Consider the following 264,867-nt stretch of genomic DNA (forward strand, 5'->3'; position numbering starts at 1 on the left):
CTCAACAAAAATATAAACACAACAATTTCAATGATTTTACTGAGTTACAGTTCATATAATGAATCAGTCAATTGAAATAAATAAATTAGGTCTTAATCTTTGGATTTCACATGACTGGGCAGGGGCGCAGCCATTGGATGACATATGCCCACCCCATTGGGAGCCAGGCCCACCTACTGGGGAGCCAGGCCCAACCAATTAGAATTTGTTTTTCTCCACAGAAGGGCTTTATTACAGACAGAAATACTCCTCAGTTTGATCAGCTCTCCAGGTGGCTAGCCTCAGACGATCCTGCAGGTGAAGAAGCCGGATGTTGAGGTCCTGTGCTGGCGTGGTTACACATGCTCTGCGGTTGTGAGGCCGGTTGGACGTAATGCCAAGTTCTCTAAAAAGACGTTGGAGGCAGCTTATGGTAGAGAAATTAATATTACATTCTTTGGCAATAGCTTTGGTAGATATTCCTGCAGTCAGCATGCCAGTGGAATGCTCCCTCAAAACTTGAGAAATCTGTGGCATTGTGTTGTGTGACAAAATTGCACATTTAGAGTGGCCTTTTATTGTCCCCAGCACAAGGGGCACCTGTGTAATGATCATGCTGTTTAATTAGCTTCTTAATATCCCACATCTGTCAGGTGGATGGATTATCTTGGCAAAGGAAAAATGCTCACTAACAGCGATGTAAACAAATTTGTGCACAAAATTTGAGAGAAATAAGCTTTTTGTGCATATGTAATGGGATCTTTTATTTCAGCTGATGGGACCAACACTTTACATGTTACGCGTATATTTTTGTTCAGTATACAGTATATTGCAAGTCAAATCACGATATTTGGTTGAAAAATCGCAATTAGATATTTTGCACATATCGCCCAAACATCCTGTTAAGTTTTAGACTCATACGAACCATCCTGATCTCACAAGCTCACATTCAGAATGTGTGACAATAGCAGGGACTTTATGTACAAAAAAAGTCAACATAATCACGAAAAAAGCTAAGTCGGGTTGGAACTCGGAAGATGTCACCCTTCTCCGTCGTCGCCATTTTGCTAGGAGTAATACATGTTTTTTCTCAAAAAGGTTGGACGCCAAACCCACCATTGTTGTGCGTGGCCAATTAGTTATATTTTCATGTCACACTCAACAAATGTAAACGCTTGGAGTTTGCTAAACCACATTGGCACTTGGATTGGAACCAGAGCTTTGGTCAGATGACATGAACATTAATTAATTGTCAACACACACCAGTGGTGGGTTTGGCGTCTAAATGAGATCGCATGAGCAGAAAATAATCCCATACCTACTATAAAATATGGTAGTGGATCTTTGATGTGAGGAGGCTATTTTGCTTCCACTGGTCCTGGGGCCCTTTTTAAGGTCAACAGCATCATGAACTTTACTCAGTAACAGGATATTTTAGCCAAAAACCTGGTTGCCTCTGCCAGGAGACTGAAACTTGGCCGCAAGTGGATCTTCCGTCAAGACAATAACCACAAACACATATCAAAATCTACAAAGAAATTGGTAATTGGCTTCAAAATCAACATTTTGTAATGGCCATCTCAGTCTCTGGACTTGAAGCCTATTAAAAACTTGTGGTTTGAATTGAAGAGGGCAGTCCATAAGAGCAGACGAAGGCTATCAAAGATCTGGAAGGATTCTGTATGAAGGAATGGTCTAAGATTTCACCCAATGTGTTATCAAACTCATAAAACATTTTAGAAAAGGCTCAGTGCCATTATCCTCGCAAGGTAATGTATTGAAAGGTATTGAAAACAGGGGTATCAATCATTTTGACCCCTACCCTTTTGAGAAAAAAAAATATTACTCGTTAAACAAAATATCTTTCTCAGAGTAATTGTATTACTATAAAATAATATAATTTCCCAATTTTTTTGAGCATACCATCTAGCTCAGTATTTGAATTATTTATTTTATAGAGACCGTTTTGCTCATCTTTATCAAGGGTGTCAATCATTTTGGACCCCACTATTGTTCTTATGTGCAGATTGCAGAACCATATGTAGAGATTAGGATTATTGTGATTATTGATGATGATGCTAATGATGATAATTAGTATTGTTATTATGATTATTATGGTCATAAACTGTAGTAGTAATAATTTGCATAGTCAGGCAGTAGTAGTAGGCCTACAGTAGTACTTGATGACAATCCATACCACTTCTTCTTTAAATATGTTGGAAAACATCATCAAATAGTGTAAAATGAACAAACATTTAAAAAATCCTGTGACCTCACATTTTCTTGGTGTGTAGTATTACCACACTCAAAACCTGTACTATTACCACATTCGAAACATAATCTAAATCTGTTTACCATGAAATATTATTTTGTAACATTACATTTCATATTTTCTTGCAAACCTTGCAAACCAGATGAATAATGTGGTATTTAATCTCTCTCCTTAAATTCCTCATCGGGTAAGGATGCCCAATGAAAGGATTGAATGAAAATTGGGGAATGAATGGGCTTGCGTTAAAGGCCCAGTGCAGTCAAAAACGTGATTTTCTTATGTTTTATATATGTTTCCACACCATGAGGTTGGAATAATTCTGTGAAAATGATGATAATCCACTTTTAGTGTAAGAGCTGTTTGAAAAGACAGCCTATAATTCCAGCCTGTTTTGGTGGGATAGAGTTTTGGCCTGCCTGGTGACATTACCAGGTGGTAAATTAGCTAATAGATCAATAAGAAAGAGAGTTCCAAACCTCTGCCAATAACAGCTAGTTTTCAGTTTTCCCCTCCCCACTCAGAACACTCACAGACTGTCATAGCAAAATACTTATTTGAGAAATTGCTCTTTGCTAAGAAGCAATAAAAAAAAATATATATATATTAAAAACAATCACAGTAAGGCACTTAATAATTGTTACCCAGAAAATATTTTATATTGAGATAAAAACGGCTGCATTGGACCTTTAATGGGAATGTGAGAGGAGATGTGGAACCACAGGGGCGACCAATAGCGCAGGCGCTCCACCCCCTTCAATTAAATAATCTGAAGGTTTTCTGTGCTAAACCGAAGATGGCGACAGACTAAACTAGACTGTCAAGAGGAAGGAGGAGATGAGAGGCAAATGTCGCTTTTTGCACTAAAAACGGAAGAAAAAATAAGACTTGTCATGTTTGAGAATGGCAGATATAGAGTAAAGATTTCGTTTTTGTACGTGCTATGCGTTTCTTGTGTGATGCTGCACCGGTGCTGGGGGTGTCGGTAGGATTTCACAACATGTTACAATTTTGGGTGTATAGGGAATATTATGCCGGACGTTATCTATTTGCAATGGATTAGACGCCGGGGTTTGGAGCTGGATTGATTTCTTGACACAACAACTTGGAAAAAATGCTTCCCATCACCATGTTGCAAACGAGGTAGGTGGCATTGTTTGGGGGATATATTGCAAAGGTGAAAAAGCCATCTGAGATCGCTTTTGTCTACCCCCTAAAATATGATCAGGGGTGCTTGGATGTTTCGAAGGGAAGATGACGCCGTGTTAAAAATATGTTGTGCTCCCAAACAAAACGACAAACCCTGTGCCGATTCCGAGAGAGTACAGAAATGGCGAATGTCTTTGGCATCCCTATTATTTTTCACTGTCCTTCTCTCTAATCACCTTTGGCTGTGTGCTGGAGTTAAACTGAGGTCCAAGGATAGGAGCAACCGCAAAATCTGGATCAACGCGACTGACGGGGTCCACCCGGCTCTAAAGGAGGGGAAATGTGATATTTTTCTAAGCAATTTGACCAAATCCGCTGCTCCAGGTCCTCATTGCACTGATGCTCAAAGCCACCACACACACCTGGAGTCAGCCTGCACCACATTGTATCGGCAAAAAACTGGCTTTAGGTCCTCAACTCCAACGTTCTCGTCACAGATGTTACTTGATTATTTTAGGAATTTTAGCCTCTCTTTTTGTGATTCTTACTCCATTTCCGACTTACTGTTGGGGATGTCAAGCCCAGACAGTTTAAATTGCAGTCTTCAGAACATGGTTTTGGATTTGTTTAGCAGCGGTGGGGATGATGAGGATGTCTGCAGCATCTGTATCCAGGCATACATGAGGCTGGACCAACACGCTCAGGAAAAATATGAGGAGTTTGACTTCTTCTTTCTCAAGTATTTATCAGAGGATTATTCTGTCCGATCCCACACAGAGGACTGTAAGGTAAGATCAATTTTTGCTTCCTGTCATAGGCTACACCTGTTCTCCAGGTGTGCATGTTCCCTCATAATGGCAGTTTATTTTCAGCAGGCTACATTCTTAGAAAAAAAGGTTATTTGGCTGTCCCCATAGGACAACCCTTTTTGGTTCCAGGTAGAACTCTTGGATTCCATGTAGAACCCTTTGTGTAAAGGGTTCTACATGGAACTCAAAAGGGTTCTTCAATTCTTCAAAGGGTTCTACTATGGGGACAGCCGAAGAACCCTTTTAGGTTCTAGATAGCACCTCTTTTTTTTCTCTAAGAGTGTATGGATGGTAAAAGCTCCTAAGTCTCCATTGTCATGTGTAGGCTACACACAATAATATTTTGACAACACATTTACACACACATATTTAAGGTGACTAAATTATTACACAGATAATGTACTGTATGCCAACACAATGCCTCTTATGAATGTTTTCCATTTTGAAACAATGAATGTGCTGCATGAATAATGTGACTATTCACACTGAGTTGATGAATAGGCTAGTATGCGTTCAGAATAAGTGGTTCATGGTTGCATAAGACTCCCACAAAGATCTACCTATAGCAGATGTTTCCTTGTGCTTCTATAACAAAAAACATGTTAATAGTGTTTTGTTTTTCATGCCACTTCTCAGCTCTGGCGTCTTGCCACCTGTGTTGAGCTCTGATGTCACCCCTCTGTGCCCTCTCCGGGTTGCCAGAGTGGTCTGGCAGAGCCTTTGATGTTCCACTACCTTGCAACACAGGGCTGTCTGTGGTGAGGGCTATTTATGAGTCATTACAGACCACAGGGCTGTCTGTGGTGAGGGCTATTTATGAGTCATTACAGACCACAGGGCTGTCTGTGGTGAGGGCTATTTATGAGTCATTACAGACCACAGGGCTGTCTGTGGTGAGGGGTATTTATGAGTCATTACGGACCACAGTCAGACTCTTTGACCTGGTTGGTATTGATAGGGACATGATAGCCTACACTGTTATTTAAAAAAAAAAAATGAACAAAAAAAATCCAAAATCCTATTAATATATGGTAGGTCTGGCAGCACTGGTGCCAGAAATAGACTGTAAAACTACAGACTAAAAATGTACATAAATAATCTGTATAAATACAGTGATTACTTTCCATTAAATAAAGTATATTACTGCAATTTTACGACATTAACTCCTATTTTTACCTGTAATCCTTTTTTTGCTGGCATTGGTTGTGAAAATAAAGAATTGGCCAGCTAAAAAGCATAAAGAACTCCTTAATTGATGACAAAATAGTTAGAACACAGATTATAATCATAAATTGAGAGCAGTTTTTTGTAATTTTAATTTATCAGTTGTGAAAATAGAGAATTAGACAGCTTAAACCCTGAGTTGATGCCAAAATTATAGCTAGAACACAGAATTGTCATATTACTTAAACCTACTCTTGATCTAACTGGCATCAGTTGTGAAAATGGAGTATTGGTCAGCTAAAAAACAGACAACTCCTTAATTGATTACAAAAACCTTACTCTCAATGTAACTATTACTGGTTGTGAAAACAAAGAATTCTCCAGCAAAAAAACAATTAGACATTACACAGGTATTTCCTTATATTTATTACGTATATTAAGTTATTCAATACACGTTCAAACCTTAACCTGTGTGTGTGTGTGCAGTGGCATGGTAAAGGGGTAGAAAGGGAAGGGTGTGTTAAGAGGGGTATCAGGTAATCTCAGTGTACAAACATTTCTAGAACTATACACTTGATAGTTAGTGTCAAACAGGAAATTCAATGAAAGCTTTTTTTTTTTTAATCAAACTTTACATATACTGTGTCAAACATTCACTTAAAAGCAACTTACAACATGCTAATGTAAAAACATTCAGTTCTAACATTTGTCAAGTGTTTTTTTTCTTTCTTCTTCCTGTTTCTTCACTGTGCTGCAGTCGGTGGATTTAAGTGCCTGTATGTACGCGTGCAAGGCTACTCCCTCCATAGTCTGCAATGTTTGAGTTCAGAGAAATAACTTTTGGATTGATTGCATGCCGCTTTGAGTTCTTCTCCACTTTGGACCCCTTATCTGGGTTGATCTTGAATAGGCACCTGCGTTTGGATGAAGTAACAAATGCCATTCTATACTAGTGTGTCCGCCATTTTTAAATCACTAGGAGTGGTCCTCTACCCCTTCAGATACAATAATTAGATTTGTTGACTAACATGGATTTTTGCAGGTACATTTGTGTCTAATTTAAAGGGGCTACATGTAGGATGTTTGCAAAGTAATATTAGAAAATGTCTGATACAGTTAAGGTAACAGTGGAACAATAATGTTTCACTATGTTTTTTTTCACCAGAAAGTATATTGGGTGCATAGAAAGTGTATCCTGAAATGCTACATTTCTGTTGGCCAACAAGAGACTTGTGTGGTTTTGTTTTGAAATTGAAAGTTGTAGTTAACAGTAAGGCATCCTAGATGACAACACCAGACTAGAGTTAGTTATAACGTCTGCAAAGAAAGTAATGTCTATTGCAATAGGTGCACAATATAATGTTACACGCCACTTTCCCAAGTGCTACAAAGAAATCCTGGGAGAACTATACAGTCAGTCACTTTAAATGAAATTGTAGTGGGTAATAAGGGATGAATTCATACCTCTGCAGGAACTCCAATGTTGCTGCCAGATCAGAGGGGTAATATATGTTAAAGCGATAATATGCCACAAACATCATTACCAGGGCATCGTTGAAGGCAAGAATGCCATTCAGGACGATCTGTTCCACAGAAACCATTAAGTTTCCAGCAGTCAGAACTCCCTATGGTAATAACAGACAAGGGGTGAAATGTTTTACCACTATCTTCCATTCACTCTTCCTCACTTTACCCATCTTTCTCATTATCTCCTGCAACCTCACCCACTTCATCTCCCTCTTTTTTTGTTCCTGCTCCATCCCTCTCCCTCAAACTCTCATTCTATCTACCTCACACACATCCACACAGGTCTGACACATTGTTACCCAAGCAAAAAAAGCTGTATACTTGTATTATTTTGGAACCACTTAAGTTGTACATTAGAACACTATATAGTAATAAGTAGTGATGGGAAGAGTTAAAAAAAAAAAAAAAAAAAAGCTCTGATGTTCAGTTTTCAAAGAGCTACCAATTCAATGCAGTAAGCTTGTTGTCAAAGTTATAACACCACGTGCCTAATGATGTTTGACGCTTCGGACCTCACAACACACCCTGACAGGAGTCGGACTCCTCTCCTCCTATTCATAAGTATAGCTTCTGTTAACTCTCCTTTTTGTTCCTTAGTGCATATTGGTTTACTGTTTATTTTATTTCCCTTAATGGTCAGAGAAGTTGACTTGTTTATTTAATTTAAAACACTTTAAATTGCCCTTGTTTCTTTTTGTCTCGTTCCTTTTCCACTTGTCCTGCTTTATTGTTATGCAGGACCGGTCACACAACTTTTAATACAAGATTACAAATACCATTTCGGTATACTTAATAAGCTACTAGTTTAAATTAGGAATATATTTTAAGTGTATTAAAATCCTATTTCCAATCCTGTATTATAAGTATACTAAAATATAAAATGATTACTTTTAATACTATTCAGTGTACTAAAGTAAAACTTGTGGTTCCAAAATAATACACTTTAGGAAAACTGCTGATTTAACTTGGGTATGTGAAGTGAAAACACAAATGTCTTGCCACAAACAACAATGCATGGTGTGCTTGGCAGCTTTGCACAGTCAATTTCCGATGGAAGGCAAGTTTCGTCAACGTTGAGGAACACCTTGTTCTCTTCTTCATTGAATAAGTTAAGTAGCAGCAAAACAGACCCAGGTAGGTTGGCTTCTCTTTGACTGTTTCTATACCTGACAGTGTCTTGGCAATCTTGTTCCTCCACTCACGAGGGAGAGATTTGAAGTAGGACACAATTCTCCCACATTTGCTCGCCATGGCTTTCTCATGCTCTTGAGTTCAACACCAGTAAGTTCTCTAAAATGATTCTTAATGCCAGGGGTCTAGTGTAGATATGGCCATTCTTTGGCAATGTCAGAGGTCTCATACCACAAATGATGTCTTTCCTCTGGGAGTAGAAGGTTGCTGCCATTTTTCTTTTCAATACTTGTCTTTGCTTCTGTTTTTGTACATCTTCTTGTGTGTGTGTGTGTGTTTCATTGGCTGGTAGACGTCCTGGTCGCCAGTTGATACAGCTGTAAGAATCCAGGCATATCCTCTTGGATGGTGGCTCCTCAGACTCCTCGGGGGGGGGGGGGGGGGGTGTGTTCCCTCTCCAAGTTATCAACTTGGCTCTGCAGCTGCTTAGTGAGGGAGTTGTGTCCACTACCAACAATTTCACCTTCATTAACATCTTGGAATGCCTTAGGATAAGTCGGCACCATCTTCCTGGCTACTTCACTCAAAATGCTTCTTTCCTGGCATTGGACAAACTGTAAGGATTCATCTACAATCAGGTGATTGACTTCGTCTCTCCCTTCCAGTTGGACCCTCCTTGTTCTCCAGCTTTCTTGTAACCTCAGACGGCATTCGATTCCAAGGAATTACAAAACTGAAGTGCCAGTTATTGTCCACTGCTGTCCGTCTACTGGGGCTGGATCATGCGGTTGAACTAGCCAGTGGTGAGCTTGTGCTTTCAGTATCTACACAGTGAAGGTGCACAAACACATTTGGGGTTCTCTTAACTCCACATTTTACTCCCTGACACCACATACATTATCATCACCGAGTTTCTAATCCAAACTTAACTCCCATTATAACATATACATCTTATCAATTGTCTGCTTTTTAAATGATGATTATGACAACTTTTTATAAAAGCAATATAACTACATTTGACACACCATGAATAGGAGGGCTACACTAGGCTTAATCAGAGTTTGAGAAACTGAGCCTAAACTGTTGTAATGTCTGTGTAGATTGAAATCATTGGTAGTATAGCTCAAAGCTTTCCAAAAGTTATGATTTGAATTAGACATATTACTTGACTTGACCCCCACCTTAAATACTTTCTTGTCAATCATATCGTCATACATAGAGCCCATTTTAAGTTTTGGGTGTATATGCACTTTTTTAAACAGTAAATGTATAACCTGTTTAGCATTTTCTTATATACAGCAAAGGAACAATCCTTGCTGCGGGGTGTTTGGGGGCTACCAGACACACTTCTGGTGTTGGCTCATTCCTTTCAGTACTATCCTTTTCACCTTGGATAAAAATAAGAGGTTGGGAATCAGGCCGTGTTCCATGTTCTAATTTTCTCACCATGCTTAACACATTTTACATAGTGACAATACCATGCTTTAATGCCCGTTATCATGAGTTTTTTTTTAAAGTAACAAACTGATACTTACATGTAGCGTTCACTTGGGCTATCTGCTTCCTTGCTTCTACTGGCCTCAGGACATGGAGAAGATCTGCCTCCGGGACATACTTCATGTCTTCCAGCTCTTCCACACCCAATGTATTAAGAGAATCCAGCACTGCCTGATGTCACACATCAATAAGATCTACACCGAACAGACTTTCAGCATCATCATGAGAACTCACTGAATGAACCGAAATAATTGGACACATGCGCAGCTGCAGCATACCTATGCTGCCTTGAAATGTGGGAGGTAAAAGAGGATCTTAATGTAAAGGCTTTGCCACAGTCTCTGAATGGGCATTTGACCTTTTCTCTTTTTGAAACATGTGACCTTAGAAGATCCTTCAGCTCAAGGCATTGTTTCTGACAATGACGAGTTTCACATGTAAACGGCCCTTGCATCTTGTCACATTGTGATACAGCAGACTATGATGATGACGACGCATATGACTTTTAAAAGGATTATGTTTTGTAAACTGACATTTGCAGCTAACCATGCAGCATACATATTGGCCACTTGCTTTATGTCGGTGTAATGACAACCACAAGCTCGTAACGTTTTAACTGTAAGGCCACAGGAACGACGTGCCTATTTGGGAAGACCTGACATGTTCCCAATTTCTCTATATTTAACTTAACAAAGAAAAAAAAAGTAGTTTGTAGATTTTAATCTAGGTTCCAATTAACTACTGACGTGTATATTTCTGATTTGCTTGATTACAATGACAATGGACTTCAAAAGGGGACAACAGGGATTATTTCTTTGTACTTCCATGCTAAGCTACTCAGTTTGCTAAACTAGCTATGAATATTACTTCAGTTTGAGGATTGCAGGGAATTTCCTCAATTCCAATTCAAGAAACTGTTACAGGAGAAAGAGAAACATATGTTATCAGGTGGAATTGGCTTACAGCAAACTACCTAGCTGGCAAGATTAGCGCGCGCTAGATAGGTTATGAAATGCAGCTAGCAAAATAGCTGAATGTCAATGCATCAATATTCATAATTAAAACTTTAACGATCAACATGTTACAAAAAAGTTGTATTTTAGCTGGCTTGCTGCCAGCTAGCCAAGGTCTGGTTGGTAGCTAGCGCCTCGGGTAGTATTAGCTAGCTATCTTGCTAACGTGTGAGCAGCCAACTACATACTCCACAATATTAGCTAGCAAATACAACACAAAGTTAATGAGCTGCACATCTAGCAATTTCGTCAACTATTTAAACTTTGTTAAACAATTAAGCAAACGTTTGGTGGTAGTGCTTGCCTTGGGATGATGGATATCCGCTCTCCTAGCAATGCATGTGCCAAGCTGCTGTGTTCAATTGGCACCAGTTGTGTGAGCGGGCGTTTGAATGATGCCTCCAACGTGTTTCTGATTCATTGTCAAATGGAAAAATGCGACGTGAAATATTGACTATTCTTTGATTACACTAACCTTTTTAATAGTTCTGAAGAGTGATGTAGAGGATGGTGACTTTGAAATAGAGGAGGAAGTGTCTGATATGGAAGAGAATGTTGGATCATAGTGAATGATCATAATGAATCATACTCAGATGAGGGCAAAATTGCATGATATTAATGTAAAAAAATTACAATATCGCATGGTCTTCTACCTGGGAGTCAAGGTAGAATGCAGTCTACCTACATTACATAAAAACATGTAAGCACAATCTCACACTGGTAAAAGTAGGCAACTCTGTATGGTCACTTTGATATCAATAAACCTTAAATACTTAACGTAAATAGTTAGCTAGCTGGGTAGATTCGTACTGAAGCATAAATGCAATACAACCGTATGCCTACTGGCTAAGTAGCTAGGAAGCAGTTGACAATCTAGCTAGCTACTGGTTAAAGGGGCCACAGAAGGACAAATGGGAAAGGTGGTGTTGAAACTGGTCAGAACCAGGCTGCCATAGGCTAAATCAAAACTTTGATTATGATTTTCCAGTCTCCTGTGCCCACACAAAACCTAGCTAACTAAAGCAGTTGAGTTTAGCAAAAGTCTTGGCTATATGAATGCAAACCAACTCATGTAAGTATATTGTAATTTCTTTGCTTCTTAGTCTACCTTGCTAACTAGCGGTTTACTAGTTAGCCTACCTAGTCTCAAAACCACTAGGTAGATGCGCCCCTCAAGTGTCCCACAAATCCTAGCTAGCTATTCAAAGCAGTTATGAGGACATAATCTACCTCATTGTGAATGTCAGTAGGAATGCAAACCAGCTAGCTGGATCAAGGTAAAAGCAGGATGGAACTGAGACTACTGTACATATTCACAGCTCTTTTTTTGTGAACAGTCAGTATCTGGTAAATGATATGCATTCACTTTCATTGAGGTATTGTAAATACTCATCATTTTACAGTTAATGTTTAATGTAGTGATCAATATCAGTTCAATCAGATGACAGCATTCTTTTTACATTCTCTTGCATAGTTTTATATACATCAAATCTTTTTTTTACTATAATTCTGCATTTAGAATGTAAAACCTATTGTAAATATCCATAAACAATGGTAAATGTAGTTCTTTATATTACTGTATTTCTACAGATTATTGTTGTGAAAAGGGAATGCATGTCTGTAAAAATATAGGAAGTTTAATGTATTTCGCATTTACTGACATTTCATATTATTCTACACGACGAGAGTTTAATAAGTTTATCCCTGTAATTTCACAGTATTCTACCATTATTCATAAATATAGAAAAAAACGTAGAAATTAACAGTTAAGTATTGTAAAAAAATATATATATATATTATTTATTTGTTTATTATTTTACAGTGTAGGTGCTGCCCAGGACTCTAATGAGCGTTGCAGCAACCAGGTCTTTCTTAGGCTTTGAAACTACTGTTTCAGGGTGGCACAAGTGGAGAGAGGTGGGACACTGCACTGTATTGACAGCTGTAGGTTTAAGAACAGCCCTCTTGATCAGAAAGAGTGCTTCCAGCAAACAGAGGATGTACGCCACATAGAGCAAAGGTAATGTTTTCTGATGGTTGTCATAATGTTCTGACCTAATGGCATGAATGTTCTAAAAACGGGGAAGCCCTGCATTCCATGCAGGAAAAACACAAGCAAGAAGGCCACAGGAGCACATCAACCTTTTCTTGCTGGCTATCAAGCCATCCAACACCTTGCAAAGTAACAACTTCATGTAATGTAATCTTGTTATCAAATTAAGTTATCCTAAGTACACTTAATCTCAATTTAATTACAACCTCAATCTTGATGAATTGAACATGTGAAATTGACCCCACACATACACTTAATGTGTTTAGGCCACAGGGGTTGAAGCTACCTCTTCCTAAGGCTCCTAATTGGTTACCAGGTGCTGCATAACTGCTCAGAGGTCAGCCTTAGTGACTGTCTCAGGCATGACATACTTCTCAGTTTACATATTTTTTTATTTAACTAGGCAAGTCAGTTAAGAACAAATTCTTATTTTTCACATGACTCAGACTCATGGTTTCACATGTGTTTTTGTAACTACCAGGATTAGAAGCCGGGGTTACGACAGCAGAAGCCAGTGTCTTGACCATTCAACCAAGAGGGCCAACGCAAATGTTGATGTCGCTACCTCATTACGTGACCATGCGCAACCATGACCGACTCGCTTTTTCACATTTTAAGGTCAACTAGGGCTGTCAAACTACTAAAAAAAGAGTTAATAGCAGGATTTGCTGTGATTAATCATGATTAATTGCAAATTCATAATTTGTTCAAATTGAGCTGTAATTTAAGATTATTTTTTTTTTATACAAAAGCATTACAAAACTATTGAAGTATAGATTTTGTCCAAAGTAACAGTAAAACAAATCTGTTTTTAAATTGATGAACACACTTTCTTTAACCTCAAAGTAAACTTGTTTTGACACAGCATTGTTGTTTTATAGCAGTATAGATTTTGTATTTAGGATATTTTCAGTGTATTTTGAATGCTTTCAGACAATGCAACAATTTTTTTTTGTAAATGTTAATTTATCTGACAGTGCTATTTTAACATGTTAAATAAGGACACAGAGCTCTAGCTTCTCTGTTCTTTTCACTGGGCTTCTTCCAACGGTCAATGAACAATGTATGAAGAAGAGAGGTGTGCGCCTGCAGCAGTAACACTGAATGGAAGGCTAGGAAATAAGAAATCATCACTTTTATCGCACTTTAATTATTATACTCAGGTAGTCTTACTTTTCTTTTAAAGAATAGCGTTACAGAATTTGCAATTCCATATGGGGAAACATTACTATTGCAACATCTCACATGAAAAAATACTACAGTTTACTATAGAATAGTACAGTACTAATTCTCTAGAATACTATACTACACACTGTGTAGTATTCCTTGATCATGTGTAGCACTTTATATAGAATACTACAGTAGTATCTGCAAAAAAGTACAGTCCACACAAATTCTACACTTTAACTATAGTAAATAATACAGTATTTAATTTGCATGTACCCTGCCCATATCCTAATTTGTGCCACCCGTAAGTGAGAAACCTACAAGCAAGTATAGACCATATATTGGGTTCCCTACAGTTTATATAAAAGAGCAGATCTATCTGTTCAGACCCCAGTCCTACCTACCAACAGGTTATGGAAAATGAGCTCTTTTAGTATTTCTCCATTTAGGTTTCCTCAAGGAGAAAGCCTGCAAATCTATGTTAAAAATATATAATAAAACAAAAACACTATAGTAAATACTACAGTCCACAAAAACATGAATTACTATAGTGTGTGTATATACTACAGTTATATTACTACAATATTTATACCCTAGTTAACTGTAAATTCTACAGTATCCACTTTAGTCCGCAAAACACTTCAGAGAGTGTCCATCGTTGCATCACCGACTGGTATGGCAACTGCGCTGCATTTGACCGTAAGGCGCTACAGAGGGTACTGAGTACGGCCCAGTACATCACTGGTGCCAAGCTTCCTGACATCCAGGACATATATCACACACACTATGCGGTGTCAGAGGAAGGCCCAAAAAATTGTCAGACTCCAGTCACCCAAGTCATACTGTTCTCTCTGCTACCGCACGGCAAGCGGTACCTAAGCGCCAAGTCTAGGTCCAAAAGGTTCCTTAACAGTTTCTACCCCAAAGCCAAAAGACTGAACAATTAGTCAAATGGCCACCCGGACTATTTACATAGATTCTCCCCCCCCCCCCCGGTTGTTTTTACACTGCTGCTACTCACTGCTTATTATCTATGCATAGGCACTTTACCCCTACCCACATGTACAAATTACCTCGACTAACAGGTACCCACGCGCATTGAGTTGGTACCGGTACCCTCTGTATATAGCCTCGTTGTTATGTAATTTTCTTGTTACTTTCTGATTATTATTTTTTTACATAAGTTTATTTAGTAAATATTTTCTATTTCTTTGACTGCATTGTTGGTTAAGGGCTTGTAAGTGAGCATTTCACGGTACACCTGTTGTATTCGGCGCATGTAACAAATAAAGTTATGATTATTACAGTAAAGACAGCAAAAACACTACAGTGAATTCTATATTTATACTATAGTGTTTTAATGTGGGATGTTAACACCACCTTTTCACGTGAGGAGAATAACACTATTTTAACATCACGTGAACTTGCAATTCTACATGTGAACTGTCACACCCTGATCTGTTTCACTTGTCTTTGTGATTGTCTCCACCCCCCCTCCAGTTGTCACCCATCTTCCCCATTATCCCTTGGGTATTTATACCGGTGTTCTTTGTTCGTCTGTTGCCAGTTCGTCTTGTTTGTCAAGTCAACCAGCATTTTTGTTATCAGCTCCTGCTTTTCCCAGTCTCTTTTTCTCGCCCCCTGGTTTTGACCCTTGCCTGTCCTTTGCCTGCTGACCTGTGCCTTTGCCCCACCCCAGGATTATTGACCTCTGCCTACCCTGAGCCTGCCTACCGCCAGGTACTGTTGCCCCACCTCTGGTTTACTGACCCCTGCCTACCTTTACCTGTCTTTTTCCTGCTCCTGTTGGTTTATTAAACCATTGTTAATTCGACATTGTCTGCATCTGGATCTTACCTTTATACCTGATAGTATGAACTGGCCATGACTGACCCAGCAGACCCGGACCAGGTAACGCCATCTCCTCCCAAGAAGCCTCCATTGGTAGGCACAAGGAATTGCTTCGAGGTCTTAGAGGGGGTCCAAATGTTGGCTGAGTGCCATGACCGGGTGTTGGACATTCTGCTGGAGCAATTCTGGGGGGTAGCCTGCCACGGTGGTAAACCCACCGCCCCTCAGTAACTCGTCGGTTAGCAGTGCCACTCCACCTTCCCGGGAGCCACGTTGACCTCCTCCCGGAACACTTTAATGGAGAGCTGAGCACCTGTCGGGTGTTTTTAGCTCAATGTGCCCTCATTTTCGTGCTCCAGCCCTGGTCCTAACCCCCTCGGATCACTCCAAAATAGCCTACCTCATCACGATGTCTGGGAGGGCTCTCACCTGGGCTACCACCGTTTGGGAACAACAGCCGGCCATGTACGTGAGTGAGACCCCGTTCTCTGGGAGAGAAGCTGCCCGCAAGCTAATCCAGCTCTGGCAGGACGCCCGGAGGGTGGCAGACTATGCGGTGGATTTCCGCACGTTGGCAGCAGAGAGTACGTGGAACCAGGAAGCACTGTTCGAACATGTTCCTGCAAGGCATCTCGGAGGAGGTTAAGGATGAGCTTGCTGCTCGGGAGTTACCCACGAATCTTGACTTCCTCCTCGCTTTGACCATCCTCATCGATGGGTGACTGCGGGAATGACGGATGAAGAGGAAATTTGATTTCGCTTGCACGTCCCGACGGTGCAATTGCCGAGACCACCCGAGGTTTCCCGACCTTCCTCGAGAGTCATCGAAGATGGCCAAGGCACTGTTTCCCGAGCCTATGCAACTAGGCAGAGCTGGGCTGTCGCTAGCGGAACGGCAAAACAGGTTCAACACAAGGAGCTGTCTGGATTGTGGGACTTTTTGTGTCCTCTTACCCGGTAAAAGACCAGGCTCACCGGTAGGAGCGAGGACTCCGGTGGTCCATATGGAGAACTTTTCTGCTTCCCTTACTCACACCCCTTTTCATGTCGTTCTGCTGTAGGGAAACAAGTCCTAATATCTCCGGGTCCTCAATGACTCTGGGGCTGATGAGAGCTTTATGGATGCCACACTGGCTTCTGAGCTGAACAGCCCCTATCCATTCCCATGGATGTTAGCGCGCTGGACGGGCGCTCATAACACTACTCCATCAACCTACGTGTGTCAGGGAATCACAGCGAGACCGTTCAATTCCTGCTCATCAAGTTCCCCCAGATTCCCTTGGTTTTGGGATTCTCCTGGCTCCAGCGACACAATCCTCTCAACTGGTCTACGGGTGCTATCATGGGCTGGAGTTAGTTCTGCCACGCCCATTGTCTGAAGTCTGTGCAACCTGCCCGGGGATGTCTTCCTGTGGGCTCAGAAGTTGCTCCAGACCTCGCCGCCATTCACACAGAGTACCAGGACCTCTGGGAGGTGTTCAGCAAGTCCCGGGCCACTTCCCTTCCACCGCACCGCCCATATGACTGCGGGATTGACCTTCTCCCAAGCACCACGCTTCCCTGGGACGTCTGTACTCTGTCGGGACCAGAGACCAAGACTATGGCGATCTACATTGGGGACTCCCTAGCTACAGGATTTATCCATCCCTCTCCTGCTGGCGCAGGGTTCTTCTTCGCGGAGAAAAAGGACAAGACCCTGCGCCCGTGCATTGACTACCGGGGGCTCAATGACATTACTGTGAAGAACCATTATTCACTACCACTAATTTCCTCTGCCTTCGAGCCACTCCAGGGGGCCACTGTTTTCTCCAAGCTGGATCTACAAAATGTGTAACACCTGGTGTGGATACAAGAGGAGGACGAGTGGAAGACTGCCTTCAACGCGGCCACTACAAATATCTGGTCATGCCCTTTGGCCTCACCAACGCCTCTGCGGTGTTCCAGGCTCTGGTGAATGATTTCCGTGACATGTTGAACTGGTTCGTCTTTGTCTACATTGATGACATCCTAGTCTTCTCCCGCTTCCCCCAAGAACACGTGCTCCAAGGAAAAGTGTGAGTTCCATCGCTCCACCATTCCCTTTCTGGGCTACATCTCTGCTGGGAGTGTCCAGATGGATCCTGAGAAGGTGAGAGTGGTGGTGGATTGGCCTCAGCCTACGTCCAGGGTGCAGCTGCAACGCTTCCTGGGGTTCTCCAACTTTTATTGCCGCTTTATCCGTGCTACCCTGGCCTCCCCCCGTCTGCACTCACCTCTACCAAGGTTCTGTTCACGTGGTCCTCTGCTGCTGACAGGGCGTTCCGGGACCTTAAACACCGCTTCACCACTGCTCCTATCCTGGTTCATCCTGACACTTCCCGTCAGTTTGTGGTGGAGGCCGATGCTTCGGATGTCGGAGCGGTCTTGTCCCAATGTTCTGCCCTGGACCTTAAGCTGCATCCCTGCGCTGCCTTCTCCCATCGCCTCAATGCCATGGAGAGGAACTACGATGTGTGGAATCGGGAGCTTCTCGCTGTGAAGATGGCGTTGGAGGAATGGCGTCGCTGGCTAGAAGGGGCGGAACATTCGTTCATTGTGTGGACCGACCACAAAAACCTGGAGTATCTCCACTCCGCCAAGCGCCTCAACTCCAGGCAAGTAAGATGGGTCCTGCTGTTTACCTGATTCAACTTTTTCCTCTCCTACCGGCCGGGGTCCAAGAACGTCAGGCCGGATATAACTCCACGGTTATTACCCCGGAGACCGAGAACATCCTTCCCACCTCGTGCCTGCGACGGCACTCAGCTGGGGGTATAGGGAAACGGGTCCGGGAGAAGCCGCAGTCCCAGCCGAACCTGGGGGGGGGGGCAAAATAACCGGCTGTTTGAGCCTGATGCTGTCTGCTCCGTGGTCCTGGAGTGGGCCCATTCCTCCAGGCTTGCCTGTCACCCGGGTTCTCGTCAGACCCTGGCCTTTGTGCGACAACGCTTTTGGTGGCCTACTATGGTTCTGAATGTTGCCGTGTTTGTCGCCACCTGCACAGTCTGCGCACAGAACAAAACTCCTCGGTAAGCTCCGGCTGGTCTTCTCCAACCACTGCCTGTCCCTCACTGTCCCTGGTCCCATATATCCCTGGATTTCATCACGGGTCTCCCCCCGTCTGAGGGCAACACTGCCATCCTGACTGTGGTCGACCGGTTTTCCAAAGCCGCCCACTTCATTCCTCTCCCCAAACTACCCTGGCCAAGGAGATGCCACAGCTTATGGTGCAGCACGTCTTCCGGATCCACGGACTCCCGGTGGACATGGTCTCCGACTGGGGTCCGCAGTTCTCGTCCCGGTTCTGGAAGGCATTCTGCACACTCATTGGGTCGTCGGCCAGCCTGTCCTCCGGATTCCACCCCCAGTCCAATGGCCAGTCGGAGCGTGTTAACCAGGACTTAGAGACGACTCTTCACTGCCTAGTCTCTGCCAACCGTACCACCTGGAGTCAGCAACTGGTATGGGTTGAGTCCTCCGCAACACCCTTCCTTGTTCTGCCACGGGTCTCTCGCCCTTCGAGTGTTCCTTGGGATATCACCCTCCGCTCTTCCACGAACAAGAGAAGGAAGTCGGTAATCCCTCTGCCCAGAAGTTCATCCGCCGCTGTCGCCGTACCTGGAAGAGAGCCCTGGCCACTCTGAAGACCACTTCTATATAGATTGCCACCGGACCCCTGCTCCACGCTATTGGCTTGGGCCGAGTGTATGGCTCTCCACCCGGGACCTGCCACTCTGGGTGGAGTCCCGGAAACTTTCCCCCCGTTTCATCGGCCCATTCTCCATCTCTAGAGTCATTAGCCCCACTGCTGTTCGTCTTTTGTTACCCCGTATCCTCCGCATTCACCCTACTTTCCATGTGTCTAGGATTTAGCCCGTGTCTCACAGCCCTTTGTCTTCTGTCTCCAGGCCCACCCCACCCAGTGTCTTCGATGGCCATCTGGCATACACTGTGAGACGCTTCCTGAGTGTTCGACCACGGGGCAGGGGCCAGTACCTGGTTGACTGGGAGGGTTATGGCCGGGAGGAGAGGTGCTGGGTCCCCGCTAGAGACATCCTGGACCCAGCCCTCATCGCTGACTTCCACCGCAGGCACCCCGGTCAACCAGGTATGCGCCCAGGTAGGATGCCAGGCGGTGCCCAGGGGGAGGGGGGGGGGGGGGGGGGGGGGGGTTACTGTCACACCCTGATCTGTTTTACTTGTCTTTGATTGTCTCCACCCCCTTCCAGGTGTCGCCCATCTTCCTCATTATCCCCTGTGTATTTATACCGGTGTTTTCTGTTCGTCTGTTGCCAGTTCGTCTTGTTTGTCAAGTCAACCAGTGTTTTTGTCATCAGCTCCTGCTTTTCCCAGTCTTTTTCTCGCCCACCTGGTTTTGACCCTTGCCTGTGCTGACTCTGAGTCCGCCTGCCTGACCACTCTGTCTGAGCCTGCCAGCCGACCTGTACCTTTGCCCCTCCTCTGGATTATTGACCTCTGCCTACCCTGAGCCTGCCTGCCGTCAGGTATCATTGCCCCACCTCTGGTTTACTGACCCCTGCCTGCCTTTACCCGTCTATTGCCTGCCCCTGTTGGATTATTAAACCATTGTTAATTTGACGTCTGCATCTGGGTCTTACCTTCATACCTGATATGAACGTGAGATTTACACATGAGAAAGTGTTTTAAGATTTGAAACCGCAAACTTCACATGCAACTGCAATTCACATGTAAGGTGTGAAAACAAACATGTTATTCTTATGTGTAAAGGTGGTGTTAACATGTGAACCCTTATTCAAAAGGCACTCGCACATCTGAGCTATGTTTGTTGCAGGTGCATGGTAACAATTGAATAAGATGAGAAAAAATAAGAAACCTGCGCACAGAGCTCTTATGAATACCTTGAGGCCGATTGGTAAGCTTAATAAAGAGCAGTGATACTAGCAAGGGCAGTGTGCAGGTTTCTTAATTTTATCAACATGTGAACTCTAAAATTAGCACATGGTTTCACGTGAAATTTAAGCTCAGCATGTGGAAACAGCTATTTCACATATGACAATGTGATTTCACATGTGAAACTGCAAATTTTAATCGTTTCTTTGTAAGAGCTGTGTGGCATAAATATCAAAAACAAGCAAGGCACCCTGTCTTCCTCTTAAACAAGACGGTCTTAAAAGTTTGTATCGAGGTCACTTTTTGTAGAGCACATCGGTTGCCCTCCGAGTGTGGAACACTCACATTTTATTTTTAATGAGCGTCTAGTAGAAACGCCTGTCAGCTAAGGAAGCCTATCCAAACAGATCCCCCCCTCTCTTTCACTCGGCTGTACCGCGGATACATGTGTCCCCTCCCTGTTGTCCCTACAGACACCCTGTGTTATGGCAGATTTGCTATCCCAGACAAGTGGAGGCACCATGGGACTACAGAGTTCATGCTTTCTGACAGGGTGGCTGATTGGTTTGAGGGGTTTTAGCATGGATGTGGCCTCTAGCGCACCTAATGTATTATACCAAATCAACCTGTCCCAACAGTAGTCTCTGCAGTGCAGAGGCTAGAGGGGACAGCAGATTTCACTCAGCAGGCCTTCCATTCCATGTTTTCAAATCAGTCATGTTTTTCTCTCAAGTCCAAAATGCAGAAAAATAATTTGTATTCCTGTATTAAAATAGCCTGATTAGTAACAATTACTTTAATAATACCAAAGGAAATACTTTAGGATTTGAGGGAATGTACACGGAACAAATATATAAACGCAACACGTAAAGTGTTGGTCCAATGTTTCATGAGCTGAAATAAAAGCCCCCCTAAAATGTTCCATACACACAAAAAAATGTATTTCTTAAATGTTTTGCATAAATTTGTGTAAATCCCTGTTAGAGGTGTGACACATCAAGAAGTGGATTAAACAACATGCTCGTTACACGGTGCACCTTGTGCTGGGGACAATAAAAGGCCACTTTTAATTATGCCATAGATATCTCAAGGTTTGAGGGAGTGTGTAGTTAAATAAGTTACTATTTTTTTTTTTTTTTAACTAGGCGAGTCAGTTAAAAACAAATTCTTATTTACAATGACGGCCGACACCGGCCAAATCCCAATCACTGCCAGTTGTGATACAGCCTGGCATGCTGACTGCAGGAATGTCCACCAGCGCCATTGCCAGAGAATGTAATGATCATTTATCTACCACTAGGCTACCTACCGGGGCGGCAGGTAGCCTAGTGGTTAGAGCTTTGGACTAGTAACCGAACGGTTGCCAGATCGAATCCCTGAGCTGACAAGGTAACAATCTGTCGCTCTGCCCCTGAACAAGGCACTGTTCCTAGGCCGTCATTGAAAATAAGAATTTGTTCTTAACGGACTTGCCTAGTTAAAGGTAAAATAATAAAAATAAACCCACCGCTAGCCCAGGACTTCCACATTCAGCTTCTTCACCTGCGGGATCGTCTGAGACCAGACAGCTGACGAAGCTGTGGGTTTGCACAACCAAAGAATTTCTGCACAAACTGTCTCGGGAAGCTCATCTGCGTGCTCGTCTTCCTCCCCAGGGTCTTGATTTGATTGCATGGCCGGCATTGTAACTGACTTCAGTGGGCAAATGCTTACCTTCACTGGACAAGTGTGCTCTTCACAGATGAATCTCGGTTTCAGCTGTGCTGTGTCATGTCGCAAGGATCTGTACACATTTCCTAGACACTTGAAATGTCCATGGCCTGTATACACCATCAGACATGTCACCCATTGAGCATGTTTGGGATGCTCTGGATCGATCGTGTACGACAGTGTGTTCCAGTTCCCGCCAATATCCAGAAACTTCGCACAGCCATTGAAGGGGAGTGGGCCAACATTCCACAGGCCACAATCAACAGCCTGGTAAACTCTATGCGAAGTAGATGTGTCGTGCAGATTGAGGCAAATGTTGGTCACACCAGATACTGACAGATTTTCTGATCCACGCCCCTACCTTTTTTTTAAGGTATTTTTGACCAACGGATGCACGTTTGTATTACCAGTCATGTGAAATCCATAGATTAGGGCCTAAGGACTTTATTTCAATTGACTGATTTCCTTATGAACTGTAAAATCTTAATGTTTGCATGTTGTGTGTTTTTAGTATTTTTGGTCAGTATATGTACAGTGAGCCTATTTATTTAATAGAAAGCCACACGGCTTCTACGTTTCACTAGTAAACAACCAGAAGGGACTATGTGAGTAGGGCCATGAACTGAAATATTTTAGGTCAGAAGATGTTGCTGTCAGAGTCCGTTTAGTTCTCACATGTCTGATCTCCTTTGCTGTGGATATTCTTGTTTGTGTGATCCTACACTGGACTTATGTTGGTTGCAGTAGTAAAATAAAATGGAGATGGATAGGAGGTGACAGCCCACAGTCTAATTCCTTATCTTTCCTCTTTTGTAGGCTAGAGTTGCTGTTATTTCAGACCGTTTCTCCAGGCCCTTGTCCAATACTCCCGAAAGCATTCCCCTGTTTGACAGAATTATTGCTCTTTCCAAGGACAAATATCTTATTTTTCTCTGTGTGACCTTACAGATCCGTCTTCTTTGGTGACGGAACACTGAAATCCTTCAGGCATAACTGTTATGGATGATGTCAACATCTTGGTGGGGGCATCTACAGATAACTTTCAGTTATGTTTTAACATGGGAGTGTCAAGTCTAAGCTGTTATGTATACTGGCTAATACTTTACATAAATGAATGGACACATTTCATAGGTGCAGTGGATTAGAGTGGGATTGTCCCTGTGCCTACCTGTCTCATGCCTTGAGTCATACACATTTACTCTTAAAACATTACAACTGCTTTGTGTTCTGTAAAACTGCTCTGTCCGTACAACCATGTACTTACTGTATTGTGCACATATCTCCAGTTCAGTTTAACCGGTTATCCTAATATTCAGTTACAGTACTTTCCTGTTACCATATCATTATCTGAGTAGGATATTTGTTAGCTTTGATTCTACATATTTGCTAATGTATTGGACCAGCTCTCACTATTTTTAAAATATGATATGGTCAATTATTTATGATCCCCCTTCTGCTGCTCCTGCACAAAGGCAGCTAGTGAACACACCCTAGCACAGTGTCTAATCAGAATCACTGTTTAATCACTGTTAATCTTATGTGACATGAGCTTTCTTGAAGGAATAACAGGAGCAGCAGCTGTGCACTCTGCTTTTAGATATGATAGTACAGCCACCACACCAAGCTGCTTTGAAAATCTATTTCCTATTGCAGGAAGTAAAGAAAATGTTATAATCTTAATGAGTACTGTATATTATTTACCCCTGACACTCACATTCTTAACCCATATCAATCTCTTCAACACATTTTCACACATGTTTTCAGCAATATATTGTTTTCCATTATTCGTGTGAATATGTGCATTTACTAATTGCATCATCAAATATACATCCATAACCTAGGAGTATTTTACTTCTATGTAAACAGGTGTATATGATGTTGGATGTCACATCCAACCCCATATGCACCTGTTAACCTAGGAGTATGTAAAGGCTGGTCGTTTGGAACAGAGAGGGCTTGGTTTTGAAGTAACACAGATGGCTCCGAGAGAGTGGCAGAGTAAAGCAGCTGACTCACAGCATTCTAGAATATCAATGAGGCAAGCTGGAGCTTCCTAAAGGATTTACGAAAGGGTTTTCACATACCCACACCACCCGTATTCGTCCAGACCATTGGCTGCTGATTGGCATCATCTGACCAATAAAAGGGTGTTAGCCTGGGCCATCTCTTTCTTAAGCATGCGGTCATCCATATTCACCCCATGCATTGAGGAACAAGCATACTGCATCACATCTGTGCTGTGAATACTTGCAGTATAAGGAGTGACATCTTGCATTGGGAAATCATTACATTTATCCTAAATGGAAGTCATAATAATAGTCATCTTAACGTTGTGAATTACATGCTGATAAAGTCGTTGCCCTGATCTTTTTTTCCTTCTTCCTGAAAGCAGTGAAGACTCCCTCCAGGGTCTTACTGCTGATGTGCTTGCCTTGACGGAAGGCCATGCTGTCTGCCTGCTTATCACCCTGGTGAATGGGCTCCATCAGCTGTGTAATGTGGCCTCCCTCCGTTGTCCTGGATGGCAATATTATAAATGTGCTCACAGATGAAAGTGGCACCACAGGGAGAACGACTGTTTCTACTGTAAACAAAACCTAAACAAAGGGATATTTGCTTTATGCAGTTAATCAATTCCATGCCTAACATTGGAGGTTTTCAAGTAAAAGCTGATCTTGTGTTTGTATTTTTATGATTTTGGCTTTGCATTTATAGAATTCATTTCAATTGGTTTAATTTATTTTGTTTATTCCATTTAATTTGGTTAAATAATGTATTAATGATGTTAATTTAAGAAGCTTTTTTTTCCTCATTAAGGTTACAATTTTCAACAACATAGTGTCCTCATATGTAATCTATTTAATAGTATAGTCTGAGGTGTCCACCTGAAAAAATATTTGTAAATATAGCTAGTTATGAAAGTTTCATTACTTTCATTACACTTGGGCTTCATATAAAGGCCCTCTTTAAAAGACTGCAGAATTGGGGCAGTTTTATTTTCAGAAACAATCTCTCCATGAACCAGTTTCAATAATTAGATAGGATGATGTCTTAGTGCCTTCAGAAAGTATTCATACACCTTGATTTATTCCACATGTTACAGCCTGAACACAGAATGGATTAAATAGATTTTATCTCACACATCTACACACAATACCCCATAATGACAAAGTGAAAACATGTTTTTAGAAATGTTTGCAAATTTATTGAAAATGTATTGAAAATTAAGTGTTTAATTTACATAAGTATTCACACCCCTGAGTCAATACTATAGTATGTAGAAGCCCCTTCAGGCACCGATTACATCTTTGAGTTGTCTTGAGTATGTTTTCAGCTTTGCACATCTGGATTTAGGGATTTCCTTCCCTGCAGATTTTCTCAAGGTCTTAATTTAGATAGGGAGTGATGGTGAACAGCAATCTTCAAGGCTTTCCACAGATTTCAGGCTCTGATCAGGCCCTACACCCAAACAAGGGCACTGCGTTCATCCACCTCTGGCCTGCTCGCCTCCCTACCTCTGAGGAAGCACAGTTCCCGCTCAGCCCAGTCAAAACTGTTCGCTGCTCTGGCACCCCAATGGTGGAACAAGCTCCCTCACGACGCCAGGACAGCGGAGTCAATCACCACCTTCCGGAGACACCTGAAACCCCACCTCTTTAAGGAATACCTGGGATAGGATAAAGTAATCCTTCTAACCCCCCCCTTAAAAGATTTAGATGCACTATTGTAAAGTGGTTGTTCCACTGGATATTATAAGGTGAATGCACCAATTTGTAAGTCGCTCTGGATAAGAGCGTCTGCTAAATGACTTAAATGTAAATGTAAATTTTCAATGTGATTCAAGTCTAGGCTTTGGCTGGGCCTCTCAAGGACTTTCACATTTCTGTTCTGAAGCCATTCCAGTGTTGCTTGGGATCGTTGTCCTGTTGGAACATAAATCTTCACCCCAGTCTGTCATTTTCACTCTGAAGCAGGTTCTCATCAAGGATTTTCCTGTATTTGGCTCCACTCATTATTCATTCTATCCTTACCAGTTTCCCAGTCCCTGCAGCTGAAAAGCATCCCCATAGCATGACGCTGCCACCGCTGTGCTTCACAGTAGGGTTGATGTTAGATGGGTGATGAGCTGTGCCTGGGTTTCTCCAGACATGGCGCTTTACATTCAGGCCAAAGAGTAAAATTTGTCTGTCGAATGCATTTTTCTCAGGAGTGGCTTCCGTCTGGTCACTCTCCCAAAAAATCCTAGATTGGTGAAGTGCTGTAGAGACTGTTGTCCTTCTAGCAGGTTCTCCCATCTCAGCCAATGAACTTTGTAGTTCTGTCATTGGGTTTTTACTCGCCTCCCTGACCAAGGTCTTTCTTGCCCAGTTACTCAGTTTGGTCGGATGCCAGCTCTAGGCAGAGTCTGTTCCATATTTCTTTCAATTTCCCAAATATTGTTTTCCCTCATCAATCTACACACAATAACCCATAATAACAAACCAAAAACAGGTTTTAGCAAATGTATTAAAATAAAAACTGAAGTATCACATTTACCTAAGTATTCAGACCCTTTACTCAGTACTTTGTTGAAACACCTTTTGGCAGCGATTACAGCCTCGAGTCTTGGGTATTTTATTTTTATTTTATTTCACCTTTATTAAACCAGGTAGACTAGTTGAGAACAAGTTCTCATTTGCAACTGTGACCTAGCCAAGATAAAGCATAGTAGTTAGACACATACAACAAAGAGTTACAAAACATACAGTCAATAATACAGAAGGAAAAAAGAAAACAAAAAGTCTATACAGTCATTGCAAATTAGGTAAAATAAGGGAATTAAGGCAATAAATAGGCCATGGTGGCAAAGTAATTACAGTATGGCAATTAAACACTGGAATGGTAGATGTGCAAAAGATGGAATGTACAAGTAGAGGTACTGGGGTGCAAAAGGAGCAGAATAAATAAATACAGAATGGAGATGAGGTAGACAGATGGGCTATGTACAGGTGCAGTGATCTGTGAGCTGCTCTGACAGCTGGTGCTTAAAGCTAGTGAGGAGATGGGAATCTCCAGCTTCAGAGATTTTTGCAGTTCATTCCAGTCATTGGCAGCAGAGAACTGGAAGGAAAGGCGACCAAAGGAGGAATTGGCTTTGGGGGTGTCCAGTGAGATATACCTGCTGGAGCGCGTGCTGCTATGGTGACCAGCGAGCTGAGATAAGGCGGGGCTTTACCTAGCAGAGACTTGTAGATCACCTGTAGCCAGTGGGTTTGGCGACGAGTATGAAGTGAGGGCCAGCCAACGAGAGCATATAGGTCGCAGTGGTGGGTAGTGTATGGGGCTTTGGTGACAAAACGGATGGCACTGTGATAGACTGCATCCAGTTTGTTGAGTAGAGTGTTGGAGGCTATTTTATAGATGACATCGCCGAAGTCGAGGATCGGTAGGATGGTCAGTTTTACGAGGGTATGTTTGGCAGCATGAGTGAAGGATGCTTTGTTGCGAAATAGGAAGCCGATTCTTCTAGATTTAATTTTGGATTGGAGATGTTTTAATATGAGTATGATGTTAGGGTTTGATGCTACAAGCTTGGCACACCTGTATTTGGGGAGTTTATCCCATTCTTCTCTGCAGATCCTGTCAGGTTGGAAGGGGAGTGCCGCTGCACAGCTATTTTCAGGTCTCTGCAGAGATGTTCGAACGGGTTCAAGTCCGTGCTCTGGCTGGGCCACTCAAGGACATTCAGAGACTTGTCCCAAAGCCACTCTTGTTGTCTTGGCTGTGTGCTTAGGGTCGTTGTCCAGTTGGAAGGGGTTCCTTTGCTCCAATCTGAGGTCCTGAGCACTTTGGAGCAGGTTTTCATCAAGGATCTCTCTGTGCTTTGCTACGTTGATGTTTCCTTTGATCCTGACTAGTATCCCAGTCCTTGCCGCTGAAAATCATCCCCACAGTATGATGCTGCCACCTCCATGCTTCACCTTAGGCATGGTACCAGGTTTCCTCCAGACGTAACACTTGGCATTCAGGCCAAAGAGTTCAATCTTGGTTTCATCAGACAAGAGTCTTGTTTCTCATGGTCTGAGAGTCCTTTAGGTGCCTATGTATTTATATAGCCCTTCTTACATCAGCTGATATCTCAAAGTGCTGTACAGAAACCCAGCCTAAAACCCCAAACGGCAAGCAATGCAGGTGTAGAAGCACGGTGGCTAGGAAAAACTCCATAGAAAGGCCAAAACCTAGGAGGAAACCTAGAGGAACCAGGCTATGAGGGGTGGCCAGTCCTCTTCTGGCTGTGCCGGGTGGAGATTATAACAGAACATGGCCAAGATATTCAAATGTTCATAAGTGACCAGCATGGTCAAATAATAATAATCACAGTTGTCGAGGGTGCAACAAGTCAGCACCTCAAAGAGTAATTGTCAGTTGGCTTTTCATAGCCGATCATTGAGAGTATCTCTACCGCTCCTGCTGTCTCTAGAGAGTTGAAAACAGCAGGTCTGGGACAGGTAGCACGTCCGGTGAACAGGTCAGGGTTCCATAGCCGCAGGCAGAACAGTTGAAACTGGAGCAGCAGCACGGCCAGGTGGACTGGGGACAGCAAGCAGTCATTATGTCAGGTAGTCCTGAGGCATGGTCCTATGGCTCAGGTCCTCCGAGAGAGAGAGCTTACTTAAATTCACACAGGACACCGGATAAGACAGGAGAAATACTCCAGATATAACAGACTGACCCTAGCCCCCCGACACAAACTACTGGAGGCTGAGACAGGAGGGGTCAGGAGACACTGTGGCCCCATCCGACGATACCCCCGGACAGGGCCAAACAGGAAGGATATAACCCCACCCACTTTGCCAAAGCACAGCCCCCACACTACTAGAGGGATATCTTCAACCACCAACTTACCATCCTGAGACAAGGCCGAGGCAGATAATCCCAGTGGTGAGAGGGGAACCGGCCAGGCAGAGACAGCAAGGGCGGTTCGTTGCTCCAGAGCCTTTCCGTTCACCTTCACACTCCTGGGCCAGACTACACTCAATCATAGGACCCACTGAAGAGATGAGTCTTTAGTAAAGACTTAAAGGTTGAGACCGAGTCTGCATCTCTCACATGGGTAGGCAGACCATTCCATAAAAATGGAGCTCTATAGGAGAAAGCCCTGCCTCCTGCTGTTTGCTTAGAAATTCTAGGGACAATTAGGAGGCCTGCGTCTTGTGACCGTAGCGTACATGTAGGTATGTACGGCAGGACCAAATCGGAAAGATGGGTAGGAGCAGCCCATGTAATGCTTTGTAGGTTAGCAGTAAAACCTTGAAATCAGCCCTTGCCTTAACAGGAAGCCAGTGTAGGGAGGCTAGCACTGGAGTAATATGATAATTTTTTTTGGGTTCTAGTCAGGATTCTAGCAGCCGTGAAGTTTATTTAGTGCTTTATCCAGGTAGCCGGAAAGTAGAGCATTGCAGTAGTCCAACCTAGAAGTAACAAAAGCATGGATTAATTTTTAAGCATCATTTGTGGACATAAAGTTTCTGATTTTTGCAATGTTACGTAGATGGAAAAAACCTGCCCTTGAAACAGTCTTGATATGTTCTTCAAAAGAGAGATCAGGGTCCAGAGTAACGCCGTGGTCCTTCAGTTTTATTTGAGACGACTGTACAACCATCAAGATTAATTGTCAGATTTAACAGAAGATCTCTTTGTTTCTTGGGACCTAGAACAATCATCTCTGTTTTGTCCGAGTTTAAAAGTAGAAAGTTTGCAGCCATCCACTTCCTTATGTCTGAAACACAGGCTTCTAGCGAGGGCATTTTTGGGGCTTCACCATGTTTCATTGAAATGTACAGCTGTGTGTCATCCGCATAGCAGTGAAATTTAACATTATGTTTTCGAATTACATCCCCAAGAGGTAAAATATATATATATATAGTGAAAACAATAGTGGTCCTAATACGGAACCTTGAGGAACACCGAAATTTACAGTTGATTTGTCAGAGGACAAACCATTCAGAGACAAACTGATATCTTTCCGACAGATAAGATCTAAACCAGGCCAGAACTTGTCCGTGTAGACCAATTTGGGTTTCCAATCTCTCCAAAAGAATGTGGTGATCGATGGTATCAAAAGCAGCACTAAGGTCTAGGAGCACGAGGACAGATGCAGAGCCTCGGTCTGACATCATTAAAAGGTCATTTATCACCTTCACAAGTGCAGTCTCAGTGCTATGATGGGGTCTAAAACCAGACTGAAGCGTTTCGTATACATTGTTTGTCTTCAGGAAGGCAGTGAGTTTCAGCTTTTTCAAAATTTTAAAGGAATGGAAGTTTCGATATAGGCCTATTATAATTTTATTTTTTTATTATTATTATTATTATTATTTTTTTTTTTTTTTTTTTTCTGGGTCAAGGTTTGGCTTTTTCAAGAGAGGCTTTATTACTGCCACTTTTAGTGAGTTTGGTACACATCCGGTGGATAGAGAGCCGTTTATTATGTTCAACATAGGAGGGCCAAGCACAGGAAGCAGATCTTTCAGTAGTTTAGTTGGAATAGGGTCCAGTATGCAGCTTGAAGGATTAGAGGCCATGATTATTTTCATCATTGTGTCAAGAGATATAGTACTAAAACACTTTAGTGTCTCCCTTGATCCTAGGTCCTGGCAGAGTTGTGCAGACTCAGGACAACGGAGCTTTGGAGGAATACGCAGATTTAAAGAGGAGTCCATAATTTGCTTTCTAATGATCATGATCTTTTCCTCAAAGAAGTTCATGAATTTATTACTGCTAAAGTGAAAGCCATACTCTCTTGGGGAATGCTGCTTTTTAGTTAGCTTTGCGACAGTATCAAAGAAATTTCGGATTGTTATTATTTTCCTCAATTAAGTTGGAAAAATAGGATGATCGAGCAGCAGTGAGGGCTCTTCGATACTGCTCGGTACTGTCTTTCCAAGCTAGTCGGAAGACTTCCAGTTTGGTGTGGCGCCATTTCCGTTCCAATTTTCTGGAAGCTTGCTTCAGAGCTCGTGTATTTTCTGTATACCAGAGAGCTAGTTTCTTATGACAAGTGTTTTTAGTTTTTACGGGTGCAACTTTCAACTAAGTGGTTTCCGTCTGGCCACTCTTCCATAAAGGCCTGGTTGGTTGAGTCCTGCAGAGATGATTGTCTTTCTGGACGGTTCTCCACAGAGCTCCAGGGTTCCTGTCATAGTGACCATCAGGTTCTTGATGAACTCCCTGACCAAGGCCTTTCTCCCGCGTTTGCTCAGAGTGGCCGGGCGGCCAGCTCTAGGAAGAGTCATGGTGGTTCTAAACAACATCCATTGAAGAATGATGGAGGCCACTGTGTTCTTGGGGGGGCCTTCAATGCTGCAGACATTTTGTGGTACCCTTCCCCAGATCTATGCCTCGACACAATCCTGTCTCGGATCTCAACATAAAATTAATTCGACCTCCATGGTTTGGTTTTTGATCTGACATGCACTGTCAACAGTGGAACCTTGAAAAGACAGGTGTGCCTTTCCAAATCATGTCCAATCAATTACATTTTTGAATTTACCACAGGTGGACTCTGATCAAGTTGTAGAAACATCTTAAGGATGATCAATGGAAACAGGATGCAACTGAGCTCAATTTCGAGTGTCATAGCAAAGAGTCTGAATACTTTTATATAAGGTATTTCTGATTTCCAAAAATGTCTAAATACCTGTTTAAACTTTGTCATAATGGGGTATTGTGTAGATTGATGAGAAAAACATTTCAATTGAATCCATTTTAGAAAAAGGCTTTAAAGTAACAATGTGTAAAAAGGGAAGGGGTCTTATTACTTTCCGAATGCACTGTACCTCATCACAATTCTACCTTGTAGATCTACAGACAGTTCCTTGGACTTCATGGTATAGTTTCTGCTCGGCCGTGCACTGGGACCATTATATAGATAGGAGTGTTTCTTTCTAAATCATGTCCAAAAAAATGTAATTGGAGTCAGGTGGACTCCAGTGAAGTTGTAGTGACATCTCAAGAACGATCAAAGGAAATTGGATGCACCTGAGCTCAATTTCGAGTGTTATAGCAAAGGGGTCTGAATACTTACAGTACCTGTCAAAAGTTGTTCTTTATTGTAGAATAATAGTGAAGACTTAAAAACTATGAAATAATCATGGAATGGAATCATGTAGTAACCAAAAAAGTGTTCAACAAATCAGAATATATTATAGATTCTTCAAAGTAGCCACCTTTTGCCTTGACAGCTTTGCACACTTAGCATTCTCTCAAACGGCTTCACCTGGAATGCTTTTCCAACAGTCCTTGAAGGAGATCCCACATATGCTGAGTACTTGTTGGCTGCTTTTCTTTCACTCTGCGGTCAACTCATCCCTAACATTCTCAATAGCGTTGAGGTCGGGTGATTGTGGAGGCCAGGTCATCTGACGCAGTATGCCATCACTCTCCTTCTTGGTCAAATAGCCCTTACACAGCCTGGAGGTGTGTTGGGTCATTGTACTGTTGAAAAACAATTGATAGTCCCACTAAGAGCAAACCAGATGGAATGGCGTATCACTGCAGAATGCTGTGGTAGCCATGCTGGTTAAGTGTACCTTGAGTTCTAGATAAATCATTGACAGTGACACCAGCAAAGCACCCCTACACCATCACACCTCCTCCATGCTTCATGTTGGGAACCACACATGCGGAGATCATCCGTTCACCTGCTCTGCATCTCACAAAGACACGGCAGTTGGAACCAAGAATCTCAAATGTGAACTCGTCAGACCAAAGGACAGATTTCCACCGGTCTAATGTCCATTGCTCGTGTTTCTTGGCCCAAGCAAGTCTCCTCTTATTATTGGTGTCCTTTTAGTAGTGATTTCTTTGAAGCAATTAGACCATGAAGGCCGGATTCACGCAGTCTCCTCTGAACAGTTGATGTGTCTGTGAAGCATTTATTTGGGATGCAATTTCTGAGGCTGTTAACTCCAATTAACTTATCCTCTGCAGCAGAGTTTACTCTGGGTCTTCCTTTCCTGTGGCGGTCCTCATGAGAGCCAGTTTCATCATAGCGCTTGATGGTTTTTCTGACTGCACTTGAAGAAACTTAAATGTTCCGCATTGACTGACCTTCATGTCTTGCTTATTTGAGCTGTTCTTTCCATAAAATGGACTTTACCAAATAGGGCTATCTTTTGTATACCACCCCTACCTTGTCACAAAGAAATTACACAAATTTACTTTTAATAAGGCACACCTGTTAATTGTAATGCATTCCAGGTGACTACCTCATGAAGCTGGTTGAGAGAATGCCTAGTGTGCAAAGCTGTCATCAAGGCAAAGGGTGGCCACTGAAGAATCTCAAATATAAAAAATATGTGTGTGTGTGTGTGTATGTATGTATATATATATATATATATATATATATATATATATTACGTATATGTTTTTTTGCTTACTACATGATTCCATATGTGTTCTTTTGTAGTTTCGATGTCTTCACTATTATTCTACAATGTAGAAAATAGAAAAAAATAAAGAAAACCCCTTGAATGAATATGTGTGTCCAACCTTTTGACTGGTACTCTATGTAAATTAGATATCTGCATTTCATTTTCACTCAATTTTGAAAAACAATAAAAAAAAAATGTTTGCACTTTGTCATGGGGTATTGTTTGTAGATTTTTAATTTGGGCTGTAACACAACAAAATGTGGAATAAGTCAAGGGGTATGAATTCTTTCTGAAGGCACTGTAAAATGGTTTTGGGCATCAGCATTTCAAGTTTCAACAAAACTCCAGAGGACACCTGATGACTAATTTACTTTTTGAATTTGTTGCATAAGGGCATTTTATTGAATAAAATTATATCCATCTGCATTTATTTTAAGATTTGCCACAAATAACTTTGTATCAAAGGGGTGAAGATACTTTATCAAATGAAATTATGACACATTATCCAAGTCTAAGGGCAGTTTCAAAAAGAATGGTGAGAGATTGATGTACTGGTAGTCAAGTAAGACAACAAATGGAAGTGAGATATAACTAATTTACTTAGCCATTATTTAGGCATGTCCACAGACTTTGTTCTGAGAGGAGGTTTAAACTAAGAGGATTGCGTATTTAATCAGCTCTCCATCTCAGGGTGCATATCAGGGGAAGGAGATGTGACTTTCTAGAAGGATTTAAGGAATTAAGATACCTCACTTTCTCTGTTCCTCTTCCCATAACTGTGCCTGCACAAGATGTCCAGAACCATGACTCAATGAATCATCATCCTCCCTCCAGAATTGGCATGTCCATTATGAGCTCTGTTAACACAGGGAAGCTCTTCATTTCCCATTCTCCAGTTATCCAGTGTATACCAGAGATCCCTCTGCTGATTATTTTGTGTGAGCGTTTTTCTATAGGGGTTCATTACACTGATTTCATCATTTCAACTGCCCATTCACACACCATGGCCCTTCCTCCAATGGTCTCTACCACTGCCGACATAGTCTCACAATCAAACAAATGTTCAGAGGCTCTTTAGTAAGAGGTAATGCTCTGCGTTAGGCCACCCGGGATAACAAAGTGTAGTATATAATGGCCTTCTCTGCCCACAGCTGGTGTGACCCTCACAAGGTCTTGGTGCCCTGTCTGATTGGTGCCCACCTAGGAGACCTGTACTCTCCAACTCGTCTCCCATGCAGCCACCCTCTGCTTTAAGGGACAGCACTCCATCTGTCCAGATCGTTTTGTTTCCTCATCATTTTCTTGCCAAAGCCAATCAGTTTGTCTACAACTTAAAATCACTTGTAACACTGAATTCTTATGAAGCCACTATTTGTAACATGAAGCGGTATACTATTACTTCTGTGCTGCAACTATTCTGTGTGGCATCTAGCGGAATGGACTGACAGTAAATGATGGCAATCTATTAACCATAACCTTTGTCAGAATGCCATATTTCTAATGTTTTTTAATGAATCCATTCAGGGATGTTTGATGATCTATGGACACTCCAGCATTACAGGTAGAACTGTCACCCATGAATGTCTTCGTATGGCAGAGGGCAGCAGTTATATTAGACTGCATCTTCAGATATGAAATTCTGTGATATTTTGCTCCAGAACAGCAACTGTCTGATGTTCAAACCACTAGGTCCACCTGTGTGTGTGTGTGTGTGTGTGTGTGTGTGTGTGTGTGTGTGTGTGTGTGTGTGTGTGTGTGTGTGTGTGTGTGTGTGTGTGTGTGTGTGTGTGTGTGTGTCGTTTCTTTGCCACAAGGATATTCCAAAGATCTTGACAATGGTTATATAACATTGTAGCTGTGTTAATTGACATGAAAATGTAGTTCCCATTACTATTGGTCATAATGTGCTGCCACCCCACCTCTCACATCACTGTAGGCCATGTGTGGCATGTGCTAAGCTGCTCTCCTCCATGTGCATGGTCCTGGGTATGTTCTGTCCATGAAATGGCTGCAGTCAGTCAGTGTTATATTCTGTGATGTGTGGGAGGAAACTCCCTGTTTGCATGATCCGTTTCCTCTGTCTTTATTTAGCTGTCCAGGCAGCTGAGTGTGTCCAAATGAAGGGTTGGCAGTTCACAAGCTCCTAGCCTTCCCACGGGACAGTTACCATAGATACCACAGTCCGTGCTTAGCAACCTTCCTCTGTATGGCTTAGAGAATAATCGCAATTAGAAAGGATATGTTTCAATTTAAACTAGCCTCTGAAGGGTTTACCGGTAATGTCCCTTTTCAGGTACTTAGCTACTTTGACCATGTGCAGATGAGATAAGTAGTGAATGGTGATAGGATTGTTCAAGTTATTATCAGAAATTCCAGAATTGGCATAAACTGTCACATTGATTTAGATGGGCGCCACTCAATCTGAAATTATTCCTGGAAAATGTAGGGTGCATTGCGTTTGAAGTTCTACCATGAAGTGTAAGACATTTTATTTTACTCTTCAGAGATAAAGTAGAGTCAATAATATTAAACATCTCACAGTTAAGATAAGAAAACAGAGGGACATCCAAAGGATTGAGCCAACACAACTGTTTGAAGCAATATCATCTGTAGCCAACATATTATACAATATTCAGGAGCAGTCAAATAAAGATTCTTCCTCCAGCAATTAGCTTTTTCTGACAGAAACTTCACAGTTAATCCTAAAATTAGTCTTCATAGATATCTGAGATTAGTATGCCACAAACACCTGCTCCTGTAGACGCCAATCAACCAACAGATCAAAACCTCCATCCAAAGGTGTGTCTGTGCTTTTAATGCTACTTATAGTACAACATAGCAGAGGTACTATACCATCTTAATACACCGGCTATTGCGGTGGACGTTGATGAACAAGAACTTCCTACAACAGATGATTAGTGGACTTGATGCACCATTTTATGAACATCAGGGCTCTTCCTGAAACCTACCGGTCTCCCTATCTAGCTACTGTACATGTTGTAGTGTATGGAAATGTCTGAATGCATATTTTGAAATATTTGGGAAAGAAATATCTAAAGCACATCTATTACCAGTTTATTACAAACAATACACTTGGAAGAATATATTCTTTTCCTAGAGGCACTGTAAAAGGGAATAGCACTATTGCAAGTAGACATCAGAGAAAGCAGAGTGACTCATCTATTGGCAACCGACATGGAAGACACAGGGCCAAACTAGGGCATCTGTTGCTCTTAATCGTATCTGTATCTCCACTCTGGCCGCTGACTGGAAGCCTCCATCAGGAACTGTGGTGTCTATCTTCCAGACCTGTGTGTCACATTCCTGTGTATCATGTTTTAATGTGATACATTGTGCTTAGCACTGCATTATCCTGTAATACAACTCCAGTAGTATAGTCATGCAGGGGGGAAAAGTGATCAACTTATGTTATAATGTTCAACATACTAGACCCATCAGAAGCTCCTGATACATTTCTCTGACCCATGCCAGTATTCTCTTTCCAACAATAAGGTGTTCCTTGATCCAGGTCTTCAGTGAGACTTGATCTTTCTGATTATTCAGAGGATACATGTGTATGCTGGGCCATTTCCACCTAATTTATACATGTATAATTGCTTCACATCACTGTTACTGAAAAGGAACCCAGCTGCCATGGAGCTGCAGTGTAGGCCCACTGTCACCTGACCCCTTTAGCTATGAGAATAGATTTGGGAGAGAGATACAGAAAGAAAGAGAGCTCTTATAGCAGGACTTTCTATCCCCTTTAGCGAGGAGAATTTATTTTGGCGAGAGAGCTCTTAAGATCGTCTTCAATAATATATTACCATAACATACAGTATAGCTTTTGTCCCGAAGGGAGCCCTATGGGGTAGCTAAGTTTATTTGGATTCTAGATTCGCTATAGGTCATAAATACTTAAACCGATCTACTAAAGCTACCACTGGTTAGTACTGCAACATAAGATACTTGACGGTATTGCTTGTCAATGTCTCAAATGTGTTGGACTAAAACTGGTCTGTATTTTGTACTAACTGAGTGTGATCTGAGGTCACATTCGTTAGAACTGCTACAGACTCCAAAGGATTCTCTTGGAACAATTAATTTGGAGTTGTGTGGTTCCTCCCCTTAGCAACAAGCGACCTATTGATTTAACAGCAAGCCAGGTGCTCCACGGGCATGGAGCATTTTAATGTGTTTGACAGGTCGCCATTGTAAATATGAATTTGTTCTTAACTGACTTACCTGTATAAATGAAGGTGAAATATAAAATGTATCCTAGCTAAAAGTATAGGAGGGAAAATTAAAATAGTAGAAGATTGAGTAGGCAATGCTGTATGTAAATTGAATACAACACACTCCATAATGCTAGGAATTTCTAGACTTGTTTTGGCAACTCCAAGCGAACCTTTGAGGCTCATGCTCTTAACTTGCTCTTTTCCTGAGCTGTGCATAATGACAGGTTTGCCTGTGTAGTGGCAGGAGTGGAGAGGAGAGGCACTCACACTGGTTCTTGCACTGTGAAATGAATAAGCATAACTACTGCATATGTTTGATGGAAAAACTCATGAGTTGACTAATTGACAAATGGAAAAAATGAAGAGGTCCTGAATAAATATAATATGCCATTAAACAGACGCTTTTATCCAAAGTGACTTACAGTCATGCATGCATAGATTCTTATGTATGCATGGTCCCAGGAATCAAACCCACTACCCTGGCTTTGAAAGTAACAAACGCATGCTTTACCAACTGAGCTACAGAAGACCACTCTGCCACCTGGATGTGAAAGGGTTTGTTTTGCTTTGGCTTGCTGTGGCCTGTTTATCCCGACATTGAGGTAGTTATGGTCTTATCTTGGAGAAAAAAATATTGCAAATCACATCTGCTCTGAGAGACGCTGGCTGCTAACTGGCTCCACCACTGACTCCAAAAGGTTCATGATTAGATACCTGCTTAACACCATGCTTAACGAGGTGATTAAAATGGTGCAGACGTACTTTGCTTTAATTGAATCTGCTCTGGATGCTTTCCTCATCACTTTCAGTCCTGGCCAAATATAGGACCTGCAGCAGACAGTGAATATGACTCATTACGTTCTACCTCACCTTTGCATACTAGACTGTTGCTGCATACGCAAGACATCTGTCACACATTTTAAAAGAGCTTACATTAAATACATCACTTATCTGCACTTTAGCTACACTCTGTACAGGAATGGAAACACGTTACGGCAGCATGTGAAAAACTGTAGGAGTGGTAGAAGGCTTCTTTTCACTGTCTCTTGCGTTTTTCTATTGAGCACTTGAAACATCATTGGTCTCATGCAGTTGACTGTCTCCAGCCTGTTAGAGCAGCCCTGTGCTGTAGGTCTGTCTGCCGGGCTGGGCATAGAGCCAGCTCATTGGGCTGTATAAGGATAGCCAGCCAGCCAGGTTAACAGGCCCACATTCAGAGCCAGACAAGCGGCTAACACTCCTTAGTCTGAGACCCACACAAAGCCAGGTTGTCAGGTTAGCACAATCTGCTTTCCTAGGGTCTGTGAAAGACCACAATCAAAATCAAGCTAGCTTTTAGCTCTTCTAGCAGGCAGACTATCACCTTTATGTAGAACATAATTTAATGATTTGGGTTTGGGCTCATAATGTACTCAGTCTATTTGACCAGGAATTCAATGCATTAATGTAATGCTGTCACTCTGAAAGCCATCTCAAACAATTACACTGCTCTATAAAATTACTGATTGCTTTCTGACTGTTAAAACTGTTCACATCAAACTCACTAAAGGTTGTTTAATTAAGGTATTTTTATTATGATTGGAAAATAAATTATGGGTTTGTGATTCTTCACATTTTATAGGAAATCATTTTGAATCATTGGGTGTTAACCATGCTGTATGATTTCTGGTGACACAAACAGGATTTCGGTGTAGCAGTGAGGACATCTGCTGGTGAAAAGAATACTGCAGGCAACTTTTGCATTGACTGAAAGACTGTAGTAGACTATACAGCAGTATGTGCAAAGACGTGCCCAAAGAAGTACAATCAAAACAGATATTTTATAGGACTTGACTACCCATGTCAAGCTGTGTGGTCTCTAACTGTGCAAAGGATTGCTGTGTGGAAGACAGGCTTGGTTTCAAAAGGGTGGTGTCGACTGACTGGGGATGCCCAGGGGTGTATACATTAGTTGGATCTGTTGAAAACATTTGGTCTGTTGCAAAACGTTTAGCAACAGAAACTGTTTACCGTTTAATTTATGAACCAAACGGGGAGGGACCTACATTCATTTGTCTAATAGAAACTGTTGTTTTAATTGCAAAACGTTTTCCGTTTGGAGTAAACGGTTGACTAAAAGTTTTACAACGAAAACAACAGTTTCTATTAGACAAATGAATGTAGGTCCCTCCCCGTTTGGTTCATATATTAAACGGTTTCTGTTGCTAAACGTTTTGCAACAGACTAAATGTTTTCAACAGAATCCGACTGATGAATACACCCGAGGGCAGACTTTTTAATAGGCCTAATAAAAAAGGCAGACAAAGCTCTGATGTCATGAGAAAATCCATGGAAAGGTTGTTAAAAAGCAGACATTAAAGAGCCCCCAATTAGCTTGAAGAGTAGACTTCATCCAACTGTGTGCAGCATTTAAAGTTAACTTTAGGCCAAAATGCAACTTAAACCATTGCTTCTGTTATGTTTTTGTACCTTGTGCAATTTGCTTTGGCAAGAGGAGTCCACAAATTTTTTGTCCTACAATTTTGTTGGTCAGTGCTGTAGATCTACAGTTAAAGTTGGAAGTTTACATACACTTAGGTTGGAGTCAATAACACTAGTTTTTCAACCACTCCACAAATTTCTTGTTAACAAACTATAGTTTTGGCAAGTCGGTTAGGACATCTACTTTGTGCAATTTTTCCAACAATTGTTTACAGACAGATTATTTCACTGTATCACAATTTCAGTGGGTCAGAAGTTTACATACACTAAGTTGACTGTGCCTTTAAACAGCTTGGAAAATTCCAGAAAATTATGTCATGGCTTTGGAAGCTTCTGATAGGCTTATTTACCTAATTTGAGTCAATTGGATGTATTTCAAGGCCTACCTTCAAACTCAGTGCCTCTTTGCTTGACATCATGGGAAAATCAAAAGAAATCAGCCAAGACCTCAGAAAACAAATTGTAGACCTCCACAAGTCTGGTTCATCCTTGGGAGCAATTTCCAAACGCCTGAAGGTACCACGTTCATCTGTACAAACAATAGTACGCAAGTATAAACACCATGGGACCACGCAGCCATCATACCGCTCAGGAAGGAGACGTGTTCTGTCTCCTAGAGATGAACGTACATTGGTGCGAAAAGTGCAAATCAATCCCAGAACAACAGCAAAGGACCTTGTGAAGCTGCTGGAGGAAACAGGTACAAAAGTATTTATATCCACAGTAAAACGAGTCCTATATCGACATAACCTGAAAGGCCGCTCAGCAAGGAAGAAGCCACTGCTCCAAAACCGCCATAAAAAAGCCAGACTACGGTTTGCAACTGCACATGGGGACAAAGATTGTACTTTTTGAAGAAATGTCCTCTGGTCTGATAAAACAAAAATAGAACTGTTTGGTCATAATGACCATCGTTATGTTTGGAGGAAAAAGGTGGAGGCTTGCAAGCCAAAGAACACCATCCCAACCATGAAGCATGGGGGTGGCAGCATCATGTTGTGGGGGTGCTTTGCTGCAGGAAGGACTGGTGCACTTCACAAAATAGATGGCATCATGAGGAAGTAAAATTATGTGGATATATTGAAGGAACATCTCAAGACATCAGTCAGGAAGTTAAAGCTTGGTCGCAAATGGGTCTTCCAAATGGACAATGACCCCAAGGATACTTCCAAAGATGGGGCAAAATGGCTTAAGGACAACAAAGTCAAGCTATTGGACTGGCCATCACAAAGCCCTGACCTCAATCCCATAGAAAAATTGTGGGCAGAACTAAAAAAGCGTGTATGAGCAAGGAGGCCTACAAACCTTACTCAGTTACACCATCTCTGTCAGGAGGAATGGGCCAACATTCACCTAATTTATTGTGGGAAGCTTGTGGAAGGCTACCCAAAACGTTTGACCCAAGTTAAACAATTTAAAGGCAATGCTACCAAATACTAATAGTGTATGTAAACTTCTGACCCACTGGGAATGTGATGAAATGAATAAAAGCTGAAATAAATCATTCTCTCTACTATTATTCTGACATTTCACATTCTTAAAATAAAGTGGTGATCCTAAATGACCTAAGACAGGGACTTTTTACTAGGATTAAATGTCAGGAATTGTGGAAAAACTGAGTTTTTAAATGTATTTGGCTAAGGTGTATGTAAACTTCCGACTTCAACTGTATGTCAGCATCAATCAAGCTGGCCTTGACACAGTGTTGGTAGTGAACTCAGGGGTGGCCATAGGTGGCATTTTCTTTGTGTCCGTTCATCATTGTGATATTGTTACAGAGATAAGTCAACTTAATGTTACTAGATATAAGTTTTCCAGAGGCATTATCCAAAATCTCCAAGTGCTATAATGCTCCAGCTGTTTTTACAATTAGAAAAGGTAAACGTGTCTTGCGGTCGGGGAGGCAGGCTAAGGATAAGAAAAGGAAAAACATCTGATTTCATTCACAATTCAATTGTAGCGGTGGTCAGAATAAATAATAATGTCCGCAAAATAAGCGAAAGTACTTACAAAAACACACAAACAATTATATTTTTTTGACAGGTTCTGACATCAAAATCAAATCAAACCTAAAATAATCCAAACTAGATCTGGCCTAGAATCAGGCTATGAGCATAGCAACAAACGTGGCCTACCACATCAACACTCTCAAACAACACTACAGAAGACTGGCGGAGCTACAGTAGGTAGAAATACCTGGTGCCACGTCGTGAGCTAAACCACAATGGGTAGGGGTGCTCTTGACCAATTAACTAGTAGCCTCTTTTACCCAACACAGAGACAAACATTATAGCCTACAATGGCTAAAGCAGACTATCATCATAACAAAATATTCACAGGCCTTTCTCAAATGAATCCCGGTTTCAACTGTACCAGTGTCGTGTGGGTGAGTGGTTTGCTGATGTCAACGTTGTGAACAGAGTGCCCCATGGTGGCGGTGGGGTTATGGTATGGACAGGCATAAGCTACGGACAACAAGCACAATTAGTATTTTATCGGTGACAATTTGAATGCGCAGAGATACCAGAAGGAGTTCCTGAGGCCCATTGTCGTGCCATTCATCCGCCGCCATGATAATGCACGGCCCCATGTCGCAAGGATCTGTACACAATTCCCGGAAGCTGAAAATGTCAGTTATTCATACACGCCAGACATGTCACCCATTGAGCATCTTTGGGATGATTTGGATCGTTTATGACATCGTGTACCAGTTCCCGCCAATGTCCAGCAACTTCGCACAGCCATTGAAGAGAAGTGGGACAACATTCCACAGGCCACAATCAACAGCCTGATCAACTCTATGTGAAGGAGATGTGTTGCGCTGCATGAGGCAAATGGTGGTCACACCAGATACTGACTGGTTTTCTGATCCATGCCACTACCTTTTTTAAAGGTATCTATGACCAACAGATGCATATCTATTCCCAGTCATGTGAAACCCATAGATTAGGACTTAATGAATTTATTTCAATTGATTGATTTCCTTATATGAACTGTAACTCAGTAAAATCTTTGAAATTGTTGCATGATGAGTTTGTATTTTTGCTCAGTATACATATAAAGTGGGTAAAACAGTATGTACAAATGACTAAAGTGACCAGTGTTCCATGACTATATAGGGGAAAGCAGTGTCAATACATGACAAACACAATGCACTCCAAATAAATGCACCAGTTGGAGGAGAGAACTCCACTCGAATTACACAGAACTGATATTTCATAGACACGTGTTTAAAATCAGTAGCAAAATTGGGGAACTTCATAATTTAGTGGAGCGCACACAAGCGTGAACAGGGTTTGAATTTGGCACGAATGTGACAGTCGCCATCTTTGATTGCTGTGTGCGGTGAAGCTAAATTGTCCCCAATTCAACCTTATAAAATTGAGTCTTTGTACAGATTGCAGACATGGCATCGCAAGAAGAGGATGAAGGAGTTTTGAGCTTAATCCCAGATTGAGATTGAATGAATCAGTGCTCGCTGGAGGCTCATTGATTACACCTAAAATCTATTTATCCCTCCCGTCATTGGTTCCTTTCTCTGCCAGCTACTGTCAGTCACCATGCACTAGGGTTTATTATCATGTGCTTTTCAGTAGCTTTTAATGCTAAACATGTCAGAAACGAATGTTGGAATATTATTCATGATTTCTACCCTAAGAGGGAGAAAGTAGACATACAGTAAAACATTTGGTAAGAATGGATGAGATACACCATTTATTATTCTAATCCCCTCATCTCTCAAGTATTATATTTCTTATTACAGGATTAGTATTGTGTTGCAATAGGTTGTACATACAGTACAAAAGTGTTTGATAACATCATCTTATGTTACAGAGTCAACTTCTGTGGCTTGAACTTATTTATTCAGATGAGTTCAGTTCTGAGGCCCCTTGTTCTTGAGGATGTTGCTGAGTCCCTAGATGGTCTTTGTCATTCTGGAAACACAATTCCAGCGTACCATCTGTCAGCAATATACTGCAGGTTAATGTGTATGGAAATGTAGTCAGGGAATTCCTCTCTCATATCTGTGTCTCTCAGGAGTTTGTAATTGAAAGGTGAACCAGGGAAGCACGCAGAGGAAGACATACTGAACATTTGGACTAAGGTGTAATAGTGTGTAATGTAGTGTGTTTTAATTGTGCGAGAAAATAATTGAGTATCTGTTGAGTATCCTCCTCCTTTAGCGATCTACCATGTTTATTCTTGGTGGGGCAGGTGACTTTAGTCCTTTAGATTAACCCCCATCTCTTTGGGTTGATGTGTCACTGGATAAGCATCATCTTATCCTCTTGTGAATAGAGCAAAAGAGGGTTGTAGTGTTGTGTGTACTACACTGATGGGAGGCCGACCACGTGATAAATATAATGGCTGTGAAAGAGGCTCTGGCTCATCCTGCTGCCATGACAGCAGTAGCCCTTGGCTCCACAGCAGAGCGGAGGTGAAGAAACTGCTGTGGTCCTCTGTCTACATCACTGCTGCCCTGCTTCCTGTGCATCTGTCTATGGAGAGCTGCTGCCAACTTGCTCATATTAACAGCTATATTTATCTCTCTTACTTTATCATACACAGGGCCTGGTGAAGAGCTTTCTGAGTAGGTTGAAGATATGCCCTGGATCTCCTTTAGATACATTGTACTGTACTCCAGTTTGCTGGCCCCATACAGTGCTTGTTACAGTGATTTTACAGTGTGCATTACCACATATGCTGACTCAGTAAGTTTCACTATATGGTTATAGCCTTGAGAGTAAACTGTTGATGAAGTGTATACCGGGTTGACTTTGTTTGACAAGGTTTTCTTGCACTGTAGTCAGCCCAATTAGTATCATCTGTCCACTTATGGCCACCTCAGCAGAAGATAGTAGATGTTTGTAATAGCTGCTAATACTGTAGAAATGGTTTTAATGTCCATCCATTATCCTCAATTACACCCATTATCACCTCGGGCACTGCTGTGACAAAAACCTGCTGTGTGTGAAAGCCGCCAGGCGCTGTGCTCTTTTCTTGCAGTCAGTCTACAAAGCCTGGTTATGCTCAGAATACTTCAACGCCACCCAGAGCCAGTGTCAACACAGGATTCCCTGCAAGCAATATTGTCTGGAGGTCCAGACCATGTGCCCCTTTGTGTTACCAGACAATGACGACTTGGTCTACGGAGGACAATCCAGTTTCATCTGTACAGGTACAGTATGATTGGGGCCTTGTGACATTCTGTTGTTTGTGTTGCCATTTTTATCTCACCTCCCATAATTTCACAGGGACTGTGAAAACATCCCTGTGATGTTTGTCATCTGATAAGATCATCTGGATCTTAAATCTGTTTCTTCTCTGTGTGTGATGCAGGGCTACTAGAAAACCATTTAACCAATGCAGACCCAGAGTGTTGTGACGTCAGATGGAGTGGCTGCGACCCCTCTGTGGGGGCGGCGTGCGTCCTGACCCAGCTTCCGGGGTCATCATCGTGGCAGCGGCGCAGCTCCCCACCCGTGTCGGCTGCGTCGCGACTGTGCAGCAGCAGACTCAGACTGTGTGTTCTGGTCCTCATCCTGCTGCATACTGTCGTCTCCTTTTCTACTGTCCAGGGCAGTGGCACTGTGGGCCTGGAGGCCATGGTACCCCTGCCCCTGGAGGAGAGCTCTGCCCGAGAGGAGTAACTGATGATGAACAAGAGTTTCTACTGTTTCCTCCCGGCTTCCAGTCTACAGAGACTCCCTTCCTTCCCAGTACCTGAGGAGTGAGGTGTTTATAACCCTCTCTCTCCATCCAGTCCCCTCCACAGGACATCAGGAATGAGGAGGTTATAACCCTCTCTCTCCATCCAGTCTCCTCCACAGGACATCAGGAATGAGGAGGTTATAACCCTCTCTCTCCATCCAGTCCCCTCCACAGGACATCAGGAATGAGGAGGTTATAACCCTCTCTCTCCATCCAGTCCCCTCCACAGGACATCAGGAATGAGGAGGTTATAACCCTCTCTCTCCATCCAGTCCCCTCCACAGGACATCAGGAATGAGGAGGTTATAACCCTTTCTCTCCATCCAGTCCCCTCCACAGGACATCAGGAGGTTATAACCCTCTCTCTCCATCCAGTCCCCTCCACAGGACATCAGGAATGAGGAGGTTATAACCCTCTCTCTCCATCCAGTCCCCTCCACAGGACATCAGGAATGAGGAGGTTATAACCCTCTCTCTCCATCCAGTCCCCTCCACAGGACATCAGGAGTGAGGAGGTTATACACCGCTCCAGGGAAGGCTACAGGTCGGTATACCCCTTCGCCCTCCACCACACTAGAGGAGTGGCGAAGCACGGGCCCTCCCCTCCCGCAACACAGAGGGATATGGAGGTAGATAAGGCTTCAGAACTGAGAGCCAGCCATATCTCACGTGTAAGGAGGACATGAGAGGGCATGGGGAAAGAGGCAGGTCTCCCATCATGCTGAAAGAGGTACTGAATGCTGTTTCTAAGAAGGGTATGGGTACAAATGGCCTTTTTCACTTATCACCACTCTATTTAATAAGTTGAGTGATGGTTTTGGGGAGTTACGTACGAGGTTGAGTTTGAACTGCACAATTGGGAAAAGCGTGAGTTGCAGGCTTGTATGCTATTTTTATTAGTTGTGTGTGTGTGTGTGTGTGTGTGTGTGTGTGTGTGTGTGTGTGTGTGTGTGTGTGTGTGTGTGTGTGTGTGTGTGTGTGTGTGTGTGTGCGTGCGTGTGTGCGTGTGTGTGTGTGTGTGTGTGTGTGTGTGCGCGTGCGCGCGTGAATGCAGTGAACAAGTCAGCAATATAATTTATATGACCCAACACATGAAATCAGGTGATCATTACATCTTTCAAGCTAATAGTATACACGCGAGAAATACTTTGTTTGGCTTACAGTAAATATAGTTATTATTCTCAGTAACACTACCCTCATTGTCATATACCAAGCAGAATAATTTCATGCAAATATTATATTACAGATCCTAACCGAAGGTAAACCATGTTGTTTTTGATAGATGTCAGAGGTACACTACTAATGCTGTGGAGGAACATGTGTCTATGCAAAGCTGATTGAAACCAGTGGAAACTCCCCCTGGGTGTCTAATCGCTTACAGAAGGTAGATGATTGTGCCATGGAAGACTGTCTGGATTATAACTACACCAATCATTTCTTACTCATAAAACAGACAATTTACCACATATAACATATAACAAAGACCCAGAGTGGCTAATTGGAGCAGGAGGCCCTTAATCATGGCTAAATGTTTAAGAAAATATTTTCAAGATGCGAATGCGTCGCATCATCAAAAACAATTTCTGTCACAGTAGAGATTTAGGGCGTGTCTATGCCCTCAATGTGAAATAGAGTGATTACATTATTTGGAAAGAACCAAGACGTTTTATATATATATTCTAAATATCAGAGATATGAAAAAAGATCCACCTTGATTTTTTCATAAAGGTCATCTGTTGGCACGGTATTGTTATTTGTAAAGAAGAGCTAGAGTATGATTATATAAATGGTTCTCATGTGTTTCTGATTTATAAGATAAAATTATTCTGACCTCTCTTTTCCTGGCATAATCTGTGTATTATCTTTTTTTTAATGTTTTTTAAATTTGGGCTTGTCTTTGGGAAGCTGAAATAAGATGTCTTCCAATGTGACAAATTGATTCACAAATACAAATATATTTGACACGTTATTTGTATCTTACAAAGTCATTCTAAGCCAAAACTATTGTTTTAGGGTAATCCTGGGTTCACCTCCCAAACACATACTGTATGTGACCTTGGTCTACCACAACACAGGCATACTGTTTATGTCCTAACAAAGCTATTGTAACTATTTTACTATTGAAAAACTATATCATAGCAGAGGTTTTTACAGAGTATATGTATATGAATTGAACTTGGATTTGAATATATGATCTAAAAAAGTATGACATTTATGAGATTCTTTATTTATCCTAAATAAAATATATAAATCACTGTAGCCTTTTAATGCCTACAATGAATTAGTAGGCACTCATTTTATGTCAGTGTCTAACGAACTGCTAGTTTCTTTAGTTTATATTGCTAAAAGATAGTTATTTTTCTTACGTGGTGTTTAACTGAATATCTAACAGACATTGTTGACATGCTGATTTATAAACTGGTTGAAGATACCAAACACTGTAAAAGAGACAACCATGTTGATAACTATACCTTGGGATTGAAAATCCTGCCTGCCTTGTATGACTAACATGTGAAACATTGTCTGGTCTCCCTATTTCCAAAAAGGCCACTTGTACCCTTCATATCAGTCATGGCTGTTGCTCATCCTACTAGAATATGAAGGAATCGTACCTCCTATCAGATAAGGGGAAAGGGGATATAAATCTACACTGGTGTCCTAAGCCTGTATTCTGTAAGGGAAATACTTCTTATGCCATTTTATACACTGTGCTTTAATGTTTAGAACTTTTTGCACTAGTTCTAATAACATTTATTTTTCTCTGAGATTGTTTTGAAACTGTGCTAATTAATTCCGTTCTAAAAACAAATATTATCCCTTATCTGTGTTTCTAGCTAACCTGTATATATGAAATCGGTTTTCTGTTTCTATTGTATTTTGGGCGGATCAGTGCCTGCTCACTGTTAAAGCCCAATAAAGTAATACAATTGTTCATCAACAGCCTCTCTTTTTGTGAGCGGTACAATGTTATACAACCTGAAATGTAGATTAAAGGTGAGCATCACCCTCATAATCATGCAGAGAAATATATCAGTTGATAGGTCACATAAATCATGTCATCTGTGGTACTCTATTTTACCAGTAGAGAGAGCTGTTGTTAAGTGTGAAGTGTGAGAAAATCATTGTACTGTATATTTGTGAAAGAACTGTCTGCAGCACCATACTATTTCTGCATCATCAATGTCAGTGAGAAGGTTTTATACTGATTACTGTTAAACAATATGATTTAACTTCCTACTGTTATAGGATCAGTGAAATTCCTGGAACATCAACAAATAGACAATAACTACTGCACATTGGATTATCACAATCACATTTCAAGTGTGATGTGTGACAGTATGTCCTGATAAGCAAATTGCCTTAGAAAACAAAAAAGTCTACTCTGTGTGTAAGTATGTTCTTATTTTAGTTTCGCTTTAAACACTGGAGTGAGAAACCACATTAGCATGGTCAAGTGTTTTGTAAATGGTACACCTTTTGAAATGATTACCTTGTGAGTGGCCTATTCATGTCCTTGTGAATTATGCATATTATCTGCTGAAGTAGTCTCCAACATTATTTGGTGGTACTACAGTGTACAGTATATCCACTCTGACAGCACTTGTGTCTGATTGATTTTTGCAATAATGTTGTTATATTTCTCTTCAAACAGTGCAGTGTGAGGGCCTGGTCTCTCTAATACATCTGCTGTTCTGTTGACGTCTGTCAGATGTTGAGAAAAATAATGGATCACAGCAAATCTTCACATCAGAAAAGGGCCGTTTCCCAGTTCTCTGTTGTATTGATGTTCAAATCTCATTCTGAACATTGGATCTCATAAAGCTCCTCTAAAAGCATGATCCATTCCCAATGCTGGAAAGTGATAAAAGGCATATTTATATGAAGCTTGTTTTATTGCTCTTGGAAGGGTGCTTCTACAGAAAGTCCTTTCTAAAGTTAATTCTTTAAGGAACAGACATGGCCCATGAAAGATATAGGGACAGCCCCACTTGGTTCTGGGATGGAGACAAAGGATCCATGATTTAAGGTATGTCCCCCACAAACTGTTTTATTTTGTCAATGTATTACCTATGACCTTCCCACCCACCACTGTCATGTCTGTAGACATGTATCACTATGTAGAAACATGATCATCTAGTTAACGCTGGATATATTCTTGGGCATACTTGAATAGAATAAATATGGGTCAGTGATTGTTTTGCCTGTATTTACATAGCACCCCTGAATGTTAGTGGGTGATAGACAGGGGTTGTCTGGGATTCTATGTATGTTCATGTCTGTTCTGTTATGCATAAAAACAACAGTGCTGTAATCACTGCTTTACTCTTTTATGACAGTGATGGGCATTCCTTACCCTTGGGGGCCTTGGTGTCTGCAGGCTCCTGGGGTTGCCTACCAATCCACAACAGATCTAGACTTGGAAAACCAGATGGAGTCACTTACTGCCTATTGTGATGAAACATTGACAAAACAGAAACCAGCAGATCCTAAAGCTTTCCTGTAGTTTTCCAGGCTTACCAACAATATATCTATGGTCAGTGCTCATGTGGTGGTCAAATAAACTCAGAAGGTCAACACATAATGTTACCTTATGACCTGAGAGATTACATCAACGAGGAAGGATATAGGTCACAGACAATGTTTTACACCATTACTGTGCATGTGAAAAGATTGTGGTTGACTGTCATTTTGAACACTGTCCTTTCCAGTGAGAGGCCAGAGGCTCTCAGGCACTAAAATAAGAAGTGACTAGTCCGACATCAACATGTTACTGGTAGTGTATGCAGCTATTCATCAAATCCTTCAAACAAACAACTAAAAAGGGATCCAGGTACTAGAGTATTGTATGCTGAGGGCCTTGTCATTGTGCCATTGTATTTGCTTTAATGCTTTTCACTGTGAAATCATCAGATGGATGAGGGGGTGGGGCTTAAGGGAGGCCCCATAATATACTACGTTGATCTTTTTAGTGGGCATGAGGAAATTATTACACTCTCCTGTTTTAATCATATTTTTCCAATTTATAGCCAAACACCGTCCATAATATTTGAAGTCTTGCAGCCAAGTGTTCTGTGACAGATGCCTAGACTGGAGTGAGCTGGGCAGCACCGCTCTCTCTCCCCATGCCAAGAGCTGACAGATCCTGCTGTTTCAAAGGGAGTCTAACACTTTGAGGATTACAGATAGCTCTGACATGGAAGGGGCTCAGCGCTGGAAAGTGGAAAACCAGTCCCGGTTCAATCCCCCCCACCTCCACAGGCCCATTGAGATACTCCTGTGGACCTGAACGTGTGACAGGCAGTGAGAGAGAGATTCATTAGACATGTTTTAAACAGCATATAATTATAACCAAACAGCTGTGAACAAAATGTCTGAGTTGACTTGAATGGGCGGATTTGGTAAATCCAGTCAGGTCATGAAGAAACTCACATTGCACTGCATCTGTTTTATAGTAGGTTTAAATGTGTAACTGGAAAATTTGAATGTGTATTTTACACAAATGACAGTGTTTACAAGAGGAAATTAATAGGGAGCCATCATGGTTTTCCATTGCCATTTTCACATGATGCATCATCGTCACTATATCCAACTGTATCACACATGATCTCATTATGAGACATAAACAGTGCACTGTCACAGAACCAAAATGTATATCCCTATCCAATACATACAGAAGATGGATAAGGTCATAGATCCTCATGGCTGATGACAGGATGTGCTTCATGCGACAATGGGCACTGGCTATCAGTCATAGTGGAAGAATGGCTGAATTCGTTGGCAGAAAACAGAACTTGATCATGCGAGTATGTTTATTCAAAGTTGTTTGACATATGAATTTCACAATTCCTGTCCTTTTAACTGACAGGCTTGAGGGTATGAAAATATACTGCTCTACATATGTTACTATAACGCTATAATGACTTTTATATTAACACTTTAAAGATGTCAGCTCTATGTGCTTTCAGAAGGCCTCGTATGTCTTCAGCTGTTGATATTGTAATAATGTTGGGGGCATGACCAGTGAGTAAGCAATGGGGCTGTGGGCATGCGCCCAGAAAAGATATGTCACCAAAATAATTTACATAGCATGACTCCAAGGTTATTGATACCCCCAAATAGTGTTACAGCATAAGAACCATCATTTTGGTTGATGTTTCTCAGGGGATCCTGAATTGTGGCAGACATGTGAAATGTATAAAAGCATCCCTTACTCATTTTTAGGTGAAAGCTTTTGTCCAGAAGATCCCGGTTACTGTACGTAGTGACACCTGTAATTTATGGTGCATGGCTAAGCATTCAGAATGTGTGTCTCTGAAATACACTTAGGTTGTGTGTGGTCTCAGGTAAGCCAGAATATTGACCTCTAACAGGTTGCATTATATTCAAGACAGGTTACATTATATTCAAGATTTGTATTTATTATGGATCCCCATTAGCTGCTGCCTGGGGTCCAGCAACATAAGACAGTTACATATAGTTTAAAATACTACATGACATTTCATAACACCTTACCCAACACATTCAGTGTGTTCCTTCAGGCCACCACACCACCACCACCACATATTTACAATACAACATCCATGTGCACATGTGTAGATTGCGTGTCTTCTGTCTGTCTGTCTGTCTGTCTGTCTGTCTCCGAAGCACGTAGAAAGATGTATGTTCTTCTTTTGGCTGATCTAGCTACAGGACAAGGTCACCATTCATCACTAAAGTTTGATCTTCCAGTTTTTCAGTGAGTTAGTACAATCCGGGATCCTTGGGACGTCCCTACCCTAAATTTAACCCCTATCTTTACCATAACCCTAACCTAAACCCTTAGCTTAACCATTTTACAATTCAACTTCAATGGGGTAGGGACGTCTCAAGGACCCCGCATAGCAATTACCTTTTTTTGTGTAATAGCCAATGAGAGACGGAGGGGCGGATCTAACAAACGGGATCGCTTTATTTTACGGTATCAGTGTGTGGGTTACCGTACGTCCCCCTGACTAGATGTGGATGGAGATAACTGTCACTGTGCTATCGTTTGAGCATCAGTCAGCTCAGGTTAGGGACATAGCATCATAGACAAAAGCCGAGTATGCTGAAATAGCAACGACTGAAAGAGTATTTAGACATGGCACCCAAATCGCTGTCTGAAAAGTTAGCAAATTTAGAGGACAGTGACTTAAAAGAGTCTACCTGCAGTTGCAGGAAACAGTGTAAGAACTGTAAAATCTTTCTGGGATTCTTCGTCTTATCCCTTTCATTGCATCTAGTTACGCTTTTCTGTTATTTGGACCTGAGATCCGAAGTGAAACGCGAGATTCTCCAGAAGAACAGAGAGGAGACAGTGTCACCGGCCGCAACCGATATGAATGACCGATATTCTCCAGTATTCCAGCTGTTGGATATCAGCTACCCAGCTGATATACAGGTAGGATAGTTATCGCCTCTGTAATAGTTTAACACTAGACACATATCTACATTTTGTAAGAATGCATTGAAATACACATCAGGGACCAAAGTGTAGCCATATACACCAAATTATTTTATACAGATTATGGATAATTTATTACAAATAACTATTTGTATGTTCAATATGGACATTACTTTTGGTCTTTAAACATCTTTGTAAGACCTTGCATTTCAGTTGCTTATTCTCAATATTTAAGCTACCTGACCAGATGAACAAGTGGCCCCAGGGTGCGCATACATGGTTAGCCTACTGATGATTAACGGTATGATGTCTAGAACGTGGGGGACCTCATGCAGAGCTATTTTCCTACCAGGGTGTGCTTTGCATAAAGTGCCTGGAATGATCACATGGTTAACATATTTTTCACTTGTGGGATGTTGAAACAACTGCCAATGTCTATCATGAATGTGTATGATGATTAGGCTATTGACTGTCATCATTTAGAACCTTTCATTTGTCCTTGATCAGACAGAATAATATATTGGTCCATGGTTCTCAAATGAGAACTACTTAGGCTTTCTTTGATGATACAGTCTCGTTGCAGGTTGGCAGTATGCTTATAGTAATACAAATCAGAATTTCACAGTTGTGGTGCCCAATTCTCCATTGTTACTTGAGATTGATAATGCTTAATAATGCTTTTGGTGAAAGTACTTTTTCCAAAGTGGTTTGGCGAGGATTTGAAAAGTGAGTGTATGGTTTGAGTGACCTGGTGGTGCATGTTGAGACGAGCAGACACCTACGAGAATACTGCATGCCATCAGCATGTGGCACAGTAAGATTACACCCATCCCCTCCATGTATTAACAAGCAACTCACACATTTTACTGCATTGTTGGCATATTATAATCGCCTACAATTTCGTCATGAGGGCAGAAAACACCTGGGGCCATTGGAGTTGTTACTGGAATCAAATCATAAAAGGTGCTAAAGTTCTCGTCAGCTATTCTTTTAGCCTGTGAATTGACATAATGGGACAGAGCTCCCACTTGTCTGAGGCTATAGTGTGTAAGATGCCAAATGTGCGTGGTTTGAAATATTATTTTACAGGAGCATGGTAAGCCATGTGAAAAGTACTACTGCACAGAAACATATGGTAGGAAGACGACAGTCAGTGGATGCCTTTCAATTTCAGATCAATTAAATTACACATAATTCGACAATGTTAAGATCCACCTGGCCCTCATCGACATTATAATCAGATGAGATGAAAAGTTGAATGATTTGGTTGTGATCATGTTGCTCTGAGTTCTCCAGAATCCACGTTGTTGTCTTTGACCTTGATGCCAGCTGTGAAAGTACTACACAGCACTAGTGGTTGCAATTCTTTTTCTTTTTCTTTTAAATCCCCTAGTAGACTTATAAAAAAATCCTTAGCTTTTAAGTTCAGTCACTATGTTTGTTGTAGGCCTATGGATGGTTTGTTCATAGAGGTTTATATTGAGAAAAAGACCTCAAAAAGCCCAAATGAGATTGTGAATGAACTATAGCAGGTATACGACCCCCCGCTTCGTCATTTCAACTTCCCCAGGCATTGTGGCTTGCCTCCAGAGCTCAGTGTGAAATCTCTAACTAGCACAGTTAGCTCCACACAAATATCCGGTTCCAACCCTCAACATCACTATTAAATCAGACCTTGTGCTCCGTTGCAGTATGAGATTTCTTACAGGATATTACCTTAAAAGCAACGTTGTGCAACGCAAGTAATTACATCCACTCAATTACTCAACTCCATTAAAATGGAGCATTGTGGGAGAATGTACATATGGCAGTACATGTTAATATAGATGCAGACATATATAAGAAGTGAGAGACCTTTTAGAGTTGATTTAGGCACCATATTTGTAATTACGATTATGGATGTGTTTATTGTTTGCGTTTGTCTGTATTGTCAATTGCATTGAGTCCTTATTACCATAGATTTAAGCAAAAACCTGAATCAAAGAACCATCCAGACGGTATGTGGTCAGGGTTCAATCTGAGGGCTGTAGTTATTTATAGAGGTTAGAGTTAGGGATGGGCCCTATGTCATTTTACATAATCTATTGTAATATCCACCACTCAAGCTAATAAAACATAAGTAAACACACATTCATTTAACACACACACATACCACGACATGACAAACCACCTCCCTCCCCTCAATTAGATCATCCCCTGATGATGAACTGTAGATGTGTGGTCAAGAATGATGTGTTTACTTTAGCTGTAGGTTGTCATTTATTTATTTGGAATGCTTTCAAAGGAACAAGTGGGCCTCGAGCCATGTTTGTTACTGGGGACAGGTGTCAAGACTGTTACTAGTTTTGTTATCTTTGCAAGGGAGTTAGGAAAGAATGTTTGAATGTCCCTAATTGTGGATGATGTTTGCCATGATATGCACCTGCTTTGCTTTAGATTATCTTGAGGGTTTAGCTAGTGGCTACACAAATGTTATTCTCTTTCTTATGGGAAGCTATTCATACAAAAACATTGTGTCTTTCGGTATGTTTAGAAAACAGGAGGGACAGAGTTACTGCTAACTAAAGAGTAAAAAAGCCTAAAAAAGGTTTCCTGTTGAGTATTATTTTGCAGGTGAAAGCTTTTTATATCATAAAGGGATTTACCTCTTGCATGAGACTGGACAAAATAACACATTTTCATTGTTTGGAGCAGCTAATTAGTGTGACCAATTAGTTTCTAACCTGGGTCACGACTCAAGATTGTGTTAGCCCACAGAGCTTATGTCTAGGAAATGGCATCAGCTTTGGGAGCCAATGCAAGCTCTTTCCATGACATAGATTGACCAGATTAATCCAGGTGAAAGCTGATCGATCCCTTATTGATGTCACCTGTTAAATCCACTTCAATCAGTGTAGATGAAGAGGAGACAGGTTAAAGAAAGATTTTTAAGCCTTCAGACAATTGAGACATGGATTGTGTATGTGTGCCATTCAGAGGGTACGGGGTATGGTAGTAGATGCCAGGCGCACCGGATTGAGTGTGTCAAGAACTGCAACGCTGCTGGGTTTTTCACACTCAACAGTTTCAAGAATGTTCCACCGCTCAAAGGACATCCAGCCAACATAACACAACTGCGGGAAACATTGGAGTCAACCAGCATCCCTGTGGAATGCTTTCGACACCTTGTAGAGTCCATGCCCCGACAAATTGAGGCTGTTCGGATATATCTATATCAATGTTCCTCCTATTTTGTACACTCAGTGTACAGTACCAGTCAAAAGTTGACATACCTACTCATTCCAGGGTTTTTATTTATTTTTACTATATTCTACATTGTAGAAAAGTAGTGAAGACATCAAAACTATGAAATAACACACATTGAATGATGTAGTAACCAAAAAAGTGTTAAAGAAATATATTTGAGATTCTAGTAGCCACCCTTTGCATTCTCTCAACCAGCTTCATGAGGTAGTCACCTGGAATGCATTTTAATTAACAGGTGTGCCTTGTTAAAAGTTCATTTGTTGAATTTCTTTCCTTCTTAATGCATTTCAGCCAATCAGTTGTGTTGTGACAAGGTAGGGGTGATATACAGAAGATAGCCCTATTTGGTAAAAGACCAAGTCCATAGTATGGTAAGTACAGCTCAAATAAGCAAAGAGAAGCGACAGCCCATCATCACTTTAAGACATGAAGGTCAGTCAAGCCGGAAAATGTCAAGAACTTTGAAAGTTTCTTAAAGTGCAGTCGCAATTACCATCAAGCGCTATGATGAAACTGTCTCTCATTAGGACCGCCACAGGAAAGGAAGACCCAGAGTTACCTCTGCTGCAGATCATAAGTTCATTAGAGTTAACTGCACCTCAGATTGCAGCCCAAATAAATGCTTCACAGAGTTCAAGTAACAGACACCAACGTCAACTGTCCAGAGGAGACTAGGTGAATCAGGCCTTCATGGTGGAATTGCTGCAAAGAAACCACTACTAAGGGACACCAATAAGAAGAAGAGACTTGCTTGGGCCAAGAAACACGAGCAACGGACATTAGACTGGTGGAAATCTGTCCTTTGGTCTGATGAGTCCAAATTTGAGATTTTTTGTTCCAACTGCCCTGTCTTTGTGAGATGCAGAGTAGGTGAACGGATGATCTCCGCATGTGTGGTTCCCACCGTGAAGCATGGAGGAGGTGTGATGGTGTGGGGGTGCTTTGTTGGTGACACTGTCAGTGATTTATTTAGAATTCAAGGCACACTTAACCAGCATGGCTACCACAGCATTCTGCAGGGATACGCCATCCCATCTGGTTGCGCTTAGTGGGACTATCATTTGTTTTTCAACTGGACAATGACCCAACACACCTCCAGGCTGTGTAAGGGCTATTTGACCAAGGAGAGTGATGGAGTGCTGCATCAGATTAACTGGCCTCCACAATCACCCGACCTCAACCCAATTGAGATGGTTTGGGATGAGTTGGACCGCAGAGTGAAGGAAAAGCAGCCATAAAGTGCTCAGCATATGTGGGAACTCCTTCAAGACTGTTGGAAAAGTATTCCTCATGAAGCTGGTTAAGAGAACGCCAAGAGTGTGCAATGCTGTCATCAAGGCAAAGGGTGGCTACTTTGAAGAATCTCAAATATAAAATATACTTTGATTTGATTAACTCTTTTTACTACATGATTCCATATGTGTCATTTCATAGTGTTGATGTCTTCACCATTATTCTTTATTGTAGAAAATAGTAAAAATAAAGAAAAACCCTTGAATGAGTAGACTTTTGACTGGTACTGTACGTGTTCACCAACTTTGTGTTCCAAATCCCATGCAACTATTTTTGAGGGAGATAAACATTGAGCAATTGTATAGCGGTGAACTAACAGTTTAACAATATGCATTTATGTGCCAAAATGTATGTATTGTTTTTACCACTAATCTGTAAGGTAAACCACTGCTTTGAAGTGACCTTGACATACAGAACTGTATGTCCATATGATGTTACCTATTATATAGTCTTTAGTCAGCTTTTGCAGAAGTATGGTGCTCACTTACTGTAACGCTCGTTGTTAGAAGAAGAAGTGGACCAAGGCGCAGCGTGGTAAGTGTTCATGATACTTTATTTCAAGAAACACTCAAACAAGAATTACCAGAAGCAACAAAGTGAACCGTTCCATCAGGCACAGACACTAAACAGAAAATAACCTCCCACAAACACAGGTGGAAAACAGGCTGCCGAAGTATGATTCCCAATCAGAGACAACGATAGACAGCTGCCTCTGATTGGGAACCACACTGGCCCACAAACAAAGAAACAGAAAACATAGACTTTCCCACCCGAGTCACACCCTGACCTAACCAAACATAGAGAATACTAAGGATCTCTACGGTCAGGGCATGACACTTACTTTAGAGTGGTTTATTTCAAAGAAAACTCTGAGAGATCAGTAATCACACAATTTTTTTCTAACCCCTCCACTCGCAAACTCAAAACAGCATTGGTTTGAGGTTCACAAAAATATGTGTCTTCAAAGTAGCCTCAATTCTCAGTTATATCATCTGTGACTCCACACGTTTGTCATATAAACGTAGAGATCATGTAACTTGAGTTGTGTATACTGAACATACTGAATGTCTATTGAGCCATATTGTAGATTATCAAAGAGGCCTGCATGCACCAGTGATCTTTTCACTCAGTATCCCAGTTGTTACATAAGATCAGGCTTGATAATTCCATCATGATAGTAGCTCAAACACTATTAGGCAGTTCTGCCATTTTACTTTAATATCCTAGTAGTCCTGGAAGGCTATGGAGGGCTATGGACCTCCATGACTCAGAACAGTTGGAGACCAAGGTGTATCCGCATTCTACATGAGCTTTGGCGCCTGCTGGGAGACCAGCCAAGAGGGAGTTACATTTCATTTTAGGAAGCAAGAGTACTAAACAAGACACTAACTCATTCAACTATCAATCATGTATTGTCAATTTGTCATATTATCAACAGTTGAACAGTATAGTCATTTTTGTGGTTTTTGGCTAGCCACAATTAGTCCTTTATTTTTCAACTTGTATTTTCAGACCAACCATGGATGTTTTATTATTGCTCTTCTCTGTGAAGTTCAATTTGTGTGGGTAAGCCCAGACATTTTTGGTGAAGTAGTTTGTGCAATTACTTGAGAGGAATTCTTGTGAAACTGTTGTCTCTCTGTCCTGTGACAGAAGACCACGGCACAGCCACTTTATGAGAGAGTTTTTACAAAAGGCAGGATTACATTTGCGTGAGTTTAGAAGAGCCATAACATGCCATTCTGGATTTTGTATTTTTTGGTGGGTGAACCAATTTGTTTACTAACTAGAACACATCCTTCAAAATAATCTCAGGACAGCGCATTATAAATGAATACCCATAAAATGATGGCCTTATACTGACTTGAGGTCTGTGCCTAATTCAATTTTAACAAAAGTCTGATCAGAAAGAGTTTAGAAAGTGATTGTGCATAATATTTTTGTTGTATAAAAAAAATATTCTCTTAAAGGACTTATTTTTCTGGACGTTCATGTATATGAGCATCCCAAATTCTTAACATTATTGAGCATATCGAGGAGATTGATCAAAACAAATTTGTTCTCATTCTCACAAGTCCATCACAAATAATTAATTTCAGAATCCAACATCTTCCTGCATTTCTTCCCTTCTACCCTCCCTACACCTCACTCAGATAGTGATCATAGCACCTTCCTGTGCCCATTGCTGGACCTACAGTACATCCAGCCTTCAGCACTGTATAACATGTAATATTAACCTTAATTACACTGTAATGTCTGTTGGTGTATTAATTGCATTACCCATTGATGTTAATTTAATGGGAAACATTAAATGGCCCCAATAAATACTGTAATAGTTTAATCTTCAATTAATAATTTGCATACATGTAATAACAATGTACTGAAGTAGAAATTGAAATCATGAACACTGCTATTATATCAATCAAATAAATAATATAGGCCTATTTATCAGCCTAGTCATCATATTCCCATTCTATAGTGGTTTGAGTTTTGAAAGAGACTATGAAAAATAGAGGAGTAGTGAAAGCAAGTTGTCAACCTTGCTGCAGAGCAGATGTGGGCCCACATTTACGAAACATGTTTCATGTGGTTTTCTGGTTGTCCCAAATTGGAATTGTTTTAAAGCCACAACACACAGAAACTGTGCCAGGAGGAAGGGTAGGGTGAGCACTTGGAGGAACAAAGGGAGGAAAACGAGGTAGCAGGTGGAAAAACATATTTGCCAAATTGCTGACAGGTGCTCCACAGCCTTGGTTAGAAGGTTCAAATAGAAAACCCAGCATGGGGAATTGAACAAGCTTTCCGAATTTGGCTAAGAGCCACTCAAAGCAAGATGTGGCAATTGTAGCTACCTAGCACCAGTAGTGTAAAGTACTTAAGTAAAAATACTTTAAAGTACTACTTAAGTTGTTTTTTGGGGTATCTGTACTTTACTTTACTATTTATATTTTTGGCAAGTTTTCCTTTTACTTCACAACATTCCTAAAGAAAATAATGTACTTTTTACTCCATACATTTTCCCTGACACCCAAAAGTACTCGTTACATTTTGACAGGAAAATGGTCCAATTTATACACTTATTAAGAGAACATCCCTGGTCATCCCTACTGCCTCTGACCTGGCGGACTCACTAAACACAAATGCTTCGTTTGTAAATTATGTCTGAGTGTTGGAGTGTGCCCCTGGCTATCCGTCAATAAAAAAAATACTAATTGTGCAGTCTGGTTTGCTTAATATAGGCGTTTATACTTTTACTTTTACTACTTAAGTACATTTTAGCAGTTCCATTTACTTATGATACTTAAGTATTTTTAAAACCAAATACTTTTAGACTTTTACTCAAGTAGTATGTTACTGGGTGACTTTCACTTTTACTTGAGTCATTTTCTATTAAGGTGTCTTTACTTTTACTCAATTATGACAATTTAGTACTTTTTCCACAACTGCCTAGCACTAAGTTGTTGGCATATTTGTTGGGATTTTCTTTGTTGAGATTTATTTAAACCCACTCACGTGCCTTGCAAGAATCTGTGTGCTCAGAGCTACAGTTCTTAGACGCAATGTCAATTGATTGGTTGCTGTGCATAGTTTGGTACAGAAAGATGTAGGCCTACAGTGCAACTAGCTGGACATATTGTGGGGATTCATGATAGGTACTGATCTGAGCATGATTGTGTTAGCTCATCTGACTGATAGAGACTTTAGGGTGGATTTACATTAGTAAAATATGTCTAGTAAGAGCTATCTCTCTTTAACATCAGATTAGCAACTTTTCTGTTTACACTGGCCTTGGATGTGGTGTGGTCAAAGCCTCATTCCTAACTTGTGTGAGTGCAACTATTATTACCGTAAATACCATGGTATATAGACAAACAAAATAAGCATAGCAAATCAAACTATACAGGAGCTTCTCATCTAAACCATATTGTATATAGTGTTGCACGCTTGATTAATCAGCTGGGTCTCATAGACAATAACGAACATAGTAAATGTAAATCCAGGACACTCAAATGAGTATGTTACGTTTGGTATGGTTACATAAGACGGAAGGTTACTTAAGGCAAAAATGAAGGGAGGGTGGTTGGTCGGGGTCGATGGGTTTGCGTATAACGTAAATGTCTAGCAACCCAAAGGTTGCGTGTTTGAATCTCATCATGGACAAATTTAGCATTTTATCTAATTAGCAACTTTGCCTCTACTTACTACTTTTCAGCTACTTTGCAACTAGCACGTTAGCTAACCCTTTACCTAAAAGACAATTTATGCTTGATCTGGCAATGCGGTCTGGAAGCTCCGTACGTTAGCCACAACAAATTGGAATTCGTAACATATCATATATTTTGCAAATTTGTAACATATTGTAAATTTTGCAAATTCGTAACATGTTGTACGAATTGCAATTTGTAACATATCATACAAAATGGGTGATGGACATCCACAACTGAATACATACCATATGAAACGTAACATATCACACTTAATGGAGTGTCTCAGATTTACATACAAAATAATACAAAATGCTCCGAGACCACATTAGATTAATGCAATGATTCACAAATGGGTAGATACACTACATGATCAAAAGTATGTGGACACGGGCTCATCGAACATCTCATTCCAAAATCATGGGCATTAATATGGAGTTGATTCCCCCTTTGCTGCTATAACAGCCTCCATTCTTCGGGGAAGCCTTTCCACTAGATGTTGGAACATTGCTGAAGGGACTTGCTTCCATTCAGCCACAAGAGCATTAGTGAGGTCGGGCGCTGATGTTGCGTGATTAGGCCTGGCTCGCAGTCGGCCTTCCAATTCATCCCAATGGTGTTCAATGGGGTTGATGTCAGGGCTCTGCATGCCAGTCAAGTTCTCCCACATCAATCTCAACAAACCAATTGTCTAGAATGTCATTGTATGCTGTAGCGTTAAGATTTTCCTTCACTGGAACTAAGGGGCCTAGCCCAAAACAGGAAAAACATCCCCAGACCATTATTCCTCTACCAAACATTTACAGTTGGCACTTATCACTCTGGCAGGTAGCATTCTCTTGGCATCCGCCAAACCCAGATTCGTCCGTCGGACTCCCAGAATGTGAAACGGGATTCATCACTCCAGAGAATGCGTTTCCACTGCTCCAGAGCCCAATGGCGGCGAGCTTTACACCACCTTTGGCAGCGATTACAGCCTCAAAGTCTTCTTGGGTATGACTCTACAAGCTTGGCACACCTGTATTTGGGGAGTTTCTCCCATTCTTCTCTGCAGATCCTCTCATGCTCTGCCAGGTTGGATGGGGAGCGTTGCTGCACAGTTATTTGCAGGTCTCTCCAGAGATGTTCGATCGGGTTCAAGTCCGGGCTCTGGTTGGGCCACTCAAGGACATTCAGAAACTTGTCCCAAAGCTACTCCTGCGTTGTCTTAGCTGTGTGCTTAGGGTGGTTGTCCTGTTGGAGGGTGAACCTTCACCCCAGTCTGAGGTCCTGGAGCAGGTTTTCATCAAGGATCACTCTGTACTTTACTCTGTTCATCTTCCCTCGATCCTGACTAGTCTACCACTCCCTGCCACTGAAAAATATCCCTACAGCATGATGTTCCCACCACCATGCTTCACCGTAGAGATGGTGCCAGGTTTCCTCCAGACGTGACACTTGGCATTCAGGCCAAAGTGTACAATCTTGGTTTTATCACACCAGAGAATCTTGTTTCTCATGGTCTGAGAGTCTTTAGGTGCCTTTTGGCAAACTCCAAGTGGGGAGCCATGTGTCTTTTACTGAGGAGTGGCTTCCATCTGGCCACTCTACCATAAAGGCCTGATTGGTGGAGTGCTGCAGAGATGGTTGTCCTTCTGGAAGGTTCTCCCATCTCCACAGAGAAACTCTGTCAGAGTGGCCATAAGGTTGTTGTTCACCTCCCTGACCAAGGCCCTTCTCCACCGATTGCTCAGTTTGGCAGGGTGGCCAGCTCTAGTAAGAGTTTTGGTGGTTCCAAACTTCTTCCAATTAAGAATGATGGAGTCCACTGTGTTCGTGGAGACATTCAATGCTGCATAATTGTTTTGGTATCCTTCCCCAGATCTGTGCCTCGACACAATCCTGTCTCGGCGCTCTACGGACCATTCCTTCTACCTCATGGCTTGGTTTTTGCTCAGACATGCACCATCAACTGTGGGACCTTATGTAGACAGTTGTGTGCCTTTCCAAATCAAGTCCAATCAATTGAATTTACCACAGGTGGACTCCAATAAAGACAGTGATGATGATGGAAACAGGATGCACCTGAGCTCAATTTCAGTCTCATAACAAAAGGTCTGAATAAATAAGGTATTTCTGCTTTTGGTTTTTAATACATTTGCACAAAAAAATATTAAAAGCTGTTTTCGCTTTGTCATTATGGGGTATTGTGTCTAGATTGATGAGTAAAACATGTTTTAAATACATTTTAGAAAAGGCTGTAACTTAACAAAATGTGGGAAAAGTCAAGGGGTCTGAATACTGTATTTTAAAAGCCTTCCATTTTTTATTTGGGTAACAGAGCAAAAATGCTCTCTGCTGGTATTACGGTAATTAAGGTAATTCTTGCAGGGCGTGAGAGAGCTGTTGTCTTTACACTGTACCACTCATGGTGTAGATGTCTCCCCCCAGAGGTAGTGTGGGAGACATCTCTTAAAGAGACATTTGAATCTAGATCCGTCTCTACACTACACAAGTGTCTCTCCTGGACCTAGTTTGTGTTGTCAAGGTAGTGTAGTTTACAGAGGGTATGAGATCATGTCAAGCAATGCCACTTGTTCACCACAGGAGATCATCATGCACGAGCAGAGGTTTGAATTTAGATTTGATCATAGGTTCATGTTCAAATGTAGCAATCTGGAATCTTGTGTGATGATGGCCTATGCTCACTTAATGCTCAGATTTGAGCGTAATTGTTTTATAAATGAAAGCCCATGTCCTTAAGGCTCTCATACATCTATTTTTAATCCTTAAAAGTCTTCAAAAGAATGTGTATTTTGGAGGGGGAGGGTTACTTTTTATGGACCCTGTAAAATCTGGTTAAAAAAAACTCTAAGAACGTTGGGGCAACAAAAAGCATGATCATGTGTTAAAGATGTTAAAACATTCCAGTCTTTTCTTTGAAACAACCAGATGATCATATACTGTTAGACTGTCTCCTAAAATATTACAGAAGAGTGTGTCATATCCAGAATCGTGTTCTGCAAGGCTATCTGCTGAGAGTGATTTGGGAAAGCCAAATGGCACAGATAACTGAGCTGTCTGATCTTTCAATAACTAAAGTTGATGAAGGACTCAAGGACATCACATGCATGGTGTCTGTGTTATGAGTAAATTGTCTCGTGGACCAAGATTCTCTGAAAACCCAATGACGTTCTACATCCCAAAAGTAAACATCCATAAATGAATCTCTTCTTTTGAGAAAAGTTTGTTTTCCACTAATTTTATCTCTCTTTCCCTCTTTTGTCTTTTGATGTCATAGAGACTGCGGATTATGACTGTATCATTTGTGAAGATCCAGTATCTTAGTTTCTCGCAGAGCAACATCCAAAGGCCTTCGTGACTGCCTTACTGAAAGCAGCTGTGAGACATTACTGGGACTAGATGAGATAAGGCGTGTGTGAAACGTCCCAGGCCCTTTGTTGATATGCAAAGTGTTTGATGTCAGTTTCAGTGCAGCTTGGCTTATGGAAAAAAAAAATGTGTCATGTTGGAAAGCCTTGTATGACTTATGCTTTAGCGAACACATCCCAGTTTGTCTTTCTTTGTGATTTAGTCCAATTTCAGAGAGCTATAAAACTCACTTACAGGGATGAGGGGGTTCCCTTTTTGATTTGTAATATCCACTGAAGGATGAAGTACAAGGGCTTTGCTGAAAAAGACAGAGATAAAGAAAGTACGAGAGACGTATACAGTATTCGCATAGTGGAGGGCATATTCAGTGGCCATCTTTTGAACTGCATTTCTGAGTTGTCAATCATTTACTTTTGACATTGTTGGGAGTTTTGATCAAATCTACATCTGCACCTGTGGCTACATTCAAACTAACGGGCACATGTGCAGTATGTGTAAATCATTTGAAGGTTCCTAGATATGTTTGGATTTAATTGCATGTAGTTGTGCATACGTGCAAGTCCTGCAATTGTTGTAGACCACACATTCTGTATTCTCTGAAACAAGGTGGCCTCGTCATTACACAATGTTGGGACTTTACTATGTGTGATGCTGGCTTTACGAGGTGCTGGGATACATTATCTGACTTGATATGAATTATGATCTGTTTCATTTCTTAAATTTCCTAATTGATGTAGAATTAACTACAATAATCATTGTATTATTTACTAGATTACATACAGATGTTCCGTTAAAGTAGCGTTTTTATTTCAAGAAAAGCAAAGGCACAAGATATACAAATATATGCTACTTTCTGTTTTATCTTTCTCAAACTGACTCACCATGCATCGCCCATGAAGGCTACCCTTCAACACGAATGCCATTCTAACAATTTTTCTGTAATTGTATGATAAATCAGTTCCCTGTTTGCAGGTAGCTGATGAAGGTGTGCCTTGCATGTTGGATTGTAATATGCAGCTGAAATTAGTTTTTCTTATACAGTATATTGGGATTTATCAAAACATTACAGCTGGTGACCGTGTTTTACCATTGATTCAGTTTGCCAACCTGCTGCTATGAAGCTGCAGCTTTAGCTGCTGCCAGTCACTGTTATTTTTGGTTGTTTCTCCCTTCATGCTATTTCACCATGACAAGAGTGGAAACTATGAACTTATACCATTGCGGACATCCACGGCCATCACACGGCCAAGACATATTAAGAGTCTGCATGAGGAGGACCAAATGACTTGGGATTAGTGAAGAAAATGCGAAAACTGAGGGCCTCAGACATACATTAGCTTTTCTCCTGAGAGGTCAAGAATGTGGGGGTCTTGAACTGTATGTTTGGAGCCTCAAGGTAAAAGCTGAAAGAGAACATGCTTTTCCCCCTGGTATTTTCATGTATTCTTTAAGTCAGTGACACTATCATAGTTTATTATTTCTGGCCTTATGTACTAATTCATATTTGATTTTGCATGTAATACATGAATTGGCTGGCTACATCCTAGAGTATTGCATGTCTATTTGATTCGATTTATTACTTATCCACTTTATGGAGTGGTTTTTGAACTTCCCCCATGTGTAATGGTCCTGCAGCACAAATTTAAAATCTCTTATCAAACCATCTCGAGAACAGTGCAGCTGATTGCTTAGTCAAAAAGGGATTTCTGGTTCCTGACCTTTTGTGGGAACAATTTGAGCTTGGGAGTAGTTAGAATAATATTTTCTCAATATTCATTTTTATCATTTAAAGAGAGAAACCAATGAGTCATATGACAGGCATCTTGGCTATTGTTTAAAGAGGCTATATACTGTTTGTTGTGTTCAGACAGAGGAAAACCCAGCACTTAAAGATGTTTCTTCTCATAACTCTTGCTGAAAGAGCCCAGTCTTTGTTTGAAGTCTTCTTGGAGTGTGTTGACATGACCAGAGTTGTCTCCATGCTAACACTGATTCCCAAAGCTGCACTGGATGTTCTCGTTCCATCAGATTACATTATAACAATAAAAAAAAAACTGTGAAAATATTTTATATTGACAAGTTCTTTGGTTTCCATCTGATGGCCACAGATTGGATAGTGATAACCAGGCTAGTCACAACTTTCATGAAGTCACAATTTAAGACTTCCCAATGAAAACTATTTGAAACTGGCCATAACGAACTGAACGGAAAAGATTGAAAATCATTGTGAATTTTGTTTGTTACTCTGAATCACAATGTACCAGATCCAAAATATTTACAGTGTGTAGTTCAGTTACTGTGAAGACCTCAAACTAATATGTAACAGCTGGTTCATGTTTTTTAACATTTTCATCAGAGGTTTGATCCAGTGAATTTTGTATGCAATTGTTGAGACTATTTTCTCCCCTTTTGAGCTTTTCTCATGGTTAGTTGCAGCTTTTACATTTCATATAAGGCTAATTATATTGGTTTGAAGAAAGCACAGCTGGGTCTCAACCCAGTGCAGGCTAATGCCTCACATGCTTTTAATCAAAGATTAATTTCCTATGAAAAAAAACAGACCGCTTTCAAAACTTGTCGTGGCACAACATGAAGTGTGTTTACTAAGTGTAACCAAATCCTGTTTCTTGTAAAGAGGGCAAATCCGCAAGAGAGTCACAAACACATACAGATGAGATTTTCAAAGCTGTGGCTTTTGCTACTGCGATGACAAGTGAGTGTGCAGTTCCTCCACATCGGCCGGTGGTGCAGACAGTGTAGTCTTTGAATTATCACACTGCTGAAGATACAATGTAGGGTACTGAACCCCATCCACTAGCCCTGTGTTGCACAGACCTTGGTGATGAATAGCTGTTATTTTGGGTAGGAATGCCAAAATGTTTACTCATTGAGGGTTTTGGCTCACCATGATTCTCTTTGTGTAGGATAGTTTACTACTCAAAGTGTATTGTTTGACTTTTGAATCTCTTTTGAAGTAAATTCATGTTTTTACCAAAGATTTTTGGTTTGTGAAGGACAAAGATGTATTCATTGATTCTTGTTGTTTCTGACCGAGTGACTATTGGGCAATCATTGTTCATTGCCTAAAAGTCTCCTCTCATGCTGTTGACGCATTGGCATTTATTGAGATGACTCATGTACTGGAGGCAGCTCTGCAGAGTGGTCACTAGCTGGCACAGCCACAAAGTCATAAAACCTAACCCTAACCTTAACCATAACCACACTGCTAGCCCTAATGCCTAACCCCAACTTTAAATGAAGACCAAAAATGTTTGTTTTTTTCGTCATAAATGTTTGCAATATAGCCAATTTTTACTTTTCAGCTGGCCCATCTAGCGTAAAACCACTCAGTTCTGTCTCCAAGGCAAAACTCATGACAATAAACGTCAACCTGCTCAATAGACTAGAGATGGATGATATAACCGGCCTTCATTTTGTTAAGAATTGTTGTGTCACAGATGGCCTGATCAGCTATTACTTCATATCAATAAGATATTAATAAATATCTAATTCTGTTGTCATTTTCTCATCTCATTGTGCACCGTTCTTCATGTTTCATGTTCTGTGATCTTTCAGTGAAAACACTGTCAAATATTGATGTGTAGGACCAGATGGCAATACTTTGGGTGAAAACACTTGTGCAGCTGTAAATGTTTTACTACACACACTTATTTGCACAGATGGCAGTATTAAACAATCCTGATTATGGGTTCAGATGGATTGCCCTCTCCGTTGAACTCCAGGGCTGACTATCATTCAACTCTGTCATGATGAGTGATGTTTTAAAATAAATCATCATCATGGGTAATGTCCCATACAATTCTGGATTGTCGAATACTGTTCTCTGACATTGGTATTTTATACCCTATTCCTACTCCTACTGTATTTTATAGAGGCAAAAGCTGGCAATACTTTGTTGGTATTCGGAAAATGGTTGAGGAGAAGGAGCACAGTTCGGAGTGGGTTCGTCTGTATGAGGTCTGTAGATTGCATGTAATGGGTGAGGTTGGTTTGCTGTGTCAGGTTCAGGTCTAGTGTCAGTGCTGTGATGTAGGCTAGCGTTGCTTCAATACAGTACAGCTGTGTCCCATCTGGCCAGGGCTGCAGACTGGTGCAACATCTGGAGCTCTGTGGACAGACAAGTCTCTCTCTCTCTCTTTCCTCCACTGGACTTTATCTGGGCTAACACTGGGCTTACGAGGTGAGAACATGTTCACGTCTGGTACGAGACAAATGCTCTAGCTGTAACATCTCATCCAGCGTGGGTCACCATCATCATGCCACTCAGCACACAGAGGCGTCATGCACCCCAAAAATCTGAGGGGCACAAAGTAGGTGATAATGGCTGGGGGGGGGGGCTATGAAACCGCTTTTTCCTGCAATCTAGAGACATAATCATCACGCTTAATTCTATGTGAAATGGTGGCTATTTTTCTGCGTATCTAAGCATACTCCTTGAGCTGTCGATATCCTCCTCACTGATGGTTCTTTTTTAAAATATACTAAATACGCTTCTTTGCATCTCTGCTAAAATCTGGGTAAAAGATTGAGAGCAATGAGTGTTATTCAGTACATTTAGTAATTGCTTGCTTTTGTAAAGTCTACCAGCCTTGCCAGCAGACATGCGTGCCACTGGCGTAGCTCAGTTTCTCTGGACCCCTGCTAAGTCGGAGATGCCCCCCCCCCCCCCCCCCCCAAAAAGAATGTTTGGGAATGTGTCAGCCACTCACAAAGTATAGACAACCGATCGCTGTCCATGGTTCTGAAATTGTGACGTCTACACGGCTGCCTATCAGATTATATGGTGATAGTGCTTGTAGTAGCCTATAGCTTTGCTTTAATGGATTCATGTTTATTTTTATTTGGTCAATATTTTCTCATGTTAAGCCTAATGTTATGTTTCACGAAGCTGTAACCCAACGGTGTCACAATCCTGCTATTTAGAATGCTGGATGGCGTCAAAAATGTGTTTACTTGTTCAGTAATTGAAGAGGGAAATGCAAACGGCAGGTAGCTTAGTGGTAAGAGCATTGGACTAGTAACCGAAAGGTTGCAAGATCGACTCCCTGAGCTGACAGGGTAAAAATCTGCCGTTCTGCCCCTGAACAAGGCAGTTAACCCACTGTTCCTAGGCCGTCATTGAAAATAAGAATTTGTTCTTAACTGACTTGCCTAGTTAAATAAATTTTAAAAACGTTGCTGATTGTAAAAACAGTGACCAATAGATACAAAAAAATATATACAACTGTCCTTTAGGCCTATAGCCTACCTTTGCTGTCTTCGAGCTCTCTCGCAGCTTGGATAGAAAGTTTGTGCTGTGTAAAACCAGTCTATTAATGCCAAATAATACAATAAGTCCACCGTCAAAACAATACCTTACTAGGGATTATCTTACTAGAGTTTTCTAGCTATATACAGTATTTAGCTGGTAATATATATTACCAGCAAATATATATATAGTACCAGTCAAAAGTTTGGACACACCTACTCATTCAAGGGTTTTGGTTTATTTTTACTATTTTCCACATTGTAGAATAATAGTGAAGACATAAAAACTCTGAAATAAATAAATAAATATTTTGTATTTTAGATTCTAAAAATATCCACTCTTTGCCTTGATGACAGCAATGCACACTCTGGGCATTCTCTCAACAAGCTTCACCTGGAATGATTTTCCTACAGCCTTGAAGGAGTTCCCACATATGCTGAGCACTTGTTGGCTGCTTTTCCTTCACTCTGTGTTCGAACTCATCCCAAACCATCTCAATTGGGTTGAGGTCGGGTGATTGTGGAGGCCAGGTCATCTGATGCAACACTCCATCACTCTCCTTATTGGTCAAATAGCCCTTACACAGCCTGGAGGTGTATTGGGTCACTGATAGTCCCACTAAGCGCAAACCAGATGGGATGGCATATCGCTGCAGAATGCCGTGGTAGCCATACTGGTTAAGTGTGCCTTGAGTTCTAAATAAATCACAGACAGTGTCACCAGCAAAGCACCCCCACACCATCACACCTCCTCCTCCATGCTTCACGGTGGGAACTACACATGTGGAGATCATCCGTTCACCTACTCTGCATCTCACAAAGACATGGAGTTTGGAACCAGAAATATCAAATTGGGACTCATCAGACCAAAGGACAGATTTCCACCAGTCTAATGTCCATTGCTCATGTTTCTTGGCCCAAGCAAGTCTCTTCTTATTATTGGTGTCCTTTAGTAGAGGTTTCTTTGCAGCAATTCGACCATGAAGGCCTGATTCACACAGTCTCTTCTGAACAGTTGATGTTGAGATGTGTCTGTTACTTGAACTCTGTGAAGCATTTATTTGGGGTAACTCTGGTCTTCCTTTCCTGTGGCGGTCCTCATGGTAGCGAGTTTCATCAAAGCGTTTGATGGTAATTGCGACTGCACTTGTTCTTGCCATAATATGGACTTGTCCTATTACCAAATAGGGCTATCTTCTGTATACCACCCATACCTTGTCACAACTGATTGGCTCAAACACATTAAGAAGGAAAGAAATTCCACAAATTAACTTTTAACAAGGCACACCTGTTAATTGAAATGCATTCCATTTGACTACCTCACGAAGCTGGTTGAGAGAATGCCAAGAGTGTGCAAAGCTGTCATCAAGGCAAAAGGTGGCTATTTGAAGAATCTCAAATATAAAATATATTTTAATTTGTTTAACACTTTTTGATTACTATATGATTTCATATGTTATTTTATAGTTTTGATGTCTTCACTATTATTCTACAATGTAGAAAATAGTAAAAATAAAGAAATAGTAGGTGTGTCCAAACTTTTGACTGGTACTATATATATTACACGTTGGAACTCGTACTCCACGCTGTCGGGGCTATCCGTCTCATCACTCATAAACTTACCAGTGTTCACAGAAGGGGGGTCGCTCTCATGAGCACTGCTGGATTTCTGGGAAAGGAGGAGAACGAGGTCCTGCACTCTCACTTGAGGAACTGTCACTATTCTCAAGGGGAGGAAGATGAGAAGGAGCAAGGCCACTGTCATTGCCGGGCCCGAGCAGTGAGGTCTCTGTCAGGACTGGGAGGCTGCTAGTGCTAGCTGCTGCAAAAGTAGGCCTCCTAGCTTCCACCTGTTAGGTGTTTCGTCAGTCGAGATTTGGCACGCACTTTATCAGGTGTTTTTGTGCACCACTTGGTCTTGCCTTTTGTTTATCCATCTTGAGCAACGCACACTTTTTTGAACTTGATAGCCAATTAGGTGCGGAGGCTGAGGCTGCTACCACTGGCACCGCTTAGAAATAGGTAATTAGATGCATGACAATTATATTGTCTGTCTCTCTCACCTACTACCATGCTGACTGGAGAACACAAATACTTCACTTGCTACATGTGTAAATTAAAAAGGAGAGTTCCTGTCAAATGTATTTCTTTAAAAAATGTATCAAATTTAGACATACTGTAGGTGTGAGATGACAGGCGCATTGGCCCCCAGAGTTCGTGGACCCCCCCGCCTTGCGTGGGCTGCGGGAGTTTCCGCTACGTCAGTGATGCCAGCCAAGATAGACAAGCTAGCTACTCAAACTTGATAGCCTGATATGGCTTCTTGGTGATCAAATTCATTTCCAAACATACCTCCTGTGAATCCTGTCCATCACCGGCAGCTACGCTGTGTGTGTCCCTCTACACCAAAGATGGTGGGTACTCTGTGAATATAGTCGATTCAGGCCATTTACCATTGAAAAAAATTGTCCACTCCGGTCTACTTAATAAGGGGGTTGCGCCCCCATAGACACCAATGCGATACCAGCTGGGTCTGGTCTACTTAGCTCATTGAATTCCATTGAAACAGAAAAAATGAGGGATCCTCTTCCGTCCCTGCTCTATAATCTCCTCTACTGACGGGATCTATGCACCTCAGAAGGAACCACTTACTAGGGAGAATAGCAGAGGTACTCTTTGCCTTGTCTAGTCAGTGTGCCCCCTCCTCAAAATACAGCTGACAGATATTTTTATAAATAATTATAAAACATGGGCAAAAAAATGAATTTTAGAAATTATTTTAATTTATTTATTTTAATTGAACCGGTTTTTTTTTTACTTTAATGTTTGTTAACTTGAGGGGGCATGTGGCCCTGTGCACCCTGTGGGCATGACATCTCTGAGCACACACCACCACCAGATTCTCTTCTCTTAGTCCCTGGGAAATGGATATGATTTGCTGGATAAGAACTCTCATACACTCAAGGTTAAAGGGTGGATTATAAATACAATGTTACAAAAGGAAGCCAGGAATAGATCTTCTTAGACCATGTCAAGTGAGGCATCATGATCACATAATTGTTCACATATATCTCCATTGTCCCCTGGAGTCATCATTATTGTTGATGCATTTTTCCCAACTTGGCGAACAGGAATCTGCATACTATTAAAGTTGCGGAGTTCGTGCATGATCTGGAGGAGAGGAGGACAATGTCCAAACCTCTTCTTTCAATATCTCTGTGTAAATCTGACCAGATTCATGTCTAAGGAATCATTACATTTGACATATTTAGCAGACACTCTTATCCAGAGCGACTTACAGGAGAAATTAGGGTTAAGCACCTTGCTCAAAGGCACATCAACATAATTTTCACCCAGCCAGCTCTGTGATTCAAACCAGCAACCTTTCAGTTACTGGCCCGACGCTCTTAACCACTAGGCTACCTTCTGCCTGTATCACAATAACACTGATGTGATGCAAGATTTTAACAGTATGTATGATTAAAGTAGTCTGGGGAATTCCCTTTAAGAAAGAGAAGGCCAGATCTCTTCTGATTGTCAATTCAAACTTTTTCAATTGCTTTGTCACTGATGCCTTATGGATGGTCTGACTTGTTTTGCAGATACAATGTGGATCAATTGACTTTGTGCATTCTTCAATCTAGTCAAAAGTACTATACAATGTGTAGCGCCCAATCCCCAACACGTTGTTGTATTCAGTTTGTGCAAAACTGTAAATGAGGCGAACAGTGCTCTTTACTAATGTAGATGGTAGACCCCACTTGAGCTTCCAGTCAGCACAATTGTTCATTATATTCTGATGTCAGCATTCCTATATTATAGCTAAAGAGGTCATGAATACTGAAGTCTGTTCACTCCTACGTACGAAGGCTGTAATATTCTGCATGTGTGACTTTTTCATTGTGCTTACACTGTTCAATTTCCAAAACGCTTGTAATATGAGTTTAATTCTGATTTATTGGTGCCAGTGACAATCAGTAAGGCTTGTCTGGGCTGTACCATGGCAGTTTCTGACACATCAGTGGATCCGGTTGGTTGCCTGTAGATCTGAAATGACATAATGACACACAAAAGCAGAATATGTTGCACTGGTTTGTGTCCTGGAATGAATATATAAAGAGGCAATCTCCTCAACCACAGTCACTTACTTATTCACTCAGTCATTGATGGGCTTAGTCCCCCGTTCTCCATGGAAGTGTTCTTTACAAACCTCATGAGCACCCTCCACACCAGGGAATCCTTTTTGAGGCAGTGTACTGTAGCTACCACCGTCATGGTTACGATGAGTGAGTCTCTGAATACAAATATATCTCAGTGAAACCCCCTGTTGTGTCTCCCTTCATGAGTCACTCCCCCCTCCTCCACCCTACACATCCCTCATGATGTTCAGACGTCTGCACACACTCCAAAGTTATGGACTAAAACTATGTATGAATCAATTCGGATCTTTCATTTTAGTTTGCCAATAGGGCTGCTGCACATATTGGTTGTAGTTTAACTGTTAGCTATTAACAAGTAGCTACTAAACATGTCAAGTGATTTATGTTCACCCCCATTCATTTGACATGTTTGAAATGACATGAGCAATAGTGTTCCAGCAATGATTTCCTATGATTGAGAGCACTTGGACAAGGTTGAATACTGTTAACATTCACACATTTGGTCTAACATGGACCCAGTACCCAGTTCAAACATGGGCCTCTGAGAATGGTGTCTGCTGACTGGTTCATGTAAGGCAGTGCGCTTCAAGACATGTTTTATTCCCCTTCTTTACAATAGTAATTTATGCCTATATTCTCTATATACAATACATTCTGTGCAGTATAAACAATAGCAGTTGTGTTTATTCTTTAAATCATTATTGTGGAAGGTCATGAAATGTTCCACACATTCATTGCGGGTGTTTTTATGGACTGTTCACAGCATAATGACTAACTACATTTTTCATGAAGTAAAAACACTACTCAGGAAGGCATGCTTGGGTTTGTACGACAAGTACAAATAAATATGAAGGCAGAGAAAGCTACTGTGAAACATGCCCACACATCCAGAGTAATCACTCTCCCTCTCAGTCTCAGTGATCCAAGCACTGCTAAACATATTGGCCAAAGTGCCCACAGAAACATATTTTCATTTAACTCAAACTACCAACCACATGCTAGGCCTTCTACCTATCCAAATACCTCTCATCAGAATCATCTTGAGGTGTCCAAACATTTGATTAAACACCAGCATTGCAGAAAACGAGATCCTTCTTGATCCTTTTCCAGCAATATCAAACCACCTTTCATACATATACTGTAACTTTGGCAAAATATAGTTGTCTTCAATTTCCATGTATTATGGATGAGTAGAGCTGCTATCCAACATGTATCTGATAACTAAAAATCTGTGGACCAGCATGGCACGCACACAGACTGAATATGAATCAATAAAGCAGTAGCCTCAGGCTCTACTGTTCCACCCATGGCTCCTCTTTCCCAAAAGCGTTCCCAAAAGTGATAGCACTACCCGCTGTGCCAAAAATGCTTGACATGTCACTGCAGGACTGAATTTAGGACGATTTTGGAATGAGTTGAGTTTTTTCCTGTATTAGTGTTTCCCCTATATTCATTAGCAGCGGTGGCCCATCGCTGCGAAATTGTTGTCACCGTTGCTAAAAATCTGACGTAATTTGTTTAACACACACACACATATATATATATATATATATATATACCATTCAAAAGTTTGGGGTCACCTAGAAATGTGATTGTTTTTAAAAGCAAATTTTTTGTCCATTAAAATAACATCAAATTGATCTAAAATACAGTGTAGACATTGTTAATATTGTAGCTGGAAACGGCATATTTTTTATGGAATATCTACATAGGCGTACAGAGGCCCATTATCAGCAACAATCACTCCTGTGTTACAATGGCACGTTGTGTTAGCTAATCCAAGTTTATTATTTTAAAAGGCCAATTGATCATCAGAAAACCCTTTTACAATTATGTTAGCACAGCTGAAAACTGTTGTTCTGATTAAAGAAGCAATATAACTGGTCTTCTTTAGACTAGTTGAGTATCTGGAGCATCAGCATTTGTGGGTTCGATTACAGGCTCAAAATGGCCAGAAACAAAGAACTTTCTTCTGAAACTCATCAGTATATTCTTGTTCTGAGAAATGAAGGCTATTCAATGTGAGAAATTGCCAAGAAACTGAAGATCTCGTACAACGCCGTGTACTACTCCCCTCACAGAACAGCGCAAACTGGCTCTAACCAGAATAGAGAGAGGAGTGGGAGGCCCCAGTGCACAACTGAGCAAGAGGACAAGGACATTATAGTGTCTAGTTTGAGAAACAGACGCCTCACAAGTCCTCAACTGGCAGCTTCATTAAATAGTACCCGCTAAACACCAGTCTCAACGTCAACAGTGAAGAAGCGACTCCGGGATGCTGGCCTTCTAGGCAGAGTTCCTCTGTCCAGTGTCTGTGTTCTTTTGCCCATCTTCATCTTTTATTTTTATTGGCCAGTCTGAGATACAGACACTGATGGACAAAAAAATCGCTTTTGTTTCAAAAACAAGGACATTTCTAAGTGACCCAAAACTCTTTTAAATGGATAGTTGTTTCCTCACTGACTGGAAGTCTATGTGAACAGCTAGTATGGCATTGCACTAACACTAGTTGCAATGCACCCCCTCCCCCCACTACCCTTTGCCATCACTGCTCAAAACAATCCAAGGGAAAACACTGCATATGTACAGTACGTACTTTTCCACTCCAATGTCGCATAATCATTCAGACTGACCCCTCAGCAACAGTACATGCTGTTTAGACAGAGAGAGGAAAGACATTTTTCAAACTCAACTCCACACAGAATAGAACAGTGTTGGCCTTTCGTCAAGGGCAAGACTCTGGGTGGTCTGTTTGCAGCAGTGATGAGGAATAAGTCACATCTCTTGTGTTTTTCTACCCACTGTCTCTCCAGCCCCCTCAGGGGTTAGCGTGTGTGTCTGACTGGCTGTGGGCTCCCTCTTGGGCTTGGCCCCTAAGAAGAACACATAGGAGCCTTTACATCAAGCCTCAGACCCAAGTGCATGTTGATGTGACCTCAGGCTCCAGATGTGGACTTGTTGTAACCTTATGATCGAGGCATCATTCAATGTCTTTCAATCCAGTTCGTGCAGGCAAGAATATCACACTAATTAAAGTTGTTATAACCATTGTTCTACTGAAATGATGTATGCAGACTTCTTTGCCCAAGTATGCTTAGCGGGCCTACATTTGTTTGATACATTACATGTTGCCAGACACAAAACTGCGGTTATAGCACATTGGAAACATGCTTCCTGAGCTTGTCTTAGTATCAGGCATGATATGCAAACAAGTGCTAAACAAAATATGTTAAACACACCTTGTTATGCTAATCAACAAATGTGTCCCTGATTTTATTTAGTCTGATTTGTGATAAACAACTTGTGACAAACCTTTTTTGGAAGTGGTTATTTTGTGTACAATAGTGACCTGGTGGGAGGGCCCATGCAGTATAGACCTTCCTGGTCTCTTGACTGTGTGGAGTTCAGTTGAGTACATCATCCCGGTCCCAGTCCCAGCTGCACTACTAGAAACAGGGTGAAAGGTCTGTACACTGATCTCCCCTATTACAGTGTGATGAATGAGATGGCAATGTCCGCCATCAGTATAAAAGGTGCAATTTAAAACGCACCTGGAAACGCCACCTGTATAGAAATGCTCCATGTCTCACAGCAGACTCATGTTGCATAGTCTAGACAGCGCGTCTCTCCAGCCTTTCAGAGCCCCGGCGCATTAGGTTAGCATTTGGCAGGTCAGCATCTGTTCCGGTAGTGGTGATACTCCCCACTCCGCCCCAGCCCCCACTGGGTTCCTCTAATATTGAATGTGTTCCCCTTGCTCCCCAGGGAACCTCTCTCTCATTTTCTCTCTCTCTGCTACCTTCTATCTTGTCGCCTGTCTGATTTACTTAGTATCTGTTCTCCTGTTGCTTTATACACCGCCTGGGGCAGCAGGTAGCCTAGTGGTTAGAGCGTTGGGCCAGTAACCGAAAGGTTTCGAAATCAAATCCCCGAGCTGACAAGGTAAAAATCTGTCGTTCTGCTGCTGAACAAGGCAATTAACCCACTGTTCTTAGAACTGTCATTGTAAATAAGAATTTGTTCTTAACTGACTTCCCTAATTAAATAAAGGGTAAATATAAAATAAACACAGTCTCTCTTCTCCCCCACATCTCATGCTGTTTGACCTGTCTAATGAATCACTGTTATCTCCAAGCTGCAGATGTTACCTCATTTCATCCTTTTCCAACCTGTGTGCACATTTGACACACTACAAGGTAGAATCAAAGTAGAGGCTTATATTGGAACATGTACAGTACTGTACAATAGATTGTATTGTAAAGGGAATTAAAACTAGACAGGAGATTTGTGTTTCACTGTGAGTCAGTGGCGGTCGGTGCCGTTTAAGATGAGGGAGGATTATTTATTTTTTATGAACATGGCCTTATTTCTATTACAGCATATTGGATGACTGTCATTCATATTCCATTCACACAGCTCAATGTAACATCAATAGGTTTAGGCTTCTACATGATGCTCAAATGTTCCCTGTACCCATCATGAGGTTGCTACAACCTAGCCTATGGATGAAAGTTTACAACATAGATGCACAGGTTGAGAGAACTGTGAGTAATCAAGGTGACAGACTGTGACACATTAAATACCACCTTGCACACTCTTGCCTGCATCTAGCTGATCTAGAGTGTAATCATTAGTCCAACAATTGCAAATTTGAGTTTATATTGGACAAAATCAGGTAAGTTTATCCCCATTTGGTTCCATTTGGTTCCATTTAAGAAACGTTTTTCAACAGAATCGGCGGAAATAAATACACCCCTGATCACACGCAAAACAGTTCACTTTCATAGCAGCCACATTCAAACAGCATGATCACTTTGCTCAATGTATATATAATTCATTCTTCCAACTATCTACACGCTCTCCTCCTCTCACCTTTTCCCTTCGCTTGTGGACTTCAGTGCTGTCTGTGACCAGGCGAAAAACCTTTCCAAGCCAAACCTTCATATCTTGACAGCTAACCGCTACACACAGCCTACATCGTTGTCAACTAGAACTACTACAACTAACACGTTAGTAAACCCGCTACAATCATGCAGTACATTTTACAGTCAGAAATCAGTTTAGCAGTTACACCAGTGGGCCCCAGTGGCAATAAATGAATAAAACCAAAAGCTTACATTGACTTGGATGAGTTCCAGTGTTGGATAGCCATAGCCAGCTAGCGAACATAGCATCCCTCTCTGTTTGAGCAGGGTGTTTGAGTAGGCTAAACTATCTAGCTGCATTTGCTAGCTAAGTGAAAGTGAAAGTAAAAAAAAAATACAACCAAATATAGCTAGCTTGCTCTTCTCCTTAATTTTTTAAGAAATTCATTTGTTTAAAACTGTTCATCTATTGTCTTTCACCCTCTTTGATTCAACTACTCACCACATTTTATGCAGTGCTAGCTAGCTGTAGCTTATGCTTTCAGTACTAAATTCATTATCTAATCCTTTGATTGGATGGACAACATGCTGCAAGAGCTCTGATAGGTTGGAGGACGTCCTCCGGAAGTTGTCATAATTACTGTGTATGTCTATCGAAGGGGTGAGAACCATGAGACTCCTATGTTTTGTATTGAAGTCAATGTACCCAGAGGAGGACAGAAGCTAGCTGTCTTCCAGCTACACCACGGGGCTACACTACAGAGTGTTGCTGAGGCTAATGTAGACCTTCATTGCAAAACAGTGTTTTAATCAATTATTTGGTGATGTGAATATATTTAGAATAGTTTTATCTAAAAAGGATAACTTCTTTAATTTTTCACTATTTAGATTTTTATGAAATTCACTGAGGAGATGGTCCTCCCCTTCCTCCTCTGAGGAGCCTCCAGTGCTATGAGTACAGTATTATCATGTTTTGCATATTCTTTCTGGTCTGGATTTCTTCTGGGAGGGTTTCATGATAGAACTCTAAGTACATATTTGTAATTGTCATGCCATGGGCAATCACATATAGATTTCACATGTCTTTGTGCACCATAAATATGGCAACTGCTGTAGAGTACTGTGAGCACAGTTTACCTAGCAGATTGTTAGTTTTACCCATCCCACTGAAAGACAATATCTGCTCGGAGAGCATGTTCTCCTGCCAATTCTTGAGACCTTAATTCTTAATCCTGTAAGTATGAAACCCAATACCTTTAAGAAATGCTTTAAGGAACGCTTCCACTGGACACACTGGTTGAATCAACGTTGTTTCAATATAATTTGTCAATGTATTGTGACGTGGACTCAACAGGGAAAATACATTGGATTTAAAAAAAAGTCATTAACCAGTACTGTTTTCATCTAATTTCAACCAGAGTTGTAAACATTGAAATTGGAGTAAAACTTCAATTTAAGTACATTGACATAACAACCTGTTAGTCAGGTTAAGTCAATCTAATTTCAACATATTCGTCAGAACTCTGTATACGTTGAAATTGCGTTGAAAGTTCCTCATCCTATGTTCAATGTATTGGGTGGTTGAAATTCTGTTGAATCATATACAAGACAATAACCAAAGATAAAAGTGTATTATTAATACCATGCATTTGGCATCCTATTTATAGAGCTTAAGGTAACTACTTCTAAACTTCAAAAGATCCAGTCAACCATAGACGAATGATAGTATATTGTACGTAGCTAGCTTCACGTTGAAATGATGGTGTGCTTTGGGCAAATCAGATGTTAATACAGCCTACATAAAGCCAACCTCACTCTGAATTTACTTTCACACACAGCTTGTTTAAGAAAAGTTTGAGTTACTTTCAACTATTCAATGTTATTTAGGTAGTCTACTCAAATGAGTATTGAAGCTGATCAATGTCTGAATATTTTGACATGATAGCTCAGCTGAAATTAAAAAGAGCTTGTTTCCAAAGCTAAGCAGCAAACATAGAGGTAGGCATCTGGATGGTAGACTTGTTCTCACTGAAGTGCATTACCCCTCATATACCAGTAGGAGTCACTGTTCAGGCAGAAATCGTTGGACTGTGGCTTCACATTTTATCTCAATCTACCTCTTTATTTAGGTTGTTAGCATGACGCTGAAACAATGATGTTGATTCAAACAAACATTTTACTATCAAAATTGAAACAAGGTCAAATAACGTCTAATTAAACCTAAAATTCAACCCAATATATACTCAGTGGCCAGTTTATTAGGTACACCACCCTATTCACAAAAAAATGGTTCTCTCCTACAGACAGTGAGTCACGTGGCTATGGCTTGCTATTTAAAGCAGGCAGACAGGCATCGAGGCATTCAGTTACTGTTCGATTGAACATTAGAATGGGCAAAATGAGTGACCTAAGCGACTTTGAGCGTGGTATGATCGTCGGTGCTAGGAGCGCCGGTTCCAGTATCTCAGAAATGGTTGGCCTCTTGGGCTTTTTACGCACGACAGTGTCTAGGGTTTACAGAGAAATGTGCGACAAACAAAAAACATCTAGTCAGCGGCAGTCCTGTGGCCAAAAACAGCTTGTTGATGAGAGAGGTCGAAGGAGAATGGCAAGAATAGTGACATTTGGGGGGGTTAGCGCGTGCAATTTTTATGGGCCTAATAATAAAGACGTCATTTAAAAGGTAAAAATGTATTACCTTTTAATGTGGCATAAACACAACCAGTCATGATTGTCATACAAATCACTTCAAAAAGTAGGATACCGGGGCATGTTCGTCCAGTCCAAAATAACAAATTACACTCCTTATACTTTCAATGCATTTTTCTGAAAAAGGTGGATAAACGATGTTTACTTGCGTTTACCCTACACTAGGCCACCTTTGCCGGTAGCTTACCCTCTCAGCCGAGGCAATTTTGCAGACATGAATACACAGAGAACAGGTAGCCTACATTCAATATAATACATTAATTGAATCAAAACATGTTTTACACCCTAGTTCATGAGTTGTCCATAATTCAGGAGTTAATGATTGGAGTCTTCACAGATTGTGCAACATAAAACACTACCTTTCTTTCCTTACGTTAATGACATTTATGAGAGTATTATTTGTCATTATTAAGCATTTAGCAATTGAATTAGAACATTGAACTTAAACCCTTTATGGATCTTGGAGATCTCTGAAAATGCACTGTAAGTGTAACTATGCCACGTAACACTTCATTACGTTTTGTCATGAAAACAGTTCTCATGGGCACACAAATCCAATATAATGTAGGCCTATCACATTGCAAAATCGAATGCTTCTAACCGAATGTTAACCTCTTCTAACCAAAAGAGTAATCTTATAGGCTTACTGTCATTAACGTATACTTGTTGGATGGATTGGATGCACATTACTGTCTAGCTGTAGGCTAGTTGTCTAGTGATATTGTCGACCATCATCAGCTGACCCAGGAAAAAAAACGAATATTCGTAGAAAATAATAAATCTACATAAATGGTCTACTACTTCTGGCCACGGATGGCGCGGGGAACACCAGTACCGGCGTGCACCTGAAAAACAAAGCAATGAGCACTCTAAACAGCTGACTGACAAAAGCAAACAATGATAAAGCAATAAATACATCTATTGCATTGAAATATAGGCTATTGTTATCAAGGATGCATGGCAAACAAAAGGCAAAAATGAGGAAGTACAATGGAAAATCTATGCGTAAAGGATCTCAGCTGAGGCCGAAATTCAGCACTACTGAGTGGACCAACCAGCTCTCACAGTCTCACGTCAGAATTAGACGTTCATCCATGTTTCAAAAAAAAATTGCGATGTAGTTCCAAACGTCAAATTTCTAAGTGTTTAAGGTTAAGTTTAGGCATTAACTCAGAATTCTTAAGGTTAGGCATTAAACCTAACCATTACAAAAATATCTTTCTATTGCTGGATTTGAACATGCAACTTTTGCCTCTTTGGAATCAGAGGCAGATGCTTACACCCATCCATCATTGACAGAAAAACTTGAATTTTTGCATCTGGTTTTGTTGTTGTCCTCCGGTGGCTAGCTAGCCAGCTGGCAAAAATTGTCCCTTTACTAAATTAGCCATGGATGGAGATAGGGCATTGGACTTGTGGTTTTACTTAATTCTCTGTATTGGCCAATGATTATAACGCTGATTCTGATCCAACCATTAATTCATACATTGTTGTGCCCCTGGCCTTAAAGGATGGAAGTTCAATATATAGCTAGATGTATAAGGCTAATGTTAACTAGCTAACGTTTCCCATGGATGGAAGTTAGGCTTTTAGCCAAGTAGCCTAGGACAACAAAAAATAAAAGCGTGTAATGTATGACAGAGTGGTGGACAGTTTCGTCAACATGAAAGAGAGAAGGATGATATTGGCATTTCTCTACAAGTAGGGTGAGTCAACATATGTTTTCTGCTTACACAAACATGCACGCACACACACACACAGAAATCAGAACCATGGACAGCCACAACATATTTAGCTTACATTGATTGGACTAAATTGTTTTTTATCTTTTAGTTGTCAGTGTATTAGACTAAGCAGAGATGATTTGATGATGTTGAAATGGTGCTGGAATAGTGGAGGCAGCTCCTGTTTTCTTTGTGACTCGCGGTAACTCTCTGTGGTTCTAAATCAATAGTTGTTTTGTGGTCCGAAAATATTGGAAACATAAACTTGCTAATGTTACTGTACATGCAATATGCTTTGTGGACTTCACTGGACAGAGGTTGCTATCCGGTTTTGTGATAAAACAAATATGTGGTTGAATTTTCCCCATTGATTTTACCCGCCCACTGCTACTGGGGAGCTAATGTCTCATTCAGGGGAGCTGTGCCCCACCTGGCTCCCCTGTAATTCGCACCCTGGGCAGGCCACAAACAGGCAAATAACGGTACAGTACAACAGTTGTGTGCAGAATGGCATCTCAGAATGCACAACTCATCGGTCCTTCTTACGGATGGGCTATTGCAGCACACGACCACACCGGGTTCTACTCCTATCAGCTAAAAACAAGAAGAAGCGGCTCCCGTGGGCATGCGATCACCAACCAACACTGGACAATTGAGGAGTGGAAAAACATTGCTTGGTCCAATGAATCCCAGTTCCTGTTGCGTCATGCTGATGGCAGAGTCAGGATTTGGCGTAAGCAGCATGAGTCCATGGACCCATCCTGCCTGGTGTCAACAGTACAGGCTGGTGGCGGTGGTGTAATGGTGTGGGGAATGTTTTCCTGGCACATGTTAGGTCCCTTGACACCAATTTAGTAATGTTTGAACACCACACCTTGTAGAATCCATGCTCTGAAGAACTCAGGCTGTTCTGGAGGCAAAGGGGGGTCTGACCCGGTACATGGGTGTACCTAATTAACACCAATGAGTATAGGATGATCCAAAAAAATATAATAATATGTGGAATTTTCATCACAATTTCAATGTATACAGTACAGAGTTCTGATGATTATGTTGAAATTAGATTGATGTGACAACCTGTTAGTCAAGTTAAGTCCATTTATTTAGGTTGAAGTTTTACTCTAATTTCAATGTTTACAAGGCTTGTGTGATCGTTTTTAAGACCTCAAATTACTTTTCATTAATAATCTTGTCTAACAACATGTATTACTGGGCAGTGGGAATTACAATCAAATCAAATCAAATGTTATTGGTCACATATACATGGTTAGCAGATGTTAAAGCGAGTGTAGTGAAATGCTTGTGCTTCTAGTTCCAACAGTGCAGTAATATCTAACAAATAATAGAACAATTCCCAACAACTACCTAATACACACAAATTTCACAAGTAATCTAACAATTCCACAACAACTACCAAATACACACAAATCTAAAGGGGTGAATGAGAATATGTACATATACAAATATGGATGAGCGATGGCCGAGCGGCATAGGCAAGGTGCAGTAGATGGTATAAAATACAGTATATACATGTGATATGAGTAATGTAAGATATGTAAACCTTATTAAAGTGGCATTGTTTAAAGTGACTAGTGATCCATTTATTAAAGTGTCCCGTGATCGGGTCTCAATGTAGGCAGCAGCCTCTCTGAGTTAGTGATTGCTGTTTAGCAGTCTGATGGACTTGAAATAGAAGTTGTTTGTCAATCTCTCGGTCCCAGCTTTGATGCACCTGTACTGACCTCGCCTTCTGGATGATAGCGGGGTGAACAGGCAGTGGCTTGGGGTGGTTGTTGTCCTTGATGATCTTTTTGGCCTTCCTGTGACATCGAGTGCTGTAGTTGTCCTTGGGGGCAGGTAGTTTGCCCCCGGTGATGCGTTGTGAAGACCACACCACCCTCTGGAGAGCCTTGCGGTTGAGTGTGGTGCAGTTGCCATACCAGGCTGTGATACAGCCCGACAGGATGCTCTCGATTGTGCATCTGTAAAATTTTCTCTGGGTTTTGGGTGACAAGCCAAATTTCTTCAGCCTCCTGAGGTTGAAGAAGCGCTGTTGGGCCTTCTTCACCACACTGTCTGTGTGGGTGGACCATTTCAGTTCGTCAGTGATGTGTACGCCGAGGAACTTAAACTTTCCACCTTCTCCACTGCTGACCCTTCAATGTGGATAGGGGGGTGCTCCCTCTGCTGTTTCCTGAAGTCCACGATCATCTCCTTTGTTTTGTTGACGTTGAGTGAGAGGTTGTTTTCCTGACACCACACTCCGAGTGCCCTCACCTCCTCCCTGTAGGCTGTCTCGTCGTTATTGGTGATCAAGCCCACTACTCTTGTGTCGTCTGCAAACTTGATGATTGAGTTGGAGGTGTGCATGGCCACGCAGTCGTGGGTGAACAGGGGGTACAGGAGAGGGCTGAGCACATACCCTTATGGAGCCCCAGTGTTGAGGGTCAGTGAAGTGGAGATGTTGTTTCCTACCTTCACCACCTGGGGGCGGCCTGTCAGAAAGTCCAGGACCCAGTTACACAGGGCGGGGTTGAGACCCAGGACCTCCAGCTTGATGATGAGCTTGGAGGGTACTATGGTGTTGAATGCTGAGCTGTAGTCAATGAACAGCATTCTTCCATAGGTATTATTTTTGTCCAGATGGGATAGGTGCAGTGCAATGGTGATTGCGTCATCTGTGGACCTGTTGGGGTAGAATGCAAACTGAAGTGCGTCTAGGGTGGTAAGGTTGAGGTTGAGGTGATATGATCCTTGACTAGCCTCTCAAAGCACTTCATGATGACAGAAGTGAGTGCTACAGGGCGGTAGTCATTTAGTTCAGTTATCTTTGCCTTCTTGGGTACAGAAACAATGTTAGCCATCTTGAAGCATCTGGGGACAACAGACTGGGATAGGGAGCGATTAAATATGTCCGTAAATACACCAGCCAGCTGGTCTGCGCATGCTCTGAGGACGCGGCTAGGGATGCCGTCTGGGCCAGCAGCCTTGCAAGGGTTAACATGTTTAAATGTTTTTATCACATCAGCCACTGAGAAGGAGGGGGGGGGGCGCAGACTTTGTTAGCGAGCCGCGACGGTGGCACTGTATTTTCCTCAAAGCAGGAAAAGAAGGTGTTTAGTTTGTCTGGAAGCGTGACGTCGGTATCCGTGACGTGGCTGTATTTTGTTTTTGTAGTCCGTGATTTCCTGTAGAAATTAGATGTATTTCTTGTTTGAAACTGAACCAGCCCTTTCTTGGAAATGTTTCCTCTTAATGGAAAGGTTGGGAGTAATATTATCTACAAGTGGAACCCCAAGACTATATCAACAAAAAGGGCAATCCCTGTACCATTAATTTATTAAGTTATTTGGTCTGAAACAAGACTTGTCACCCAAAACACCTCTGTGGCAAAACAGACTCCTGCCAATGATCTTGAATAGCAAAACATTTCAACAGTGGCATGAGAAGTGAATAACGCGTTTAGAACATTGTTATATAGATGGGGTGCTTATGTCATTTAGAACATTGTTATATAGATGGGGTGCTTTTGTCATTTAGAACATTGTTATATAGATGGGGTGCTTTTGTCATTTAGAACATTGTTATATAGATGGGGTGCTTATGTCATTTAGAACATTGTTATATAGATGGGGTGCTTATGTCATTTAGAACATTGTTATATAGATGGGGTGCTTATGTCATTTAGAACATTGTTATATAGATGGGGTGCTTATGTCATTTAGAACATTGTTATATAGATGGGGTGCTTATGTCATTTAGAACATTGTTATATAGATGGGGTGCTTATGTCATTTAGAACATTGTTATATAGATGGGGTGCTTATGTCATTTAGAACATTGTTATATAGATGGGGTGCTTATGTCATTTGAGCTGAAAGAGAAATATACCAGTTATCCAATAATAGTTTATTTTGTTATTTACAGTTAAGAAACTTTCTCAGAAGCAGTCTTGGAGATATTACTTTTCTACATCTATCAAGTATTGAACAACAACTCCATAATAACCATGACTCATATAGATTTATATCCAGAGTGTACTCATTGCTAATGCAACAATGACCAAAACCAGATGTACATAAGTCAAGAGAGCAATGGGAATCTGATTTGAATATTACAATTGATGAGGGGCTATGGTCGGACCTATGCCAAGATAGTGTATCAGTGACTATCAACTCTAGATACAGACTTATACATTACACCTTCCTCCACCAACTCTATCTGACACCTCAGAGGCTACATAGATAAAACCCTGAAATATCAGAAATGTGTTTCAGATGTGGAACAACAGAAGGATTTTTTTGCATTCTACTTGGCAGTGTACTATATTACAAGCCTTCTGGCATGATGTTTGTGATACCTTAATTATGGAGGTCCCTTTCCCACTTGACCCTGAAATATGCCTTCTGGGTAACTTTACAAATGTGAGTTTGAGGAATAACTTCAATATCAAATTGACAGAAATCGCCCTTGCCACTGTAAGAAAATGTGTTGCGTAGACATGGAAATCAGATTCCCCTCTCCCAATTCCAAGATGGCTCTCTGAAATGAATAAGTGTATTCCTATTAAGAAGATGACCTATGCTTTAAGAAATAAATTCAACTACTACTTTGTATGGCAACCCTTCCTGGACTATATGGAAATACTTCCATTGGGGTTGGTGATATGTGCTTGTAGATCGATGTCAATATTCTCTCTCCGTAATGTACTGTTTATATTGCTTTGTGTGTGTGTTGGTCTCTCTTGTCTTTTGTCTTATTTAGTCATTATTAGTATTATTATTATTATTCAAACATTATTTAATTTTTTTGTAATTTGTAATTGTTTTAATAAAAAAAATATTTGGGGGAGGAGTGGGGAGGGCTGAATAAGCTTTTTTTGTAGTACTTACTCTTGCTGTGTTGTATTGTTCGGTTGTTCAATAATTGAAAAATAAAATAAAATAAAATAATTGTTATTATTTTGTCCAACAACATTGTGTTCTTTCTCGCTATAGGCTGTGTTTGCAGATATCTTGTTTCATTCAGTATATATTTGATTGACATGCTCAGTAATTGTCAGGATGTAGTGATCTTCTGTTGGGGTGAATCAAATGAGATTACATCATAGTGTTTGTCATCCCATACTTGTCATTTATTTTGGACTGAGGATCTCCTCTGTAATAATTGGATGGAAGCCTCTTGTTAGATTGTAAGGTACACATTTACTCTTCATATTTATAACTTTTTGTAATGTAGATAGCATTTGTATCATAAAGGTAAGCAACAGCATACTGTATAAACTACATCTATTTGGTTGTTATAATACCTCAATGGAAAAGTACTTGGTGAGAGTCAAGTTGACACAAAGCTGCGGTTCAGAGGTCTTGTCTCAGGCTCTACAGACTATAATGAGTGCCTGTCAGGGTAACTAAAGTTTTGGCTGTCCTCTCCCTTTACGGGCTGGCTGGGATATCAAAGGCCCCGCTGATAAACAAATAAACTCCCAGCACTGCTTTCACCCTTTATTGTCCTGCCCGGTTTTAATGTTGGCCAGGTGCAGAGTTAAGCACAAACTCTAGCATTTTTAAGCCGGCATGCAGCGAGCAAAACATCCACAGAAGCCTGCCTGTTGTTGGTTTCACTCAGCTACAGTATGACCGTACATCCTCAGTACTGCTGAATAAATCCATTCTTATTACATTGTATTTGAGGTAAAAGGAATGAAGTCCATTGGTTACAGTTCTCGTGTAACATTCCTGTCCTGAACTCCAATGTTTTAGAGTAAAGTATGTCATGTAGGTAGTAAGTACCCTGATATCAGTGCAATATCCATATAGAACTGAGACTACTCTATAAACGCTGACACGCGTATACCAGCATATGAGACTCACCTCTGAAGAGTCTAATGATAGTTGGTGGAAGTGGACTATCACCCCAAAGGAATGCAGAGGGGCCATAAAATGAAACTTTTAGCTGGGAGTCATGTGACGGATGGGTAATGTTCATTGTTCACGTTTGGCAAGCCCTAGTCTCTCTTGCACATTTTCCCATAATTTTACAGGTACGTTATTGCCTTAATCAGCGTCACTCATTTATGTAGGGCTTTTGAAACAGTAGTTTGAAGACACGTTTATGGAAGACGGAACTAGTGAAAATGAGCTATTAGTGTCCTGTAATGTATTGGGGCAAAATTCCCTATAACTCTTCACCCAGGCTTTATATAAGCAGGCTCACACAATCTTGTGGAATGCAGACAACCCATGTTTAAACCCAGTCAAGAATAACATTTATTTTCCTGCCCTAAGGTTATTGGTGGACTTTTGGAATTGATGGCTGCTGCTTTCTATTGTCATAAAATGTGCTATTTTCAATGAGTAATCAATACCACATCTCAAGTAGGATCCTCGGCAACGAGCAGCCTGCTCTGCCAAGAGCAGCGTTATGAGCTCAACATAGGATTGTCTACTATCCAACAGACAGAGTCTGCCTGGGTTTGGTTTTCTGCATCTTGTACCCAAGCCTAATGCCTTCCGTCAATGGAATCATGTTTTCACATGGTTTCCCCTGGAGTTGGGCATGCATCTGAAATGTTCATCTCTTGCACACTTTCTCCCTCTCCCATTCTTCCTAGTATCTGTGGAGAGGAACTCTGCTTATCGCGTTGCAGTTTGGTCTAATTTATGTTCCATAAGTGCAGGTCTCATAAATACTCAAAGTGAACAAAGCCAAGTAATTCAATCCTGTGTCAACAAAGGCCAAAAAAAACCAGACAAATCTAATCCCAGTCTGGATATGAAATATAATTTGAAAGAACATAAACTTTGTCTTCTTTTGCACACACTGCCCGTGATTTCCATGAATGTTATGAGATAATATGAACACATTTCGTATATCTTATGGAAGTTCTCATGACTTGCTAATTGAAATGATAAAGACTCCAATGCAAACAACAGTTCTATTTCAATTTTATAACACTTTTCCTTGTATCCTTCACTGACCAACAGAATAGGTTGCCTCTGGGGAACAGTGACAAAAACTCTCACCTCAAAGAAGACAGAGACAATGCTGTCCATCGCACCAAAAGGAGCCAGCAGAATAAACGACTTGATTCAGGTATGGATTCTTTCTTGGAACAACGATTTCATTACATTCAGAGAATGCCTTAAACTTTCATGTTCTAATTTGTTAAATGACTGGACGGATGGGTATACATCAAAGTTTTACCTCCAGGTAAAAGACTCAAGACAGCAGGGATAGAGCAGGCTTGAACCCAGTATGCTGCATGGTTCATGGTGGGCAGTGGTGTAGTGGAAACTATACGCAGGTATACACCGTAACCCTGTTTCTTTTCAGTGTACATTGCGTATATTCACTTCTTAATCCCCACTGATGCGTATCAAAGTAGTGTAGTGGAGTTATAAGCCGTATCAATTAATAAGGCTGATGGAATATATCATAATGTTTAGCTTAAAATGTTGATAAACTATTATTTCTTCACATTTTAAGCGCAGCAAGGAATGTCCACACAGTGGTAGGCCTAAAAGAGAATTCACTAGAACAACATGTTTTCTAGCCAACCTAATTAATTTATATGTCCTAAATCATAGTTTAAGTACACGTTTAAATGTCACATGATAAGAACAACCATCTATCAAGATGAGTCAATGGCTAGCTAACAGTCTAGTCTACTGACAAGCTAGCTAACTAGCTGTTTAGCTGGCTAGCATACCCACAAGCTCGTTTTAATCATATTAACCAGCTAGCTAGCACATTATCTTGTCAAACTGTTAAATTAGTAGCCAGCCAGTTACAAGTGATGTTAAATAACAATATAAGTCTTCTACAAACATTGAGGGTGATTTTCTCTAAACAGTTCATCAGGGAGATCTCCGTTGTAACTAGCTATGCTGTGCTCTATTGGAACAGTTAATACTCAAATTATACATTGTTTTGAAGCTTAAAATCTCCTCTTTCCAGCAGTGTATATAACTTCAAATGTGTTTAGGGGTCAATGTGACTGATTATGATAGAACAAGTCACATATGACTAGCATAATGCCTTTGGCTCCTAGACATTGAAAGAAAGTTGATTTGAAAGCCAAGAGAACAGGAGACTGCATATGAGGAACTGTTTATAAAATATTTATTTCTATGTTTGGTTTTTGGCGTGGCTGTTTTGAACAAAGGTAAGACATGCCTCATAATATGAAGTAAAACATCCAGGTTTCAAACAATTAAGGAACAGGAAAAATATAGTGATGCTAATGATCGGCCTATCATCTTCTGGTAGCCTAGATGGAAAGGCTTTCCCAAAATCCTTCTCAATTAAATGTTAACTAGCTATAAAGTAGCCTATACCTACCTGGCAGAATGATATCATGATTATTTGCATCAATCCAGTGGACATTGGTTTTGTAAACTCCATCTCATGTGCAATACAGAAACACCACTAACCAACAACAGTGCTAGTGCCTGTGCACTTGAATTAAAGGGTAACTACACTCAAAAATCTACATTTCTTAAAAGTGATCTCCTGATGTGGACTTAGAATATCCAATTATGTTGCTTTTCTATTTTTTTTAAATGGTGAGAGCGAAAACCTGAAAACATTTTGAAAAAATATGAAAACTATGAATTTCTGACACAGTTGATAGCTTAATTTATGTATTTCAATAGTAGACCTACTATACCAAGATGAGTGAGAGACCATGCGGTAGGATTTTACAGTGAGGAGGCAACAGCAGTTCTTTACTTTTCTTGCCCGGGTGAGGCTTTTACTAGCAAACAGGAAAATAAGCCACCAAAAACTTTACAATTATTTACAAAAGAAAGTAACAAACTGGAAGTTGCTGGGGATAACTACCCCAAAAAACAGTTGCACTCAAACAACTCCAGCCTTAATAATACCTGTCCACAACCAGTCCCTTGCCTGGCCTAGACAGAAATTACAAGGCTTAAATAGCCTACCTGGAACCTTCACTACGGACCGTACCATTATTAACCAATCATCACTTATCAGTTTCACTATGGACCGTACCATTAACCAATCATCAATTATCAGTTTCAATATGGACCATACCATTATTAAACAATCATCAATTAGCATTCTTTTTCTCTCTCCTTTATTTAACCAGGTAAGCTAATTGAGAACAAGTTCTCATTTACAACTGCGACCTGGCCAAGATAAAGCAAATCAGTGCGACACAAACAACACCACAGAGTTACACATGGAATAAACAAGCGTACAGTCAATAACACAATAGAAAAAAAGAAAGTCTATATACAGTGTGTGCAAATGGCATGACGAGTTAAGGCAATACATAGGCCATAGTAGCGAAGTAATTACAGTTTAGCAAATTAACACTGGAGGGATAGATGAGCAGATGATGATGTGCAAGTAGAAATACTGGTGTGCAAAAGAGCAGAAAAGTGGCGGTGTGAGTGAAGGAGGCTTTGTTGCGAAATAGGAAGCCAATTCTAGATTTAATTTTGGATTGGAGATGTTTAATATGAGTCTGGAAGGAGAGTTTACAGTCTAGCCAGTCACCTAGGTATTTGTAGGTGTCCACATATTCTAAGTCAGAACCGTCCAGAGTAGTGATGCTAGTCGAGAGCAGTTGGAGGCCACGGAAGGAGTGTTGTATGGCGTTGAAGCATCTTTAGAGGTTAGTATACAGAATGGTGTCGTCTGCGTAGAGGTGGATCACCCGCAGCAAAAGCGACATCGTTGATATATACAGAGAAAAGAGTCGACCCGAGAATTGAACCCTGTGGTACCACCATAGAGACAGCCAGAGGTCCGGACAACAGGCTCTCTGATTTGACACACTGAACTCTGTCTGAGAAGTAGTTGGTGAACCAGGCGAGGCAGTCATTTGAGAAACCAAGGCTGTTGAGTCTGCCGATAAGAATACGGTGATTGACAGAGTCGAAAGCCTTGGCCTCGAAAGCATGTCGAAAGCATGTTCAAATACAGGCATGAATTCACAATAAACATATTCAGACAATAATCAATATATTACTAAATATATACAGACTTCAGTCAATAGTGTAGGACCCTGCATAAAGCAGGGTAACATTTGTCCTCCCTTGGAATTCAACCACATTACAGATCTCAGTAACACAGGATAAGTAGCGCTCCTGAACACGGCTGTGTTTGACACACCTCCTGATGCAGCAGGAACAAAGGATTCACCTCTTCATTCAACGAGGATTACCGGTATGTTTGCAAACAATTTTTTGCCTTTAACCTAGCGATTACATCACTAAAACATGTGCACTTGAAGCATACTAAGACTGAGTAACACAGCGCTACAAACAAATGGCTGGCGCATCCAAAACCAAATGAATGTTGGCGTGAACTCTAACATGCATTTCTCTCTCATTACAGGTGAACATCGGCAGTACTGAAGGACATGACTAAACACATATTACATTCAATAAATTCATGTGCATTCTCATAAACCCTTAAAGTGTTTCAAATGTCTGGTTACTTATATAAGGCATGTCTTTAGATTGTGAAAGAGATTATTTGGACGATCATCACAATTGGGTTTATCATTTTAGGTCATTCAGAGTACATGTCACTGTTTCTCATGTTTAAAAAATTACACAGGGCGACCTTTCCTTCACTGGGCGGGCCGTTTAGTTGCATTTACAGAGGCTGGATCTATGCACTTTGGGAGGGAGACGTTGTTCCCCACTTCTATGTTGTTGGTATAAAACCAGAATATAAGTAATTACATTTTTGCGGCCGTTCTCCTGATTTCTTGGTTTGAAAGGAGTGAGCACTGGATTTTTGATGTGGTATTCAGTTCAAAGCCTGACATGCATTGCATTGGAACATTTACAATGCAGTAATTTGTTTGGGCGCTCTGTCATTAGAGGGTTTAAGTCTCTCTCTCTCTCTCTTTCCATTGTGGGCTACTGCTGCTGCTTAGATATCAGTTGAAGTGAGTCTACATATTTCAGCTTCACACAATAAGGTTGGTATGATCCTGCCAGAATCAGGATCTGCTGGTGAGGCATTGTTCCTTTCCTCGGATTACCTCCAGTCAGGGGAGGCTGAGGAGATGAATGACATGTGTTTTGGACGCTGCTGCTTTCTGCTCTGAGGATGTATTTACATGTAAATATGGTGCAGGTCCAGTGTTTTCATTGGAGAGGTACTATAGAGAAGAAGTGGTGCTGTGATTCCAGCTGGAGAGCTGCTCTTTTGGCTTAAAGAAAAGATTCACCCATTTTGAATGTTACTGTATTTTTTTTCTTATCTCTGAGACAAAATATGCATATCAGAGATGCACAAAAACTACACTGAACAAAAATATAAATGCGACATGTAAAGTGTTGGTCCCATGTTTCATGAGCTGAAATAAAAAATCCCAGAAATGTTCCATATGCACCAAAAGCTTATTTCTCTCAAATTGTGTGCACAAATTTGTTTACATTCCTGTTAGTGAATATTTCTCCTTTGCCAAGATAATCCATCCACTTGACAGGTGTGGCATATCAAGAAGCTGATTAAACAGCATGATCATTACACAGGTGCACTTTGTGCTGGGGACAATAACAGGCCACTTTAAAATGTGCAGTTTTGTCACACAACACAATGCCACGGATGTCTCAAGTTTTGAGGGAGCATGCAATTGGCATAATGACTGCAGGAATGTCCACCAGAGCTGTTTCCAGATAATTTAATGTTAATTTCTTACCATAAGCTGCCTCCAATGTTGTTTTAGAGAATTTGGCAGTACGTCCAACCGGCCTCACAACTGCAGATCACGTGTAACCACACCAGCCTAGGACCTCCACATCCGGCTTCTTCACCTGTGGAATCATATATCTTTGACATTGTTGCATGTTGCGATTAGATAACATTAAAAATGGGTGACTCTTTCCTTTAATGCTGAGGATCTCCCCTGATGGTCACTGATGAGGTGTCAGTCACCAAGAACATTTAGGGAATAGGATATTAGGAGTTAGAAAGTAGTATGTTAGATTGGTGCCAGGAAAGGTTTCCACTGGTGATAAAGATACACACAAGCACAAAGGTGCTGCATGCCATATGAAGTGTGCGAGAGCACAGAGTATTGCAAGAGAGGTGTTGGCATAGCCCAGAAATGACAGGGTTTTTGGCTGCCTCAGAAATGCCTGCCTGGCCTTGAACTACACGCATTCCCAAGATCAGCATTGAAGAGTGACTCCCCTACAAACATCCAAAGAAAAAGCCTTGGAAAGGGAACAGGTACCGTATGGAAGGAAAGGCCTCTCCAAAAAGCCCCCAAAAGAATGTGACAAGAATAGGCAATATGGAGGGCTACAGCAACTGCAAATGTATATTTTCACTGGACTGAAAATATACCAGACGGTTCGTGTATGATCACACTGCTCAGGCTTAGAACCAGACGAGACGCTTGTGCCGTGAACAAACCTTCTGTGACACCTTATCTGTTTTGATCTCTACCACCTTGGGTTTAGGAGACAAAGCAGGAGGAAGGGAGGGAACCTACTCCTTCTGTACTTCCTCCCTGGGGAGATTTAACAATGTATTGAGGGTGGCATTAATCTTTACAAGCACAAAATGATTGTGAGTTTTCATCTGTCAAAGAGTACGGGGTCAGTGTTGTAACCGGTAGAAGTGGGATCGCTGGGAGACATGCCCTGACACAGACGACTGCTGCTGTTGAAAGGAAGAGCTTTATGTTCACCTGTCATGAAGTTCCTCCTCCTTATCACCTACATCTGTCACTGAATGTATTCACAGAGATGTGTTCACACCGCAAAACCCATCTATCTTCGCTTCACAGTCGAATCTAATCCAGTTTAACAGAATTTTTATTCCAATGTATTTATTCATTCTTTCTGGAGTGTAGAGTTTGTGGTTGCATTGGAAATGGATTGTGAGAGTGAGTCATGAAAGCCTTGTCCTTGTATGCTCTGTGTGCCATAGTGTAAACTGGAACACTCAGCATGGGGACTATCAGAATGACATATGTATACATACATATGTGAGTCTTCAGAGTTTGTTAGCCCTACATATGCTTCGTACACCGGATATGCCTCTTCTCTGTCTCACTGCAAAATGGATTTGTCAGTTTTATAGGGGATATCTTTAAACACAGACAGGTACAGAGTTTCATGGATCTAAGGGGAAAGACTGCAGCCTTACTAAATCAGGGGCTTATTATGTCAAATAATTCTTTGTCTGTTTTGGTGCAGTCATAGTTCTACTGTTATATGGAAGAATGGTGCCAGACGGGATGGCTTCCGTTTTACAGGCTCTTTAACCAATTGTGGTATTTTGTGTGTTTTTTCACATTGTTTCTAATTTATTTTGTGCATAATGTTGACGCTACCGTCCGTCTCTTATGACCGAAAAGAGCTTCTGGATATCAGAACAGAGATTACTCACCTCGAACTGGACAAATATTTTTTCTTTAATGAGTCGGACACAAAGGATACAATGTTGCTCTCAGACAAGGCCCAAATCCTTGTCATTAGTATGAAGAAAATAATGAAATACAGGGGCGGAGATCAGGGTGCCTTGTGAGAATTTGTCAGTGAGTGGGTAACCCGCCTCTAGTATCCATTCTATTAGCCAACGTGCAATCACTGGATGAGCTCAGTTCAAGACTATCCTACCAACTGGACATTAAAAACTGTAGTATCTTATGTTTCACCGAGTCGTGGCTGAACGACGTCATGGATAATATACATTTGCTTGGTTTTCCGTGCATCGGCAGGACAGAACAGCTACGTCTGGTAAGACGAGGGGTGGGGGTGTGTGTCTGTTTGTCAATAACAGTTGGTGCGCTTTATTTAACTAGGCAAGTCAGTTAAGAACAAATTCTTATTTACAATGACGGTTTACCTTGGCCAAACCCTAACCTGGACGAAGCTGGGCCAATTGTGCGCCGCCCTATGGGACTCCCAATCACGGCCGGTTGTGATACAGCCTGGAATCGAACCAGGATCTCTAGTGACGCCTCTAGCATTGAGATGCAGTGGCTTAGACTGCTGCAACACTCAGGGACGCTATTAAGGTAGTCTCGAGGTATTGCTCGCCTGAGGTAGAGTACCTCATGATAAGCTGTAGACCACACTATCTCCCAAAAGAGTTTTCATCTATATTTTTCGTAGCCTTCTATTTACCACCACAAACCGACTCTGGCACTAAGACCGCACTCAACGAGCTGTATAAGGCCATAAGCAAACAAGAAAATGTTCATCCAGAAGTGGCACTCATAGTGGCCGGGCAAACTTAAATCTGTTTTACCTCATTTCTACCAGCATGTCACATGTGCAACCAAAGGAAAAATAAATCTAGACCACCTTTAATCCACACATAAAGACACGTACAAAGCTCTCTCTCGCCCTCTATTTGAAAAAGATTACCATAATTCTATCCTCCTGATTCCTGCTTACAAGTAAAAACTAAAGCAGGAAGCATCAGTGACTCTCTCAAGACGGAAGTTGTCAGATGACGCGGATGAAACGCTACAGGACTGTTTTGCTAGCACAGACGAGAATATGTTGCGGAATTCATCCAATGGCATTAAGGAGCATACCACCTCAGTCACCGGCTTCATCAATAAGTGCGTCGATGACTTCGTCCCCACAGTGACCGTATGTACATATCCCAAACAGAAGCCATGGATTACAGGCAACATCCGCACCGAGCTAAAGGCTAGACACTACTCCGGCTGCTTATAAGAAATCCCGCTATGCCCTCAGACGAACCATCAACCATGCAAAGTGTCTATACAGGACTAAGATTGAATCCTACTACACCGGCTCTGACGCTCATCGGATGTGGCAGGGCTTGCAAACCCAGCTGCGAGCTGCCCAGTGACACAGGCCTACCAGACAGGTTAAATGCCTTTATGCTCGCTTTGAGGCAAGCAACACTGAATCATGCATGATAGCACCAGCTGTTCCGGAAGACTGTGTGATCACGCTCTCCGTAGCTGATGTGAGCAAGACCTTTAAACATGTCAACATTCACAAGGCTGCGGGGCCAGATGGATTACCAGGACGTGTACTCAGAGCATGGTTGGACCAACTGGCAAGTGTCTTCACTGACATTTTCAACCTCTCCCTGACCGAGTCTGTAATACCTACATGCTTCAAGCAGACCACCACAGTCCCTGTGCCCAAGAAAGCGAATGTAACCTGCCTAAATGACTACCGCCCCATAGCCCTTACGTCGGTAGCAATGAAGTGCTTTGAAAGGCTGGTCATGGCTCAAATCAACACCATCTTCCCGGAAACCCTAGACCTACTCCAATTCGCATACCGCCCCAACAGATCCACAGATGATGCAATCTCAATTGCACTCCACACTGGCCTTTCCCACCTGGACAAAAGGAACACCTATGTGAGAATGCTGTTCATTGACCACAGCTCAGCATTCAACACCATAGTGCCCACAAAGCTCCACATTAAGCTAAGGACACTGGGACTAAACACCTCCCTCTGCAACTGGATCCTGGTCTTCCTGACGGGCTGCCCCCAGGTAGTAAGGCTAGGCAACAACACATCTGCCACGCTGATCCTGTGGGGGTGGCAGGTAGCCTAGTGGTTAGAGCGTTGGACTAGTAACCGAAAGGTTGCAAGATTGAATCCCCGAGCTGACAAAGTAAAAATCTGTCATTCTGCCCCTGAACAAGGCAGTTAACCCACGGTTCCTAGGCTGTCATTAAAACTAAGAATTTGTTCCTAATTGACTTGCCTAGTTAAATAAAGGTTCAATAAAATAAATAAAATATAGGTCTTGGATGGCAGGAAGCTTGACCCCAGTGATGTACTGGGCTGCATGCACTACCCTCTGTAGAGCATTACGGTCAGATGCTGAGCAATTGCCATACCAGGCAGTGATGCAACTGGTCAGGATGTTATGAGGATCTGGGGATCCATGCCAAATCTTTTCTCCTGAGTGGGAAAAGGCGTGCCCTCTTCACGACTTTCTTGGTGTGTTTGGACCATGATAGTTTGTTGGTGATGTGGACACCAAAGAACTTGAAACTCTCAACCCGCTCCACTACAGCCCAGTCGATGTGAATGGGGGCGTGTTCGGCCTTCCTTTTCATGTAGTCCACGATCATCTCCTCTGTCTTGCTCACGTTGTTGTCAGTCTCTGACCTCCCTATAGGCTGTCTCATCGTTGTCGGTGATCAGGCCTACCACCGTTGTGTCGTCAACAAACTTAATGATGGTGTTGGAGTCGTGCTTGATCAGGGAGAAAGGAGGAGGACTAAGCATGCACCCCTGAGGGGCCCCCATGTTGAGGATTTTTTTAACTTTGTTTACCTTTATTTAACTAGGCAAGCCAGTTAAGAACAAATTCTTATGTACAATGACGGCCTACCCCGGCCAAACCCGGGCGATGCTGGGCCAATTGTGCGCAGCCCTATGGGACTCCCAATCATGGCCGGATGTGATGCAGCCTGGAGTATACTAGGCGGTGTCAGATAAAGGCCCAAAAGTCATAGACTGTTGTCTCTGTTACCACACGGCAAGCAGTACCGGAGCACTAAGTCTAGGTCCAAAAGGCTCCTTAACAGCTTCTACTCCCAAGCCATAAGACTGCTGCACATACAATATATCATGTGAGGAGAACATATCGTACCTCACAAATCCACCAAGGTCAATTACAAAGACATAACTTTAAAAGTATTCAAGAAACTAAGGCAGTGTCATTTCAATACTGCTTGGTAATGGGCCGCAACTGATCCGGCCTCCTACTGTGAGACCTGTCCAAATTGCAACAATGAAGCTGCTGGCTAACTTCACTCTTTTTAAATCAAATTAGCCAAAGAGACGACAGATTGGCCAATTGGCTCATCTTCTTGTTACACCCCCACCCACCCATCCCCTCTCTGCTTGTGTTAGGTTCCCCTGGGCCACTCCTCTACTCAGACAGCATACCATGACAAGGCCTTTGGCAGGACTGGAAGCACCAGCTCACTGGATTATATAATGATGTTTTTCCCCTTCAAGTAGAGCAGGAGAGAGTAGAGCAAATTTTCAGATGTGACCATTGGCTTACTCATTGTCTAGAATAACAGCTGTTTGTTTTTATAATTCAATTTGATTTAAACATTTCTTGTCCATTACTTTTAAAGACCAAGCAGCCCCGGTCTAAAGGTCTTTCCAAATTAGCTAAAAAGACAGATGATGTTATCGAACAAGCTGAGTATGGTTGAATTAGCAAATGGATATGTGAGTTTAGCTCTACATTACAAGCTTATTCAATTAAGGCTGAGCTTTAATGCAAATAGCGACATTCTCAGGCCTAAGGAATGCATGTTAACAATTTCCCCCACCTGCTTCTTGGCAGGTCTGTCCTTTTATTTTGATTAAAAGAAAAAAGACCATGTATTAGAATCCCCTGCCATGAATCACAGTCTGAGCTCAGGGGTTAGAGCTGCACTGTGCAGGACCGATGCAGTATGAGGTTACACAAAGCAGATCCTATTCCATTTGGACAACTGGTTTGGGCTTCTTGACAGTCATATATTTTAGGTTTACCTTGTGCCTTTTTTATTCGATTTTTGGGGGGAATAGGCATGTTGCCATGTGGTAGTACATGTATGTAATTTCAGTTAGTACAGAAGAAACACAAAGCAGAAATATTTTCTCAAAGTTCTAGCCATTACAAGAGATGAAGAATCCTTGTTTTAAATCAGGTTATTTTGCAGAAGTGGCTTTGAACAGGAATGAACACTCCCAACCCAAAGTGTTTGACACACTGAGTGTTTTCACACATTGACTCCCTCTATGTTCTCCGTTTGATCGCCATAATATCTGGATTCTGTTCCCTCACTGCTAGATTTCAATTCACTAATGACAAAGTGATTGAATGACAGAGAGACTGGTATGTATCTATAATTGAATGTATTGCAATTTGTTTGTTTAACACATGCTAACAAACATCATAGCTAAGTATGCTTTCGGCAGTATGACTTGATGTCTGACATATGCCAGACTGTGCACAGTGCTATGTAGAACAGTGTTTGTCACGTGTATCCAAAATAACAGAGTTTACCCCAGTGCAAATGTTTTGTATTGATTCCAAATGGTAGACCGACCGAGGGACCATCTGTAATCTTTTGACTGTTAACAGTTAACACTAAAGTGTGGGATACAACAGAGTCCTCAGCTGTTGAGCCATGACTGGATGTGTTAATGATGGAAGTCTATCAGCTGGCCCTGGGAGAGGACTTAAAAGAGCCCTCTGCACTATCAAGCCAAAGGAGCTGGTACTGAAGCATTTGCCAAAATAATAATTTCTCTTTCATGTCAGATGCACTTTGCTTTCATAAATATGCAGTTTGCCTTTGCAAGCCATTTCACAGCAGATGTGTTTTTGTAGTACGTGTTGTGAAAATGTGTTTTCAATGTTGGTCCTCTTTGATTCTAATTTGTTCCATTCATTAAAGCATTGTACCACTTTTTTGTCACAATCTGTTTATAGATGGAATATGGGGGATTATTTTCAGAAATCAATTATCATGAGTGAACGGCCATTAGAGCTGTGTCACACTGGGGACAGCCTTGTTCTCTCTTGTTGTTGTTCTGTTCCCCTGCCTCTCCATAACACATTGACCAGTATTTATTAACCATATCCCCAACCATTACATTCCTGGTGCACCTCTGGAGGCTGTGCTGAGCCATATGCCTAAGTGGGGACAACTCTTGTAAAAACAGCTGAGTAATGAGAATTGTGTGTGTGTGTGTGTGTGTGTGTGTGTGTGTGTGTGTGTGTGTGTGTGTGTGTGTGTGTGTGTGTGTGTGTGTGTGTGTGTGTGTGTGTGTGTGTGTGTGTGTAATGGAGCTCATCTGGACCAGGACCTGTCCTTTTTACCAGGATGATGGGAGGAGGACTTGACCTTGCTAGTTGGAATGAGTGGTTATAGCATTGGGCCAGTAACCGAAAGGTCACTGGTTTGAATACAGTAGCCGACAAGGTGAAAACTCTGTTGATGTACCCTTGAGCAAGGCATTTAACCCTAATTTGCTTCAGGGGTGCTGTGCTACTATGGCTGATCCTGTAAAAATCTATCTGGTGTATGTGACAGTAATATATACTGCTCAAAAAAATAAAGGGAACACTTAAACAACACATCCTAGATCTGAATGAAAGAAATAATCTTATTAAATACTTTTTTCTTTACATAGTTGAATGTGCTGACAACAAAATCACACAAAAACAATCAATGGAAATCCAATTTATCAACCCATGGAGGTCTGGATTTGGAGTCACACTCAAAATTAAAGTGGAAAACCACACTACAGGCTGATCCAACTTTGATGTAATGTCCTTAAAACAAGTCAAAATGAGGCTCAGTAGTGTGTGTGGCCTCCGCGTGCCTGTATGACCTTCCTACAACGCCTGGGCATGCTCCTGATGAGGTGGCGGATGGTCTCCTGAGGGATCTCCTCCCAGACCTGGACTAAAGCATTCGCCAACTCCTGGACAGTCTGTGGTGCAACGTGGCGTTGGTGGATGGAGCGAGACATGATGTCCCAGATGTGCTCAATTGGATTCAGGTCTGGGGAACGGGCGGGCCAGTCCATAGCATCAATGCCTTCCTCTTGCAGGAACTGCTGACACACTCCAGCCACATGAGGTCTAGCATTGTCTTGCATTAGGAGGAACCCAGGGCCAACCGCACCAGCATATGGTCTCACAAGGGGTCTGAGGATCTCATCTCGGTACCTAATGGCAGTCAGGCTACCTCTGGCGAGCACATGGAGGGCTGTGCGGCCCCCCAAAGAAATGCCACCCCACACCATGACTGTTCCACCGCCAAACCGGTCATGCTGGAGGATGTTGCAGGCAGCAGAACGTTCTCCACGGTGTCTCCAGACTCTGTCACGTCTGTCATGTGCTCAGTGTGAACCTGCTTTCATCTGTGAAGAGCACAGGGCGCCAGTGGCGAATTTGCCAATCTTGGTGTTCTCTGGCAAATGCCAAACGTCCTGCACGGTGTTGGGCTGTATGCACAACCCCCACCTGTGGACGTCGGGCCCTCATACCACCCTCATGGAGTCTGTTTCTGACCGTTTGAGCAGACACATGCACATTTGTGGCCTGCTGGAGGTCATTTTGCAGGGCTCTGGCAGTGCTCCTCTTGCTCCTCCTTGCACAAAGGCGGAGGTAGCGGTCCTGCTACTGGGTTGTTGCTCTCCTACGGCCTCCTCCACGTCTCCTGATGTACTGGCCTGTCTCCTGGTAGCGCCTCCATGCTCTGGACACTACGCTGACAGACACAGCAAACCTTCTTGCCACAGCTCGCATTGATGTGCCATCCTGGATGAGCTGCACTACCTGAGCCACTTGTGTGGGTTGTAGACTCCGTCTCATGCTACCACTAGAGTGAAAGCACCGCCAGCATTCAAAAGTGACCAAAACATCAGCCAGGAAGCATAGGAACTGAGAAGTGGTCTGTGGTCTCCACCTGCAGAACCACTCCTTTATTGGGGGTGTCTTGCTTATTGCCTATAATTTCCACCTGTTGTCTATTCCATTTGCACAACAGCATGTGAAATTTATTGTCAATCAGTGTTGCTTCCTAAGTGGACAGATTGATTTCACAGAAGTGTGATTGATTTGAAGTTACATTGTGTTGTTTAAGTGTTCCCTTTATTTTTTTGAGCAGTATATATATAGATATATATATATATTTCTTTGTCATCATGTTCTTATTTTCACTTAACAAGAATATGCTTGTTGCTGGGGAAAATGTATGATGGGGAAATGACCACGGTTTCCCCATCAACATGTACCGCTCGTCTATTGTCAAGGCAGGCAGGGTGTGTCCAAGGCTGTGGACATGCTGGCATTTGGTGCCAACATTTTGTGACTGACAACCTGAACATAAAACATACTTATGGCTGCAGAGTAGAAGGGCTTAAGCATTACCGTAACTAGCTATCTACTGGTAACAAAGCTGTCCATGTTGACTGATACAGTATGGCCATGAGAGTAAGCAGAAACACTTGGGATGGAGGGGAGATTGTATTTAAATGTTTGTTATATCTGTACAAATCTCTTGTCAAACTGGATTTGTTCAAGGCACAATGCCATCATAACTATCTTAGACAAGTGTTTATTCGGTTAAGTCAGAAATGGAGACTTCAATGATTCTGTCTCACTCTCCAACCATTGCATGTTTCATCCAAACAGAGCAATGGAGTGTTAACTCATATATTATACACACATTACAATGTGTAAATACACAGAACTCCTCAGTGAAAAGATCAATAATTTTGTTCTTACTCACATATGAATATGGATGCTTTGGTAATTATATAAAAATACAGAGTACAAATAAGTCTTATTCTTTTCTAATCTTTTGAATCTTATATCTGATTGATGATTAATCAACATGGGGTTTGTTTTCCGTACTATCTGTATGCAGAGAGTTTGCTGAAGGCATTTTCATCTATTACAGATGAAAGATCTTAATTTGAGCCAGATTGCTACAGCATAAAAATAATCCTGCAGCAACAGGAAATGTGAAATATTATGTGTATTATAATGAATTGACATTTTTCTTAGGGGTTGATACATTTTGCGTTAAGGCAAATCAAGTATGACATTTTAAAGTGGAAATTACAAACTTAAGAAGCCTTCAGCAACAAAAGAGTGATCAAATTTAAGATTCTATATCTAGCTTTCAATTCCTCTATCCGGTAAAACAGTCTGTTCCTAGACGTCTGCCAATGAAAACAAAGTGAAAAGTGTTGTTATCACTTATCCAACCGATTAGTAAGTTGTTTAATGAGTAATGCTCCCTTTGGCTGTTTTCTGGCTATGACAGATTCCAAGATTCTCTGCTAGGGTTTTAGACAGATTAATTAGTGAGTGGGTGTTGTTGTAGGTGGACAGTTTCCTTTAATATGAGGAGCACTTCTATCTTGTTTATACAATATAGTTTCTGCATGTAAAGTCTTTCACATTTTAGCACAGTTGGGCCTGTGTGCACATTGACAAAAGGAAGGAAGATCCAGTGAATTGGAATGTTTTGGAGTCTGTTTCGTGTGCTCTCAGACTCATCTTTCCATCTTCAATGTAAAGTTATTCACCATTCAGATCCACAGTTAGCCATGCAATACATGTTTACTTTGCACATCAAAGAAACTATTTCACTCATTTGAAATGAAAGTCATCTGGAATAAATACAACATTTAAGCTAGCGTCTTAAGCAAATTGTTCTTCTTACTTTTGGTCTCTTATGTTTTGAGAAAAATATATATATTGCGTGAGAAGACAACCAGAAAACATTAAGAAACAATGGTAATTAAAACAGCAAAATTATGACATTTATTGAGAAAACAACTTCTAAGCCAATTCAAACAGACACACAACAGTGTATTTCACAGGTCTTACAGTGTGATTGACAGTCTTCTTACGTATTTTCACTTTTTTTGCTGTACAGATGTTGTTTATTGAGTTGAACAAGGATGTTAGGATATTATTTTCCAATTGTATAATTGTAGCACTTTGGATGGGTCCATTCATGCAATTCAACTCAAATAAATGACATGTGCTGTGCACTCATTACAGGGAATTTTACTTTCACTGTCCATCCCAGACTCTGATTCGGGTCCAGTAATATCCAAGTCTTGTTGTTTTTGGAGTCCTGACATTAATTACATTGTGCTCAGCAAGTCCCATGCTTGCAGTACCTGGCAGAAAGCTGTGGTTAAGGAAGTTGTTTTCAGGAAACCTTAACACACTTTATACAAAGAAACGGGTCCAAATAGACCACAGAGCACAGCAGTGGGCACAGCGCCACACCATCTCTCACTAATAACAAGTGTTTCAGCTCAGGGCCCTCATGGCTTTCATGGACACAGTGATTGGGATTTTTTAACATCTCTGAAATAAATATTTATGTAACTTTTGGAATGTGAGATTTCCCCAGTTTTGCTTTCTTAAAAGTTGTTCTTATGACTCATGTAACACACAGTGCTCTTAGCTTCTTTTCATTCCATGTCAACATTTGGGAGAGAAGCTTCTCAAGCAATGGTCAACTCAAACTCTCTGTTTGTGTTGTTTGACATAGCCAAAGCTACTGCAACATACAGCAGTATAAACAATGAAAACGACCTTCAGAGACATTTTCCTCAAATCAGTAAAATTCCTGAGTCTTTAAATGATAATTACTCCCAGACCACCTCCTGCTCTAGACATTTCACAAAGGGTTTGGCATTTCAGATGTTTCACTCTTAATGTGTTCCAGATTTTATATCACTTATTAAAGAGAAACATTTTCAAGTGGAAATTACAAACTTTTGTGCATTCACAAAATGTCCAAAATTAGAAAATCTGTTTATGTCTCGAGACATTATCTTGATACATCTACAAGGGTTAGGCATACTGTGTGTCCTCTCAAAACTAAGCCCTCTAATTTCATGAACAGACTATTTTAAAATCATATTTATCGAGTTTATTGAATTCAAGTCAATAGCACGCTGATTCTTTTCATAGCATTTGGGTTCAGCTTGTGTTAGCCACAAACATCCTCAAACTAACTCCAATCATTTACTCCACATGCTTCTACACTATTATATGACTCATGGGTTATCTGTAATTCTGCAATCCAGACTAGGGGAAAGATGAGATGGAAAACCGTAAATACATAGCTTTGAGAACTGATCAGAAGTGGCATACATCTTGTGCCAGGGGTGGAGTGTTTTAAGCTGTAATGTCCTGCATCTGCATCCCCCTATTCTTGTTTGACTCTCTCTATCTGTATGTTCTCTCTCTTTCACATGGATGGAATCACATCAGAATCACATGGAAACAAACGAAAAGAAAGGAAAAAAGGTACAGTAAAAGAAAAACATTCCTACATCTATCCTTAAAGGAAAGGTTCACCCATTTTGAATGTTATATTGCTTTTGTGTATCTCTGAGTGATGTTCTATCGATTCACTGGGTCAATTCATGTTTTCATGTGTATCTGAGTTATTGGCTTTCAAGCAGGCAGAAATCCGGCCAGTATGATGTAGCACTGTGATATAGTCGCTCTCAATACACTGGAAGTTAATAGGAATCTGACTTTTAGATCGCGAAAATGTTTATCATAAATGTCAGATTTCAATGCTGGCCGATGTCATTACTCGGGAGGATGTCTTCTCTCGAATGAGCCATTGATCATATTTTTGCAATATTCTTACCTCAAGAAATGTTGGATCTAGCACATTTTTCCTATTTCTCTGCCACTCCAGTCCAGGGTACATTGCATGGTGCCGTTGCCAGAGATATTAGAGAAAGGAGATAGGAATCCAAAGAATGAAGGAACATATAACGCCCCACCCAGCAGACTGTCGTTCAATAGCTTTCACGTTGTCATGCTGCGTCACGCGATTGCTAAGCTAATCGTCACGCAATCCCTTTTCAAAGTCAGTGTATATGTCTAGAAACGTTACTATTGTCCTCTAAAGTACGTACTATCACAATATCATAATGTTTCCGACACCGTCTCTTATGACCAAAAAGAGCTTCTGGATATCAGGACAGCGATTACTCACCTCGTACTGGACGAAGATTTTTTTCTTTAACGAGTCTGACGCGAAAGATTTACTTCAGACACCCGACAAGGCCCAAATCCCCGTCATTCGCATGAAGAAGAGACGGAGATATCTGGGATGTGGGTTGGGGTGCCTTGTAAGGATCTGAACAGCGAGTGAGTAATCCCCCTCTACCATCAGTCCTATTAGCCAACGTGCAATCATTGGACAACAAAATGGATGAGCTCTGATCAAGACTATCCTACCACCGGGACATTAAAAACTGTAATATCTTATGTTTCACTGAGTCGTGGCTGAACGACGACATGGATAACATACAGCTGGCTGGGTTTTTGGTCCATCAGCAAGATAGAACAGCTGCCTCCGGTAAGACAAGGGGTGGCGGTCTGTGTCTAAGAGGTAAATAACAGCTGGTGCACAAAATCTAATATTAAGGAAGTCTCGAGGTTTTGCTCACCTGAGGTATAGTATCTCATAATAAGCTGTAGACCACACTATTTACCAACAGAGTTTTCATCTATATTTTTCGTAGCTGTCTATTTACCATCACAAACCGATGCTGGCACTAAGACGGCACTCAACGAGCTGTATAAGGCCATAAGCAAACAAGAAATGCTCATCCAGAGGTGGCGCTCCTAGTGGGCGTGGACTTTAATGCAGGCAAACATAAATCCGTTTTACCTAATTTCTACCAGCATGTCAAATGTGCAACCAGAGGGGGAAAAAACTTTACACCACCTTTACACCACACACAGAGACACGTACAAAGCTCTCCCTCGCCCTCCATTTCGCAAATCTGACCATAAATCTATCCTCCTGATTCCTGCTTACAAGCAAAGACTAAAGCAGGAAGTACCAGTGACTCGCTCAATAAGGAAGTGGTCAGATGACGCAGATGCTAAGCTACAGGACTGTTTTGCTAGCACAGACTGGAATATGTTCCGGGATTCTTCCGATGGCATTGAGTCACTGGCTTCATCAATAAGTGCATCGAGGACGTCGTCCCCATAGTGACCGTACGTACATACCCCAACCAGCCATGGATTACAGGCAACATCCGCTATGAGCTAAAGGGTAGAGCTGCCGCTTTCAATGAGCAGGATGCTTATAAGAAATCCCACTATGCCCTCCGATGAACCATCAAACAGGCAAAGCGTCAGTACAGGACTAAGATTGAATCGTACTACACCGGCTCCAACACTCGTCGGATGTGGCAGGGCTTGCAAACTATTACGGACTACAAAGGGAAGCACAGCCGCGAGCTGCCCAGTGACACAAGCCTACCAGACGAGCTAAATTACTTCTATTCTCGCTTCGAGGCAAGCAACACTGAAGCATACATGAGAGCATCAGCTGTTCCGGACGACTGTGTGATCACGCTCTCCGTAGCTGATATGAGTAAGATGTTTAAACAGGCCAACATTCACAAGGCTGCAGGGCCAAAAGGATTACCAGGATCTGTACTCCCAGCATGCACTGACCAACTGGCAATGTCTTCACTGACATTTTCAACCTCTCCCTGACCGAGTCTGTAATACCAACATGTTTCAAGCAGACCACCATGGTCCCTGTGCCCAAGAACACCAAGCTAAACTGCCTAAATGACTACCGACCCGTAGCACTCACATCTGTTGCCATGAAGTGCTTTGAAATGCTGGCCATGGCTCACATCAATACCATTATCCCAGAAACCCTACACCCACTCCAATTTTCATACCACCCCAACAGATCCACAGATGATGCAATCTCTGTTGCACTCTACACTGCCCTTTCCCACCTCCACAAAAGGAACACCTACGGGAGAATGCTATTCATTGATTACAGCTCAGCGTTCAACACCAAAGCTCATCACTAAGCTAAGGACCCTGGGACTAAACACCTCCCTTTACAACTTGATCCTGGACTTCCTGACGGGCAGTCCCCAGGTGGTAAGGGTAGGTAACAACACATCTGCCACGCTGATCCTCAACATGGGGGCCCTTCAGGGGTGTGTGCTCAGACCCCTCCTGTACTTCTTGTTCACCCATCACTGCATGATCAAGCACGACTCCAACACCATAATTAAGTTTGCCGACGACACAACAGTGGTAGGACTGATCACCGACAACAATGAGACAGCATATAGGGAGGAGGTCAAAACCTGGCAGTATGGTGCCAGGATAACAATCTCTCCTTCAGCATGATCAAGACAAATGAGATGATTGTGGACTACAGAAAAAGAGGACCGAGCACGCCCCCATTCTCATCGACGGGGCTGTAGTGGAGCAGGTTGAGAGCTTCAATTTCCTTGGTGTCCATATCACCAACAAACTATCATGGTCCAAACACACCAGATACTGACTGTTACTTTTGATTTTGACCCCCCCCCCCCCCCCTTTGTTCAGGGACACATTATTCCATTTTTGTTAGTCACGTCTGTGGAACTTGTTCAGTTTATGTCTCAGTTATTGAATCTTGTTATGTTCATACAAATATTTACACATGTTAAGTTTGATGAAAATAAACGCAGTTGTAAGTGAGAGGACGTTTCTTTTTTTGCTGAATTTATTAGTGTTATTTAACACTGGTAATTAAAGGAATGAGTGGTTTTGGGTGGATCTTTCCTTTAAGTGAACGCTTCCATTGCTACAGGTGATGGTGCAGTGCTGTTGAGGTTATTTGTCTTTTCTTTCATGTCATAGTACCCACTAATTCAGATTTTACTTTTTAGGTAAGAAGGGCCCTCCGGGTGCACCTGGCCCCCTAGGCCCTCCAGGGCCACAGGGGCCACCTGGTATTCCTGGCATTCCAGGCATCCCTGGGAACAACGCCATGGGCCCCTCAGGACCACCCGGACCTCCAGGCCCTGCTGGACCCCCAGGGCCACAGGGACCCCCTGGTCTTCAAGGACCCTCAGGTACCTCCTCACTTTCATTCCATTTGGCCCAAATCCTGATTTATTTGTGTTGTTCAACCTTTCATTAAAAAAACTGACACAGTAATTGTTCTCTACTCTACAGGGGGCAGAGTTAGAGATAGCCAGGTGTGTTACTCTTTCAATTTGTAATATATTTTTTTATGTATGTCCACTTTTCCACAAATGAATTATTTATTGTTGTGTTACAGCCTGCTGTGGTACATCTCCAAGGCCAAGAAACAACAATACAGGTCAAGGAAGGTAAGAGTTAAATTTTAGATCCTCTCGTCCTCACATCACTGAATTACTCAAATAAAGGCAAATTTACAGTCAGAAATAATTTTCAAGAAGTCTATTATTTGTTATTAGTTCCTCTAAGAATAGATCGGAATAAGTTAAGACATTAATTCACTGGAGGAGACATACACATACACATTGTATTTACTGCAGTTTATTTTTTGCCTGTCTATAATTGTATGGCAATGACGGATGTTGAGTGACTGCCCTTTTCTCACGCTGAGATCTTTCAGAAGGCGTACTGAGAAACTGGAAAATGATATCCATGCATCACAAGGTGTTCAAGATGCACTCGAGATCTGGGGAGCTGGAGGTGTTGGTAGATGGCACCTACTTCATCTATAGTCAGGTAGAAGTGAGTACGGTCTTAGGCCTAACTCTTCCTATCGCCTGCATGTCACTCATCCTTTCTCTCTGCAGTCCCATTGAATTATATCTCAAAGGTTAGTAAGGTCGAAAAATCTAAATTGGCTGTGGTAAGGCCGACTATACTAGGCATAATCGCTAATGAATCCTTAGCATTGAGTCTAAACTTTATTATTGTCAGAAATCCAAATTAGATTTCCCCATGAAATTACTTGTATTAAATAGCAATTATCAGGAATACTATAGGCTACATTTCTCAGAACACACATGGTTGATTTTGACTGTGCTTTTGGCTGCAGAGGGAAATGTCTGGATGAGTGAAGTGAATGTATTGCATGCCCTTCAAACTGAGCCACATTGTACAAAGTGAATCATATGCTGTGGTAATTTTTGCCCAGTTTGCCTGCTATATCTCATGATTGGAAATAAATTCAGTTAAATAAGTAGTCTAGTAGTTTATTATCTGTATTCTCATATTTGTGTTATTTCCTCAGAATTTAAAATAATATTTCTGGCATGTTTGTCCACACATAACTTTTCCTACCAGGTTTACTACCTCAACTTCACTGACATTGCTAGCTATGAGGTGATGGTGGACAAGACGCCGTTCCTGCGCTGTACACGGAGCATCGAGACTGGACAGCGCAAGTTCAACACCTGCTACACGGCTGGGGTGTGTCTGCTGCGTGCCCGGCAGAAGATCTCCATCAAGATGGTGTACGAGGACACCTCCATCAGCATGACCAACCACACCACCTTCTTGGGGAGCATCCGCCTCGGGGATGCCCCCCCGGCCAGCCACTCTTGAAGAGGCAGGCCTACCAACCTGTCTGTCAAGCCACGACCCACCCTTCTACCAGCATATCCACCTATGGCCTGCGGAGGCTCCTCCCACTCTACTCTTCCTCTACAACCATCACCACCACCTATCACATATCGACCAATAAGGAGATGAGGATGCCCACCTACTCCAGAGATGACATCATGTATAGTACTAAAGTATCCGCCCTCAGCCTGGGCCAGGCCCACCCCTTCAGGCTACTACTGAGCTGATAAGCCCCACCCTCCCTTATAATAGTGGGATGACCAGGTGTAATGATATTAACCGCTGCCTGTTATCTCTTAATGGAAGATTCCTTCCACAGAGCGATGATAACTATGACCTTCGGAGGTGATGATGGACAAATATGCACCCAACGTGTCTTAGCATTAAGAAAGGGAGGAGTTGTTTGAAGAAAAAAATACATTAGACTTTACTTTTAGAATTGTGCATTTATAGATAATAACTTGGTTTCCCTGGTCATGACATGCTTGAGAAACCAAGGTTGACAGGAGTCAGTCATGTCTCCACTGAAAGAACTGTCTGTTAGTTAGACAACATAGGTACATACTGTAAAAGTTTTTGAAAACAATATAGAAATACAATGTGTGGCAGTGGTCTGATGAAATTAACATTTATAGCTGAAACAGAAACATTTCTCTGTTAGAATGTGCACTGGTTAAAGCAAATTATTGATCTGTAGGCAAATCCCTCTCCACTCTCGCAAGTCCACTCTCTGTCTCCCTCTGTCTCTCTCTCCCTCTCTCCCCTCTCTCTTTCCCTCCCTCTCCCTCTCTCTCTCTTTCTCTCTCTCTCTCTCTCTCTCTCTCTCTCTCTCTCCTTCTCTCCCTCTCTCTCTCTCTCTCTCTCTCTCTCTCTCTCTCTCTCACCCCCTCTCAGTCTCTCTCTCCCCCCTTCTCTCTCTCTCTCTCTCTCTCTCTCTCTCTCCATCTTTCCCTCTCTCCCTCTCTCTCTCCCTCTCTCTCTCCCTCCATATCTCTCCCTCTCTCCCCCTCTCTCTCCCTCTCCCCCTCTCTCCCCCTCTCTCTCCATCTTTCCCTCTCTCCCTCTCTCTCTCACTCTCTCTCTCCCTCCTTATCTCTCCCTCTCTCTCCCCCTCTCTCCCTCTCCCTCTCTCTCTCCCCCTCTCCCTCTCTCTCTCTCTCTCTTTCTCTCTCTCTCTCTCTCTCTCTCTCTCTCTCTCTCCTTCTCTCCCTCTCTCTCTCTCTCTCTCTCTCTCTCTCTCTCTCTCTCACCCCCTCTCAGTCTCTCTCTCCCCCCTTCTCTCTCTCTCTCTCTCTCTCTCTCTCTCTCCATCTTTCCCTCTCTCCCTCTCTCTCTCCCTCTCTCTCTCCCTCCATATCTCTCCCTCTCTCCCCCTCTCTCTCCCTCTCCCCCTCTCTCCCCCTCTCTCTCCATCTTTCCCTCTCTCCCTCTCTCTCTCACTCTCTCTCTCCCTCCTTATCTCTCCCTCTCTCTCCCCCTCTCTCCCTCTCCCTCTCTCTCTCCCCCTCTCCCTCTCTCTCTCTTGAATAATAAGGTCAGTATGAATGTTTCTTTTTTATTTGAAATTAAATTGTTTGTCAAATATGGAATCACTTGGAATAATACTGTAGATTAAATGTTTTATTTTTCCAAATTACTAATAGCATGACCTGAAATGCTATTCATCATTTACTATGTTGACCGGTCATGATCACAATACTTTTCTGGATGGGGTTATATTTCCTTTCTTTATTTAGTTCTGCTTTGGTTTGTTTGAAATAACTAATTCACTTGTCATTCCCTTTGAGCTGAACCAGTCATGTCCTGTTTCTGGAAGGCCATTTGTGTTTCAGTTTTTCTCAGAAGAATTCTGTCTTTCCATATACATAGGCAGCTTGAAGCTTTTGTAAATATCACACACAGTCAAAATATTTTTCAGCATATAACTCCTTGTCATGTTCATGTTTATATGTGAGTGAACACATTAGTCTTTAAGGAATAATTTAAGGGCACAGAGTATCTGTCAACATGCAGTTTCTGGATGTTTATGAAACTGCTCTGCACTGTGCATGTACTGTTATTATTACACGGTTTGGTCAATCACCATGCAGTCAACCTTCTGGAAAATTGGTGACAAAAGCAGAATCTGGTCCAGTTGTTTTGAAAAAGTTTCAAAACAGTTACGGAAGGAACAATAGATGAAGAGTTTCATTCCAAAACACTATATATACATTTTCAGAAATGTTGGTAAATTAGTTTTTATTGTTTAGATAACTTATGAAAGAGATTGTTGTGTTTTCACCATCTAATCATGGCATGGGGTTGTTCGATGACAGACATGTATTTGTATAAAATCTATCACTTGATGGTTTCATTTCAGAGAGACAAATAATCATGTTTTGTTGCAAAACGCTATATATCCGCCTCACTCTCAGAGAAATACAGTACTTGTCAAAAGTTTGGACACACCTACTCATTCAAGGGTTTTTCTTTATTTTTACTATTTTCTACATTGTAGAATAATAGTGAAGACATCAAAACTATGAAATAACACATATGGAATCACGAAGTAAATCAAAAAGTGTTAAACAAATCAAAATAGATTTTAGATTTTTCAAAGTAGCCACCCTTCCACACATGCGGAGATCATCCGTTCAACTACTCTGTGTCTCACAAAGACGACGTTTGGAACCAAAAATCTCAAATTTGGACTCATCAGACCAAAGGACAGATTTCCACTGGTCTAATGTCCATTGCTCGTGTTTCTCGGCCCAAGCAAGTCTATTCTTCTTCATGTTGGTGTCCCTTAGTAGTGGTTTCTTTGCAGCAATTCGACCATGAAGGCCTGATTCATCATAGCGCTTGATGGTTTTTGCGACTGCACTTGAAGAAACTTTAAACGTTTTTGAAAATGTCCGGATTGACTGACCTTCATGTCTTAAAGTAATGATGGACAGTCATTTCTCTTTGCTTATTTGAGCTGTTCTTGCCATAATATGAACTTGGTATTTTACCAAATCTTCTGTATACCACCCCTACCTTGTCACAACACAACTGATTGGCTCAAACGCATTAAGAAGGAAAGAAATTCCACAAATTAACTTTTAACAAGGCACCTAACTTGTACTGCATTCCAGGTGACTACCTCATGAAGTTGGTTGAGAGAATGCCAAGATTGTTTAAAGCTGTCATCAAGGCAAAGGGTGGCTACTTTGAAGAATCTCAAATATAAAATCTATTTTGATTTGTTTAACACTTTTTGATTTACTTCGTGATTCCATGTGTTATTTCATAGTTTTGATGTCTTCACTATTATTCTACAATGTAGAAAATGGTCAAATAAAGAAAAACCCTTGAATGAGTAGGTGTGTCCAAACTTTTGACTGGTACTGTAAGTAGTATTGCTAGGTTTTACACAGTCAAATGTGACAAATAACTACATTTATAATAAAGAACTGTACACATTATATATTTGTGACATCCATATTTAAATGTAAAAATATTTTTTTTAAATGAACCAATACAGGAATAGAGAGCAATAGTAATGGCGTCTTTTTGTAGGCACTAACTCCACGATGGTTCATTGGACAATGAATTGAGTTTTTGTAGGGTTTTTGGATTAACACTGAAAATAAGGTCTGTAGTAAACACAGGCTTAGGATATCTTATACGTTTTGTTCTATGGGATCATCTTCATCAGCTAATGTCACTTTTTGTGAATTTTGAAGCATTTTTGTCATTTAAAAAAAGCACATAAAGGCCTCATAATTCATAAAGGTCATGTGACTGACATTATCTCATAGAACAAAACGTATAATATCTCCTAAGCCTGTGTTAACCTCAGACCTTATTTTCAGTGTTCATCCCAAAACATTATTCTTTCCCCATTCATTTTCCCCATAGGAATGGCTGACTGAACCAGATGCAACTCATTTCCAGTTTTTAGGACTACACGCTGGCAAGCTTTATATGAGATCTGTATGTAAAATATGAATATTTGACATTTTAGTCATTAGCGGATGCTATTATCCTGAGCAATTCACAGTTAGTGCATTCATCTTAAGATAGCTAGGTGAGACAACCACATATCACAGTCAAATGTACAAGATATGAACATTCTATTTTGGCCAAACAATGTATATATAGCATTTTGCAAAAAACAACATTTTTATCTAAAATCTATTCATAAAAAACCTGAGAACAGGTATATTTTACACACACATGAAGGTACCCATAAGAAATCACTTCTGATGAAAAAGTACAAATGTGAAAAATTGGTGGATATAGCGTTTTGGAACCGAAACTCTTCATATATAAAACCATTTACCAAAGGAAGTTCAAACATATTACTTTTCAGTTATTATGGTAATTCTACATTATCCAGTAGCCTAATTTCCACAATAAGAGTTGGTATCAAACATTACAACTTGCAGTTTACAAACATGCCCAAAAAGGACAGTGAGCCATGGTGTGGTAGTATTACGTATTATTAGTATTTTGGTTCAATTCAGTGCTTAGAATGGTTCATTCTCCAATTCATGCTTTGCGATTAAATTCAATGCCTTTGTCAAGTTGAGTCAAGATAGAATTGGCCCGAACTCTGGTAGCTATATGTCCTTTAATTCAAACATTGTTTAGTTGAAGTGTACATTGTGGTTTGTGTTGGAATATGCATTATTTGGATTGTTTGTAGGTAAATAGGGTATATTTGTTTCCCTGCTTTGTTGAATATAATGTACATTTGTATACTCTGTGGTGATTGTAAATATGTATAGAAAATATAATTCTGTTTTTGTAAATTGAATTGATTTATAATATTAAATTGTATTAAATTCACACTTGTTATATGATATATTTTTTAACAATGCATATGGCAGCCAAAAGTTCCATTAAAACCATAGTCTTCTACAGTATTGACATACTGAGGTATATATTGCCTCTTTTGAAAATAAAGCAAATATACTGTATGCAGCTTGCTGCAAGCTTCTGTTTGCAGGTTTGATGCAGGCTAAAATGCTATTTGCTTTCCACCCATGGGGGCCATGGACATACTAAGAGTGACTGTGTAAGCGTAACCTCAATCAACCAACTTTACCCACCATACAGGTATTCACCTTCATAAATGTAGTTATGAAAATAAGACAATATGATTGGCCTACCATTACATAAAGTACAATATCAATGTCCATCATTACAAGTCCTCTGGGTACACGTATACCTAAAAAGGGGTTCTAACTAGGTAGAATACAGCTTCGACCTGAAGTTAGGATATTTAACATGGCAGGTTAGGAGAATTAGGTCAGGGATAGGAAAGCGGTTAAGGTTAGCTAAAATGCTAAACCCTAAAAAGGGCCCAGCTAGCAACAAGCTGTATGTAAAGGCCTGGTTACACCTTCCATTAACATGTGGTTTTTGTCACCTGTCAAGATGATACAATCAGTATCTGATTGAGACAGTAGATGTGGATTCCATGGCATCATCCTTCTCCACCAGTACAAGAAAATCAAACCTATCTTGTCTTTCCACAGAGCTAGACTGGGCTGGGGCCTCCGTTTACTTGTCTGCAGATCAAGGACAGTGAAGGAACTGTTCACATGGTTGAATTAAGCAGTAAAGGAAGAACAATGTGTAGAAGTACAGCATTTCAGTGTCGGCCTAATGTTTGAAAATAAAAAGTCTAGCGACAGCTATGGATCCACATTGTGTTGATGTGCAGTGCCCCCTTTTGGTAAGAAATCATATTTAGAACATTTTAGCAACAGAGAGGACTCATAACTGAAGTTTAATCAATATATTAGTGGCGTAGGAGCATTTATTTGAGTTCCATCTCTAGACTATGAGAGAATATTTGGTAAAAATGCAATAATGATTAATACTCACTATTAACTTTGGAGCTGTGATATGGGAGAACCAATATATAAGATTAATTTACATTTTTGGGGTCAATTCAGGTAATTTTGAAAGAAATGTAATGAAATTAAAATCAATGCATGTTTGCTGTTATCAGTTGTAAAGATGAATAGCCATTAAGACCTATGCAATCCTATTTCATCACTCACAAGACGCAATACCCTTTCAGCAAAGACTTCAAACGTCTGCCTCTCCAGCACCCAATACACACTATTTGTCATTTTGTGTGTGTATACTTCCATTCCTTTGGTGAAATGTTTAACTGTAGAAGCCATGAATAAGCATTATCAGAGGAAGAAAAGGAAAAACAGAAAGGGCCAACCTTTGCATGCCAGCTCACACCCAAAAATGCACCTTTCATAAACATGAATGATTTCTCACTTCTCAAGCCTAACACCCAATCTAAAGCTGGATATCCAACAAAAGGAAGGATTTGCTTTGGGGTAGAATGGTTTTCACAGCAGAGAGAATGTTCCGGGGGGATGGGGAGTGGCTGTGGCAAATAAACTCCACTTCATTTCAGAATTACAGAGGCTAGGTGAGAGCAAGACAAGATTAAACTAAAAGTAGCTCACAGGCCCCACTGGAGAGAAAATGCATTTCATTTTTGTCAAGCTATAATACAAGTTTTGACAATGAATATTTTGTTTTCGTAATGAGACACAGGACTTGAAGTTAACCAACCAAGTGTAATGTGAGATGCAACAAGGGAAGAAGCATTCAGCCAAAGATTAGAATAATTGTAACCTCTAGGCAACTTCAAAAAGCGTAAAGAAAAGCATTGAACTGATACAACAAAAACAGAGGATATACTGACGCTACAATATAAACATGATAACATTCACGTTAGTCATTTAGACACTCTTATCCAGAGGGACTTATAGGACACATTGACAAATATTTCACCTGGTCTGCTCAGAGGATTTGATTCAACAACCTTCTGGTTACTGGGCCAATACTCTTAATCACTAGGCTACCTGCCGCCAGAAAACCCCCAGGACAGTGGCAGAAATCTGCTGCTGTTCAGGTGGCCTTGCTGGTGTTAGAAAATCAGTCATCTCACCACGGAAGTACAGAGCATTTATCTTGTTTTAGCTGTAACAGGAATTGTGGATCTGCCAGAAGGTTCTAAGAAAGGCTACTCAGGGGAAGAAATGGTGTATATCAAGGCTAAACATGAACATATTACAAAACATGCACAATACTGAATCGCCATCCTTTGCTGATTATTTGTGGGACCACATGTGTTGAATAGATTAATTAAAATGGAAAAGCAATAATAGTGAAATTAGCAGTGGCAAGTCCCCTTTCAAAAACACTTTTAACATTATCCCCTACCGTGTTCCCATTGACAGTAATCAAGACACTAATAAGGTGTTCTGGCAAAGTCTTACCATAAGACTACTTCTAAGAGAAAAACCAGCCTCTCTCATGGAGGGAATATAATAGGGGTTAGATAAACACAAGTTTAAATAATCCTCCCACTAAGAAACCCTCTTTCAACCACTAATCCTTTGCTCATACCACATGCAGATAATTAACCATTTATACGGCCTTATTTGACCATGCCACTGAAATCCCTGTTTCTGGTTCCCTGTTTTCTTTGTTGATAAGGATTTGTTGGGTAGACTTTACTATAAGTCCAGAGGCTATAGTGTGATTCTATCAGGGGACTAATGTGTATATCACACACAAACACACATACTTGAAAAACTGATAGCATCAAACTTTTAAGTGTAAGATGTTCTGTTTTGCTGGTTAGAATTCAGTAGCCTACCTTGATAATGGGCCTTGTTAATTGGATTAGTTGAGCTAAAGTGAGCAAATTGTTCAGTTTGTCAATAGGTCAGTTCAGTCATTAATTTTCACAAGCCAAGGTTGGATAAATCGTTTCGCTTGTCCACTCTACTACTGTAGATCAAACATAACTGTTTTCGATACCATTATGCCTACCTCTCTAATCTACTAGTTTAATTTCTTGATGAACACTTTGGTGGATACATGGGACATCCAAAAACTGGGCTCGTCTGGGATTTGAACCCAAGTCCTCTCGCACCCTAAGCGAGAATCACACACCTTACGAGCCGACCTATCCTTCATTTGTGAAGAAGGCAATCTTGAACGTTTGTTTAAAGTCCAATGTAAAACGTTGTAATGCCACTTTTACACGCACGTAATATCGACATCGGTCAGGGATTCCCGCTATTCCAGCTATTTAGAGATGTCAAATTATCAAACGTTCTCATACTTATTGGACTGCACAAAATAGGCCTCCACATATCCTTTGAACACAGAGAGCAGAGTTTATATTTTGTAAAAATTTGGAAGTTATATTACTGGCAAAGATTGGAAATGTTATCAGTGTCAGATTGTCACACATTGATTTAGATTAGATTACAATGTTGTAGATCCTTTTTCAAAGGAACTCTTCAAATGACTTCAGGGCTAGTTCATTTAAGTGTTGAATAGCAATTAATGAATGTATCCCGCTTCAGCCTACATGTCTAACACTTTGGATGGCTGTCTTTTAATCAATCATGATTAATGGCACATTAATGGCAATCTTTTGAACTGCATAGGATGCATAGAAACTTCTAATAGGCCAATGTTACAGTGCCATCTCCATAATTCGAGTTGGATCCGTGTGCCTGTGTTCATTCCATGGTTCATTCACAAAATAAATCACCTGGGAGCATGAGCAGCGGTGTGCGGCGTTTTCCTTTTTATTTTCCATAAATTCACCTACAACTCCAGCACCTGAAAAAAGTACCTCGGTGTGCGTATGTTCTTCAGCCGTTGTCATTCACAAATTGCCAATTGAATGAGGCGTGGCTATCGTGGCGGCGACATAAGACTCCCTGGAGTCGAGGTCACACCACCAGTGGCTTGCAGCATAGGCTATAGAAGGGCCATACCTCCAGACCCCAGCCCAGACCGCAAAGGCAAACTGAAAACAACACGTATCACTGGATAATCATTGGACTACCAAAGGAATCGTTTGGAGCTATACTTTTATTTTAGGCAGAGGATTCATTATTTCTTTTTTACAATGAAATTCCGCATGGATTTATTTCTAGGGACATTTATTGTGAACGCGAACTGTTGTGCTGCTATATATTGGCTGTAAGTATTCTTTACTTTTTTATTCGTATGTAGCTATGAGTCTGTTCAGATGCCTATGCTACTTTGTTTACTGACATATTTTTATTCTTTTAACAGGCCTATGCCATATGAAATAGCTGATTACCTAATTTAATGTTGTTGTTTTTACCTTTGCAGTGGACTTACTGTAAAGGGGAGCTCTGTAGGCTGGAATCAAACTCATCATTGCAAGCTGCTAGATTGGTTGGCCCCTGATCAATCGCAACTTTGCCGGAGAAACCTCGAGCTGATGCACAGTATTGTCCAAGCAGCCAAGTTGACCAAAAATACCTGTCAGAAGACCTTCAATGACATGCGATGGAACTGTTCATCTGTTGAAAAAGCCCCTCGTTTTACACCAGATTTGGCAAAAGGTAGGCTAAAGACACTTTAAAAAGTATCTTAGAAATTGAAGTATATCATGTGGCCTGTAAACTTCTGTGATTGGTTGTGATTTGCATTGATTTATCTGTTGGCTGTGCTCTATTGCAGGCACCAGGGAGTCCGCATTTGTGTTTTCGCTAGCGGCTGCTTTAGTGAGTCACTCCATTGGAAGAGCCTGCTCGTCTGGAGAGCTCCCCAGTTGCTCGTGCGCCCCAGCCCCTGCTGAACAGGCCGGGCCCGACTTCATATGGGGAGGATGCGGTGATAACCTGCGCTACGGTCTCCAAATGGGATCTGCCTTTTCTGATGCACCGATGAGAAACAGCAGATCTGGCTCTCAGGCGTTCCGGCTCATGCACTTGCACAACAATGCAGTTGGAAGACAGGTAATAGTCTAATCTCACATTGACATGAAATATACATTTTTATGCATGGATAATTACGCACGAGTTATTGTGCCATTGTTTTTAATAGTGGCATTGGCTTTTTGACAGTTTTTTTTACATCATAAACAACATGTTATATTATTAATATCTGCAAAACGTGGCAACACATTTTTATATCCTAATATCATTTTTGATATACTTTCAGGCACTTATTGATGCTCAAGAAACAAAATGCAAATGCCATGGGGTGTCCGGGTCCTGCTCTGTCAAAACATGTTGGAAGGGCCTCCATGATATTAACCACATTGCCATGGATCTCAAATCCAAGTACCTGTCTGCCACCAAGGTGATCCATCGTCATGTTGGGACAAGGAAGCAGTTGGTCCCCAAAGAGTTGAACGTTCGACCAGTGAGAGAGAGTGAGTTGGTCTACCTGGTCAGCTCTCCGGATTACTGCACACACAATGAGAAGCATGGCTCACTCGGCACACAGGACAGGTATGTTTGTGTTTCTCTCAATGTTTCAGTGGAAATTGTGATTTTTACTCTACCTTTGACACCTTGAAGGTCTAATACAGTGGTTCTTAACCTGGGTTCAATCGAACCCCAGGGGTTCGGTGAGTCAGTCTCAGGGGTTCGGCGGAGGTCAAGACACACACCCGACTCATATGATTCGTGATGACACATATTAGACTCTAATATGTTGATCCTCATTCATAAGAGTTTTATATTGTTGTTTATTGATTGGAACACGTTTTTTTTGTCTCCAGACAGTGCAATAAGACGTCCAATGACAGTGGGAGTTGCAATCTTATGTGCTGTGGTCGTGGCTACAATGCCTACACTGAGAGGATTGTGGAGAGATGCCAGTGCAAGTACCACTGGTGCTGCTATGTCACCTGCAAGAGGTGCGAAAGGACAGTGGAGAGATATATATGCAAATGAACTTTGCCCAGAGACATGTGAGTGAACATGAAGCACTATTTTCACCACCATCATCTTGTCGAATTGTGCAGACCCAGCAGTCACCTGACCTGACTCCCTGTGTGCTTCCGTGCTACTACATAGCCTACAGGCTAAGTGCAATGAAAAACAAGAGGAGCAACTCACAGACACTACCAAAGATAAGCAGATGATCTGGACTCCGTTAGCTGTTTTAAAGAGACTGGAGGGCACTACTGTGAAGAAGATTGTGTTACTTGAAGAGCAAATGTGATTGATTGGGAGCTGTAGGCTATTTGAGTTTGATTTGTAAAATGTTCCGCAATAGGAGAAGTTGAATAGATGACAAAGTGACTGAATCACAACAAAGACTTCCCAGAAGCTTCCCCAAATGCGAATTGGCCAGTCAGTTTTAAGATTTCCAACTGATAATGAAAAGCTTTTAACAATTTTACATCTTACACGTTAACGAAATTGCAAATAAGAGGCAGAATAGCTGATTGATCTTATGTCCATTTTAGTCACACAGGGTTAATGCCATTCTAAGCTTAGGGATATTCTGATCATAGGCATGCAACACACATATTATCAACAGTTTAAGCTGTATTTTTAGTTGTTTATGATTATATTGGGCATGTTGATGTACAGTTGAAGTCGGAAGTTTACATACACTTAGGTTGGAGTCATTAAAAATCATTTTTCAACCACTCCACAAATTTCTTGTTAACAAACTATAGTTTTGGCAAGCCGGTTAGGACATCTACTTTGTCCATGACGCAAGTAATTTTTCCAACAATTGTTTACAGACAGATTATTTCACTTATAATTCACTGTATCACAATTCCAGTGGGTCAGAAGTTTACATACACTAAGTTGACAGTGCCTTTAAACAGCTTGGAAAATTCCAGAAAATTACGTCATGGCTTTAGAAGCTTCTGATAGCCTAATAGACATCATTTGAGTCAATTGGAGGTGTACATGTGGATGTATTTCAAGGCCTACCTTCAAACTCAGTGCCTCTTTGATGGACATCATGGGAAAATCAAAAGAAATCAGCCAAGACCTCAGAATTTCTTTTTTAGACCTCCACAAGTCTGGTTCATCCTTGGAAGCAATTTCCCAACGCCTGAAGGTACCACGTTCATCTGTACAAACAATTGTACACAGGTATAAACCCCATGGGACCACGCAGCCGTCATACCGCTCAGGAAGGAGACGCGTTCTGTCTCCTAGAGATGAACGTACTTTGGTGCGAAAAGTGCAATCAATTCCTGAACAACAGCAAAGGACCTTGTGAAGGTGCTGGAGGAAACAGGTACAAAAGTATCTATATCCACAGCAAAACGAGTCCTATATCAACATAACCTGAAAGGCCGCTCAGCAGGAAGAAGCCACTGCTCCAAAACCGCCATAAAAAAAGCCAGACTACGGTTTGCAACTGCACATGGGGACAAAGATCGTACTTTTTGGTGAAATGTCCTCTGGTCTGATGAAACAAAAATAGCTCTGTTTGGCCATAATGACCATCATTATGTTTGGAGGAAAAAGGTGGATGCTTGCAAGCCGAAGAACACCATTCCAACCGTGAAGCATGGGGGTGGCAGCATCATGTTGTGGGGGTGCTTTGCTGCAGGAGGGACTGGTGCACTTCACAAAATAGATGGCGTCATGAGGGAGGAAAATTATATGGATATATTGAAGCACATCTCAAGACATCAGTCAGGAAGTTAAAGCTTGGTTGCAAATGGGTCTTCCAAATGGACAATGACCCCAAGCATACTCCCAAAGTTGTGGCAAAATGGCTCAAGGACAACAAAGTCAAGGTATTGGAGTGGCCATCACAAAGCCTTGACCTCAATCCCATAGAACATTTGTGAGGAGAACTGAAAAAGCATGTGTGAGCAAGGAGGCCTGCAAACCTGATTCAGTTACACCAGCTCTGTCAGGAGGAATGGGCCAAAATTCACCCAACTTATTGTGGGAAGCCTGTGGAAGGCTACCCGAAATGTTTGACCCAAGTTAAACAATTTAAAGGCAATGCTACCAAATACTAGTTGAGTGTATGTAAACTTCTGACCCACTGGGAATGTGATGAAAGAAATAAAAGCTGAAATAAATCATTCTCTCTACTATTATTCTGACATTTCACATTCTTAAAATAAAGTGGTGATCCTAACTGACCTTTGACAGGGCATTTTTACTAGGATTAAATATCAGGAATTGTGAAAAACTGAGCTTAAATGTATTTGGCTAAGGTGTATGTAAACCTCCAACTTCAACTGTAGATAAGTGCAATTGTATATTTATTTTATTAAAAAAACTACACACAATGTGTCCTGTTAAGTTTTAACTCTCTGTGTATCATATGAGACTGCCTGTGGCAGGTGCTGCCAAACTTGTAGACCTAATTTGTCTTTAGGCAAAGCAATAGTAACTGTAGTATTTATGCAGCAGAGGCTGTAGTAACTTGACACAATAATAAATCCACACTTTCATTAATTCCACTGAATTTAAGGCTCACACTGTTTATACCATCCACAGTTAGCTAAAAGTTAAATCGTGGTACTTACATTTCTGAAATATTTAAGGCAACTTAATGACGTTTCAGTTAATTCCACAGACACTTATTTTAAATGTGTCTGAAGCATGGAGTTCCAGTGCTTGAGATAACTAAAGAGTTGACATCCAACTGTAAACGTCCCCCATGTTGATTCAGAACCTGGTGTGAATATGCTTGGAATGCACACAAGCCCTCCCAACTTTGTTCAGTCCAGAAGGGATTCAACTGGTGATCATTTTAAAGGGGTAATTTGCAGTTGCTAACATCCATTTTTTTTACTTATAAATTGCTTAAGAATATAACTTATAAATGCCTCATGAGCTTAGTTTAACTGTCGTACCCCCATCAGAACCCAAAATATAAGCTTGTTTTACTCCAAAGTTTGTAAACAAAGTAAATGTAAACAAACACTATATTGTCGCAAAACATTGTTATTGAAACTATAATTTTGATCAGTCCTTGCATCCATAGATCTCTATAGGAGCTATGGATGCATTTCTAAACTGCTGATTGCCTCTTTAAAGGGTCATGATCCACATACATATGGGCACATACCGTTATATCCTCATCATTATTGGTGGTAAAGATTGATTCATATTATAAACAAGAAAACTGCATAAAAACTGTCAAACAAAATTATATGGAATTGGTCAGTGGTCACTAAATATAAAGGTTTTCTGTCTGTGTTGGAGAATTTTGGATATGATTGATGGTGGCAACACATAGCTCCAAAAAATATAGACGGCTATTTACATTAGGGCTGTTGTTAGTCTTCCACATGTTTTAAAACCCTCCCGTGCAGCCATGGAAACTAATTACAAAAAAACAGGTGTTTCGTTCTTGCTGCATCCGAAATACACTCATGTTTTAGCCTGCCTTGTTGTGGAGCTAATTGCTGAAAAACATTGTTCTTTTTGAGTGTTACATTTGTAGATGTCAAAAGCAAAACAGCATGCATTCTTTGGTTAGAATTCTTTAGAATTCGATAGACCGCAGTAGAGCAGCTATAGGGCAGACGTACAGCCTAATTAGCTCTGCTTACTCTATAGAAGTGCAGTGAGAAGGACATGCTGCACATTTTCTGCGATGGACTTCACTATTCCATGACACATAGACTGTGTTAAAAAAAAAAAAGGATAGATGAGAGAATGTTTTAAACTGTACCTATATGGGAGTATTTTCAGTGATGTTATGGCACAGAGAGTAGGAGAATAGAAGGGAGTATGAGTGAACCAGCATTATATTGTAAGGTACACAGCAAATTGGCCAGTTTTACCTAGTTTCGATTTTTGGGGGGTAACATAATTCAGGAGTGAACTTTTTTTCTATTATTTTCAATTGCTAGATGCAATTGTCAAGTATGCGGTACATTTTCCCAACACTTAGTACAAAACTCATAACATGCATTTTACTATTACTTAATCCAACTGCTCTTAATTGATAATAACTTAACTGTTTGGTAAACCTTGAGATTTCCAACTGGTTTGTCTACTACAAATTTTGAGAACTACATACAGTTTTTTTCAATTACTTTTATGCATTTTTCACATATACTGTAAGTGGTATATTTTCAAAACTCTAAGTACAAAACTCTAAACTGATAACACTTGGAATGCCCCCTATCTTATGTTCAGAACTTTTGATTGTGCATTCATTGGCGTTTCACACATTTTTCACCGCTGAGTCATTCATGCAAAATCAATGTTTTCCGTGAAATACCATGAGAACATTTAATTTAGTTACCAATACATCAGATAATGATAGGCTCACCATTTAGTCATTTTCATTTTAAAAAGTCTAAGCTATTGGTAAAATATTGAGTTTGGCCCAGAAAAACTCACTGAATAACACATGCATAAATGTAAAAAAAAGACTGTAAAAAAAATTATCATAAGAAACAAGGTTTTGAAGTGTTTGCCCTATATCTAGGAGATATAAGAAAGCTCAGGATTTTTTTTTATTCATTTTTTTTACACATATTTAACCCCTTTTTTGGGTAGGCACAAAATTACCTACTTTTCTCCTTCCAAGGTGGCAACACATATTTCTGCGTGCCTGGCAGATATCTCAATTTGGATGTCGCCTACCACCTCAAGCTCAACCTCGACAAGACGGACCACTGCAACTCGCTGTTGGCTGGGCTCCCCGCTTGTGCCATCACTATTTTGCTTCCCCTGCCTGCTATTCGGTGGAGAGGGTGTGTGGTCCAAGTTTGGACTTAAGGGTCTTTTTTCCAAGCTTAAAAGGATGAACATTCACATGGGCCAGGAAAGGTTGAATATATTGGCCATGCTGTCTATCCAGCATGACTTCTGCCGCATTCAAAACAACTGGATACTTGGAACTGGGTAATCTCAGACTTCAGTGAGTTCAAGACAACTGGGAACGCTAGAAAAAAAACTAGCTCCGACTGGGGAAATACGTTTTGAACGGTCATCCAACTTGGAATTCCAAGTCGTGAACTCGGGCCTCATTCTAGAGCTCCAACCTGAAGATCACTGACGTCATGATTCGACCTTGTTCTTTTCCGACTTACCAGTTGTCTTAAAAGCACCATACATCCAGAGAATGCCAGGCTATGAGGACAAAGTTTGATGACAAAATTTGCCCACGAAAGATCGCCGCGCCACCTTCTTGTTCAAGTGAGCACAGCACAACAAGGAGTCAAAAAATGTATTGTATCCCTATAAAACAATATGTAATGTGCCAGGGAGATATGTATACTGTAGCTAAGAAAGTAATACTAAGTGTATGTTGTGTAGTAAGCTATTAGTAGCCCATGTGATCACCCTAATAATTTGATCCCTTTCCCGCTCATAACTTAGCCTACTGTTCTGACTTGGTGGTGCACATGTAGCCTATAGCCTGTTTTAGAGAAATGTCATCATAGAATATTGTAAGAGTTTTCATTGTCTGCTTATATGCCCCCTTTATTTATTTTACAGTTCTGAGTTGGTGCCAGGGAGAATACTGTAAGAACGGCCCATTTTCTGAATTCTGTCACTGTACAATTAAAAAGTGCTGAACAGATATTGACTACGTCCGTCTTAGCTCGCTCATTAATGTCTTAATCGAAATTATAGATTGCATCTTATCCACTCATCGTTCCCTTATGCCATAGTTTGTACATCTCAATTGTCAGTAAAAACCACATTTGTTTAAGCAAGTCATCCATATCAGCTATGTTTTTTTAAAGGCAGTAAATGTGGCTGAATGAACAGTTTTGCTGCCAGACAAGGCTCCGCTGATAGCCAGGTGTAGCGGTGGTAAGGATTCCCTCCATGGTGCTGAAAATAAATATCTGCTGTTGGGACAGCTCTATGTAGGCCCTAACAGTTTGTGGGCACTGTTAGCAGTTGATGTTAATCTGCAATAACACAGACCTCAAAGCAAATCAGGGGAAGGAAAATTGGTTTATTCAAAGAGGACAAATCATGCAGGTAGGTACATGGTAGATGTTCATGCTCCCCTGTCCTCAGTGATTCTCTCCTGTGAACAAAGGGACAGGATGTAGTTTATAACCCAACCCTAGCCTGTGGTTGACCAATTAGAATTCCTTGCAATAAAACTGGGCCAATGGCCAAATAACAAGCATCCTATTTCAGGTTGGACCAATGAGAACATGCCACACGTAGCTATGACTTCAGGACTGACATTCCTATCAGATGTTGAACTGAAAACCAACAATTTCATTAATAATTCCCTATTGACCATTAGTACGCCATTGACTTTTAGTACTCTTGACCTCACGTCCTCTGCGTTGTGTATTTATCTTTGAAATATTCTTACAGCACCGTTTGTCACCGTTATAGTGCAATTAATGTATTTGTTAGTGGTGTTGTGTAGTGTCTTTGCTGGCATGCATCTATAAAAAAAAAAGTAGTTTGGCCCACTAAGATTTATCGCCACTGTATGCTTCTGATGGTTCACAGCAGCATCACCCTATAAAAATATATTTGGGTAAGTTATTTTTACAGTTGATATTTTCAGATTGGGGTGAACTACTCTGGCAGCCTCTGCCATGGTAAGGCCTTTGTTTACCACATGGTCAACAACAATGGCCGGTACCTCATTAGACACAACAGTTCTTTGCCATCTGCCTCCCTCTCTGACAGATAGGTAGGAGCAAGCCCATGTAATGCTTTGTAGGTTAGCGGTAAAACCTTGTAATCAGCCCTTGCCTTAACAGGAAGCCAGTGTGCGGAGGCTAGCACTGGAGTAATATGATCACATTTTTTGGTTCTAGTCAGGATTCTAGCAGCCGTATTTAGCACTAAATTAAGTTTATTTAGTGCTTTATCCGGGTAGCCGGAAAGGAGAGCATTGCAGTCGTCTAACCTAGAAGTAACAAAAGCATGGATTCATTTCTTTCTCCATGTTGAAATTAATTGCAAGTGTTCACAGCCCCCCTTTTCAGTATATGGTGACCAAATGTGGTTTCATTTTTAACTAGGCAAGTCAGTTAAGAACAAATTCCAATAACAGCTTAGTAGGTTAATGAACTACCTTGTTCAGGGGCAGAACAGAAGATTTTTACCTTGTCAGCTCAGGGATTTGACTAGCACACTTTTCAGTTAATGACCCAACAGTCTAACCACTAGGCTACCTGCCGCTATGTGTTAGCGCTATGTGAAATCAATTAGCAACAACGAGTAGTCATTATGTATGGTTATCATGTATAATACATGTAATATAGATGTTTATACTTTACAAACACACATTTTGTTCCTGTAGTTCTCAAAATCCATATATAGTAGACAAACCAGTTTAAAAACTATAGGTTTACCAAACGGTTAAGTGATGCACCAAAATCAAATCAAAATCAAATGTATTTATTTATATAGACCTTCTTACATCAGCTGATATCTCAAAGTGCTGTACAGAAACCCAGCCTAAAACCCCAAACAGCAAGCAATGCAGGTGTAGAAGCACGGTGGCTAGGAAAAACTCCCTAGAAAGGCCAAAACCTTGGAAGAAACCTAGAGAGGAACCAGGCTATGAGGGGTGAGTCCTCTTCTGCCTGTGCCGGGTGGAGATTATAACAGAACATGGCCAAGATGTTCAAATGTTCATAAATGACTGGCATGGTCAAATAATAATAATCACAGTAGTTGTCGAGGGTGCAACAGGTCAGCACCTCAGAAGTAAATGTCAGCTGGCTTTTCATAGCCGATCATTGAGAGTATCTCTACCGCTCCTGCTGTCTCTAGAGAGTTGAAAACAGCAGATCTGGGACAGGTAGCACGTCCGGTGAACAGGTCAGGGTTCCATAGCCGCAGGCAGAACAGTTGAAACTGGAGCAGCAGCACGGCCAGGTGGACTGGGGACAGCAAGGAGTCATCATGCCAGGTAGTCCTGAGGCATGGTCCTAGGGCTCAGGTCCCCCAAGAGAAAGAAATAAGGAATTAGAGAGAGCATACTTAAATTCACACAGGACACTGGAGAAATACTCCAGATATAACAGACTGACCCTAGCCCCCCGACACAAACTACTGCAGCACAAATACTGGAGGCTGAGACAGGTGGGGTCAGGAGACACTGTGGCCCCATCCGATGATATCCCCGGACAGGGCCAAACAGGCAGGATATAACCCCACCCACTTTGCCAAAGCACAGCCCCCACACCACTAGAGGGGTACCTTCAACCACTAACTTAGCATCCTGAGACAAGGCAGAGTATAGCCCACAAAGATCTCCGCCACGGCACAACCCAAGGGGGGGGCGCCAACCCAGACAGGAAGACCACGTCAGTGACTCTTCCCATTCAAGTGACGCACCCCTTCTAGGGACGGCATGGAAGAGCACCAGTAAGCCAGTGACTCAGCCCCTGTAATAGGGTTAGAGGCAGAGAATCCCAGTGGAGAGAGGGGAACCGGCCAGGCAGAGACAGCAAGGGTGGTTCGTTGCTCCAGTGCCTTTCCGTTCACCTTCACACTCCTGGACCAGACTACACTCAATCATAGGACCTACTGAAGAGATGAGTCTTCAATAAAGACTTAAAGGTTGAGACCGAGTCTGCGTCTCTCACATGGGTAGGCAGACCATTCCATAAAAATGGAGCGCTATAGGAGAAAGCCCTGCCTCCAGCTGTTTGCTTAGAAATTCTAGGGACAAGTAGGAGGCCTGCGTCTTGTGACCGTAGCGTAGGTGTAGGTATGTACGGCAGGACCAAATCGGAAAGATAGGTAGGAGCAAGCCCATGTAATGCTTTGTAGGTTAGCAGTAAAACCTTGAAATCGGCCCTTGCCTTAACAGGAAGCCAGTGTACGGAGGCTAGCACTGGAGTAATATGATCACATTTTTTGGTTCTAGTCAGGATTCTAGCAGCCGTATTTAGGACTAACTGAAGTTTATTTAGTGCTTTATCCGGGTAGCCGGAAAGTAGAGCATTGCAGTAGTCTAACCTAGAAGTAACAAAATCATGGGTACATTTTTCTGCATCAATTTTGGACAGAAAATGTCTGATCTTTGCAATGTTACGCAGATGGAAAAAAGCCGTCCTTGAAATAATCTTGATATGTTCGTCAAAAGAGAGATCAGGGTCCAGAGTAACGCCGAGGTCCTTCAGTTTTATTTGAGACGACTGTACAACCATCAAGATTAATTGTCAGATTCAACAGAAGATCTCTTTGTTTCTTGGGACCTAGAACAAGCATCTCTGTTTTGTCAGAGTTTAAAAGTAGAAAGTTTGCAGCCATCCACTTCCTTATGTCTGAAACACCGGCTTCCAGCGAGTGCAATTTTGGGGCTTCACCATGTTTCATTGAAATGAACAGCTGTGTGTCATCCGCATAGCAGTGAAAGTTAACATTATGTTTTCGAATGACATCCCCAAGAGGTAAAATATATAGTGAAAACAATAGTGGTCCTAAAACGGAACCTTGAGGAACACCGAAATTTACAGTTGATTTGTCAGAGGACAAACCATTCACAGAGACAAACTGATATCTTTCCGACAGATAAGATCTAAACCAGGCCAGAACTTGTCCGTGTAGACCAATTTGGGTTTCCAATCTCTCCAAAAGAATGTGGTGATTGATGGTATCAAAAGCAGCACTAAGGTCTAGGAGCACGAGGACAGATGCAGAGCCTCGGTCTGACGCCATTAAAAGGTAATTTACCACCTTCACAAGTGCAGTCTCAGTGCTATGATGGGGTCTAAAACCAGACTGAAGCATTTCGTATACATTGTTTGTCTTCAGGAAGGCAGTGAGTTGCTGCGCAACAGCTTTTTGTACAATTTTTGAGAGGAATGGAAGATTCGATATAGGCCGATTTTTATTTTTTTATATTTTCTGGGTCAAGGTTTGGCTTTTTCAAGAGAGGCTTTATTACTGCCACTTTTAGTGAGTTTGGTACACATCCGGTGGCTAGAGAGCCGTTTATTGTGTTCAACATAGGAGGCCCAAGCACAGGAAGCAGCTCTTTCAGTAGTTTAGTTGGAATAGGGTCCAGTATGCAGCTTCAAGGTTTAGAGGCCATGATTTATTTTCATTATTGTGTCAAGAGATATAGTACTAAAACACTTGAGTGTCTTCCTTGATCCTAGGTCCTGGCAGAGTTGTGCAGACTCAGGACAACTGAGATTTAGAGGAATACGCAGATTTAAAGAGGAGTCCATAATTTGCTTTCTAATGATCATGATCTTTTCCTCAAAGAAGTTCATGAATTTATTACTGCTATAGTGAAAGCGATCCTCTTTTGGGGAATGCTGCTTTTTAGTTAGCTTTGCGACAGTATGAAAAATAAATTTTGGATTGTTCTTATTTTCCTCAATTAGGTTGGATAAATAGGATGATCGAGCAGCAGTGAGGGCTCCTCGATACTGCACGGAACCGTCTTTCCAAGCTAGTCGGAAGACTTCCAGTTTGGTGTGGCGCCATTTCCGTTCCAATTTTCTGGAAGCTTGCTTCAGAGCTCGGGTATTTTCTGTATACCAGGGAGCTAGTTTCTTATGACAAATGTTTTTAGTTTTTACGGGTGCAACTGCATCTAGGGTATTGCGCAAGGTTAAATTGAGTTCCTCAGTTAGGTGGTTAACTGATATTTGTCCTTCGACATCCTTGGGTAGGCAGAGGGAGTCTGGAAGGGCATCAAGGAATCTTTGGGTTGTCTGAGAATTTATAGCCCGACTTTTGATGCTCCTTGGTTGGGGTCTGAGCAGATGATTTGTTGCGATTGCAAACGTATTAAAATGGTGGTCCGATAGTCCAGGATTATGAGGAAAAATATTAAGATCCACAACATTTATTCCATGGGACAAAACTAGGTCCAGAGTATGACTGTGGCAGTGAGTAGGTCTGGAGTCATGTTGGACAAAACCCACTGAGTCGATGATGGCTCCAAAAGCCTTTTGGAGTGGGTCTGTGGACTTTTCCAAGTGAATATTAAAGTCACCAAAAATGTGAATATTATCTGCTATGACTACATGGTCCGATAGGAATTCAGGGAACTCAGTGAGGAACGCTGTATATGGCCCAGGAGGCCTGTAAACAGTAGCTATAAAAAGTGATCGAGTAGGCTGCATAGATTTCATTACTATAAGCTCAAAAGACGAAAACTTCGGGGGGGGTTTTGTAAATTGAAATTTGCAATCGTAAATGTTAGCAACGCCTCTGCCTTTGCGGGATGTGCGGGGGATATGGTCAGTAGTGTAACCAGGAGGTGAGGCCTCATTTAACACAGTAAATTCATCAGGCTTAAGCCATGTTTCAGTCAGGCCAATCACATCAAGATTATGATCAGTGACTATAACTGCCTTGGAAGTGAGGGATCTAACATTAAGTAGACCTATTTTGAGATGTGAGGTATCACGATCTCTTTCAATGATGGCAGGAATGGAGGAGGTCTTTATTCTAGTGAGATTGTTAAAGCGAACACCGCCATGTTTAGTTTTGCCCAAACTAGGTCGAGGCACAGACATGGTCTCAATGGGGATAGCTGAGCTGACTACACTGTGCTAGTGGCAGACTCCACTAAACTGGCAGGCTGGCTAACATAGCTGAAGCTATGTTGCGCTTGGTGACCTCTGACTGTTTCATCCTAACATCTTTGGTGCCGACGTGGATAACAATATCCCTATACTCTACACTCGCCAGTTTTAGTTTTAGCCAGCACCATCTTCAGATTAGCCTCAAGGTCCGTAGCCCTGCCCCCTGGTAAACAGTGTATGATCGCTGGATGATTCGTTTTAAGTCTAATACTGCGGGTAATGGAGTCGCCAATGACTAGGGTTTTCAATTTGTCAGAGATAATGGTGGGAGCCTTCGGCGTCTCAGACCCCGTAACGGGAGGAGTAGAGACCAGAGAAGGCTCGGCCTAAGACTAAGACTCGCTGCTTAATGGGGAGAACCGGTTGAAAGTTTCTGTCTGCTGAATGAGCGACACCGGTTGAGCATTCCTACAGCATTTCCCTCCAGAAGCCATGAGAAAATTGTCCGGCTGCGGGGACCGTGCGAAGGGATTTATACTACTATCTGTACTTACTGGTGGCACAGACACTGTTTCACTGAAAAATGACACTGAAATTACCCTTGCCTAACGATTGCGTCTGAAGCTGGGCTTGCAGGACAGCTATCCTCGCCATAAGGCGATCGTTCTCCTGTATATGAGTACAGCGACTGCAATTAGAAGGCATCATGTTAATGTTACTACTTAGCGTCGGCTGGTGGAGGTCTTGACGAACCATGTCCAGATAAAGCGTCCAGAGTGAAAAAGTTGAGTGAGGGAAAAACTAAAAATATAAACGGTAATTAAAAAGTAAAAACCGTAAAGTTGTCAGGTAGCAAAGTAAGGTTAGCAACAAAACGCACAGCAGCACGTAAACAAGTCTGCAAATTGTGAGTGACGGTCAAATGTATTTAAAGAAATGAGAAGAGAATCAGAGCATTGCATTGTGGAAGACAATTACTTTATATGAAAGGTATTTCTAGATGAAACACTGATTAGGTTTTGTGAAAAAGTTACTGTGTGATTTTGTGTGTTGTACTTAGTCAATTGAAAATGTGCCTTAAAGTTTTGAAAAAACATCATTTTGATTATCTGTTTTGAGTTTTCTACTAAGAGTTGTGAAATTGTACCACATACTTGTGAAAATAGTACCAAAGCGATTTTGATGGGGGGTTTTTTAAATTATGTGACTATCATTTAATTCAATAGCAAAAAATACAAGATACAAATGTCAAAACTGTTTTAAGTGGTGAATTGAAAGAATAGTAGATGATAAATATTATTTTCCATACGGTATTTGACTATAACTTGACATGCACAATTTTCTTTATAATTTGTATCTAATGGCAGGTTGTGAGCATGTTGAGAAATACAGTGCGTTCGGTAAATATGCAGACCCCTCCCCTTTTTCCACTTTTTGTTACGTTACAGCCTTATTCTAAAATGGTTTCAATAACATTTTAATTTAAATGATCACCAAACTACACGAAATACCCCATAATGACAAAGTGAAAACAGGTTTTTAGAAATGTTTGCTAAATGTATTAAAATAAAAGACAGAAATACCTTATTTACATAAATATTCAGACCCTTTGCTATGAAACTCGAAATGTATCCATTGATCATCCTTGAGATGTTTCTACAACTTGATTGGAGTCCACCTGTGGTAAATTCAATTGATCCGAATGCACTGTATGTCAGTCTTACAGTTTCATTATCCTTTTACAGTACATATGTAGGAGAAATCATCAGAAATAGGTGTATTGTAAAACAGTTGGCAACTGTAAAAATGTGGCACATTTCTGCCCATCCAACATCGTACAAGATCACCTTTTCTAAAGTATCGCCTGTCTCACTTGAAATTCAGCTTACAGTCTATCACTGAAATTCAGATAATGAGTGGAATATATTGTTATTTATAAACTGGGTGATTCGAGTCCTGAATGCTGATTGGCTGACAGCTGTGGTATATCAGACCGTATACCACGTGTATGACAAAACGTGTATTTTTACTGCTCTAATTACATCAGTATAGTCAGTTTATAATAGCATAAGGCACCTCAGAGGTTTGTTGTACATGGCCAATATACCACAGCTAAGGGCTGTGTCCAGGCACTCTGCATTGCGTTGTGCGTAAGACCAGCCCTTAGCCGTGGCATATCGGCCATATATCACACCCCCTCGGGCCTTATTGCTTAAATACAACCCAGGTATTTCAGCAGTGCATTGTACACTACACTATAATTCCAAAAGGTAGCACATAGAGTCTCTTTCCACTTTGTCCTATTGAAGCACACTGGCTGATGGAAAATTATGATGTAGTATTTACAGCCACATCCATATATGATTTGGTTTTACCTTCCAACATAAATGGATGTTGAATGTATATATTTATACATTAAAATACATTAAAATATTGAATTTTATAGTGTTCGGCAATTATCAAACTTATAACTTAATTAGGCACTACATAGTTTTGGTTCAGTAGTTATCCGTTTTGAGCAGTTTAAATAAATGATAGTTAATTGTATTTTTTACAAATGACAAGAAGATCATATCAAAAGTAAAGTGAATATTGCATTTTGAAAAGCAGATACTTAGATTGAATACGTATCCAAATTGAAAGAGTGATTTGGTGCAGTGAACAACTAACTTTGTGAATTTGTTTGTTGTACTCAGTCAATTGAAAATGTGCTAAGACTTTTGAAACATGAGCCATTTTGATGATCTGTTTTGACTTTTGTGCTTAGAGTTTTGAAAATGTACCATGTACTTGTTGTGAAAATTGCACCTGTTGTGAAAATTGCACCATAGTGATTGAAAGAAACTGTAATGAAAATGTATGTTTGTAAAGTATAAACATATGAAGTATAATATATACTGTATTATAAACTGGGTGATTCGAGCCCTGAATGCTGATTGGCTGATAGCCTTGGTATATCAGACAACATAAACTGGGTGGTTTGAGCCCTGAATGGTGAATGACTGGAAGCCGTGGTTTATCATTCCATATCACTGGTATGACAAAACATGTATTTTTACTGCTCTAATTACGTTGGTAACCAGTTTATAATATCAATAAGGCACCTCGGGTGTTTGTGGTATATTGCCAATATACCACGGCTAAGGGCTTTATCGAGGAACCCCTCGTTGAGTCGTGCATGTGTAACCGATGTGAAATGGCTAGCTAGTTAGCGGGGTGCGCGCTAAAAGCGTTTCAATCGGTGACGTCACTCGCTCTGAGACCTTGAAGTAGTTGTTCCCATCGCAGCTTTTGTGGCGCGATGGGTAACGATGCTTCGTGGGTGTCAGTTGTTGATGTGTGCAGAGGGTCCCTGGTTCGAGCCCAGGTAGGGGCGAGGAGAGGGACGTAAGCTATGCTGTTACATTGATGCTGTTGAAAAATCTGATATTGACAAGATCAGTAACAAATGCATCCCGTATACAGTGAACTGTATACAAAATTAATTTGGTGTGTGGGGTTTCACAATACTTTACTAAAATTGAATTTGTCAGCACAGTAACATTTATGTAGCAGACACTTTTATCCAAAGTAAGTTGATACAGTTTCATATGTTTTCACAGGAAGCGGCGCAGGTCCTAATCCAGGCACTTGTCATCTCCCGTCTGGATTACTGCAACTCGCTGTTGGCTGGGCTCCCTGCCTGTGCCATTAAACCCCTACAACTCATCCAGAACGCCGCAGCCCGTCTGGTGTTCAACCTTCCCAAGTTCTCTCACGTCACCCCGCTCCTCCGCTCTCTCCACTGGCTTCCAGTTGAAGCTCGCATCCGCTACAAGACCATGGTGATTGCCTACGGAGCTGTGAAGGGAACGGCACCTCCATACCTTCAGGCTCTGATCAGGCCCTACACCCAAACAAGGGCACTGCGTTCATCCACCACTGGCCTGCTGGCCCCCCTACCTCTGAGGAAGCACAGTTCCCGCTCAGCCCAGTCAAAACTGTTCGCTGCTCTGGCACCCCAATGGTGGAACAAGCTCCCTCACGACGCCAGGACAGCGGAGTCAATCACCACCTTCCGGAGACACCTGAAACCCCACCTCTTTAAGGAATACCTAGGATAGGATAAAGTAATCCTTCTAACCCCCCCCCCCCCCCCCTTAAAATATTTAGATGCACTATTGTAAAGTGGTTGTTCCACTGGATATCATAAGGTGAATGCACCATTTTGTAAGTCGCTCTGGATAAGAGCGTCTGCTAAATGACTTAAATGTAAATATGTTACCACGTTGGGAATTGAACCCACAACTCCAGTGTCACTAGTGCCATACACTTACTAACTGTGCCACCCAAAACCACTACAATAAATAAGTACCGTACAATACTTTTAAATACAATACATGATTACAATACAAGTGGAAGGTATGATTGCCATCCCCATGAGCTTGCAACCCTCTCTTAGGACATGAATGAAGCATGTGATGTCAGGCTTGGATTTGCAATGCAACAAAAATATCCTCAAATGAATGAACAAACATTTACTGCAATGTTATTGAGAAACTATGGCCAAATGCTCAAGACGGGCTTGATGCAAACTAGTGCCTGCTAAACATTATGTTTCTTTCATTCAATTAATTTGTTTAATTTGATTACAGTACACCTATGTTGTAATTATATCTAAACAACAATACATCTATTTTTTTGTATTAATGATTGTGAATGATGTCTTACAGTAAATAATCACACATTTGATCAAATATTGGCTAGAAATTATGGAAATTAGAAAAGTGTATTGCCTAATGTGAAACAGTGTAACGTACTGTAATTTACAGTACTGTAGCATATTACATTCAATGGGCAATTTTAAAACGTGTATCTAGCATGTTTTTGCTATTGGATAAACTGGTTATTAAAACAACTAAATTGAGAACATACAGTATCATTATGTTGTGTTTTGGGGATTAAATCAAAGTTCTCATGGTATTACACAGTAAACTTAGATTTTGGATCAATAGTTGTTTGGTGAAAGATGTCTCCAAACAAAATGAATGCACAATAAAAGGTTTTGAACGTAAGACCTGCTGTGTTACAAGTGTTACCAGTTTCGAGTTTTGTACTAAATTCACCACATACTTGTGAAAATAGCACCAAAGCGATTGAAAAAACTGTAACACTCAGTGGGGGTGGCAGGTTGCCTAGTGGTTAAAGCATTGGGCCAGTAACCAAAAGGTTGATGGATTGTATCCCCGAGCTGACAAGGTGAAAATCTGTCGTTCTTCCCCTGAACAAGGCAGATAATCCCCAGTAGACTGTCACTGTAAATAATAATTTGTTCTTAATTGACTTGCTTAGTTAAAGATTTTTTTAAAGAACCCCAGTGTTGGTGTTAATATCCAGAGTTGAGTGTGATTGTGTCATTTTTACTCTGTGTTGAGTAAAACACTCAAAACCACATTCATCATTATCATTTTTCTCATTGCTCTAATTTGATTTGATTTATTAGAATCCCCATTAGACGACACCAATAGCTACACATAACAAAAAATACATTACTTTACAACTTTACAAATGACATAAATTTAAAAACATTAACATGTAGTGTGTGTGTGCATCTATTAGTTTCACATACATGTCAATACATACACACAAAAAGTAGGTCACATGGGGAAGAGGCCATGAGGTGTTGCTTTATTTCTTTTTGGAATCAGATTTTCTGAATGAGATGGAAGGTAGTTCCATGCAATCATGTCCCTGTATAGTATTGTACATTTCCTTTCATTTGTTCTCGACCTGGGGACTGTGAAAAGACCCCTGGTGGAATGTATGTTGGAGTAAGTGTGTGTGTGTCACTGATGTGTGTAAATTGACTATGCAAACAATTTGGAATTTCCAACACGTTAATGTTTCTTATAAAAACAAGAAGCGAGGCAGTCTCTTAGCCAAGAGAGACACGGATGCATAGTACTAATGTTAGCACTCTGATTACAATGAAGAGCAAAATGTGCCACTGTTTGGGCCAGCTGCAGCTTAACTAGGTCCTTCTTTGCAGCACTTGACCATATAACTGGACAATAATCAAGATAGGTAGTTATGCTTTCACTTTTCCAAATTAGACGTGTGTGGGCACAGGATGAATATTGTAAATAAAGAATAAAAAAAATAGATATCTGCCCGAATGGGATTAGAAGTCACAACCATTGAACTATGAGACAAATGTTTTAGCAGACACACCACCAATAAGTCACAGTGGTAGGGAAAAAAATACAACAAGTTGACAGGACCACCATTGTCATCTATTTCTTGTTACGATGCATATATAAACATATAATCCTCATAGCCTGCATGTTTATTTTTTTCTCGTAAAAGCACATAGATGTGTATGAAACGATAAGCAAAAACGTTGAATTTGGTCATAGCCGGAAATGTGCCTCACTGGCTTTTGAATTTTGTGTAACGTCAGTAGTCTAGTCAAGGAAGCATCATGCAAAATACACTACATGAACAAAAGTATGCGGACACCTGCTCTTCGAACATCTCATTCCAGAATCATGGGAATTATTATGGAGTTGGTCCCCCATTTGCTGCTATAACAGCCTCCACTCTTCTGGGAAAGCTTTTCACTAGATGTTGGAACATTGCAGCAGGGATTTGGTTCCATGCAGCCACAAGAGCATTAGTGAGGTCAGGCACTGATGTTGGGCGATTAGGCCTGGCTCGCAGTTGGCGTTCCAATTCATCCCAACGGTGTTTGATGGGGTTGAGGTCGGAGCTCTGTGCAGGCCAGTCAAGTTCTTCCACACCGACCTCAACAAGCCATTTCTGTATGGACCTCACTTTGTGCACAGGGGCATTGTCATGCTGAAACAGGAAAGAGCATTCTCCAAACTGTTGGCAGAAAGTTTGAAGCACAAAATCGTCTAGAATGTCATTGTATGCTGTAAAGATTTCTCATCCACCAAACTTTACAGTTGACACTATGCATTCGGGCAGGTAGCATTGTCCTGGCCTCCGCCAAACCCAAATTAGTCGGTTGGACTGCCAGATGGCGAAGTGTGATTCATCACTCCAGAGAATGCGTTTCCACTGCGCCAGAGTCCAATGGCGGCGAGCTTTGCATTACTCTATCGGACACTTGGCATTGTGCATGGTGATCTTAGGCTTGTGTGTGACTGCTCGGCCATGAAAACCCATTTCATGAAGCTCCTTACGAACAGCTCTTGTGCTGAAGTTGCTTCCAGAGGCAGTTTGGAACTCTGTAGTGAGTGTTTCAACCGAAGACAAAAGTTTTTTTACGCACTACGTGCTTCAGCACTCGGTGGTCCCGTTCTGTGAGCTTGTGTGGCCTACCACCGTTGTTGCTCCTAGACGTTTCCACTTCACAATAATAGCACTTGACTGGGGCAGCTCTAACAGGGCAGAAATGTGACGAACTGACTTGTTGGAAAGGTGGCATCCTATGACGGTGCAACGTTCAAAGCCACTGAGCTCTTCAGTAAGGCCATTCTACTGTCAATGTTTGTCTATGGAGATTGCATGGCGGTGTGCTCAATTTTATACACCGGTAGCAACGTTTGTGGCTGAAAAAGCTGAATCCACTAATTTGAAGGGGTGTCCACATACTTTTGTATATATTTTTTATCTTACCCGTGACGTGCTAGTATCACAGTTTTAAATTCTCTTTGCTAGTATTGTCATTCCGCGTTATTACTGGTTACGCGCCCAAAAACAACTAAGGAAATGGCAAAAGGTAACTAGATGTGGCCAAGTTTTGGCAAACGTAAGGTATCATATCATGCCACATTCACGTGCTAGTCAGAACTAGCTAGGAAACTCTGAAATTTCTGACTTACTAACTGGTTGTAAGTGCCGCATTCTACCAGTTAGCAAGTTGGACATTTCTGAGTTTCCTAGTTCTGACTAGCATTTGAACGCAGCATCATACCAAAGATTTGTATAAGTAACCCAAGATAGACCAGAGCCTGTAGTTTCCAACGGAGCAAATTAATTGTGGTGGGCAGAACCAGCAAGGAGGTAGGCAGAGCCAAGCACGAGCTATTAATGCTTTTGGCGGTTCTAGCATTTATTTGCATTTTTTTACGATAGGGAACGCCTACTTTGTGAAGTGCGCATGTGCAATAACTCGCCCTTGCTCTCAACAATTCGCCCTTGCTCTCCTTCTAAACAACGCAATTTTCTAAAACTTTGGCAAAGGGTAAAGTCTACAAAACGCAGAGCACTCTATTTGTTACAGATTTTAGTTTTGGAAATAGAAAACTGTATAGAGATCAAATGTTTCGTCGATGAGAAAATTTGCTAAATCAAACTCGCTTAATCTTCTCCCACTGCCAGCCACTGGGCTTCCTCTCATCACCATATTTGGTAGTGAGTGGAAACGCCAACCGGATGCTTCACATTTATACATCCAGTGAAATATCTGAACTATGATCATACTAAATTTGGGTTGCACAATTTACGTACAGAATAATACGTTTAATGATAGGCAGGTTTTAGTGTCAGGCGGCTCATAGGCCGCACTTACAAAAACAGATTGCAGTTTTGAAACTGCAGTAATTGCAGTCGACTGTATTATTGGGACGCAGTAATTGCAGAATAACTGCAGTTATATTGCACTGTAACTGTGGTTACACTGCAAAGTTACTGCAGTAAAAAAACGGTGTTCTTTTGGACGCAGTATTTGCAACATACTGCAGTTATACAGAGATGTTTATATAATTGACGAGATGTTCATGTCTCCGCCCTAACAATGGGAGTCGTTGTCCCAAATGCGGGAAGGCAGGCGACAAGTTTAGGTCCAAAATAAGCCAATTGAAACGCATTGGGCTTATTTTGGACAGATTTTGGCGAGAGTGAAACCTAACCATAATCCTAGCCACAATCATGATTTTAACGACAATTCTGACTTCGTGGCTGTTCTAACTAGTGGAAACCATTTGGAACTTGTCATAAAGGAAGTGAGCGTAGAATGAATACGGAAACCGATAGTAATCATTACGTATAAGAAAAATAATGGCAGCCGCTGAAAGCACTAGCTTGTCACCAAGTCAGGCAGAAGAACCGCCTAAACTATCTGATTTATTAGATCGGGGATGGAAACTATATGAGGAGGTGGACACCACAAATGATCCCATCGCAGCTACCCATATCCAGGTTAAAATCAAGCGTGGGATAACGCAACTGGAAGAGGCAACGCGGATGGTTGCCCAGCTCGACTTGTTCAGGTAGCTAACGTTAGCAAACTAACTATAGATCGCTATCTACTCAAGTTATGATGACTAGCCAGATACCCAGGTAGCTAGTTACTATCGTGTATTGGGCATGATTATATATCAAATAGTACAGCCAACTAGATAACGAACAGATTCCACCTTAGAGTTGCTTGACAGTTTGCCAGCTAGATACTTTTGATGGGCTAGGATAAATTGTAAACAATCTAGTTAGCTAGCTAACGTTCACTATGGCAATGCAAATGAAGCGTTCATGTTCATTCTTGTTCATCATGTTTTTTTTTTTTTAGCCGAAATGAAGATTTGGAGGAGGTAGCAACCACAGATCTGAAGTATCTGATGTTGCCTGTCCTCCTGGGGGCTCTTACTATGAAGCAAGTGAACCTGGCAAAACGACTAGAGCAAGTTCAGATAGCTAGATGTTACTTTTTGGACTTCTTGAAAAGATGTAAGGAGTATAACATATCAAAGTTTGAACTACCCAAAACCAATGAAAACTCTGCTGGCACACTGGAAGAAGAACCTGCAAATGGGCCCCCCAAACCTCCGGACTTGATTGCAATGGCGACAGTAAGAGCGGCAAAGATAGAAAGGTATCAGAAACATCTGCTTTTCAATTACAATGATTTTGACAATCGGAACACGCATTGTTTTGATTAAGCACTGCACAAGTAATATTTAGGCCTATGCTTTAAGGTCTAGTACCTGTCACGCGCCTCTTAAAATATGTTATGTCTTTCAGCTATTTAACAACTTAAACATCTCTCTTGTTTATTTTATAATGGCAATTCATCTGCACCCAAATTGGTCTGATGACTCTTATTTATTGTGCTATACTCTGCAGATACACCCAGAGGAAGGACACTGAGGCCAAGCTATCAGAGATCAAGGCAGCAGTGGACAGTGGGCAGGCAGATGATGAGATAGTTAGAGACTTCTACCTCCTCAACTTGAGGAAATGGATTGCTGTATCCCTGGAGGAGATTGAGAGCATTGATCAGGAAATGGAGATTTTGACCAGGATGGATGTTCTAAAACAGGTACATGGATTTGAAGATGTAACTAATCTCATTCACCAATGACTAATTGAAAGAGTGAAATTCTGATGCTCTTTATATTTTCCATGTGCAGAGTTCAGCAGAGCCATCACAATCTAAAAGGCCTCCCATGAAACCCTTCATTCTCACCAAAGATGCTGTTCAGGCCAGGTAGGCACCTGCTCAAACTTATCATTTATTTTCTCATTCTGCACATTTTTATGTAAAATGTTTTGCCGGTTTCCTACTCACAAAATAAGTACTCTGTTCAATCTCCCTTATGAAAATTACATAGCTACTTGCTTATTATATGACATGAAGTAAATAGTTGAATAATGTATCAAAATGTGTAATTTTTAATTTCAGAGTGTTTGGGGCTGGCTATCCTAGCCTGCCTACTATGTCCGTGGATGACTGGTATGAGCAGCACAGGAAGAAAAATGCCCTGCCAGACCAGGGGATCCCTCGCAGCACTGGTAGGGGTAAAAGAGATGTTCATAATTATTTTCTATTTACAGTTAACTGTATGTACATACATTGTTTTGGGGAAAACTCAAACTGTCATGATCCATGTTTTTTTCCACCCTTTCTCATTCACCAAATACAATTTGTCCCCCATTCAGAGGATGTTGATGCAGAAGAGCGAGAGCAAGAAGAGAAAGAGAAGCGGGTTGAAAATGATGACGAGGAGGCCTTGCAGAAAGCTAGAGACTGGGACAACTGGAAGGATACACATCGGAGAGGCTATGGGAACCGTAAAAACATGGGCTGACAACCCTCAAACACAGCAACAGTGCCAACCTGGTCTGCAGTATTCATCTGCTCTTATTCCCTCTTAAATACATTTTAACAAGTTGCCAGTGTATATGGAAAGATGGCCTTGAAGAAAAGGGAGGTTTATACAATCCCAGACAGAAACTGTTCATAAGTGTCTGTTTATGGTCTCTTTTTCTTCTGATGCTGCAAATCACAGTTTTCATTGTGGCCATATCAGACGAACATTATTTAGTGGCAGCCATTAATATGATCTGCAGGCTCTATGCAAATACACAACTAAGCATTGACACCAAGGCCCAGTCTCTGTCGAGACAGCGCAGTGCTGTGCTTAAGAAGATTAGTAACTGAATTTGATGATATTGTTTAACAGCTGCTCCCAAACAGAGTAATATTTCCTTAGAGTATCCAGCAACACTTAAACTGTTGACTTGTGAAATGCCCTAAAACGGTGGTGGTAACACTACAGGTACAACAAATTGATTGAATTTTGTCATCCATACTTCATCTGATTGGTTATGTTAGGTCATGTGCTTATACCTGGAAGATGTGCATCGCAAGAAACCCCAATATTGAAAGATGTTTCCTCTGATCGATGTCCATTGTGAAACTGAATAATGGTTTGCTATGCAGGTATGATGTTATGTAGCTACTCACTTTTCATCTTGTTTTGCTTTTTGTTAAAGAACTGTGTTTGTGAAAGCCAATTTGCTCTTCTCAAAAGTATGGCTGACTCATATTTATTTTCCACCTCTTACAAATGTACAGTTTGAACAGGCACTGGTTTTGACAGACTTGGTGGATTCCTTTGTCAGACTTGATAACTCTTGGTCTATTTTCTCCACAATAGCAGGAAATGTAACAAGAAATGATTTGAGTGTTTTGTACTTACTTTTTCCCCGTTGTTTCTTAAAGAAGTTGCTAGTGCATTGAAAATATGGATATGGTCCAGAATAAATATGATACAGTAAGCTGCTATGGTCAAGCAAATTGTTATTGGCACATCGATATACACACATACACAAAATGTGCATTCATCAAAATCCTATATTGAACATGACTACTATTGCTCCCATCTAACTTGATGTCGTTTGGTGAAAGCATAAATTGTGATCTCAAAATGTATTTGTTTCCCAGCCAATTAAATGAATGTATTGCACATCCTTACTAAACGTTTATTTTATTTTATACCCATTGGACCACTGCTAAAGTGAAAGGATGCCCAGTAGACCACCTCAATTGTGGGTCACCTAGTTCTCGCTTCATGATGTGTCTTTGTGATACTTGGCCTCAGTCAGTGTGTCATCAGTGGGCCTAGCTCCCTCTAGAGATGAGATGTTGATCTGTCTGAGGCTTGTTTAAGATTATTTAAAATGATCTCTCCAAAGTATCCCTCAGAACTTTACTAGAATTGTCAGTTTCATTTTTGACAGCAGGTGGGTATACAAGGAAAGGTTAGAATGTCTTTGAAAATACCACACACACTGACGCACACACACACACACAAAAAATTATGAACAAACAAGCATTTATTTCTCTACTGTTATCTGTAAGACTTACTCCCTCTGCATGTGGTTAGACTTTCTTTGTTTGGGTTTTGTACTTTTTACTCCGTATTGTGTCAAAACCGGCCTTCACTTCCCTTGCAGTACAGTGCACAATAGATAGGGCAAGCTTCTTTGTGTCCACACAGATTCTTTCCTTTGCTGAGGGTAGGCGGAAACTGAGGCACTTGATCTGAATTCTAAAGGGGCTTGTTGGATCTAATAAAAGCAGCTATTGTATGTAAATTATTCACACAAGAGCATATGACTCCGACTGTGCAGGGCAGTGGCTAGTGTGAGAGAAATCATTAGCAATGCAAACTCATGGTGTTCTGGTTCACAGATTCACTAATGGGAAGAAATCCATCTGTACTGATGGTAACTCAATTGTTTCTGGGCGTGTTTGTGCACTACTTCTACTGAAGGTAATTTCATGAATTTAATAATTTGTTACAGCTATGAAATCTAAATTAAGAATACACATAATTTTTTTGTCATGATTTACATGTTTGTGATTAGGTTTCATGTTAAAGGGGATGAGATCTCTCCCTGGTCATCTTTCTGCCTAGTCAAACAAACATTTGTACTGATGATCTGGAAATGTTTATTTAGGATTAATACTAATAAACTAAAAGTATCCTTATAAAAGTGTAATTGATGTATTAACATAATTTAAAAGCACCAGTTGTGTTGTATTTCATTCTTCTTCACTCATTCCTCTACATAGATAGCCTATTGTATGCGGCTTAGATAACAATAGCTGTGCTTTCCAGTGACAGCCATAATAGGTTGCTTGTGAAATATCTTAGAGAATCAGGGGTGCACACTGTAAGAATAAAGAAAACATGCTAATCTTAAATAATAACTATACTTCAAATCAAATGTATTTATATAGCCCTTCGTACATCAGCTGATATCTCAAAGTGCTGTACAGAGGATTTATTGTGGAATTCTTAATTTAGCCATTCAATTTGCGATCTCATGCTCAAGAATCGTATTCCTTTAATCTTCTCTTACCATATCACCTAATTTCTCGTTTTATCAGGAAAAATCTGTCATGAACGTTTTTTAAATCCTGAAATATGTTTTTTCATTTATATCTTGATTTGACTGAGTTAAAGTGAAATAATCCTGAACCATGTTGTCTGTAGACTCTTTTGGCATTGGCTTATCATAGTCTTTGTTGTGACTTCACATATTATAGAACATTACATAAAAGTCCCCAATATGACCCCACTCTGTGGTCAGTCTGGCTGGGGGAGGGGCATAGATATGGTGCCAGTGTCAACATGGCACACTGGTCACATTGGGGCAGATACTCCCTTGCCAGTGACTTCGGGAAAATGGTCACCTGATGTGTAGTGCCAGACCAAAGGCTTGCGCTCTTAAGCCGCCCACCAAAGTCAGGGCATGTAGAGAGGTTTGGTTCTCTACTGGCCGCACATCAATGTCCACGCTACACCAGCGGGTCAACGTTGTCCTCCACCCTGGGTGCTGCCTATGCCTCTTACACCTCCTGATGAGCTTGGTAACCTCCACCTCTCCAAGTCTCTTCTACTGCCATGGCAGGAATGACTCAAACAATGGAATTCAATAGATCTGAATTATAACAAGATGGAGAGACCAGTGCTGGTCAGACAGTGGTGTTGACTGGTGAAGCGGGTTATGTGAAATCTGTGTTTTTAGTAACAAACCGTGCAATTAGTATTTGTATACAGAAATCTTGTGGAAATATCTTACGTATATAGGGCTATTTTCCTATGCAAAATGATCAACAATTTATCAACATTATTGACTTCAAAGCTTTCTACAATTAAATCATTTTAATGGCGTCCTTGTTTTTCAGACCTGGAATCGAAAATGAACTGGGCGTCCTTTTATGCCGTCATCAGCGGTGTAAACAGACACTCCACGGGCATCGGTCGCATCTGGCTCTCTGTCCTTTTCATCTTCCGTATCCTGGTCCTGGTGGTTGCAGCAGAGAGTGTGTGGGGTGACGAGAAGTCCGGCTTCACCTGTAATACCCAGCAGCCCGGCTGCAACAGCGTCTGTTATGACCACTTCTTCCCCATCTCACATATCCGTCTGTGGGCCCTGCAGCTCATTCTGGTGTCCACCCCAGCCCTGCTGGTGGCCATGCATGTGGCCCACCGCCGACACATCGACAAAAAACTCTACAAGCTGTCTGGCCGGGCCAACCCCAAGGACCTGGAGCAGATCAAGACCCAGAAGATGAAGATCGCAGGTGCCCTTTGGTGGACATACATCATCAGCCTCTTCTTCCGCATCATCTTTGAGGTGACCTTCATGTATCTCTTCTACATTATCTACCCTGGCTATAAGATGATCCGGCTGGTCAAGTGTGACTCGTACCCCTGCCCCAACACAGTGGACTGCTTTGTGTCCAGGCCCACAGAGAAGACCGTCTTCACTGTGTTCATGCTGGCTGTGTCAGGGATCTGCATCCTGCTCAACATCGCAGAGGTGGTCTTCCTAGTGGGAAAGGCCTGTAGTAGGCACTTAAGCAATGCTGGAGACTCAACCATGGGAGCATGGATCACCCAAAAGCTCTGCTCCTACTAGAACAAGCTAAATGGACCAACACTGTGTAACTGTAATTGGGCACATATGTTCAAAGCTCAAAGTAATGGCCTTAACAACATTAATTAATAAGGTGTTCACACTTTTTCTATACTTGTTGAAATGACGCTTCAAATAGATATGACTCAAAGGACAATTTCAGTTTGGATATAGAACAAGCTCCAGAAGAGGAGACTGAAGAAAAGTATGGTAAACTGATTTATTAACAGTCCCTTACCTTGTAACGTCTCAAATTTAGCTGAATTCAATATGCAGTCACCTTCGATATGCTCTGCAAGATTCAAGCAACTAAACCGACTCATCATCCATTCTGTATTATGATTCATAAATCGTTTTCAATTCCTGATAGACATTTTAATCACTGATAATGTGGTATCATTAGGACAAAGAATTGGTACCCCTGGTTTATTATAAATAGTAACCCAAGAAAACTGTCCAAGTGATGAATTTAACCAACATTTGGTGGTTGTGGTGGAGTATTACTAATAACTATGAGGCTATTCCAAAGCACTACTAATAACTACCTCACTTTCATAGTGAAATATCAAGTGCTTCAAGACATCCACATAGTGTTTTGAATGCTATGAATGAGACTGATTATGCAAGTGTATAGAGTAAAATAGAATAGTGAATGAGAAAATGTGCTTAGTTGAAGTTACAATGAAAGAACCAAATGATTAATTTTCATGTCTATCTCATTATTTTTCTTACTAAATACTGCATTGCTGCTTTAAAACTATTGTGTGTGTGAGAGAAAGGATAATATATGATTAGAATTTGTGGTACTGTAAAGTTTTTACTTCACATGTAATGGAGTACATGTACATTTAATCCGTACATGTAAGGGATTACAAAAACGGTACCTGTAATCCGTTACATTACCAGCAAAAGTATTGTAATCAGATTACAGATACTTTTGAAAAACTAGATGATTAAATTAAATTCAGAAAGGAGATTTGAGGAAAAAAAATCTTTGACACTTCTCTGTTTTCTCAATGACATTCAAATCAGCATTGAAAAAAGGCGCAAATGTAAATTTGTTCCACCTGAGCGAGTCTGGCTTGAAGTCAGATACCGCTATGATGACAAACCAAATGGGTTTGATGGATCGCTGCAAAAGAGCAGGAATAGGCTTTTGTAGGCTACAGTCCAAGCTATGTCTTCCAATGGTGCAACTGCTGTCGGCATCCAAAGATTATCTAACTTGAATAAACACTTGGAGGTAAGGATGACAGCAATGGTGTAGTCTACTGCGATACGGATATCACAAATTATTGTTATCTGCATAGCGCATTGATGTGAATCACACCGCTGCTCTCTTATTTAGCTATTTTTGTTTTACGGATTGTGGTTGTTGTGGATGGCTGTTCGCAAATCTAAATGTGTATCTGAACCCAATAATGGTTGAATTCAAGAAGTTTAAGCTGCCTATCAATCATTGTTTTTGAAACCAGTGGACAGCCAGTGAAAAATGCGCTCTTGCAACAGCTGCACAGTGCGGATCCCAGCCTATGGAATAAAAATTGGGCTTTATTTTTTAACATTTAATTAACTGGGCAAGTTCAATGACTGTCTACGAACAGTGGGTTAACTGCCTTAGCTTCCCAGATGGGTTTCCCTGTGGCTCAGTTGGTAGAGCATGGTGTGCGCAACGCCAGGGTTGTGAGTTCGATTCCCACGGGGGGCCAGTACAAAAAAAAAAAGCATGAAATGTATGTATTCGCCACTGTAAGTCGCTCTGGGCGTCTGCTTAATGACTAAAATGTAAATGTTATTCAGGGCCAGAACGACAGATTTTTACCTTCTCATCTCGAGAATTCGATCTTGCAACCTTTCGGTTACTAGTCCAGCGCTCTAACCACTAGGCTTTGCTGCCGCCGGCCGCTTTGGTCAAAGAAATTCATGCTGATAAAAATGTTTTATCCATAGACCTAATGGGCACATGTTCAAACTCACAAACTTTTGATTGACTTAAATGGCCAGTCTGTACTTGGATTTATAAATTATATATATCCATTGATTCTTGAAGAATATAACTTATAAAGGCCTCATGAGTTTAGTTCAACTGTCACACTCCATGTGAACCAAAAATATAACCTTGTTTTTCTCCAATGTTTGTAAACATTGTAAATGTAAACAAATACTTTATAGCCTCATAACATGGTTAAAACAATAATTTGATATCATGGATGGTCAGTCCTTGCATCCATAGCTGTCTATTAATCTGAGCATGGTTACATTTCTCCAGGTCCATCCCTCATCTTTTTGCCATAACTGAGGCGGGATGACCATTTGGTTATTGTTTCATCTGTGGATTTGCACTTTGAACAGCTGCATATTATCAATATATCAAAGTGTCACCAACAAAAAATGTAACAATAGGCCAATAGCAAATGCAGCATTTGGCATTCATTTTTCACATGTAAATAGCACTTTTCAGTAGTGCTCAAAGCATGCCATTCCATGAGCGCAGCATTTATTTTTCACCTCGAATCAATGAGCCCAATCAGTCCTCCATGACAACAAAGTCATAAACAACAGAGTAGGGCTGGCTAATAAGTCCTTAGTTTTGGGGTCATGATCAGGTAAAACAATTTGGCTAAACTATACTTCCATATTTCCAAGTCCTATTCTTGAAGATCAAGGTTTATAACATTTATTGGAATGACTGGAATTCTGATAGACTTTGGTTTTTAATGTAAAGATATAATTTAATCGTATTATTATATGTATTAGAAAGCGATGGGTTAGAAGAAGCCTACATAACCAACCCATAAAGTAAAATGTAACATCCATATATGGCCAGCTATGTAAACTTTAACATTGATTTATCCTGCAAAAGATGTCGTTCAATTGGTAACATACATTTTTGTTACCTTCTAATGCCGCTTAAGGGGAAAGTAATCTAAAAGTAACTGAATGTAATCTGATTACGTTACTGAGTTTGGGTAATCCAAAAGTTACGTTACTGATTACAATTTTGGACAGGGAACTAGTAACTGTAACAGATTACATTTAGAAAGTAACCTACCCAACCCTGATAGTATTTTAGTTCCTGTTTTGTTGTATACCATGCCTTGTTATGTTGAATGTCTTGCACATATTTGTATTACTGTAGCTAATATAATTAGACATTCCTAATAAAACACTTGAGTTATATTATGTGCAATAGCCACATGGAAATATTAACGAGCTAGTAGTACACACAGCTATTATGAGTGTATTCTGAATGCTTTATGTGTGTTGTCTTGAGTTACAAGGTGAAGTCGCTACAAAGTCTTTATGTGATACTTCAGAAAGCCACTGGAGAGCAGCACAAACATATAAAACTAACCACAACATCAGGTACTAAGGGTGTTTAGATTATCTGCTGTTATGATCATTTGACAGTGCCATTGAGTAAGAATTGGAAAGAGAAAAATCCAATCCATAGATTTTATTGATTGAAACACAATCAAAGAATGAAGTCTTGTGAAGCTTTTTAAAGTCAGAGGTACTGTAATGCTGCAGTTCTTGTGAGCTGTCAGACCACCTGTGAGGAAATGTCAGGAAGCTTCAGCAATTAAAACCTTAGACTGGCTGGGTAGAGTGCATGGTCCCAGGTTATCAATAGCGTAGCCTTGTGAGGGGTCAGTCTCTGAGGCTAAGAAATATTCACCCTGGGGACAGCTGGACCTAACAGGGGCAAGTGTGAGGGCATTTCTCTTTTTCTGGAGCACGTCAATAGAGACCATATATAGAGAGTCTATCAGATGTGAGGTCTGACTGAGAAGAGAGACATCTAATCACAATGATTTTCACTGCCCAATCTGAATTACTTCTCTAAATGTAGATGTTATCTGGCATTATTTTTACCTGTTAACAAGCTGTTAATGGATAAATACAGCCATTTTTCTTCACGGAAGTCATATGGTAAGCATTCATACTGTGCCTTTCAAAGTGCAGATTTGCAATGTACCATATGTTCTATGTTTTCTCTGTTGATTTATCTGACCATGCAATTTGATGCTTAAAAGGGTTATGATTTCATCCATACAATGAACAGAGGTCAGTTTAACCAAACAACGTTTTTTCTGTTTTAGGTAAAGTAAATATAGCTAACTGCTTCTGTTTGGAAGGATGTCCTCTGTTGGATTTACAACCACCACAGACAATGAGATTCCTGTCAGCCTGTCAACAATGACACTGGAGTATGTGCCAGTCAATTACAACCATAACAATGAAGGGAGGGCCCACCTTTATCATTTTCTGATGCTCTCCCGCTCCACACAGCCACAGGCCTTGGAACACTACCTTTCAACTCCAATTCACCAACCCCCCCAAGCCCCCTGAGTGTGATAGCAAAGCCACTCCCTTCACAGTGAATTATATTTAGAGCCATGCCACGCAAGACTTAAACCCACCCCCCCATTGGACTACTTAGACGCCACTCAGTCGTAAAGAAACATCACTTTAGCAGTGGGCCTTATTATTCTCAACAGAGAGTGAGTGTTGTCATCCTAGCTAACTGACACAGTGAAAGAGGGTGCTTACAGAGGTCCTATTGGTGTTTACTTTTACAGAACACATTTATTGGGCGTTAGTAAGGAGATTCAACAAGAGCTGAAAACTCGTTGAAACCATTTGGAGACAAGAGCGCTTAACATTAGCAGTGTAGTGTCATCACTATCAAAGGACATGGCCTTGTCGGGGACAGGAGTCCCACAGTGTAGACTGTGATAGCGACCTAAGTGGAGACGCCACTACTGGATCTGCAATTTCACTGGAGATGAGCATTATGGGAAGGTGGGTCTTGAAGAAACATACATTAGAAATCATTAATATGGTCAGTAATACGGTCAATACCCAGCTAGCACATAATGTTCTGAAAGCCATATGTTTCTTAGAAATTGGTGAAAGTGTGGTTGTTCTATTTTGCATAACCAGTACTTCAGCATAACATTTCCTACCATACATGTTTCCTCATAAACATGAAACATATACATGTATATATTTTTTTGTTATTGCATACAACCTTCCCAAAACGTCTGGGAATGATGCAGGATAGTTGCTTGGCTTTTGAACATTCTCAGCACATTTAAGGAACTTGACAAAAAAACATTATTTTCTTGGTATTTCATTACTTTAACAGAACGTTTCGTAAAAGTTCAAAGATGGATACATTTCTTTTCAATTTTGGTAATGTTCTAGGAATGTTCTCCAACTGGTTTGACATTGGGAATGTTCTCAAATTAGTTCAGAGAATCAATATTCTTCTGTGGGAATTACAGTACTTCAGCATAACGTTTCTTACAGGTTTCCTCATGGTTCTATTAAAGTCATGTTCTCACTTTGTTCTGAGAACGTTAAGAAACAAAGTTTTTCTGTGTGAATTTCAGTACTTCAGCATAACGTTTCCTACTGTACAGGTTTCCTCTTGGTTGTATTTAAAGTAATGTTCTCAAATTGTTCTGAGGAACATTAAGAAAACTTTCCATAAAAACCACAAGAAAAGTTGAATAAAGTTCAGAGAACATTCTATGAATGTTAATTAAAAACATATTCAGTTCTTCTCAGTATAAAAAAACCTCTATCTTCTATATTGTTAAGTGTGTTGGCCACGTCCATTAATTCATGTTATTCATCTTCATCTTCAAGTATTATTGGCAAATTGCAACCAACTGACAGGTGCATACACCGCCACCTACTGTACTGAAGAGTGAGGCCGGTCACAACCTATCTATACCATTATATTCTCTTAACTAACCATGAATTTCTAATAAAATAAAATAATAACCTCACTACTCCCATCACCCCACCCAAAATACCACCCACTCATTCCCGTCCAACCTCTCTGACCCTGTCAAACAACATCTCCCTTTCTACATCATACATTCAACCATTTCCTCTATATTTATCTAGGCAACTAGGCATTTAACTAGGCAATAAGAACAAATTCTTATTTACAAAGACTGCCTACCCCGGCCAAACCCGGATGACGCTGGGCCAATTGTGACGCCGCCCTATGGGATTTCCAATCACAGGTTGTACAACTTCAAACTGTAATGAGGGAAGTCAACCATTACAGTGAGTGTAGTTGCAGTGCAATGCTTTACTGTCTCTACTAACCAGGCCAGTGTTGTTATCAAATAATATTAGTGTGTAATTAGAGCATAGTTTAGCAGATGAAGTCTGAGATGATTAAACCATGGACTACGAGGAATGTAATCAGAGAAATCCTAGGTTGATACTAGTTCTTGGCCATCCACATGTACAGTACACTGTCATGGAAGGCCCTTAGGTAACAGCATCCTAGTTTTTAATAACTTTTTAATAACTGGCCAGGCCACTACCTACTCCAGTGCATACTATGGGTACAGTCAGTACTTAGTGTGCATTCAATGGGTACATAGTCACTAGTGAAAGTCTACACACCCCTTGCACATTCTTCACATTTTTATGCTTTAAAAGGAAATCTAATAAGGTAATATTTTCAAATATTGTGTTGGCAGCATCATGTTGTATGCTTGTCACCACCATGGACTGGGGACTTTATCAGACGGAAAATAAATATGAAAGGAGCAAAGCACAGATGAAAAGTTAGAGGAAACCCTGCCTCAGTCTGCTGAATTTCGAACCATGGGATAGGGTTTTATTTTTCAACGGGAAATTACACAAATGTTAATGCCAACGACACACCCGAATGGCTTTCCAATAGATGTTGAGTGTTCCTCGTTGGTCCAGTTTCAGTCCTACTTAAACCTGCTTGAAAGGTTTAAATATTGCTGTCCATCAATGACTCCCAACCAAATTTACTAAGAGTTGTGCAAAGTTAGTAGAATCTTATTCAAAGTAGGTTGTGTACTTCAGTAGGATATTTGTCAAATGTAATTTTAAAGCAACAAAATGTTAAGACTGTTGTGTATACCAAGGTTATTATAGTTTTGTGTTTTTTCAATTTTTATTTTGAATTCAGTTTAGTTTGTTAGTTTTCAAACCTGATTTGCTAGTTTTTATTTAGTTTGAGTTGTATAAAATATTTGTATTTCGTTTTTATATGATTTAGTTTCAGTTTTAGGGTTAGGGACCGAAAGCATACATGGGAGGCTAGGAGCCAGTTGGGTTGTATCGTTTTTTAGGTTTTTGGGGATGCCACTTCTTGCAACTGGGGGCCATTAATACATAAGGTGATGGGTCAGGTATTACAGTAGGTTAGGTAAGCCCTTCTCATGATTCCAATGCTACATTGGAGTCTTTCCACATCCCTTTTGATTAGCTGAGGAGATTTAGTCAAGTGTGAAAAGCTCTATCTAGAAACAATTGATTCTTGCTTGTGATAAGGTTTGGAAAACCTTGAACACAACTTAATTAACATCCAAAAACAACTTTACAAATACGAAATATATATTTACTGTTAGCTGTTTAACCACAGATTTCCACAGAGGTTTTTTGTGTAATACAGCTTCGAGCCTACATTTTTTCCCCATTAGCTCAGGAAGTGCAATGCAAAACACCTCTGTGGGAATCTGTGTTAAAACGGCACACAGTAAATGTATCTTTTGTCTTTGTACAATCATTTTGGGTTGATATGAAAGTAGAATTTCTGAGGTTTCCAAAATCGTATTGCACACAGTGATTATTAACGGTTAGACAGAGCGTCGGGACAGTTGTAAATGTTTGCCCTGCTCTGATCAATTGTTCAAACGAGAACCCAATGGCTGTATGGTCTTGGGTTCTCAAGAGCTATGGTTAGGTTAGTTTAAATTATAAAGTTAATCTCAAAGTGACTTGATTTTAAAAGGAATTGAATGGTGCAAAACGATAAGGTAGAAGGAAATTCTCTCTCGCCCATGTTTACACCAATCCTATGCTTTTTAACCGTAGTAGTACATGTAAGAAGAATCAAGTTAGCTACCTACCTGTTTAGCTAGTGATAGTTAGCTAAAGTTATGCAAAGCTAGGCCTTTTTGAAAGAAGGCCATCTCGTTGCCGCATTTACCAGCCAGATTCAGTAGCTTGAAAATCCCCCAAAAGCTTGAATGCCCAAAGTTGAGAATTTTTATTTTATTTAGTTTTGGAGTCAAACATAACAGTTTCAGTATAGTTTTTGTTTTTCAAACAGGTTTGTTAATTTAATTTTACAAAATAATTTTTTCAAGATTAGTTTTAGTTTACTATAATAACCTTGCTGTAGACTTTCACTAGGCACTATAATTATAAGATGTCAGGCAGGGTCTTCTGGGACTACTAACAGGTTCAGTATGAGATACATACAGTATACTGTAGAACCTTTCAAATGGGTGTCAGCCTATTGGTATGATCTATTCCGGATATATTGCATACTGAATACACAAACATTTCAATTAGCCTAAAACTAACTACAATGACAGTGATGAATATTCATCATCCATTCTACAACGAATAACATGATACTGGTCCCGTGTGGCTCAGTTGGTAGAGAACGGTGTTTGCAACGCCAGGGTTGTGGGTTCGAGGGAAAAAATGTATGAAATGTATGCTTTCACTACTGTAAGTCGCTCTGGATAAGAGCATCTGCTAAATGACTAAAATGTAAATGTAGTGGTCTACTTAGGGTAGCAAAATTCTGGGAACTTTCACGAAATTCCCTGGTTTTCCCGACATCTCGGTTGGAAGATGCCCGGGATAAGCAGGAAACCCGGACCCTCCAACCAGGATTTCTGGAAAACCAGGGAATTTATTGAAAGTTAGTTCCTGGTATTTGCAACCCTAGGTGTACTAAATGGGTGGTTTCTCCTCAGGGAAACAGGTGTTATATCCTGCTGTTGCCTGTGGTGTGAAACATGCTAATAAAAACAGAGGAACTTTGAGGAAATTATTTCTTTCAGAATAACTAAGGTAAAACCAAAAAAGATGCAACCTGAGCTTTTCTACAAGACGTTTCACAAGCATATTGCAACACTCTAGGTACATGACCAACATTATACTCTTCTTCATGTTCTTCAGAACCTCTCACATTTTCGGGATTAGGACTCCAGTTTAGGAAAAATAAACTGTGTGGAAAGGACAAGACCATAGATTGCTAACTTGTTAAAGCATGGGCGTTTCTCTGTAGAGAAATTATGGCAAATTATTGCCAGGAAGCACCAATCTCACTTAGTTGGCCTCTGCAGGGACCAGATTAATGTATTGAACAAACGTTTTCATGCTAAAAGAATCAGAACCACAGAAACTTGGAGCAGAACCTAATATATAAAAGTGAATCTGGTTAATTTACAGAAACACTCTCAAACACACACACAAAAAAAACTACAAACACATTATTGAGCTGTAGAGGTCTGTTTAGCCACAGTAAAAATACTTTGCTTTTATCTTTAAATGAAACTTTTACAACCAAATAGATCATAAATGAAAATGCATTAGCATAGGTTAATGTATTATGCCACCCTGGGTGTAATAATATAGTAAGGGTGAGGCATTTTCCTTAAGCTATCCAAGTTATGCAACGGTTTTCAATCCAATTGTGATGTTTGTCTGATGCAGTACATTCATTTATATTGTTTTTATTCTGATTGCAGGTTCCTGTTTCAGATCTCTCTGTAAAACTGAGCCTATGAGTGAGCCACTATGGCGGACTGGAACTTGTTGGGCAAGCTTCTGGAGAGCGCCCAGGAGCATTCCACTGTAGTGGGCAAGGTCTGGCTGACCGTGCTCTTCATCTTCAGGATCCTGGTGCTAGGAGCTGCAGCTGAGAAAGTGTGGGGTGATGAGCAGTCTGGCTTCACCTGTGACACCAAGCAGCCTGGTTGTCAGAATGTCTGCTATGACAAGACTTTCCCCATCTCTCATATCCGCTTCTGGGTGCTGCAGATCATCTTCGTGTCCACGCCCACTCTCATCTACCTGGGCCACATCCTGCACCTGGTGCGCATGGAGGAGAAACAGAAGCAGAAGCAGAAAGACTTGGCTGAGCAACTGGCCATCCACAATGACAAGCAGCAGCTGCTGCCTGACGCCAAACCCAAGAAGCCCCCCGTCCGAGACGACCTGGGCCGCATCCGCCTGCAGGGGGTCCTGCTGCGCACATACGTCTTCAACATCATCTTCAAAACCCTGTTCGAGGTGGGATTTATCATAGCTCAGTACCTGCTCTATGGGTTTGAGCTGAAACCGCTGTACACCTGTAACCGCTCACCCTGTCCCAACGTGGTGAACTGCTACATCTCCAGGCCCACAGAGAAGACGATCTTCATCCTCTTCATGTTGGCAGTGGCATGCCTATCACTGGTGCTGAACATAGTGGAGATGTATCACCTGGGGTTCACCAAGTGCCGCCGGTACAGACACGTCCAGTCCACATGTGAGACAGGGTCCAAGGCCCCCAGCGAGGCAGTGGTGCCTTCTGTCCCAAACTATAACTACTTCCCCAGGCACCACCCAGCCCCTGATCCCTACCATGCAGACCAGTACATCTTGAATGAGCCCGACTCTGCCTACCACCCCTACAACAGCAAAGTGGCTTACAAGCAGAACAGAGACAACCTGGCCGTAGAGATGAACAGTAAACCAGAAGGGGGTGACACCACAGAAAGGAAAGGCTCCAGTTCTGCTCCAGAGTCACCTTCAGAGAAACAACGGCGACCCAGTCGATCCAGCAAGCACAGCAATAGTAAGACCAGACTAGATGATCTGAAGATCTGAGGGACAGTTATGGCACATTTCCACCACTGGGTTTTATACTGGTGCTTGGCCTAAAGACTCAAACTTTTGTGTTACCACCTCAGAGGTGGGGGGGGGGGGGAGTATTGGGCCATGGCCCTACTGACTTGTGTCCAGAGTAGGACTTCTGGAGAAGCATTAACATAATGGTTAACAGTTAATGTAATAATTGAGCCGTTTCCTTCTCAAAAGCAAATGAGTTTTCAGAGGTTGTTGATTCTGCTCTACACAAGTCCTCATTGTTGCTTTGGAAACAATTTCCGTAGTATAATACCAGGGTGTATACACAAGCGTAACACCTTGTCACAGTCAAATTTGTACAATATACATTTCACCCTGTACCAGAGTAGACAATGTGCCTTTGATGGAAAGCATTGTATCAGGAGAGCAAGGTTAGGGAAGGAACAATATGGAAGATAATCTTATTTCCTCTTATAACATTCTTGATCAGAATGGACAATGTCTGTCTTATCTAAAACAATATATACCAGATTTTACTTGAATTAGAAACCTTCTAAAGTGGGAATTTGAGGGGTGAAAACAGACTTAAAAAGCAGGATAGATCACCTCATTTGTCAGGGGCCAGTAACAAAAACCTTCTGTAGAGGCTTATGATCATTTTGTTTAATTGTTCAAGGTAGTTAATTTTCATGAAACATTTTACTCCTGAAAATGTAACTTCTCCAACTGAAAAGGATGTCAGTTGCTATGTGTAGTGCTAGAAACAGAGGTGGGCTCCTGTTCTTCTTCAGTTATGTTACTGTACAGAACAATCCCTTGGTCAACCGACGAGACCCAAGTCTGACTCGCACAACTCCCAGAGGTAAAGGACGAGTGCCATATTGCTAACTGGTGAGGGTTGCCAGTGAGTCTGTATGCAAAGAGAGGCCAATCAAAGTCCAAATCTTCATAAATGAGTTAGTTTGGGTATGCAAACAGCAATTGTTGGAGGTTCGCTCTCATCACCCAAACATTTGCCATGCACAGTATAATATGTTAAAGTGTTCCAAAACAAGCTGTTTCCTTATGAACCCATAATATGCTGATTATTCTGACTGGAAATAATGCCAAAGCAATTGCTCATCTGTGTAATACTTTTGGCACAGACTACCCACTAGAAAGTTTACATTTTTCTGTTAAGATACAGCATGCATTTGATTTTACAACCATGAATAGTGAACTGTTGTTTATGAAGAATTTGTACAAGACATTCATTCTTGATTCCTTCAATTAGAAAAAGACAGAAAATAAACTTTATAGTACATAATCAACTTTTCTCAAGACATTCAGGACATAAAATGCATTAAACCGTAAGTTTGTAAATGAAAGACAATCTAAGCAGGATCAAAAAGTTTAAAATAAAAGATTTCTATCATGAAGTTAGGCTTCTTTTGTGTGGTTTAATGAACGGTTGGTTATATGATTGTAACAATAAGAAATTAAGAAAGTATGAGGGGCAATATATATACACATTAGCTATGAAGTAAAAGGTCTGCCATGACTGAGTTTCTTGATACTGTACATGTGAACATCTCCGGCAGCAATAAATGGTTTCCACCTCACTGGCCACAGGGTAAACACAGATTTAAAGTGTTTATGTTATCAGTGTATGAACATTAAGCTTCTGAATGAAACAAAATCCAGTGAGGCTGGCATAGGGGGTTAAATGCAGTGTCAATTAAATAGTTTTATGAACTAAAGTAAAGTACTTTTATACAGCTGTTCTGTACACTTCATAACAAACAAATATGGGTTTCCAATACAAACCAGACCTTTCAACTAGTTGTCTTTGACAGTGCCCAAAGTACCTAAGCGTTCCAAATACATTATCTGAATTGAGAGTGGTATACGGCAGTGCTAATATAGTTTCTATACAGATCTAGCTACAATGGTAATTCTATGGAGGAAATGCTCACTGAACTATTTGTGTAGGGGTGATATAACAACCATGGAACAACTAAAGGCATTGTAGTTAGTACAATGCCAGGGTTGTGGGTCCTGTGTGGCTCAGTTGGTAGAGCATGGTGCTTACAACGCCAGGGTTGTGGGTTCGATTCCCACGGGGGACCAGTACGAAAAGGTATGCACTCACTACTGTAAGTCGCTCTGGATAAGAGCGTCTAAATTACAAAATAAAAACAAATAAATGGAAAAAGTAACTTGTGCTAGCGGCCTCCACATCAGCAATGTACACTATATAAACTTGTTGCGTGGCTGTCAGTCCATGTCTCCCTGTCCCGGGTGCTCGTCATAGACATCCTTGACAGCCAGGATCCTGTTGAGCATAATTCCCAGTCTGCCCTTGTCCATGGGGATGTCAGAATACCAGCGAGGACTCTCAGCCATACATGTGCTCTCTGGCTGCAGGTAGAATGCACTGCAGCTGCTCCGCACACCATCAGAGCTGTAGGAACACAAAGACAGACACCATATGTGAATCTAACAAAGGAAACTATACAGTTTAATTTATTCATTCCAATGTATCAAACCAATTCAGAATCTATGACACCCAGGGATAGTCCACGGCCTTCAACTGGAGTTTCAAATGCTGCTGTGCATACCTGGCCAGTCTACATTGCTTACCATTTGGAGAGGTAGAACTCAAAGAATTTGACGGGGCATCTGAGAGGGTTCAACCGGTTCTCTTGTTGCTCCAGCTCAGAAGGCTCATCCCGTTTCCTCTTTCCCAAGCCGCCCTCTGTGTGTAAACAGAACAGAGTACAGGCTCACTTCACTGTTTGACCCCTTGGTGTTTATTTTAACACTTGGCTACAGTTAGGGCCAAGCTAAACTGATTAAGTTGATGGCCAGACAGTTATGGGGAACAGTTTCGTTTGTCATGTCACTGTCTGTCATAAAATAAAAAGGTTATTGAAATTAATATTATTTTGCAATGGACAGGGTCTTTCCTACATAAAAGGTACTTTTGGATGTCATGAAGGTCACAAGCCCACATGTTTTATGGACTTTATTGTGCAGCTAGCTACATCTAAAACACTTTGACATTCAGTCAGAGAGTCTCTACTCATATATATCATGTTGCACAAGTCAGAGTTGCTCCTTTTAGATTCCTGGTTTTCCCTTGGTTTCCCCCAAACAGTGGCAGGCCAGGGGTTGGCGTTTGTAGTGTGTATGGCCAGGGCCAGTTCTAAGACGCATACCATGGTACACCTCCCATGCTTAGCAGCTCTTCAAAGAACTCCACTTTGTGGTATAAATAGCTGTCCGACACACTGCGAATAGCAGTATGGACCAACCAGGGGGGGCAACAACTTCCTTCTCCTACATCAACAGCTCTCTCACTATTATTTGTAATATTTAAGACAAGCACTCAGAACACCAACTGTCAACAGGTGACAATGTCACACTAAAATCATTTTTTTAAATGTTATACATCAGCATAAAACCACCAAAGTAGTACCAAACTGATCCATTTCAAACTGACCTACAAGGCCAGAGGAATCTAGCTAGTGACACTGATATCCAGAGAATGGTCAGGCAGAGTTGAAAATAGACCTACGTTAAAACACGTGATTATGTTTCAGTCAGAACATGCCAGTAATCAGAAAAACACTGAGTAGGATGGAGATGTGTGTCTAGGCTAGCCTATATGTTTTAAATAAACAACTGGCACAAGGACAATTTCACAAGAGTTGGACTCCAAGCAGTACAACTCATTAGCACCACGTTATTTGATCGCTGGAAGACAGTTTAACTGTTTTTACTAATTTATTTTCAATGGAAGCTCTTTGTGGTCAGCAGGACCATGTTTAGGAGTGGTGGTCCTGCCTAAGAAAGTGACCCATCACCATCTAATTGCATTTTAAAAAACTGTAGTGATAAGGGGAGTTAATAATAAGAAAAACCCTTTAAGACAAATGTCAACTATCATTCCTCAGCAGATAAAGGCAAAGATCCTACAATGCTTTGGTCAAGTATACATCCAAATTATATAAAATTACTAGAGTTGAAAATGTTTTGTTGGAAATAGCGTATTATATCTACAAGCACAGTATTTTTAGGATGTTTTGGAAAATACATTCTTACCACTAAACTGGACCTCGTAACGCTATACTAGACTTTCAAACATTCTAAATATGAACTCAAAGATTTAATTTCACCTAGTTGTAGATATTCATGTAAAATGACTCCATACCCTAGCCCTGGTCAGCCCCCCTGTCATTCAGCTGAAATGTGGTACAACTCAAGATAGGCGACCTGCTTCCCCCCCCCAGGCTGGGGTCATGGCCCATGACCCAAAGCAATGCAATCTCTCATTGGTTACTGGGAATGACAACTAGCCAATCATCCATTGGGCTAAGGAGCATATTAACACTTCTCATTCACTGGGCTTTCTTATACCAAATCAAATCTCAGATATGAAAAATACAAATTAATGCTAATGTTGTGTTGTGACTTGTACCATAAAAATACAAAAATTCACAACAGCTGTGATGGAGACGTAGTTTCGGTACAATTTTATAAATGCTGACAGATAATTTGTCCGTTCGACATGATGGGATCTTTTTAATGTCGGTATAATAAATTATGTGAGAAATGGCAGTGGAAACACATTAATGCGTGAATATTGACATAATAACCATCATATCGAAGTAAACTTAAGAGTCACGCAATGATATGGTGTGTGGTCCTTTCACTACAACTCGGGAAAGCATGCAGTTTATTAGGCTACAGATGAAATAAGTTATGAACTTCACAGGGTGGTTAAAGTGCACGGTGATCTTAATGCCCCTTTCTAATAAATATCGAGGGTCTTATTCTGGTGACATGATCAATGCTTTACTGCCGTTTGACAAATATTCTCACTCTTATCCATAGTAAGCTCATCATGTAGACTAGCCGACCTGCACTGTATCTGAGAGCTGTTGGCTACAGCACACGTGCCAAAACCAGAGTAGGCACAGTTTGTGACAAAACTATCGGTAGAGCTGAAAATGCGATGGAACCACATTGAATTTTAGATTTTTATTCGTTACATGAAAACTAAAGCAAAAAAGTATGTTGTGTCCACTACGCCATCACACACACACACACACTGACTTATCTGCAACAAGTCTGTTTGGTGGAAACACAACACTGGTGGGAAAAAGCACATTCTCTTTATGCAGATTTTACAATATTCGCATGAAAATCTGTCGTCAATTAGATAGAAACCTGGCTAGAGTCACACAAACTCTCACCTTTACTTGTTCTCTTGTGTTGCGATTTGGGGTGATAGCAGACACTAGACGACTTGACCATGCCATGTGGTGTAGACCTCCTCTTGGCCTGGCGCGTGACTGTAGAGAAGGAGAGCTGGAGGTGCTGCTCCACGGTGGTCAGACCAAAGTATTTGGTGTTGAAGAACATGAGAGTGTTGAGCAGGACAAAGGGAGAGTACACACCCAGCTGTTTACACTCCCACAGGTGCTCCTCCAGGACACGAGAACCGAGACCACCTGCACCCAAACACATTACTTACACCCCAAATACGACACATACCTAAAATGTGTGAAAATAAAATAGAAATATCAACTCACCATTAGGTGACATGGAAGGCAGCCATTGGCTGACAATCTTATTCAGCTCCTCAGCAAAGGTGACATATAACTGGTCTGTGAATATATTCACCATCCGGTTGTTTTCAAGGAGATACTGGAAAATATACAAGACAAAACCACTGTGCTCAAATGTTTTAGTTGAACACACTGTATATTTTTTTGGGGGACCTTTCCTAAAAATAAAATCATGTAAGATTTGAATAAGCCACTCTTCCACAAATTGCAAATATTAACTACAAGACCTGTTGAATCCCCAGACAGAGGTAAAATACACTGTCAGGCTTGTAGCACGGCCCTCTAGGATGAACAATGTCTTGGACAAACTGCGACAGGCCATGGTTCAGTTCCTCAGGACTGCACAACAGAAGGTCTAATGGTTTCTCTATAAGGGAGAAAATTACAGGCACTTTATTACCAGGATTACATTGAAACATTACAGCCCATTTTACTCACAGGAGATCTTTCAAACTCAAAGCAGAGCTATCAAAAGACGGGTACATTTAAAGTTCCAGTCAAGAGATATCCTACGTTTTCTGTAGTCAGTGTCCGAGTGCTTGCTTTGGGCCCATGACCTCCAGGCTTTGACCCCAAGGGAGCTGTTCAAACCGGCGCCGAGAGGCTGACTGTCCAGGGGATCGTGTAGGGTGATCTCTGACATGGCCTGACGCTTGGGTCCCTGTGACACAAAGCCTATATTAGACATCACACTGCTATGACCTGTTAAGGGGTAGCTACTGCAGTTAGTTAGTCATATTCTCTTCCCGAGTACACCCATTACATAAATTCTACACGTGCAATGATCATTAAGAATTTGTCTGGTCCAAGAGACCACCAAAGCGCAAAAGTAAACATTTCAGTATATATGTCAAATACTCTTGTTTTAAGGACACTGTTCATTGGTAAGCAGTCCATCTTGTAGGTTTTGTGACCGTTGCCTTATGTTACATGAGCCGCATGTTGGGGACCATGCCTGCCTTCCGCCAGGGATATATTTGTTATTCAGCCATTTCACCTTTGGGACCCTGTTGCAGCTGTCTAAGCATGCAGAACATGAGCACTGGTCTCCGGTAAGTCTGACACCAAGACATCTCATGTTGGTGCCAGCTTTATCCTGATGTCCAGCATCCTATGTGATTCCACTGCGTCTCTCATATAAGTTGAACGTTTAAGACACTATTCCATTCAATACAAAATGAAAGTCATAGTAAGGTCTAGAAAAAGACAGGCAGAATACACTTGTATTATAGGCTGTGTTTAATTATACCTTCTGAACAGTGACGTCGGCGCTCTGCTCTGCTGAAGTAGCATGAGGCGGCATCCCACAGTCAAAGAGGAAATCAACATTGGGGTTCAGGTCCAGGGAAGCTAAACACCACAAATGAGAATGGACACAAAATATATATATCATAGACTGTTGACAGAGTGTGTGCAATTATAGTCTACGTTTACACATGTCAGGCAGCAAAGCAAACTAATCAGACCAGGGGTCTCCAACCTTTTACCGCATTAGAACAACTTTTAAAAAACGAAACCTGTCGCCAGCTGCTACTTTTTTTTTTATAGCTTTCAAATAGGCACATTGTTCTTCTCTTCTCCCCTGCAACTCTTCCCTGGGTCCTGTAAGTCGTCGGGGGCATTTCCACTAAGCTAACATATGGAATATGGATCATTTAGCTATTTGATTTGGAATTTTGAGACACCTTTAGGGATGAAAAAACATAGATAAAATATAGAATTTGGCCTTTACTACTATAGCCCACAGAAATGCACTGAATAACACATTCAAAAATAGCAACAAAAAAAACCCTAAAAAAATAGTCCAAAAATAAATCCTAATGATTAAGGTTTTGAAGTGTCTGTCCTATATCTAGGAGATAAGAAACCTCAGGAAATATGTGTTTTTTGGACCCCTTATTTTTGTTGGAACAAAACTACCTCCAAACTTCCTTTAATTTGTATGGGTTACCTTCAGCCGCCATCGTGTTCATGAGTCTCCCCTTTCCACAGCGGGGTCATATTAGTTTTTAGCCAAAACGGTTGACGCTACAGACAGAAGTTGGCACATCAGCATTACCGACTTCAAGCAAAATGGAGAAGATCATCGTGTTTGTGAGTCATCTTTCCATAGAGTGGTCACATTAGTTTTCTAGGCAAAACCGTTTGGAAATTAAAGACGTTTTCGTGAGAAGACCGATTTTCAGGATGTCTCATGGTTTGACAAAACACCGCTGTAGCTTGGCCACCTTTCACCGCAGATGCGGAAAGGAGGACATGCGAATGCAGTGGATTAAGATGCAACCCATGTAAAAAAAAAAACGACAGATTTTTGTTTTTTTGTTGTGTTACTTAGATTGACGCACAGGTGCGAAATTTTAGTATTTTTGAGGAATTTGTAATTCGCGCCACGCCTATCATTGGATATTGGAGCAGGTGTTCCGCTAGCGGAACGTCTAGATGTAAGAGGCTAGTTACTGGGCAGGAGTAGTAACCAGATTAAATCGGGTACGTTTTTTTATCCGGCCGTGTAAATACTGCCCCCTATCCCCAAAAGGTTAATAACAGTTTAATATTTTATCAACGTTTATGATGAGTATTTTTGTAAATTGTTGTGCTGATTCACCGGCAGTATTGGAGGCAAAATATTTTCTGAACATCACGCGGCAATGTAAAATGCTGTTTTTGGAAATAAATATTAACTTGATCGAACAAAAGATGCATGTATTGTGTAACATGATGTCCTAGGAGTGTCATCTGATGAAGATCGTCAAAGGTTGGTGCATAATTTTAGCTGGTTTTTGTGACGCCTGTCCTTGCTAGGAAAATGGCTGTGTGGTTTTTCTTGTGTTGGAACTGTCCTAACATAATCTAACTTCATGCTTTCACCGCAAAGCCTTTTTGAAATCGGACAATCTGGTTACATTAAGGAGACGTGTATCTTTAAAATGGTATAAAATAGTTTTTATCTTTAAAATAGTTTTGAGAACTTTGAATGACGACATTTTGTGGTTTTGAATCTGGCGCTCTGATTTTTCACTGGCTGTTGAATAGTGTGAACCGTGGGTGGGACGGTAGCTCCCAAAGAGAGGTTAAGACAATAGTTGCTAACCAGGGGTGGGATAATGTCAATGTTGCATTGATTAAATAGTAGCAAGGAGCTTGCGGCGTCTGATACTTGGGAGATTTGTTCATGACAGTTTGCGGTGGAACGTGCATGTAAAAATGCATGTACTTTCAGAATTGTTTGGCGAGCTACTCATAGGTGGGCTGTTATAGGTGGGCTGGTAGCTCGCGATCAACCTGTTGGAGACCCCTGCACTAAACATTACATATTATAAAGCTTGAACCTGCCTTTGGTGAGCTCATCTACTGGGTCTTGACCTGGCTCAGTCAGTACATCAGCCATATTGACGGCCATGGAGAGGATGTCATCTTGGGATGAAGAATCAAATAAGGTGCAGTCCCTCAGCAACGGGTCTGCTTTCTGATCACTGTCCAGATCTAAATAAACACGTATAACCATCATATAGTTACAATAATTATATCTAGAACATCAATGGCAAGTTGACTAAGTAGAGAGAGATCCAGAGGAGCCCGTGCCTTTATTTTCCTCTGCTATCATGTCTGCCATGGCCAGAATGTCAGCCTCCAGTGGATCAGACGGGATCTGGAGTTTCAGGTCATTTATGTATTCCACAAGTTTATCGATATGATCCAGTGTGACGGGTAGGAACATGGGGACAGGGATCTAACAGAGAATAAAGAGAAAAACAATAAGCAGACAAATAGGACACAGTCACTCTAGAGAACCACAGATTGCAGCAGTGTGTAGACACCCATAAGGAACACGTTTGGGTGGAAACAAAGAGTTACTCTAGACTCTAAATTAATGACAATAAGCCTAGAGTAAATTTTGCACAATACTCAACAGGACCTAGACAAAACCAACTCACCGGCAGAGGCAGGGCCATTGGTATGGGAGTGTACTGAGAGTACATATTCAAAGGTACAGGAACAAACACAGGCACAGGGACTGGCAACACCACAGGTGGGGACTGCAAGAAATCATCTGAAATAAACAGACAACATTTATTAAAACCATGAAGGTGCTTCTTTTGCAATTGCTAATTATAATTGTTGGCCTGATTTAACATAAAGCTCTTAGCATATGAATAGGGATGTTTTGTTTAAAGCTAGAATCCTTAGCAGCGACATCCATTTTTGGACATATGGATATATATACCTATTAATTCTTAAAGAATATATCTTAAATACATATTAAATAGTTAGTGAGTCCCATAGATGGGTTGGTTGTTGTGTGAGCAACTAAGGAGCAAAACAGACGGGGTTGGCTTAGAATGTTGACTCTGTAAACTATATTTAGTCTCCAAATGTTTATACAAAACATACATTTATTGAAAACATACAAAGAGCAGTCTCAACTTCATCGTTACAGTTGTTGGTTAGCTATCTAGAATTTTTTTGCCATATTAGATTAGACAACAGTCAAAACAAGACATGGTATCAATAAGATACACTATATATACACAAAAGTATGTGGACACCCCTTTAAATTAGTGGATTTGGCTATTTCAGCCACACCCGTTGCTGACAAGTGTATAAAATCGAGCACTGAGCCATGCAAACTCCATAGACAAACATTGGCAGTAGAATAGCCTTACTGAAGAGCTCAGTGACTTTCAACATGGCACCATCAAAGGATGCCACCTTTCCAACAAGTCAGTTCGGCAAATTTCTGCCCTGCTAGAGCTTCCCCGGTCAACTGTAAGTGCTGTTATTGTGAAGTGGAAACATCTAGGAGAAACAACGGCTCAGCCGCGAGGTGGTAGGCCATACAAGCTCACAGAACGAGACTGTGCTGAAGCATGTAAAAATCGTCTGCAACCGACCCCCATTTCCAGTTTCAGCATGACAATGCCCCCATGTACAAAGCCAGGTCCATACAGAGATCTGTGTGGAAGAAATTGACTGGCATGCACAGAGCCCTGACCTGAACCTCATCGAACACCTTTGGGATGAATTCAAATGCCGACTGCGAACCAGGCCTAATCGCTCAACATCACTGCCCGGCCTCACCAATGCTCTTGTGGCTGAATGGAAGCAAGTCCCCGCAGCAATGTTCCAACATCTAGTGAAAAGCTTTCCCAGAAGAGTGGAGGCTGTTATAGCAGCAAATGGGGGACCAATTCCATATTAATTCACATCATTTTGGAATGACATGTTCGACGAGGAAGTGTCCACATACTTTAGGTCATATAGTCTACAATGGGCTGAAACGAACCACCTACAATTCCCCACTTGGCAGCTTCCTGTCATTGTTGCTAGCCATCTGACCAGTCAGAATCATAATTTTCGTTATGTTGTCAGCCAACCAGTCTACAGAAAGGGACATGGGATTACATTCGCCATTACCTGTCTGGCAACTCTGGGACTTCATCTCAGGTTTACATGCGACACCTGTAGTGGCCATCATAGGTTTACACATGGAGGACTTGTTCCTTTGGGAGAGAGGTAGAGTGAAGGGAGGAGCAGGCTTGGCTACAGTCCTCTTCAGGCCTCTTCCTGTGGCCTGAAATAACAGAAACATTGACATAAATAAATGTTTGGATGTTCACTCAGCAGAAATTTGAGAGAGAAAAGTAGCTCTTTGCTTTATTTCAAAATCCAATCACGTTTTTTTTCAAGCAGAGAATACGTTTGTATGCGCGGTAAAAGCCAAGATCAAATGCATTTTTGTGTCCTTTCGGTGGCATCCCCCCCAACTTTTGGAGCAGCAAGTCAAAAAGCACACTTACTTCACTTGTCTTTATAGCTGCAGGGGGAGGTGTAGACTCTGGGGAATGACCTGTAAGTCCAGTAAACGTATACAAGTTTAACAGCGAATTACTGAGACGAACATGTGTTTACATTTTACAGACTTTAGGGAAATCACAAAAACAATAGCAGTAATTTTGTAACATTATGTGAAACAGTGAAAAATCAAACAACTATAATACAACACAGCGCACTTAGAAAAAACAATTCCCATATGTATGGATTGGGTTTATGGTAAATACAGTATGGGTGTTGTGTTTGCATGTGTTGGTGTATGTAAAGCTAACGCACTGCTGAGCAGGCTCCCAGGGCCCTGCTTGGTGTCTAGGTTGGGCTGGTTCTGTTGGCTGTAGAAACGCAGGAGGCACGGCTGGTCACAGTAGTGTTTGATCTCTCCCCTCCAGTGGATGGTCTCCAGGAGCTCCCCCTGATGCTTGCAGGCATGGCACTGTGCTTCCTAGGAGAACACACACAGCTCAAAACACATAGCAACCATACATACAGTACATACATTGTAGCCTGGTAATAGAGGACACCGCTAACACAATTTGTTCACAAATCATGCACATTCTGGATTCATTCTGTCATGATGACAATATTGTGCCAGTTTAGCCCATACATTCTGAAGCTACCATTCCTCAAACAAAAAGTGTCTATATTACCACATACAGACTATGCACAGTAAAAAGAGGGTGAACTGAATGCAGCCTGTGTACCGGCAGCCATCTAAAACTTTTCAGGGTCAGTCGTATGGTCAAGGTGTAAATATGGAATTGTTATTGTTCAGACATACTTTCAGGTACCACAGGAGGTATTTGCTTTTACAATCTTCACTGCAGAAGTCCCATGTGTTGCCATCCTGTTCCTCTGTGACCGCCCGTGAGCAGGTCTGAGAACAGTATGTACAGGTTATACAGCACAGGCCCAGTTGTTGAGCAAAGTCTTGCTTGTACAGTAGAATGCAACCTTTGTAAAAAAGAGACAACAAAAAAACATAAGTCTCTGCCTAGAGACACAGTAAAGTGTTTCCATGTAAATCGACAATCTATTGCATATAAAAATGCGCACAGAAATGCATGCATCATCCTAACCGTCACTGCAGAAGGTTTTCTCCACCCCAGAGAACTTTATCTTCTTATGCAGCAGTTTCTCTTGGTTGCAGTGCTCACACACAGAAACCACACCATTCAGACGCTTGTAGTCCTCACAGCACTCCTTACAGCAGAACTGATATATTGAGTCCTGAAAGCAAACAAAATAATAATATATTCACGCCTGGTGTAACAAGCGCCATTATCTACCAACTGAGCCATACAGGACCACACAGAATCGTGGATGTACTTCTTGAAGTAGTCTTGAAAATAATAACAGTTTTCACTAAACCACTTTTTTGGCACAATGTATGTAAAATGCACATTTTGATTACCTGCCAGTCTAGGATTTCTGGTACCCCACTGAACATGTTATGACAAGAGAGACAGTTGAAGTAGAGGTCTCCATTGGGACTGTTGCTCTGTGAAGAAGAGTATATTTCTTAAATTGGAGATTTAACAAGAGAATGAGCAGCAAACATTAAGCCAAGACAAAAAAACAACACGCAACCTCACAGAACTAGTATCAAAGAGGGACTCAAGAATGTCTCAGCCCATTCTCAGACATTTTATTGCAAGGGTTTTGTAGAAACAAACCAAGCCCTAATTCATAGGTTCTTCGGTAGAATAAAGGCAAACACTTTCAAAGGGTGACCCTCTCCACACTAAAGAGCTTTATGATTAGTTTTTATTTTAACGGGCTCCAGAAGTGAGGCTGAGCTCCCCACTGCAGCTTCTGCAGGTCTGCATTTTAACTAGCATTTTCTGCTTAACGTGCACCTACGGCCAAGCCTGTACATCACACTAAATATTAACGGCTCCTTTTTTTCACTTTCAGAATCCATCACCAACTTTTTTTTTTTTTTTAAACAACCGAGGCACTCAATTTACGTTTAAAACAAACGCACATAAAATAAAGTGTTGTATAAACATCTGGCAGACAATGGGACTAAATACTGGACAATGCATCTGTAGGTTGTAGTGTTATCCAAACTCTATTAAGGGTATGGATTTAACCAACCTGAAATTTGCTCCAACAGCTAGGGCTACAGAAGACGTACACAGCCTCATTTGTTTTACAGTAGTAAGGTTCAGAGGGGCTTCTTTTGCAGGAACTGCAGGCTTCACTGGGCACTGGAAAAGAAGCAGATGTAGTAGTAATAGTGAAGAGCCATTCAGTCAAACATCACGTCAATACATTCAGATTAAGCAAAGGTGAATTAATACAGTATTAAACAAGCCAAGGAGAGTAGAATGTACCTGTGTTCCCAGAAGTTTTAACTTTATGTGAGGCGATACAGCACAAAGAACAGAAGTGTCTGGTCTTGCCATACTGATCCACTTTAGACAGCATGTCAAAATTCTTACACAGAGTCCTACACCACTGACACGAGAGCACCTTAGTGTTTTTCTGAAATCAAAGACAACACTTTGATTAAACACTAAGCAGACAAATCACTCTCATATCACTCAATACTACAAGACTGTACATTCAAGAAGAGAGAAGCACCCACCATCTTATACAGCCTGAGACAGGAGGAGTTGCAGAACCTCCTCTGTTGGCCCTCATGCAGTAGGTACTCAGCCCGGGAGGTGAAGGTGTTGATGTAGGTGCCACACGCGTCACAGCAGCTGGTCTTCAGGCCCTTGGTGGCGCGGAAACGGTTGAAGCAGGCATCGCTGCACATCAGGTGAATCATGTTGCCCATGGTTACCTCATGGTTGATCTGAGGCAAAAGAAGGAAGGAAGGTAAGATACTCAGGGCTGAATTCTATCAATCCTAACTTCAAATAATGCCATCCTTTTTCATTTCCCATTAGTCGGCCAAAATCTTGTAGTTGGTTATAATTTATTCTGCTGCCTGCTCATAGCATACAAACAGACTCAACAGCAGCATAAACTTGTCGATATTGATTTCAAAGTTTGACAGAATTCCTGCCTCATGCAGACTCCATAATCACAGCATAGATACAGCTACACACAAAATCTTTTAAATTATGAAATATCAACATGAGGTGACAGTGAAATGTGTGTCACTAGGGTTTAGGCATTCTTTGTCACTACTTCTGGGAAAAGCCCATGACGTGACAAACACTTCACATACACAACATTGACTGAGCTCGAATTGAAGCGTGCTGATCAGATCTCCTACCAGCATTTCCAACACAAAGGCAACTTTAAAGAAGGTATACCATAATCACATTATTGTGTGGTTTTGCAGGGCTTGGCATTAAAACGTGCCTACTTATTTTTAATACATTTTATTGTACAAATTGACAAATGACTAACAGATGGTGGGGGAAACTAAAATCAGAACAAGTAAGGCTGGTGCCAGTTTTTCGAGGTAAGCATAAAATGTTGACTTGTTGCTAGAGTAGACGCTGCAGTCTTTAAAATAGCTTCAATATAATGTATGACTAACACAAATGCCTATAGCATTTTAAACCATAAGCAAAGCATTGTGGAAGTGTAGTCATATTGTGTTAAAGGTCCAATGCCGCCATTTCTATCTCAATATCAAATCATTTCCATGTAACAATTAAGTACCTTACTGATCGTTTTCAATTAAAATTGTCAAGCAAAAATGATGATAGGACTGTCTGGGAGTGGTCTGAGTGGGAGGGGAAAACTGAAAACTAGCTGGTTTCGGCAGAGAGGTTTGGAACTCTTGTTGGTCTATTTAAGTGGAACAGACAGCGTTTTAGCAACATCAAATCATATTAAAATCTGTTCATACACACACACCCAGAAAGAATACGAAGCTAAAATAAAAAATATATATTATTTTTTATTTTAGCTCCGTATTCTTTATATATATATTATTTTAGCTTCGTATTCTTTATATATATATATATATATATATTATTTTTTATTTTAGCTTCGTATTCTTGCATTGTGCCCCCCCCCCCCCCCATCCCTTTTACACTGCTGCTACTCTCTGTTTATCATATATGCATAGTCACTTTAACTATACATTCATATCCATACTACCTCAATTGGCCCGACCAACCAGTGCCCCCGCACATTGGCTGACCGAGCTATCTGCATTGTGTCCCACCACCACCTCTTTTACGCTACTGCTACTCTCTGTTCATCATATATGCATAGTCACTTTAACCATATCTACATGTACATACTACCTCAATCAGCCCAAATAACCAGTGCCTGTATGTAGCCTCGCTACTGTTATTTTTACTGTTTTTATTTCTTTACCTACCTATTGAGCACCTAATACCTTTTTCGTACTGTTGGTTAGAGCCTGTAAGTAAGCATTTCACTGTAAGGTCTACACCTGTTGTATTCGGCGCATATGACAAATAAACTTTGATATGGTCGTTTTCACGTTTTAAAACATTGTGTTTGGTAATGACGGAGAGTAAGGCATTTGTGAATTTTCTATAGCAATATGGGCTCCCGAGTGGCGCAGCGGGCTAAGGCACTTCATCTCAGTGCAAGAGGCGATACAGCCTGGATTCGAACAGTCCCTGGTTCGAATCCAGGCTGAATCATATCTGGCCGTGATTGGGGGTTCCATAGGGTGGAGCACAATTGGCCCAGCATCATCCGGGTTTGGCCGTCATTGTAAATAAGAATTTGTTCTTAACTGACTTGCCTAGTTAAATAAAAGGTTAAATCCATTTTTTTTAAATAAAAAAAGCAGCCGTGGTTTTGGACGATTTTGCAGTAAATAAAACCTAATTGAAATATATGTATTGTCCAGGACTGAACTCTACACAGACTGGTGCACCATAGCCAATGAGAGCTACAGTAGGACTATATGCAAATAAGACATTTGTCATACGGGCCTGCCATCATTCATTTTGAACTGGACTGTGTGTTTACAGGCAGTAGCAACAGTGCGACTTTAGCTTATTAGAAAGCTTTCGCCAAAAGCCACCTGAATGGATTTCTGCAAATATGTAAACACCACGGGAGTCCTCTAAAATTTGGGAACTTTACAGCCCTATCAATCAAACAACCATGAAAAGGTAGGCTCTCTCCCCCTCAGGTGCCTATGTACATCAAAAACAACAAGATCAACAACTAATGTTAGCCAGAGCAAGATGAGCTAAAATCTAATGAGGGAACAGTAGATAAACCTCCGCTAACATCAAGGCGGTGACCCGATCCTGTAGGTTCATGCTCTACAACATTCGCAGAGTACGACCCTGCCTCACACAGGAAGCGGCGCAGGTCCTAATCCAGGCACTTGTCATCTCCCGTCTGGATTACTGCAACTCGCTGTTGGCGGGGCTCCCTGCCTGTGCCATTAAACCCCTACAGCTCATCCAGAACGCCGCAGCCCGTCTGGTGTTCAACCTTCCCAAGTTCTCTCACGTCACCCCGCTCCTCCACACACTCCACTGGCTTCCATTTGAAGCTTGCATCTGCTACAAGACCATGGTGCTTGCCTACGGAGCTGTGAGGGGAACGGCACCTCCGTACCTTCAGGCTCTGATCAGGCCCTACACCCAAAGAAGGGCACTGCGTTCATCCACCTCTGGCCTGCTCGCCTCCCTACCTCTGCGGAAGCACAGTTCCCGCTCAGCCCAGTCAAAACTGTTCGCTGCTCTGGCACCCCAATGGTGGAACAAGCTCCCTCACGACGCCAGGACAGCGGAGTCAATCACCACCTTCCGGAGATACCTGAAACCCCACCTCTTTAAGGAATACCTGGGATAGGATTAAGTAATCCTTCTAACCCTCCCCCCCAAAAAGATATAGATCTACTATTGTGAAGTGGTTGTTCCACTGGATATCATAAGGTGAATGCACCAATTTGTAAGTCGCTCTGGATAAGAGCGTCTGCTAAATGACGTAAATGTAAACCCTCAAACTTTTTCAGCTTGTAGTTGGCCGTCAAAATTGCACTGATAAACGATGGGGAAAAGTAACCTGCTCACCCTTCTGCAACTTGCCTGCCAATGCATGCTTGTCCCAAACCACATTTTGACAACTGAATGGGAACTTGCCTGCCCGCCCATTTGACTGACGCCAAATACATTTGATTGACAACTAAGAGATATGCTATGGCTGGGACCACATCATCTAAAATGTTATGGCCAAAGCATTGGTACCTCACGCATGTGGTTGCACACACTGCATCTTTGGGCAGGAGCACTTGGTTTGGGGGGCTGTGTCGGGCCCTTCTCCAGCCGGGCCTCATACAGGGAAAGACAAGTGCTGTTGCAGAATTCTTGGAAGGACTGTGACTGGCCAACCTGTGCAAGCATGGTGTCCTTTCTATTCCCCATGTCCCTAAAATAGAAGAGACAAACCTTGAGGTAAATTTCACAAATATTGTTGACATCAAAACGATGCACAACATTAACACTTACTTTACTATGAAATAGAATGAGGAATTTGTTATAAAATCCACTGTCCTTACTGGAAGGAATAGCAGAAACTAAGAACACATTCTTTAAATATGTATTGAGAGGCTTACCTTTTACAGAAAGCACAGGGCTTTTTCTTGGGGGCTTTCTTGCCAAAGGAGTTAAGGCAGGTGGAGCTGCAGAAGAGCTGAGGCTGACCCCTGCGCTGGTAGGCTGTCTGTCCGCTCTGCAGAATCCCACTGCAGTTGGCACAGAGGACCCTGGTAGGCTGGCGAGGGGGTGGCGGCCGGGGTGGAGGGGGTCCTCCAGACCTCTGAGTGTACGCAGGGGTAGAGGCAGGACCAGACAACTTTGGGGAAATGAGGCGGGGGGGCGGAGTGCTCTGGCTCCTTTGGGAGACCCTGGTGGAGCGCCGGAGGCCAAACCGTGCGGGGTCGAAGTCTGTGTCCCTCGGATCATCAGCTGCATCGTCAGAACCGCTGTCTGTTAGCTGGTCTGCAGCAGAAGACAACGCATTTAGAGCAGCGTGATAATCATATAATTAGAAAATTGGGAAAATAGTCCCACATAATGATAGTTGAGACCGAGGTAAAATGAATTAGCTAAACACAAGCAGATTTACTAAAGATGTTTTACCCCCATCAGACGTGTTTTGCGTATTTTTCCTCCCTTCTCCACGATTAGGACGACCTCTCTTTCTCCCCTACAATAAATGAGAAGAGTAACTCACAGTAATTAACTTACTTTTAAAGAAAATGTCTAGAATTCATGGAAAGTTTTTTTTTTTACCGTAGTCTTTTGACCATTTGGATCCTCGACGGCAACGTCAGTTTCAAGTTGTTCCTCAGCTGAAACACAATCGATCATCAGTAACTAAAGGCTGTTCATGACATAGTAGATGCAGACTATATGTAAACTGACATGGCTATTTGAAGAAGTGATTGCTAATCGTTTCTCAAAGATGTGTAATTAAGCCTAAATCAAGTTCTGCATTTCCCTTTATCCTTCTCAAACTATTTATGTGGCACTGAGACTTCTATATGTGACATAAGTTTAAAAAAACTTGAGCCTAAAAACAATGTTCCTTACTACACACCTTCACCTGGTGTCAATGGCTGGGCCCAGGATGATAGTGGGGACATACTGCCCCCCACAGGCTGTTCTTTCTCACTCTTTTTCTCTGCTGTGCCCTCTACCTTTGGCACCAATCCATAGAATGATAAGGCTTCCTCTTTGCCTGGACCATCCTCAGAGTGTGAGCTCTCTACGCTGACTATAGAAGGCATATTTGGATCAACTTCATCTTGAGCAGATGCAGTGGGATCTTCATGCACTATGTCCATTTGCTCCTCTCCTGTCTCTGGCATCTGTGTCCCAGTTACGGTCGGAGTTCCCTCGGTGACCTCCAGCCTGTCTGTCCCAGGCTCAGCTCCCATTTCTGACCAGGCTTCTGTGTGACCTTGCCTGCTCCACTCATCCTGACTGAGGCCTGTGGCTGAACCGGAGGGCTCTTGGAAGTCTGAGTGTTCTGGCAGGCCTGAGGGCTCTGAAAAGCCTGAGGGTTTTGAAAGGTATGAGGGTTCTGGATAGACTGAGGACTCTGAGAAGCCTGAAGGTTCTTGAAGGTATGAGGATTCTGGAAGGACAGAGGGCATTGGAAAGACTGAGGGTTCCTGAAAGTCTGATGGTTCTGGAAGGACTGTGCGGCTGTAAAAGTCCTCCACCTGGACTTTGGACAGTTCCAGTGAGTCTGGGTCCCCCAGGATGCTCAGACTGTCCTGAGTTTTCAGCCTCTCTCTTTCAGATTGGGTGAGAAAGGTTGTCAACTCGTCAAGGGTCTGCTGCTCCCCACTGTGTCCCTCTGTTCCCAGTGAGCCAGAGTAGGCCACCTCCATATCAGTCTGTGCAGGCTGCAGGTCCATATCAGTCTGAGCAGGCAGCAGGTCCATATCACTCTGTGCAGACAGTAGGCCGTCATCAGTCTGAGCAGGCAGAAGGCCCATATCAGTGTGCCCAGAAAACAGGTCCATATCAGTCTGTGTGGATAGCAGGTCTAGATGTACATTCTCATTGGCCATTTGAAAAGTGGCCGAGGTTTCTGGATGCTCTGAGGGTTCCATACTGCACCTAACGTTACCATTTAAGAGAAACGAAACAAAAACAATGGCTTGCTTCAGTCTCACATGACAACCGATTTGTACTCATGTCAAATCAAATGTGGTGGTAGGTTTGAGAAATTACAGCCACAAGTAGCTAGTTTATTGTGGATCCGCTATTCTAGACCATGAGATCACACAAGTGAAGGCATATATCTAGTTAGCTAGCTAGGTCAATTTATCTAAAGTTTGATACTCGTTAGCTAGCAGTTGTCAGTAGTTACCACAGCCACAATGTCAATTACATTTATGGCTAAACCCCGCCTATTTATACAATTTCTCGTAAAATCTGATTTTAAACCTAATCATAACCACACTGCTAAACTTATGCCTAACCTTAATTTAAGCCCAAAAAGCGAATTTTTGTTTGCATTATTTTTTAACGATATAGCCATTTTGACTCTGTGGCTGTGGTAACTAGTAATAACCACTAGCTAGTTTGGCTATGACAACGTTGCTGCCTTTTGGCGCGCCTCACCTGGCGTCTCCATTTTTGCAAGTTAGAATGCTAGCTAGCTAACGCTAGCTATTTAGCTAACTACCTGGAAAGCTAGATAGGTACATGTTAGCCCATTATTATATACAGAATCTCAATACTATCTATACAGTAGACATGACTCGCTACTTGCATGGTAAGCGTATAATGTTTTATGACTCTGCAAAGAGACCGCTAATAACGTTACTGGCTAATAGCTAGCGAGCTTCCAATAGGCTATCTGCTAGCTAACGTTACGAAGCTAACGTTGCCTTATGCAAACTAGCAGTCAAACTAAATCACTAGCTAACTAATTCTAATATAGTAACTTTATTAAAATATAGTATTAATGATTCAAACATAAATTATGATAGACTTCTACAAAGTATGGTGCATTTACCTGCAAATATGAAATGTTGCTGTAGCTAGCTAAAATGTTGCATGCAACCACCAGCAAACTGCGGTGTGTGGCTAGTTTCAAGCTACAACTTCTTCTTCTTCTATGGCGGTCTGCAAACAGACGTTAGAAGTGCATACCGCCACCTACTGTACTGGAGTGTATTGTCAAAAACGATGGTCAATGATCAAAACAAACAAAAACACGAAACCCTCCTACCTAATCATGTACTACTAAGAACATGAAAAAAAGAGCCCTTCTAACAACCCCTCGTCCCCATCCCGCCTTTTGAATCTTGTTCCACTGACCTTTCTTTGGAGGGCATATAAATGCCAACCTAAGAACATGAAGAAAAAAAAGAGCCCTACTAACTTCAAACAAACCCCCCTCCTGCCTTTTGAATCTTGTTCTACTGACCTTTCTTTGGAGGGCATATAAATGCCAACCTAAGAACATGAAAAAAAGAGCCCTACTAACTTCTAACAAACCCCCGCCCCGTCCCGCCTTTTGAATCTTGTTCCACTGACCTTTCTTTGGAGGGCATATAAATGCCAACCGTAGTGCTCGGGAGTCCCACCTCTTCTACACGTCTATAAAAATGATCTTAGCCATTACCCAGTATAGCACAAATATCAATTATATCTAGTTTAAAACTCATTTGGCTACTTGGTCTACAATTCCATTCCCTCCCACACCTGAATGGGCTAGGACCCTGCAGAAACACACTACTACAACCACTCTCTCAAGTCTCCTTAATAGAGTCAATGCCTCCGATAGTAGATCACTCATATTAAAGTTACCAGAGGATAAACTACACAGTACAGACAAAGAATCTGCGCATAATACAATTCTAATAGGTTGAGCGTCCTCCACCCACTGGAGAGCAACTACCATTGCCAACTGTTCAGCATACAGACAGAGTATACAGACAGTCCATCTGTTTGTCTTCTACATATCTGCACATCAAATTCAGGATTGTAAACTCCCACTCCCGTGTATCCACTATCAGGATCCTTGGAACCATCTGTAAACACCTTTTAAATAAGCATGAAAGCTACTACTAATGTCATTTTCAACCAATCTTTTCTCTTTTCCACCAATGTTAAATCAACAACAGGTGTCAAAAGTGACCACAGAGGGAAATCCACAAGCTACAGCTTTCTCGTGATCTCTCTACACCACAACAAATTAGCCAATCACGATTAGCAAAGGCCCTATCTGACTATGGTCATTTGGTCCTGTACCTAGGGTCATCTTCATGTCAGTGAGATTTTAGAAGAGTTTTGTAGACCTATTAGCTTTTCTCACGCACTTCCAGTATTCTATGACTTATGGAGGCTAAGTAGGCATATGTCATGGGTGTTGGTAGTGGAAGCTGACAACCACCCTGTCAAAACATTTAGCAGCAGTCTCGACATGGGAATAGGGGATAATGCGGGTATCTAGAATCAAATCAAATTTTAAAAAAATTGGTCACATACACATGTTTAGCAGATGTTAATGCGAGTGTAGCGAAATGCTTGTGCTTCTAGTTCCGACAGTGCAGTAACATCTAACAAGTAATATAACAATTCCCCAACTACCTAATACACACAAATCTAAAGGGATGGAATAAGAATATGTACATATTGATATATGGATGAGCGTCATAGGCAAGACGCAATAAAAAGGGAAACATGGTAGGTGTATCTCTCTACGTAAGCATAGCAAACTATGACCTGAAGAAGTGGTTCAAACCCACCCTGGCTGTTCCATTCATTCACTTGGCCTATTTGTAAAACAACTCTTTCATTCAAAAAAACACATTTGATGTCTAAGATTATTTTATTACATTGTAACATTTTATTTCATTTCAAGATGTTTGACATTCACATAAAGTGCCACTTGTGGTAGGCACAGGCAGATCAAAAACTACATAACATTCCAAAGGATTCATTTTCCTCCAGATCCCCCCCAACAAAAACAGGCAGTACAGACTTAAATTATAATATTTACGTTAGCTGTGGTTATTTTAATTAAGACCATTAATTGGCAACCAAGCAATTACCTTTACAATAAGTAGGCCCAAATACATTTATGCTATGAGAGTCATCTTAAAGCGTAAATAGCTTAAAGGTGAAATAAAAGGTAACGTAAAATAGTTTCACTGGTAATACGCAATTATCCTATGTATTGCATCAAGTTGATAAAGATCTGACAACATGTCTAGAGCATAACTAATAAAGCCTATACACAATCTCTTTATTTCTAAATGTGAGTGTAGTCCACAACAATCTATAAATGGAGAATTGTGGCATTTCAAATGGCAATTGCCCTGCAAATATTTTAATAGACTTTCATTTAGTTAACTTGTTCACAGGTGAATTTAACTTCCCACTCAAGTCACCACTAATGTAATGTAAAGAGTAAACTGCTAATTTCCAACACTAACACTTGTTCTCCAATGAATATGGGCTCTTATAACTTAACTATATTGATTTAAAAAAAATGCAGAGTAGCTACCTCTATATTTTACGATATTGTGCTGTCAAGTAAAGGCTTTAAAGTGACAAATACGTATATTCATCTTAGCAGCTATTATAACAAGGAACAGCATTTTAGAAATATTTACTAAGCCAAGTGATTATTGCTGTGGGATAGGGGGTCTATTTAAGAGACTATAATATAACAGCAAGGTTTGATTTTGCACGCAGATGGCACTGAGGAAGAACGCTCAAATACAGAAAATACAAACCATGTAAAAGTTGCTCAGCTGTCCTTTTCCTGACGGACAAATTTTGAAAAAAATAAACATTTATAACTGCTTATGTAAAATATAAATATCCATACTACACAGAGGACATTGAAGCAGGTTTTTTCAATAATCAATTTGACAAAAATTCTGCATTTTATAGTACACCACATCAAACCAAGAAATAAAGTAAGTCATTCAGAACCAACTGTGTTGCATTTGGAATGATTAGTTACAGTGAGGGAAAAAAGTATTTGATCCGCTGCTGATTTTGTACGTTTGCCCACTGACAAAGAAATGATCAGTCTATAATTTTAAATGGTAGGTTTATTTGAACAGTGAGAGACAGAATAACAAAAAAAATCCAGAAAAACGCATGTCAAAAATGTTATAAATTGATTTGCATTTTAATGAGGGAAATAAATATTTGACCCCCTGTCAATCAGAAAGATTTCTGGCTCCCAAGTGTCTTTTATACAGGTAACGAGCTGAGATTAATTTGGAGCACACTCTTAAAGGGAGTGCTCCTAATCTCAGCTTGTTACCTGTATAAAAGACACCTGGGAGCCAGAAGCAATCAATCAATCAGATTCCAAACTCTCCACCATGGCCAAGACCAAAGAGCTCTCCAAGGATGTCAGGGACAAGATTGTAGACCTACACAAGGCTGGAAAGGGCTACAAGACCATCGCCAAGCAGCTTGGTGAGAAGGTGACAACAGCTGGTGCGATTATTCGCAAATGGAAGAAACACAAAAGAACTGTCAATCTCCCTCAACCTGGGGCTCCATGCAAGATCTCCCTTCGTGGAGTTGCAATGATCATGAGAACGGTGAGGAATCAGCCCAGAACTACATGGGAGGATCTTCTCAATGATCTCAAGGCAGCTGTAAACATAGTCACCAAGAAAACAATTGGTAACACACTACGCCGTGAAGGACTGAAATCCTGCAGCGCCAGCAAGGTCCCCCTGCTCAAGAAAGCACATATACATGCCCGTCTGAAGTTTGCCAATGAACATCTGAATGATTCAGAGGACAACTGGGTGAAAGTGTTGTGGTCAGATGAGACCAAAATGGAGCTGTTTGACATCAACTCAACTCGCCGTGTTTGGAGGAGGAATGCTGCCTATGACCCCAAGAACATCATCCCCACCATCAAACATGGAGGTGGAAACATTATGCTTTGGGGGTGTTTTTCTGCTAAGGGGACAGGACAACTTCACCGCATCAAAGGGATGATGGACTGGGCCATGTACCGTCAAATCTTGGGTGAGAACCTCCTTCCCTCAGCCAGGGCATTGAAAATGGGTCGTGGATGGGTATTCCAGCATGACAATGACCCAAAACACACAGCCAAGGCAACAAAGGAGTGGCTCAAGAAGAAGCACATTAAGGTCCTGGAGTGGCCTAGCCAGTCTCCAGACCTTAATCCCACAGAAAATCTGTGGAGGGAGCTGAAGGTTCGTGTTGCCAAACGTCAGCCTCGAAACCTTAATGACTTGGAGAAGATCTGCAATGAGGAGTGGGACAAATTCCCTCCTGAGATGTGTGCAAACCTGGTGGCCAACTACAAGAACGTCTGACCTCTGTGATTGCCAACAAGGGTTTTGCCACCAAGTACTAAGTAATGTTTTGCAGAGGGGGTCAAATACTTATTTCCCTCATTAAAATGCAAATCAATTTATACATTTTTTGACATGTGTTTTTCTGGATTTTTTTGTTGTTATTCTGTCTCTCACTGTTCAAATAAACCTACCATTAAAATTATAGACTGATCATTTCTTTGTCAGTGGGCAAACGTACAAAATCAGCAGGAGATCAAATACTTTTTTCCCTCACTGTATCATCATAAGGTATCCATGCCCATGCACAGTTTCATGCTGTAAAGGACTTCAAAAAAGGAAAACGATATATAAAGGAATGTGTAACAGGCCACACTACCAGTTACACCTATCAAATCATTTTATCTTCTGTCTCACAAATATAATCAAACAACAAGAATTTCCTTTTACAAGACATGATAAAAAAAATGAATATAACATTTACTCTGAAAAATATTTAGTAATCCCTTTGCAAATCAATTAAACTATACATCAATCAAAAGAGAACATAATCATAACACATGTTTATTGTCCATTCCTCTGTGTATCAAATTATATATACACATTACTTAATTTCCCTTAAAGACTCAGACAGTAGTAGATACAAGAATATTGCACAATGTCCTCATTTGACAACAGTGGTTGCCTCAACTGCAACTATCCAATTTGTTTTTAGTTTGTGTCCTGAAAGTGATTTGAAATGGCAATGACAACATGCTCTTCTTCCCTCACTCATGATACTTCAACAAAACAAATGGATTTGAAGTCAAAAGCATAATAGAGGTTGTAAAAAAACTGAAATGTAGAATTCCAACAATCGGCCTTGGGCCTTTAGCAAGTAGTGGTCCCATCGTTTTTCAAAAGCCCCTCTCCACAAATTGACCAGAAATAAATTGGCCATATCCCGTCATTACAAAGTAAACCCAGAAATACAATAACATAGTAGTGTCTCTTTCATCTCTCCATTCTAGGTTTAATTCATTGCATAATTATGGATGAGCAACAGTAAAGGTCTCATACAATTATCTATCCCATCTACATGTGCTGGTTTCATGCAATGATTGACTTCAAGTGATTACCCTGGAGTGTGTTGCTGCTCCCTACATATTCCACACAAGTCAACTGATCACGCTCACCCCAATTTGAAAGCCTGGTGTTTCTAAAAAAATTAGCTAAGTGATGTAAGGCTGCATGAGAAAAAACACTTTGACACATAGAAGCAAGATGCTTGAGCAGGTTTTCTGGTGTGCAGATGACAGGACTAAAACAATGAATCAACAAGATACAACTGGAATCTATAGGCGTTAAAAGGTGTGAATGTTTTCTCTACAAGTGTTTTCCTTGCGTTTGGTTACAGTGAACAGGGTTGGCTTAGAATATACTCCTGTTACCTGACCAGGCGGAGAAAGAACTGTAGAGAATAGTGAACATAGAGACTTAATGGCTTTGAGAAGTTAAGAACCACAGTTTATCCTTCAGTTCACTTGTTTGTCTTTGCTTTCAACTGAGCACCCTTGGCATAGTCCAGTCGGGCCTGAATGTCCACAGGCCTCTCAAAGAAGCGCACAAGGACAGGCTCGTTGAGCAGCGATGCCAAGATCTGCTCAAAGGCGAATGACCACTCCACCTCCTGTGGGATGGAGCCTGCCTCCAGGGTGATGGTAGCGCTAGGGGTGTCTGAGCTTCTCTCAGGGGTGCTGCAGGCCTCCCTGTCGAGTAGAGCCCCCTCTAGGGCAGCCTGGGTGGGGCTAGTGGTGGACTTCTGGGGGCTGGTGGGCTCCTGGAGCCTGCGCCCTACTTCTTCCATCCTCAGCAGAAGACTGGTGACTCGAGCCACAGCACGGTACAGAGACTCCTCTTCTGGGTCACCATGGAACAGGTTGTAGAGCGTTTTGGAGAACTGGATGAACTGAGCCTGACAACATAAAAAAAAGGGCTGAATACAATTTTAAGATTTTGTTATTGTGTTGGTTTTTGCATAAAGTAATGACATAACATGTGGATTAAATTGTTCAAAGTTGATCTGTTGGAAAGACATCTGCATTGCATATTCACCTGATTGACGACATGTTAACCTAGATATGGGTGTATCTACCTGGTTAATCCTGGGTAAATCCTTGATGCTCTCCTCTTTCTTTAGTATCTCATCTTGCCATTGTTTCAGGTAGGCCTGCAGATCCACTTTCCCTTTGCCTGTGGAAAGTGCAGTTTTCAGACACAAATGGGTCATGTGTACAACGATAATCTGTTTAAATTAGCAATATTGTGAAGAGCTTGGTAAAAGAGAAAAAGAGACAGGCCAAATAAATTACCTCTTTCAGGGCTTTTCCTGATCACGCCATCTTCTGGGAGATCAGACACTACATAGTGTAAAGTACATTCATTTAAGTCAAAGGAAGTCATACAGTAACTGTAAAGTACATTTTGCTATACTAAACCATAACCAGTTAGAATTTATATCATATATAAACCTTGTCTACAAGAACACATAACTAGATCGTAGTGAAACAAATTGTACATGACAAAAGAGACCAACTTAAGAAATTGTTAAAGACAAACAGACAGATGAGCATTTACCAAAGAGAAAAGCACAGAGAAGCCAATAGTGAAATGGTTAGAGCAGAGAAAGAAAAGAGCAAAGCAAGCTGACCAGTCAATCGACTCAAGTGGGATAGGTCGTCAGTCATTGGAATAAAGTGAGGAAGTCTTTGGCCCTTTGAGTGGAAAGGACTCCCTGTGAAAGCTAGAAGACGACATTGTCTGTGAGAGCATGCAACATTACTGTAGGGACAGACGTAAGGAACAGTTAACAAAGAGATTAGCTGGCGAGTAGAAGAGTAGCACGAAATATACAGTACAGTTGAAATTAGAAGGGCATCGTTTACAGCAAAACTGTACTGGGAGTAGGGTTGCACATTTTGGGGAATATTCAGAGGTGGAAACTTTCCTTGGGAATTAACGGAAATATATGGTAATTAATGGAAATATATGCAAATTAATATTAATGCCATTTAAAATGTAGATTTTTTTTTTGCATTGGATATATTTACCATACATGGAGACATAAACATAAACCTTCTACCTTATCATAAGTAGACATAATTGCAAATTATTAAATCCTTCCAATAGGAAAAATAAAATAAAAAATGTGTTATGAATTTAACTTTAATTAGAAGAGTTGACTCTTCACATGGGATGATTTCACTGAACAACAAAAGGGAATATTGAATGATCGCCAATAATCCATCGCATCTCACAATTTTTTTTTAAACATACATCTGTAAAATGATAGTCTAGAAACTAAAGCTTTGATTGTCTTCCTCTCAGGCTTCCATGTCTTTTCCCTGGACCTCCTCAATATCCACCTCTTAAACATCAGACTGAGGCCTTATCTTCACGGTCACATTCCAACCTTGATGAGGATGGCTCGTTGTCAGGCTCAAAAAGCCCCATAGGCCTTGTTGATCTCTGCACCAGACAGGATGCTCTTGCCAGCATACTTGGGGTGCAACATGTGCGCTGCGGCGTGTATGGGCTTCAGGCAGAAGTCTTCATGCTTTTTGATGTATTTCAGAACTACAGTTTCCTCTGCTTGGAGCAACAGTGAAGTGGGCAGGGCAGTAAAGATTTCTTCTCTGCAAGCAGAGTCTGAACATCAGACAGGATGGCATTGTCTCCCTCAATCTGTGCAATGGCTACTGCTATAGGTTTCAGGAGTTTCAGGCTGCTTACCACTCTCTCCCAAAATACATCATCCAGGAGGACCCTCTTGATGGGGCTGTCCATATCGGCAGACTGTGATATGGCCATTTCTTGGAGAGACTCCTTCCCCTCCAGGAGACTGTCAAACATGATGACAACACCACCCCAATGGGTGTTGCTGGGCAGTTTCAATGTGGTGCTCTTATTCTTCTCACTTTGCTTGGTGAGGTAGATTGCTGCTATAACTTGATGACCCTTCACATACCTAACCATTTCCTTGGCTCTCTTGTAGAGTATCCATTGTTTTCAGTGCCATGATGGCCTTGAGGAGCAGATTCAATGCATGAGCAGCACAGCCCTTGGGTGTGATGTGAGGGTAGGACTCCTCCACTTTAGACCAAGCAGCCTTCATGTTCGCAGCATTGTCTGTCACCAGTGCAAATACCTTCTGGGGTCCAAGGTCATTGATGACTGCCTTCAGCTCATCTGCAATGTAGAGACTGGTGTGTCTGTTGTCCCTGGTGTCTGTGCTCTTGTAGAATACTGGTTGAGGGGTGGAGATGATGTAGTTAATTATTCCTTGCCCACGAACATTCGACCACCCATCAGAGATGATTGCAATACAGTCTGCTTTCTCTATGATTTGCTTGACCTTCACTTGAACTCTGTTTAACTCTGCATCCAGCAAATGAGTAGATAAAGCATGTCTGGTTGGAGCGATGTATGCTGGGCGAAGAACATTCAGAAATCTCTTCCAATACACATTGCCTGTGAGCATCAGAGGTGAAGCAGTTGCATACAGAGCTCAAGCAAGACATTCATCAGCATTTCTCTGACTACGTTCATCAATTGAGTCAAAAAAACTTCTGATTCCAGGAGGACCATGAGCTGTTGCTATTGATAAGGAGTCTGATTCATCATTTTCACCACGAATAGAAGTAGAGGGACTTTTGTCAGAGGATGCTTGTTGTGAGCGCTGAGGGCACTTTATGCGCTTGGTCAGATGATTCTGCATCTTTGTTGCAATCTTCACATATGATTTGGCACAGTATTTGCAACTGCACACAGCTTTTCCTTCTACATTAGCTGCAGTGAAATGTCTCCACACATCAGATAGTGCCTGTGGCATTTTCCTGTAAAGATAGGAAAAAAAAATTGCAAAAAAAAGAATACAATTCCATGTACAGATAAATAGTTAAGTAGTTAAACAACTCCTTTGTAAGATACATGTTTTAAAATGAAACATGTATGGAAACAAATTAACACTCCTCAGTTAGCAGGCTCAAGCAAGCCAAAACCCACATGGTGGCAAAAACTAACTAGCAGAAATTGTTAACAAGTTAGAAATTATTTAAAACACTTTGCTGTAGGCGACTATTTACTAGTTAACAAAAAAATCATGTATGTCATAAAATCTATTCACCACACCCAGTATTGTAATCAAAACTTACCAGAAAGCATGTAGTCCTTGTCTCAGACAGTGTAGTAGTTTGGGCTCAATTGCATCTCATTTGTGTGCAAGATCTTGTGAATCAGCTCTACATGTGATGGAAGAGTGCACTGTGCATGCAGAGGGTTGCAATTCCATTGAATTGGGGATAGTTTAACCAAAATATGCCACAAGACCTAGAATTTCCTTATGTATATCCCACAAAAAAGGTTCACTGTTTTAAGGTAACTTTTTTGATGAATTTAAGCAAAATTCGAGGACTTAACTTCCAGGACTTAACTTAATTTACCGGAAAGTTTCCGACCTTTTGCAACCCTTTATTTTTTATTTCACCTTTATTTAACCAGGTAGGCTAGTTGAGAACAAGTTCTCATTTACAACTGCAACCTGGCGAATTGGGAGTCAGATTTGTTTTTTATTCTAAATGATGTATTCAAGCAGAAGGAATACAGATCAAAAGTATCATGGACATAGAATGACAAGTGAGAGAGAAGGTGCTTATGCAGTTTCTGGTGATCTTACTTACCTGGTGGCTGATGAAGCTTGAACAGGAATTTCAGTTTGTTGGTGAAAGTGCCGCTGTACAAAATGTCTGCAGAAAGAACATTTGCATGAAAAATTGCATAAGGTTGATGCTGGATTAGATGTGACATACCGTTCCCACAGATAATGGTGAAAACAGCGATCATAGACCTGTAGCAATGCATCAGAGCACTGGTCTAGCCTTACCCAGGGCACAGCAGAACTCTTTGAAGTTGACAAGGCCATCCTGGTTCTCATCCAGCAGGCGGAAGGCCCAGAGGAAGAGGGCATCGTTGCCGCTGCAGAGGGACCAGGGTTCCAGGAGGGTGAAGAGCAGCCTGAACTGATGGAAGCCCAGCTGGTACTGCTCCAGATAGGCCAGGCTGGGGTCGTGGTGCAGCAGCACTGGGCTGTTCATCGTCCAGTAGCAGCTGAGGAAATGTTGCCTCTGGAAACACATTGAAGTACTCAATTTCCAGCAGTTAAATCTGTCTATTTTCAACACATTTCCATTTTTCATGCCAGTCGTGTCAACTCTGTGTCTATGAGAAGGAATATTAATGCATGTAGTTTACAGTATGCAGTAGTATATTATTATTTGAAAAGAGTGATTGTGATACCTTGAACAATGCATAAAGGTTATCAAGCTGGGAAGGACTGAACTTTACTTCTTGTGAAACTACCCGTAGCTGAGGAAAAAGTAAATCTCAATTAATCCTACATCATATTGTCATAAACAATGCCAAAATGTTGCAATGGAAGTTTGGGGATGTGCCACTCACCACATTTTGTTTCGTCGTATCCTCTAATGTTTGGATTACATACAGTTTGTTTCTTTTCCGCATGCGCTCTACTTCCTCTGATTTCATGTCTCCATATTTCTATAAGCAAATTAAAAAGGCTAAATGACAAGCCTGACATTGAGACATGGGGTCAGTCCTAGCAACTCTGACCGTTACAGTACCTCATAGGCTTCTTTGATGAGATCACTGATGTCCACCTTGGAGAGGGATGATGCTTTGTCGTTGTTCCCCACTGAGTTTTGCTGCACTGTTTGTGGTAGAGGACTGTCCTTATTGGTCACATTATCGAAAAACCTGCCAGGGCAAACAGAGCAGCAGTTAAGTAACATTAACAAGATGGGAATTCCTGTAGAATTAACTCACTGTTTTGGATATTGTTACTTCACAATTCATCATGAACCTAATACAGTACTTTGAAATAACCAATTCAGTTGACCTTCAGGTCTCGCCCTCTCTGTGTTGACACTCACTTGCTGAGGATGGTGACTGCCTCAGCGTCGTCATTGGAGCTGATCAGGCCCTCCATGTTGTAGTCGAGCACAGCCAGGCCCAGCTGCAGGATGGCTTTGATGCCGTCGTAGAAGAAGCAGTCGACCACGTTGACAGCACTCTCTATGGGCAGGACGCTGATAAACAGGGTGAGGAACCAGGACAGGGACACAGAGGAGAAGAAGGTCAGGTCTGTCATGTGCTCTGTCAGCTGGGTGAGGTGCATTCGGATCAGCTCCTCAAACACCGCCTGGTCCACCAGGGCACCTGAGGAAATACAAGATATTTGTAAACAGGATTTATAGCAGTTATGGGAGAAAGTGTAAGCTAGGTATTTAGTATCAAACACACGTACACTGCATATATTTAATGTGATGCAACACTAAAAATGATATTGTTATTCAGCTGCGTCTCTCACCAATGATCCTGCGGTTAAAGTAGTCAGGCAGCATCCTCTCACAGATGGCCACTAGCAGCCAGAAAGCCTCCTCCTCTTTAGCATAGAGCAACAGGACCGACGTCAGGATGTTCATGGCCTTCACAAGAGAAAAGGAGGATAGATGTAAAGATGCCTATGAGCTTTTTGAAAGAAAGAACGCAGGAAAGTGTTATAGGGGTTTCTAGCTTAGCACCTGGCAATAGCCGATTTTGGGGTTCCTGTAGGCATATGCAGTGAGGACTCTGCGCAGGGCAGAGATGCCTGTGTCGCTCTGGAAGGCAGGGTGCTCTGGTAGGGAGCGGTGCAGGTCTCGCTCTATCTCATCAGTGGCAAGGGTGCTGGTCCCCAGAGACTGATCCACTATCTCACTGTAATACCCAGGGTTAATGGCCATGTCATTGACTGCACCTATGGTACCAAGACAAAACACCACACCATATTTAAACAAAACACATATTGCAAAACATTAAAGACACCACACTTTTACACATCAGTGAAGGAGACATATGAGCCAAATAACAGTGAAAGATCCATATCAAACAGAACCTGAGAAGAGCATCCAGAGTTCTCCTCTTAAGGCCTCAGGGACGCCACGCACAATCAGGTCTCGTGTCTTCTTGGTACAGAACATACTGGTGCCACGGCCATACTCTGAGAAGTGGATGTTCCATGACTGCTCCTTCATCTTCTCCTTTAGCTGTCAGGCACAGAGATGAAACAGCAGAATAAGAAATGAGCTGTCAAGGCTGAGACACCTAGACAGTACAAGGAGAGCACATTCTCACACTGGGTGGAAAATACAGCACTCCTAGAGAAACCAGAAATTTTATATTTCTTCATATTAGGAGAGGTCATATTTTAGAGTAAAATCCCACCATTTTGGCATCCAGGTTTTCAGCATCTTGGGGGTGGAACACAGTCATGAGGGCCTCATTGCTGACGGCCTTGCTGCTCTCCTTCTGTCCCACCATCATAGCCACCTCCTCTGGGTTGTCCTCAAAGTGATTGATGAGGTTTTGGCACTCCCTTCTGATACCCTGCAAGGCACAGTGAACCCACAGTTTGTTTTGAATGGCAGCAATTATAGCCTGGCAGATATTTTTACATTTGGTCCAGTTGGTTACACACTGCCAAATGTCAAACGAACTAACATGTTCATGCAAGTATTTTGTTCACTAGGCAAAAATGCTCATGTTAAATCCATCTATGATCATCACTTGTGTGTCCCAGCCAATCGTTACAATACTTTAGTTTTGGTCTTCCAACAACATTTGGGAGGAAAATAGAGCAATAGTTGCTCTAACTACAACGTGCAGTGAATATATTCAGTAGCCTATATCCCCTGGATAGCCCCGGTCTACCTTAATCTGCATAGGATGTGCTCATAAATGTGCTGCTACTCACAAATGTTTCAGAGAAACCAAGTTCTGATAACGCGTGCATTTTCTCAAATCCTCATAGTCAAACAACCAATAATACTGCACATCTCTGCTTCTTTTCCTGTGCTTGGTCCAAATTGCGTTCACACCTGCAGTGAAACACACCACGGTACGAATGGAAATGGACTGAGATCACCCTTTTTGAGAGAAGCACGGTGCATTGTTTGGTGCGCTCCCGAGTGCAGTTAGTGTTCACACCAGTTCAAATGAACCGAACCAAGGGGTTAAATGCACCAGAGTGAGGAAAAAACGCTTTAACCAATTTGATGTGAAAGCCCCCTTAGACACATTTGGAGGGTTGCAGACGAACTGGAATTGTGCCTTTGGGGCAGAGACCTAGCAGTAAAAAGGTTCAAAACAGGAAGTTAGTCACCTCAGTTGATGCAGAGTGTTGAGGACTGGCAGTCATCCCACACCTCCTGCTGATTGCATTGCTGAGACGGTCAAAGTCCCGAACTTCAGAGAACCTCAGAGCCCTCTTACCCCGCACACACACAGTCAAAGCCCTGCTGCTACGGTCCGGCTTCTCCACACCAATCACCTGCAAGGATAGGTGTTTGGGTCAACAACATTGAGCAAAACCACTGAGCCACAGAGGTTATTAAATTAGTTGAGTGTCAAGGTAGTGCGCTGTGTCTTGCCTCTCTCATGGGGATGATGACGTGGCACTGGCTGCCATCCTGGCTAGCGAAACACAGGTAGCTCTCAGACAGACAGATCTTCCCAAGCGTGTTGTAGTGGCTGAATGGAACCCATAGGAAGCTCTCATAAACCTCCAGCAGGTTCTCCTCTTTAGGCAGCCTGAAGAAGGCCCGGAATTGCTCATTCCTAGCATTAGTTTCCAAGCCTCTGAAGGAGAGCAAAAAAGAAAAGTAGTGAAAAAAGGAGGACAGCTTGAGAGCATGGAGGTAGTAAACAAAATAATAATATCATCTCCATTCACTATGGTGTCCTGAAATAACTGTCAAATATGAGTAAAAAAGAAGTGACAGGCAGTATGCCTCTTGGTGATCTGTAGTGGGTCTGAGAGGGAGGGCTCTTCCTGGAAGGTCTCCTTATCAAATAGGCGTTTGATGGAGTAGTCAGCAAGTTGCTCCATGATCAGAAAGGTCTCACTGAGGTGCAGGAACATCGAGAAGTAGTGGTCCTCCCCATTGGCCAAAACATGAATGCTCTCCGTCAGAATGACATTGGACGTTTTCTCCAGCCTCCAGATCTCATTCCACGAGACTACCAGCTTCACTGAAGAGGAAATAGATGATCTTTAATGATTAACTCACTGCCATTCTGTCATGACATGGAATGATAATAATATTGTATCCAAATACAAGTAAATGGATGAAGCCTGACAGTTCCTGCATTTAAGTGACTGTTAGTCAACAGTGAGGGCTTGTTCAGGTTTCTGTCTCGTCTCACCCTCGGAGCCCAGCAGATATGAGTAGAAGGACAGGAAGTTGGTGCTGAGGTAGAGCCAGCCCTGGCAGGGCACGCGGCCCCTCCAGTAGCTACAAGAGTAGTAGGTGACCAGCTTCTCCTTCTGAGGGAGGTCAAACCATTTCTCAAACCTCAGCAGTGCTTCACGGAACTTCTCAGGGTCGTCCTCCTGCACGCCTGACACCTTCCCTTCCTCAGCAATCAGCCCCTTTATAGAGAGAAGAGGACAACATCTCTCTCATGGTCACTGAAAGAAACAAATATAATTAGCAGTCTAAACACGTCAGCATGCCATCTCCATTCTGTAACATTTATGTCAAGGCATATAAATTAGCATCATATCGTTTCTTAAATTCACATTTTTATTACAAACCTACTATCCTTTTCTTAGCTTTCAATAAACAGTCAAAGGTTTTCATATCAGAAACAGTAATCAGTGAAAGACCATAATCACCACCAACTGTTTTCAAAGAGTAAGCACTTGCTGCATCAGTAGGCTTCACTATATTAATAAATCATTAAGTCTGTAGGAGGCCTCCATCTCCCTGTGAGAGTGGCAGAGATCAACAATAGTGGTGTCTGTGTAAACTATGCGTTTAATTATCTGTAGCGATTACTTACTCTGATCTTGCCCTGCACAAAGCTGGTGATGTCATCGCTGGAGTCAAACACAGACAAGGTTCTCATGAGGTTCTTCTCCAGCCACTCCCAGTGTTGGTTGATCTCCTCCTTGGTGCCACCTAATCACAGGGAAAACTCAGTCACAATGGAAAGGAAACTGTTTACACTATGCATGACTAAGCCATCTATTGTCACAAAATGGGAAATGAGTGTCGACTAAAATACAATCCTCAAAGGTTGTCATTACATGATTGTAGTTATTACATTACTGTAGCCTTTAATGTTTACTTGTGGCTATTCTGACAATGGAGATAGTTGAGAAAATGTAGAGCAAAAACTCTCACCACATGCTATTGACCAGTAGATCTGAGAGTCCGGTGTCTGGTGTAGAATGCGAAATGGAGCAACCTTAGACGTGGAATCCAGCATTGTATCAAGAGTTCCAACCAGAAGACCTGTCAAAAAAAGTAAGTAGAAATCATACTTCCCATTAACAGTCAGACATTATACATGCATGATAAGACATTTCAAAATCATGAGGCAATTTCATGCCTATTGATTGTACAGAATCTAGCAAACAAAACAGCCCTCCCACCTGGGTTATCAATCATGTAACATAGAATCGTGGAAAACTCAACAGATATTGTGCTGATTATCATCACATTAAAGTATCCTGCCTGTCGTGGTTCAAACCAACAGTGTTGTGTTACCTATCTAGGACCGTAGTTGCCTACATAAATTATTAACAAGATCAGAGCTAGGCCTTTACTGCTATTCCGGCCCGACTGCATCAGCAGCATCTATGGCTGCTGGGCTGGGGAATCATGACACAGCTGTACAGTGGCCTTAACCTCACCCTCAGGTTAATTGCTACTAATAGCCGGCTGGTGGACTAGACCACATCTATGAACTGATTACAGAGTTAGTTTTATCAAGAGATCATCCATTATAAAAGATTGGCAGAATTTCTACGTAAAAACCTGTGCATATGCAAGGGCCCAATTAAGCGAGCAGGTATCCCTAAATAATAGCCTGCCCTCTGCCCTGTGGCCATTTGAGATTTACATCTGGATACTTCAGGATAAAAAGATCCTTGAGTTGGAGGGGGCTTCAGGGGAGACGTTGAACAGGAGGAGAGCAGACACTGGGGGGCCTCCACCATCATTAGCCCAGTCAGAAGAGAAAGCTATTGTGTTCCACTTCATCAAACCCATTAATTACCTGTAATTATAGCTCTGATGTTCTAAGGGACAGAGCTAGATGGTGTTCTCAGTGTCCCTCTTTTTTTTACAGAGACATCTACCATTACTATCGGTAGACTACAGCCACTGGCACCGTCAGCTTCAATAGACTAGAAGGCCACCAGATTGCCATTTGTTTTGTTTTAGAGATGTGGCAAATGTGAAAGTTAGCTATGCTGTTTCAGTCAAGTGGATTACTGTGATCAACAGCTGATAATTGGCTTGTCAGAGGCTGTGTGTGACCATGTGCAAGAAAACCTACTATTATTGGGAAACGGACAGCTGACATTCACTGATTGCATGTGACCACGTTTACATGCACACCAATATCCCACTATTATTCAGGATACTCAAGTATTCTGTTTTGAGTTGACTCGTATGAACATCATATCCTGTTTACAATAACCCGAAAAGGCTTGTATCCCGGTTATGAGAAACCTGGATAACATGCCTGGGATATACTGATCTTAGACAGATACTGCGGCATGTAAACATCTTATCCTGTTTGATGTTGTTTTTCGCGGTTTGCGCAGGCTCAGTTTCACACATCAAGAGTGTTATGTGATGTTTTTATCTGATTGTTAAACAAATCACTTCAAAAAGTAGGCTACCTGTGCAGTTCAAACCAATAATTCCATAATAATTTATTTTGCTGGTAGGCTACTCTGTACTAAACCGTTTCTGCTTAGAATCTCCGACATTTGGTAGGCCATTTGTCAACTATAGTTAGATACATGTAGCTTCTCTTCTGTCATACTGTTTTGCCCTAAAAGAGTAAATAAAGTAGTGCTCACCAGAATAATGTCTTATATCGATAGAATGAATGCATTAGTAATCTAACACCGGTAAAGTTGTCTGGTTTGTTTAGGGACCAGGGAGAAAACACATTAACTCCAAAACAGATTGGTCCTGAGCAAAATATTGGTTTTAACCGGTTAAGGAAATGAAAATACTTTTCACCTTTATTTAACTAGGCAAGTCAGTTAAGAACAAATTCTTATTTTCAATGACGGCCTAGGAACAGTGGGTTAAATGCCTTGTTCAGGGGCAGAACGACAGATTTGTACCTTGTCAGGTCAGGGATTCAAACTTGCAACCTTTATGTCACTAGTCCAACGCTCTAACCACTAGGCTACGCTGCCGCCCCAGTTCATCTTGGGCACATATTTTATGTGGTTGAAATACTGTCTGCTTGCATAACAGTGTCAAAGATAACACATTACATGCGCATTTTCTCAAGAGATGTTGAAAGAAAGAAATAATATTTCCCCACTCCTGTTCCCAAGAAAAAAAAGCAACATTTGTTGTAGAATTTTACTGTAAGAAATGAAATATCAAAAGGTGCATGTAAACAGCTTATCCCGATTAAGATGAGACTAAGTGGGATATGAGCTACTATCTGGAACACTGTGCGCATGTAAACGTGTTCACTGACTGCTGAATTGCATGTTGAAGGAGGATCAATGTGTTATACAATAGGGCAGCATTGATCTCAAAGATCAACAAACACTATTTTCATGATGTCGAACAGGATCATCCCATTTCAAAAGCTAGGAATCAGTAGATCAGACAGAGACTGTGGAATGGATGACGACTGACCTGGCTCTTCTGCCTCTCTAGGGCATCATACTCGAGTACATTATCATACAGAAGTGCTGTGCGCCCTCAATATAGCATATTGCTCCACCTATAAAGCTAAAGCAAATGTCAGCAACCCAATATGACACTACTGTGTCATTTTGTGTGTGTGTGTGTACCAAAACAACAGACATCTCTGACAGCATCATCAAGTGTTGTGACAGTGTTTTGCAGCCTAAACAGAGGCAATTTTGTTGATGGCTTAGTCAGTAAGTAAATAATCTGCATCGTAGGCAGGCTATACCATAAACCAGGGGTCTTCAACCTTTTCTTGTCTAGGGACACCCTCCCAGGAAAACCGGTGACCCAGGGAACACCATCATCCGTTAGCAGGTGAATGATAATGGCAAGGAGAAGTAATCAACATTTTTAAATTAATAGATTTGGTGGATAGTTTGGATTAGGACGTGTAAACTCGAACATTGCCTATTAGCTAGAAAGGCAACTCTAAACACATTTTCGCTAAGAGCAGCTGTTTAAGTAAAGGTTAGCCATGTGTTGACAATTTTTTTTGTCCGAGTCAAGAAAGCTTACCAGCAGCACTTGCTGTACTGGTAGCCTATTCGCACTGATAGCCTATGTCAGATACTCCAGTGAGTGTAAATGGTACCAATTAGTGTCATTTGGTCAATATTAGGAGTGGAAAAATAAAAAAGATCTACTGTAGGTATGTCATTCAAAATGTGTTTACTCTGTTGTTGCACGCAATATTTATAAAAACATTGGGGGGAAAAAAATCCACACAAACAAATCTAACATTTTGTCGAACCCCTGCAGTACCTACGCAGACCCATTGGGCGCTGCGGACCCCGGTTGAATATCCCAGCTGTAAACTGTTAAATTGCAATACCTATTGCAATCTAAACTAACGTTTGGGGTCCAGCCTGTCCATTTGACACGAGGATCTGGAGAATTGTCTGCCTCCCACCCTTATGATTACATGACAGGATCTGAAGGGTGACGTTAGAAAATAGACCGGAAATATGAACCATTGTCCGATGGCATGCACACTTTGCTAGAATGGCACTAGGTTTTACCAGCCCAGCAATGCATAGAACACATACCTGTCAAACCGCCTCCTCCTTCGCCATATCCTCGCCTCCTTTGTAATACGAAATATTCGTTGCCTTTTTCTGTCACCCATAACTTTAATGCATTTTTCAGCAATATCTCTTCAGGTTTAAGCCACATATTTTAATTCACATATATATGTTGAATCAAATGTGCATGTCAAGGCTGTTCATTTCGATTGCAACATACACCCATGGACATTTGTTTCTGTGAGCGTTGAGCAGACCCTTTCCCACGTCCACAGAAACCTTGCCAAAGTCAACGATACAAGGGCTTCTGGGGATTGTAGTTTCTTGACATTGGTGCGTGTATGCACCAGAATGAGCTCGCTTGATACTGTTGACTTGATTTCCCATAGTCCTTCTCGGTCGAAAAGATTCAAATGTTATATCTTCACAGTGCAAAATACTGTAACAAATACTGCAACATAATAACTAGAGCGTCAAGCACAATGATGTATACAGTATAAACACCAGTGTTGTAATACTCGAGACCGGTCTCGCGTAAAACCAGTCTTGATTCGGTCTCAGACAGTAAGGACTGGTAATTTCTTCCAGAGAACAGCGGAGTAAAAAAACTAATAATTATCGCTTCCATTCAGTCCAGTGTTGCCAACTCCTTAGTAAGGAAAGTAGCTATTGGCTGTCCGAAAAGTCGCTAAATGACGTAATCACCTAATTTGCATAATTGGCCATGTGCATGTAATTCCTCGTGGGAGTGACAAAAAGTGAGTAAAAAACACCCTAAATATGTTTAGAACTACAAATTAACTTTTTATTGTCAACAAAAGTGACCCAAAAGAGAGTTTAAAAAAAAAACTATTAAATTTATTATTTAATTAAAAAAAATTGTTTTCTTAATTTGGTTTGGTTTTTAACCTTATGGTCCACTTAGGAGCCTACAACAAGTCACAGTAAAACATGAACATTTTTAACCATAACATTTTTTACATTTTTTTGTATACAATCTACATTAACAATCTAAATGGACCAAAAAGAGACAATAGAAAAAACTGTCAATGGCAATGTGAGAAAATGATGGTAACTAGTCTGGCCCTAATTCAGGTTAATTGTTTTTTTCCCCCAGATCCCCCTCCACACACACACAGGCTGTGCTGGCTCATAGAAAGAGTGGGTCATTGTCATTTTGGTTAAAGCTCTCTGTAGCAGGTTCAGCAACTGAGGGAGCTGACTTAAATGAGTAAGCAGTTGATGTGCCAAAAAGCTGCAAAACATTATCAGGCAGCTGGTGCTCATAGCAAGCCTCACCAGACAGCTTCAGTCCATATTGAATATACAGGATGGAGTTAAGGGTCTGCAAGGACATCCGATTCCTAAGTTTGCTTTTTACCACACTCATCTGGCTGAATACTCTCTCGACTTCAGCATTCAAGTGTGGCAAGAACAACACAGACACAGCAGCCATAGCAAGTTCTTGAAACGGGTTGATATCAGCTGCATCCCTGAACTTCCAAATCTCATTCCAGAAGCCCAGTGTGTTTTTTGTCTCATTCCATTTACTAAGATGGGTGGCATGCCATTGCTGGACAATCTTGTCTATCTCTGCAGGGGAGTAGCCAAGCAACTTGGCTATTTTTTCTATTCTACAGGGCTCTTATTGTGTTTTAGAGTTTCCTCCACATTGAAAACTGACATGTACTGCAATGCTTCGATGTTGTCCGGCAGTCTCACCCTCAACTCATTAGTGAGGGAGATGGTGAAGGCTACACACCGCTTTCGGATATTGTTTTCATCCTAAGGCGCAACGTGGAGCTCAGCTGCCTTGACTCAAAAAGGTAACCAAGGTACGGTTTGGGACAGAACTGTACATTCAGTGGCGATTTTAGCATGTAAATCTTGGTGGGGCAAACTTAATATTTTTTTTAGATGCATGCCAGCCAAGCCACTACACAACAGAACACAAGTAACAATACATGAATTGGACTATAACGGTGACAAACGGTGCCAACAAACGGTTAGGGCCTACATAAACCTGTCCCAACACCTTTCCACTGTTACACCTGGCTATCAGCGGAGCCTTGTCTGGCAGAGAAACAGTTAATTCAGCCTCTTTTACTGCCTTTTAAAAAAACATGCAGACATAGCTACCTCCCAAGTGGCGCAGTGGTCTAAGGCACTGCATCTCAGTGCTAGAGGTGTCACTCCAGACCCTGGTTCGATCCCGGGCTGTATCACAACCAGCCGTGATTGGGAGATCCATAGGGTGGCGCACAATTGGCCCAGAGCTGTCCGGTTTAGGGGAGGGTTTGGCCGGGGTAGCCGTCAGTGTAAATAAGAATTTGTTCTTATTTACATTACTTGCCGAGTTAAATAAAGGTTAAAAAAAGGCTCTCTTGCTTAAACACATGTGGTTTCTACTGACAATTGAGATGTACAAACTATGGCATAAGGGGACGACGAGCAGATAAGAGGCAATCCGTAATTTCAATAAAGACAGCGAGCTAGGACCGACGTAGTCAATATACAATTGAAGTCGGAAGTTTACATACACTTAGATTGGAGTAATTAAAACTCGTTTTTCAACCACTCCACAAATTTCTTGTTAACAAACTATAGTTTTGGCATGACGGTTAGGACATCTACTGTGTGCATGACACAAGTAATTTTTCCAACAATTGTTTACAGACATATTATTTCACTTGTAATTCACTGTATAACAATTCCAGTGGGTCAGAAGTTTACATACACTAAGTTGACTGTGCCTTTAAACAGCTTGAAAAATTCCAGAAAATTATGTAATGGCTTTAGAAGCTTCTGATAGGCTAATTTACATAATTTGAGTCAATAGGAGGTGTACCTGTGGATCTATTTCAAAGGCCTACCTTCAAACTCAGTGCCTCTTTGCTTGACATCATGGGAAAATCAAAATAAATCAGCCAAGACCTCAGAAAACAAATTGTAGACCTCCACAAGTCTGGTTCATCCTTGGGAGCAATTTCCAACCACCTGAAGGTACTACGTTCATCTGTAGAAACAATAGTACGCAAGTATAAACACCATGGGACCACACAGCCGTCATACTCCTCAGGGAGGAGACGTGTTCTGTCTCCTAGAGATTAATGTACTTTGATGCGAAAAGTGAAAATCAATCCCAGAACAACAGCAAAGGACCTTGTGAAGATGCTGGAGGAAACAGGCACAAAAGTATCTATATCCAGAGTAAAACAAGTCCTATATCGACATAACCTAAAAGGCCGCTCGGCAAGGAAGAAGCCACTGCTCCAAAACCGCCATAAAAAATCCAGACTACGGTTTGCAACTGCACATGGGGACAAAGACTGTACTTTTCGGAGAAATGTCCTCTGGTCTGATGAAACAAAAATAGAACTGCTTGGCCATAATGACCATTGTTATGTTTGGAGGAAAAAGGGGGATGCTTGCAAACCGAAGAACACCATCTCAACCGTGAAGCACGAGGGTGGCAGCATCATGTTGTGGGGGTGCTTTGCTGCAGGAGGGACTGGTGCACTTCCCAAAATAGATGGGTTCATGAGGAAGGAAAATTATGTAGATATATTGAAGCAACATCTCAAGACATCAGTCAGGAAGTTAAAGCTTGGTTGCAAATGGATCTTCCAAATGAACAATGGCCACAAGCACACTTCCAAAGTTGTGGCAAAATGGTTTAAGGACAACAAAGTCAAGGTATTGGAGTGGCCATCACAAAGCCTTGACCTCAATCCTATCAAATCTGTGGGCAGAACTGAAAAAGCATGTGCGAGCAAGGAGTCCTATTGGCCTGACTCAGTTTCACCAGCTCTGTCAGGAGGAATAGGCCAAAATTCACCCAACTTATTGTGGGATGCTTGTGGAAGGCTACCCGAAATGTTTGACCCAAGTTAAACAATTTAAACGCAATGCTACCAAATACTAATTGAGTGTATGTAAACTTCTGACCCACTGAGAATGTGATGAAAGAAATAAAAGCTGAAATAAATCATTCTCTCTACTATTATTCTGACATTTCACATTCTTATAATAAGGTGGGGATCCTAACTGACTTAAGACAGGGAATTTTTACTAGGATTAAATGTCAGGAATTGTGAAAAACTGAGTTTAAATGTATTTGGCTAAGGTGTATGTAAATTTCCGACTTCAACTGTAACTATTTGTTCAGCACTTTTGAAATGTACAGCGACAGAATTCAGAACATGGGCCGTTCTTACAGTATTCTCCCTGTACACCAAGTCAGAACCGTAGGATAAATAAAGTGGGCATATAAGCAGACAATGAAAGCTCTTACAATATTCAATGATGACATTTCTCTAAAACAGGCTATAGGCTACATGTGCACCACCAATGGTTATGAGGGGGAAAGGGACCACAATTTTAGGGTGAGGTACATGGGCTACTAACAGCTTATTACACAACATACACTTAGTATTACTTTCTTATCTCCCTGGAATATTACATCATTTTTGCAGCAGCATACAATACATCTTTGGACTCACCTTGTTGTGCTGTGCTCACTTGAACAGGAAGGTGGCGTGGTGGTCTTTCGTGAGCAAATTTTGTCATCAAACTTTGTCCTCAAAGTCTTGCATTCTCCGGATTTATGGTGCTTTCGCAACAACCGGGAACAAGGTGGAATCATGACGTTAGTGATCTTCAGGTCGGAGCTCTAGAAAGAGGCCCAAGTCCCGACTTGGAATTCCGAGTTGGATGACCATTCATAACGTATTTACCTAGTTGAAGCGAGTTTTTTTCACAAGTTCTCAGTTGTCTTGAACTCACTGAAGTCCGAGATATTCGAGTTTCCAGTTGTTTTGAAAGCGGCAGAAGTCATGCTGGATTGACAGCATGGCCAATGTTGAATGTTTATCCTTTAAAGCTTGGAAAAGAGACCCTGAAACTCAGACTTGGACCACACATCCACTCCACTGAATAGCAGGCTAGTGATTGCTTTGCAATGCTTGCAGTTAGCCTCTGATTCCTTCCAAACCACTCATTGTTGAATTTGAGATTTCCAACTTGTTTTGTAATGTTTATCTCCAATAGCCGATGAGCAACTGATACGTTTTATCTGTAATTTCTCTTCATCATTTCTCTTCATATGACAAGGACCGAAAAGGATTTGCCAGTAGATTGTTGATTTGATTCATGATTATGACTGCTAGCTTGCTAGCTAAGATTTTGAAAGTATGATGTTGACATGATCAGTCCAATCAAAGCTACTGTAGATATAACGTGATTTGACTTCATTTTATCTGTGGCCAATGACCTTGAGCCTTCTTGGATGGGTACTTCCAATGTAACCCTATGTCAGCACCCAAGTGGCTTGAATTTTCTAGCTCTCCCCGTAGATTTTGTGGTGACGTGTGTCCCCATGAGTGACAGAACACTTAGCCAATAATGGCGCCACAGAAAGCGCTGAGCTAGGCTGAAACACCTGCATTTTGGAGCTGCCTTACTCAAGAAAGCAAAAAATAGAATTTTTGTATGCGGCTTTATTAACTCAATGATTAGACTTTTTTTTACATTGTTTTCAAACTGATATGTGACACGTATTAATGCCAAAATAACATTCAAAACAGGCCTGAATGACGAGTCGCCACTGTGTCAGTTCCACGTTAAATGCAACGTTTCACACAAGTTATTTTCAAAGATAGCTAACAGCAAGTGCGCTGCAATAAAAAACACAGTTCCACTCACCAGATAATCATCATTTGAAATGTAACTTCTTGTTGAAAGTTATTCTTGAAAAGGGAGAAGCTAACAAATTAGCAACAACATCCTATTTGATAACACCTACTGCAACTGCTGCAAACTAGCCGACAACAAAAGCTAGCTAGCTAGCTAAATCGTGGGGAAACTACTGCTCGCTATAGCCCTTTTGCACATTCCATGATCGAATGTTCTAAACACACTTCCTATCGGTGTGGCAATTTCCGGTCAGTCTAGTTGTTATCGACGATATAACATTACTACCACTATGTCGCAGTTTTTTACTAGGTGTCTTCAGGACTTGCCTCAAATTAATATTAATGATGTACATCGAATTGTTAAATCAGCCTCAGAGACTCCAGCTAGCAAGAATGAAAAGGGGTTCAAGATGTATATAGGAAGCTACATAGACAACTATGAAGGTGAGTACCAAGTCAGTGATAGATATAACGTTAACTAGTTACAATCATTAGCTAGCTAATTTAACTATTATTTGTAGTTAGCTAGTTACTTCGTATAATGATGTAACGTTGACAGAATCTACCTGAGAATGTGTGTATTTTCGTGAGCTTGGTTAAGTTATGCTTGCTAGCTATATTTGCTAGCTAAAAATAATTGTTATTCATGTCTTCTACACAGTATCTAACAAAGATACATTGACAGGGGAGATCACCGTGAGGGCTGCCTGTCACAGGTCCATGAGGAGAGTGAAAAGCCGCACAGCATGAGAGTAGGGAAAGGTTATAGATAGCTACTAGGGACCTTGTTAAACATCTCCTGTGAGACACTGTCATTATGGTCAAAATGTGTTGGAGACAGTGTCAACGTTTAATCTTATCAGTAGATAGATAATGATGGGTCCCAATCCCAATTTAGAATTGCCCACTTTACCAAATAACCTGTTAAAATCTGTTGATGCAGTGTTTGGTAATTGTGTTACTGAGACACAATCTATTCCTGTATAGTTAAATGGGCCCCTAGTTAATAAGACTAGACACTACTGTTTATTGTTATATATGGGCCGCATCATTCTTATTTCTCACTTCAGTCACTTCACTTATCTTCACAGATGGTGTTAAAGCACTCCGAACCAGTGATAGTGGTCCAAAGCCACTGCTCCTGTCTTGCAGGAAGTGCTCTGTGCAATCATCTGGTGGCCCTTCTTTACCAGACAGTCCACTACTCTCAACTAAACATTCCTGCTGCACCACCAGTTCACAGCTGCACAGACACAGAACAGCATTGGCACAAGCCAAGAACACTTGTGAGTCTATCAATATCCATAAAAAATGCACCTGAAAAGTATTCAGCCTATGTAACAGTAAATCCTTGTTAATTAGGGTATGAAACCAGGTCCGGTTGATGGGATAGAGTTCCGTAAACCTACTAACTCGTGTGCTGATGGAATAAGGTAAGTTGGAGGTTCCTAGAATGGAAACATTTTAGAAAACATTTTCTTGTGATTGTATCCAGATGATAATGACAAATGTTTGGGACAAAGCCTGGGGGTAAATATATAATCTATAAATCTGTATATTTTAATTCATTTTATTTGAACTTTCAGGCTTGTGCTGTTTCTGGAAAAGTTACATGAGTCTTTGTCATAGTAATCTCTCCAACCTGATGTTAAGGTTTTAAAATGTTTTGCAGAAGTTCTCTCTACAAAGCACTCAATGGATACATGCCTGACATGGACCTTCTCTGCGTCTCAGAAACGTATGCCAACTTTTCTCCACTTACTGCCCCTCTTGTGACAACAATGGAAATGTCAGCTGACGTGCCCCTGGTTGAGTCCGCCTTTGGGCCAGTGCAAACCGGCAGTGTTCTGTCCTATCAGCTTCCACAGCCAAAGACCCGTGAAATTGTGAAGATTGCCGATGCCTCTTCTCCACCAATACTTCCATTAGATGGCTACAGGCTTCCCAGTGTGCTTACGTCCTTAGCCATCAGGAGCAGTTCCACGTCAAGGCATCAGAGACAACCTACGAGGTGTCACACAAAGTCGAGGTTGCTACAAGGGAGCAGAGCAGCAGCCCAGAATGGCATCAGCTCAGGAAAATTAGAATAACATCCTCTCGTTTCCGAGAGGTTTGCCATGTCCGGGGAGAGACCTCAGCTGACCGCCTAGCTGAGCGGATGTTCAAGGGATCTGGTATGCAGACCATGGAGATGAAGAGGGGGCTAGCCATGGAGCCAGTGGCTGTACAGGAGTACTGCACACTGAAGAATGTTAACTTCTTTCCGTGTGGCTTCGTAGTGCACCCAGATGCTCCGTGGTTAGGATCCTCTCCAGATGGAATCATATTTGATCACAGTGTGAGACCACACTTTGGACTCTTAGAGGTCAAGTGCCCAAATGTACCAAGTTATGTTGACTGCCCTTACCTGAAGATACAGAATGGAGAGCTGAAGTTAAAGAGATCTCATGCTTACTACTGGCAGATGCAAGGTCAAATCCTTCTCACAGGTTGTAGGTGGTGTGACTTTGTCATCTGTGCACAGGAGGACATCCTAGTTGAAAGGATATATACAGATCTACAGGTTTCAAAAATTATAAGAGAGAAGGTTGACCACTTTTATTTTTACCACTACTTGCAGAAGTGTCTCTCGCACCTGAATGGATGCCCTGCATGGGTGCCAAGTTCAGTGGTTTTATGAAAAATAAGTATTGACGTTCTTGTGAAGAAATCTACAGTAGAATAGATTTGTTTAAAAAAAATGTATTTCAGCAAATGTTCAACAGTTCAGTTAATAAATGACACATCTAACATTGTATTCAATCTTGCATTCTGGCTATTCTGTGTTTACTTGATTTCTTTCCCCCCACCCCTGTTACTCATTGCCTAATTAAAGCCAATACAAGCTCCACACAAACTGATATTAACTACAACACAAATGATTGATACATGTCGTAGATAAACAAATTATTATTTTGCTGCTAGCAAATAAAACACATTTACACTGGCTTGGCCCATGCTCTGGACCTGATCAGAGACGGCACCGTCCACAGGCAGCGCACCTTGTTCTTCATCCCCCTCAATCGGAGCAGGAGGTTTCAGTCATCTTCCCCAAACACCAGGTCTCTTTTGAATGTGCCAGTTTCACGCGAAGACAGTAGGAACAACACCTCTTTTTAGGTATTGTCGCCCCCCAATTCTTCCCTCAACAAAGTCACTTTCGACGAAATGTGTACTACACACCTTTTCTGTAATGAAACAGAAAAGGTGTTTGGTGACAGCAAAGTTGTCTCGACGTACTGCCACCAACCACCTTTTTCTGAGCTCAACATCGACCGGGAAACGATGCAAGCTCACAATACCATTACATTTGAAAGAAAATTAACACAGCGGCACTGAACAATGTTCATTAGCACCTCCTTCGCGGGGCTGTAATTTAAACGTAGTCATTGCGAACTATTTCAGTCAGAAATGCATCGACGATAGCTAGTAAGCTAATGATAAAAAGAATAGCAGAACACGCTCCGGAAACCATCAACCCGATCGGAAGTAAATTAGAACGTTGGAGGCGGTATAATGCATAGAGCCTACTGCGCAGTTACCGGTTGGCCTTCAAGAAGGCAGAAGTTTACATACATTTTTGTAAAAACGGTCCCATCCATTAAATCAAAATATGATTGGTTGATTCCAATGTCACTCTAAAATGTTGCACTAATAAAGTTGAATGGCAGATGCCTTTATCTCGCTTCTGATGGCCTAGCCAATGGCTGACTTAGCTAGATTTATCTCCCCAGAGACCAACAAAGAAAAATCCTGATTGGATATTTTCTATTCAGTGTTAATCCTTTCTAACAAAAACGGAAGAGATTAAATCAGAACATCATTGAAAATAATTTTATAATTTTTTAAACCCTTAGCCTTTCTCTGAAGTAGCAGAAGGCCCATTGTTCCTCACTGTTTGGGTTAGTAAGAATTTGTTGAGTGGCTCTATTGTCCCTCAGCAAGCATCGTTTTCCTATTCTGAATGTCCAAAGAATCCATGTTGTTCTCAAATATGAACACAAATACTGGACATTTTGAATTATTGTGGCGATTTCACATAATTCCAATCATGTTCTTGAAATGGACTCGTATTTTTCTGGTCTCGGTCTTGACTCGATTTATTCCAGTCTTTGTCTTGAATTCGTCTCGCTTTAGGTGGTCTCAAACACAACACTGACAAATATGTGGTCTGTCTACGGTGAAGTGCAGCTGATATAATTGACTGACTATGAATACTAATAATGTCCCTCATTTTTGCATTATAATTAGAAAAATTAAATAACAGCCAACAGGGCAGCCTTACAGCAAATACCACTAAAATGCCATTACCCTTCCCTGCCTATTTGCCCAATTAACTTTTTTTTCACAGAATTCCAGATGTCTCACCAACTGTGAGGTGAGCATGGCCTTTTCTAACAATTAATTGCATCACTAGTGAATGAAGATCAGAACATGTTTAATCCCTTTTACAAACAAAATGAACAAATTAACACCAAGCAATATTTTGATCAAACAAAAATGTATTTACAATAAGTATTTTATTAATATATACCAGTTTAGTACATTTCCCACATAACTGAGTAAAATAAAATGAACCTTTGTCCATTATTTAAGCAAAAATACTTAGACATTTACTCTGGAAAGGCTGAACAAGGTTAAGACCAGTTTCTTTTGTTTAAAACCTGAGACATGTATTGACATTTAATGAACTAATTCATGTGAAGTGCATGCACAATCTAGTTGAAAATATACAGTGAACTCATTGCATTTTTCTATTAAAGTAGGATGGCATGGAATATATCTTTCACTGGTGAATAATTTTAAGGCACACACCCAAAAAGCACAGGTAGTTACTGAAACAGATGTACAAATATTTGCATGAAGCCAGGGGGTTTACATAGATGCTCTTACTCCCATACCCAGACTCGTATTTCCAAGTTAAAATACCACTCCTAACATGCATCAAACTCATAAGACACATTTTTTAAATAAAAAGACATGTAGCTACAGATCAGGAAGCGCTGGGCAGGGGTGTGTGCCAGGGCACCTAAGTAATTGTAATGTCACAAGCATACAGGAGGAGGAAGCAGACCCTCATTTTGGGATTTACCTCTAACAAGTGGCAAACCAAATTCACATGTACATTCAATTAACAACAATGAGACAAATCTATATTTCGAAACTGGAATGTTCCTCACATAATCTTATGCTGTCCTCTGCTAGACAAGGCAAACCAAGGTTTGTTCGAGAGACACTAACATCCTATGCTTATGATTGAAATCAAATCAATGCTTAGACACATACCAGAGGTAAAACTGAGCTTTGTATAGCAGTGTGCTTGCTGTCAAAGTAATTTGCCACGCAAAAAATAGTAGCAGAATTTTCAAAGCTGGAAATCTTATCAGAAAATGCCTTACACTAACTACTGCATTATTGTACGCTTCTAAATGTAAGGGTCTTTGAAACAGAATTTGCATATCACCTCAAACTTTCGTTGTCATGAGAACTGTCACCTATAATACCCCATTAAAAACAAACACATGGAGAGTAGTCTAATCCCAGTAAACTGTGGGTGTGAAATTAGCTATAAAAAACATGTAACTAACTGAGCCATTGACTGAAGGAATTAAACCTCAAGAAACGTAATCAAATAAATCATTAAAAAGTACAATTAAAATAAATCGGAATTAAACAAGAGTGAACATGACAATTTCCTAACTTATATGGTGGTAAGTGCATCGAAGAATTGCCTCATCAATTTAATGTTAAAATGATATGCATAGGTAGGTTGAGGCCTCTTTTCCTATGAATAATCTCAGACCCACACTCCTGGTTTCACTTGCTTCATGACCACAGGAAACATCTTTGAATGTAATTGATTGTGGTGCAAGTCCCATTAGCCATGCTCCAGTGCGTGGAGTGAGGATGCTGTTCATGTCCGGGGTGCCAGTTGGTTTTGTGAGTCGCCCTCGAAGGCCAGGTTGTCATAATGGGGCTGGATGGCCACCTGGACTGACCCAGGGTCAGGATAGTTCCCCAACGCTGCAACACAAACATGATTACAGTCAGTCAAGCCTCATAAGTGCTGCTAGCAAACCGTACAAGAACCAACCTGCTGGTCAATATTTATTTTGGCACAATGGCTCATACAGAGGTCAATGGATAAGCAAGCTAAAGAGGAGGGAAACTGAGAGGCACTTCAGCCCCAGACAGTAACAATACTGGTTGTTTGATCAGGAATAGACTTTGTAGTGGACTCGTTGAAATCTACTTGCAGCAATCAAACTAACTAGATAAAAAAAAGTATCTGAAATTCATTAACGGGAATATCTAACCACTAGAATTTAAAAAACATGGGTGGCAAAATTCACACAATATGTCTTGAGCAGGGTTGCGGCTTCAACACATTATCACAGTAATGTGAAAGCCTGCATCTTCCAAAGAACATGCACAAAGTAGTACCACTGCCAACTGAACTACAGTAGTCCCCCTTATGTCTATAGACAATGCTTATGTGAAAAAGCTCTCAAAGCTATTTATGTGATGTTATAAGACTTCATCACTTCATCAAAATAATTTGCCTCCGAATGTGAATGCTGTGTCTTACTCTCAAATGTGTGGGTCTCGTCTGCTGGGCTGCTGTGCTTCTCTGTGCCCTGTACGGAGGCATAGCCTGAGGAGGCATAGCCTGAGGAGGCTGTCTCACCGCGGGTGTCATCTGGGACGGGGACGCTAGGGTAGGACCTCATGTCTGGAGGCATGGTTACTTGATGACTGGGATGCTCCTCCTCCGGCTGCTGCTCAGGGGGATACAAGTGGACTGACTAGCATCACTTTCATAAAAACAAAGCCATTTCTGGTCCCACTACAGGCATTTCAACTTGCAATCTAGCATGTTTGCCATGTCCTTAAACAATGGCACTAGCAGTGTAAATATTGTTTAATCTATAAGAGTTTTTAAATCAAGAACTTCAGTGAATGACAGGCAAAGGTTATTTCAAAGTACAGGGTAATGCAGAGGACATGATGCAAGATACAGTTGCCTACCTCTACTCCCAAGGCCTTGAGGATGTCACATTTACACATGGGGCATGTCCTGTGCTCCAATAGCCAGGGCTCGATGCAGGTCTTGTGGAAGAAATGACTGGAAAGAAAAAACAAAAACAAACGAGAATCATGATGACCTCACAAAATGAAGGGAATTGTAATAGACAGGGGTAGGCCTACTGTACTCCATGTGACAATATTAAAACTAGCAACAAGCCACTGCAGTTAGGCACTTACTTGCAGGTGAGGATGGTCAGCACGTCGCCAGACTTGTAAGCATCAATACACACTGCACAGGTGTCAGCATCAGGCCCAGTCTCCTGAAAAACATGTTCAATAATACATTGTAGTGACTAGGGCTGTGGCAGTCATGACATTTTGTCAGCTGGTTATTGTCATGCAAAAGACTGCAGGTCTCACGGTAATTGACCATTAAACATAAACAACTTTAGCATCTCCAAGCTGTATTCAAGCCATGGATGTGCGCCTTTGGAACATCTACATTTAAAACGTCTAATAAATCAATTTAATATACACCCTCACAATAAATCGATTATTTTAGCCAGGTCTAAAGAAATATTAGGATATGAATAAAATGTATTTTAGAGAACAGAATATAAATTGATCCACTGCATGTTGTTATCTGTCTATGCTCCATGCCATAGGCTGTAGGCTTGTTCATTTAGCTGACAAGATATGCTTGTAAGTCCCTTGCCATTATTTTATGATTTTATAGTAAGAAGTATATAATTGAACTTAGCTGAATTAAATAGACAGGATATTCCGGCGCAAGTGCGCATATGAAGTGGCTACGTTGAGCATAAAAGTATTCAATTGAAACAGGTATACACTATATTTAGAGTTACTTGGCAACTGTAGTTGTGAATCATACAAACCTTAGACATCAAAACATGGGCTGCATGATGCGACTATAGGCTATTGATGATTTGAGAAAGTCAGAAAAAAAGCTTTCGCTCCGTTCCTTACCTCAGGCTGCACAGCTGTTCTCATCAAGTGATCATATTTTCAGCCATCAAACTATTCTCAGTTTAATCTCATCTTTACTAATATGTGAAATTAGTTTTGGTTCACAACTGCCCATTATCAAATGAACAGGAACAGGGGCAGGAACAGGAACAGGGGCAGGGGAAAAAGACATGTCATCCATATGCACTGGAATAGCGAATGGTGGCTGCGCTTTGTTTTATAGCAGAGATGTGCTTAATAGGAGCAGCAGAGGACTAAATACAAGAACACTTATTTCACTCCACACGTCAAACACTATTCGAGGAGCTATTACTGTGCTATTCAAAATCACCACAATTGTAAGCCACCTTGCACAATCAATGAACCAACAGCCTCGCCTAGGGCTATACTTTCTCTCCCAGACTCATGGATAGAAAGTTTGGAGCGTAGCATAAGGAAACCAGTCCATCCAGTATCGATAATAATACAGTCCACACTCATAGGCAATTACTAACATTTGGTCTAGCCTATACTCCCAAAATTAAACAATGTGCCAAAGACATCTTAAATCAGCTTTATTTTGTGTTTTTCCTGCCATTTGTAATGGGCTAAGTATTGTATAACAGCACAACTTGGGCTCATAAGCCTATGCAAAACCTCCAATATGCATATGAGTGTTTTGAATGAATCACCACCTTAGAAAGCGTTGTCCATTTTGTTGTGTTAGGCTTTAAAACATCCACAATGACCATGTTTTACACTCCGCTTCAAACTGCTTTGAAGTTCTTTCTTCAAATTGATCACCCCAGTGAGGTGAGTTGTAAAAGCATGATACTGTTTTGATAAGTGTTTGATGTGTTAGAGGGACAATAGACCCATGAGTACCAGGCCATTAGGACCTGATGGTCATTAGGGTACTACCAACGCATGTCCTGAGTGCATTAGAGGAGATTACCGTGACTCAATGGTCACGTGGTAATTTACTGAGGTCATGACTGCCGGTTTGACGGTAATACGTCACAACAGCCCTAGTGGTGACACTGAGCATACATGTATGTAGTCTTCATAAGAGCCTGTGGTCCGAGGCAACCATTGAACATTGCATTTGATACTGATCAGCATGGTTTTGGGGGGGAACAAACAGACAGTTACTTCCCCATATGTAGACCAACAAAGCAAAATTGTTTAAATGTGCAGTAGTCTGAGTAATGGGTTAAAGCAGAAGCTTACAATACTGTGCATGTCCTCAGAACAACAACCATACAACACACATCAGTAAAAATTGCATATGCCATGTGTTACCAGTTTGAAACAACCATATTTTTCAAATGATCCTCAAAGTGATGAATAATAACCATCAACACATCCGTATTGTACTTGAACATGTTTACCTCATCTCCCCGTTTCACAGTCCGGACTTGCAGCTGACCAATGGCTTTCTTGGCTTCCGCCTTGAGACGTTTCTGTTGGAAAGAAGAACGTGTTCAGTATTAGAACATGAGCATTCTAGTGTTTAAATTACATTATTCATCTGCTTCCTCTGACAATTCATTTACATCAAACAAGTTTAGCAACCCACTAAGTGGGTGGACAACTGAAAAACATCACTATGTAATAACTACAATGCAACAACAAAGCAAACATTTTGCACCAACAATTCATTTTTTAATTTCCTATACTGTGACCAGAAATGACTGAAATAAGGAGGAGCAAGAGAACCGTATGCGACGAGGTCATGTTAGAGAACATTGGTGATCTGGGAGAAGCAGAGCGTTCATTAGAGGAGCCCTTGCCTGTGTCATTAAGCCGTTCCTCTGAGATCATGTATTGGAAACGTTACATCAGCTTGCATATAGGATGGCAAAACAGCAGATTTACATAGATCAGGGACTTTTCCTATTAGGCATAAATAATCCTGGAGGGACAGTCTGACAGATTCAATTCTGTTCAATTCTAAAACTATAATTTGGAAAACACAATAAAATCATGCTTTGGACATATTGTACATACACAATTAAAGACTACTCACTCTGTGCTCATGCAGCCTCCCCATGGCAACAAGACATAATGTGCACAATGGCACACAGGAAGAGTCAACGTTATGTAAGGGGATTTAGGAGACACAGGATGAGTCAGGGACAATATTAGCTTTGAGGATTCTCTGGAAAATGTCATCATTATGTATATGTTTTCTGTGATATACACTGAACAAACATATACTGAGTTACAGTTCATAAGTAAATCAGTCAATTAAAATAAATTCATTAGGCCCATAATCTATAGATTTCACGACTGGGACTACAGATATGCATCTGTTGGGTACAGACACAAAAAACAAAAAAAAGAAAGTAGGGACGTGGACCCGAAAATCAGTACTTTTCTGGTGTGAGCAACATTTGCCTCATGCAGTACGACATCTCCTTCGCAGAGGATTGATCAGGCTGTTGATTGTGGCCTGTGGAATGTTGTCCCACTCCTCTTCAATGGCTGTAATAAGTTGCTGGATATTTGCGGGAACTGGAACACGATGTAATACACGTCGATCCAGAGCATCCCAAACATGCTCAATGGGTGATACAGCTTATGCCTGCCCATACCATAACCCACCACCACAGGGCACTCTGTTCACAACGTTGACATCAGCAAACTGCTCACCCACACCATAAAATGCCATCCATGAAGAGCACACTTCTTCGATGGCCACTGGCACGCTGGAGGTGAGCATTTACCCACTTAAGTTAGTTACGACGCCAAACTGCAGTCAGGTCAAGACCCTGGTGAGGACAACAAGCACACAGATGAGCTTCCCTGAGACAGTTTCTGCAGAAATTCTTCAGTTGTGCAAACCCACAGTTTTATCAGCTGTCCGGATGGCTGGTCTCAGACGATCCCCCAGGTGTAGAAGCCGGATGTGGAGGTCCTGGGCTGGTGTGGTTACACGTTGTCTGTGGTTGTGAGGCCAGTTGGACATACTGCTAAATTCTTTAAAACGATGTTGGTGGCAGTTTATGGTAGAGAAATTAACATTCAATTCTCTGGCAAGAGCTCCAGTGAACATTCCTGCAGTCAGCACGCCAATTGCACCCTCCCTCAAAACTTGAGACATCTTTGGCATTGTGTTGTGTGACAAAACTAGCACAAGGTGTACCTGTGTAATGACCATGCTGTTTAATCAGCTTATTGATGTGTCACACCCGTCAGGTGGATGGATTATCTTGGCAAATAAGAAATGCTCACTAACAGGGATGTAAACAAATTTGTGCACAAAATGAGAGTAATAAGCTTTTTGTGAATATGGAACATTTCTGAGATCTTTATTTCAGCTGATGAAACATTGGGCCAACATATTCGCAACATGAAGTGTTTTTGTTCAGTATAGAAAGAGTTTGGTTTTGGATATCAAAGACTAACATAGCACAGACGGTTTTGATGCTTGACAACATTCTTCATAATCCTTAAAGGGGCAGATATTAAAGTGAATACTGTTGCATGTTCACTTGACCGATATGTAGATTTGAGGGAGGCATGTTGCGGTCATTCTAGTTCACAGGGCGAGCACGAAGCTGGAGTTTTGCATATGATTACAGCCTGAACAATGGTGCCCTGTACCCTCTGAGCATAAGGTCCTAGCTCAGTGGGCGAAGTCAGCTCTGTTCTAACTGCTCAGCTACCCACTCAAAAATACACTTCTCTGTATCAGTCCGTCTACCCAGCCTCCCTGCAGAAAGCATCGGATAATCAGCCACATGTGAACAGACGCCCCTTAGACCACCGGGTGCTTCAGACAACACACAGCTTCACTGCTTCTGGGAGTGATCATGAAGCAAGGACAATATGTGGTACACTGCTAATAAGTTAACAGAGCCTGCAAGCAAGCACTTGAGACCAGTCAGTCTTCAAAGTCAAGGTTACCCCCTATATGCAGGAGTAAACAGTGCTGAAAAAAAGTACTGTAACTTTGAAAATCATGGGCCTGTTTACGTGAGTGGTTTTACCTTGCATAACAGCCCAGATCAAATCAGATGAAGTGGAAATACTTGTTGCGCAGCAGCAGGTTCAAAGGTATTTTGGAAACGCTACCATTGAGTGGAACTGAGCATTCTTCCCATAGTCAACTTTTCTCCACCATATAAGCCTGACAGTTCAGTTACACTCAGTGAATACAATCGGACAAAACCTTTAGACATAGAAAGTTATCCTTCTTCCTGCAGGGTTCTTGTGTTAAAAGAATATAAAGAGAATTAAACAAGCTGTTTGGGACAGACACCTGCAGACAAAGAACGTGTGCAAAGCTGTAAGGGTAAAGAACTGTAAAAGACAAAACACAAGGTGTGATCTGAAAGAAAACCAGTACAAGTCAGGACGCCTACCATCCCTTCATATTTCAGAAGGGAAACTCACTGCCGCTCTATCCCAACAACACAGATTTCAGAAAGAAGCTAAAGCAAAAGATCCCAAAGGCAGAAAACAGGAAAACATCAAATATTATAATAAAATACATTGCTGACCAGGGGTTCTCTCTGGTTGGCTGGATCCATGTCATGCAACAATCAGGTGATTAACAGTATAGATGAATCACCTCTACATAGATGAGCAGTCACAGACACTGACTCAACAGGAAATGTTGTCTTTATTTTAGTTTCACCTGACTCCCTCTGTATGGCTGAGGAATGCTGACACACCCCAAACTGTAGCCCAACTACATGTTCCATAATGTTTCCAGTTCGTTGAAACACACATAAGAGAAGGTATGTTTGACGCAGGAAAGGAAAACAACTGTTTCCAGTGGAATTTCCCCAGTCATATTGTTCTACAGATCAAAAGGCGATAGTGCTGCAGTATTCTGTTTCATCACAAACCACAGATTTTTTTTTATTTTACCTTTATTTAAACAGGGAGTAATATATATAATTCAGGGTAAATAATTGTCATCATTGTTCGAGAGACTGGAGACTGACCTGTTTGCGGTTTTGTAGACGAACGCTGTTGAGGCGGCGGGCTGAGTAGAAGATGAAGTAGCCCACAGTGGCTGCTGTTACCACGAAGAAGGAGATGGAGACAAAGAAGACCGAGTAGTGGCTCATCCAGGGACCATGCTGCTTGCCCACTTCAATAGTCATCGAGACCGGAATCCCTTGCCTGATTAGCTCAACAATCTCCATGCCCCGTCGGTGACCAATCATGATGGCAACCATACCTTCTGTTCCTGTAACCAGGGGGAAAACAAAGTATGAGGAAACATCACACTATCCTCAGACACATATACAGGCTGGGCCTTAAATATGCCCCCAAGTGCCCTCAACTGAATTTCACTATAGGCCTAATGTGTCTATCAAAAATATTTAATGAGCAATGTAAGAATATGGTGTAATTTAATGTGAAAACATATCTATTGCAAAGTATCCGTGTTTCCCATAGTATTTTTTCCCCCAGCAGTGGTGGCAAGGGTGAGGGGTGCATTGCTTCTAGCGCAATGACATGCTAGGTGTTCCCATTGACTTCCAGTCATTGAGCCAATGACTATCCATTTAAACCCCTGTAAGTCTAAGCCCATAGCTCACAATATCTACTAAGCTAACATATGGAATTGTTTTAAGATGGCAAATTGACACATTTTATGACCATTAGATTTTGAATTTTAGGACCCCTGTAGGTACACAAAAAAAATACACACACACACACACACACTCACACACACACACACACATATTTTGAAGTTGGAAGTTTACATACACCTTAGACAAATACATTTAAAGTCAGTTTTTCCACAATTCCTGACATTTAATCCTAGTAAAAATACCCTGTCTTAGGTTAGTTAGTCATCACTTTATTTTAAGAATGTGAAATGTCAGAATAATAGTAGAGAGAATAATTTATTTCAGCTTTTATTTCTTTCATCACATTCCCAGTGGGTCAGAAGTTTACATACACTCAATAAGTGTTTGGTAGCATTGCCTTTAAATTGTTTAACTTGGGTCAAATGTTTCGGGTAGCCTTCCACAAGCTTCCCACAATAAGTTGGGTGAATTTTGGCCCATTCTTCCTGACAGAGCTGGTGTTACTGATGGCCCATTCCTCCTGACAGAGCTGGTGTAACTGAGTCAGGCTTGTAGGCCTCCTTGCTCAAGCACGCTTTTTCAGTTCTGCCCACAAATGTTCTATAGGACTGAGGTCAGGGCTTTCTGATGCCCACTCCAATACCTTGATTTTGTTGTCCTTGAGCCATTTTGCCACAACTTTGGAAGTATGCTTGGGGTCATTGTCCATTTGGAAGACACATTTGCAACCAAGCTTTAACTTCCTGACTGATGTCTTGAGATGTTGCTTCAATATATCCACATAATTTTACCTCCTCATGATGCCATCTATTTTGTGAAGTGCACCAGTCTCTCCTGCAACAAAGCACCCCCACAACATGATGATGCCACCCCCGTGCTTCACGGTTGAGATGGTGTTCTTCGGCTTGCAAGCATCCCCCTTTTTCCTCCAAGCATAACAATGGTCATTATGGCCAAACAACTTTATTTTTGTTTCATTAGACTAGAGGACAATTCTCCAAAAAGTACGATCTTTGTCCCCATGTGCAGTTGCAAACCGTAGTCTGGCTTTTTTTAATGGTGGTTTTGGAGCAGTGGCTTCTTCCTTGCTGAGCGGCCCTTCAGGTTATGTCGATATAGGACTCGTTTTACTGTGGATATAGATACTTTTGTACCCGTTTCCTCCAGCGTCTTCACAAGGTCCTTTGCTGTTGTTCTGGGATTGATAACACAGTTCTCGCACCAAAGTACATTAATCTCTACAAGACAGAACGAGTCTCCTTCCTGAGCAGTATGACAGCTGCGTGGTGCCATGGTGTTTATATTTGCATACTATTGTTTGTATAGATGAACGTGGCACCTTCAGGCATTTGGAAATTGCTCCCAAGGATGAACCAGACTTGTGGTGGTCTACAATTTGTTTTCTGAGGTCTTGGCTGATTTCTTTTGATTTTCCCATGATGTCAAGCAAAGAGGCACTGAATTTGAAGGTAGGCCTTGAAATACATCCATAGGTAAACCTCTAACTCAAATGACGTCAATTAGCCTGTCAGAAACTTCTAAAGCCATGACATTTTCTGGAATTTTCCAAGCTGTTTAAAGGCATTGTCAACTTAGTGTATGTAAACTTCTGACCCACTGGAATTGTGATACAGTGAATTATAAGTGAAATACTCCATCTGTAAAACATTATGGAAAGATTACTTGTGTCATGCACAAAGTAGATGTCCTAACCGACTTGCCAAAACTATAGTTTGTTAATAAGTTTGTGGAGTGGTTGAAAAACGAGTTTTAATGACTCCAACCTACAGTGGGGGAAAAAAGTATTTGATCCCCTGCTGGTTTTGTACATTTGCCCACTGACAAAGAAAGGATCAGTCTATAATTTTAATGGTAGGTTTACTTGAACAGTCAGAGACAGAATAACAACAAAAATATCCAGAAAAACGTATGTCAAAAATGTTATAAATTGATTTGCATTTTAATGAGGGAAATAAGTATTTGACCCCTCTGCAAAACATGACTTAGTACTTGGTGGCAAAACCCTTGTTGGCAATCACAGAGGTCAGATGTTTCTTGTAGTTGGCCACCAGGTATATATAAAATGTATTTGATGAAACATTGAATTTGGCCTTTACTGCAACAACAAAAAATGAATCGTAAGTTAAATAAAGGTTAAATAAAAAAAAAATATATAAAATAAGGATAAGGTTTTGAAGTGTCTGTCCTATATCCATGAGATAAGAATTCGGGGGGGGGGGGATACATATTTTTGAACCATGTTCGGTCACGTTATTTGTGGCACATTTTAACCCATATGAACTTGCTGCAATTTTTACAGTCCGGTACTGGGTTACTTTCGTGTGCATCATAGAGAAGAACAGACACCTTCGTGTTTGGGGGTCTACCCTTTTGATATTGGTGACATGAGTTAGTAGCTCCAACGGTTTGGTCTAGAGGGTGAGTTTTGTGAGAAGACCTCTTCGAAATGAGGAAACCCGTGACAGAGTTCAGACGACTGCCTGGTGGTACTTATGAGTTAGTAGGTCACACGGTTAGGGTTTTACAGACGATTTCGTGATGATTTCCTTGTCCAGATCCTCATGTGTAGACAAACTCCACTTGTTATGGAATATTACAGTGTCAATGTGTATTGTTTTCTGTGAAAGCACACAGCTTCACAGTTTTAAACAATAGAATGATCCATTACACAGGTTGTCATCCAGCCTGTCTCAATAAGTGTTAGGACTTAATGTTAATTTCTAGTTGGATTCAACACAATGAAAATTATCTAATTGTAAATGACAACTGGTGCATAAAGCTTACACCAGTCAAGCACAGATGAGCGATGTTGAACAAGACCGTTGCTCAATTGTTTTAGCCAACAACTTCAACTTGGAATATTTCAGACTTTTTTTAGGTTAACAAGTACTTAAATAGAATTTAATTATAATTCTGAGTACAGTACTATTTAGATGTTTACACACAGTTGGCTTCAAACCTTACTTATCACACTTATCACACTAGAACAGAGGCCCCTCGTTTCTGACAACCATGTGACTCATCCAAACAGAAACAACATTTCATAAATGTTGTCCGTATTCCCTAAATTAGCAGAGTCACTGTACAGTTCATAGGGACAAATAAGGTTAATTGCGGTTTCAGTTAAAATCATGACACACCACGCCACATGGATTAATGTACAACCTGTGTGAATTACTATTGTTTTTCAGCAAGTCAATACCACTTAATTAAAGATGCACTGTGCAGAAATAACAATTTTCTGGTCGCTGAAATTCTAGTAGTTAGCTTAATTTCAGTTTGTGACAAAACAAGCAAGTATAGTGTAGAGAATCATTGTACCATCTAAACCACAAATATATTTTTACATAACCTAAAATATTGTATTTTCAGCTGGTGTACAAAACCAAAAGTAAAAGATGAAAGAACTAAACTTAATGGGATGCATAGAAATAGTGCACATAGAAGACGTACAACTTCTTAGACTTTCAATGAGAATGACAGATCTATAACACATTTCTATGTGAATATGGATGCAAAAAGTTACTGCAGCTTTAAGTGTCTAAATTGTAGAAATAATGGTAGAAAGAGCAGGCAGAATGGAAAGACGGGCTACCATGTTTACTTCAAGGCTATGCTACATAATGAGACAAGTGTAGGCCTACAGAGGGTTTCTTCAGAATTGTTAGCAGAGGGAACCAATTTTGCAAATCATTTCCAGATGTAGACTCTTAAAAAGTTATTCAGTGAACATTAGAATTTAACTATAAACGATGGTTTCAACCAACTTGTCTTAACCATTAGGCTATGAGATCGTTTCATAAAAAAATCTAATAAAGTATTGGTGAATGAAGTGGAACACATGTAGAGTTGTTCTCCAGAACCCAAGGCATTATTAACAAAGCATTCTGCAATAGTTACATTTTTGGGTGACTGAACCACATTCACATAGAAGAGTGAGTTATATAATGTTTCATTCTAATTGAAAGCAAGTTAAAGAAGCTGTAGATATGTTCTATATGCGATGTTTATATGCTTCCCGTTCTTAAGTTTCGTTTTTTCGTCTTATACTTTCGGTTTTGTACACCAGCTTCAAACAGCTGAAATTACAATATTTTTCACAGCGGTTTAGATGGTACAATGATTCTCTACACTAGCTTATTTTGTGACAATTATAATTTTAGCAACCAGGATATTGCGAGCGATTTTTGCATAGTGCATATTTAGGAGTTGTCAGTTATAAACACCGTTGACCAGTGGGACCATGCTAACTACAATGCCGACGCTCTGTTTTAACGTTTAGAAACGTTAATAACAATCGCTTGTGATGTCACAAGAAATATCAACGAGAAATAATAAGTACGTTAAAAGGTACACTAACATGTTTGCACAGATCCATACACAAAGCTGACGAACTACACTTCCTCCCCAGTTACCCTTACGCACATGTGTTCGATCATGCTAGGTAATTAACACAGGTGGGCTCTGCTTTCCGCCTGTTTTACGTAAACAAGCGCTGTAAATGGAGATATGACCGGGTGGAACACTAACCCTATAAAAACGTGTGTAGTCATTTAACCTTTTGTTTGTATTATTATTTCTCGCTTATATGAAAGATACATTCCATATGTTTCCAGAACCGTACCGCAAGCAATGCATGTAAACTTCCAGAACGAGTGTCGGGCTCTTAATAACAAAACTCCTCCGGCCAGAAAGATACCTTCGTGAAGACGCTAAAGGTAGTTAACGTCTATGGGCTAACATATAGCCGAGTTGCCTGCCAATCGTGATGTAGGCTACATACCTGGGTGCGACATTTGGATGACTCGATTGTCTGTACCAAGATCATTAAAAATTACAGCAGCAATAGCTCCTTTACTGGCCGCAACATTGATCTTCTCTGAAAAAGAACATAGTTGGCCGCGTTGAATTAAGGCGATCCAGCCCTTCGATCCACTGGGTACATCATAAAAAGTATTACTTTCGCAACTGTAAATCGGATCAGGTAAATACACGTCGCCCATCACTGTGACTTTAGGAGATTGTTGTCCATATAGTCCGCTTTCTTCTTGTCGCCATACGGTTTCGTTGTTTACAGAATCAATAAACGACACATTCAGGTAGGCTGTACATATGTAAGTCGCCTCCGCAAAATGCAAACTCGTCACCTGAAGACTTGAAGCCACAAACAGCCATGACAATAGATACCGTTTCGCTAAAGGTTCCATAATCCTGTTTACGACGTGGGTTTCTATAGTGCCTCCCCCTGTTCTACAGTCGATAAAGGTATGATACTTTAAAAAACCAAAAAGTTGCAGTGTAACTAGGAATATTATGTCAAAGACGCAGCTGACAGGTGAACTAGTTTGAAGTCGAACAGTCCTCTTCGTCGAGGTCAACTTGAGTAGTACACGCCCATCTTCATGCTTAAAGGAGAAGCACACATTTAAACCAAACCTCGATACGGCGAAATAACACAGAGCCATAATAACAATGTTAACGATAAAATGCTTGCTGATTGTTAGGCTAGGCCGTAGCCTATGTTGCTGAAAGGACAGTAATTGATCGAACAGTGCAATAATAGGCAGGTTTCCATTGACCCACGTTTATTCGACAAAAGCAAAAAAATAAATAAACATTGTGACGTGTAATGAAACGACAGAAAGGAGATATGTTCTTAAGATCGACAATATTTTTATTCGTTCGACAGGAGTGCATGTTTCTTTTGTCGAACTTTCTTAACTGCGACAAATTATGATGGAGACTGTTCGAATAAATTATGATTGCCAAATAATTGATGTCATCACATAACTATAAAGCTTCACTCAACATTTAATTATAAATATCTACTGCTTGAAAAATACATTTTTGTTTGTAATGACTTTCAATAATGCCTGAATTGCTTCGTCTTGCTTTTCTGGTTGGCTGGCAAGTTTAACTATCCAATTCTTTCAGATCTACAGAAGTACAATATTCAACATGGCACTGGCCGTTGGCACATGATAATTATTAGAATATGGCAAATATTAGTCCATTATTGTATTTTGTCCATGCTGACTTTCGCGGGCTAGGCCTACCTGAGACATGAAACAGATAAGTGGGAGGGGCAAACAGGTAGGGATGTAATGTATTATTACTAAAAAAAAAATATTAACAAATATCAACAAACAAGAGGAATAGTCACATGCAAACAAGCATAGATACAAAACATTTACATTGCCAGGAATCCTAAACAAACAAATCATATTCCTTAATTATACAACAAGTTTTAATTGCCTTTTTGTTTTTCATTTCAGTTAAACTAGTGCCATATTAGGGATGTTATGTTTGACACCAGAGGCGCTCCGAGGCATGCGTCTAACGCTATAGTGCAGAGGGTGTCAAATGCTGAGGCAGTGAAGAAAGTAGAAGATGGGTCAAGGGGGAGGGAGCCTAAGAGGATTCGTGTGAGTAGTCGATCCAGTAGCAATTTTAGCATGTACATCTTGGTTGGGTAAACTCCCCAAAATGTTTTTTTTTTTAATGCATACCAGCAAAGCCAGTACACAACACTAAGCAATACATTAATTGCACTATAACGGGGACCACAAACTGTTAGGGCCTACATAAAGCTGTCCCAACAGCAGAGATTTATTTTCAGCACCATGGAGTGAATCCTGGCTATCAGCAGAGCCTTGTTTGGCAGCGAAACAGTTCATTCAGCCTCATTTACTGCCTTCTTAAAAAACATTGCTGATATGGATGATTTGCTTTAACAAATTTGGTTTCTACTGACAATTGAGATGTACAAACTATGGCATAAGGGGACGACGAGCAGATAATAGGCAATCCATAATTTAGATTAAGACAGCGAGCTAGGACCGACGTAGTCAATATAACTATTTGTTCAGCACTTTTGAAATGTACAGCGACAGAATTCAGAACATGGGCCGTTCTTACAGTATTCTCCCTGTACACTAAGTCAGAACCGTAGGATAAATAAAGGGGGCATATAAGCAGACAATGAAAGCTCTTACAATATTCAATGATGACATTTCTCTAAAACAGGCTATAGGCTACATGTGCACCACCAAGTCAGAGCAGTAAGCAAAATTAAGATGGGAAAATAGACCAAATTATTAGGGTGGGTTACTAACAGCTTACTACACAACATACATTTAATATTACTTTCTTAGCTACAGTATACATATCTCCCTGGCATATTACATAATTTATGCAGCAGCATACAATACATTTTTGGACTCACCGTTGTGCTGTGCTCACTTGAACAGGAAGGTGGTGTGGCAGTCTTTCTTGAGGGCAGATTTAGTCATCAAAGTCTGGCATTCTCTGGATTTATGGTGCTTTCAAGACAACCGGGAACTCGGAAAAAAACAAGGTTGAATCATGACGTCAGTGATCTTCTGGTCGGAGCTCTAGAAAGAGGCCCGAGTTCCCGACTTGGAATTCCGAGTTGGATGACCGTTCAAAATTATTTTCCCAGTCAACCTTGCTTTTTTCTGAACTCACTGAATTGAGATTTTAGTTTCCAGCTGTTTTGAAAGCGGCAGAAGTCATGCTGGATTGACAGCATGGCCAATGTATTCAACTTTTTCTGACCCATGGTGTTCCGTATGAATCTTTATCCTTTTAAGCTTGGAAAAGAGACCCTTTCAGACAATTGTTTTAAATCCTTAAACCCAGACTTGGACCACACACCCTCTCCACTGAATAGTAGGCAATGAAGCAAAATAGTGATTGCTTTGCAATGTTTGCCGTTAGCCACAGATTCCTACCAAACCACTCATTGGGCTCCCGAGTGGCGCAGTGGTCTAACATACTGCATCTCTGTACAAGAGGTGTCACTGCAGTACCTGGTTCGATCCAGGCTGCATCACATCTGGCCGTGATTGGGAGTCCCATATGGCGGCGCACAATTGGCCCAGCGTCGTCTGGGTTTGGCCGGGGTAGGCCGTCATTGTAAATAAGAATTAGTTATTAACTGACTTGCCTAGTTAAATAAAGGTTAATTAAAATATATAAATAAATGTAATAAATCAAAAAAGATTTGAATTTCCGACCTGTGAAATGTTTACGTCCAATGGCCGCTGAGCACCGATACGTTTTATCTATGATTTCTCTTCATATGACAAGGATTGAAAAGGATTTGCCAGCAGGTTGTCAACGTGATTCATGATGATGACTGCTTGTCGAGCTAAGATTCTGAAAGCATGATGTTGACATGATCAGTCCAATCAAAGCTAAGGTAGATATAACAGGAAGTACCAGTGACTCGCTCAGTAAGGAATTGGTCAGATGACGCAGATGCTAAGCTACAGGACTGTTTTGCTAGCACAGACTGGAATATGTTCCAGGAATCTTCCGATTGCATTGAGGAGTACACCACATCAGTCACTGGCTTCATCAATAAGTGCATTGATGATGTCGTCCCCACAGTGACCGTACGTACATACCCCATCCAGAAGCCATGGATTACAGGCAACATCCGCACTGAGCTAAAGGGTAGACCTGCTGCTTTCAAGGAGCGGGACTCTAACCTGGAATCTTATAAGAAATCTCGCTATGCCCTCCGACGAACCTTCAAACAGGCAAAGCATCAATACAGGACTGAGATTGAATCGTACTACACCGGCTACGGAGCTCGTCGGATGTGGCAGGGCTTGCAAACTATTACGGACTACAAAGGGAGCTGCCCAGTGACAATGAGCCTACCAGATGAGCTAAATAACTTCTCTGCTCGCTTCGAGGCAAGAAACACTGAAGCATGCATGAGAGCATCAGCTGTTCCAGACAACTGTGTTTTCAACCTATCCCTGACCGAGTCTGTAATGCCAACATGTTTTAAGCAGACCATCATAGTGCCTGTGCACAAGAACACTAAGGTAACCTGCCTAAATGACTACTGACCCGTAGCACTCACGTCTGTAGCCATGAACTGCTTTGAAAGGCTGGTCATGGCTCACATCAACGCCATTTTCCCAGAAACCCTAGACCCACTCCAATTTGCATATCGCCCCAAAAGATCCACAGAAGATGCAATATCTATTGCACTCCACACTGCCCTTTCCCACCTGGACAGAAAGAATACCTACGTTAGAATGCTATTCATTGACTACAGCTCAACATTCAACACCACAGTGCCCTCAAAGCTCATCACTAAGCTAACGACCCTGGGACTAAACACCTCCTTCTGTAACTGGATCCTGGACTTCCTGACGGGCTGCCCCCAGGTGGTTAAGGTAGGTAACAACTAGGGTTGCAAAGGGGTCAGAAACTTTCCATGGGAAATTAAGCTTGGAATTTTGGGAATTTCACTTAAATTCATCAAAAATGTTAGCTTATAACAGTGAACCTTTTTTGTGGGATACACTTAAGGCAATTCTAGGTCTTGTGGCATATTTTGGTTAAACTATCCCCAATTCAATGGAATTGCAACCCTCTGCATGCACAGTGCACTCTTCCATCACATGTAGAGCTGATTCACAAGATCTTGCACACTAATGAGATGCTATTGAGCCCAAACTACTACACTGTCTGAGACAAGGACTACATGCTTTCTGGTAAGTTTTGATTATAATACTGGGTGGGGTGAATATATTTTATATAACATTCTTTTGTTAACTAGTAAATAGTTGCCTACAGCAAAGTGTGTTTAAATCATTTCTAACTTGTTAGTTTTTGCCACCATGTGGGTTTTAGCTTGCTTGAGCCTGCTAACTGAGGAGTGTTAATTTACCTGTTTCCATACATGTTTCATTTTAAAACATGTATCTTACAAAGGAGTTGTTTAATCTAACTACTTAACTATTTATCTGTACATGGAATTGTATTTTTTTTATTTTTTTTTACAATTGTTTTCTAATCTTTACAGGAAAATGCCACTGCACTATTTGATGTGTGAAGACATTTCACTGCAGCTAATGTAAAAGGAAAAGCTGTGTACATTTGCAAATACTGTGCCAAAACATATGTGAAGAATGCAACAACGATGTAGAATCATCTGGCCAAGTGCATAAAGTTGCCTCAGTGCTCACAACAAGCATCCTCTGACAAAAGTCCCTCTTCTTCTATTCGCGGTGAAAATGATGAATCAGACTCCTTATCAATAGCAACAGCTCATGGTCCTCCTGGAATCAGAAGTTTTTTTGACTCAATGGATCAACGTAGTCAGAGAAATGCTGATGAATGTCTTGCTCGAACTCTGTATGCAACTGGTTCACCTCTGATGCTCACAGGCAATGTGTATTGGAAGAGATTTCTGAATGTTCTTCGCCCAGCATACATCCCTCCAACCAGACATGCATTATCTACTAATTTGCTGGATGCAGAGTTAAACCGAGTTCAAGTGAAGGTCAAGCAAATCATAGAGAAAGCAGACTGTATTGCAATCATCTCTGATGGGTGGTCGAATGTTCGTGGGCAAGGAATAATTAACTACATCATCTCCACCCCTCAACCAGTATTTTACAAGAGCACAGACACCAGGGACAACAGACACACCAGTCTCTACGTTGCAGATGAGCTGAAGGCAGTCATCAATGACCTTGAACCACAGAAGGTATTTGCACTGGTGACAGACAATGCTGCAAACATGAAGGCTGCTTGGTCTAAAGTGGAGGAGTCCTACCCTCACATCACACCCATTGGCTGTGATGCTCATGCATTGAATCTGCTCCTCAAGGACATCATGGTACTGAAAACAATGGATACACTCTACAAGAGAGCTAAGGAAATGGTTATGTATGTGAAGAGTCATCAAGTTATAGCAGCAATCTACCTCACCAAGCAAAGTGAGAAGAATAAGAGCATCACATTGAAGCTGCCCAGCAACATCCAACATCCTCTCCTGGAGGGGAAGGAGTCTCTCCAGTACATGACAGGGTCCAAGCTTCCTGCCATCCAGGACCTCTATACCAGGCGGTGTCAGAGGAAGGCCCAAAAAATTGTCAAAGACTCCAGCCACCCTAGTCATAGATTGTTCTCTCTGCTACCGCATGGCAAGAGGTACCGGACCGCCAAGTCTAGGTCCAAAAGGCTTCTTAACAGCTTCTACCCCCAAGCCATAAGACTCCTGAACAGCTAATCTAATGGCTACCTGGACTATTTGCACCCCCCCCCCCCACTCCCATTTTTTCACTGCTGCTACTCTGTTTATTATCCATGCATAGTCACTTTACCTCTACCTACATGTACATATTACGTCAATTCCCTCGACTAACCTGTGCCCCCGCTCATTGACTCTGTACCGGTACCCCCTGTATATAGCCTCGCTACTGTTATTTTATTGTTGCTCCTTAATTATGTTATTTTTCTATTTTTCTTTATTTTCATTTAGTATTTAATTTATTTATTTTTTACTTGTTTTATTTTATTTGATCTAATTTTAGCTGTGGCCAATGACCTTGAGCCTTTTTGGATGGGCACTTCTCATGGAAATCTATGACAGCACCCAAGGGGGCTTGAACTGCCTAGCTCTCCCTGTAGATTCTGCGGTGACGTAGTGTCCCCAATCAGTTATAGAACACCAGAGTCAATCACGGCACAACTACAGAAGATTACCAACGCCTATTTTCCGCTGGCTGCCCCTTCATCACAAAAAGCGCTGAGCTAGGCTGAAACACCTGCATTTTGAAGCTGCCTTACTCAAGAAAGCAAGAAAGAGACCGTGTTTGTATGTCTTTATTCATTCAATACATTTGTCTTTACATTGTTTGCAAACTGATATGTGACATGAATTAATGCCAAAATAACATGCAATAACATTTATTTTTTGCTAAACAGGTGGGGCTCAAAACGGGTTGCCACTGGTCAGTAGTGGAAAGACATAGGAAGAAGACAGACCATGATACAGAAAGAGGTGGACCATCTAATAAAGTTAGCTTAAAAAGGGCCAAGGTAGGAAGCAAGAGTAATGATGTGTCGGAGTGAAAAGTGGTGATAGTGTTTGATGAAACCACAGGGGCTCATTTACACCCTATCCGACTATATAATGCCGTAGCGTAGAGAAAGAGGTACACCACCGGTCAAAAGTTTTCGAACACCTACTCATTCAAGGGTTTGTCTTTATTTTTACTATTTTGCTATTTCAGTGCACTACATTTGTTTTAAAAAATCTGAATATATTTTATATTTCAGATACTTCAAACAGCCACCCTTTGCCTTGATAACACCTTTGCACACTCTTGGCATTCTCTCAACCAGCTTCACCTGGAATGCTTTTCCAACAGTTTTGAAGGAGTTCCCACATGTTGAGCACTTGTTGGCTGCTTTTCCTTCACTCTGCATTCCGACTAATCCCAAACCATCTCAATTTGTTTGAGGTCGGGGGATTGTGAAGGCTAGGTCATCTGATGCAGCACTCCATCACTCTCCTTCTTGGTAAAATAGCCCTTACACAGCCTGGAGGTGTGTTGGGTCATTGTCCTGTTGAAAAACAAACGATAGTCCCACTAAGCCCAAACCTGATGGGATGGAGTATCGCTGCAGAATGCTGTGGTAGCCATGCTGGTTAAGTGTGCATTGAATTCTAAATAAATCACAGACCGTATTACCAGCAAAGCACCTCCACACCATAACACCTTCTCTTCCATGCTTTACGGTGGGAAATACACATGCTGAGATCATCCGTTTAACCACACCACGTCTCACAAAGACACAGCGGTTGGAACCAAAAATCTCCAATTTGGACTCCAGACCAAAGGACAAATATTCACCGATCTAATGTCCATTGCTTGTGTATCTTGGCCCAAGCAAGTCTCTTCTTATTATTGCTGTCCTTTAGTAGTGGTTTCTTTGCAGAAATTTGACTATTTGGTCTGATTCACAATGTCTCCTCTGAACAGTTGATGTTGAGATCAGTCTGTTACTTGAACTCTGACGCATTTATTTGGGCTGCAATTTCTGAGGCTGGTAAATCTAATGAACTTATCCTCTGCAGCAGAGGTAACTCTGGGTTTTCTTTTCCTGTGGCGGTCCTCATGAGAGCCAGTTTCATCATAGCACTCAATGGTTTTTGCAAGAGTAATGAAGAAACTTTAGTTTATTGAAAAAGTTCTTGAAATTTCCCGTATTGGCTGACCTTCATGTCTTAAAGTAATGGTGGACTGTCATTTTTTTTTTTTGCCTATTTGAGCTGTTCTTGACATAATACGGACTTGTTCTTTTACCAAATAGGGCTATCTTCTGTATACCACCCCTACCTTGTCAGAACACAACTGATTGGCTTAAACGCTTTAAGAAGGAAAGAAATTCCACAAATTAACTTTTAACAAGGCACACCTTTTAACAAGGCACATCTCAAATATAATTTGATTTGTTTAACACTTTTTTTTGGTTACTATATGATTCCATGTGTTATTTCATAGTTCTGATGTCTTCACTATTATTCTACAATGTAGAAACTTTTGACTGGTACTGTACCTCTGCTGGTATGCAATCAAGCACTGGGGTTTTTCCAGACTGAAAGGATTTAATTGCCTCGAAGTTCCTACTCTAAGTTGGCCTTCACACAGGTCTTTCTGTACAATTTGTTAATTAAAAAAATCCTTACTGTTATCATTCAGTGGAGATGGAGGAGACTGAAAATAAAAAATCTGCTTAAAATATTTAGTTTCCTCATTCAAAATTTAATTTGGTGTATCATGGATTACTCCATAATTTGTAATGAGTATCTGTAAAGTATCTTTCGTAGCATTTCTATGTTGAAGATTAAAGAAATTTTGCGCATTCACCATTTTCCATCCAGTTCGCTTTATTTTTGTATTAAATTAAACTTCACAATGCATTCATGAAAAGCAAAGCACAACCTAAATGTTTTTTCATATTTTATTGTTATTCGCTGCCACCTGTAGCGCCAAAACCGTAAAAGCTACCAACACAAACTACTTTTAAACGTCCAGACTAGAGGTCGACCGATTATGATTTTTCAACGCCGATACCAATTATTGAAGGACCAAAAAAGGCTGATACATTTTAAAAAATGGACGATTTTAATTGGTATTTGTAATAATGACAATTACAACAATACTGAATGAACACTTATTTTAACTTAATATAATACATGAATAAAATCAATTTAGCCTCAAATAAATAATGAAACATGTTCAATTTGGTTTAAATAATGCAAAAACAAAGTGTTGGAGAAGAAAGTAAAAGTGTCACGATCGTCGTAAGAACTGGACCAAGGCGTAGCGTACGTAGCGTTCCACATCTTTATTATAAAGTGAAACTTCAGCACAAACAAAACAATAAAGAACAAACTAAACGTGACGTTCTGGAGTGCTCACATGCAACTACACAAAACCACAAAACACAGCGGGGAGCTGGCACAGGACGTACTGGGCTGTGGAGGCGCACTGGAGACTTGGTGCGTAGGGCCGGCACACATGGTACCGGACAAATGATACGCACCTCAAGGTGAGTGCGGAGAGCTGGCACAGGACGTACAGGGCTGTGGAGGCGTACTGGAGACCTGGTGCGTGGAGCTGGCACAGTTTTTACCAGACTGCTAGCACGCTCCTCAGGACGAGTACGGAGAGCTGACTCAGGTGGCATCAAACAGATAACACGCTCCTTAGGGCGAATGTCATGCATCATACACCAACACAACTCATTTCTCTCTCCTCCAATTTCGCCATCAACTCACTGACGGTCTCCAGACTCTCTGTTCACTCTCCAATTTCTCCCTCTTCGCCCAGATTGGCTTTGGTTCGCTCCTCGGCTCCGCCGACCACCCCGTGTGTCCCCCCCCCCCCCAATTTTGGGGGGGGCTGTCCTTTGGGCTTTCCTTGTGGCCGTGAACCCCGGCGTCGTCGCAGTCCTCCCTTATCTCCTTGCGTCTGCTTCCAAGGAAGGCTTTCGTGTCCCTCCATGATTTCCTCCCACGTCCAGGATATCTTCTCCTCCTTGATCTCCTCCCAAGCCCAGGATACCTTCTCCTCCTGGGCACGCTGCTTGGTCCTGTTGTGGTGGGATCTTCTGTCACGATCGTCGTAAGAACTGGACCAAGGGCAGCGTACGTAGCGTTCCACATCTTTATTATAAAGTGAAACTTCAGCACAAACAAAACAATAAAGAACAAACGAAACGTTCTGGAGTGCTCACAGGCAACTACACAAAAACAAAACAAGATCCCACAAAACACAGTGGGGAAATGGCTGCCTAAATATGATTCCCCCAATCAGAGACAACGATAAACAGCTGCCTCTGATTGGGAACCATACCAGGCCAACATAGAAATAGAACAACCTAGATTACCCACCCTAGTCACACCCCGACCTAACCAACATAGAGAATAAAAGGCTCTCTATGGTCAGGGCGTAACAAAAAGTGCAATATGTGCCATGTAAAAAAGCTAACGTTTAAGTTCCTTGCTCAGAACATGAGAACATATGAAAGCTGGTGGTTCCTTTTAACATGAGTCTTCAATATTCCCAGGTAAGAAGTTTTAGGTTGTCGTTATTATAGGAATTATAGGAGTATTTCTCTCTATACCATTTGTATTTCATATACCTTTGACTATTGGATGTTCTTATAGGCACTTTAGTATTGCCAGTGTAACAGTATAGCTTCCGTCCCTCTCCTCGCCCCTACCTGGGCTCGAACCAGGAACACATCGACAACAGCCACCCTCGAAGCATCGTTACCCATCGCTCCACAAAAGCCGCGGCTCTTGCAGAGCAAGGGGAACAACTACTCCAAGTTGTTGTTGATACTACTAATACTTTTTACACTACAACCATATTTGGGACTCATTTCAGTAAATTGGTCGTATGTCGCACGTCACTACTTCCCAGGAGAGGTATTTGAATGTAAACATTTATTTTTGATCAAAATGATTTTTTCCAGATGCCTTCTGAAACGTGAACTTTCATGTGCCTTAATAACAAACGTGTATGCCATCTGTAAATACAAATTTAATTGTTAAATTACGAGCCTAGTTGGTTTAGCCACAGAAAAAGACAGGAACATTCCCGCTAGCCATGATTGGCTGAGATAAAGGTGGGCTAGACATGCTGAGAGATGAGTTTGGATTGGTCTGCCATTGTCACGTATTTCGTTGTGTTGAGGAAAGGAGGACCAAAATGCAGCGGGATTGTGGACACTCATGTTTATTCCTGATAAAAACAGGTAAGGTATCCACTTAAAAAAATAAAAAAATAAACAATACTCACAACGGCAACAGTGTGGCAGGCTCAGACAAACGCAGTGCACACAACAATCTCTCACAAAAGACAAACACACCCTCATATATGGGACTCTCAATCAAAGGCAAATAGACAACACCTGCCTTCAATTGAGAGTCCCAACCCCAATGAACCCAAACATAGAAACAGACACACTAGACTAAACATAGAATACATGAAAATCAAACAGTGCCCAAAAACCCCGGAATACCTAAATCAACTGCCCTACAACAAACACACCACCCCTAACCACATAAAACAAATACCCTCTGCCACGTCCTGACCAAACTACAATACCAATTAACCCTTATACTGGCCAGGACGTGACAGTCATGCTTCTGTCTATAACATGAGCTGCTCAGTATGTCTAGGTAATCCTTTCTAACGTGGCTTTTTTGAAAGATATCATGAAGAACTGCAAAAGTGTTGCTAATGCTCTCCACTTTCAGCAACTTAATCCGATGATGAGGCAATCCCTGATTTTAGGTAGAAACATTTTCATTGAACCAGACGTTGTAGAGTCTTCTAAAACGGCGATCAACAGTGTTGTTGTCACGGAAGAAGTTGACCGAGTTTTGAAATCAGTGGAATGCCCGGTCGAAGCAGAATATGATAGTTAAGGAGATGGAGAAAATAATGCTGTTTGATTGCAAATATGCGGAGGGAGTCGAAAAGAGAACACACAGAAGGCTGTTGTATAGAACACCTGTCTCCGGATTACATCTTAAAACTAAAGGCAGCCATGGCATCCGTGACAGAGAGAGAGAAGCGTTCAGCCATGTATATGGGTAAGAGTGTCTAGCTAGCTACATTTTCAGATATTATACATTTCTAATTTTGTCAAAGTCATTTTCATTGCAATTTAAAGTGTACTGTTAGCTAGCTAGCTAACATTCGCTGGCTGGCTCGCTAGCTAACGTTACATGTATGATCTGTGTAGTAATATTATTTGTATCTCAGAAAGCAATTTGCATTGCTAGTTAGCTAGCTAGCTAACATTAGCTCTAACATTGAACCTAGTTGGTCAGCTTTAGCTACCTGCAGATTCATGCATGGTTGTAAAGTTATGAGTTGGGATTATGGTTCATTGTTTAGCTAGCTAACTAGCTACATTTCTAAACAAAAGACTCCACTATGCAAGTAACCATTTCACTGTACCGTTAACACCTTCTGTATCCTGTGCATTTGAGAAATAAACAGATTTTATTTGATATAGTGTGTGTTACCAGAGACAATAATGTGAAGAACATGACCTGCACCAAAGTCAAATTAGGATATAACGTTAGGTCAACGAGACAATGCCCTGCTTTTATTTTGTCACACTCACAATAGTTAGCTATATTTTGTAATTAGCTTGCCATTAACTTTTAAATAATACTATTGTTGTGAGTTCATTTTCCTGTAACTTCAGCATATTTTTATTGATTATTAAGATGTCAGCTATGATATGGTCATTATTTGAACTACCTAGCCAGCTAACTTAACGTTAGCTAGCTAACAAGCCAGAAATTAACCAAAACATTGTTTAGAAAGTTACTTTTAGTTGCCTGGTTTGCTAGATTGACATATACTAAATTCATTTTTAAACGGATGGGTTTATTGGTGTTAAAATACAACAGTAAAGCTATTTTGGACCACCAGGCTGCTGATGTCATGCAGTCTGTCGTATTTGGGTTTATACTTTTTTATAACGATCACGACAAGTTTGTTAACAGACAACAATATATGTCACTGTGACTGTCTACAGACATGTGTATAATGTAGACGTATTATAAAACAGTCTTTAGTCTTGAAATCTTTGGTTGTTTATTACACTACTGTACTCACTCTGTTAAGCACATGGCCTCACATATGAATCCTTGAAGAGATTGGTGGGGTTTAGGCTTAAGAGGGTGTGAACGATGCTGAATGGGCGTAGACCAGTGGTTCCCGAACTTTTATAGTCCCGTACCCCTTCAAACGTTCAACCTCCAGCTGCGTACCCCCCTAGCTCCAGGGTCAGCGCACTCTCAAATGTTGTTTTTTGCCATCATTGTAAGCCTGCCATACACATACTGTACGATACATTTATTAAACATAAGAATGAGTGTGAGTTTTTGTCACAACCAGGCTTGTGGGACGTGACAAAGATCACTTATAGGACCAGGGCACAAATAATAATATTATAATAATCATTTTGCTCTTTATTTAGCAATCGTACATATAAAACCTTATTTGTTCATCAAAAATGGTGAATAACTCACCACAGGTTAATGTGAAGGGTGTGCTTGAAAGGATGCACATAACTCTGCAATGTTGGGTTGTTTTGGAGAGTCTCAGTCTTAAATCATTTCCCCCACACAGTCTGAGCCTGCATTTAGTTTTCATCCTAGTGAGTGCCGAGAATCCACTCTCACATAGGTACGTGGTTGCAAATGTGCATCAGTGTCACCACATTTAATTCAGTTTACTTAAGTAAATGGCCTTTTCTAGTTAGTTATTAAGCTTGCAATTATGTAAGGAATAGAAAAACAAAAAGGCTGAAGCACTACCAATTGGAAGGTAACCGAATCACTCACCATGGTGCACCATGGGGGTTACCTCGTCGCCTGTACCAGGAAGGTTGTAAATAACCACACCAGTGGCTCCATTTTCAGCAGCAGTCTTGATCTTCTCAGCGAAGGTGCAGTTCCCCCTCTGAATAAGGGCGATCCACAGCTCTGAGCTGTTAAAGCCTATCTGGAGACCACAGGCTAAGGGATCTGAATTAGGGAGAATCACCTTTCCGGAAGCCGAGGTGACAGAAGAGTGGAGCCCATATAATCCACACTCACAGCTCTGTAACACCGTTTGGTTGTCACTTGTGTTAAAGTAACGCGTTTGAACAATAGCTTTCGTAAATACCATGTTCGCCCCAGCATGTTGAGCAGTTATCAGGCAGAGCAATGTGAAAAATCCCAAGCCGAATCCATGTGTGCCTTTCTTCTCCATTTTCCTCTCAAACATACTCGCAACTCCTGTAGTTCAGTCGAGTCCCGTCTTCCTGATCAACGGCTGCCTGGAGCGCTGTACTCTAGGGCAGTAAACTGATACCTCCCTTCTCTGTAACATAAACCAAGTCTACGTCAGTTGTGGTTTCTCTTATCTCAGTGGACCTTGCTCACTAGCTTTAAGTCCAGGTTTACCTGTGAGTGTTAGCCTGTTGATTTGACACATGCTTTTGTTTGCAATATTGCAGTGTTGTATTCCAACACATGATCTGTCTTCATTAGTTTCAGGCCAGTGTGCTATTAAAAGTGTATAGGAGGAAATGTTCTAGCAGGATTTAAAATGAGCAGTGTCAACAAACGCATTAAATGTCAATACAATACTGCTGCCATAAAAATGCACAAGATAATATGTGATACCGTAGGCTTAAAACAAAGATCTAGCAAAATAACTTTGGCAATTCCTTTGTACATATTTGCAGCAGCATCACAAATTGAAAAGTTAATCCCAATGTGAAACCAGTTTAGGTGGTTTACTCTAAACATTTGAGCCATAAACTATATCCTCTTTTTCAGGATGTTTACTCAACTATTCTACCTTCTGTATAGTTCTATGTACTTTTTCCAGAGCCCATGTAGCTGGTCTTTATGCTGTGGCATAAGGAAACGTTAAGCATGTGCATATGGAAAACGAGTTGACATAAATATTGAAGTAAAAACCCCTGCAATTTTTTTGAATCCTCTTTAAAATGTGATTCTTTTATTTAATGGTTTAATTATATTGAAAGTAAAATTCCACCCTGAAACTATATTTTGGTATTCATTTCATTAGTCCATTGTTGATATAGTCCCAAAATGTTTTGCATGTCAGCAATAAAATATTCAAGATATATAACTTTAAAAATACAGAAATACTGCCGGTATGATTCATGCCTGCTGTATTTCTGTATTTTGGAAGTTATATATCTTACACTTGATTGCTGACATGCAGCTCAAAACAGCTGAATATGGGTTTTAAAGAACTGATTGGGTCTCTGCTTGACACCAACAAACGCCCCATAATATCTGGCTCTGTGCCCCCCCTAAATCGTGGCATTATACGTTTCAGGAGACTTTTAGCCCTCCATAATTGGCTATGAGACTATTCCAGCTCTGTGGGTGTAACATTTATTGACAGTTGTGATACCTTCTGGAAACAACGCTTGTTTCATAAGGAGGATGAGCCTTATAAGGCTGCGTTGAGAAAATGACTTATCAATGACCCAAACCCAGCTCAGTTAATCCCTACCATTGTGTCACTGAGTTGTCATAATGCTTCAGAAAATGTACATTTTCCCAGGGGCATTGGAAGACACAATGTAAGTAACCTAAATGATGTCCCTCTAACTGCCCCGAATGCCCCTGCTGGTCTTGCAACTATTGTATGCAGTAATCATTTGCCTATGAACCAGAGTTATACTGTTAGCATTGAGGCGGTGTGCCCTAGCAGGAAGTCCACTGTGTGCAGCTCACCCTGCACTAACATAAATCACATGAGCATGTCTACTTCTGCTTCGCTTCCCAGTAAAGTGATGAAAACAATCAAGCATCCCAGAAAAGTTCTAAAAATAGCCCACGTTAACATACAGTTGAAGTCGGAAGTTTACATACACTTAGGTTGGAGTCATTAAAACTCGTTTTTCAACCACTCCAGAAATTTCTTGTTAACAAATTAGTTTTGACAAGTTGGTTAGGACATCTACTGTGTGCATGACACAATAATTTTTCCAACAATTGTTTACAGACAGATTATTTCACTTATAATTCACTGCATCACAATTCCAGTGGGTTCCCACGGGGGGCCAGTACAAAAAAATTAATTAAAAAATGATTTAAAAAATGCTTGAAATTAAATGTATGCATTCACTACTGTAAGTCGCTCTGGATAAGAGTGTCTGCTAAATGACTAAAAATGTAAAATAAAACAAAAAATTGGAGGTGTACCTGTGGATGTATTTGTCACAGGGGTTGTGAAATGGAGACCAAGACGCAGCGTGGATAGCGCTCATTTTCAATATTTTAATGAAGACACTTGACAAAACGACCAACACAGTCCCGTCAGGTACACTTAGACTAAACGGAAAACAACTACCCACAACCCCAAAGGAAAAACAGGCTGCCTAAGTATGGCCTCCAATCAGAGACAACGAAAGACACCTGCCTCTGATTGGAAACCATACCCGGCCGAACATGAAAACCAACACATAGAAATAGACAACTAGAACAAACCCACATAGAAACAGAAAAATACAAAATACATACAAAACAAACCCCCCTGCCACGCCCTGATCATTCTACTATGGCAAATGACCACTTTCACTTGTCAGGACGTGACAGTATTTCAAAGGCCTACCTTCAAATTCTGTGCCTCTTTGCTTGACATCATGGGAAAATCAAAAGAAATCAGCCAAGACCTCAGAAAAAATAATTGTAGACATCCACAAGTCTGGTTCATCCTTGGGAGCAATTTCCAAACGCCTGAAGGTACCACGTTCATCTGTACAAACAATAGTACGCAAGTATAAACACCATGGGACCACGCAGCCGTCATACCGCTCAGGAAGGAGACGCGTTCTGTCTCCTAGAGATGAACGTACTTTGCTGCGAAAGTGCAAATCAATCCCAGAACAACAGCAAAGGACTTTGTGAAGATGCTGGAGGAAACAGGTACAAAGGTATCTATATCCACAGTAAAACGAGTCCTATATCGACATAACCTGAAAGGCCGATAAGTAAGGAAGAAGCCATTGCTCCAAAACCGCCATAAAAAAAAGCCAGACTACGGTTTTCAACTGCACATGGGGACAAAGATTGTACTTTTTGGAGAAAAGGGGGTCGCAGCATCATGTTGTGGGGGTGCTTTGCTGCAGGAGGGACTGGTGCACTTCAAAAATAGATGGCATCATGAGGAAGTAAAATTATGTGGCTATATTGAAGCAACATCTCAAGACATCAGTCAGGAAGTTAAATCTTGGTCGCAAATGGGTCTTCCAAATGGACAATGACCCCAAGCATACTTCCAAAGTTGTGGCAAAATGGCTTGAGGACAACAAAGTCAAGGTATTGGAGTGGCCATCACAAAGCCCTGACCTCAGTCCCATAGAACATTTGTGGGCAGAACTGAAAAAGCATGTGCGAGCAAGGAGGCCTACAAACCTGACTCAGTTACACAAGCTCTGTCAGGCGGAATGGGCCAACATTCACCCAACTTATTGTGGGAAGCTTGTGGAAGGCTACCCGAAACGTTTGCCACAAGTTAAACAATTTAAAGGCAATGCTACCAAATACTAATTTAGTGTATGTAAACTTCTGACCCACTGGGAATGTGATGAAAGAAACAAAAGCTGAAATAAATAATTCTCTCTACTATTATTCTGACATTTCACATTCTTAAAATAAAGTGGTGATCCTAACTGACCTAAGACAGGGAATGTTTACTAGGATTAAATATCAGGAATTGTGAAAAAACTGAGTTTAAATGTATTTGGCTAAGGTGTATATAGACTTCCGAATTCAACTGTATGTAGCCTAAGAAACAAAGTTCATGAAATCAAAAATGTACTAGTAACAGATGACATTCATATTCTGACAATCTCTGAAACTCACTTAGATAATACCTTTGATGATAGTGGTAGCAATACGTTTACAACATCTACAGAAAAGACAGAAATGCCAAAGGTGGAGGTGTTTAGATTCAGAACCACATTCCTGTAAAGCTTAGAGAGGATCTCATGTTAAATACTGTTGAAGTGATATGGTTATAGGTTAATCTGCCTCACCTAAAGCCTATTCTAGTGGGAAGCTGCTATACCAAGTGCTAACAGTCAGTATCTGGATAACATGTGTGAAATGTTTGATAATGTATGTGATATCAACAGAGAGGTACATTTTCTGGGTGATTTAAATATTGACTGGCTTTCATCAGGCTGCCCACTCAAGAGAGCTTCAAACTGTAACCAGTGCCTGCAACCTGGTTCAGGTTATCAGTCAACCTACCAGGGTGGTTACAAACAGCATAGGAATGAAATCATCAACATTTATTGTTCACATCTTTACTAATGCTGCAGAAATGAGCTTTAAAGCAGTATCCAAATCCAGCGCATGTAGTGATCACAATATAGTAGCCATATCTAGGAAAACCAAAGTTCCAAAGCCAGGGCCTAATATAGTGTATAAGAGGTCATAGAATACATTTTGTAGCGATTCCTATGTTGTTGCTGTAAAGAATATTTGTTGGTCTGTGGTGTTTAATGAAGAGCAACCAAACGCTGCACTTAACACATTTATGAAATTGCTTATTTGTCACGTCCTGACCAATATTTAGGTATTATTTCTATTATATTTGGTCAGGACGTGGCAGAGGTATATTTGTTTTGTATTATGGGGTTTTGTGTGTGGTGTAGTGGGGTGTGTTAGTTTGGTATAGGTTCTAGGTTTGTTTTTCTATGTGTAGTTTTGGGTGCTGGACTCTCAATTGGAGGCAGGTGTTTCTAGTTGCCTCTGATTGGGAGTCCCATAAGTAGGTGTGTGTTTGTTTGGTTTTCGTGGGTAGTTGTTTTTGCACTGCGTGTTGTGTGCCTGCAAAACTGTTCCTGTCGTGTATATTGGATTCCAGTGGATGCGTTACTCCTTTTTTGAATTAAAACATGAGCATCCATATTCCCGCTGCAGTTTGGTCTATTCAACACGGCTCTTTTTGTGACATTATTCCAGTTACTAATTAGCAGTGGTGTAAAGTACTTCAGTAAAAATACTTGAAAATCCTACTTAAGTCTGTACTTTACTATTTATATTTTACAACTTATACTCCACTACATTCTTAAAGAAAATAATGTACTTTTTACTCCATACATTTTCCCTGACACCCAAAAGTACTCATTACATTTTGAATGCTTAACAGGACAGGAAAATGATCCAATTCACGCACTTATCAAGAGAACATCCCTGGTCATCCCTACTGCCTCTGATCTGGCGGACTCAGTGTGTTGGTGTGTGCCCCTGACTATCCATAAAATAAAAAAAAACAAGAAAATGGTGCCATCTGGTTTGCCTAATATAAGGATTTTGAAATGATTTATACTTTTACTTTTGATACTTAAGTACATTTTTGAAATAACATTTACTTTTGATACTTAAGTATATTTAAAATCAAATACTTTTAGACTTTTACTCAAGTAGTATTTTACTGGGTGACTTTCACTTTTACTTGAGTCATTCTCTTATCTTTACTTTTACTCAAGTTTGGCAATTGGGTACTTTTTCCACCACTGCTAATAAGCATGCACCCATTAAGAAAATGACTGTAAAAACTGTCAAATCCCTGTGGATCGATGAGGAATTGAAAATGTTTATGGTTGAGAGGGATGAGGCTAAAGGAATGGCAAATAAGTCTGGCTGCAGAACCGATTGGTAAATGTACTGCAAATTGAGAAATCATGTGACTAAACTGAATACAAAGAAGAAACTATACTATGAAACAAAGACAAATGACAGAATGATAGTAAAAAGCTTTGGAGCACCTTAAATGACATTTTGGGCAGAAAGGCAAACTCTGCTCCATCATTCATTGAATCAGATGGCTCATTCATTACAAAACCCAGTGATATTGCCAATTACTTTAATGATTTTTTCATTGGCAATATTAGCAAACTTAGGCATGACATGTCAGCAACAAATTCTGACACTACACTAGTATAACTGATCAAATTATGAAAGACAAGCATTGTACATTTTGAATTCTCTACCGGGGTCTGACAACTTGGATGGAAAATTACTGAGGATAATAGCGAAAAATATTGCCACTCCTCTTTGCCAATCTAAGCCTACTAGAAAATATGTGCCCTCTGGCCTGGAGGGAAGCAAAAGTAATACCGCTACCTAAGAATAGTAAAGCCCCCTTTACTGGCTCAAATAGCCTTTGGAAGAAATGGTGTTTGACCAGATACAATGCTATTTCACTGTAAACAAATTGAAGAGACTTTCAGCATGCTTATAGGGAAGGACATTCAACAAGCACTTACACAAATGAATGATGATTGACTGAGAGAAATTGATGACAAAAAGATTGTGGGAGCTGTTTTGACATTATCTGCTGATGGAAAAACGTATGTGTTATGGCTTTACACCCCCTGCTATATTGTAGATAAAGAGGTACCTGTCAAACAGAACACGGAGGGTGTTCTTTAATGGAAGCCTCCAACATAATCCAGGTAGAATCAGGAATTCCCCTGGGCAGCTGTCTAGGCCCCTTGCTTTTTCAATCTTTACTAATGACATGCCACTGGCCTTGAGTAAAGCCAGTGGGGCTATGAATGTGGATGACTCAACACTATACACATCATTTACATTTACATTTAAGTCATTTAGCAGACGCTCTTATCCAGAGCTACTACAGCGAGTGAAATCACTGCAACACTTAACAAAGAGCTGCAGTTAGTTTTAGTGTGTTCCCAAATACAATGCTCTTAGTTTTTTTTTGTATATATTTAGGACTAATTTATTCATTGCCACCCGTTCTGAATGTATTGGGGAAATGAAATGTCATGTAATATTTTTAACTGTATATAAATGTCTTAATGTTGCTGGACCCCTGCTTCATTGGCAGCAGCTAATAGGGATCCTTAATAAATACAAAACATTTTGGGACTATATCAACAATGGACTAATGAAACAAAAACCAAACGTTTTCCTTTTTCTCCAGATACTCAAACCCCCAGTTTAAAAAAAGAGAAAATTGCCACAAACAATATCTACCAAAATATTTCCAGAATTGAACAATAAAACATGACTGCCTAATCATGTTAACAAAGAACAAATTAATTTCAGACATATTGTGGTCCAATATATTATCCAAAGCGATGTTTGTCATTCTATACACCTTGGTGATGAGAACCTCTTCTTTCTCTCCTCCGAGATGACAGAGGTCAAGGATACACACAAAATGAGTGTCTTTCAGCTCCGCAGCAGTTGACAAAATCTCTTCTGAAAGAACAAAAAAGAAAAACCAGCATACACAAATAAAAAAATATTTAAAGTAACTGTCCAGTTAAAATCTCACTTTTAAAAGTTGATAAACTGTTAACTCCATACCCAAATAATGTTGTTGACGCATCCTATACTCATATGTGTCCAAAGCATAAATTGGAGAAAAAAACACCTCAAAAACCCCACCTCAACCTTGTATCTCAAACAGACCGTTTCAAAAATGCTTGCCATTTCCTCAGAGGATGATGTCATCCTCCTGTGGAAGATGAGCTGGCCAATCAGTGGTCTACTCGCATTAATATTTTTAATGACCGCTATACACCATTCTGTTGTTGGGGTACGCCAATACCATTCTAATACATAAAATCTGCTTTTTAACATCCTTTATTACACTTTTTTTGGAAGGAAAACTATTCTACTCTTATTGTAATTAATTATAGGTCATACTTCATAGAAATCTGGAAACACTGGACAGTTACTTTAAGTTGTAGAAACATTATGCATACAGCCCTCCTGAATACAGTGTCTACATTTTACATAATTAATGAATCAATGCTTAATATTATGTGTAGACAGAATGTACCATGAAAATCATGTTTGATTTGACCCTGCACTGTACTATGTAATCAATACTCAGTCTAACCTCAGGAATGGACAGCATATTTGCCATAACTGCTCTCTTAAGTGGACTCTTGAGTTTTAAAGTTGAAAGCCCCACTTGAAGGTCAACATTAGGAAATGTGATATTGTAAATATGCTTGTGAGCAGGTCATGAACCACGAATAGTTGTCGGCTTGAAAATAGCCAGGGTCTTCCGCCTCAGCTAAAAGCAGTGCCCCATGACTGGCTCCCAGTGGTGTGTCTTTATCCTCCCCTCCTGTCCCCCTCTACCCGGTGTGTTACTTGGTCTCAGGGAGTGCAGCTTAACTCAGGCTCATGGGGTCTGCGAGAGGGCAGAGGAAGCCTGCAGACAGGCAAGACAGAAGTGTGTTGTCATGGGGGTCTTGAGGCAGACCTAAGGACCTGCGGTCCCCAGATGGCATCACAGGAACAAAAGCAGCATTGATGGCCATCCACTGGTTTATAGTGAGAGAGAGAGAGAGACATGGTAGTGTGTGCAACTCCTGTACTCACAAACAATACAGTGAGTACAACATACAGAATTACACATTCATGCATGTCCTATTTTAACAAAGGGAGATGTATAATGAATCAAATCAAATTATTTTAAGTGTATTTAAAATCGTATACAATCAACATATTTTAGAGTAAAACAATGAAAGAAGTAAAAGCAAACAAGCAATAAAATATTAATAAAACAAGAACACTAAGGATGTATAAAACAAAATCCCCGATTAACTCGAGTCAAATGAAAGAAATGCAAATAAATGATGAACATGAGCTCTACATTACCAAAAATTGTGGTTTTATAGTATCCTTTGCAGGCTACTGGTGAGAAGGTGTCTGCGGTTTGCTCTAGCATCCACCTGGCAGCATGGAGGTTACTCTGCTGCAGCAGAAGGGTCTTGTCGACAAATCTGAATATCTGAGAAAGGCACTCTGGGTAAACACAACTAGAATGTAAATGGGTCAATGGTTTGACGTGCATATTTTGGTGTCCGAATGAATATTTTCCAAAAATCAACAACCAATATATACACATTTTATGTTATGAAACTATGCTCTTTCTCTTTTACTTTGTCCTAAAAGAGTTAATGGTTAGATGTGAAAAAATTGTCCATTTTTCAGTCTGTGCACCTGTCCAAAAATAATAAAAATACAATCTATATATAAAAGTGTTAATAAAACATCTTAAATCATAACAAAACTGTCAAAAGATTATTCTGGCATGATTTTCTAATGGTCTACTGCACTACTACTTTTATATGGGTAAGACAGTTTAGGCAGAAAGGTTTTAAATACTTTTGTCTGGAAAATTAGCCTTCATGATTATCAATCGGTGCAACTGACATAAAGTCACCATTTTGGATCAAATCACATGAGGATTCTAGTGACAATATGTGACATCATTAAGATGCCTGTGAGGCACCCTTTGGTTTCGAAGAAATGTTAAGAAGTCGCTCGTAAATGTTTAATAAGTTCACTTTTCCACTCCCTGTCAGGTTTTACCCCCCCAGAAAATGCTAAAAAACAATAAAAATGTTGAATTATCTGAAAAGCTTGTATTTTATTTTGATACTCAAGATGCATACTTAAGGTAAAAGTCAAGTTCTCACATGGGTGCACAAGCAGTTGCCTGTAAAACATGTTTACGCGAGAAAAATCATACGGTACAGACAAAATTATAATTCGTAGTCACCAGAATTTCCAGTTGCACCATATGACTAAACAGTTATACTGAATGATATCAATCTCCTTGTCTTAAGTTATCTATTCATCAATTTTTTTTATTGTACACAGAAATACATAATATGATTTACTTTTAAGTAAAAACAATTTTTTGTAGGATAAGGGTGTTTTATGTCTGTGTTGTACAGTTTTATAGTACTGCACATCATGCAGCTAATACTGAAAATATGTGTAAGTAAAAAACGACTATCCTATTAATCTAGATATACATCTTATATGTGTGCAAAGTGTTGCTACAATTAAGTTGCATTTGCTGAGACGGAGGAGACATCAGAGACATCAAATAGGCCTATATATCTCCTGGCAACAGTAGAAGAGGGAGAATGTATACACACATTTTGTGAAAGTGGCTCAACCTGGATCCCTTAAGGACGTGAAAGAGGTCTTCAACCAAAATCAAGATGCTCCAGCAAAGCACCAGTTCAACTGGATCGACCAAGTAGAGAACTGTAGATATCTGAAAGAAAGTCTCACAGAGGAAGAGGTGGTCGTTCACATAGATTTCTCTGAGAACTTTGCATGTAAATTGGCCACAGAAATCCAGACGTTCCACTTTGGGGGAAGTAAACAGCAGGCTACGATCCATACAAGTGATGTGTACACATCAGAGGGAAGCCAGTCCTAAACCACAATATCTGACTCCCTTAGACATGATGAGAGAGCGCTATGGGCTCACCTGGAGCCTATCCTAAGAGATGTAAAAAACAAGAATCCACAAATCGTGACACTCCACATGATGAGTGATGGCCCGGTTACCCAATACAGAAACAAGAAGAATATGTACCTACTCAGCACTCATATATCTACTGATTCAAACAAATCACCTGGAACTTTTCTTAAAAGATCCATGGGAAGGGGTCACCAGATGGCATGGGCAGGGCTGTGAAACGTTGTGCGGACAAACGCGTTCAACGGGGGGAGGATGTGCAGACTACACAAAGGAGCCATTCAAACTACTTGAGAAGAGTGGATCGAGCATAAAGTTATTTTGGATTGCAGATGTCACTAAATATGACAAAGCCGTGCCCAACAACCTCGCTGGAGTCAAAGGAACCATGAAATTGCACCAGGTCACCTTCACAGAGGCACGGAAAATAAAACACTGAAGTATCTTGCTTCTGTAGCAAACCAAGCATCTTCAACATCTGTTTCAATCCTGTGGAAGTGAACTTCAATGAAGACCACTATCAGGAGAACACCATCACTGATGTACAGCAAGATGAAGCTGTGGCCAAGTCAACACTAACTAAAAGTCTAGGCAGATTTGTCATTGTCAGCTATGAACACTGCCCCTTTGCAGTGTATTCATGGACGCAAAGGGAAGCCAGGCTTCCTCAAATATTTGACAAAAAATATATATATTTATAATATATATATATAAAATTGATCTTTCATCTCTGTGTTTTCATAATTTTCCATCAATTCGCAAGTGGCTGAATCTCACTGGAGAAATCATCAGTGTTGGCATTTGGATGGCATTTGCGTTCAACTAGTCTACAAGTAGGGCAATTTTTTTTATATACACAGTACCAGTCAAATGTTTGGACACACCTACTCATTCAAGGGTTTTCTTTATTTTTACTATGTTCTACATTGTAGAATAATAGTGAAGACATTAAAACTATGAAAGAACACATATGGAATCATGTAGTAACCAAAAAAGTGTTAAATAAATACTCTGCGTCTCACAAAAGCACAGCGGTGGGAACCAAAAATATAACATTTGGACTCATCAGACCAAGGGACAGATTTCCACCAGTCTAATGTCTATTGCTCACGTTTGTTGACCCAAGCAAGTCTCTTCTTATTATTGTTGTTCTTTAGTGGTGTTTTATTTGCAGCAATTCAACCATGAAGGCCTGATTCACACAGTCTCCTCTGAACAGTTGATGCTGAGATGTGTCTGTTACTTGAACTCTGTGAAGCATTTATTTGGGCTGCAATTTCTGAGGCTGGTAACTCTAATGAACTTATCCTCTGCAGCAGAGGTAACTCTGGGTCTTCCTTTCCGGTGATGGTTCTGATGAGAGCCAGTTTCATCATAGCGCTTGATGGTTTTTGCGACAGCATTTGAAGTAACTTTCAAAGTTCTTGACATTTTCCGGATTGACTGACCTTGACTGACCATCTTAAAGTAATGGTGGACTGTCATTTCTCTTTGCTTACTTGAGCTGTTCTTGCCATAATATTGCCTTGGTATTTTCCCAAATAGGGCTATCTTCTGTATACCACCCTAACTTGTCACAACAACTGATTGGCTCAAACGCATTAAGGAAAGAAATTCCACAAATTAACCTGTAACAAGGCACACCTGTTAATTGTTCATCCTCATGAAGCTGGTTGAGAGAAAATAGTCAAAATAAAGAAAACCCTGGAATGAGTAGGTGTGTCCAAACTTTTGACTGGTACTGTATATGTTTTACTTGCGCATGCACACACATAAATCAGTACCATGGACAGCCACATGATATCTGTTTCGGGTAATGTTTAAGTTTGTTTCCAGTGTATTAAACTAAGCTGGTTGATTTGATGATGTTTAAATGTTTAAGTTGAAATGGTGCTGGAATGGTGCTGGAATTGCGGTGCTCCTGTTGTCTTTGTGCTGACTTACAGTAACTCTGTGGTGATAAAGCCATAGTTGTTTAGTAAACTGTCAAACAAACTTTCTTGACCATGCTGCAGGTTATAATTGCTGCTGCCGGGGCGGCAGGTAGCCTAGTGGTTAGAGCGTTGGGCCAGTAACCGCAAAGGTTGCTGGATCGAATCCCTGAGCTGACAAGGTAAAAGTCTGTCGTCCTGCCCCTGAACAAGGCATTTAACCCACTGTTTCTGGGTAGGCTGTCATTGCAAATAAGAATTTGTTCTTAACTAACTTGCCTGGTTAAATAAAATAATAAAAATAACTGTTGGTATGCAATATTTGCTTTGTGGACTTCACCACACAGATGTTGCTATCCAGTTTTGTGATGAAACAAACGTATGTGTAGTTGAACTTATTCCGTGACTATTGTCTTTTTGTTGTCACGGCCTTATTGTATATCACGGTGGCGAATGAACGAATGGGTTTGAGCAAACAGCCTAATTATCACAACATAGGTTATAATATTACTTTTTTACTGGCTTGGCATCCTCAGTGATTTTACTCACTTACCGCTACCGCCCCTTTGTAGGCCAGGTACAGAAGGTGATTGGGAAGTGCTGATCACTTGTATGCAGCAGTATGGAGTGAGGAATGTTTCTGTCTGGTCATCTGTGCCAGACATTACCTTGTACTATGAAGGAGATGTGAAGGCAATGATCAGTGAGCCCAAGCCCTTGAGCTTAAGAGCATCTCGGCTGTCCGACACAGACTGGGCTGCTTTCTTGTCACATTAGTGCAACATCATCAAACAAACTGAGGAATGCAAGTTTGATAATTGTCAACCTGAGGTTCTGTTACAACTTTTGCTGTAAAGAAATAATTTGTAATTGTCCATTTTAATCTTGCACTGTTCTGCACAAACTTAAACACATCTGTGGATGTTTTAATGTTACATTAATGTTTTTACAAGACATTGCACAGAGCAATTTCATTCGTTTTTAATCAAGTGAGCAATTGATGTAATGTAGAAGAACACTTTCTTATACGTTTTGTATTTTAATGTTTGAATGTCATTACTGTACTTCAAGAACTTTACTATGTATGTATTACATTGATTCTTAACTGTTTTAACATTGTTTGAAAAATGTATCATAATGCAGAATTGTAATCATTTTTAGAAGTTCATTGCCATGTTCATGATGAAATGTTTCTGCGTGATAAACATTTGAGTCACATTTTTTGTAATTTATTAAGCATTAAAGGCATCATTGTTGTTGAATAAGAAACCATACTGTTTATGTATGTGTGTGTTTCTGTAAGAGGGAAAGAGATCTGCCTAAAAAAATGACACTGTAAAATAATAGTCATTCGGTGCAACCAGCAATGATAATTCAGTACTTAATGGTTAAAAACAATTGCATTATTTTATTGTCTAAAAAAATGCAGAAAGAATCTGTCTATAAGAGAAAAATGCATTTTTGTAAAATTGTATATGGATTTAATTTCTCTAACAGAAGTTTTAGTTGACAGTCATTCAAAATGTGGGATCGTCCAGTGAAAAGTACAAAAATGTAAAAATTATACTGTAATTTTTAACTTCTTTGATGTTGAATAACTGAGACCATGTTAATATTCATATTTTACTCTTCTTTGCTAGAAATAATGGTCAGAAAACAGTTTTTATATAAAAAAATGAATGGTCACACAGGATGACTTTTAGGTGGTAAATTTAAGTTGCATAAAAAGCGACAAATCCTGAATGTGCATACAAATTGTAAGTAACACTCAAGGGAACATAAAAACTGTTTCGAAATTAATATTTTTCCCTTTTAAAATGTTTTTGAAAACCTTATTCGTCATTGACCCAAATATTCTGACACTTCTCATCTCTGCTTCAGCCACGAGCTGCTTTCCCCGATGATCCATCCACAGTAGGTAACCGCTCTCTCTTGGAGCGCCGTCATTCTGTGGAATATTTTAGAAACAAAATATAGTAGGCATATCAGTGTCACTAGCCTTGTTGTAACACCCCTCATTAATGGCAAGCTGTTTCCATGGTTCCAGACAGACAGCATAGTTAATTTCTCAGGCTAGCCATGCTTAGTCCATAAAGAGAGGAATAGAAGCTAGGCCACAAATAAGTGGTGAGATAGTATGTTCATGTGGCACAGCACTCTTATACCTGATGGACTTTGTTGTTCACTGGCTCTGGTTTGGTCTGGGTTTCCTTCTAGAGGACCAACTTCTTCCTCTGATTCAGAATCACTCTCCTCTTCCTGCTCCACTAGCTCCTATTCTGTAAAGCCACGGCCAGCTTCTCTGTGAACAGACAAAGCTCTCATAACCTGAGCTACTGGGTGGGTCCCTGATGGGCATAGAGAACTGATTATGGCAGAGGATAGACATTTATTCAGTACCTTTTCTCTTGCATCCTGGCACGAGTGATGTAGCATTGCTTCATCACTCTAAAAAACAAAATACAATTATTCTAAAACACGCAAGTGACGTCATCATGACAATGTAAAATATACAAATACAATTTCAAATGCCGTAGTAAAGGGGAGTTACAAGTACAATTTGAAATGTTTAGTAATGTTTTATAGCCCACCTGTGTTTTGAAACTCACCTCTTCTTGGGTTGTTTTTCCCCCGTCTGCTGAGTGAGCTCTGTACACCAGATGGTGCTGTTTCCCTGTGTTTCAGTTACGTCTACAGTTTTCTGATCACTGTGTGGATTAGGTACAGCCACAACAGGCTCACCCACAGACTGAACCGTATTCTAAACTTGACTTACCAATGCCAAATCATTCCTATAAAGTTATGTACAGGCAACTGTTGTTTTTTTGTCTTTCAATGTATCCTGTCCTGTTCCTTTTCTTGTAAAAAAAAAACAATGCATCGACTTTAGAAAAAGAGAATTAGTGTGTTAAAATAACATGAAATGTGTTATATGCACTGAGTATAGAAAACATTAGGAACACCTTCCTAATATTGAGTTGCGCACCGCTATAAGGCGTCAAAACCATTCCACAGGGATGCTGGCCCATGTTGACTCCAATGCTTCCCACAGTTGTGTTAAGTTGGCTTGAAGTCCATTGAGTAGTGGACCATTCTTGATAAACATGGGAAACTGTTGAGCGTGAAAAACCCAGCAGTGTTGCAGTTCTTGACACAAACCGGTGTGCCTGGCACCTACTACCATACCCTGTTCAAAGGCACTTAAATCTTTTGTCTTGCCCATTCACCCCCCTGAATGGCACACATGCACAGCAAACCACCCTGCAGCACACTACCCTGCAGCACACCACCCTGCAGCACACCACCCTGCAGCATACTGCTGGCTTGCCAGATGCTGCTGGAAGTGGTGTTAGAGGGCCAGTAGGAGGCACTGTTTCCTTTGGTCAAAAAAACAAACAACAAATATCCCAATGCCCTAGGGCAGTGATTAGGAACATTGTCCTGAGTAGGATGTCGTCTTTCAGATGGGACGTTAAATGGGTGTCCTGACTCTCTGTGGTCACTAAAGATCCCATGGCATTTATTGTAAGAGTAGGGGCGTTAACCCTGGTATCCTGGCTAAATTCCCAATCTGGCCTTCATTCCAATTGGCTCATTTATCTCCTCTGTAACTATACTCCAGGTCATTGCTGTAAATGAGAATGTGTTCTCAGTCAACTTACCTGGTAAAATAAGGGTTAAATTAAAATGTCTCAAAGCTTAAAAATCATGTTTTAACCTCCGCTTCATATACATTGATTGAAGTGGATTTAACAAGTGACATCAATGAGGGATCATTGCATTGAACTGGTCAGTCTGTCATGGACAGAGCATGTGTTCTTAATGTTTTGTGTACTCAATGTATCTAGAGTTAGAAAAATGTATTGACGTGTCACTCCACTATGATACTATAATACAGATTTTCTTTTTTAAACCACATTGTGGACCACTCAAATTGAGTTTTGAAACACTAAAAACAATCATAGGCAAACATGGTACAGGCGTAATATATATTCTATACACATTTATGCATAAAGTACAGCGGATAAAAGGACAATTGGGCCCTTATAAAAATGAAGTATCCGTTGGAGGATAAGGTGGCAGGCTTTGGCACAGGCATTTACATTATTGTTACCTGATAAAATGTCACATAATGGGTTATTTTCATCAAGACTGTTAAAATTTTGATTTTGGCAGGACAGCTGACCAAAAGATCCTCCTTAAGTTCATTGTATAACCCACTGTAAAGCAAGCAAGCAATAAAGCCTACCTGGTCTGACAGTGCCTCCTCTGGCCATACCACATATTGCACAGCAATGATCTGACCTTGGATTGCCAGCTGCTTGTGTGGACAATAATGCAGACCATCCATCTCCCTCTTTAGGTAATTTGCAGCAACCAGAAGAACTTGAGCTGGTGGATGGGAAATAAATATGAAAATGATTAAATGGTGTTGTCTGCTGTGGTTTAAAAACAACAAACATACAAAAACCAGTGTTGCATATTACAGACATCATTCCTTCTTGAAAAGGTTCACCTCACTCACCTGAGCCATCTGCCACTGACTGTGTGAATATCTGAGGGGTGTGAGGGAAGAAATAATGGCCACCAACAACAGTCTTCTTCAGCATAATGCTGTCCTTCAGTCTTGGTCCACTGGATGAAGCTTCACCCTGGAGTCCGACACGTAGGGCTGGCCCTTGTGATACCCTGAGGGAAAACTACATCAATCAAGTAAATCAATACATACTAGATTATATTAACATAATGTTGCAGTGTGTCCATATATTCTTTTTTAAATAAAACAGTTGTACTGTTTATCTTTTCTTTGTTTCTTCGCAAATGACAGCTGCACTTACCGGTACTACATATATGTGTCTTGCAGCTGCTGGTGAGGTAAGGCAGTGAGTCTTGCTCTTAACACTTTCTCATCTGAGTGCACACCAGGTATGTTACTGCAATGGGATATGGGGAGGGTACAGAGCAGGGAGAAAATAAAATATTTCTGGTTGTGAAGAAGCAGAAAGCTCCAAAATAAAAGGACTATTGGATGTTCCACTGCATGGACCCAGCGGTAAGTCAAGAAATTTTCTGGGCCTGTAAAAGACAGAAAAAAATCATGAGAATTTGTGTTACATTTTCAGAATAAATGACTAGTCCAAGTCTAACTAGTCTAAGACCTCTGACCTGTGTTCCCCTTACTCTTGACTCTCTCCACCCGACCCACAAAAGTTACCAAGCCAAATTAGATTGTATGTAAAAACCAAGGCCCTTCCCTGGGTAACATTTACAACATTACTAAACAGTCTTTACTTCGGGCGGCAGGGTAGCCTAGTGGTTAGAGCGTTGGGCTAGTAACCGAAAGGTTGCAAGTTCAAATCCCTGAGCTGACAAGGTACAAATCTGTCGTTCTGCCCCGGCGCTCTTTGTGTATTTCTCCATGCTCCAGACTTACTCCGAGGTTGCAGATCAACGTGTAGAATGAGCTGTGTCCAGAGTGGTACCAGAGACTGAATGTTGGAACTGTGCTCTACCTCCAAAACTACACCCTCAAGCAGAGTAATCCAAACAGGTCTCGACCTGACATAGACAACCACAGAATGAAGAGCTTTCACTCAGTAGGTACTGAACTCAACCTAACCTAGTGATTCACAACTTAGCAAATCAACATACAGTACGTTGCCAGGCAGACACTCCTGATTGGTCATTTTGAAATAATATTCTGTCTGATTCTGAATACTGTATAGTGTGAAACTCTTCATTTTTACTATACAAGGCACTGTTTCTAGGCCGTCATTGAAAATAAGAATTTGTTCTTAACTGACTTGCCTAGTTAAATGAAAGTAAATTACTTAAAATATCATCTGCATGAACTACTCATTCCTTGCTTCTTAAAAATGTTTTTCTTCTAGATAAGAATTGAAGAACAATTCTGCATGTGATGTGAATTGTTCTTCAATTCTTATCTAGAAGAAAAACATTTTTAAGAAGCAAGGAATGAGTAGTTCACGCAGATGATATTTTAAGGAATTTACTTTTATTTAACTACGCAAGTCAGTTAAGAACAAATTCTTATTTTCAATGACGGCCTAGAAACAGTGCCTTGTTCCAGGGCAGAACGACAGATTTGTACCTTGTCAGCTCGGGATTCGAACTTGCAACCTTTCGGTTACTAGCCCAACGCTCTAACCACTAGGCTACCCTGCCGCCCCAAGTAAAGACTGTTTAGTAATGTTGTAAATGTTACCCAGGGAAGGGCCTTTGTTTTTACATACAATCTAATTTGGTTTTGTGAACTTACCTGGTGGTGAACTGGTAGTAAACATTAGGCAAGCCCCATTGAGACTGCACACTTGGCTGGAACCACAGTAAGGAGTGCAGTGGGATTCAGACAGATTTCTACAAGGCCATGTATAGTAAAAATGAAGAGTTTCACAATATACAGTATTCAGAATCAGACAGAATATTATTTCAAAATGACCAATCAGGAGTGTCTGCCTGGCAACGTACTGTATGTTGATTTGCTAAGTTGTGAATCACTAGGTTAGGTTGAGTTCAGTACCTACTGAGTGAAAGCTCTTCATTCTGTGGTTGTCTATGTCAGGTCGAGACCTGTTTGGATTACTCTGCTTGAGGGTGTAGTTTTGGAGGTAGAGCACAGTTCCAACATTCAGTCTCTGGTACCACTCTGGACACAGCTCATTCTACACGTTGATCTGCGACCTCGAAGTAAGTCTGGAGCATGGAGAAATACACAAAGAGCGCCAATCCTGATGAGACACTTCATACAGACAACATTCAAAGAAACGTTAACTATATTGTCAGGGTTGAGTAGAGAAGAGATGGTATATGTGTAAAGTGTTATTATGATATAGATACTACTCACCTGGTTCAGGTAATCACCATTGTAATTCTCACAATAGTTAGCAACTGAAATTCTAATTTTACCATCCAGAACCTATACTCTGCCTTCAGGACCCTCATTATTCCTGAAAGAGACAGGTAATGTTTGTGGCCCATCTGCAGGGGTGCATCACTTTGCAATGCCACAATGTTTCTAAATCCATCCTTGGTAACCATGGGGAGGGAATCCAAGTCCTTAATCTTGCGCAAAACATTAGACTTCTTAAGTGAACCATGTTCAATCTTCTCAGTGTAAACACAACCCTGACCAAATAATTTCTTATTGTAAACAAATGAGCACTGGGTAATGTTATTATAAATTCCACTGCGAAGAAGGTTTTTGTGGACCAGATCATTTAAACTACGGTATGCACGTGGCTTGCCAGACTCACTCACTGTCGTGTCTTAGCTGTAAGGTTTTTGTTGTGTCAAATATCTCTGAAGTCAAATAACAGCATCAGTTTTGTCAATTTGAAGTGTATGAGTTTTTGCTGTAAAGAACTGTCCCAAAGTAGAGTAAGAAATATGTCAGATTCGATGTTTTTTCAACTTCTTCAGGTATGGTTCATTAATGTGCATAACAGACCGTGCGCTGGGCGAAATGGGTTTGTTTACAACAAGTTAGCTAACGTTAGCTGCTAAAAAAAGTACCTAGGTAGCTATGTAAACACAGTTTAAACAGCCATTTGCTGACTACTGTACAGCAGCTGACCACGCAAACAAGAGTTACCGTTAACCATCAACCCAGTGCTAGCTGTATATGTCTTGCCAAATCAAATCTTGCAGAAAAACGTGACTGTAGTAACTAACTCAGCTGCTAGCCAGCCAGATAGCTAGCATGCTAATGTTACTGATATGATATCCGTTCTTACGGTTTATGATTAGCTAGCTAGCTAACGTTGGCTACTTTTTGACTTATGAAAATCACGACAAGTTGGTTGGAAAAGTGTAGCTACAGTATACTTTCTGGTAGTAGGCCGAATTTATCAAAGTTCAGCTTTTGCTTCGGCGCCAGTGGATTTGAATATAGGAAGCTGTCATTCCACACATCAGCGACGCCGCACTGACAACGTAGCCTACTACATACATACACTAACGTTACAGGACCAAAAGTATGTGACACCTGCCCGTCGAACATCTCATTTCAAAATCATGGGCATTAATATGGAGTTGGTACCCCTTTGCTGCTACAACAGCCTCCACTCTTCTGGGAAGGCATTTCACTAGATGTTGGAACATTGCTGCAGGGACTTGCTTCCATTCAGCCACAAGAGCATTATTGGGGTTGGGTGATTAGGCCTGGCTCGCAGTCAACGTTCCAATTAATACCAAAGGTGTTCGATGGAGTTGAGGTCAGGGCTCTGTGCAGGCCAGTCAAGTTCTTCCACAGCAATCTTGACAAACCATTTCTATATGGACCTCACTTTGTGCCATTGGGCATTGTCATGCTGAAACAGGAAAGGGCTTTCCCCAAACTGTTGCCACAAAGTTGAAAGCACAGAATCGTGTAGAATGTCGCTGTTTGCAGTAGTGTTAAGATTTCCCTTCACTGGAACTAAGGTGCCTAGCCCAAACCATGAAAACAGCCCCAGACCATTATTCCTCATCCACCAAACTTTACAGTTGGTACTATGTATTCGGGCAGGTAGAATTCTCCTGGCATCCGCCAAATCCAGATTTGCCTGTTGGACTGCCAGATGGTGAAGGGTGATTCATCACTCCAGAGAGTTTAATGGCGGGCGAGCAATACACCACTCCAGCCGACGCTTGGCATTGTGTATGGTGATCTTAGGCTTGTGTGTGGCTGCTTGGCCATGGAAACCCATTTCATGAAGCTCCTGATGAACAGTTCTTGTGCTGATGTTGCTTCCAGAGACAGTTTGGTGTTGCAACCGATGGCAGACGATTTTTATGCGCTTCAGCACTTGGCGGTCCCGTTCTTTGAGCTTGTGCGGCCTACCACTTTGTGACTGGGCCGTTGTTGCTCCTAGACGTTTCCACTTCACAATAACAGCACTTACAGTTCACGAGGCAGCTCTAGCAGGGTAGATATCTGACGAACTGACTTGTTGTAAAGGTGGCATTCTATGACAGTGCCACGTTGAAAGTCACTGAGTTCTTCAATAAGGCCATTCTACTGACAATGTTTGTCTGTGGAGATTGCATGGCCGTGTGCTCGATTTTATACACCTGTCAGTAACCTGTCAGTAACGGTTGTGGCTGAAATAACCAAATCCTTTAATTTGAAGTTGTGTCCACATACTTTTGTATATATAGGGTATTTTAACAGGACTGGATTCCTTTCAGAGTTACATCAGAGAGAATAAACTTCAGTTATACATGAATGAAAACACGCAGAATAAAGTGCACAAAATGCATGTTTTTTTTTATATTTATTTTTAAAGATACCACATTATCAAGATTAATAGATTTATAAATAATTCAATATCACTATCACATAATTAATATCCAAGCTGTTTCAGAATGTAAACTTTTTATTTGTTTATTTTTAAACAATATTAACAATATGTTAAAGCTTATTTTTGATGGTATATACAGACAGAAAAAAACAAGCCATACAATAGACTGTGAAACACCATAACACCAACTTGCTGAACTGAAGAAAATAATAACCTCACCTCCCCAAATAAGACACTTCAATAATCTGTTACAAAATACTTCTGTTTGTTTTACTTTCAAATCATGTAACATATATTCAATCTATTTGACATCTCATAAAATAAACAACTATATAATCTCAACATGTTTTGTACATTCTATAATACAATATTTTCAATTCGTTTTCTGCAATGCAATGGCTAATATGTACCAGGTTCGGTTTTTGTTTGTCTTACTTTTTCCTGGCAAATGTTTTACAGTATGCATTGATTGACCCTCCACCCCATATACTGCAAGGATGCACAGTCCACTCTAAAGGTCACAAATGCAAAAGTCAAAGTAACATGATGCCTTTAAAAAAAGAATGACACTTGATGAAGAATTCATGAACATAAAAATATAGTCTGAAACGGTGAAACAAAAAGTGCATAATCTACTGCTGGGGGAGACGGATTAAACAGAATCATAGAAACAGCCAGTACCATTTGATCTAACGCAGCAATCACAATGAACAAACACACATACCAATAAACATGAACATTTGTATAAACTGAAGCAATACACAGCAAACACACAATGGCTCTCAGCATAACCTTAAATGTAGGAAATCATCTGTGGCACTGGGTTAATGGAAATGAATAACTGCCTCTGGTTTCAAATGGGGTCAACTAATGCAAATTCTTTACATACGATGGTTAGCTGGAGAGTACACTGGACACTTGTGAGAACATGGTTTACTGTTATTCTATGAGCTTGATATTTAAACATACACTACATGTTCCTTCAACCAGCTTCAAAAGGCAGTCTACCTTATGATTGGACATTGAGCACACTGAACCAACAACAGTTTTTATGATAAGGTTGAGTGGAGGACAACCTAGGGAGTCGTTTTGCTGACAATCAACAAACAGTATTTTAAAATGATGCAGCATTAATAGGACAGTTGTCTAAACAAATCTGCATGTAGGTCTTGAATAGAGTCAATGTTGTGTCTTTAGAGTAATAACAAACTGACACAGTAATGATGTTGAAACAATGTGTTGCTCATATCACTTAAAACAATGTTTACGTTGGGCTGACCCCAGCAATAGGCCAACACAAGTTCTACTGAAAAATAGAATGGCTCCCTTTTCCCTCATGCCAGCATCATTCTCAGACCAGTTGACCTGAGTCTTTAGTGTGGATTAGTCATTCTAACAAAGTATTTAGCAGATACAAGCTGTACCTCAGTAAAGATACTGCTTATATTTATGGTTGAAGGAATGTTAAAGATATTTTAATACAAAAATATTTCCATTTCATTCACATAGTAGTATAGTATACAACTATATCTCTTTTACATGAGTACAAACCTGCCTAGAAACTTTTTTTCTTCAAAATTGACATTGCACATAGTAAAAGGGTAAAACAGCACATACTTTAAGCATTCTACAACTTTCTTTAAGCATCTCTTCAACCTAAATGAACAGCACCAGTCTTCATGAGAGTGACTGTGACAGATGAAGTGATAGTGACTCAATGTACACAGCAGAGACTGCTAGGATTGTCATTAACATTGTACAGTTAAAGATTGTTATTACTCCGCAATGCATTTCAACCTTCATGTCAAAGGGCACATTTAGTTTGATTGGAATTCCAATATGATGTTACATTTTGTTATGGCTAGTGACTTAATCATGTAAAGGAATTTTGAGGCATACATACAGAAGGTCTGTTTGACGGATGTTTCACAGAAGGACTTTCCCATTCAAATATTACAATATCTAATGAACGTGGGGGAACTCCAATCTGATACTAATGATGTAGTTATTTAGCTAATGTAACTTTAAAGAAAATAAGAAGAAATATGTAGTATTATTTGATTGTCATTTATATTAGCAGGTCATTTATCTCTGGTTAGTATTTTGTTATTACACAGTTTTCCTGAAATCACCAGAGTGTATGGACACAATAACTCATACATGGATAAATCCACTAATAGACTCCCTCCTACCAAATATATATATATTAACCGACTAGCAAATATAAACCATGTAACCAGAAAATTATGACAAGTTGTTAATGTAATACTGAGAATAAATGTGTGATTATTAATAATTTGTGGTTATTTCCACAAATAACCTGAGAAGAAAATTGCGTTACGAAAGCATACATAATCAATGTATGACAATTACAATATATTAGTGACATCTTCTTAATCATTGCAGCATCTGTTACATTTGATACAAAACAATAAGTAAAATAGTCCTTGGTTAGTAGTTTATGGTTGTGAGCCATTTAAGGCATTAGGACCCTACCCACTGGGCACAAACTGGTTGAATCAACATTGTTTCAATGTAATTTGTCAACGTATTGTGATGTGGACTCTACATGGACATAACATTGGATTTGTAAAAGTCAAAGTCATCAAACTGTTGTTCAGAGGCTGAAATTCCAACCACAGGATTATGCCATCATTGTAAGCCATTTTCAACATAGAAACCTTGTATAAAATGTCGAACATGTACCTTTAACACAACATCAGATCTTCGACGTTATATCCACCATTAAAAAAAAAAAATTATAGGCTGGGCAGCACCTCCTACTGGAGAGTTGCTCCATCTACAGTACAGCTATTCATTTGGTCTCCCATGCAGGGTTTTAACCAAGCCCAGCTTTGATATTTGTCACTGACTACTACCAATGTGCTATCGTGAGAATGATTATTGAGACCTCTTAATAACAAAATATATTCACTGTTGCTATCGAAGTCATTCCAATGGGTAGGTTTAACAGATCAAATTAAATGTAACCATACTTTATAAATCATACAGTATATCATCAATTAATACTAGTTAGGCATATATAGCATTTAAAAACTCATCAACAGCTATTGTTTCAATTCAACCCCGGGTTCAACAAAATATAGACAATACATATAGGCCTAGGGTTTCAAGCTTGGAGAGATTGGAAACCCAAATTGGTCTACACGGACAAGTTCTGGCCTGGTTTAGATCTTATCTGTCGGAAAGATATCAGTTTGTCTCTGTGAATGGTTTGTCCTCTGACAAATCAATTGTAAATTTCGGTGTTCCTCAAGGTTCCGTTTTAGGACCACTATTGTTTTCACTATATATTTTACCTCTTGGGGATGTCATTCGAAAACATAATGTTAAATTTCACTGCTATGCGGATGACACACAGCTGTACATTTCAATGAAACATGGTGAAGCCCCAAAATTGCCCTCGCTAGAAGCCTGTGTTTCAGACATAAAGAAGTGGATGGCTACAAACTTTCTACTTTTAAACTCGGACAAAACAGAGATGCTTGTTCTAGGTCCCAAGAAACAAAGAGATCTTCTGTTGAATCTGACAATTAATCTGGATGGTTGTACAGTCGTCTCAAATAAAACTGTGAAGGACCTCGTCGTTACTCTGGACCCTGATCTCTCTTTTGAAGAACATATCAAGACTGTTTCAAAGACAGCTTTTTTCCATCTACGTAACATTGCAAAAATCAGAAACTTTCTGTCCAAAAATGACGCAGAAAAATTAATCCATGCTTTTGTTACTTCTAGGCTGGACTACTGCAATGCTCTACTTTCTGGCTACCCGGATAAAGCACTAAACAAACTTCAGTTAG

The 264,867-nt window shown here is 40.9% G+C and overlaps 10 protein-coding genes, 1 long non-coding RNA gene and 1 other non-coding gene across 20 annotated transcripts; 7 read left to right on the top strand and 5 right to left on the bottom strand.

Annotated features, from left to right (window-relative positions):
• Positions 1 to 3,029: 3,029 nt before the first annotated feature.
• On the top strand, positions 3,030 to 48,989 carry nalf2 (NALCN channel auxiliary factor 2). The gene is made up of 3 exons (XM_014137506.3): positions 3,030 to 4,185; positions 45,347 to 45,518; positions 45,680 to 48,989. The coding sequence occupies exons 1-3, from the start codon at positions 3,469 to 3,471 to the stop codon at positions 45,988 to 45,990; spliced, it is 1,200 nt and encodes a 399-aa protein (XP_013992981.1). The 5' UTR covers positions 3,030 to 3,468; the 3' UTR covers positions 45,991 to 48,989.
• A 4,038-nt stretch (positions 48,990 to 53,027) lies between these two features.
• LOC106567777 (uncharacterized) lies at positions 53,028 to 118,042 on the top strand. 4 transcript variants are annotated; one of them, XM_014137502.3, is made up of 8 exons: positions 53,028 to 53,471; positions 91,303 to 91,411; positions 108,101 to 108,136; positions 111,553 to 111,738; positions 111,842 to 111,864; positions 111,948 to 111,999; positions 112,260 to 112,390; positions 112,949 to 118,042. In XM_014137502.3, the coding sequence occupies exons 1-8, from the start codon at positions 53,172 to 53,174 to the stop codon at positions 113,207 to 113,209; spliced, it is 1,098 nt and encodes a 365-aa protein (XP_013992977.2). In that variant the 5' UTR covers positions 53,028 to 53,171; the 3' UTR covers positions 113,210 to 118,042. The 4 variants fall into 4 exon arrangements, with proteins under 4 accessions (XP_013992977.2, XP_013992978.2, XP_013992979.2 ...); XM_014137503.3 differs by having other exon boundaries at positions 112,260 to 112,384; XM_014137504.3 differs by having other exon boundaries at positions 112,269 to 112,390.
• A 3,971-nt stretch (positions 118,043 to 122,013) lies between these two features.
• Positions 122,014 to 126,299, top strand: wnt11f2 (wnt 11, family member 2). The gene is made up of 5 exons (XM_014138050.3): positions 122,014 to 122,239; positions 122,396 to 122,631; positions 122,750 to 123,027; positions 123,233 to 123,525; positions 123,798 to 126,299. The coding sequence occupies exons 1-5, from the start codon at positions 122,166 to 122,168 to the stop codon at positions 123,970 to 123,972; spliced, it is 1,056 nt and encodes a 351-aa protein (XP_013993525.1). The 5' UTR covers positions 122,014 to 122,165; the 3' UTR covers positions 123,973 to 126,299.
• Positions 126,300 to 144,221: 17,922 nt separating this feature from the next.
• igbp1 (immunoglobulin (CD79A) binding protein 1) lies at positions 144,222 to 147,233 on the top strand. Of its 2 annotated transcripts, none has more exons than XM_014137499.3 (6): positions 144,222 to 144,679; positions 144,976 to 145,278; positions 145,530 to 145,725; positions 145,817 to 145,893; positions 146,089 to 146,204; positions 146,346 to 147,233. In XM_014137499.3, the coding sequence occupies exons 1-6, from the start codon at positions 144,468 to 144,470 to the stop codon at positions 146,492 to 146,494; spliced, it is 1,053 nt and encodes a 350-aa protein (XP_013992974.1). In that variant the 5' UTR covers positions 144,222 to 144,467; the 3' UTR covers positions 146,495 to 147,233. The 2 variants fall into 2 exon arrangements, with proteins under 2 accessions (XP_013992974.1, XP_013992975.1); XM_014137500.3 differs by having other exon boundaries at positions 144,223 to 144,679; positions 146,089 to 146,198.
• Positions 147,234 to 148,344: 1,111 nt separating this feature from the next.
• Positions 148,345 to 151,314, top strand: LOC106567776 (gap junction beta-1 protein). The gene is made up of 2 exons (XM_014137501.3): positions 148,345 to 148,465; positions 149,887 to 151,314. The coding sequence occupies exon 2, from the start codon at positions 149,901 to 149,903 to the stop codon at positions 150,621 to 150,623; it is 723 nt and encodes a 240-aa protein (XP_013992976.1). The 5' UTR covers positions 148,345 to 148,465; positions 149,887 to 149,900; the 3' UTR covers positions 150,624 to 151,314.
• Positions 151,315 to 154,760: 3,446 nt separating this feature from the next.
• Positions 154,761 to 162,697, top strand: LOC106567774 (gap junction alpha-3 protein). The gene is made up of 2 exons (XM_014137498.3): positions 154,761 to 155,426; positions 160,178 to 162,697. The coding sequence occupies exon 2, from the start codon at positions 160,227 to 160,229 to the stop codon at positions 161,298 to 161,300; it is 1,074 nt and encodes a 357-aa protein (XP_013992973.2). The 5' UTR covers positions 154,761 to 155,426; positions 160,178 to 160,226; the 3' UTR covers positions 161,301 to 162,697.
• On the bottom strand, positions 162,549 to 182,317 carry LOC106567773 (zinc finger MYM-type protein 3). Its single transcript, XM_014137497.3, has 25 exons — positions 182,171 to 182,317; positions 180,236 to 181,266; positions 179,929 to 179,987; positions 179,776 to 179,842; positions 179,250 to 179,634; positions 178,882 to 179,062; positions 175,317 to 175,529; positions 175,063 to 175,213; positions 174,824 to 174,936; positions 174,138 to 174,224; positions 173,803 to 173,953; positions 173,505 to 173,677; positions 173,003 to 173,168; positions 172,693 to 172,742; positions 172,310 to 172,466; positions 170,830 to 170,945; positions 170,477 to 170,624; positions 170,228 to 170,377; positions 168,144 to 168,244; positions 167,408 to 167,555; positions 167,122 to 167,261; positions 166,859 to 166,973; positions 166,520 to 166,777; positions 163,902 to 164,016; positions 162,549 to 163,722 (listed from the first exon to the last, which is right to left on the bottom strand). The coding sequence occupies exons 2-25, from the start codon at positions 181,257 to 181,259 to the stop codon at positions 163,536 to 163,538; spliced, it is 4,455 nt and encodes a 1,484-aa protein (XP_013992972.1). The 5' UTR covers positions 181,260 to 181,266; positions 182,171 to 182,317; the 3' UTR covers positions 162,549 to 163,535.
• On the top strand, positions 163,313 to 163,388 carry trnav-uac (transfer RNA valine (anticodon UAC)). Its single transcript has one exon. It is a non-coding gene; the product is annotated as a tRNA-Val (tRNA).
• A 4,692-nt stretch (positions 182,318 to 187,009) lies between the features above and the next one.
• On the bottom strand, positions 187,010 to 201,959 carry LOC106567772 (TBC1 domain family member 8B). 4 transcript variants are annotated; one of them, XM_014137493.3, is made up of 21 exons: positions 201,343 to 201,959; positions 197,744 to 197,854; positions 197,400 to 197,518; positions 196,761 to 196,986; positions 196,346 to 196,586; positions 195,986 to 196,193; positions 195,718 to 195,885; positions 194,781 to 194,942; positions 194,452 to 194,602; positions 194,099 to 194,313; positions 193,885 to 194,002; positions 193,448 to 193,733; positions 193,139 to 193,271; positions 192,957 to 193,055; positions 192,795 to 192,863; positions 192,382 to 192,622; positions 192,179 to 192,244; positions 189,151 to 189,243; positions 188,813 to 188,860; positions 188,596 to 188,693; positions 187,010 to 188,415 (listed from the first exon to the last, which is right to left on the bottom strand). In XM_014137493.3, the coding sequence occupies exons 1-21, from the start codon at positions 201,467 to 201,469 to the stop codon at positions 187,981 to 187,983; spliced, it is 3,414 nt and encodes a 1,137-aa protein (XP_013992968.1). In that variant the 5' UTR covers positions 201,470 to 201,959; the 3' UTR covers positions 187,010 to 187,980. The 4 variants fall into 4 exon arrangements, 3 of the variants coding, with proteins under 3 accessions (XP_013992968.1, XP_013992970.1, XP_082816548.1); XM_014137495.3 differs by lacking the exon at positions 189,151 to 189,243; XR_001320165.3 differs by lacking the exons at positions 187,010 to 188,415; positions 189,151 to 189,243 and having other exon boundaries at positions 188,598 to 188,693; positions 192,382 to 192,620.
• A 9,592-nt stretch (positions 201,960 to 211,551) lies between these two features.
• Positions 211,552 to 225,958, bottom strand: rnf128a (ring finger protein 128a). The gene is made up of 7 exons (NM_001140172.1): positions 225,408 to 225,958; positions 220,004 to 220,251; positions 216,437 to 216,508; positions 214,317 to 214,399; positions 214,080 to 214,176; positions 213,640 to 213,829; positions 211,552 to 213,074 (listed from the first exon to the last, which is right to left on the bottom strand). Exons 1-7 carry the CDS (start codon positions 225,829 to 225,831, stop codon positions 212,965 to 212,967), a joined length of 1,224 nt encoding a protein of 407 aa, NP_001133644.1. The 5' UTR covers positions 225,832 to 225,958; the 3' UTR covers positions 211,552 to 212,964.
• A 13,294-nt stretch (positions 225,959 to 239,252) lies between these two features.
• On the bottom strand, positions 239,253 to 239,811 carry rn133 (RING finger protein 133). The gene is given in 1 exon segment (NM_001140800.1): positions 239,253 to 239,811. A coding segment is annotated over 1 exon segment (435 nt). The 5' UTR covers positions 239,773 to 239,811; the 3' UTR covers positions 239,253 to 239,337.
• A 13,318-nt stretch (positions 239,812 to 253,129) lies between these two features.
• LOC106567771 (uncharacterized) lies at positions 253,130 to 257,392 on the bottom strand. 2 transcript variants are annotated; one of them, XR_014380180.1, is made up of 7 exons: positions 257,179 to 257,392; positions 256,583 to 256,820; positions 256,270 to 256,433; positions 254,354 to 256,136; positions 254,145 to 254,192; positions 253,910 to 254,046; positions 253,130 to 253,692 (listed from the first exon to the last, which is right to left on the bottom strand). It is a non-coding gene; the product is annotated as an uncharacterized LOC106567771 (long non-coding RNA). The 2 variants fall into 2 exon arrangements; XR_014380179.1 differs by having other exon boundaries at positions 254,145 to 256,136; positions 257,179 to 257,391.
• Positions 257,393 to 264,867: the final 7,475 nt, after the last annotated feature.

This window comes from Salmo salar, chromosome 13 (genome assembly GCF_965601325.2).
Source record: "Salmo salar chromosome 13, fSalSal1, whole genome shotgun sequence".
Classification (NCBI taxonomy): Eukaryota; Metazoa; Chordata; class Actinopteri; order Salmoniformes; family Salmonidae; genus Salmo; species Salmo salar.

Excerpts from the sequence above, each read along its gene's own strand:
- LOC106567776 (XM_014137501.3), top strand. The coding sequence starts at position 149,901 with ATGAACTGGGCGTCCTTTTATGCCGTCATCAGCGGTGTAAACAGACAC.
- LOC106567773 (XM_014137497.3), bottom strand. The coding sequence starts at position 181,259 with ATGGAACCCTCAGAGCATCCAGAAACCTCGGCCACTTTTCAAATGGCC. Across the intron at positions 179,843-179,928 it reads CAAATGGTCAAAAGACTACG|GGGAGAAAGAGAGGTCGTCC; the intron begins GTAAAAAAAAAA and ends CATTTATTGTAG. Across the intron at positions 167,556-168,143 it reads CCGACGTCACTGTTCAGAAG|GGACCCAAGCGTCAGGCCAT; the intron begins GTATAATTAAAC and ends TTTGTGTCACAG.
- nalf2 (XM_014137506.3), top strand. The coding sequence starts at position 3,469 with ATGATCAGGGGTGCTTGGATGTTTCGAAGGGAAGATGACGCCGTGTTA. Across the intron at positions 4,186-45,346 it reads CCCACACAGAGGACTGTAAG|TCAGTCTACAAAGCCTGGTT; the intron begins GTAAGATCAATT and ends CTTTTCTTGCAG. Across the intron at positions 45,519-45,679 it reads ATCCAGTTTCATCTGTACAG|GGCTACTAGAAAACCATTTA; the intron begins GTACAGTATGAT and ends TGTGTGATGCAG.
- wnt11f2 (XM_014138050.3), top strand. The coding sequence starts at position 122,166 with ATGAAATTCCGCATGGATTTATTTCTAGGGACATTTATTGTGAACGCG. Across the intron at positions 122,240-122,395 it reads TGTGCTGCTATATATTGGCT|TGGACTTACTGTAAAGGGGA; the intron begins GTAAGTATTCTT and ends TTACCTTTGCAG. Across the intron at positions 123,526-123,797 it reads TCACTCGGCACACAGGACAG|ACAGTGCAATAAGACGTCCA; the intron begins GTATGTTTGTGT and ends TTTTGTCTCCAG.
- igbp1 (XM_014137499.3), top strand. The coding sequence starts at position 144,468 with ATGGCAGCCGCTGAAAGCACTAGCTTGTCACCAAGTCAGGCAGAAGAA. Across the intron at positions 144,680-144,975 it reads GCCCAGCTCGACTTGTTCAG|CCGAAATGAAGATTTGGAGG; the intron begins GTAGCTAACGTT and ends TTTTTTTTTTAG. Across the intron at positions 145,279-145,529 it reads AGAGCGGCAAAGATAGAAAG|ATACACCCAGAGGAAGGACA; the intron begins GTATCAGAAACA and ends TATACTCTGCAG.
- LOC106567777 (XM_014137502.3), top strand. The coding sequence starts at position 53,172 with ATGGCACCCAAATCGCTGTCTGAAAAGTTAGCAAATTTAGAGGACAGT. Across the intron at positions 53,472-91,302 it reads GCTACCCAGCTGATATACAG|AATAGGTTGCCTCTGGGGAA; the intron begins GTAGGATAGTTA and ends ACTGACCAACAG. Across the intron at positions 111,739-111,841 it reads TGGTCTTCAAGGACCCTCAG|GGGGCAGAGTTAGAGATAGC; the intron begins GTACCTCCTCAC and ends TCTACTCTACAG.
- LOC106567772 (XM_014137493.3), bottom strand. The coding sequence starts at position 201,469 with ATGTGGCTTAAACCTGAAGAGATATTGCTGAAAAATGCATTAAAGTTA. Across the intron at positions 196,987-197,399 it reads TTGTGCAGGGCAAGATCAGA|GGGCTGATTGCTGAGGAAGG; the intron begins GTAAGTAATCGC and ends CTCTCTATAAAG. Across the intron at positions 194,603-194,780 it reads AAAACCTGGATGCCAAAATG|CTAAAGGAGAAGATGAAGGA; the intron begins GTGGGATTTTAC and ends TGTGCCTGACAG.
- rnf128a (NM_001140172.1), bottom strand. The coding sequence starts at position 225,831 with ATGGAACCTTTAGCGAAACGGTATCTATTGTCATGGCTGTTTGTGGCT. Across the intron at positions 220,252-225,407 it reads CATCCAAATGTCGCACCCAG|GAACAGAAGGTATGGTTGCC; the intron begins GTATGTAGCCTA and ends CCCTGGTTACAG. Across the intron at positions 214,400-216,436 it reads CTGTGAAACGGGGAGATGAG|GAGACTGGGCCTGATGCTGA; the intron begins GTAAACATGTTC and ends CATGTTTTTCAG.
- LOC106567774 (XM_014137498.3), top strand. The coding sequence starts at position 160,227 with ATGGCGGACTGGAACTTGTTGGGCAAGCTTCTGGAGAGCGCCCAGGAG.